This window comes from Hirundo rustica, chromosome 7 (genome assembly GCF_015227805.2).
Source record: "Hirundo rustica isolate bHirRus1 chromosome 7, bHirRus1.pri.v3, whole genome shotgun sequence".
Classification (NCBI taxonomy): Eukaryota; Metazoa; Chordata; class Aves; order Passeriformes; family Hirundinidae; genus Hirundo; species Hirundo rustica.
Window position 1 is genome coordinate 260,186 of NC_053456.1, and position 281,584 is coordinate 541,769.

Below are 281,584 nucleotides of genomic sequence, written 5' to 3' on the forward strand. Positions count from 1 at the left end.
GCTTCCTTTTGAGAAGAATTTAGCTCACAGCTGTTCTTCTACTTTAACTGTTCTGCCCTCTGCTCCTTCCACTCTTTTGTTCGGATGATTTATCCATTCCTAGCCACTGAAATTCTTCAGCTCTTCCTTTTTTCTTCTCACAAAGGTTATGGCTCACCTCAGTCTTGCACTTATCACGCAAGTTTTTAGTAGCTTTTTTATTTTAGGAAAACAGGAATCAGGCGACACTGAAATATAATGGCAGCAGTGTTCATTGTATTAACATATATGCTGGGGGCTAGAGAAAATAGATTTCAGTCTTTCTTCCTTTTTCAGCTCAGTTTCAGTCTTGTTTATGTTAGCTCAGGCTTCTCATCTTAACCTACTATTCCAATTCTTGGTTTTGGAGGCTGCCTCCAAGGAAGGTAGTTCGTAGATTTAAAGGCTTCCATTCAATGTAGATGCTTTTATCCCACAAGATTAATTCTCATGCAACATAATATTTTGGTAGAAAATCTTCAATTTACTGATTTTAAGGTAGTAGATTGTGATTTTAAACCCACCTGGAGATGAAACACCATGCAGCTGCTCCCTCAACCCCCTTTCTTCACCCCCACCCCAGTGGAATGCAGAGGAGAATAAAAGTAAAACTGGTCTGCTGAGATAATAACAGTTTAATAATTGAAAATAAAATAAAATACCGTAATAATGGTAAATAATAAAAAGGAAGAAAACAAGTGATGCCCAATGGAACTGCTCACCATTGGCTGAATGATGCCAGATCCTCCCTTCCCAGAACTAGATAGGCCCTTCTGGGTACCTCCCCCAGTTTATAGACTGGGAATGAAATTTTATGGTATGGAATATCCCTTTGGTCAGCCCAGGTCACCTCTCCCAGCTATGCTCCCTCCCAGTTTCCTTTGTGAACCTCCTCACTGGCAAAGCATGAGATGAGGGAAAAAAAAAAAAAAAAAGTCCTATTCATGAGCTGTAAGCTTATTAGAACAGTATAACAGTATATCCACTTCAACCAGCAGAAGCATGCAGTGTAGCCACTTCTGCCAGCCAAATTCCTTATTCCTTACAGCCCAGGTCTGCAGAGTGTTAGGACATTCTGCCACCTCCCTTCACCCTCTTTATTGTCCTTTTTATTCATTACAATTCAAGGCATCAAGACCAATTTTAGAACCAGCAGCTAGATTTTTGACATAATTGGAGGGCTCTGTGGCATATTTACAAGTACCGTCTTCAGAAACCTCAAAAGACTTTACTGGAGAAGAGTTCGAATGCACACACACCAGGGACAAGCAACACACCTGTTACCTTTGGCTGGCACCTGTGAACACCTTCAGCAAAATCAGTCTAAATTTGTCTTTTGACTTGTTTTGTAAGTCTTTTTAAGACTGAGATCCACAGAACAAACCAAATTTAAAGTTTTCAATTTCAGCTATTTTTTCAATAGATAGCCTTACTTTTCATTATTTAATATTTCTTGATTATAGCATACAAAGAACAAATATTTGAGGCTTATGTGGCTTAAAAATAGCTAAGTTTGCTCCAGCCCTTCAACTTTGAAAAAACATACTGAATGTGAAAAATTTAAATTAGAAGGAATTTAAGAAAGTTATGATCAATGAAAGTAGAAGGTTGGATTTAAATTTTTATATCAATCTTCATTTTAGTAACTGCTCTATTTCAGTATATAAATGCATATTTTGCAACTAATTTGATAACTATTATATTAAAAAATTATCATAGCTTAAGAAAAATCTTTATCATTCCTTTATATAACTATTGCTCTCCAGAAGTCAGGCCCAAATATAAAAGAAATACACTGTGTATAGAGTTTGGTTCAGAAACTTCATCCCTTGATACATAACTGTTGACTTTGGGATGCTATATCCAACTTTCTAATGTTGCCTGGCTCATGAAGCCATGAATTTGTTCTGAAGTGACCACATTCAGAAACAGACTATGTAAGCACCTACAAACTGAGAAGACCATACTGAATGTACCCAATACGGTCCGCACTCTTTCCTGTTCCTTATGCTGCCTCACCTGTACCTGACTCCAGCTGGGAACCCAGAGACTGGAGGAAGAGTAGGGAGTCTGATACCACTTTTTGTTACCATGGAATTAGGCCCTTTGTATCTTCACAGCTTCTAGGTAGTCATGTCCCCTATCAAATGCCAAATGATGTTTTCATAAACTTATCTATTCTTTTTCTTTGAAACTTTTCCAGCAGATTAAAATGGACCTTCTTGGCAGAAAACAGCTGTATTTCTGAGGCCAGCTCAGCTGGCAGAGCTGGAACAAGCTGTAGGTATGCAGCAACCTCTTGTGGCAAATTCAACATACGTGTAATAATTAATAACCTTTGAAACTGCATAAGCTATTCTTGATACAAGTTATAAACCTCTATAAAATTGTTTTAACAGACAAACAGCTGGAGAGTTGGAGAATCCCTGTTAGCTGGACACTCAGAAATACTCAGACCTCAGGGCTGTAACAGTCCTCTTCAATTCTGGAATGAACTAAACATTGGTAGCCCATTATAAATGAAGTGTCAGACTGAAATTTCTGCTAATAATATAACCTAGAAGTTTTTAATTTAAACTGAGCAAGAGTGGCATAATGGCCAGGAGTAGAATTTGTGGTCATGTATGACAAGAACCATAAACACACTATAAAAGTACAAATTCCTCCAGCCGCCTGACCAGCTGCAAATACCCATCCTGCACAGGCTGAGGAGGAAAGGGCAGTGAGAAGGTGCAAGGAGGGAAGAGGAGGAATGACAACATGTGGAAACAAGAGCCCTCAACAACAGCAAGATTTTCCAAACCAAGAGATACCTTCCTGGGAACCTGGTGTGGGAATTGCACATAACAGGAACAGTAAGAGTATGGCAGATGATACTGATTAGACCACTGAATTTATTTTATTCTTTTTAACATTGTAGGAATATAGTCTTCTGTGCTGCAATTAAAGGTGAACTCAAGAAATTATTCGGCTTATATATGCACTACTCACCAAGACTTTTGGGGCTTATATGCCAGGCAGAGGTTAATGTGCTTGAAATGATTTGCAGATTTATGCAAACCACTTAGAGAGGAACAGGCTGAACAAGTACATCCTTGCACAAAGGCTTTAAACAACAGCTAATATTTATTAAAATTAAGTCTTGTGCTGTAGTTCTCTTTTACTGCAACTTCCCAGTCTTGCCATGTGTAATTTCTTTGCCATTTCATCTGCTGCAGTTTCACACAAGAGTCAGGAATCCCATTGTCTCAATTCAGGCCTTGGTCTGTGCACTGCACAGCATATACTGTAGCTCCTGCTAGACCAGTGACAAGCTGCACAGTCCCAAATACCCAAGAAACTCTGTCCAGCACCACCCAACCTAGCAACACCAAGTACTTAAGGGTAGAGACTCTTCCTTGCCTCAGAGGAAACTCCTCCCCGCAGAGAAGTCCAACAGAACATGTGTGTCTCAGGCCATCAAACAGCTGACAGACATTGAACCAACCAACATGTACTGAAATCCCTTTTCACAGCTTTCATTGTCCCTTGGCTTCCCACCTCTGTAAGGTGTTTTGAGGGCTACAGCTAATAACAATTGCATATTAACCAACATTGTGTCCTCCAGCATGGTGAAATGAAGATCAGCAGCAGAAATACTTTCCTGAAATCATGTCCTTCTCACTAAATGCCTACATTGTTTGAAATAGTCCATGAAAAGCCTGAAAACTGTCTTCCTGCAGGGCTTTGATTTTTCTAGCAAAGCTACTGTATTTGTTCTTTATGTGCTGAATTTGGTGGCAATTCATATTTAAATAATGAAAGCTAAGTGTTAAGGCTTGAACTAAACAAAAACTCCCTGCAACAGAAGGCACAACAGCCTCATTACAGTATCATCAATGATGGTACAAACACAAACTGGACACCCCCTGACAGAGCAGGACATGGAACAGAACACTTGCCAGGATTTCCTGCTCTGCAAGATTCACCTTATAGCAGAAGATGAGATCGCACCTGCTCTACATTTAGCAAACCCATGAAACAGAATTTATTAAAACTAGACCTCCTGACTTCTTGTCTGGACCTGTTTTTACATGTGAAAGTTTTACCCAGGTAGATCCTTTCCATTGCAGCCTGCTCGCTGGCAGGCCATTGGGCACTCCCACACCAGCCTGCAGCACACATGGGAACCTGGGTACTGCTGCAGGGCACACCTGGATTCGTTGGGCGGGGGGGACTGATGCAGCTCAGATACATGGGCTGAGCCCATGCTGCAGAACTCCTTTTTGCCCACAGACACAGTCCTGCCAGAGACTCGAGTTACCAAATGCACTTAGTTGGTCTCTGTAGGACTGCACTTGCCAAGTGTGCACTGCACGGAGCAGTGGCTAGGGCTTTTTAACAGAACCCTTCCATCCTTAGCAATTGCTGTATGACTGTCTGATTCATGTCACAAAAGGCATAGATCTCCCTTCTACACCAAGCACATCCCCCATCCCTGAAGCTACTGCTTTAAACAGTTGAATTCAACATTCAGCTTCGTACAAAGCGATGTTCATAACACCTGCAGAATCAGACCCTACAACTTTTCATTAGTTGTTGATTTTCATCAGAAGCAAAAAGCATGAAGATTAGAATTCTAAAGATTTTATTAATATTCTTTGTATAGGGAGCACGTATTGGCCATCAATACATTAGAGTGCACTGTGCTATTATTGGCTTTGAGGGCATAGACATCTGACACAAGGACAGCTTTGACTTAAGTCCTGTTTGTTCACTGACCTTCATACCAATATTCACTGCCATAGAGCCAGCCTGGGGAATAGAAGTGTGCTATAAAAGATACAAAAGCAGACTGTTTTCCAAATCCCATACCTACAACTTCAACACACATAAAGTATCTTGTTGCTGTTGTCCAGGATAGCACTGATAGTATTCCACAAGTCACTATCAGTCAGTTATGGAACCAGAGATAAAATGCAGTTGTCTTCAAAGGAGAAGCAGTATTTTAATTTTTTCTATTTATTCAAGGTGTAACCAAATCATTTATTGCATATAAATACTAATCACCACTTCCTGCAATCATAATTTAATCTTTAATCAACACAAGGGTATTTACATTTGATGGATGGATGAAAAGATGCAGACATTAGTGTTAAATGGCAACACTAACTCCAGGTAACCTTCCCAGGACCCCTTGATTTTAGAGGAAGTATCTCATGTGCTTGCAATAGCTTTCCACTGCAGTCATGTGGTAGGTGCACTTTAAAAATAATCCTCATTAACAGTATAACCATTTTTTGAGTATCACCTTTCGCATTTAGCATGAATTTAAGTATAAGCATGAATTTTAGTGTACAATTTCACTACTCTGGTTGTGCATGGAGCTGAAACTTATTTAGAACGTGGGTAAGGTTGGGACAGATATAATCGGGTTCTTCTCTTGAAAGGAACAACCCAAGAAAAAATTCAGATCGGTTGCAGAATGATCAGTGGATCTACACATGGGAAAGCCACTCAGATTTCAGTGCTTCATAGTACAACACAAGCACAAAAGACTCAAAGGTTTGTGCCACCGAAAGGTGGGATTGCTGGTATAATGTTACTCTGGTTAAACCTGTTTTTGTTATATGCCTTTGGGACCACCATAATGTGGAACTAACATTTAAACTCAAGTTAGATATTATTGAAACCAAAACAACTACATCTGCCCCAGTCAAAGAGGATGAGAAAATTCAATCCCCACAAATTTTTGAAATTGTGTGGTCAAAAATGCAGATCAGCAACAAGTGTTATTTAATCCACCTTCATTTCTTAAACATGCAGAGCTAGTAATGCAGATTAATATTTCTACACTTAAACAAATGCGGTCACCATTCTTAAGTGTTTCCCACACAAGACAGTTAGCTTGGCTACATGGGGAAACCCCCACTTCTCCAAAAGGAACAAGAGGAGATGTGACTGGAAACACAGAGACTTGGAAGCTTTAAATTGTACAGATGCTGAAGGACTTATAAATAACCTGAGCACAACCACAAGTGATTTAAGCAAATTGCCACACCCTTTGTGGTCTTCTCTACCAGCATTAGAAACCAATAAATGGCTCTTACCTGACATATTGCCTCAGTAAGAAAGAATCAAAGAGCAAGCTCATAGTTGATCCCAGAGGCATTTGATGCAACCCAAGGTGAAGGTTCTTTGCGCCTTAACTACAACTGAACTCAGTTGTGGATACAATCAACAGCAGCAGCAATTTTAAGAGGTGAAGAAGGCACCTTCACCCATTGAACTTCATAAAGTAATTTGGAATAATGACTGAATTTGCGAAGAACTCCAGCCTTAGTGGCATTTAGTCAGTTTTACCTATAATACCATCAACAGCACAGTCCTGGTACTGATCCATATAGGATGCCTTGGAGTCCATCACTCAGTCACTGCACTAGGCCCGAATCATAACCAAACTCTACCCTGGAGCATAGGACATGGGTCCATGGGGAATGGCAAACCATCAGCTTTAGCATGTGCACTGTATCGGAACAGGGACTCACCTGTGCACTAACACCAAAGCTCTGACATTTGTCTGGATCCAGAAGAGTGTTTGTCATTTTGAAATCCATCCTGATGAAGCTCATGAACCTGTACTTTTCTATACTGGAAAATTATGCACTTATAGGAGAATACATTGTGGCTTCTTATTTGTACATAATCTAATTGTAGATACGGATGATTATTCTAACGTTTGTGTTCGTAATTTCACCAAAATCAGTGGGTGGGATTTCAATTATTCAGCTCCTGTCACATTATAGCAGCTATTGCAGTATGATTATATGCTGACTCAAGATCTGCTGCCCACCCCTGTTGGGATGAATCTCATTGTAGTAAGAAAACAGCATGACGATGTGCAACAACTGCTGAAACAAGCTCAGAAGAATGGATGAAATACTTTGATTAATGTCCATCGTGATGTGGAAAGCACACAAGGATTGGAACAAGTGAATGGACGGTGGGACACTTTTCAGACTGTCACTAACCATCACTAAAGGGAGTTTAAATGAGATGTTTTATCTTGTTATTCTCCTAATACTAACCCTATTATGTTTTGTCTTAATTGCAGCACTATGTATTTGCATTTGGGATATAATGAAGCACTTGACTTCAGTCCTGTCAGCCCTGTGATTCCTTTCAAGAAAATGTGTGATGGTTCCAAAGTGAGACTTATGATATGTATAAGAAGAATCCTAAGTATGGAAGTGGGGAATTGATGAATAACAGGAACAAAGTTCCAAATAAGACAGAGAACAAAGCACTTAAGCAACGGGAGCAACAGCCACAGGAACATAGAAAACAGACAACTGATGTCCTATGTCCTTGAAGGGGAGGGAATAAAAAGATCACATTCTTCTTATTCAGAACCTGTTATGATGAGCCAACAACCCCCCAGTCTGACTGTTTCTATGGTGAGAACTTGCCCTTGCCATGAACTTTCTTCATTATAGCATAATTACAATAGTAAAAGCCACATCCCTAGCTCAGCCCCCTCTGTCCTCCAAGAGCCCATTGCTTATGAGCACATACCATGACTTCTTGGGACACTATGCCTTGAGTCTGAAACAGAGAGGAGAAGCTAATAGCAGCGTAACCATGGAGTGGAGTAAGATCTGCTTGGACTGAGACAGTACTCCATGCTAGCTCTGACAATTCACCACCCAGCACCCTTTTCTGCACACAACTGTAAATAAATAAAAAAACCCCACTTTGTGTGGGGATCAATTTCTTGCACACCAAAAGGGTGAAAGAGCCAGTTTTGGGACAACACTCTTCTGCATTCACTACCTTAAAAAAAGTCACAGTAAAATTCTGAGTCAGTGGAGCTCTACAACCAATTCCCAACAGAAGGACAGTATCATCCTCTGGCTCTCTCTATTGTCCCTGCAAGCAGGTAATGGCTCAAGGACATTGCCTGGACTGGGATTTACACTTGCCCCTCAACATTTTTAAGCTTGACCCTTCATGACCCTACTACTAGCAGTTACTGGTAAGTCTCATACCCCATTCTACCAACTAACTCCAAACTCCAGTCATAGCATTCTCTGCACCAGGCTCCTCCCTGCTACCTGCCCTCCTATGCCAAGTGTCCAGCTCCAAGTCAGGTACTTCCTTCATTTATCCACTCCAGCCCCATACAGGCTCGATTGGACTGTTTCAACTCAATTCTTCCTGCTTGCTGGATCCCTGCAGCAGAGCTGGGGTTTTTACAGAAAAAATGCAAGCAAAAACGACTTATTTTGTTGCACTGAAACCATTCCCAGGACTTTGTGAATTATCATGCAGTAAGCCTCAGGCATGCATTCAGCATGGGAAACCTCAGGCTCAATTGAAAGAAGCTCCATGTTCTTCAGTCATGACCTGCTTTCTTTGAAAGAAGTTCACATCAGCTTTGCTACCATTAAACTAAAAAAAAACCCCCAAAATAACAGGACTGAGTTTCCATTCCTTCTCTCAAAACTCACACAGTAAATGAAACTTAGACCTTTTGGCATTGAGTAATTACTACATACCAGTAACAGCAGGTTAGACAGAAGCCATGATATTGTAATAAATCCTGAGTACATTTAGTAACTTCTTATATTTTATTGTCAGTAACAGAAACACAGCAAGATACAAGGCCAAGATACAAGGCACACAGCTTTCAAGCACTTCACCACAGTGTGCTAAGTGCTATATAGAATAGAAACTCACTTTTAAGAAAACATAAGTATTTTAATGATTATCTAACATTTTCGTGGCTGTTGAATAATGTAAATTCTTTTAGGCAGTATGAACTTCTCCAAGGTAGGCTGTGGCTTTTGGTGAGCCACTTGTAATGTTGCTGCATGGGCTTTGTGGCTCATCTGTAACATTAAAGGGGGGAGAAAAAAAGTTGTGATAGAATACAGATTTTCAGCTATTCTCTTTTTAAAGTCATTTAAAAGGAGCAGTAAAACGTAAACCTACAAGAAGTTCAAGGGATCAATATACAGAACTCATGATAACTCAGTACATTGAGTTGTAATTTGTTTTCAAAGTGATATTAGTCTGACTACCTTTAGGGAATTTTTGATTTTTTTTTTTCTTCCTTTGTTTAGTAGTTCACAGAATCAGCTTCCAAGATAAGGAAAATACAGCAAATAATCAGTATGCCAGAGCGAGCAGTAAGTTGAATTAAATTCTTATTTTCCCAGATTCAAAATCATCATTATTACAGTAGTTAATTATCACATTCTAAAGTTGTGAGGAAGCTTCATATACAAGACTCTGGAAACCAACAGGAGAAGGAACAGAGGAGATGAGGACAGGTGGAAGAGAAAGAGGATGAGTTGTATCTGTTCTCCTTAAAAAAGTTGAAGCCAAAAATCAAGATTTACAGGCTAAAGCTATAAACATAACTGTTGATAAAAGGCTTGTGTTGAAATTACGCAGCTGATGCTTTACTGAGCTCGAGGTATGAGGAACTCTTGTATGCTTCAGAGTCTGAAGATTGCAAGTGTGTAACAAAGAGATGATAACTGTCAGACCTTTTGACTGCCATGCAAACCAAAGAGCTGTCTGTGAAATCAGCTCTTCCAAAGGGCAGGTGTAAGTCTGCACCAACAGCCTAACAAGACACATGGCAGAAGCTGTAAGCATGTGATAAACAGAAAGGTCCATTAGCAGCTGTGGGATACAAGATTTTACAGGATCCCATAGTATTGCTAAAGGAGAAGTCAAAAGGAGCTTGGCTGAGTGAGGTCAGGCCTCAGATGAAACAAGAAGATATGAGGCAGCAGTAGGACATGCAGTGCCTGTTCTCTTGGGGATCATTCACAGAGCAGGACACTGGATCACCATCCTGGTGTCCCCTGCACCTGCCAGTCATGCCACCCACCTCCCCCAAGCAGCTCGGTATTTTTGGTGGACCCTTACAGAAGTTGGAGTGACTTGCACAGTGAAATGAAGCACTGAAAACAAGGTTTTGCTCTGCAATCCCAGCTCAGCCAGACACTTAGATGCCACTGTGATTCTTCACTGTATTTCACTAGAGCTAATGCACCAGGCCACACCTCACTGTCTGGCTGTGCTTCTCAGTCCAGGTGTGCACAGCTACCCAGGGCATTTGCAGTAACTAGGAGAGCAATCAGAGTAAGGAGAGAAGGCCAGGTACTTTTTAGCCATCCAGGAGCTCAGCCACACAACCATGACAGAAATAGGTTATCCCAAGAACAGTTAGTGGGAGATGAAACACCTGCAACTGCCAGACACCAGTTTAAGGAAAGTTCACTTGTTAACTTTTTTTCATGTTTAGATTTATGAAGAAACCCTGACTTTTTCTTCCAGACTTACTTTGTTCAGTGCTTCTGCTACCAAGACACCCATGTTCTGAGGTTTTGCAAAACTGACAATAGCACTGTAAAGCAGAAGAAAAAGAGTATTTAGCATTTCCATCTCACAGAAACACTTGAACACTTGTCGCTTTCATTTTCCACACTTAATACAAAATATTTTGCAATATAAATTTAGGGTTTGGAGCTAAATCTATTCGTCACAGTGAAAACTATATAATGTCAAAAAAGGCACGCTGTTTCAGAATGGAACAACAGAAAAATTGTGTGGCAGGCTGTATGTATTTAGGAAAAATGTTTAGTCTTTGAAAAAGCTACAAGAAAATATTTTTTTAATGACCACATCAACTGGTTGCTGTTACTTTATTCAAAATAGAAGCATGCCTTCATTTTTGGTGCAAAACAGCTTGATTAACCTTATAAAGTTGCAAACAGCAAAAGCCAAATTAGATTTGAGATTGAAATATGGGGTATAGCCTATACAGGAGATAAGACTCTTCCTTGGGGGTAACTGATGTTGTTTAATTTCCTTTGGAATGTGGACAGCCTATAGTTCATTCCTGCTTCACTGGAAACTGTTTGACCTTTATTGACCTTCCTTTATTAGGCACAGGTATGTAACACATAGTTTTAATTTCTGTTCCACAAAACATGACATTAGAGATGAGATTAAGCCTTTGCCCTTCATTGCAAGGCACTATCCTCGGGTTTTGAAGTTGTTGGGTTTTGGTGTTTTTTAAGTTGATACTTATTTCAATATCAGTATTACTTTATCTATAAATTGCAGAAGTAAATTTAAGAATTAAACTTCTGTAGAATAAGAGTTTTCTTTGTTTTCAAAGATCGTTACCTATGAACTTGAGCTACAGGGCAGGGGTGAACAGGCCCCGCATTGTAATACCTTGACTTTTCTTTTCTTGGAGGTCTAGCACTTTTCTCAACAGGTCCATTTTCTTGCTTTTTAGACACTCTCATACCTCCAGCTTTAACTGCAAGAAGAAAGTAAAATGTAAGTAAAAATACCTACGGGATTACATACACAAGAAGAGAATACTTTTACCCCAGAAAACCATTAACCAGAAATCATCTTTCAGTATTTTGCTCCATGCTTTACTTGTACACTCGCATACACAGGAGTAGCCAAAGAACAAAGGCCTCAAAATTCTGTGTCATGGCAGACTCAAATGAACTTCCAGATATCATAAATCAAGAAATCAGAGTGGTTCCAGGCACTGCTAACTATATTAAACCTTAACACCTTACTTTGTTAATATGCAATCTTCCCCAGAAACTGTTATATCTCAGATTTGTATTTTAAAAACAAAAAAGAAAAGCAAACCACCATCTGAACACTTCCAAGTTTTTGAACAATGTGACCAACAGCAGTAAGAGTTTCATGATTAGTTCAGGGTATTCCAAAATAGATCCAATAATGCAGATAAGAACCAGATGCATACTCATCTTGTACTTGTGTTCCAACATGGTTAATTATATTTTATTAACATATCTGCCAATCACAAAACCAATTAGCACTAATTAAACTACAAGTGACCTAACAATCACAATCTAAGTTCTGAGGCATGTCTGAAAATTTAATTCTGAACAAAGTACATGTAAAGATATCTAAAACATGCTATTGAAAGAAATACTTTCTCCCTCTTCAGGAGAGCATTTTAAGTTTTAAAACTGGGAGTAAGAAAGAACAACTTTAGTGTTCTTTTCTCATCCTTCTGAGCAAGTTGCTTCACCTTTCAGCAAGACTCCTGTCTGTAAACAATCAAGGCTAGAGTTTCAATTTGGGAGTGGGAAAGAATAGGGAATGGAGAAAAGTTTCTAGAATTAATCAATTAGCTAGCATGAGAAATGCATTTGTATCCACCTGTAACTAACACCCATTTTCTACCAAATCTGACTCCTGACCTTGTATTTCCTGGTTACAGCTTTAATTTTAGAAACCAAAATTCTCCCCCAGTCATGACCAAAGCAGCACTACAATATCAGAGTTATGCTATAGCTAGACTTGGCTTTTCCTCTCTTTTTAAAATTAGGTACATACAGTTAGCTATACTGCTGCATATGCAGCAAATTCTTTGCCCAGCCATCTTACAGCTGTGAATACGTTGGAGACCTAGACTGAACCTAATCCTTCTGGCAGCATCACTGCAAAATTAAAAGTATCTGAAATGGAAGTTTCAACTGTTTGTTTCCAAGTATCTATAGGCAGAGAGAATTGAGATTTTAAATACCCTCAGCTCACTTTTTCTTTGCTCAACTTTTCCTTGTCTTTGAGGCATCTTCAAACTAGAATGACAAAGCATGTAAAAAAACCAACCAACCAAACAAAAAAAACCAACAAAACACCCACCCAAACCAAATAACAACAACAAATCAGACCACACACAAAAAAAGCCCTGGCGTCTTTCAAGATCTCAGGGATCTTGATATCATTTCACTTTATATAACTTCATCCAGAACACCAATGCAAGTTATCCTAAGTGTTCTCCCACATATTGTTAGGCTCTTATCTTTTTAGGAACCTGCCAAACCACAAACAGGAAAGCCACTAAAATTTTGGAATTAGGTTAAAAAAAAATAACTGAACCTAATTAGTTTTAGTTTGGGACCTTCCCTCACCTGGCAATTTCTAGATACAAGCATTGTTTTCAGTTTGAATTTAGCGGGGCAAGGAGATCCAGACAGAGGCAGACATTTTATACTATGAGTCTTTACACAAAGCACAAGGGGAGCTAAGCAAGGAGGAGAGAGATACTGCAATGTGGACAATCTGGAATTGTGTCTATTACCAGTTGGCCCACAAAATGTTATCTATAATGATTAAAAATAACCCATCTTCCTCTCCATCTCTGCACTGACTTAAAACTAGCCACTAGGAACAGCTGTTCCACCTGCTAACATGTCCATGGTGGGGGAAGAATTAAACACAGATGCATCTGGGATGCACCACAAACCTGTTTCATAATTTGCTTTCCAAAGCAATAGAGAGGTATGTCAAACTTTTAATACAGAGTTCAATTTTTTATAAGTGATCTGTTAGCCATGTAATCTAATAGTTAAATAACAAAATCTTTACTAATTTCCATTTTTAAAACACCATGTATTTTTTAAATAAAACAAGAAAGTAGGCACATTCCCTTTTATGCTCCCCTCTCCAAAAAAAAAAAAAAAAAAACAAACAAAAAACAAGTGGCAGTTATTATCATACAAGTTCAGAAAGACCAGCACCTGCTTCAGGTCTCTGACTGCAGTGGTTAAAGGCTCTTTCAGATACAGCACGACTGTCCCTGCCACACACACACACAAATTGAAGAATGGACTAGCGACAAGCTGAAAAAAAATATTTACATCCCAAATTGATGTAAAAGCATGCAAAAAAAAAAAAAATCAAGAAAACAAAACAGTTCTTAGAGGTACAGGGAGACACACAAGTATGTGCTCCTCAGGCAATAATTGCTCCGAATAAACCGAGGGGAAGCCCCAACTGGTTTAAAGCTTTGTAGCGACGGTTCCTCAAACTTCAAAGGCTGAGCCTGTAGTCACTGGCCTTCCTGTGACTATCCCCCAGCTCTAAAGGCTGAACCTGCAGCATCTCTGCGTGTTCCCCAGAGCAGGCGGGACACAGTCCACGCACTGGGCTGTTCGAGACCGCTCCGCACAGCGCCTGGGAGGGCCCAGCTCACACTCTACGCGTTTACGCGCTCCCCCAACAAACACAGGCGCTACTACACTCGCTACCACATCCTTAAAATCCCAGTACCACATCCTTACAGCCGCCACACAGACAGAGCGGCGGCCGGAACCGCAGGCTCGAGGGCTTCCCTCACACAGAGATCTATCGGGGCCGTGGGGGGCTTGGTGAAGGGGAAGTAGATCCTTCACATTACTATAGGAGGCGAGGGGATACGGCTGTAACATTAAACACGGATATTTCACTGAACATGGATATCCGTTTCTCTCGCTATCCCTCAATAACGCCCAATACCGAGCGACGCCAGCCTCGCACCCGCCCGCCGAGCGCACCCGCGATGGAGTGGCCGCTGGACCTGCTGGGGCGAGCGGGCCGCGCACCACAGACCCGCCTTCACCATTCCCGGTCCCACACAGCCGCTCCTCTCCACAGAGGAGCTGCATCTGTGTGAGAGGGTGCGGCTGGAGAGCCCCTCACACCGCGCCCGGAGCGGCCCCAGCCCCTACCTGCGGGAGGGCGCCGGCCCAGCGGGGCACTCCTCCTCAGCGCCATGGCGGGACCGGGAGCGCCGAGAACCAAGCGGGGCAGAGCAAGACCACGGAACCCCACAGAAAACCGCGCACCGACCCGAGCGGCTGCGCCTTATGCGGCTCGGAGCGGTTTGGGTGGGGCGGGGCGGGGTCGGGAGAGCGGGGAGCGATGTGAGTGGAGGGATGCGGTGTGAGAGGCGGTACGAAGGCGGTAGTGAGAGGCGGGGAGCGGTGTGAGAGTTGGGGTGAGGGCGATGTGAAGGCGGGGAGCGGTGTTAGGGGAGGTGAGAGGCGGGGATCGGTGTGAGGGGTGCTACGAAGTCGGTAGTGAGGGGCTAGGAGCGGTATGAGGGGAGCGGTGTGAGGGGCTGGGAGCGGTGTGAGGTGCGGAGAGGGAGACAGGGAGGGGTGTGAGGGGAGGGAGGCGGTGTGAGGGGCAGGGAGCGATGTGAGGGAAGCGGTGTGAGGGGAGGTGAGAGAGACGGGGATGCGGTGTGAAGGGCGGGAAGCGGTGTGAGGGGGGTACGAAGTAGGTAGTGAGGGTCAGCGAGCAGTGTGAGGGGAGCGGTGTGAGGGGAGGTGAGAGAAACGGGGATGTGGTGTGTGGGGAGAGATGCGGTGTGAGGGGCGGGGAGCGGTGTGAGGACGGTATGAGGGGAGGGGAACGGTGTGAGGGGCGGTACGAAGTCAGTAGCGAGGAGCAGGGAGTGGTATGAGGGCGGTGTGAAGGCGGGGAACGGTGTGAGGGGCGGGGACTTTTAAAAACATTGCTAAAGATTCAAAGAACATGATTTAGCGAGGTAAATCTTACCCTCTTCAATGAATAGTATCTGCTTGAAACAAGCCAAACATTGGCATTCACGTGCCTGCTTTAAAAAAATCCATCCCCTTAACAAACATTCGCGTTTTACACAACATAGTACAAACAACATTGGAAGTAGATACAACTAATCTGGAATTATTAACTATATATATATTACGCAACATTTTCGTTTTCAGTATTTAAAATGACAAAAAAAAAAAAAAAAAGAAGAATTATCTTTTAATATTTACCATCTATGTTTTAAACTGTGCTGTGGACGAAGAAATCTTCATCACGAAAGTTGTCGGTTTCTTGAACCTGTCGGTGGCTGTAACATTTTGTATTACTGTGCTGGTATCCCCGAGGCTCTCGAAGGATGTGGGAGGTGATGGGCAGCTGGGGGGCAGAAGATGGATCCTAAGGCACTGTTCCAGCGTTCTGAAGGGAAGTGTGTGTGCCCTGGGCGGCGAGATTGCAGGGCAGCCCCGGAGCACTGCCGGCGCCTGCCCTCTTGCTGCGGCCAGTGCTCGGTGCTGGAGGCCGGAGACGGGCGCGGGCACGCTGCTCACGGCGCCTGCTGCAGGGAGGGCTGCCCTGCCTGTGCTGCCCTGGGCTGGGCTGACCTGCAGGCAGCTGCTGGAACCGCAATGCCTATTGTCAAATAGATTTTCCTAGATTGCTGTAAACATGATCTGCCGTGCTGTGCTAAAGCATTTAATCACAAAAAAGTAGCTCTTTTAGGGATTCTGAAAGCAAAATGAAAGAAGAAAATGAAAGCAAAATGAAAGAAGAAAAAATTGTTAATCTTGTGATTTATTTGGAATTGTCTTATTATTGGATCTCAATGATAAAAAAAAAAAGGGGGAGAGAGGGAAGGTACAAATAGGATGTGTTGTGATTAGGTGGAATCTGAAGAAGGGGGAAGTGAAGTTAAAAATTTTAAAAAAATAGACTAAGAAACCAGTAGATATTTCAGATATTAATAGTACAGCAACCTCCTTATGGGTGACTACTGTTGGCTTGGATCTTTAAAGCAGAAAAAAATGAAAGCACATCCAGTCCAAACTAGATCTCTCTGATATTTAATTCTGTATGTATGAGGCAGGAAATAATTTTGAAATGCAGCAATTTCCTCCCTAGAAAAGCAACTTACTTTGCAAATATTAAAGTCGATCGTGCTGCATGTCTCTGCCCATAAGCACTTAGCCTGAAGTGGATGATAGCAATTTTGATTGGGGAAGTAAATTCTTTCAGGTAAAATGAACTGCAGGAGAGAGAACAAAAGAACCCTGCTTTGAAGTACTTGGCCAGTAGTAAGGGGTTTTGATATTCGTGTTACTCTGCCTCAGCAGAAAAATACAGATTTTTCAATTTATTTACATGAGCTATTTGCTACTGCACAGATTGGAGAGGTGAAATTTCATTAGTTACCACATAAGGCAGTCATGTAGCTCAGCCTTGGCGTGCTGCTTAAAACATAAATAATGATCAAGTTTAGTGCCATTGTACATCTGTTCTAGGAATTCTTGGGACAAGCATGGGAACTTGGTTTAAATAAGAAATTGTAAGTTCAAGTCAACTTCTTACCATTTAAATATAACATACCCTTTCTTTCTTTATTTTTCTTCCACCCTCTTTCCTTCATTTCCTCTGTCACTTGTTATATCTTTAAACCAGGAGCTGTTGTAAATTGAAATCGTATTTACATAGTGCTTGTTGGAGCACCTTATACTTGACAGGCAGCCCTTGGCACTACCTCAACAACACCACAGCGCTGGCTTAGATTTGTAAACCTGTTTTTATTTAATGATTTCATTTATTTAGATTTTTTTTCTGTTTTCATTTAGACTTTTTACCTGATGGAAATGAATAGACTGATTTGTCTGGGTGAGAAGAGTCAGTAAGAGAATAATCCTTCCGTGGCCATGGCACAGTTGGTTGTGCGGTTGAAATCTCTTGCTTTTCCTGCCCTCCTCAGTCCTATATTCCAATCACACAAATATCAAACTTCTGAGAGGATCATCTGATGCTGGGGATAGATTTATTTTAATGATAGTAATTTGTGAATTACTGAATTAAAAATGAGTTTATATTGTAATGGTTCTATGTATTTTCAGAATGTGTTTTTTTCTGTAACAGAGGCAGATGTGGGAAAGCCTGGGGGGAGACAGAGAATTTTAATTGTGATAAAGAGACAATAGTCATAGAAAGTTTTCTTGAGTGGTGTTTTTAGCATTCTGGAACTCTTCCTATTTCTTGGCAATTTCTCCTTTATAATTTACATTTTATGGGCAGGTTATTAGCTGATTGCAAAGTTTGATAAGTCACTTGGCAGGAACAAAAATCACCATGTTCCCAAGCAAACTGTCTGTTCTAATCCAGCTAACAGCAATTAGCATAATTATACATCAGACACAGTCCACATCTAAAATAAGCAGTTAGCATGCAGACATATGGAATACCTTCCTCATGTGTCATATTTTAAATCAGATCTCTATGTTGTTAAAATCTATTGCTTGTGACTGCAGTATTTTCCCTTCTCTGTCTTGTTTCCAGTATTGCTTGTTTTCAAATGTCAGAATTACTAAATTGTGGTTACTGATACAAACTGATACTGGTTTTATATCTGGCAACTGAATGGTGAAATACTGCTGCTGTTTTCTTCAGCTCACTGACAGGTAGGCAATACCTTTTTCAGATGAGTCAATACTTTTAGATCCTCCAGGAGCCCAGTGGAGACAACAGATATTCTGGGGCATGTATATCGCCTATTTTTTATTAATATACACTTTCATTTCCCCCACCCTTGGTTTTATTTTCTGTTTTATAGTAGTTCAGCGCAAAGTTAATAATCTTAGAGAGATCATTTGTGTTAAGTGTCTAAAGCAAGGACAGGTGAAGGCAGCTATATTTTCAGTGGCGTTTGTATTGATAAAATTGTTCACTCATGCATATAGTATGTATTTGACAAAATCTGGAGGGTAAGTCTGGCTTCATGTCTGTAAAGCTTGCCTGTTTCTTGTAGGAAACCTGACAAGTTCGGGTTCTGGTTCTGATCTGGATGCCATCTGTTTCTCAGACTACAGGAGTAAAAGAAGCCTCCATGCTGGAAGGTAAAGGGCAACATCATAAAGCAGAGGAACCTTACTGCCTAATTTTAATTATAGATTTTCTTTTTTTTTTTTTTTTTTTTTTTTTTTTCCCACAGAAGCACTGAAAATATATACACCTTTGTAATCACATGTTTTATCCACCTAAGTGGCCATGTTTAAAAAAGTATTGCTGGGCAGTGGAATAAGGGACCAAAAGGGTCTCAAAGGGATGGCGGCTTTGTTTTATACAGCACTACCAATTTCTACTGGTGTGACAGTAAGCATACTATGGTTGCACACTAAATCTTCAGTGACATGGATCATACAAACAATTAAGACAAGTTATCCCTTGTCTGTGGAATGTAGTTAAAAAAAAGAGTGAAATTGAAAAAGGAAATTGGGGAATTAATCACATTGAGGCAAGCTCTGCAGGGAGATGTGAGGACAAGTATCAGAACAGGAATACTTACTGGACTTTTAAAAGGAGAATGCAGAAGTTTCTTCAGAGATACCATCACACCTGCCTGCCCATTCCATTGTTGAATATACGTCGTACTGAGCTTTTGGTTCTCTTTCTATGTTCAAAGCATTTCTTTCTGTTCAAGCCATACGAAAAGTCAATTCAACTCCTACACATTATTTAAAGATACAGGGAATGCTGTCACAGAATGAGGGCGGGCAAGTTAATGTGGACAGCTGAAATGTTGCTCATAGCCCTTCCAAACACAGCCCAGGACTCAGCATGGCAGTGTCCCCTGGGCAGGTGTGCTAGTAAATGGCAAAAATAGAAAGTTCTTGCTCCTGTGGTTAGTCTCCAAAGTGGGAATAAAAGAATGCGATGGGTGTGGCAGCAGAATAACCAGCAAGGCAAGGACAGCTGCTTGTCCAACCACTCGCAGGCCACTTGTGTGCAGGGCACCATCCTGCCACGGCAACAAACAAGGTCAACCTTCCTCTGTCTAATTGTGATGTAATTATCAACTCTACTATGAATGCCGTCAACCAAGCCAAATAAATATTACCCTTTTTTTGATGGGGTAAAAACCTTAATAAGAGCAAAAAGAAAACTCGGTATTTTTTGAAAATGCGTGCATTTTGAACTAGTGAATGCCCTGTAAGTTGTATGCATCTCAATACAAAATATTTAGAAACTCTAATGAAGTAGTGATGTCTTTGGATAACAGAACTCATGAAAATCCCTTTGATGCCAATTCTGAGCAAATGAAGAACCTTGCTGCTGACTTCTGCCTTCCAGGCCAATGGTCCCTCCCTGCCCCCTCCATGGCAGGGTTTGGAGAGGTTTCCAAGTGGGGCAGCCAGCACGGATTCCTTCCCTCGGCTCCATCTGACAGCCACAAACAAATCCCTGCACTGTGATGGGAAATTACCAACTTTCGGGCACGTCTCAGTGACAGCTTTGCCCTAGTGCCTGCTGTTGTTGACAGCTACTGGAATCTACTTGTAGCTACAAAGTCATGTTTGCCTTGTTTTTTCGAAAGTTTGTTCATGTTCATGTTACCTTTTGTGAGTGTTAGTCTTTGATACAGTAACTCAAATGCGGAATGCATGCTTGACTGCTGTCCTTGGCTGAGATGGATTCTCTTCAGTCTGTCTACTCTGATAGAAAAACTCATCAGCCTTTTTCCCAGTTTTCATAATCCTTCCTCAGGATCCTGGAAACCCTGAAAACCCAAGGAAAATGCAGTGATGTGGAGTAATAATGGTGGTTACAGACAGGGTAGAGGTGCCAGACTCTACAGCACAGGAGAGTTTGTGATTTAGTTACTTAAAAAATATTTTTTATTGGAAAGAAACCCAAGCAGAATGTAGTCAGAATGGAGACCATAATTTCTAGGACAGCAAGGTGACCTCAGTTTCCTCGAGAGAGCAAGAGGAGGGGTAGGGGAGTGCTGGAAAGAAAACAGGCTGGAGTTCTGAAGTACCTTGGATTGCCAATACCAAACACAAAAACACAAGTCTGAGGAATCTTGGTAGGAAGTTGATGGATTTAGCACTTTGGGCTGCCAGCCTGACACATTCAGGACATTTCCACTGGAGATAGCTGGGAAAATGGCCCAAATGTTTTGATATGTTTAACCTGCTTAAGAACATGCAATTAGACTTCATTTTTGTGGTATTTGTTTCTGAATATCACACACAGAAAATAATAATAATAAAAAATGAACAGGGAACAGCTTTCCATGGATGAGACTTCCATATTTATTGTTATTCCATGTGCATAGAAAATGGCAGTGAAGTTCCTTATGAAATAGGCAGGGAATGGGAGAGATATGGATATATTGGACTGGACTTTGTGCTTCAAAATTTCACTATTCAGTTTTTAAACTTTGGGCTCTTTTCCTCTTAGAATTCATAACACTTTCTTGGTTTTGGGGGTTGTTTTTTCTTGTGCATGATGTTTCAAATTCCTTTTTCAATGACACACTGCATTACAAATGGATGGCACTTGAGACCAGTGGCATTTCCATATTTACACCAACAAAGAAATTTACATGATGCAGTAGCATACAATCCTGACATTCAGTAATAGCAATAAAACAAGGGCAGCCATTGGATTTTTTTCTGTACAAACTATCAGAACAAGACTTTTATTCACATAAAAAAAAATCAGTTTTAGTTTGCTCTGACCTACACACTTTCCAAATTCATTGTACTCAATTCTCAAACCTTTCATCACATCGCCCACACCCTCACCAGACTACAGGAGCTACAAGTAATGATACCTAACACCTAAGCAGAGCAAAACCATCCCTGCCAGCTTTTTCTCCTGACAATTCCTCACTCAAAAAAAAAAAAAAAAAAAAAAAAAAAAAAAAAAAAAAAAAAAAACCACAAACAAACAAAACCCCCCACCAAAACAAAACAAAAAAACAATCGTCCTTTTTCCTTCTTTTTTTTCACTTTCACATTTCTTAACCAAAACAACACGTGGCCATTCCAGTCCTTCTCAAGCCAGACAAGAAGCACGCTGGGATTTTCTCTCTGGTGCTACACCCAGGAGTCAGGAGAGCCCGGGTACTGTTCTGCTCGGTAGGAAGATCGTCTGGTGGAATAAAAGTCAACATAATTGGTGGTTGATTTCAGTCCATACTGAGTTGTGTAATCTGAAGTAGCAGGAAAGTGAACTCGATCGTCAAAGTAAGGGTCCTCATAGCTGTGTGGGGACTGCAGGTACAACCGGTAAGCATCGTAGTTTTTCCTGGTGGTATCTTCTTGGCTGTAGTACAATTGCTGATGCTGCTGGTAAAATAATAGCAAAATAAACTTTCAAAAATATAATTAGCAGAGAGAATACTTTTCCCAAGTGCAGCTCTACCATGACAGTAGGGCAGGTTTCAAACCTCTGTGAAATGTACCCAGGGAAATGGAAGGAAGGCCTGAGTCTGCTGTGTGTCTCCCACATCACTCGACGGGAGTAACTCCCAAAGTGCACAACTTTAGAGCTCAAGTACAGTAAGCACATACCTACCAAAACCAGCCCAAACCCAGCTCAAGTCAGAAAGGAGGTCTCAGATCCCACCATAAGAAGGTGCTAAAATGCAAGACCCGAATGGAGCCGGCCAGGGTCCAGCAGCCCTGTCAGGGCACTGACCCAGCGACTGTGGGAACTGGCATGTGCCCAGAGCCCCCGGCTGCCTTAGCCCCTCCTGCTGGGCCTGGGCACAGCGCTACCCAAACCCAGCACCGGGCTCACCTGCAGCCGCCGGTTCTGTTCTCTGCCTGGGGAGGAATAGGAACTGATGTAAATTGGTGAAGCTTTGCTAGAACCTGCAAGAAAAAGTTTAACATAAACGTCAGTCTTTATTCATTCAGCCTTAAGTCTATTGGTTTTTATCTTGCCTTGTACGTAGCACCCATGCTATTAAATCTGCAGATTTCAGTACCTACTAATCATATAATCTAATAACAGAATGAAGACAAATGTTGTCCCTCAACAGCAGTTACAGTGAAGGCGGGAGGCTTATGTTGCTCATACAAACTCAAAATCTTTAAAGCAAGGAGTTTCCTTCTCTTTAGTCACCATCATTCATCTATTGGTTTTCTACTTGTGTGACACAGTAAGAAGGAAAAGAGAGATCAGAGGAAAGATTAAATCTCGGCATAATTTAGTAATATAATATACTACTCCACATTAAAATTTGTAACATCACCATCATAATATAATGTACATAATAATACAATTTTCTGTACTAGTATTTTAAATAAAAATAAGAATTCCAACTGCCTCTCACCTTCCAATACAGAAAGGGATCTGTGTTTACTCTGGTACTGGGCAGTTTTACAGAGAAGCAGAGCCGGGTGCCACCCTGCCCTGTGCCACGGCCAGGAAACACAAGGAGTGGAAATGGAAAGCAACAGTTGGCAGCGACCAGCCCACTAATACAGTTGGCTGTGTACAACTGTGAACTCTTCCCACAAGGAATAGTTCTCTGTTCCAGAAGATCCTCAGCTGGTCTCTTACCAGTGTAGATATCTTTATGTGCAATGACATCGCCCTGGCTACTGTAATACTGCATAGAAGGGTGCGGCCTGTCGTACTCGGAGCGAGGCTCTCTGATTCCCAACAAAGCCGGGGACGAGGACGTGCTGCCAACTGAGGGGAGAAGAGAAGTTCTCAAGACTGACAACAAAAGCCTTTCACACACCCGGCCTTCCTCACCACCTTCCTGCTCTGAGGGTTCACAACCAGGGGGTGGGTAAGGACAGAAGAGCCGGAGCTCTTCTTGCAGGAACACCCAGAGCTGCCAGCAAGGTACCAGAGACAGCAAGGGGCAGTCACTGCTCTGTGGGGCTCACAGGCAGACACAGGACTTCGGTGATGCTCACAGCCCAGATATGGGACTTTACTGTGCCTAGGACATCACCTGTGTGGAGGCAGAAGATGATACTCTGCTAATGGTGATGGTTTATCTACGTTACACCTAAACACAATACTTAAGGCCACCCTGTCACTTGTCCAGCCTACCTGGCCTAGTGACCCCTGCATACACAGGTGAGTCCTGAGCATGGTGTGCTCCAGAAGGCCAATGGCCATGGGGGGATCCCAGCAAGGGATCACTTTGTGTTCCTCAATAGGCAGCTGAATCTCAACTGCAGCTGTAAGAATCTTGTTCTCCTAAATCCTCCCTGGTCTGCAGATCACTTGGGCTTTGTTGGCTCAGAAAGTCTCCAGCAACAGGAGAAAAATACTTTAAAACAATTTCTAGAATTTTTTTGCTTCAAAACTTCAGTTAAATGATAATCTTCCACTGATGTGTCCATTACATAATAGCTCAGAATTCTGTGCTATTACGGATGGTTTAATTACTGGTATTTTCCTGGCATAATCATGGCTAAATATCCCACGTTAAAATTCTGACATAATAATGTTATAATAATGGAGTGACTGAAAGAAGAACAACCGTTTCAGGCCAAGCGTATCTGTTCCAACAAGCATCTGCTGTGCCCAGCACAGTACTGCACAGCCCCTCTGGGGATGGGTCTTGCACCAGCTTCCACTGACTCCCTTGGGCTTGGTCATGCTCTAAATCAGGAAAGCAGACACTTCCTATTAGGAATTTTTACTGAACCCTCTTTGAAATACAACATCCTTTGAATACTAAATTAGAGCTGCTCATCTACTTCCTACTTGTCATTCAAAGAACTGGAGGACAACAGTTGTTCTGCTGCTGTATCCTGAGAGAAAGTGCCGAGATAGAAATTTGGCAGTTGGTGTCAGAATATCCTTTTACACTTGGGTAGAATCCAGTCATTCCCTGAGCCTAAGCTGTACTGGCTTCCTTGGTGGGTGAGAGGAACTCTGACACAAACACCACAACAGGTTTACCTCTTGTAGGAAAATAAATCCCTGGTGGAGTCCTTGTTTTTCAAGTCAACCGTGTCATAAAGGAATGTGTGGCGGTTGTTACTTTTATGTAAAGAAGCAATTAAACAAGAGCATTGTAGGAACTGGTCACTAATTTTAGCAGTCACAGTAGGTAAGTATTTCTCAGTATTAACAGAGATCTGCTCTAGATTGTCTCTAGAAGAGTAGACTGGGTAAAGTAAAATGCCAGATGAAGACAAAATAGAAGGCTTCAGGTAGGCTTTGTATCAGCCATCTGAAAGATCTAAATCCTAGCACTGAAGACATTGAAGGAACAAAGGTGAGAAATGAATGGAGTCAGAAAAGTGAGGTTTTTGGGTTTGGTTCCTCATTCTTATGGAACGTGACATAGCTGGGAATGAAAATGAGCTCCTCACTGTGGGTGTGTTGCTGTTCAAGGTGCCAGGTCCCCATGTTCCATGAGGCCACTCCACAATCCCCACCTAGCACAGGAGCGGCTTTGGACAGGGCAATGGTTGGTAACAATGTCCAGCTCTTTTCATCGAGGATTTCGCTTTGTAGGAACAGCTCAGGGAGCACTCAGAGCACATGAAGTACTTTGCTCAAACACCAAGGAGCAACAGCCTGACCTGTGTGTTTTAAATGGGATTAGTATCAAACTGAGAGGCTGTTCAAGTTAAAACCATGGGACAGCAGGTCCCCTTCACCCTCCCTGACTGACCGGACTGCATGACAGGTGACATCTGCTGATTGGCTGTGGATAGAGAAGGATGGGATTTGAATCTCTCTCGTTCCAGTGTTGATACTGGTGTAATAAAGTGACTTTGATTCCATCCATCCTGTGGAGTGGCAAAAAGAAAAACGCATCAGAATAAATTGCAAGTTATAAATAAATGAGGAGTTTTTGTGGCACTGTTTTCCAGTGGAAACGAATCTTACAATTTACCTTTTTGTAAATGCTCCGGAGGTCTCGGTACTGCCACAGCGTGTTCAGTACCTGGGCCGCCGCCTTGACAACCTTCAGTGAGGACCTGAGCAGGTGAAGAATACGGCAGTGTTAGAAAGCCACTGAGCTGCATTTCAAAAGAACAGCGTTCCTGAGCTTTGTAACAGCCTGAACCTGCTGCTGTGGGGCAAACCAGACACTGCATCACCAGCGTGAGCACAGCCAAGCCAGCAGCCTCACCACGAGATGGGGCTCCTGCTACCCCATCCCCCAGCCACAGGGGCCTCGTGCTGCTGACACCCCACAGGCTCACAGCTTTCATTTCCACTAGACAACCAGGGGCCAGCAGAGAACTCTTCTGACAGCCTCCATGGAGCCCTGGCAGTGGCAGGACCGGGCTCCTCTCAGCCACCACTTGCTTGACAATGCTGCTCAAGGGCACCTCCCGGCCACGTTCTCCTTTCACTGACCAAAGGGCTGCACTAGAATGTGCAACATTCACACTTGCCGGGATAGATCCTGACAAAGATGCCCACACGGTGTGACTTGGAAAAGCTCCAAATGCTTTATTAATCTTGTAGCGGTTGAAGAGGTGACTGGTTAACTCATTTCACTGGAACAGGTCCCATAACCACGGTTACTGTGAGCAGCTGGGCAAGCCTCCAGAAGCCTGGGCAGAGAGCACTGCCCAGGACAGTGGTATCGGCACCTCTTCCCTCCCAGCGAGACTCCAGCTGACAGCTCCTCAGACACAGACTGCAAAGGCAGATCTTTTTTTCACTCAAAAAACCATTTCCCGCATTCTTAAGCGTTTAAAGTGGACACAAACAGCTCAGGTGTGGTCTTTGCTGCCTACTCGCCTGTCACCTCTTCCCTTTGTTATGTTGACCAGCTTCTCTATCCCACCGGTGTCGGCGAGGGCCTTGGCATTCTCCATGTTCTTGCTGGTGACCTCGTGCAGGGCGCAGCAGATGGCAGCCACTGTCTCGTCCGACAGGATGCTCGGCCCGTTGCCTCCCGGCAGCCGATTGACCAGGTCTCGCATGGCGTATTTACCTGGAAACACACACCCACAGAACCAGGTCAAACCACAGCTCGGTCCTGCAGGCTGGAAATTGCAGCACTCAGCATAAAACTGCAGCTGAAGGCAGTGAGAAGCAGCACAGTATCAAAACCTGCCAAGAATTCACATTTGACACAGAGTCAAGAGAGACCACATAATGTTTTTTAAATTTCTTTTCCTTCCAGCTTAAAAGTGTGAGAAGGTGAATTTTGCACTAAAAGGAACAATTTTAAACAAGAATTATTTGGAGAAAGCAGAATTGTTAATGGAAGAATGCTAGGCTACTTATTATGATTGACAGAACAGTGCACATTGCTGGGCTTCATCCATGTGAGGATTAAAGGAATCCCTACAGTAACTAGGAATCCTTTCTTCCGGATGTTCTGTTCACCTTGTTTGCTAACTGTCAGCGCTCAGCTCTGTCAGGCTCCAGTGGCTGACTGATGCCAGAGATAAGCTGCACACATGGGACAGTAACTGATAAGGTCAAGATTTCTTCCTGTTTGGGCTGTACTGTTAATTGAATGATTAATTGATTTTATAGCAGACATGTATTTGTACATAAAATTGAATAATGAAGGAGCTTTGCACAAAGTAATTTGCTATCTATTTGTGCAATGTGCCTGAGAGGAAAAAAATAAAGAAAAAAAATGGAATTCTGCAGGCAAAAGGAAACCCACTGGAAAACTATGCCTACAATGCTGTCTGCAGCAATACCCTGCCACTGCCAACCCTTTAGCAAGCTCAGCCACATGCTGCATGTTCTGACACAGATTGCAATTTGCTGGAGTCCTCGTCTCTCATTTCCCTCAGTGTGACCCTGTGAGCCCATTGTTCCTTTCCTGTACCAGGAGAAAAACTCCTGAAGAGGATTTCTAGCATGGGGTAGTGCACAGCTCGCTTCACATCTCACAATATTTTATTCAATGGTCTGTTTCAAAGCATGTCTGAGGGCAGAAATTCTTTCAGAGGTAGAGCTTTGACAGGGAGAGGTAGCAGGTGGAGGTTCCTGAACTGAAAAGTTTTGCCAGGAATGGAAGAAACATCCTGACAAGAGAATATCACCTGAGTCTGACCTGCACAGGGCTGGTGCTATGGAATAGGATTCTCTCTTTACACATTCCTCATGTGCAACACTTGCACTGCAGGAAAACACACTCAGAATGTCCCAGATGGAGAAGCTTCAGAAACAGATAACAAAGTTCTGTTCACCTGTATTTCTCTTTTTGAGAATAATGATCCTCCTATGTCTATGAACAGTTATACCCTTGACCCCATAATTCTACACACAGAAATGCTTTTGTAACAAAAATGAGACTTTTTTATACTGTGCCATTTGTTAACAGGGTTCACTAAAGCCACAGCAGCCTGAGGCTGGAGCATGTTCAACACTAACAGACTGAAAAACTTCAGGGCAGGAAAGGCAGGAAAGTTGATTGTTATCTTGTTGGGGTTTTTTTAATGCTAGATAAGAAAGGCATAGATGAATGCTTAAAGGGTTAAATATTAGAACTGACATGACAATAAGTTTTGCTGGCAAGCACCCTTGTTGATGACTTAGTTCAGCAAAGACATAGATACTGCTCTATATCTGTGTTTTCCTGGAAATATTTTACCAGGAGAAGATTTTTTTCCCTCTCTTCCTGTCCAAGATTGTTTAAAAAGCACAGTTGTCATGGCAGCAGAGTTGTTCCATCCCCTGGAAACACGTGGGAGACCTGCACCCCCCAAGCAGGTGAGCACTGAGCTCCAAGGAAGCAGAACTGTGTTTCCATCCCATTTGGCATTGAGGGTTTTCTGTCTGGTTTGGCTGACTCCCATGCATGAAAGGTGGCCAGCAGCAAAGTAACGTGGCAATATTCTCTGGAAAGCTGCTGCTGTCAGAAGGACTCATTTACATGACACAGCTGACATGACACAGAAACATCAAGTGTGCTGCTCCCATTAGTGGAATCTCTCCTTGGATGTTCCCAGCCAGGGTCTGACAGCCCGGTGCTGGTGCTCTTGAGGACGGTCTGTACGTACCAATGAGCTCCTTGTTCCGCACGTCTAAGGCCATGTTCCTTAGGGCAGTTGCCACAGATGACACCACTCTGTCGTTGTCCATCCGCAGCAGCTCCACGAGGATGGGCAGCCCCTTCTCCTTCCTCACGGCGGCGCGGATGTAGGCTGCGAACTGACGCAGAAGCTGTTACCCACCGATCCACCACAGCACTGCCACTGAGACCACCTCGGCCTGGACCCCGACCCCCAAGCACGTTTGGTCATTTCCAGTTAAAGACGACACATCTGACGTGTGCTTTTTCTGTCATTGCAAGGAGCTGGCTCTTTGCCATTTTTCACTCATTCCTCTTACAAAGAGATAAAGTATTTGAATAGATGATGATTACTGAAAAGGGAGCAGAGGGTTTGGATTTTGTTTGTTGTAATTTTTTTTTTAAAAAACCAATTTCGTAATGGTCAAACTGAAAAAGGCTGAGCTGGCTCGCTGCAAGCAAAGGAAGCAATTAATGCTTGCTGTGTTTTTTAATTTCTCCGTGACAAATACATGACACAATATAGTGCTCTCACGTGCTGCTTTTGTAGAACATTATATGCCGTGGCCAGAATGTATGGAAATAAATAACAGAATATGGAAATAAGGTAAATTTATTTGTCCTGGTCTTACTTCAACAGCACCTTCCCACCAGAACTCAAAGCTAGAAGATGCCAGAAATTGTTTTGATCTGATATGCACTGGAAGAAGCTTTTTCTGTTTATTTAAAATAAAGGCCAGCTTCCATATGGCTCTTGTTGCCACTGCTCTTTGCTTAGGCATCTCACTGTGGAAACATGACTGCAGCACATGAGCACTAATGCACAGACACGAGGGGAAAATGGCATGCCTGCCCCAAACACATTCCAGGGTCCTACTAGGAAAAACCAGCTGGACTACAAAGTGAGGAGAAGGAGCAGGAATTCCCATACCTTCCAATTGCCTGCAGAAAGGTTCTGGAGTGATCCTGCAGAGCCCTCCAGAGTGGCTGGGTTGGAGCTCTCTGCCAGGAGTGTCAGGTATGGCTTCACCACCGACGGGTGCCAGAGCATTTCCACCCCTTTAGGAGACTTGGAAAATCCTGGAATAGGGCCAACTCCATCCCACTGAGAAAGGAATGCAGATTTGTAACTGGACAAAGCCTCCATATTGTCATTTAGTGTAGGACTGTTTTTGTCAAGCTACGTCCTCTCCCACCGTGAGCTAAACCTCATCAGAGGTATTTGCAGCACGTGGAAAATACAAACCTGATCCTCCTGCAAAGTTTTTTTTTTCTTCTTCTTTTTTTTCCCCCAGCAGCTTGGCTCTGAGTCTTTGCTGGGTGACTCTTTTCCCAACAAGTCATCCAGTTCATTGATTCCCAGCAGCCGTGCCTGAGGTACCTCCAGTTCCAAGCGGTAGGAAAGGTTCCTCAAGGTGCACACACAATTCTCCACTGTCTGAACCAAACCAGAGAGACACCATGTCACCAGTTCTTCCTCACACAGACACAAACCAAACCAGTTCAGGAGAGGAGAAGAGTCACTGGGAGCACAAGTGCTAAACTCTAATGCTGGGCCTTGGGCTGTATTTTGGCCACTTCTCTGGGAAAATACAATCTCTTTCAAATCTGCAATATTTATAAGAGTGGTCTCTGCTATAGTTGCTTATTCTTTAGTATTCTGAAAGTGAAAAGCATAAGAGCTTATTACTGTTTTATTAAGAAACAAATACTGCAGCATCGCTGAAAACAAGAGGTGACCCTGTGCTGAGTTTGCAGCTGAGTTTGGTTGTGCCTCAGTAACCTGGGGTTGGGAGCAATGCCAGTTGAGCTGAGGACATCACCATGCTCAGCTGAGCTATACAAAGCCCCAAGATCAGACACACAGGTTAGCACTGAAGTATCTGTAGATGAGACATGCACACACCTTGCTGTCATAATCTGAGGTGTTCACACAGGTGTGAATCACATAGAGCAGCGAATCGACCAGTCCTTCGCAGGACCTCATCTGCTTACGTGCCTCTTCCCCAGCAGAGCTTAGGTTCCTGAAGGTTGGAATGATCAAGGAACATGCAAGGACAGGTAGATAATCACTTATTAGACAGTTTGCAGAAGGATTTTATGCAGCTGATTGGTAACTGGTTAGCAACTCTTAGTGACTAACTTGGTAATTTTCATATTAGGAAAATAGGACAATTGGAAAAGCTGTCTACATGATGGAACTCTGTACTTTAAAGACTAAAACAATTCCTTCATCTTTAAAATTACAATACAAGAAAGACCTGCTGGAAAACATGATTACTCTTTAAAAGGGAGTGTTCTAGAAGAGCAAATACCTCAGGCATCCTGTTGTATTGCGCAGAACGAGGGAAGTCTGAAATTTAATTTTATGATCATCGTCAAAGGAGGAGCTGTTCCATCCCGAGTGGGGCACTATCACAGTGTTTGTCAGAGTGGACAGAGCATCTCGAATGATTGTCATCTTCACGGCATCACATGAAGACAAGTTCCAGAGAACCCCTTAGAAGACATTTCCAGAGCAGTAAAGTCAGCAGAGACTTGGCAAACAAACATGAAGCAACACTGACAACTTAAAAGACATTACTTTAAATATGTGGTGTGATTCTAGAGCAGGCAGAACGTGGAGAGCCAGCATGCAAAAAGGAGGAAAGCAAGGTGAACAAGGAGAACAGTGGAGGAGGACATGGCTTTGTTTTGTTGGGTTTTTTCCCAATGATAAGGCTGGCCTGCACTGACATTCCTGCTACCTCGCAGCATATACTGGGGATGTCAGGTACTGAGGAGCAGAGCTGAATGTACAAGAAGGAATGTAAAAATTAAAAATCCTACAGAAACTTTCTTCCTGGAAACAGCAGCACCAGACCAGAGCATGTCCCACCCATTCATCCATCCATCCACCCACCACATGGAACTGCTATCCATCTTTTATCCTCAGGGCAGAAGTCCCTAGTACCCTGCCTGGCAAAGTGTCCATATGCAGATGCAGAAGTAAGAAATCTGACATACATTACCAGCAGAACTGTATATACAAATACCATGCTGAACACAGCACTGAATCTTCTTTTTCATCATGAGACACAGCTTAAATACTTTTTCTGAAGAAGTCATCTTTGATTATAATTCAGACTAAATACCATACACATTTACCTAGTTTGGATCCATCTTACGAATTCTGCAAGATCTTATTTAAAACTGTTGTCAAGCAAAGATGAAAAAAGCCCGTAATAAAAGAAATGTTCAGAATCAATAAAGAAATACCTGCTGTGTGTGCAGGAGACTCATATGAGGGAAAATCCATCCTAGGTGGAGCCTTAGTGCAACTACCTCAGCATTCACTTCTCCCAATGACTCCACCTCTATGCTGTTTTAACTGATCAAGACAAGTGTCCACAGAAATACCTTGTATTATAGCTCTCTGCTAGTTTCCCTGCCAAGCTTACCTGTCACCAGCTCTTTGACCTCGGCATCGACAGACTTCCTCAGCAACCGCAGAAGGGCAGGAATCCCTCCCACGTTCTTCATGGCTATTTTGTTCTCATCAGTGGACTTCCCGTAAACAAGGTTCCTCAGTGCACCACAGGCGTTCTTCTGAACCTCCAGGACTCTGTGATCCAGGAGATCCACCAGGTGCTTGATACCTCCTAGCCTACAGACCTGGAAAGTGGAATGTCAGGACCATCAGCACCCATTGATCTCACACACCTCACTCCACAGAAACAAAAGGCTTTTGTTTCTATGAGAACAGTACTTCCCATTCTACTTGCAGAAGAAACTGCTGCCGAACCTTATTGACTTGATTGCTACATGGGCCTGAACCTCCCCCCCACTCCACTGCAATGGCTGAGGGTCATTTTCAGACACTTGCTGTGTTCAGGGAATCGTTATTGCATCAGTTTTGTTTCCAGTTTTAAAAGTAATTTCCTATACTCCAGAACAACTTTTTAGGGAATATTGGAAATAGGAGCTGATTATCACTGTGATCATCAGCAGATCATCAAAACCACTATTTTTCATCTCCCAGCAGCAGTGAATTATGTTGGGTTATCTTCTTACAAAACTTGCACCAATATTTAATTAACATAAATACAATTTATACTGAAAATAACATCTAGCACACACACAGAGGATGCAAATGAAAAGGCAAATTCCCTCAAATCAACAGCTCATAGCTGCTTTGCAAAAACAGCAGGTCTTCGAATGCAAAGTTTCAAGAAATTTCAATAATCTGAATGTTTGCTCAGATGTATCCTGCCTCCACATGACAGTGGCGTAAACAGTTTCCTCCATGTTTCCCTAGGGCTGAGCTCCTTTCCTTTGCCTGACAGCTCACTCATTCCCTGTGATGCTTTAAAATGCCTTGAAAAAACCAATGAAAGTGCTCCAGAGCTCCTGGTATTTCTTGTCTCCAGTCACCAACAGGTTACACAAAGCCAAGCTCTGGCAAACCTCCTGTAGAGTTCTGCTGGATGACACAACTGCAAGGTAATAGATTTCCATAGAATTTCCATGCAGCTCTTATGACAGGAAGAATCTGAGTGTGTATAATTACACACCCCAGGCATTTCAATATTAGCATCCACCTGGTATGCACAGGAACACAAGAGGGTCCCAAATACTGTGTCATGATGAAAAAAAAAGAGAAGAGGCAAGAGGTACCCATGGGTACCATTGCCCTGGAAAAGCAGCACAAGCAGCACCCACCTCTATTTTCACTTTGTTATCCCCAAAGCAGAGGTGCTGCAGATAGGCAGCTGCGTTGGCCTGCACCGACGGGAACTGGTGCTGGAGCATGTGAATGACCTCAGGCAGCTCCGGATCCCGCCACGCAAACTCCCTTCATTGGACACACGGAGAGAAGGCATTACTCAAAATATGGGCATTTACTAAGCACAAGTACTGACCATCTTAATGGCTTCCCAACAATTTCAGTTTTATTCTGGAGTAAGAGGGCTAGAAGAACCAGGTATAATGGGGTAACAGTGGGTCACATCACCTTTTAGTCTTTCAGCTGGAAAAGGACATTATATCCAATGTGCTTCAGGTGGCTTATGAACCACACAAATACAAATAATCACTAAGTAACACCCGCTCAAACACTTCAACCTACAAAAAAATCTCCCCAAAGTTAAATATATATTGCAAAAGATACCCCCTCAAGAGTGCTGCTTAGGGGCATCATTTCCACACATTTTTCTCTCAGCACTTAATGTTCTCCCTAGGCAGAAGCCAATTATATCTCAACAAAACCTGCACATCCTGACGTGTTATTGTCAGGATCGGATACAGGATGTTTGCTTAATTTGAGTTAATCAGGGATTGTAAATTTAAAATTATTAAGTAATATCTCCTTCATTAAACCACAGCGATTTTGTGCAGACCAATCCTGGAAAAGTGATGAAACATGCCCAGTTTGCAGATTCAGAAACATAGTCACTAATATTTGCTGGGCTATCTGCCTTCTGTAAAGGAGGACTGGGGTGCGGGGGATAAAGTTGTATCTTAAGTTTTACCAGGCTCGGAAAACCCAAAACAAACCCAAACCCCACAAATCAATCGATCAATCAATCAATCAATCAAACAAACAAATCACTCCACCAAAAATCCCCCCCAAAATAAAACCAAAATAAACCAGCTAAGTATGTTCCAAGAATAGTAGCTGGAAAGCTGTTCCAAAACTAATGCTGGCCTGGCCATTCAGGTCTCCCCAGGACTCAAAGTCACACAAAGGGGAAGCTCAGGTCTGTGCCCATTTTGAATTGCTCAACAATTCAGGGGTTTATTTTTCCATACTAATGATAGAAAACCCTAGGGGAAACTGGCTTTCTAGTAAAGCCACTTGCTTCCACTCTCATTCCAGAGTGGTGCTTCCTAGCAGCCCACTCTGAGGCTGTGTAACATGCTTCCCTGCCACAGCCTGATACGCACATCAGAAACTTCAACAGATTGAATGTCAGGTAAAAACAATTCCTCTGTAAGATCACAAGCTGAGAAGGTGCATCAGCAGTAACAACTGAGTCAGTTTCTTTAAAGCACCTTGCTATGAATGGGAAGCATCCCTGCTACAAGTAACTCTTTTTGCCACCATACCAGAGCAGGTAGCCTTCAAGCTTTACTACCTAGAGCTAAGATTATCCTATTATCATCATTTGGATGAATGTACCATTCAGGTAAATAAAATTAATTCAGTCTCTCCATAGCTATTTTAAAAAAAATTAAATATACCAATTTCCACTTATAAATAGAGTAACAAAACCCATTTACGCAGCGTTTTCATTGCTGAGATGACAGGACTGGCCCAGACCAGATAACTGCCTGGTGCCATGAGCCTGCTGTAGACAGGAGCAGGGGAATGCAGCAAGAAGCTCCAGTCTCACCATGCCTGCTTGAGGTTTCCTTGGTGCCCAACATGTCCCTAGGACAGCCCTCAAGGCACAGCTGAGCCCAGCTCCTCCAGGACAACCTGGTTCCTCAGTGAACCAGCAATCTGAGGAGGGACTGGAATTTCTACCAATTCCAAGTCCACACTGAACATACCCATAAATCCTTCCAAGCTGTGCACAGCCTGGGCTTTGATACTCCCAGGTTAAATACAAGGTTTTAGTGCACAGCGCCTAGAGTAAATTACAATGATGATACCATGCTTGTCACGCTTGTAAGCCCACATTGTGCACAGACATCTACATAAAACAGTAATTATTGAAGAAAAACGTGTGTTCACTTTCAAAACGGCACATTTATAAATAGTTTTAACACTTTCTTTGTTTTGAAATTTAAGTAGGCTGTTCATAAAAAACTTATTCAAATAAATTAGGTCTGTTCTTTTGAATTTTCAAGCCCTGATTCCCCTTCATATGAAGAGAAATCTCACTACAGTGTTACGAGTTACTAAAAAATATTTGCAATAATCCAGTCAAATCTCATCAAAGCTGTGTTTCCTGTAATAACTCCTCCATAAAAACAAATGTGAAAGAAAAATGCAATTATAAAATGCATAACAGCTGCTTTTTCTTACTGCAGGGAGCAGGCTGCATTTACTGTTTTGGCAATAAAAGTAGAGATGCGAACATTTAACGGGCGGTGTCATGCCCAGTTGTGCAGGGAAGGCCCTGCCCTGGCGGGACTTGCCTGGGGTCCTTGTGGATGCTGTCGATGGAGGGCGAGCGCGTGGTGCCGCCATCGGGCGTGGGGTGCAGGCGGCCGTAGGCGGGCTCGGGCAGCCGGAACGGCACCGCCCGCAGCGGCTCCGCCAGCGCTGCCGCTGTGGGCAGCCCGTAGGTGTTTCTTTGGTATGTGAGCGTGCTACGCTGGCTGGAGGATCGCTGCAGGTTACCCATGCCTAGGATAAAACAGTGTCAAAACCAACCAGGTAACGAGTGCCTGCTGAAGAGAACGGGCCACACCTACTTAACAGTGCGAGCAAAAAAAATGTCAGTCTTGAAAATGCGTACTGTGCTCCACGTTGGAAGCTGATGGCAGATTTCGTGGAGCGATTCCTCAGCGTCCCATGGAAACGGAGAGGTTAGTTACAGAATGAATGGTTTGGTTGGGTTCAGACTTGTGCCTCAGCTTCCCTCAATAAGTATTTAAAGCAGGAAATGCATCCCATGCCAACAAGCAGAAATCTGGATGCAAAGTGTTTTCAAAGTTCATAATATCAATTCAACAACTGTACCAAAAAGGAAAAACAAGTAAACAAAAATTCATATTGTTTATATGATATTTTGCTTTTCCTAACTACATGTACATTTTCCTGACAAAAGGTAACACGTGGATCATTGCAAAGAGGAAGCTGAGTGGTTAGCAAACAAGAACATGCATCTTCCTATCTGAACAGGGCTGTTGTGGTGGCTCTTGTTCTTCCAAGGTAAGTGGTATTAAGTAGACAAGTAAACAAAGAATTCCAGTTTCTAGTTATATTTCTTCATTGGCACATCCTGACAAACTCTCTAGGCTGTGGAAGGCAGGAGACTGCAAAAACTGGTGCCTCCTTCAGCACTCTGTTCCCTTGGTATTGCAGTTCCATTAGCAAACATTAGAAAGGCATTTTCAAGTGTGTGAAAACATGACATGAATTGGACAGTTCTCTATAAATACTTCTAGAGAGTTACTTAACTAAATCACACTAATATTTTAAGAGTTTTTGGAAACCACTAGACAAATTATTAATCAACCTTAAAGGACAAACTGCATTGCAACATGCATTTTCTCTCTACAGAAAATAAATCCTAATACTAATCTAACGCCTATGCTCTTCATAATACATGAGTGGCACTTCTACGATATCCTAGAGGAATATTTTGGTTTCAAGAGACAATCCTCAGGTGCAGCATTTACCATTACGCTTTGTCGAGAAGTTGGGTAAAACAGTATTTTTACTGTGAAAGATGCGGTAGGTAATTTTAGTGGTGAGCTGTTGTTTTACTGTATCGATGAATAAAAAAACCCCATGAACCAACTCAATTCATAAGAGAGTGATGCACAGAGAATGCAAGAGAGGAAGCAGTAAATTCTGTGTGTCACGAATATGCTTATCTGGGATGTGCCCGTGCACATGCTATCAAAAAGAAAACACTCTGACCCCAGGTTGACAGCGATGTATAGCCCCAAGCATTCCCTGCAAACATCACAAGAGCCTTTTAATTCCTGCAGGTTATTTTAAGTCCTTCACACCTAGCTTCTGTCTCCATTAATTGATACCCTGCAGTTCTTCCTTCTGCACTGGTATTCCGTGTGTCCCCCGTGCTCCCTGTGCCCCGTGCCCCGAGCCGAGGCCGTCACCCACCGGAGCCGGTGCGGAACAGGGCGGCCTGGGAGCCGTGGTGCAGCTCGACGGTGCCGTGGTTGGGGCTGCGGTACACGGGGCTGTAGAACGTCCTGCCCTCGTAGATGGGGGTGATGTGCATGTCCGGGGACACCGCCGAGCGCAGCTCCTGCCCCAGCTGGCTGTGCTGGCTCGCGTACGAACTCCTCAGGCCTGCAACCAAGCACAGGGACACGCCTGTGTGGGCCATCTTCAGCAAAGCAACAGAGCTGTCAGGACTGAATCTTCCCTGAGCCAAGAAAAGGTGGTGTTTAAACCTACCAGTTACAAAGACTTATTCACTACATTTGTTCCATTATTAAATGGCCCATACAGAAAGGCTTGTTGACAAAGCAGCTTTTTCTTGACCAAAAGTTTCATCCATACACTGACAAATTGATATTTTCCAACTTAATTTCTTTGGTATTAGTCTGTGTACAGGCTAAACCACAGAGAATAAAAGCTGAGTCGGCACGTGCAGTGCACAGATGCAGCAATGACAAGGTAAGTACGGACCTGACAGAAACCCTGTTGTGACAGAGGGCACAGTGTAAAGGGGTTATAACCCTGAAACTGAAACAGTCCATAGCAGTAAGAGCAAAGATCTGCTTGATAGTGGCAGCAGAAATGTAAGCACATGGAGAAAAATCTTTATAAAGGTTTAAATAGCCCATGATGTGAGCATATATAAATAGCTATGCTGCAGCTGGATGAGCTTTTTTCACCTTGCTATATATTTAATATTTTATATAAAATGCATACAACTTTGTTGACTTCAGCATTACTACTGCAGGCACTAAAGCTTTGTCAGTTATCAAAGCAACAGAATATGTGAAATGAGCTATGCAAGGATGATGAAATGATGGAGATTACAGAACTTCAAAAGTGCAATGGAGCAGTGTATCCTTCATCTGTGTATTCTCCCCCCCAAAATCCCAGACCTACTCTGCCACAGTGTCTGCAAGGAAAGCTTTGGGCCATCACTAAGAAAACACCTACAGGTGCTGAGAACAGAAGGACTTGAGCAGGCAAAGAGTGCGGCAGGGTCTTTCCCATCAAACTCATTCCCAATCTCTTATCAAACTGGTATATCATTAAGTCTTGCAAACAGTGGTGAGGGAGAAGACACATTTTATCTTTTGCTGAGGAATTAAGAGCATTTTGGAGTTTCCTGCACTACAATTGCTCAAAAGAAAAAACAGAAATTGCCATCTGTTCCAAAGGGCACACGGTCCAATTGGAAAATCACCTTTTCTGTGTTCATTCAGATGAAGGTCAAAACAAAATCAGTAACATATAAAATTTAAAATGTAAAGTAACTGCATGTTAACAAGAACTGCCTCTCAGACAAATAGATTCTACCTTTTAGGGCTCTATTTTAAGCTAGTATTAAAATGGTTACCCTGTATTTAACTTGAAATATGAAATAGTCTAGAAATATTAGTGGAAAACACCCCTAATATTCAGTGGTAATAAGTTATATATTTTAAGAAAGAACTAGACATAAAATTAGTTCCAGGCTAGTACGTTTTACGTTATGTTTAGCCTGCATACACAATTAAATGTACTTTGTCTCTGAAAATGTTGACATGCCTCTGTAAGACTTAGAATTTTGTTTAGCAACTTAAATCATAGGATTTCATTCAAGGCACGGCCAGCAATTAGTAATCACAAGGCCAGTACTCACAAGGAACTTGCAATTGACACAGAGCATTTGACATCTGTATTTACAACTAACCTGGCACTAGCACCACAGTTGTGCCCCAGGGCTATGACATTTCATCCACAATGCCACGACTGCATTCTGGGTTTTCTCCAGCTGCGGTGTGTGGCGTGCTTGATCCGTGTCTGTGCCCGTTACTCACCTGTGAGGCTGTCTGGCCGTGGGGGGACCATCCTCTCATAGATATCGTATTGCTGTCCATACTGTTCCATGTCATGAATCGTCCTCTGCAGCGTCGTCCCCAGGTGCTGCGGAACTGCCGTCATGCCAGAACGCTTCGGGGAAGAGGATCCCAGCTGAGTTTGGGATGGAGAACCCACTCTGGTTGGCACATCAGTAAGGGCAAGGGGAGAGCCGACTCTGCCAGCTGCCTGGTACTGGGCAGCGCCGCTGCCGGGGTTGGGCTGCCGGGACGTGAGCGAGCCGACGCGCCGCACGGCCGAGGGGGAGGCAGGTCTGTGCGGGGCGTACGGGGAGCCCGCCCGCTGCACGGGCAGCGTGCTGGAGGAGTACGCGTGGGAAGGCAGGGATCTCTGCTCAGCCACTCCGGGAGAGCCGTAGCCGCCCCCCAGAGATGTCCGCAGCGAGCCCCGTGACGGGGACACGCCGGTGCCGACCACGTAGGAGGGAGACTGTGCTCTGGATGGCACCGAACTGACCCGTCGCATCACACGGTTGGTAGCGGTGTTTGCTGAAGGCTGTTGAAAATCAAAAACATTTAGGAGTTTTATCATTTAGGTCGTACAGTGGACATTGTTCTCCTGTAAGAGTAAGAAGTCAGCAGGAAACACACACAACTTAATGGTATATACAGGCAGCTGGAGTGTAGCTTTTACCCTAAACCTAATTCCTTCAAGTTACAGGGAAACTTTTTTTTATCCAGTGCTCCTTAGTATATAAAATGACAATTTAACATTAAAAAACCACCTGTTTCTCATTCTCATTTGGCATGCTATGTTAATCTTGACCTATGCTTTCCTTCCTCACTACTCAACCACTCTGGAAACTCAGGAATTGTAACACAAAGAGTTCTGGTAGAATCCAGAAATATTCCAACAATTGCAGTCTTACTATCATTCCATTTACCAAAAAAGGAGGGAAAAGCTAGAAACCATAGAATGTATAGGAACACGAGCACCATCTTCCTTTAAGAGGTAAGCTTACATACAGGCTAACTTCCAGGAAGGTTTTCCCCCATCTCAAGCGATACTTTCTTCATATGATAATAGCAGTGTACCGTGCAGTCAGGAGCACCACTTCACTTCAGCTCTCCTGAATGACCCAGATCACACGTGCTGATCCCAGCAAAGGAGTCTCTGCTGCAAGCCATTCCCACTTTGGAACCAGTGAGCGTCAAAAACCTAATTTTGGAACATTACCTCCAGCCCATACAAAGGGGGGCCCAGCTGTACAGCTAGTCTCTAAAGCCTGTTGGAGCCCGTGCACAGGCAGAGGTGCACGGAGCACTGGTCAGAGTACCTGGACTGACGTCTGCCCTTCGGCGCGCGAGCTCCTCACCACATGGTTGTTGGGGGCTCCACCAAGGGAATGCTGCTGTCTGATCTCTGACTTGTTCAAGTTTTGGCTGTTATGGAAACTGCTTATTTCCTGGTAACCACTGTCAGAATAAGAATTCATTTGTGTTGAACTTCTTGAGTTACCAACAGACCCTGTAGATATGAAGCCAGCATAAGAATAAAATCATTCAACAAGTTCGCCAACTACTATAAAGCTTTGTTATTTGTTGCATTCATAACTGCATTATGTTTTTATACTGTCAATACAGAAATATATTCCGATATTTAAAATGCACACAACAGACCCTCACTTTCATGAAGAGATGTCTGCTCTGGTGAGTAGAGAGTCCCTTGCTCTGCTTCTGTCCTAATATCATAGGCATTGGTGTGAACACCCTCTGACACCTGGGGTTTGCTTACACTGGTGGGCGGAGGATCTGAAAGAATAAATTATTTAGATAAATCCAGCGTTTCATGTACAAGTTTCCTGTAAACTCAATAATGATCATTTTCTCAACTTACACCAAACAGAAGCAACCAGGTATCATCTCCCAAACACAATGAACAGAATGTTAATATAAATCTCTGAGAATTTTGCTAACTGAAAGTCTTGATATAGTTCTACAATTCTAATTTTTTCAAATATATGTTCCAACCTGTTTTAATGAAAACTTAATTGATTACCTAGTATACTCTGAAGAATAAAAACACTGTGCAACTGTGCTGCAGTGCCCACTGGACAGCTACCCTTGGCTTAAGGGCCTGTAATCTACACCTCCAGATGTAAAAGGCTGAGCTGAATTTCATCCCTGTTTGCGTACTATGAAAAGCAGTTGCTGCAAATTTCTATACATTTCTTTTACTTAGTAAACTACTACCTAAATATTTGCCTCTTATGCTGACTTCAGTTCCAAGAATGTCAGCTGAACAGTACAGACAAATTACAGTGTTATAAGGAAGGGCAAAGGAGGCACGGCAATGCTCTTATGAAGAAAAGAGAAAGTTAAAAGAGTCCGGAAAAAAAAGGACAAAGATGAGGATACTGACTCAACGTCATTTTAACAGAAATATTAAGCATTCAGTTCTCATGTTATGCAGGCAGCAGTGATGAAGTACAGAGCCACAGAATGGTTTAGGTCAGAAAATCCTTCATCGAGCCCAGTTGTTCCCCCAGCACAAGGCCACCACTGACCTTTGATCCCAAAGTGCCACATCCACACGGCTTTTAAATCCCTCCAGGGATGGGCACTCCACCACTGCCCTGGGCAGTTGTGCCTGGGCTGGACAGCCTTTCCATGAAGAATTTTCCCTAATATCCAAGCTAAACCTCCCTGAGGAAGCAGAGTAGGCAATGGAGGTTATGTTTAAAAGCAACACCTGAAATGTAAATTCTTGCTGCAGAAATCCATGAATGAGCCTGGAGTGAACCCAAAGGGAATGTGCCAAGGAGCACCAGCCCAGCCTCAAGGACTGCTTGGAGCCAGGAGCTGTGAGCTCTGGGCAGCAATGCCTGCTGCACAGAAATACTCTGGCTTTTACCAGTGGCTGGACACAAAATGCTGCTATCTCACTACCTACATAATGAGCCAAAATGGAACAGTCATACTAAAAATGTTGCTCAGCAATTGCTATTATGAATGCTTGAACACTAGTCAGATTTTTAAAAAAATCAATAAATATTAGAAATCCTAGACAGTCAGTAGTTATTTACCAGTAATACATCCTTAGGTCAAAATTAGCTTGTATAATTTGATGCTAGTTAATTTACTGAATAGGAGTATTATGACCAAATTTTAAGAGTTAATAAGAAGTGTTACTACACTTCCATTACACTTCTAAACTGTCAGTATGCCTAGAAATGATCCAGAGAACCATCACTGCAAGAACTCACTTCACAGTCTGTTACACCAACTCAACACCAGATGGTAACAGACACCAGTGGGTGTTCCATGTTCTTTGGAATAAAACACTTGGAAGACTTGGACATTTACATTAGGATTACATCCAACTTCAATACTTTAATCTTCAATCTTTTTGTTTATCTAATACAAGGCCCTATTATCTCCGTTACTGGATATTACACGATACTAAATCAATGTCAAACTGACAATCAGTTTGTGGAGAGACACAGGAAGAATAAGGTCCAATTGTGCTGTTCAGTGCAGATGTTCCCAGGACAGAGCTTTGAGCCCAGCCTTGCTCCCATCACACACTGCCCACCAGGCCAAAGCCCTCATAGGGCTAAAAAATAAAGATTTTTGAGGCTGTGTAACAAAGGCAAGAATGCACAATAAAATGAATTATTGTCTTTCTATCTGTCTCCACTACCATAAAACAGGAGGAATGCCCTGAATAAAATAATAGCCTTCTTATAAATGGCTGGTCTAATATTCTATTTATAAGCATCTGCAAAACAGCATCACTTTATATTTCTGTGAAAAATTGTGTATAATTCTACTGATGCAGAAAGCAATTACAGCTACAGTCACATCTTATCATCCACTGATGCTTTTGACATAAACCACTACCTACAGCCATAGAAAAGGTGATTTAGGGCAGTGGTTTTAACCAACTTTAACTTCAGTATTCTCAGGTTACAGTTCATAAAGCAGCATCCAGTGACACTTCTACAACACAAAGATCCATGGTGAATTGGGGAATAAAACCTACAATCAAGTCACAATCACAGCATAAATGTAAACAGGAAATGAAATGTAGATCAGGAAATTCTAAGCAAGAAATAGGGGTTTTTTTCCAACTTTCCCACTTCTGAGCAATTACTTCAGGAAAGGCTACTTTGAATACAGAGACATATGAAATATACATCATGGTTTGCATTAACACATAGAGCATTGAAGTAGAAGCAGAATTTTTGGCCATATATCAAGTGACTGCTTAGCAGGGATGTGCATATGAGATTTCTAAAGAAAAACACACAAATGTGAGGAGAGAATTAAAGAACAAAACAAAAACATTAGCTGGATCTAAGACTAAAAGAGAAAAAGAAAGAGAGAAAGAACAAAAAAAGAAAAAGAAAGAGAGAGAAAGAGGGAGAGAAAGAGAAAAAAGAGAGAAAGAAAAAAGAGAGGGAGAAAGAAAGAAAGAAAGAAAGAAAGAAAGAAAGAAAGAAAGAAAGAAAGAAAGAAAGAAAGAAAGAAAGAAAGAAAGAAAGAAAGAAAGAAAGAAAGAAAGAAAGAAAGAAAGAAAAGAAAGAAAGAAAGAAAAACAAACTAACTAACTAACTAACTAATAGAAAATCAAGGAGAAAACTGAGCAAGTTACAGGAAAATCAGAAGAGGAAATAAAGCAATGGAATGCAACTGGCTGAAATACATAAATAAAGCAACACCTGAGAGCACTTGGAAGGAATCTGTATCAGTTGTGAAGTGTCATTGGGATATCATTGAACAAGGGGAAACAATGTGATTTAAAAAATCGCCAACAAACAAAAGCCACAAAACCAACATTCACATTGAAAAAATAAGTAAGACTTGTTTCTCAATTACTTGAAAAACCAAATTTTTGTTTAAAACCACTGCTGAAATAATACCTGAAAAGCACCACCATGACTAGCGAAAGTTAAATGGCAATACAAGTAGGCTGTTGAGAATATTAGCTTTAAAATAAAGGAAAAAAGCTAACATGTGCCTCACCTCAGCTGCAGCAACAGAAACCACAAAAATACAATTATGCACAGGTTTAAGAGTTTAATCTCCAAATAAAACAAAAGCCAGGAATGGCATATAATGTGATTCCAGTGACAGTAGTTATGAATACGCTTGATGGAACAAGCAGCAGGCAGGGTCCCTGTGCAGCAGCCACACAGCTCTGAGAACAGACAGGAGGGACAGGAGGGCTCTACACGATGGGCTTCATGCAACTCTCACCCTACAATGCCAATGCACTGGGATTGTGCTGGGCACTTCTGGCCAGCACGACAAGAGCACACGGCCACCCAGCACAAGGAGTGACCTGCAGGAGCCCCTGTCCGTGCCTGTCCCACAGTGCCCCCATCGCTCTGGAGCCCATGGAGTTCAGGCAGTAACTCCACAATGTCAAACACCAACCCATGCACACAACCCGTCAGAGCTCTGTGCTCTGGCCTGTCAGGGGCAGGAGGGATTATTCTAACAGACCAGGGAATGCCACCTTGAGGATACAGTCCTACCCACTCTGCCTATATACCTAGGAGCAGATGTAGCAGTACAAGGAAAATGTTTCTTTTAGAAATAAAGTAAATAAAGTTCACACTATCTTGAGATACAAAAGTAGAAAAAGCACTCTCAGAAAAACCTTCACTTATCAGAGATTTTCTCAGTTAAGTAAGAGCATCTGTAAAAAGAAATAAAACAAACAGTTTTCAAGCTTAAAACATGCAGTACTTTTTCATGCTCCTTACCTGCCAGGGGGAAGACACACAAGAAAATGTTAGTTAATTGCAAGGAAGACCCAATACATGACAAGCCTTGCGTTACGGTCACAGCTCACACAGAAATGCAAAGGCACATAAAAATACAAGAAAAGTACTTGCAACTACCTGTAAGCTCAAGCACCTTTTACAGTAACATAGGGAACACACATGTTCCACGTGTGACAAAGAAAACATTAATGTCATACTTTAGAAAATACACTTGAAAAAGATACCTAGCATTGCTGCTAAATGTACTGTTTGTGTCAAAACAAGCAATGAATGCCAAAAAAAATATATCTACTCGGGCTTAAAGCAAATCTTACATAAAAGACAATACCTGAGGATCTCCAAGGAAATGACTTCTCAGTAGAGCTGCAGAAAGAAAAAAAATTATCACACAAATGAACCATATGGTTAGTTTGGACTTTCTATTGCATTTTTAATCAAGTATAAAGAACTTTACAAAATCCCCCAGCAGATAAAATTTCAATAGTCTATGTAAATACCACTCTGGAGTGCTTTACAGCTGACAACCAAACCATTGGTTATTGAATTCAACTTTCTATTAGTCAGTGGGAATTATTCACCGTGACCTCCTGTACATCACAGCACCAGGCAGCGCAACCTGCCTGCAACAGGACAGGCGAGAGCACGACTTAGGCCACACAACTCCTGTTGGAGGTGTTGTGCTGTCAGTGACAGCCCACACCAGCGTGCACCACCAGCAGCACAACGCAACCGGCGTGCGCAGCCCACACACCTGTGTACCACCAGCACCAAGCACTGTTCAGACAGCAGCAGTCACTGCCCGTGGCAGGGTCCAGCAAAGGAGCTTTGGGGGTCACCACCCGAGATGCTCACTCGAGAGCATCTGGCTTCTACATGTAAAGCACTTCAAAAACCGGAGGTCTGTTTCTGTTCCTGTTCAGTTTTAACACTGTTTTTTTCAGTTCCCAGTTTTCCAGAGAGAATTCCGATCCTTTGAACAGAACAAGTCAAACCACCTGACACACAGCTGCAGCTCTGAGAGTGAAGAGGTGACAGATGTCAGACTGTCCCGGTTAAGGAGATGCCTTCAGAGCCAAGTACTGCACAGACACTGCACAGGTGTCTGATATCAGTGTAAAACCCAACCTTCTGCATTTTTACAATACTCATTTTTTATCAAACTATCTTCACCCTTTTCTCCTTCCTCCGAGCCACGTGCTTTCCTGTGCTCACAGTAGTACTGATGCATGGCTACCTCTGCAAACAAATGCAGAATTTATCCATGTGTTATTAACATTAGCTACTCGAAATATTTTTATGGGAAAATGTATTACCTCACTCTAAATATAAAACATCAAACTTTGAATAATTCATCATTTTTTGCAGTGATTATAAACTGCTCTTTTCAAAAAAAAAAAGCTCTTTAAAGGAAAAACAGGCAAGTCCATCAGATTAGATTGTGTCTAAATATCAAGCATGAGACTGTGATTTTGGGTAAGATGTAGCAATTTCTAAATGACTTCTTATTTTACTTCTTTCTGCCACAGCTACTGATTACAAAAAACTAGCTTGCAACATGAACAGCATGAGATACTTATTTTCTAAAATGAAAACAATCATTTAGGAGCCTTTTTGAAAACAAAATACTTGTATAAAAGAGTGCTAAAGACACGAGCTAGCACAAACTGAACTAGAGTTGCAATGAGACTTCAGGTAAAAGGAGAATTCCAATGCAAACTTCAGGTGTCTGAAAGTCAGCCTCTGGCCCCAGAATTCTCATGATACTTGAATACCAAGTTTTCCACTCTTGCCCTTTTGTTCTGTTCTTGAGACTTTTTGGAAACTCGATTCCTTACACTGAGGCAACATGTCTCAGTGCTGCTGGCAGTAGTAACACACACTGAATACACACAAATACTTTATTGTCACACACACAAGGCTATAACCTGTAGCACATCCCTGCCTAACACACCTGACTACTTGAACTTCCTTTACAGGTATGGATTGTAGGAATGGAAAGGCTGCTCTGACCGTGGCTCACAGGAAGAAAGCTGCTTCATCAATACTTCAACTGGTTAAGCATTTAACTTGACTCTTATTAAATGATTTTGGAAAAAGTTCAGCAAACATCACCTACTGATAGCATCACCTGATTTTGTCACCTAGCAGGTGCACTGTTTTGAAAACAGGAAATCTATCCGCTTTGAGCAGTAAGTCCAGTGCATTTCATCCCATGGTTTAAAAGCCAGTGTGGTGGCACACTACAGTGCCCATGCCAAGCTGCTGCTGGAATTAGTCACGATTTGTCTCCTCCTGACAGCAGCATGTTATATATCCAAAGAGAGCCCACATGTGGCAAGCTGCACTTTGGAAAATGTTAATTTAGCCCACTACTATCCTCGAAAAAGAATTAGGTTAGTAGAGTAGATATGCAGAAATATTCCTCTATCAGAAGTATCCCACCAGCTTGGTATGACATCCAGTTTTCAATTACAGAAGGTAGAGACAAATATGACAGTAACTCAGATATTTGGTAACTGAAGATGGACCATGCATACAAACTGTACTGAAATCCATTTATGTCCTGCACCCCCCCCCCCTTTTTTTTTTTTTTTTTTTAACCCTTTTGATTTTTTTCCTCACTTGTATTTTTAAGGATCTAGATTGGTTTGTTTGGGTTTTTTTTTCCTTTTGTTTTGTTTGATGTTTTGATTTATTTGATTTTTTTGTTGTTTGTTTGTTTTTTGGTTTTGCCCCTTTCTTAATTTCACACCTTTTCCTTGCCATTTCACTGCTTTAGTTCAAAGCCACCTTAGATACAAAATTGGACCTGCTGCCAATCTGGAAAAAAAAAATCTGATAAATGGAAAGGTTTGGCATTAAGTCATTTAAAGACAAAACACACCAGCACGGCATTACATTTTCATATGGCAGCTCTCAAACACTTTCCAGCTTTGAATTTCCAGGTTAGAGCAAGGTCCAGCATGCTTCTCAGTGACTAAGGCAGAAGGGGCTGCTGGAGGTCCCAGCCAGGTCCCAGCCAGCACCTGTGCACAGCACAGCAAGCCTTCAGGAACAACACTGACACTTAGGAGAATTGCAGATTTCTGATTCTCTTGAGCAGTGTGCTATTTTTTAAAAAATGACATAAACACAAATATGATCTCCAGTTCCTAGACTGGACAGGTCAATTCCCAGTGCATCTTTCACAGGTTTTGCATGACATGAAACAGCTTAAGCCTACCATCTCTGCAAGTACTCCATAAGGTGAAAAGTATTTCTGATTTAAACAGCACCACATGAGAGAAAAGCAGTGATTTCCATGGCCTACCTTCCTGCTCAGCTATACTGCCGCTGTCATCAAAAAAAGGCAACAGATGAAAAAATTAAGTACTATTTATTAAATATTCATAAAATGGGGAAAAGCTGTAAAAAGCTAAAAATATAATTATGCTAAAAAAGTATGTCCTTTGGACATATTGCTGTAGTATTTCAGTTCCCTGTGTGGCTACGCCTCCATCGTTGGGATACCTCTGTGCTGTGAGGCAGCAGCAGCAAAGGGCTGTTCCCAGCGAGCCGGGTGTGCTGCTCACAGAGCTGGGGCCACACTCGAGTACCCCGACAGACTGAACGTGTTGTTTTACTTGTCCTGTAGCTTCCATTTGCAATATCTACATCAACAACACCTTTAAAACTATATGCAAGATATAGAAAACTTTGTGTAACTTTAAACTCTTAGTATAGGGGGATTTTTAAAATAAAATGCCATGTACTAAACTCCATAAACTTGTATTACACCTTACAAGCAACTGGAAACCAGGAAAATCAGTATTTTGCTTTTCTTGTTGAGACAGGTAAGCAGAGATTTTCACAAATATTTTAAGTAAATGAGGTAATTTTCAGTCTGCAACTTTTTAACAGCTGTCTTCTTGAATTGACCAATACAACTGATTCTTCTACCCACTCTGCCAGACCCTGTACCAGGAACTTAAGCAATCCTATGCTCCCCCCCCCCGACAAATTAACCAGCACTGCCACCAAAACCGGGTAGTCCTGGGACGTGCTGGCTGTTTCCAGGTGACCCTGGAAACCACTAATTCTTCAGGTGTGAATTCAGAAAGTGTCTGGAATAAACTACAGAGGTCTCTTGAAACTGTCCCATAACACTTTACAGCAAATCTGCGTTTTTTTAATCCTTCAGATATTACTAGGGGTGAATAGCTATTGGCGAAAATATATGTATAGAGGACATAAGCACTACTAAAAAGCCTTTAATTTATGGGACAAATGAAAGTAAAGTCATCAGGACCTGTACCTTGTGCTGGCGATACTTGGTGACTCTGCTCCAAGCCTACATCTCTCTAGCTGATTAGCCACAATTTGCCTTTCCACTTCCAGTTCTCTGGTAAGTCTTTGAAATTGAAGCTCCTGAAATTTCAAAATAAAAAGAAAAGCATTCTTGATGTTAAAAAACGAGTGTGGATTAACTCCGAAACAATCACTGATTCATCACAGTTGTGTTTTGAGTCTTCCTTAGGGGAATTAACTATGAGAGTGGAAATTTAATGTTTCTTTAAATCAGTGATTCATGCAAATATTGATTTATCACCTGTTACAGAAAGAAAAAACATGTTTAAACATTCTTGGGGTTTTTTTCTCCTGCAATCAAAATTTTTGTGTCTTCTTACATTACCACAGTCTAACAAAATCAGTGCCTATGAAGTCAGTCTTCAATTTAATTTATAAACAAGGAAACCAGAAAATATCGTATCCTAACCTTTCCAATCACAAACCTTCAAATCCTAAGATATCCTACATTCTGACTGTAGTTGGAAACCTTAAGATTTGTAACTTCAAACTGGCTCAGTGTAGAGATGTGCTATTTGACCTTTTCTGAGTTCAGCTTATTTTATATTTCTTGGTCAAGAGCATCAAGCTTCTTCAGCCTTTGTAGAGGCTTTCGGAATGCAACACTGCAAGGCTGACATGGGAAATTCCAGTGCTGCACAGGATGGGTGTTACCAGAGTGCATTTTCTTCAGCACTCTGAAATCCAGACTGTGTCACATCAAAGGATATTGAGGGTGTTTTTCTCCTCATTAGCTTTTAGTGACCAGAGAAAAGGGTTCTATTGAGCAATTGCATTATTTTTCAAACTGATACCATAAACCCTCTGAAGTTTAGGTAAACCTATAAGAATAGATGAACACCAATATTTAGTAACCAACTGAAGCACCAAACAAGTCTTACATAGAGGTCAAGCGCAACGCAGAGCACTCCTTTGATGTGAAAGCTCAAATGACTGGTGAGGTTTCTCCCGTGTGACTCAGGTACGGGCACTGCCCAGCAGCTGTATGCAGCCTGGGATATCAGCTCCTGCAAACTGCTCCTTCACACCCCACACCACACGGAATGGGGCAGAACCACTTCCCTTCCACCACGCACTCTGCACTCCCTGCAGCTCGTGCCCCTTCTCAGTAGGAGGAAGGGTGCTCCCGCAGTGTCACACGCTCCAGCACCATGCAGAGGCCTCTGCTCCCTGCTCCAGCCCCGAGAGCTTCCACAGCCCTCAGGAGCCTTGGACTAACAACAAGGCTCAGAGCAAGTGTGGGGAAAAGCTATTCTGAGAAGTTGAGATACAGATTTTTCTACCAACAACACGAGATCCCCTCCAAGAGCCCCACAAAAGAAGGCTAATTAGTACCTATGCCATCAGGCAGGCAGCTCAGGCCCAAGGCAAATAGCAGCTGCCCTGCTGCCAAAATGACTAGATTAGATGACTTCTGAATCTGATCTGAGCCCCTACACCAAACTGGCTGTTACACACACACACACAGCTGATTGCCCTTCCAGAGGAGACAAGCGATTGTGGACACGTCCAAACATTTCTGAGAACTCCCTAACCAAACTGAATAAACACCCTAACGTCCCCAATTTTAGGCAGAAAAAGTGGGTTTGCATCCAGGACATGTTTCCTATTCCTTACTATTAAACCAATATTTAAACAGCAATGTCATGGATGCAAACTGCATATTTGAACCTAGTGTTATTTACTGATCTTTTAATTAGATGAATAAAATAAAACATGTTACCCATTAACTGCTTCCATTCAACCAGTCTCTATTAATTTCCCTTTTCATTACCGATAGAGGCATTAATGAACACATTATTCTAGAAAACATCCTGCTGCATAACATCTCTAGTAATAAATTGCCCATTTAAATAAAAATCCCTATTTTTGCCCCACACTACAAAAATTCAAAGGTGGTTAAAACAGAAGAATTATACTTCTATTCTTCTTGAGAGTAGAAGGGGTGAGTGACATAAGACATGGACAACAGAGCAATAAATTTTACTTAATTTATTTAAACTACATTTAAAAGCAAAACTCACTTGTATTCCATCAGAAAAACAGAGATAAGGAGAAATAGGAGAAAAAGCCACCAAGCCTCATTTGGCCACTTCAGAGACACTTACACTGCTGAGCTGGGAACACCACCATCGGCTGTTTATTTACATTGTTCCTCACTTTTTCTTGGTGTTGACCAGAAAGCAAGAAACTGCATAGTGCATGGAACAGCAGAGGGGTAAGAGGCCTGCAACTCATCTGCTAGTTTTAAATCACTCTGATGCTTAGGAAGATCTAATATGCTTTTGCAAGTACAAGCATAGTAAGGGGAAAAAAAAAAAAAATCCAGCTCTGGATTATCTATTTTCTAGTCTGAGTACATTCTGGGAGGCCCAGCTTGGGAGTCCAATGAAACAGCAGTTTACAGACTTTGAAAAAATGAGTGCTGATTTTTTGTATGTGCCTTCTTAAATTTGATATCTGCAGCAGGTGCCATGTCTTAAATACACAAGACAGATAGTTTTAGAGCTACCATTTTTTTTTTTTACAGCTGGAATACCTTATGCTTTAAAACTTTTTTCTTTTACCTTAAATCATATTATTAATATAGAAAATGAAGCCCTAACCAGCTCTAAATAGATCACCTTTCTAGTTTATGCTTCTTTATAAATGAAATTTTATACCAGTCTGGGTGGACATACCCCCACAATGTGTATCTTTTAGACATCACACTAGTTCTGGCAGGCATTGATTGGAATTTGTTTCTCTATCCAGCCTCTCTGGGAGCAGTGGGAGAGCTCACTCCTTGAACAGGATGCTCCCTGCACAGAGCTGCTGCCCTGGGCACAAATCACAACTCACTGACTCCTACAGCACTGGCTCAAGACAAAATGGCATTGCAAGACTCAAATACAACTCTTAATAAGCTTATTAGCATTTGCAGCAGAACATCTATGTGGCAAGCATATAGTAAAATTACAGACAAAATTACAGAACACACTGCCATACTGCATCCCAAGGAGCAAACATTCTCAGAGAGACACATTACACTGGCCCAGCCAGAACCACTTTTATTCAAAATTATTCAACATACATTGGGGAGAAAAAAGCAACCTGTAATTCTATAAACCTCTTTAGCAGCAACTACTAAATCACCTTATCAACATGCAGGTTTTATGCTCATAATCTAAAATTCCACTGCAAAGCCACAGGCCATCATTCTTAATAGGAAACTATCATAAAAGACAGCTTTAACCACAATTCCAGCTCTGGATCAGGAAGAGCACACACCCGGGGCAAGAAAGCAGCTGTACCGACTGCAGGCACACAGGCTGCTGTGAGTGAAAACCAGAGCCCAGAACATTTTGGAGTTGTGTAATCTCCTTTGGGAGGCTGAAGCTTTCAGAGGAAGGCCAAACTGTGTGTTAGTGTTGCAGTGCTCACACCAGATGACCAACTGTTCTTCCTTGTCGAGCTCTGCCCAGCAGGAATCTCACTTGGGATGACATTTCACTGCACCGAGGTACAGGCCACCCAATCTCAGCAGCTGAATCCTCTTTCCATGTGAAATCTGGGTGTCTCAGAGGCTGGTGGCTCTGGGGCAAGGGGCAACAACCACTAACACACTGTGCTGGGCTCTTGCCAGCAAATATTTGAAAACAAGTAAGTAACGGGAATGCTGTTTGCACAACTGACCATGAAGACTGCCATTCTCCTGTTGCAGGGTTGGATTAATAGAAGAGGGTTCAGGGGCAATTCTGTGCCTTCTGTCTGCATCCTATCACAATACCGTGTTGCAGACTCACCTTTTTCATTTATGTTAATGAGGAACTTTTATCCCTCAGTAACATAGATGAGAATGAGGAATCAACATTCACCACATTGAAAAATAAAATTTACTTTCTTCCTGCCCTGTTGTGATTTGGGTGCCTCTAGAAAAACACAGACAACTTTAAACAAACATTGGTGCAGGTGGCTAGCGAAAGGCTTTCTAGTGACAGCTCTGCAAGAATCAGCAGCAATTGCCCAAGCAGTGAAAAGAAGTCACAGAAACCTTTAGAAAGGTACGTGCCTGGCTAGCTAGACCCAGACTGGCCAGCTGGACATCAGATGAGACAATGTCTCCAATAAACAAAGGTATCTCTTGCAGCTTCTTGACTTCACCAATTCTCAGTGGTTGCTGCGGCAGAAGACTGGGCTAAAATGGGCTGGTACTCCCAGCTGCAGTAACACTGGGATATGCTAAGTTGCTTCAAATGCCAAATGTCACGGTCTATGAAATATTATGAAGGTAATTGTAAGCTGAACTATGAAATGTGTTCTAATCAAAAAAGTGTTGCCTGTTGAACAATTGAGCTGAGCCTCTTTCAATAGCTCAAGTTACTCATCTAAGAAAGTGCAGTCCACATTTGAGAGGAATATTTTACTTTGTGTTTACTATTTGTTATTGAACTGCAACCACAGTGCAGAGGCACACAACTTCTAATACCTGTGAAAGTTCACACAGTGCTACAGAAAAGGCTATTATATTTTGGATATTTTCATGATACAAATGTGCAACAAAGAAGAGGTCAAACAAAACAGAAGTTGATTTATACGTTCCTTCACCTACCTCTTGCACTCATCTGTGCAGAGTTCTCTGTTCCCACCTGCCATAATTCAGAGCTAGATCAAGCAACTGACTACTTCAACCCACACGGAATATCCTATTTTCCAAAATGGATGTCATACTGTAATGACCCAATATTTAAATTCTGTACCAGAATCTATTGCAGAAAATGCCTGTACTTCTAATTAATCATATTAGAGCAACCTTAATATTTTCTGTAAAAATTAAGTTTACTCACGTACACAACTGCATTTGCATGCTTTCAGTATCTCAGTATGTTCCAAAATAGAAGACAAAAGATAAAAAAGTGGACAGTGTAGAGAGAATCACAGATTACAGGATGTGAGATGACACAGCTACAATTACTGGCTGATCACACTTACTCTGTATTCAACAGCAGCAGACCATTAAAGCCCTTAATACTTTTATGCATGCATTGTTCACTAGTCTGGTACAACAGTTTAGTGCTGCTCTAGCTGACAAGAGATCAAAATTTCAGCATTTCATAGAAAGCTTACTGGTGCCAGTGGCAGGAGGGAAGAATGGCACTGGAGGCTTTCCCGGACTGCCTCTGACACATCCTCTTTGGAAGCTTTGTTACAGCACTCAGGCAGCTCAAGCCACTGCTGGAGCTGAGGGTACTGCTCTGCCAGCTGGGCACCAGGGCTCAGTTGCTGCTGGGCAGACAAGCTGATAATCTAAACCAAGTGTGCTACAAAAAGTGTCAATACTCCAGTATATGTCAGAGGCACCCACAGTTCTAGACAGGCTCTTTTTCAAGGGGAGTTTCTCCTCTGAAGCCTAATAGTACAAAGGAAAAAGGAATATTAACTTCTAGGTCATCATATGGATAAAGGAGTACAGAAATTTTTGATCAAGGAAATTAGCTCGGTATTTCACAGGAGCAGCATTAAATTTGTTCTAGAGTAAGACATTTAGGAAGTTGACATCTCAGATTTGACTCACCAAAACTAAAAATGCTGGTAAACAGCAGAAACTTTAAACCTCAAAGTTCTGGGATTAAATAGGCAAGAGTGACTTACACAATTGAACACAACACTAAGAGAGCTAGTTTTTCCAGCTATTCACAAAATGTTGATCAAGATTTTTTTCTTCACTCACGCCAAACTTGGGAGTCCATTCAACAAAAAGTACTGTCTTCAATTCAGATCTGCCGCACATTTATCACCTAACTGAACACTAGACTCATGCAAATCAGAATTTCAGAGTGAGACTGGGAAAAGTTTGTGCCCAGTTACTGGAAGTGCATTTAGTAAGTCTCTTTTTAGGTATCTCCATGAAGTGACATGGCTACACAGAGTACTGAATGTACAGAACTACATATCTGAACTGTAAAGAAATCTCCAAGAGTTAATAGCAATAGTTCCCATCCAAAAAAATGTTTTAACACGCATTTTTCCTTCCATTTCCATCTGAAAAACATAGAGGTTTATTCCCTGCTCCCAAACCCTATAAAAAGTCTCAGAAATAATGCAAAAAAATTGTGCTTAAACAATAATGAAGGAAAAAAGCGAGGTGCACATTCTCTATTTATACAATACAGTTCAATACACTTACACAAAAAGAAAAGATTTTGCTGAAGTCCTGAACAAACAACACTTCTAGAAAAACACGTAGGGAAACCCAAGAGATGTATTATTATCTATCTGAAAGCATATCCAATAGTTCCTACTGTCACCTATTTACAAAAAAAAAGGTGAAAAATTGCCCATCTCTAAGTGTCACAAACACCTAGGCCAAACAACAAACTAAAAAAATCAGCCACTGCTGCAAGTGCTTGTGCCTTAGCAAAGTCATTATAATCAGCATATTACAGTTACTTTTGAAAACTGCATTGATGAGTGGCTTTTCCTGTAAGACCTTTTTTCAGCCCAGCCTCTGAAAACTAATGTACTAAGCATGAAATTCACGGTTCCAAATGATCCCATTTAATCTTGTCAATACAGCAGCAGTTCATTCCAAATCCAGCAGTATACAGCTTGAACACAGAAAACAGCAGTGATTCCACAAACCAACAAGGAGTAGTTGGTAATTAGCTGCCCTACATTCCAACCCCCCAAAAAAGTTACTGCTACCATACTACCCCTACAATTTTTAACAAGTTGTTATTTTAGTATGAAAACACTCAATTACCATGGATAACAGACTCCCTACATAACTCAACCAAACTTCTATGCAGGATTCAGAACTCCCCAGGATTCAGAAGTATAGACACATTTAACTTTTATTTAAAGCTTGTTTCAGCAATTCTTTATATACTTCTATCTCTGATAGTGTGGAAGACTCATAACATTTTAGAAGTGAAATATGTACTTTAGGATGAAAAAAATCCCAACCCTCCTCCCAAACAAGCCCATAGAAAACAATCCCCTCCACAAAAAAAAAAAAAAAAAAAAAAAAAAAAAAAAAAAAAAAAAAAAATTTCAGCTCTATTACAATTAGCCTTGGGATTTTTCTGCATTCAAAAAGAAATTAATCTATTAGAATCACTGAGGTCAGAAAACACCTCCCAGACCACTGCGTCCAATGCCCACCTTGTTCCCAGCCCAGAGCTCTGAGTGCCACCTCCAGGAATTCCTGGGACACCTCCAGGGATGGGCACTCCAAACCTCCCTGGGCACTTCCAATCCCTGAGCTCCCTTTCCATGGGAAAATTCCGGCTGCTGTCCACCCTGAACTCCCCTGGCCCAGCCTGAGGCCGTTCCCTCTCCTCCTGTCCCTGTTCCCTGGCAGCAGATCCCAAATCCCTCCAGCTGTCCCCTCCTGTCAGGGATTGTGCAGAGCCACAAGGTCCCCCCTGAGCCTCCTCTTCTCTGGGCTGAGCCCCTTTCCAGCTCCCTCTAGAATTCTCCAGCCCTTTCCCAGATCCATTCCCTTCCCTGGACATACTCCAGCCCCACAATGTCTTTCTCATATTGAGGTACCCAGAACTGCCCCCAGCACTGGATATGCCACAGTAGTGACAGCACAGGGGATGTGCACTGCCCTAGTCCTGATGGACACACAAGTTTTGACTAGGGCCAGGTCAAGAAAGCCTTTGGCTTTCTTGCCGACCCGGGCTCATGTTCACTTTAAGACAGATATTGAGCTTTGTCAGAAAAGCACAAAGCTGTAGTGATCTAAATTTCTTCACAGGTTACACCTGTTCTACTCGTGTTATTTTGTGACACCATGAGTGAATCAAAATGTCCCTCTCCTAAAATATGTCCAAGGGAGATTGACCCAGCTGTCCGACACCTGACTCAACAGAGTTAAGAGGAAGCTCCAGTTTGGTAAAATAGTTGCTTAATACTGATTTGAGGTCCTAGGAAAAGGAAACAAGTGGAAACAAATGGGAACTTTATTTAGAAGCAGCTTGTAGGGTTCATAGGCTAGTTAGGGCAACTTTTTACATAATTGTAACTATCGGTCCACGGCTGTGCAGAAAGCCTGCAATCTATTTATCTATATTAGAACTACTGCAGTAATTTTTAAAGCTTTTATTAAGTTAAAATCTTGCCCAATTTGACAAGTAATAATAAAAGCTTTTCTTGACTGTGTTTCCACCGCAGTGTTTCTGAAGTACTTGGGTCAGGGTGTGGCAGCTCTATTTTACAAACACTGACCTGCTGTACCTCGCAGCAATTCCTGTACCAAAGGAAACAGCAAACAGTGTAGCAGTTTCTGTTCAAGCTTAATAAAGTACAGAACTTCACTGGAAAATATTCTGTTCTGGGCTTTCTGCCATACAGGAAGGGTGTTGAACATGTCAGTGTCCATAATTATTATCAACAGAAAAAATACCAGAAAGCAGCAGTTCAATTCTTAATTCTTTCACATTATCACTTCCAAGACTGCAGGACAATTTACATCTTCCTCTCCGCACACTCATTTTATGCGTCTGTACATTTCACAGTAAGGCTGCACTTCCGAAGTTTGTGTAACACTAATGATAAATGACAAATTAATTTTTTAGCTTTCTTCAGAACTTAGTTATGTTATAGCCACATATTTAATAGTCCTTTTATAAATGGAAAGAGGAAGAGATTTTCATCTCCTTTTGAAAAGAACGAAATAGTCCATTATAGTTTTTTCTCTAGACTAATAAAAAGATACAAACATTGCTTGGGCAGGCAAAGGAACACTAACAAACGCCTTTAGTGCACACTCGTGTCTGAAGCTGTTCCCAAAAGCGCTGCCCTGACTCCTCGCTCCGTGGGATCCAGCACAGCTGCAGCAGCAGCACAGAGCTGTCCTGGGCACAGGATCCCTGCCTGCATGGCCCAGCTGTGACACTGCAAACTGCAGCCCCTGGGCACAGGATCCCTGCCTGTACAGCCCAGCTGTGACACTGCCACTGCAGCCCCTGGGCACAGGATCCCTGCCTGTACAGCCCAGCTGTGACACTGCCACTGCAGCCCCTGGACACAGGATCCCTGCCTGCACGGCCCAGCTGTGACACTGCGAACTGCAGCCCCTGGGCACAGGATCCCTGCCTGTACGGCCCAGCTGTGACACTGCCACTGCAGCCCCTGGGCACAGGATCCCTGCCTGCACGGCCCAGCTGTGACACTGCCACTGCAGCCCCTGGGCACAGGATCCCTGCCTGCACGGCCCAGCTGTGACACTGCCACTGCAGCCCCTGGGCACAGGATCCCTGCCTGCACGGCCCAGCCGTGACACTGCCACTGCAGCCCCTGGGCACAGGATCCCTGCCTGCACGGCCCAGCTGTGACACTGCAAACTGCAGCCCCTGGGCACAGGATCCCTGCCTGTACGGCCCAGCTGTGACACTGCAAACTGCAGCCCCTGGGCACAGGATCCCTGCCTGCACGGCCCAGCTGTGACACTGCCACTGCAGCCCCTGGACACAGGATCCCTGCCTGCACGGCCCAGCTGTGACACTGCGAACTGCAGCCCCTGGGCACAGGATCCCTGCCTGTACAGCCCAGCTGTGACACTGCCACTGCAGCCCCTGGACACAGGATCCCTGCCTGTACAGCCCAGCTGTGACACTGCCACTGCAGCCCCTGGGCACAGGATCCCTGCCTGTACAGCCCAGCTGTGACACTGCAAACTGCAGCCCCTGGGCACAGGATCCCTGCCTGCACGGCCCAGCTGTGACACTGCCACTGCAGCCCCTGGGCACAGGATCCCTGCCTGCATGGCCCAGCTGTGACACTGCCACTGCAGCCCCTGGGCACAGGATCCCTGCCTGTACAGCCCAGCTGTGACACTGCCACTGCAGCCCCTGGGCACAGGATCCCTGCCTGCACGGCCCAGCTGTGACACTGCCACTGCAGCCCCTGGGCACAGAATCCCTGCCTGTACAGCCCAGCATTGACACTGCCACTGCAGCCCCTGGGCACAGGTTCCCTGCCTGCACGGCCCAGCTGTGACACTGCCACTGCTCACCTTGTGCACTGCAAGTCAAATGGACTGACTTAAAGCCACCTGTACTTCAGGCACATGAGCCCTAATGGCCATCTGTGACAGGCTAAGATGGCACAATGCAAACTGTTTGCTGAGAGGGGACTGAAGGTATTTGTAACTCTTGGCTGACTTCTCACAATGCAACAGCCTCTGCCATCAATACCCAGCACACTGCAAATATTAATTTTAACACTGCTAAGAAATTTTTTAGGGTTGCTGTTTTCGCCTTAAATTACTTTTGAAACTATTAATTTAGGCACAAAAATTAAGATTCAAATCTCATCATTCTGCAGAAACTATTTGTGTAACCAAAAGGTATTATGGGTATGAAAACTGTTGTTTAGAAGAAGATATGAACTCACCTTTTTTTAAAATATGAACATGGGACAACATAAGAACTAATATATCAAGTGTTTGCATTCAGAGCTACCATCTTGAATCAAGCTGAGATTCATCTTAATGGAAGTTCCAAAACAGAGACAGCAAAGCAGATTTATTCTGAGGTTCAGATGTTACAATTTCTGTATTAAGTCAATAAAGATGATCATTGTGTCTCAGTATGATACAATGAAAGCCAAAGTATCCCTTCCCCCTTTGTGTTCCTTGAATTTAAAAAAGAAGAAACCGACAAACACTTTAACTGGAGTGTTTCCTTGTAAAACTGCAATTTTTCCCACTCAAATGATCTTTACAAATTAAGGCTGAATTTCATTAAAAATTGCAATCATGTTTTTACAAAAATGATCTCTTTAAATACACACCCATAAATGTGCTGCAGATTTAAAATGTATTAGTACCTTGGTATTGAAAACTGTAACCAAACTCAGAGTTTAAAGCCTATTTTTTAATAAAGTACAACTAATCATACACAATCTGTATGTGTAGGACTCTGTAGCACTGAACACTTTGCTCTGCAGGACTTAGAAGGACTGATTCCAGTGTTGCATCAATTCTACACTAGCTTTTCTTCTTTCTTTGCCACTAGACCTGCATTTCCAGTCTGACTTAAGGCAGCAGTGCAGACATTCCACAGGATACAGAACACCAGAATGATGCCTCTGTTTAATGCAGGTAACTGAACCCCTAATACTCAGATCCTAAAACTGATACACAAAGCTGACAACAGTGGCACTGGGTCACATGCCACAGAAACAAACAGCGATGGCTGTTGCAGCAATGCAGTAAGAGACAGCGGTTAACTCCACACACACTCTGAACTGATGAATTGCTGAAAACAAGGCAGATACCTGTTCCTTCACAGAAGCTAAAATGGTTGTGGCAGTAGTCTCTGGTTCCATGCCTGGGCCTGTGGAAGTCTCCTGCGCTGTCTGCGGCAGCCCCTCCTCCACCATTGGGCTCTGCTCAGGGGCTGGCATTTTGCCTGCAATAACAAGATTTTAAGATAGTTTACATTTTCAGCCAGTGATGTTTAAAATCCAAGTTTCCAGAATTATAAATGATATTTATTTTCTAGCAGCTTTCCAAACCTAACTAAATAAGCAGAGAACTTTGCATTACTCATCTGTGTTGTGTGACTGTGTTTCACCTTCACAAATGGAGACCACAGTCACACAACTCGAGGGTTGGGCAGGAGCAAGCAAGCTGCATGATGCTTCAAGATTATTTTTAAAAACACTGTTTTGTGGTGGTTAATAAAACTAGCACAATGCAAGATGCATGAAAAATACTGGTGTTAACTATTAAGAACACACAGGATCAGTACAAGTTTACCACAGTTTTCAGCACAGAAGAATGACACACAGCAGCAGAATGCTCTGCTGTCAGGAACAAACTATGGAAGAGACTAATTGTGGTAATAAAAGCTTAATGGGAGCAATGCTTCTGATGCTCTTTTTGCAAAAGAGGAAATTAAAATGCTAAAGTTAAAGCAATTGCCCTGGGCTATGGATAGTGTGGAAAGGACTGACAGGATTAGCAGCCAATAATCCCAAACTGTGTTATTGCAGAGGCAGCACACCAACAATTCCAATCCATGGAAAAAAGCAATTAATTTGCTCAATTATCAAAGTCACTATTAACTAATATTACAGAGATACTTATGAATGTGCTTAATGCTTTGCAAACAGCAAGTAAGTGGCATTCACAAAGCTTCTACACAGATACCACGCTATAATTTCCTTCAGAAAAATAAAGCTTGTAGGTCTAATGTTAGAAGTAGTCCGTATTTAATTTTGGATTTTCAGAACAAACTCGCCCAATATTTCAGGGCAGACAAACAGGAACAGATTCCTTCCCCATTCCATTCATTACTCCAAGGATGAGGAGAAGCTTATGCTGCAAATGGGCTCCAAGTCCAGGAACGGATGCATAAGACCCCTCGGTCCAGAGCTGTATCAGGCATGAGCACCTGAAGGAGCAGAGGGCAATGCACAGGATTAGTGCACACCTGTGCTGCAGAACTGCATGTTTCTGACAGGGTTGAAAGGGGAGACTTGAGCCGACCCTGGAGGGATCTCTCCTGGGATTGCCAGCCTCTCACAAGGTTTCTTCCCCGTGCCTGCATGCAGGGCCCAGGAAAAGGCAAAGCCCTGTGCTGTCAGAGGAGTGCTGTGCCACTATGGGAGAGGTGAGTTGATGGTGTAAGAACAAGTGCTTTTGTTCTGCTCTGTGTACAGCAGCATTTGAGATATGAGAGAAATCGCTCCTCTGCAGGCCCATGAGCTCTCCTGGTGCTGGCACAAGGTCTTTAATAACCACACTGTTCTGGTCAGCTAAAAGAGCTGGTGACACGGTTCATGTGCAGTTTCACATCAGCCACTGAGGGAATCAAACCATTTCAGGGAAACTCAGGTGAGATGAGTGATGAGAGGCAGTGCAGCAGTCATGGGGGCAACCTGTGGTACAGAAGCCTGGTCACCCACCAGCTCCTACCACTGCAAACGGAGAAAGAAAAGCTGCTTTCCAAACACCTCAGAGAAGGAGCCCAACTCAGCAAGGAAGGACTTTTCCCCTCAGCACCTAGCAGGTGAAGCACGGGGAGGCTGCCCTGTATGTACTGAAATGAGCCCGTATGAACAGCCCATTCTAACCATAGATTCACACCACATTTATCTTCTGCAACAAGGCAAAAGAAAGTTTCACAACTTTCAGAAACGGCACAAAGTTTCTGCTGTCAGGACTGCACAAGGACACCCGAGGTTGCTAGCCCAGCCACACCAAGAGCCACTCTACTCCCTTCTCCCCTCCCCACAGATGCGGGTCTCCCCTCACCGTCCCTCCCCACACATAGGGGTCTCCCCTCACCTCCCCTCCCCACACATATGGGTCTCCCCTCACCGTCCCTCCCCACACATAGGGGTCTCCCCTCACCGTCCTTCCCCACACATAGGGGTCTCCCCTCACCGTCCCTCCCCACACATAGGGGTCTCCCCTCACCTTCCCTCCCCACACATAGGGGTCTCCCCTCACCGTCCCTCCCCACACATAGGGTTCTCCCCTCACCTTCCCTCCCCACACATAGGGGTCTCCCCTCACTTTCCCTCCCCACACATAGGGGTCTCCCCTCACCGTCCCTCCCCACACATAGGGGTCTCCCCTCACCGTCCCTCCCCACAGACGTGGCACTGCGAGGAGCACAGCACGCTGCCCTGCTCGTGTCCAAGTGCCGTGGCGCAGGGTGAGCATTCCCAGCTGTGCCGGCACAGCCAGGGCACCCCGGGGCAGGGCGCGGCCTCCCTCAGCCCCAGCTCCAGGCCGTGGGCGTGCGGGGCTGCGGGAGACCGCCCTCAGCACTGCAACTGAACCTACTCTCGACAAATAAACCGATATTAAATGTTACCTGACTTCTGAGGTGCCACAAATGAAGAAGCAGACATATCTGGCTGTTTTGAAACACTATTTTTATTGGTTTCAGCTTGCAGATACAAAGGCTGCCGCGCCAAGCTTGCCACAAGCTGCATGTCAGGTGGATGTGCACCTAAAGTTTCAAGAACCGTTTCTACAGAACCCATTAAACAGAAATTAAGCAAGCAGAATAAAAAATGACCTCTAATAGTTGTATAATAGGATTGTGAAAAGTCAAATGCACAACTTTATGGTTTTAGAAAATAAAAATGGTTTCTTCAAAGTTTTACTCCTGAAAACCAACTCTTTAATCAAGCAGTAAGAACTCAAAGCACAGAATACATGCCACAATTTCATGTGTCATATCTGATTTTTTATATCACTTACCATAGTTCCTTTATGACTATAACTCAGTGTTTCAGGTTTCTAAATGACCTGATAAATTTGCAAGCATATCAAGTAATAAAACTACCCAATCAAGCCTTTCCTTCATTTAGAAACATCTGCTAAGCAATCTAAAGGACAAGTCTCAAAAACTCACAAGTTACACCTGTGCTTCTCAGAAAGGGGCTGCTTGTTGATCCATGTATCCCACTGTGTCTCCACCTGCACGTAACAGAGCAGTGCCTGCTGCAGTTTGGGATTTCCAAGGGAGAAGTACAAAATACAGCAATGAAAAAATCTCAATTTGTCTTTTCCATAGTTTTCTCTCTCTTCTAACCCCAACATTGTGAATAACTTCTCAACCCATCTGTAGTAAATTCTTGTAGTAAACAAGTCCAGAAAACATCCCTCTGAGCTGGCTGGAAGTTGTGCTAATTCATTGGAACAGAAAATACACCCAGTATTGAGTATCAAATAAAAACATCCCAATAAAAACCAATCAAATTAATTATTAGTGAGGTGTCAGTGTTAAATGTACATCTATCTCAGTGTTAAGAGATGTAATCACAGACCTACACCCTTTCACACAGGCAGTTGTTTCAACTGCTGTTCCTTCAATTAACACATTTCTTGGCAAAGTTACCGATTTTCTAATCTTGATTTCAACATTAAATAACTGTTGGCTCTGATCCTACAAACGCTTAGGTGCACACTTGAGCTAATAAACAAGCCTGCTCATCCTGCCAGGCCTGTGGGCTCGGGTGACAGCACAGGACAGTAAGGGAACAGGAGCAGCTCTCCAGGGCCCAGTCTCTCCCACCACAGCTCTGTCTAGGGATGCTTCTTAAGGACAGGAACTCACAAAGTCAAGGCAGGTTCTCATCTTCACCTTACAAGGAACAGGAAATACCAAGAGCAGGTTTTGTGAGAACCTTAAAATCTGGTATGAGTAAGAAGTTGTGAGAAGTTAATACAAAACCCTCTTTCTTCCTTACACAAGACTGAGATTTATCTACTCAAAATGCTCCCTGGACTTTTGCTACCACTCATTTGGGGACGGATAACTGATTCATTATTGGAAAACTAGCAACCAGATTTCCTACCTCAAAAAGATTAGGTTCATAGTTATTTTGCCTGTCTCTGGTGTCATGGCTGAGCACTCATACATCACCCAGAACAGGAGACTGCTCCTACATCTTTCCCAGGCTGTCCAAACCCTCACCCCCCACAGCACCATGCTGTAGTTTCCTGGGTGCTGCCCTGGGCTGCTCTCTGCAAGCCCTGGGCACTGACACATCACGCAGTACACACAGGTACCATCAGAATTGTACCTTAATGCTTCCCTGCCTTCCAGTTCTTTTAATTCTCAAACTGCTCCTGCATATTGAGGATCTAGGATCTCTGCAGCCACAATGAAAACTCAGAAAATGCATTTTACTGTTTATAGCTCTGTTCAGTGTGTTTCAGCACACCTAACTACATCTTAAAACCACTGAACATCATAGCTTACACATTGAATTCCCTGCTATTGCAAAGAATACACAAGAACTGAAATATTTAAATGTTCTGGAATGATCTTTTGGTGGACATTGCAAAAATAAGACTTGTGCACAGTGTAAATGGCTCTAATGTAGCTTAAGAGTATAATGTGAGAAGTTCGGAAACATGGAGGACGGTGAGAATTCGCTGTGCTTTTCAGTTTCTGATAAACCAATGTCTCAATCACTTAGATAATTTTTCAGGAAAATACTTAAATATTTCATCTTGTAGCATAAGTCCAAGAAAATTCTTAACACCTATTCTGAATTTTCAAGTTCTCTCTTTAGACGTAAAGGCCAAAAGAAGTGACAGCCTAGCTCCAGGCTGGCATGTCCAGATCAAGTGCGCAAGGAAGACAAAGCTGTTCAATTTGAAGCCTCCAGTTTGAACTACCCTAAAACAATTTTGAGAACAGTGGTTTTTCCAGCCTCTCTGCTGTAGAGACACACTCAAATGGCTTTATGAAACCCACACAGTAAATCACAGCAGAGCAAACCAAGCCACCATAAAGACTCAGCTTTCCATCCACAGAGGGTTCAGCAGGGACCACCACACTGGACAATTGTGGGATTTGCTTGAGCAAACCCTGCCTAAACAGCCCCATAACTGCCCCTTCAGAGGACAGCGCTGCCCCCACTGTGCACCCCCTGCTCTACTGACGTGGCTCCTAAAAGCCTCCACAGACCCCCTGCACTGGGCTGGGCAGAATCACTGGTGGCTCTGGCAGCTGGCCAGCCTGGGCTCTCACACTGCTCTCAGCACACAGGGAAGGAACCTGGGAAATACCTTCTTTTGTGTCTGATCCACTGGTCAAACAGCTGCAAAGCCAGCAGTTCAGGGAGTTCATCTGACACAGCCATGCTTTTGGGGACGAGATGGGGAGGGTGTTTTCCTGAGCCAGCTGATCTTGCAGCCAAATAATCACTGACACAAGGAAGCAAGAACATACTATTGAGAAGCAGAGAAGAAATATGAGAAATCACTAAACCAAGCATAGCAAACCATGCTTTATGTTTTGTCATTAGTCTCTACTCCCCACTTTTCAGTGCTCCTCCTGTTATTTTCTAAGACATATCCAGACAGCTTTGCCAGTACTGAATAATCCCACTTCTTTTAGCGCAGGCCCAAGAAAAAGCCAGACCTTTTGAGGACTGATGCCAGACAGAAATGATACTCTTTCACAATTTCCTAATCCCTTTCCCTTCGTATTCCTCCTGCCCTCCTTACATTGGTTATTCTTCCAAATTTGCTCCTTACGTAAGTTCCCTGTTTCTGAGCCTCCCACTGCTGACCTGCAGCCAGTAAGAACAGTCACCAACACAGTTCAGGCTGAAGAGGTAAAACAGAGCTGGCCAACGCTGCCAGTTAGGACATGATGGACTGTATCTATTTCATGAGGGCAACATAAGAAAAACAATGGCCAACCTCTCATCACTAAAAATACTCATATTTATCTAGCTACAAAGGTAACTCAAGCAACAATAGCAAATTACCAACGGTATTAGACAAATACTCACTGGTACAGAGGGGAAAAGCTCCTATAAGCTAAAATCAACTTGCTGGGACACTAACGTTATTTACTACATGACAAAGTTATTCTTGTATATCTATACTTAGAGCAACAAGGCACATCTGAGCTCTTGGTCACAGACTCTGCTCTTCTCATCCTTCACAGTGTGCATGAAAAGTCAAAACCTAAACAAGATGAACTACATCTCTAGTTTTTACAGGAAGATACGATTAAATTTATCTGTTTTCAAGTTCCTTCACAGAGCTGTCAGAACACTACCAGGTAGAAGCAGCCATTGGTTCCACCCTGCTTCAAGGCCAGAGTGCTGCTCATCTAAGAACCAGGCCGGGATTCACATGCTCAAGCTTCCTGCAACCAAATGACTGAACCACGCTCTGTGCTCTGTCTGCCAGCCTGCAGAACGTGTTTGGATGGAGAGGCAGCAGATGACAACTTACCCACTTGCAAAGATGATGCAAACAACTAAAAATGGATTCTGCGAAAGATGGCTCCAGCGTTTCCATGAAAAGCAGGGTTTGAAATTTCCAGATGCAGCAGGGGAAGACACTCCAAACATCACACTACAGGCTAGCCACTGTGTTCAGAGATTGTTTCCTCTATGGACATTGGGAGCGCATACGTTCATGGGGACTTAAGGATGAAACCAGGAAAATAAACATGTTATCTGATAATTACATGGGAGAAACTGACTTCAGTAATGGCAGGATAAAAACCACTTGCACAGTTGTGGAGACTGAGTCCCACAGACAAAAAGGAAATCTACGCACACCTGACCCGCTGTCTGAGAAATGTGGGAGATTTGTTTAACTGACTTATCACTCAATTTAGCCTCTTCCTAATCCCTTTTTCTTTACAAAATGGTGGGGGGGTTTTGTTTGTTTGTTTGTTTTTGGGTTTTTTTTTGTGTGTGTGTGTGTGTGTGTGTGGTTTTTTTTACTTAAATACATGCAGGTTCAAAACCCATTTGGTACTATGTCCTGATTAAAATCTTAAAATGTACATTACCCTAGCTTTTCTATAAACATATATATTATTGCATATTTATTGCAGTTCCTAGGAAAAGACAGTATTTTTTCCTTTTTTGCATGATGGCTACATACTTTAACTTCACTCCAGTGAGCAGGCAAGATTTTACATCCACAAATATCTAGTTGTAACATGCTCATGAGACTAATATCTTTTATAGCTTTCAAACTAACCATTCACCAGAAGGTATCAGACATGTAGAGCAAGACAACCATTTTGAATAAAGACATATTTATAACCACATCCTGCAAGGCCTGAGGCACTGTCTGTAGCTCACCTGAAAAGAAGCCTCTTTGTCATCTGAAGGATGTCTGGAGAGCATTTACACTTGGCAAACATACGAAGTACGAGAAGCTAAATGGCAATAAATAAGAGTTTTCAGTAGTTCAAGTCAACAAGGCTCCATGACTTATAAGAAACAAGAGATCTCAAATCTGAACTTTCCCTTTGGGCCATCCCATGTCTGTGTTGCTCTCTTCTGCCAAGGTATCCAAATCCACTGCCATTGAACACAGCCTCATCAGAGCACTGTGCTCAAAGCCAGCTCTGCAGACTAGCACACAGACAGCAGATTGATCTCCAGGGATAAAGTTCCGTCTCTTTTCTACCACAGACTGAGACAGAGGAGGGACATGCAGCATCACAGAAGGATTTTAGGTTTTCCAAACAGACTGTCAGGTGACAAGGACATTCATCAATTACTCATTCAGCCATGTACAGAAGGATAAATCTTCAGTTTGGTGTTGGAATAGATGCAATTAGTGTAGGCACGAAGCCCTTCAGAATGAATATCATGGAACAACATAAGCTGCACACTGACAGCTGAGAACAGGCATGCTGTGCTGACAAGCACTGCTGCCCTGCACCCAGCTCCGAACCAATACCTGCTCCATCTCCCACCTGAACACTCCTACAAACAAGCAATTACAAGGAGAATGGCTGTAAGTACAGATATGACCACTACCAGCCACAACAGTGGCTGCAGCTCCTGTTCAATTTCTACTTGTATTTTCACTTAGCAAAATTATTGCTGAAGTGTGACTATGTCATTGCTAGAGAGAATGCTCACAACCTGCAGGCAGACATGCTTCAGCTGAAAGTATTAGCAACCCAAATCTATGTTACACGCCTTTATAAAAGTATGCTTCTCAATTTTGTCATACAGCATATTTGAAAAAAAAAAAAATTATACAAAAAATTTTCTCAATGACAAAAATTATTACCTACAACCTCCATTACAAAAGACAGCTGGAGAGTTACAGACTTCCACTGCCTCCTCTGTTTGTACAATGCCAGTTTTTGAGTGATGTAGTATCATATGTATCCCTGAGATGGTCTGGAGCTGGACACTTCCAACCCCGGTCATATCCTGCTTTAGAAACCGAGCAGCAGTGAACAGCAATTCCCCTTGGACAGCTGTGTGCCCAGTGACACCACAGCCTGCACTGCTGCAGGGAGAGCCCCAGGAACCAGCCACGGAGCAGCAGTGATTCCCAGGTGTGTGCCCAGTGACACCACAGCCTGCACTGCTGCAGGGAGAGCCCCAGGAACCAGCCATGGAGCAGCAGTGATTCCCAGGTGTGTGCCCAGTGACACCACAGCCTGCACTGCTGCAGGGAGAGCCCCAGGAACCAGCCACGGAGCAGCAGTGATTCCCAGGTGTGTGCCCAGTGACACCACAGCCTGCACTGCTGCAGGGAAACCCCCAGGAACCAGCCATGGAGCAGCAGTGATTCCCAGGTGTGTGCCCAGTGACACCACAGCCTGCACTGCTGCAGGGAGAGCCCCAGGAACCAGCCACGGAGCAGCAGTGATTCCCAGGTGTGTGCCCAGTGACACCACAGCCTGCACTGCTGCAGGGAGAGCCCCAGAACCAGCCATGGAGCAGCAGTGGCTCCAGCCTTTGGCAGGAAAACAACCCTACTATGCCCTTGCAAAAATGAAAACTTGATGATGCTGAAACCCTGCTTTTATTCAGGATACATTTATGAGTTCTTCAGTGCTACCTGTGGATGTTCCTGCTCAAATGACTACTACAGAAATGTCAAATTCTGGCATACCATAAACACAGACTGAGGAATACCACTGTTTTCCAATAATCATGGCTTTGGATTAGCAAAAGATTTTACTAAAATGAAGTTTTATCAATTACTAAACTGCAGTTTACTCTTCCTTCTGCCCTGAAATAGAACTGCACAGCAAAACTCTTTTTTCTGGCGAGAACACTCTACCTGCAAACTTTTACGTTTAAGCAAATGAAGCTCTCTCCTCTTCTGCTCTCCAAGCTAGAAGCAAAAATCCACAAAACTTTAATGTAGAAGCAAAACATAAGAATTAGACAACAAGCATCTGGGTGTTAAGGCCACAGTTACCAATACTTCCATCAGTTCTCCAATATTCCAAAGATTAGTATTATTTTTCTGAGGTGTATTTGATTTTGTTTACCCTTCAAAATTGAAAGTATTGGTAGTAGGATTACACATAACTCGACGCTAGAGAGAATTTAGTATTTCTACTAATACTTTATGAAGAGATGAAGAGTTGTGAACAACAAAATGTACAAATTATATCACAATTAGAGGAGATCAAGGACAAGTGAGTAATTTGAGGAAAACCACAAAGAAAGATGAATGAGCCAATGTTGATAAACACAAAATGTCACGTACTGTTTCCATCGAAATGACCAATATGCCCTCCTGTAGCAGGGGTAGGTGACAGAAACACAGTTACAAAATTAGGCAGACTCAGGTTAGTGTCTGGCTAGGCAGGGAAACCTTTTGCAGAAGGGGGGGCAGAGGGGGAAAAAGTCAGGTCAATGGTACATTAAATAATGTCAATAATTGCAACCATGCTCCAAAACAGACACCCACAGTGCAAAATGTAGGCAATCCAGCATACAGCAACAAAAAAATTCAGAGAGGCAGAAAAGTATATATTGAAGGAATGAAGCTTAAGTGTGGAAGTGGTCAAGAAGCAAAACAAATACTGAATGAAGGCATATGGTTACTTGCTGATGCTTAGTTAAACAAGGAGAAACTTTAAAAACAGCATTCACAGGCTTCTTGCTGTGTGGTAGAACTGCATCTTTATGCAACACTACAAGATCCAAGAAATTATTTTCTTCTCACAGTGAAAAAGATTTCTTCCTGTAAAATCTGCTAAAGGCATGCAATTTTGTCATGAGATAGCAACATTTGCATCAAAGTTTACCCGTTGGAGATGCAGTTTAGAAAACTTTCCTGCCTCAGTTCCTGAAAGACCAAAAGTATGACTCAAACTATTTTAAAAGCTAACATCAAAGGAATCTCAAATAGTTGTCACAACACCACCAATCTTATTTCTACCTTTTAATTCCCTGCCTCATATTCTAGTCACATGCTAATTCCTGAGCAGGGCAATTAAGCACACCAAAACCGCAATAGGCACTAGAACTTCAGGTGCTGGGAAAGAGCTTGGGCTTGTTTTATCAAACCTACCTAAATTTTGATCTGTGATAAGAGCACTAGAGAAACACATTTACTGTAAAGCCTTGACACTGCTATGCGGCTTTGTGAGATTCAACCAGGAAAGCCCAGGTGAGAGAACTGGGGAAAAGAGAGGGGACCAGGGCACTCCTTAGGAAACCACAACCAAAGCAGCAGCTCACTTGCACGGAAAAGTGGCTTGGGAGTGGGCTCTGCCACAGCTGTGCTCGAGCTCCCTGTAACAGCAGCACAAGCTGGCACTCGTAGGCATTCTGTAGGGCACGGCTGTGGCAGGGGACACAAAACATGGACTGGTGGGCCAGCACACAGGGGTCAGGAACTACAGGAGAATCCAGCTTAAAACAGACAGCAAGCTGAAACCCAGATGATCCCAATTCACAACAAACACTGAAGTCTGTTCATCGATGCCAGCAATACTCAATTTTGTATCACCTCCCACACATAACCCTGCTTCACCCACACTCCAGGTGATGCAGGTGACACAGAGACCAAGTTCTGCATCCAAGCAAATACAGCAAAACAACAGCTCTCAGGAAAACACAAAGCTGGGATGTCTGCAATCAAAGCACCTTCCCATGGCAAAGAAAAGAAAGGGGGGGGGGGGGAAACACCAAAAAACACCCATCCACCAAAAAACCCTCATTGATCCCTCCTGCTTCTTTTCCATTTCGCACAGCATTGAAAAAACACAGTTTTCCCAGACTGCTTCACTGAAGTTTTGTGCACCCAATTTCAAGCTGAATCTATTGAAAAGTCAGAAGAAAGCAACCAAAGCAATGCAAATTTTATGCAGAAGTTGCCTGTGTTTGGATACAAAACAGAGACTTTTGGGAAAAGCAGTAACAGTCAAAATACTGAAGTCACTGCAGGAAAGACAAAACAATAATCAAGGATAATATTTAAGAGCTACAAGTACCTTCTTGCCAGTATCAGGCAATATAAATTACATTAATTATTCAAGTGTTGCTGTCTCCTCTAAATGGAATATTGGAGTTCCTTTTTGCCCTTCCAAATTCAAACAAACACAATTTTTTAGATCATTTCACAACGACACATAACAGAAAAAATTAATCGTTCACACTTAGGATTTAGATGTACCTGACAATTAATACTGATATATTTAAATAAGCAACTCTACCAACAGTGAAGATAGAAACTCAACCAGTTATTTTCACTGTGCTGTAACACAAATCTTAGAATGAAGGGTTTAAAGGCAGTGATCAAAAGCAAAGCCTCTCAGTAACAAGGAGGGAGTTGGAGAATTACGCAATTTTAAGTCCTAAAAAAGTACAACAATTAATTAGTGTTTTAGGGGATTTCCACTTTCAAACCTGAGAAAGCTTGCTCCTGCTTGCTCTCTGCAAGTTCAGGAGAACGTCAATACAACTCAGGAAATACACTCCTGGATGACACCAGCAGAAAAGAATGCACTTCCACCACTTGCGAGATCGCTCTTTATTGCTCTTTTATGTAATGCTTAGGGGGTAATAGTAGTTAGAGGCATATCTTTCCATTTTTAGAATGGCTTACTTCAGCTTCATAAGAATATATAGTTTCAGCTAGCTGCTGCGAGCTGTCCTTTCTGGGTGCAGGGAAGTGCAGTGGAGCACTGGGCAGGAGCAGCCCAGGCCCAGCAATGCCTGAGCCCCTGCGGCAGGAAACAGCTCTGAACCCGGGCCTGGGGAAGGGAGCAATCCACCAACACCCGACTACTGCACTGCAGGAGCTGAAAACACCTGGCACACAAACCGCTTATGCCACTAAAACGAACCATTTCAGTAAGGTGCTCCAAGGCAGCTGCTGGCTATCTTCTCAACATCACAGACAGCAGGATAAATTACAGATGGTAAGGGAATGCTTATCCGCCTAATTGCATTTTCTTGCCTATTTGTGAGAGACTGCTTCAAATCCAAAACATTTAAAATGGAGCTTTTCAGCAATAGCACAGGGGTTCTACAGAAGTTCAAATTGTTGGGTTTTTTTCTTTAATTTAATATTGAATATTCTCTATTACTTCAGTTCTCATACAATCTGAAAGGTAAAGCTGCAAATACCAGAGTAAAAGTGAACATGTCAAGCAAGGAGGGGCAAAAGTAGGCTCAAAAATCTACCTTACACATACTGTGCTTAAAAGAAGCGTGTAACACCACAGTTCTTTTGTCAAACTAAAGCCCAATAAAAACTAAATGAAAAATGTTTCATATATATATATATATATATATATACACACATATACTTCACAGAATTATTTCTTCAAATAAGGTTTTCAAAGTCGCTTCTTTAAAATGACAAATATGCTTTGTAAGTTGTTTCTCTACAGTAACGCTGCTGGTTAACTTCAAATAACATTCAGCACATCTTCTGATGAATACTGTCAAAATACTCTTTATATGTTTTAAAAGTAGCCTTCAGCAAGGTTATTAATGCAGACTTCAGATTAGTACATTCCTGTACAGCAGGGTAAACATGCACACGCATTACCTTGTCCCACTTTTATCTGTTCTTAATACTGATGCTGCTGCTGCCTGTCAACATCCTCTTGCCGAGCCACAGGAAGGACAGGCCCAGGAATAAGCAAGAAGTCCATTGTCATTTTTGGTCACCTTAAAAGAAAGCATTTACTTACAACTGAACTGCCAGAATACCCTGCCCATATCTTGGGGTGCCATCCTGGAGAGCTGCTGTCCTTGGGCACTCGGGGACCCGAGCACAGCTCCCTTGAGGGAGGACAGCCACCACCCCACCACAGCACGAGGGCTGAGCAGAACCACACCAGCTTGGTGACCCAGCCAGAAGAACCCAGGCTTCCTCCCAGGAGTACTGTCCTGCCCACACACTGCTGCTGAGGCCCCAGGGACGGCGGGAGCACGGTGGCATGGCTGGCACACCTGTGCCCCTGGGGCCAGGCCCAGCTCCAAGGCCAGAAGCAGTGCCGGGGAGCCAACCCTCATCTTGGTGAAGCCAGTCTGATACTCTTTCAAAACCTAGATAGCTACTATCGCTACCCCTGTCCTGCACAGGAATGAGAAATGAAAGTATTTAAAGAAAGGAAAAGGCGGTAGAGCTGGCACAGGACAAAGCTCTGACACAAGGCTGGTTACTGGTTACCATACCATATCACCAACTAACACCATGCAGGACAGGGACAAGTCTTTAGACTCCATTATCCTCAAGTAAGTCTTCATGAAAGTGAAACTGTTTACTGGAATGAACGGCAGGTTTCACACTGAATTCTAAAGAACTGATGACCCAACCTCACTGACAACCTCTTAGCAAAAGATTGAAAAACTTGCACTGGTAAAGAGTACAGCATGCTCAAAGCTACCAACTTTCAACAGAAAGAAAAGGCTTCCTTAGTAAGCTATCAATTCACTATCTTCACAACGGACTTCTGTCATATTTGCAATTTATTAGTTACAATCTTAACCCATCAGTGAATTATAAGACTCACTGGCAAAGTGGAAAATTCAAAGGACAGGTACAGTCATGTCACCAGGAGAAGTCATAGAAGTTACCTGTCTGGGGGCTGTTCAGTTTTGTAATTGGAGTTCCTTCACATGACAAAGGATAGAGGTTACAGCGTAACCATTAATGCTCTTCAGTCAATCTCCAACAGCAGAGAGGAGATAGCTGCTAGTAGAAGCCACTGACACTTTGGAGTGCGAGCTCTATTAGAAACAGATACCACCAGAATCTCAGTCCTGTTAGACACAGCTGCTCTGGACATCAATGGAAGCATGAATAATCAGCACAGTGGTGGGGGCACAGCTATTCATTTAATGGATATGGTGACAAAAAACCCCAAACAGTTAGATAAAAAAGATTACTCAACAAACTCAAGCCTAAAAGAACAGGAAAAAATCAGTTGCCAAAATTGCCGTGGAGCACAGCATTATGGACTGATTCAATTTCTAAATGAAAAGATAAATTAAGTAGGCGGAACTGCAACTTAAGTGGTAGATTTGAGGAGAACCAGTCTTACAAAATGGAAAACAATGTAGTGACATGAACCAGCTGAACCCAGCAGAGCTAATGCTCCTGCTCCCAAATAAATCCACAGCTATCCAAAGCAGTGGAGGGGATGACACACAGAGGCATGCAACCAAGCTAATAGAGAATTCCTTATCTGGGAAGCATACCTACTTTTAAAAGAGATACAAATGCAAAAGAAGGTTGATGTTCCTCTCCCAGCCTAAGGGGAGAGGAGAAATCTACCTGTCTGCTGCTGTTTTCCAAGTCAAATAATAATGGAGTTATGAGAAAGCTAGAGACAAGCAAGACAACCAGGGCTTGCTAAAGCAGCACAGAAATGAAGAATGACAGAGACATGTGTCTGCAGAGAAAACACAGGCAGGTAACAGCCCAGCAGGTACCTCAGACAGGCTAAGCTAAACACAGCCTCTGTTGTCAATGACCGCGATTATGTATGCAGCCTGCTTAAGGGAAGGGAGACAAAAAAGTAGAATTAACACAAAGCTCCATCTGGAAAGAAGTTTCTCCCCTAGGAATTCTCTTGTGATTGATCACATTTTAACACACAAAAAATAATCTTCCAGATTTGAGGGGGGAGGCGGTTGGAAGGTGAGAAGGGCATGGGACACTAATATTGCCAATCCTCTTTACCCAAGTCACAGAGTGACCAAAGAAAGCTTCTGTGACAGACAGCAAGGTCATCACCAAGAGGTACCTGGAGAGAAGAACATAGCTGCTCCTGTGGGATGGCCACAGTGATGGCACATTCTGTTGTAGAGTGCATCAAAAATACACTTTCACAGAGAATCAGATGTGCTGCTCCCATTAGAATGAAATGGAAGTTAACTCAGCACCTGGCACAGACCTTGTTTCTCACATTTGCAGATGGTTCTGCTGGTCTGCCTGAATTCAAAGGCTGTCATGACAAAACCAGATCCTCCTTTTTCATCACCAGAAACCTTTCAAAATAGAAATTGAGAAGATATTGTTTTCTAAGAATAATTAAAAATAAGGATAAAGAAATATTTGAGAGAAGACCAAACAGGTCTTAAATGACCATAAAGAAATTTATCACTGTAATTCAAAATTAGGAAATTTCCCAGTGCAATGAACATTTTGGAAAAGTAAAAAAAGTATAGTGAGTATACCATCTCAGAACAGAATTACTGGTGGCTATTTTTTTCCGCTGTTGTAATTGAACTGTTAGGATCCACAGAGAGGATTCCTATCATACTGGTACATCTGACTTATTTTTTCTTATTTGTACAAACAAAATCATATCTACCTTAAGGGGAGCCAAAGTCCCTCAATTAGAATTAAACCAGCAGAAAGTAGCTGGCTCCCCTGGGATGTGTTTACAGGCAGTTCTGTTTTGATTCACATTCTGCTGGCATCTCTGCAACTGGAAAATGTTAAGGTCAAATCAAGGTGATTTCCTTGCTTTCCTCCTGTGGTAGGGCCATTTCAGTTTGGACTCTAATAAAATATACACCTGTATCTTCATACAGTAGCTCAACTAAGTAACAACCAAAGCCATTACTGCATTTAGCATCCACCCATAGCGCTCCAGCAATGCCAGGTACATGTGCATACCCACAAAATCACATGTTGAGGTTCCACTTGAAAACAATTAGTTCAAGTCACTTGGTCTCCCTCCTCTGTGTCAAGGCTTCACATCTTGGTTTAAGTTCACCTGGGTTAAAGAGGGATCTGATCCTGTCTGTCCAGTGGAGGAGCAAAGTCATGGCCACAGCTGCTTTAACCCACCCAAATGAGTATCACAGTTGTAGCTGTGCCACGATAAGGAATAACTTGGGGGAAATGCTGATTGTCCCATACCCAAGTCATGTTGCACACACAGGTCACTGTTCTCTTTGAATCTGCTGTGGAAACCCACACACAGATCCTACGCTGCAGGAAGTTTGACAGACATGTTCTTTCATCTAGAAGAAGAAATGATCAATGTTAGCCAGGTGAGAGGCACAATCACTGCATCTCCTAACACACACTTTAAGACAAAAAAGGAAAAACAGAAATAGAGACAGCTCAGTCAGTTTGACAGCCCCACTGCCAGTATCCTGGACAAGATTAATCATATCAACACCAGCTTTTGTTTCAGGGAAAACTGGGTGAAAAACTGATGCACACCTAAAACTGAAAGGGTGCCATTAGTGTTCATAAATCCGTGAAGTTGTAAGTCTCATAAATTCAACACATCACACCAAACTGATTCACATTCGTACTGACAAGGTACACTGGCAGGAAGTCTGAACTTTGGAGCATACAAGGCTGTCCATCAGTAGAAGGCAAACCAAGTCCCCAACACCACAGAACAGAGAGCTGCTCGCTCCATGCACTATGTGAGACATCAGCCAATGCATGAACAAGCACTGTATTTCAAAAAATAGCATATCCTCAGTGACAAGCACTGTCTTCCCTCTGAGCTGTGCCATTGCAGAGACCGAGAAGGTCCAAATATCACAAGCACCTGGTAAAGCCAGCTATCCGCAAACCCTTCAGAGCAGCTCCAGGGCAGCAGAGCAGAGATCCCTCTGGCTAACCCCGGCTGACAGGGACCTGAGCAGGGGCTGCTCTGTACCCCAGGGCTCTCTCCCAGCCTCCACAAGGAAATGAGCTGGCTGCACAGACACAGCGTCTTCCCGTCTGGAATTACTAGATTTGGCTAAATTATGGGGACATAATTGTAAAGGAGATAAATTCCAGCTTACAGGATCTTTTTAGAAGTTGTGTAAAATGGATAAATACTTTGAAGGAACATCAGGTATTAACAGATTCCCAGAAGTCTTTTTCCCATATTCTGTAAGGAGTCTCTTAAAAGCTCTAAGTACAAGCGATTCTTGCAACAAAAGACTTTGCAGAACAGAGGTCACTCATCTGCTGTCTAGAACCAACCCAGACTTGGTTCTGAAACACAGGTCAAGCAAACTTAACAGTTCTGAATTTCAACAGACTAAACTCTTCTATAAGGATTTTCACCTCATACCTTGGTGTAAGAAATAATAAAATCCATCAACACATATAAATCCAAAAGACAGCAGTAAAATGGGAGGGTTGATAAAATAAATGTTGTAAAAATTTAGAATGGTAAGAAGCCTGTTTAGACATCACAAGTACATCCCCACTCTCCTCCTGCCCCAGGCTGTTATAAGTTGCCAGAGCAGAGGCTCTAGGGCTGGTTGATAATTAGTGCCTACGCATTAGCAGCATGACATAGCAGAGCTTTCACATGTAGTATTTATGTTTGTGCTAGGTAAAAGGACACAACACCACCCTTGAATTTCTAGACTTACAAAGCATTTTTGCTTCCAAGATAAAAATCTCTGCTCTGGCTATAATGCCATGCAAGATGCAAACCATTTCAGTCAGCTAGAGGATAGTTTTAAGTCCAGAGATCAAAGCTAAGGCGGCCTCCACAGAGATCCTGTGCAAGGAGGGAAGCAGCCGAACGCAACCCATGCAGCAGCACATCCTGTCTCCCCTTCCTCCAACATGTCTAAGTTTGCTCACTAAAGACTTGGAAGTGAGATAGACACGTCAAATATTTGGAAAGAAAACCCTCACAGGCAGGTGGCTCTCTGCCACGCAGACAACAGTAACAAGTTCTTCCAAAGGCCTGCTTGTATCAGGGAACCTGGGGGAAGGAAGAACCAATTACCAGCTCCAAGAGAAGCAAGAGCAACTCTAGAAGTGACCTGCTCAGAGTTAGCAGCTCTTCATTTTGTGAGAACATTCCATACGAGCAGAAGGCAGTGATGGCCTGTGGAACGAGGCCTTCCTGAGTGCTGCACAGCTGAGGGAAGGAAGGGCTGTCTGAACTTCTCACACCGGGACATTCTTCTGAAGCGTGATCAATCAGCTCCCATGACCAAGGAAAAAAGCTCATGTTTCTGCTTCAAAACACAGAGTGTGTCTGCACAGCAGAATCCTTTGTTTTCACCACGCACAATCACAACACCAAGATGGAGAACAATCAGTTCAGAAAGACAGGATTCAGTAAACTCTGGGAAAACAACTCCGACACTCAGCGAAGAGCTGAGGATTGCAGGTGCTCCTGCAGCAGCCCCAGCAGGCCAGCCTGGCACAGGGGGTTGGTATTTGGGTTGGTGCACACTGACCTGGGTCAGACATCGGTGCTCTGAGCTGGAACTTCCGCAGCTGCTCTCCCTGTGAGAGGGGCACACAGCCTGACCAACACACCCTTCACCACATGGTCACTTCTGAGCTGGGAACACTTATCAAGGGAAAATATCATCCCACAGTGTGCATTGCTGCGCATAAAGCATACTTTTCAATTTTCTAAAAAAACTCTGGAATATTGCCATAGTAAAATATTTTTCTTCTGTTGCAATATGACTCCTGTGATGCATTGAGATGCAAAGAAAACAAAGGAAAATTGCAATAATTTGAATTATCTTTGCAATTTTAAAAAAGTGACTTCCTTTAATATTTCAAATTTCAGTCTGAAATATATTAATATTTATATTAGAGATTAAATTAATATACTAGTAATACAAAACAATTCAATAATACCATATTAACTAAGATGATGAACTATACCACTAAAACAGCATTTGCTGTAATTCTAACAAGGCAAGACTTCCTAAATCTAATGTACTTCACACCTCCTCAAAGCAGGAAGTTGTGATTCAGGATATCTTATTTTGTATAAACAACAGTAAATAAGATATTTAAAGTCTACCCATTATGAACAGCAATAAACGTGTTAAGTTTAATAAAAACTGTTATCATCCTCCACTGTGAAACTACATTTCCAGACTGCATCAATGCAGCAGCAGCTCCCAATGGACAGTGGATGGTTCCTTTCAGAGCACTCAGGTTGGCCAAAATAAAACTCAAGTAGCTCATCGGACAAATTCAATTGCTGGATTCAGCGCACCTTGCTAATTCAACACTTTTTAACTGAATATCTTCAGGAGGGGTTTTTTTGGTTTGGGATTTGGGTCTTCTGTTGTTGCAGTTTTTTGATTTTATCTCAGTGTTAGTATATGACCTGGTGAATTTTTTTCCTGCTTAAAAATAACCTATGTTCCACAACTAAATTAAAAAACTCTGCATGTTGAAAGACTGACTACGTCAGCCTGAACAAAAAGCATCCCACAAGAGGCAGTGCTCTCTACCAGAACTTCAGAACTTCTTAAGAAGTGTCAAGTCCTTGAACCACAGGAAGTTTTTCTGCCAGTCAGTCTATTCTGTGAAGACAGTAAACTATGATTTATTTTCTTTTTAAGTATCTTCTGAAAAAGAATGTATTTAATGACAGTGAAATTTCCCAAATCTCGGTGTATGCTGTTGCTATGATTTATGCTAAGGAACAATTGTAAAATGAAGAAAATTCAGAATTTTCCTTCTTTATGTGATAGTCCAAATAACACAGAGCAAAACCAGACACATCTCACAAGTCTACAAGCCAGTCTGAGATTTCTGGGTTCAATGTTTTTTCATCTGCCATCTGAAATGTAAACATGCTCCCAGGAACAAGTGAGGCATTGTATCAGTCATCTCACTGCCAATATTTTCAATTTCAGCTAAAATATGGAACTGAGTATTTTCATTACATTAGTTATGAGGACAAAGCTGGATATGAAGGCTATGGAGCAGCAACAGGTGGCAAGTTCTGTCAGTATATCTTCGATTAAGGGTAATTAAATTACCCAGCCCAGCAGCTTGGGTTTAGTACTGGGTCACAAGCACCCCGGACTACAAAAAGGCATGTTCTTGGTATCTTCTCCAGTCATTTCATCATTTTAAGTTCTGCCCTTTCTGCCTGTAAGCTCTGTGGAGCATGGACTACCCTCTACTTCACAGACAGCCACATCAATTTGGAGTTTAGGCACTGGTAAGATACAAATTAAATCTTCTTTCATGATACGCTATAATTTCAATACTGCTGTGTTATTTCTCAATAAGAATATACGGTAATTATGTTTTTAAATAAAAACATGATGAAAATACTAACACCTTCTGAGATCTATTTCCTTATGTACCTTTAGATACCACACAAGAGCTGAGCGTGAATTAGCAGAAGACAATTGTTGAGCACCATTACATAAACACACCTGTACACAGAACGCCTCCAATTAACAGTCTAGTGCTCCACTGAAATCAGTCACATTACATATACTACCTTGGCTTTATTTTGTGAAAGACATGAAATGCTTCAGCTTTAAGCCTGTAACATTGACACGGAAGTTAAAGAACTCTCATTCGTCTGAAATTGTTTCAGAGAAGTGACTTTCTTTGGTTTTAGTTTTCACCAATCAGATTTACCTCTATGATAACAAATGTGCCAATACTTAATTCCTGGGCTACACAAGAGGTAGTTCTGCCAAGGTAAGACAGTGAAGAACATGGGTTTGGAACTGAAAAGGTTTCCTTTTGGAGCACCTAGGATGCATTGCCTGTATCCTGGGGAACAGGATAGAAATCCACCACACACTGGAAATCTCCCATTCACATCGGATTTCTAGCATAGATGGCATTAAGTAAGATCATATAAAGCAAACTAAATGATAGATTAGGTGCTTTCTATTTGGACAGGTGTAATGTAAATGCTTTTGAGTACCTTTATAAAAACCTGTTAAAAGCATAGCCCAGATGATAGCCTTTGGTTTACCACACCACAGACAGAACATGAGGAGATTTTGATAAGAAGATAAAGACAGGAAAAGTTTTGGGCACCCATAGAAAGAAACAGAAATCCAGAAATTCTTTAATGCTTCTTCCTTGTTCCTTGCAACTGGACCTCATGGGACAAAAGGCAATATTTGGCATCACACCACAGCTCCTCCTTTAGCTCACTTGTACTCCTTGCCCTACCCTGCACTAGGAAAACTGCCCCTACCTTCCTGCCTCCAGTCCCTCCACCTCCTCCCAGGATATTCTCCCTCTTGGTCCTGCTGCCTCTGGAGGTGGCCCCAGTCAGTCTAAGGGCATTTCTTGGACCGGCCTGATGCAGATCTACCCCTACTGCCAGCCAGCACAGGTGCCCCAATACAAAAAATCCCATCAGGGCTCCCCCATGCAATGCTCCAAGAGGTACCTCACTCACCAGGGAATGGTGACCCGGTGCCCTGAACTCCTCTGCACAAGCTCAGGGAACCCTGAAGGGCAGCTCATCCCACAGCCTGCACAGGGGCTGGCTGTGAACCACCTGCCCCACACATCCTATAGCCACAGGGGAATTGCATTCACTGCCCATAACCACCAACCCATGGCACAAACAGTAAATACATTAAAAATCCCCCCACTGAGCTGTGATGCAGAAAGCAAGTTTCAACTCATACACCTTCAAAGAATTTACAATAGATTCCTTTCTGCTCTTTAATAATGAACTCATCACAATACCAATCAAAACATTAGATCAATTATAATGTTAATTGAAGGTTCACAAAAACACATTACATTTCAGTTAGAACACTGGGGGGGGGGGGGGGGGGGGTTAATTTTACTTATTTTTTGAACGATGGTTTAATGACTCTCAAATAAAGTAACAACTCCCGGTTTCATTTTCTCGGCTAAAATAAAGACATATTTAAATTTATACTTAAAAGCAATTAAACAGGAAGTTGACTGGTCTTCAATTCCTAGTGGCAGGTAAGAAATCTCTAAAATGCTGTGCAAAGTTAAAAAAAAAAAAAAAAAAAAAAAAAAAAAAGGAGGAAATATCTGTAAGACATGGCCATGGAGACATTTTGAAGAAAAATAGCAATTTCTTTTTTTTAATATATTAAAATAGCTTAAAATTAAAGTAGGAAAACACACGTATAAGAAAAGTACGCCTTTTTATAAAAACTCTGTTAAAATGGTACCTCGTTTAAAGATACCATACACAAAGAAGAGAGTTTTCCCAACTTTCCGAGGTTGTCTTTGTTTGTTTTCCCGTAAGAGTGGGATGCAATGAAGAGGACCAGCAAGTTGAAGACAGCCCCAGACATCCTCCACGGATCCCGGCAGCCAAAGGCTGCACCTTCCCGCTGGCAGGGAGGAAAAGCAAGGAGAGGCAGCAGCGAACCGGCCGGGCTGGTTCCCACTCGCTCCTCAGGGAGCAGGGCTGACTCACACAGCCCGGCCGGAGAGGACAGGCCTGTGCCGGAGTCAGCTCCCCGGCCCTGGGCACGGCGTTCCTGGCCCTGGCTGCTCCATGGCATCCCTGGCCCTGGGCACACGGCTGCTCCATGGCATCCCTGGCCCTGGGCACACGGCTGCTCCATGGCATCCCTGGCCATGGACACATGGTGTCCCTAACCATGGACATGGTGGCCCTGGCCCTGGGCACACAGCTGCTTCATGGTGTCCCTGACCATGGGCACACAAGCATCCCTGACCCTTGGACACACGGCTGTTCCATGGCGTCCCTGACCATGGGCACACAGCATCCCTGACCCTTGGACATACGGCTGTTCCATGGCGTCCTTGACCATGGGCACACAGCATCCCTGACCCTTGGACACACGGCTGTTCCATGGCGTCCTTGACCATGGGCACACAGCATCCCTGACCCTTGGACACACGGCTGTTCCATGGCGTCCCTGACCATGGACACACAGCATCCCTGACCCTTGGACACACGGCTGTTCCATGGCGTCCTTGACCATGGGCACACAGCATCCCTGACCCTTGGACACACGGCTGTTCCATGGCGTCCTTGACCATGGGCACACAGCATCCCTGACCCTTGGACATACGGCTGTTCCATGGCGTCCTTGACCATGGGCACACAGCATCCCTGACCCTTGGACACACGGCTGTTCCATGGCGTCCTTGACCATGGGCACACAGCATCCCTGACCCTTGGACACACGGCTGTTCCATGGCGTCCTTGACCATGGGCACACAGCATCCCTGACCCTTGGACACACGGCTGTTCCATGGCGTCCTTGACCATGGGCACACAGCATCCCTGACCCTTGGACACACGGCTGTTCCATGGCGTCCTTGACCATGGACACACAGCATCCCTGACCCTTGGACACACAGCATCCCTGACCCTTGGACACACGGCTCCTCCGCAGCATCCCTGGCCCTGGGCACACGGCTGCTCCATGGCATCCCTGGCCACAGACACACGGCTGCTCCACAGCCTCCAGCCTCCCATGGCCCAGCTGAGCCGCCATGAGGCACCACTCACAGACCCTTCTCCCTCAGCCTTCCCTTTAAATGACAGAGTCAGGGATTCCACTATCAAAAAAGAAAAGACTTAATCTCCTGTGAAAGCGATGGACTCCTTTCCTTCCTCCTGAAATACAGGCCTCTCTCATCTGCTTCAAAATAGAGGAGAGAGGTACTAAGGGCAGCAAGAGGGAGAGGAGCAAAGGTCTGAACACCGCTGCCAGCTGCAGAGATTTAACTGACAAGACACTGGGATTTTCTTCTGTGCAAGCAAAAGCTTTGGGAAGGTCACCAGAGGCAGTTTTTGGCTGTCTTTATCCACCTCATCCCCTCCCTCTGCAAACCTCCCCCGAACAGAATAAATGAGTATTCTGTTTGGATAAAAGAACATGAGAAGTTATCCAATGAACTAGGACATCTCGCAGGCCTTAGGAAAAGCTGCTGAGAATCAGCAAAGCTCCCAAGCATGCCCAGAGACCGCTCGGAGCCATCGTTCCCTCCAGCTCCATTCCCAAGTTCTGCTGCCAGAGCCAGCACAGCCTGCTCCTCGGGAAGGGCCGTTCACAGGCCCTGGCTCTGGGCTTGGCTGTGGTTGTGTGTTTACTCTCCATCCTCACTAGTGTTTGAACTGCCTTGTTGGCAGCAACATTGCAATAGAGGTGGAGGCAAGTAGCAAGTGATAGCTACTGGCCATGCCCAACATGTCTCACATCTGGCTTTCTGGTCACTCGCACATAAACCTGTGCCACGCCTTTCTCTTTGTCCCACCTCATTACTAAAGTTCAAACCAGTTTAATTTAGGACTAACAGTACATGCTACAATCATAAGGATTTGACATCTTATTTTTGCTTAAGGGAAAAAAAAAAAAACAACCAAAAAAAACCACCCAAAAACAACAACAACAAAAAACCCCCCACCAAACCTGACCAAAAATGCTGGAAATTCCAGAATTCTGACCTGCACCAACACAAGTTCCTGGGAGATGTCCACACGCTCGTTGTACAAGGTAGCAAACCACGTTCTTCCTGTAGCAGGTCGTGGCAGCGGTGTCGCACACGGCCGTGGCACAGGGAGCTGCTGTCCCAGCAGGGCTCTCCTGGCACGCAGCTGAGCACTCCCGGACAGCGCCAGGCTGCCCACGGAGCAGGGTCCCAGCCCACGGCAGCCTGCCAGGAAAGCTCCCTGTTCCACCACGGCATGAGCGGCTGGAAAAGCAATTCCATGTAACCACCCAGACCCGCCGATTTGACTGAAAATGACAGAAAAGCCACTGAGAGCAATACAGACTATGGCCAATAACAGGCTCACAGCCATGCTTTTCCAGACAAGTATTATGAGTTCTGCTTGCTCTTTTAGGGGACTTTTGTGTACCACACTACACTAAATATGTCCTGGTACTTAAGCAAAATACTCTATTGCTAAGCCCACTGAACTCCCTGAACTAGCCACTGCTTTCCTGCACCAAACAAATAATCAAATGTTGCAGTACTTGATTTTTTTCAGCATCGCAATTCAGAAAAATAAAAAAATCCCCATAACAAAATTAAGACATTATTCACGCAGTCCCATCATTCAGAACTGTTTTAGCTCTTCTTCTTTACTAAATGTATTGAAATAATCTACATAAAGTACAGCAGAAGTACATGAAGTTCTTATTTATGTTTTCTGTTCATTTAAAATGCAGCTTTTCTCCAGTCTTCTCTCAGTGCATGCAGATTTCTACCCTAAACACCAAACACACATTACTAATTAAGATTACTATTTGTACATAGCATATGCTATCACTGAATATGAAAAATACCTCAACATGCACTACAGACACTATTTTGCTATTGCAAGAAGTTTCTATAAAAAGGTAGTGTATCCTATAATTTTCCTTGTTTACATTGTGTGACTGAATTCAACTGTTCATTATAAAGGATCCTGCATTACTACTGAAAGATGCAAACTCCAACAAGCGCTATCTTGTTGATGTTCTAAGAAAAATTAGAACAAATTCTCCTCTATCTTAGAAGAAGACGCTCACAAAACTTTCTCCAACTGTTTTAAAGCAGAACAGGTATCAGTACTGCTATTTATGCTGAACATCTAACAGAATGAAAAGGAAAAAGATACTGTTTCACTGGAAAGAGCCTACCAGCTTTTCTACCTTAATTAAAAATATTAATAGCATTTCATTTCAGCAGCAGTAAAGTATTTCACAAGCAATTTCAACTGAAGGAGAAAGTTACTGGAATACACCTTTCCAGTCAGGTTACATTTATATGCACGTAACATTGTAATGCTTAACAGAAACGTTACAGGATATAAATGCCAACAAAAAACTTTTGCCCCCAAAACACACTCCTCTCCGCTTTAGACACGATGAACATGACTGAATTAATGTCTCTTCATAAACTAAACAAATACATTTATTAGGTTGCAATATTTTTATCACAATTAACAAATTATTACGGTGTTGGCCTCAAAAATACAGTTGTTAGTTAAGGGGAAAACATCTTCCTTGCCATCTCCTAATCTCTAAACTCCAACTTATCAAAAATTGTCAGTGCTGAAAAAAATGAAAAGCCAGTTCACGCAACACTAGTGCTCTCAGTCCAACCACACCTTTTCCTTCAAACAGTCAAATCTGGAAGCAATGACTAATGTAATATTAACAGGGAGCGGGAGACTATTTAGAAGGAAAAAAAAAAAAAGGACAAAGGTCTACGGGGCAAACAGAGGCGCTTCAGTAACACTCACTTCCCCGCCCGTGAACTGGTGATGCCTCCTGAGCGTCAGCCGGGAGGAGAAACAAACCAGAGGGGGCTTGAGTCATCGACTCCGGTTTTTCTGCACTGAAACGGCCTGGGTTCAGCATCAGCATTTATTTTATTGCGGCGAGACTTCATTTCCCAGCTCTCCTTGGCCAAGCCACGGCAGCGGCACTCGGTAACCGGCACCTGCAGAGCACTTTCTGTCCGCGCACCCACCGCAGCTTGCCCGAGACACGGCCAGCCGGCGGCACGGCCGCGCCAGCTCGGGCACCTGTCCCCGCGGGCCGCGGCTGTCCCCGCCGCGCCCACACCTGCACGTGCTGCTCCGCTCCCGGCCGCGCCTATGCGATCGGAGACGGGGGAAGAAAACAACGCAAAAAGTTCCTACAGCCCCGACAGCCGCTCTCCCGGTGCACGGACCGAGGACGCTCCGTGGCACCCCGGTGCTCGGCCGCGGGAGCGCGGCTCGTTCTGCGGTCAGACGAAGGGTGAAAAATCCGTATTTAAAACCCGCGCAGGGAACACCGCGACGGCAGCGGGATCGGAGGCCCCCGGGAATCCCGGGGCTGCAGCCGAAGCCCGGGGCTCCGGGGCGCACCGGGACGGACGCCGGGCGCCGCGGCCGCTCCGCACGGGCGCCCCGGGCGCACGGGGCCCGGCACCGCCGGCTCACGCCGCCCGCTCCGCCGACCCCGCCGGCCCTCGCGCCACCCGCGGCGTCCCCGCCCGGCCCCGCGGGCACGGCGAGGCCCGGCGGCCCTGCCCGCCGCGGCTCCCCCTGGCTCGCGGCTGCCGGCGCGGCGCCGAGCGCACCCCACGCGTGCGGCGCGGCCGCGGGCACCGGCGAGCCCGGGCTCCGCACTCCCGCCCGGGGCAGGGGCCGGGCGGCGGCACGCCCGCCCGCGGGGCCCCTCCGGGCGGCTCCGCCGGGCTCCGGGCGGCCCCGCGGGCACGGGGAGCGCGCGGCGCTCTGCCCGCGGGGCCGCCCGAGACGACGGCTCCTCGGCCGCGATTACCCCGGCGGGGTCCGCCGCCTCGCCATCCGCGCCGCCCGCCTCGCCGCGCCCCGCGGCTCCCTCGCCCCTCCCGCGCGGCGGCCCCGGCCCGCGGCCGCCCCCGCGCCCCGCACTCACCGCGCGGAGCGGCCCCCGCGGCCCCGCCGGGCGCGCCCCGCCCTACCCCGGGGTCTCCATGGTGGCGGCCCCGCCGCCCGCTCCGCCGGCCCCGCCCCGCCCGCGCGCCGCGTCACGCGCCGCCCAGCCCCGCGCCAGCTCCCATTGGCCAGGCGCGGCCAGGAGCGGTGTTCCATTGGCTGCTGCCCCGCGTTAAACCCGCCAATGGCGGCGCGACTTGAGGTTGCTGTGGTTACCGATGCCGTGAGGGGGAGACGGCGCGGCCGGGACGGGACGTGACGGGACAGACCCAGCCCGACCCGATCCGATCCGATCCGATCGGACCCGATCCGTGCCTGGGGCGGCTCCGCAGGGAGCGGCCCGACCCGACCCGACTCGACCCGCGCTGTGCCCGGGGCGGTTCCGCCGGGCCAGCCCATGGGCTAGGGAGCCTCCTCCGGCGCCACCCGCCGGACCCCTCGCGGTGAGTGGCCGAGCGCGGCGGCGCCGAGCGCTTTGCGGGTGGATGGAGCAAGCGGCTACACAATGGCCGGTGCGGGGCGCCGCGATGGCCGGGCGTGCCCGTCCCGCGGTGCCGGCCGCCTCCTGCCCCGCCGAAGGAGCGGAGCGGGGGCGGCCCGGAGCTCCGGGGCTTGGCCGAGCCGCAGAGCCGGAGCCGTGCCCCTCACCCAGTGCCACGTGCTCCGGGATGGCCCCGCTTGGGCGGGGAGCTGTGGCCGCCTGACAGCCTGTGGTCCCGTCCGACCTGCCGCTCCTGGGAGCTTGTGATCCGCCCTGTCCTTGTACCGGCATAACGCACAGCCCGCGGCACTGCTCAGACCCGAAGGACTAAGTCCAGGTGTTCGGGAAAGATGGGAAAACTCTTCCCACAGTGGTTTAAATGGTCCCGCCATTTTAATCTTCCAGTAGCAGCCGAAGTCTCTTAATGGCATGTGAGGAATCGTAGAAAAGAAAAGCCATTGTCTCTAAAAACGCTGTAAACCGTTTCAATAACGGACTCTGGGTGTGTTACATACTTGATCAAATTTTTATATCTTATGCCTGTCCTTGACTCACCATCTCGGGTTCTGACGGGGGCCATTCCTCTCCTTCCAGCCTTTCGAACAGACTGTGCCGGTGTCTGCCAGATGTGACTGGTTTTCCGTTTACTTATCCATCCTCCCGTCCTGCAGGTACGATAGGATCAACACTATCCGCTTCATTGAATGATATCATAAAGGGCTAAGAGGAGCCAAAACCAAACGGCTACTTGAATCATCAGCTCTTGCTGTTTCAAGAGGCTGTTTTATTCACCCTCTTCCCCTGTTGTATTGATGCAGGTGGTGTAGAAAGCCTTCTGTAAAGGAACATGAAAAAAGTATCCACATTGGTGCCTGTTTTCCATCCAGCTCAGTTTTTTGGTTTGGTGTTTGATGGAGTGGACCACAGTTTTATTTTAGGCATAAGGACACAAGGACTCGTGCTGTGGTTGAGTTGGTGCTAATGCTGCAGGTAGAACCGTGTCCTTTGTTAGCCTCTGCTTAGGAGGGAACTGCAGCTAATTAGTAGGAGGTAGCTGAACGTGGAGAGTCAGCTCTAAACTCACATAGTCCCTTCTCTGAATTTCCCTCTTGGAATGTAGTCTGCTACATGGAAACCATGTAGGCTATTGTTAAGATATTTAACCTCTGAGGTTTTTGTTGTTATTTGTATAATTATTTTTATATTGAAAAATGCAGTAGGAACTCCTACATTATGATGATATCCACATGGAAAATGCTTGGCAGCTGCCAACAGGAGTCTTGAGTCCTCACTGCTCTCAAAAATCTCATGATTCATACCATGTGAACTACACATATGATATTACCAAATTGTGGTCTCTGTCTAGGAAATGGGAAACAGGAGCTGAGGGGGATAAAAGTGGAAACTTAGTAAAACAAAAAGTAACAGGTGTGAAATAAAATAAGTGGGGGAAGGGTCAAATGAGAGTAGAGAGCTGAAGCAAAGAAAGATAAAATGTGAAATAACTAGGTCTAGAATAAAGGGAGGAGAAACCACAGGATGTGTGAGAACTGTGACCTTTGTTAGTTGCAAGGTTGCTTCTACCAAAGGTGTATGAGATTAATTAAATTAGCTTCAAATCAGCCTCCACCGGTTTTCACCTGTAATTTGGGTATTATGCTGGCTTGGCTTTCACAGATAACAGCTTTTGGGAAATGAGGAGGCTTCCTTGCCTCTCAGTAAGTGGAACTGTCCCTGGATGTCGTTGTGGGGGCTGTGGAAGGCACAGGCTGCGGGCAGGATGCAGGAGGTGGCACCGTGCCATCCCCAGGCCTTCCCGGGTGTGGGTGCCTCTAGGGGATCAGTGACAGGCTGTTCTGGTGCCTGCATCCCTGCAGAGACATGCATTGCAAGGTCCAGCTGTGCTTTAGAGTTTCCCATTGGGGTGAGGTGGGAAAGGGTAAGGTATACTGTTGGGGAGGACCAGAGGCATCTTGAGCCAGTTTGTTTTAGCACAAAAGAAGTAGAAAGAATTGCAAGTAATGTTTTGAGGTCCTGTCAGATTTGGAAATATGTTGAATGGCTGTCAGTGAGGAAAAGCTATTTCATTCTGTCTGGTATTATTTGTACCCTCATTGCTGGTTTGTTTTGGCACCCTGAGTAGCCAATACATTATCAAATTGACTGCTGTGTGTTCCGGTGCAGCAATCCTGTCCAACACAGGCTGTGGAAAGGCACCCTATTGTAACTTTGCAATGCAATGGGCTGCATGGAGGGTGACTCTTTGATTTCTTACTGCTTTATCTGATACTGGCCTTTGCCAAATACACGTCTTAATTCTTACACAGTTTTTAGAATCAGCAACAAAGAAGTACAGTTTCTTTTTAGTCACCTTCTTCTGGATGTGGCTTGCAGGTAAGATGGTCTGTTTCATTCTCATTTGGAAAGCCATGATTCCAGTATGTCTGCAATTCGTAACAGCCTAGTCTCCTGTTGTCCTCTGGGACCATACTGATTTCTCTTGAGCCTTATATCTGACCCCTTAACCATCCAGTGGTTTAGATGGCAATGCTGTAAACAAGTATTTGCTAGTTCTTTTGCTCCTGTTGCGCTTCTTCAGCAATTCCAGTCATTAATATGTTTTTCTGCTTTGTTTAATTGATTCTGAAATTAATCCATAATCAAGTCTATATATATATTCCACAGATATTCACAGCCCTTGCAGAATGTTGTCATGCCTATAGTATAAATTTAGTGATAAATATCAGTCACAAAAACAGTGTTGCTTTGTTTCTTGGTTTTTTTTTTTTTTTTTTTTTTTTTTTTGGGGGGGGGGGGTTTTTGGGTTTTTTTTGGCTGGGGGAGGGTTGGGGGTTTTTTCTGCTTTTCATTTTGTTTGTGAATTTGGTTGGTTTGGGGCTGGGGGGCTGGGGTATATGGTTTGGTTTCTTCTGGAGACTATTTAATGCTACCTACTTGAACTGTAATCTCTTCCAGATACTGAAATTATGAAGGTTTGGAAAAAAAAAAATATCTGGAGAAGAGAGTGATGCTCATGGCAGGCTAACACAACACATGAGCAGATATTTAGTGCTCACATGGGGAATTATTTAGATGTGTGGGTTTTTTCCTCTTATTAAAACCTACAATTTGATTTCAAAAGTTACTTCATTGTTGGGGTTACGGCAACTCAGTCAATCATAATACAAATGATTTTGGGTAATTTTGAAACTGTAATTTTCATTTGGTGTAGAAAGCACTAAATGTTCTCCTGGTTTCAATTGTTTAACTGGGGAGATAAGGTACCTAAGAGGCCTGAGGAAAGTGGTGGGCTGACATTTTGCTTTTCTAGAAACGTTCAGTTTCAGACAGCACCATTCAAAATTACTGCTCTGCCCTGGATAGATGTTACTCTTTCCCTGTGGTAAAACAAAATATTGAGGAAAACTATTGGACACTGACAGGTTGTTTACACTTTTCTTTTCTTGTTGGGCTTTGAAACATCAGGTAGGAGTGTTTGATTGTAGGTGGTGCACAATGCCCAGGAGCATTCACTGCAGAGCCCCGTGTCCTGGCTCAGCCTGGCTGCCATGGGAAGGAAAATGATGCCCTGGGATGATCTTTCTCTCCAGCTTTCCCAGCGCCAGCAACAGGATCCTGCAGCCATGCAGGGAGCTGCATCACAGAACTGATCCAGCTCCCCAGAAACCTCCCTGGCATACATGCCCTTGTCTTTTCAGGTGGCTCAGTTTTCCCGAGCACACCGTTCCTGCACCAAGGAATGCGCTAGCAGCCGTGCACAGCAGGAGCTCCTCTCTTGGCAGGAGTGGGAAAGGTTTTGCCCTGGGTACCTGTTTCAGCAAAAGGGAGGAAGTTTGAGGAATGACAGCTTGCTGACCGTAGTGCCAGCTCAGTGACCTTTTCTTGGCGAGCCCCACGAATCCTGTCCTAGTGTATTGTTTGAGCTGGGGGCAGGTCCCAGCAGCGGGCTGAGGATATTGTGTTTGGGGAGCAGGAGAATGGATGTCCTGAAGTGAGTTGTGCTGCTGAGGCCAGCTAAGGGTGAAATCAGCTTTCATCACATGTGCACCTGTGCTAAGTGGATGGTTTAGAGAAAAGATGGCAGGAACTGCTGAGTGGGGTGTCCAGTAAAGACAAGGTCATCAGCAGTTGGTCTGTTCTGTGGGTTTTCAGATCCTACGCTTGTAATTGTTGTGTAAACCACCTTAAAAAAAAAAAACAACCAAAAAACAAAACAAAAACACACCAAAAAACCCAAAACAAAACAAAAATCACCCCACCACCAAAGCCCATAACAACTTCCCCCAGAGCCCACAGAGAAATAAAAAACCCCTCACCACTCCAGTTCTGGGCAATGCAGGTACTTATATCTGCTCAAGGTCAGGGGAAAGTCTGCTAAAATCCTTCGCAGTTTCTACTAACTGCTACAGTTGCTGAACAAAATATTGCCCATCTTCTTACTAGTTTGTATATGAGGCTGGAAAAAATGTTGAGAATTTAACCAAATTGTAATCTTTCCTACCAGACTGGGGATACAGAATGTCAGACTGAAATCTAGAGATACTTCTGAATAAGGAGGCAACAAAGAAAATGTATATGCAGAAAGATAATTTGTTTCATGTTTACGGACTGTACGTTTCTAATGGCTGTGACTGAGAGGCCCCAGACAAGGATGAGTTGCTTTTCGTAGTAGGATATCAGACAACATTATGCAATATTTTAAAGTGAAGTTGTGCCAAATGCTTCCCTGCACATAACTCTGGGAGTTTGGCCTAGCAGCATTGGCAAAAGCCGTACAAAATGATACCGATGCTCCTGACAAAATAAGCTGCAGTGGCTCCTAAATCATATGAATTATCTGTCCCTCTGGCTTGTCTCTCTTGGGCTGCAGAGAAGCATCCTGCTCTGACTCCCACTACGCTGCTCAGACAAAAATCATCTGGGCTGGCTGAAAGGACAGTGATGGAGTAGTTGGTGCCAGCACTCCCTCAGGAGCCCCTGTGCCCCGCTGTGGTTGCCCTGGCTGTGTGTCCCCTGCAGCTCAGGGTGGGCAGTGACCTGGGCAGGTGAGGAGCAGAATTGCTGAGGTGTGATCACAGGTGTACAAATGGCTGCAGCTCCAGACAGCCACAGCTCCCCGTAGCTTAAACAGGGAAAAGTATCTGGGCTTAAGGAGAAGCTGGACTTATTCAGAGTCATATGTTCTCAAAGCACTGTTAAACTGTTCTGCCAACAACATAAACTAAGCCAGCTGACTTCTGCCTGCAGTTCATTAGGAAATGCGTGCAGAAATCGGTCTGTCAGCAGAGCTGTGAGGAAGAGGCCTCCAGCAGTGGGGCAGGGAACCCTTCCATATGCGTTTGGGTTTGTTAAGTAAAAAACATCAGTAACAAAGCTAGCATGAAAATGGTGTAGGAGATGCTTTCATTAAAAATACTACACAGAAGGCAACAGTAAAGACAGAGGCATGTGCAAAAGATGAGAACAACTTAAAATTACCTTTTAAATTCCTTGAATAAAAAACCTGACTCCTATTTTCCTTCCTGCTTTGGCAAAATCTGAGATCTAGGTAGATACAGAAAATAAAGCTATCATGACTCTCAGACTGTGTATTTCAAATTGTGCATTTTGCAGCAATGGAAACAAAACCACATTGGTTGGTTTATCTGAAGAGCAATAGGGCTGTGATTTAACAACTGGAATCCAAATAGGTTGCACAGATTTTTTTTTAAGTCCAGTCTTCAGTAGTTTTTTGTGTGGGTTTTTTTTGTTTGTTTGGTTTTGTTCGTTTGTTTGTTTAAAGTGACTCTGACTTTGACATGCTCTGAGCTACTTTAACTGTCTTCCACTGAACTTCTGCTACTACTTAGTATTGACTATTTCAGTATCTGATGGTCTGGTACATGTGATGCTTCTTGCAGAACACACTTCTGCTGCAGCTCCTTTTGAGGTCCAGCTCCTTAACTAACCCTGCCTGTAAAATTGCATCCTTACTCCACTGGCCCAGTGGTGTTACATTTGGGATCTGTCTCTGAAATTCTTGTGGTACAGTGCAAATCCTGCCTCTTGAAAAGAAGTGCAAAGCCCAGGTACTTTGTTGTATTGCAGGGAATGTTGATTCTCTGCAGTTTTGTGTTATACCATCTTTGCTTCTGTTATACTAAGTGAATTCTGTAGATCTAAGTGGTTTTTTTCTGATGGATGCAGGGCAGCAAAGGGGTGAGTTGCTTGCTGCACCATTCCAAACAAGCCTTTGCACACAGCCTAGCCAACAGCAGGTATGCTTTACAGGCCAGGCAGCCACAGGTGAATTTAACTAAGCATTTCTTATTTCTTTAGTAATAGAGAAAACTGTAGGATCCTATAATGGATAACTCGGCCTCACATCTTCCAATTATTCTTTCATCTATTCAAGCATACTGTTTAGTTTTCTAGCTTTAGTTGTACATGGAGGTAATAAAAAGAAATCTAGATAGAACATTAATAAAAACAACATATGACAAAGTTCTGCAAATCTCTTGCATTACAGAAGTCTGTAAATGATGCCTCAGACTTTTTGCCTTTAGCTCAGCAGAGCTGGACTTCGTCCAGGTTTGTCCAGCCACGTGCCAGGAATTGCCCAAAGGAGCTGCGGCCGTCCCATCCCTGGAGCTGTCTCAGGCCAGGCTGGATGGGGTGTGGAGCAATCTGGGACAGTGGAAATGTCCCTGCCCATGGCAGGGGGTGAAGCTGGATGAGCTTGAAGCTCCAACCCCTAATGCTATGTCATTAACTACTAAAAGCATCAGAGCATTTTCTCATTTTACCCTCTTTAATTTAAACCCTGCAATTGCCAGGTGTGCTGACTGCAGCAGGCCAGCTGTGTTTGGTCACCGAAAATGGATTGTGCACGTTTTGTTTGAAACAAAACAACATAAAATGCCACCTGACTCATTTGATCCAAGGTGATGTGACTTCATTTCCTATCCTTTTTATGTCCGCTTATCAACTTCTAAAGCATTTACTTCCTTTTTTTAATCTGTTTGTTTCAATGTTTTTTTCTAAGTGTTCCTAAAGTTTATTTCCTCTTGGATTTTCTAAGAATATTCCAAGAATAGAGGGGGAATAGAGTTCCCTTGTGATGTGCAGATCTTCAGAAAGCAGAGGAGTTATTCCCTGCCCCTGCAGTGTGACAGAGCAGTCCAAGAAGCTGATTGTTTTAAGTGTTACTCAAATTGATGTTCCTACTTTGGATTAAGTTTTACTTAATGAGGAAGTAATGAGATTATCATAGACAAAAAAGACTATACCTCTTTTGGGAACGTACCATTTCTGAGGCTTGACTTTATTTCAAAAAGAGCTTTAATTCTTTCTTTAGGGGAATGTAAATTTAAATTACAATCAAACAATGGGATTTTTCTCGCAACTGTTTTGACACCAAATGATAGAAGTATTTTGCTGTATATTTTCTTCCCGGGGAAAAGGATTGACTGCTGCAAGATTAACATGTTCTGGATGGGTGCCATTTTCAGATAGTTAGTTCAACTAGAAGAGAAAGGATCTGATTAAGGGATCAAGCTCGTTATTTGTTTTTTGTTTGTACTCCACGCCCTACAAAGGGAGTGAATCTTTGCCTCTTTTCCTAAAAATAATTAGGTGCAGAGGGTTCAACAACTGCATATTAATATTCCTTTTCTTTAAATGAAAATATGCAGTAGCTAAGCAATTAACATTTCCATTAAACTTTAAAATCTTTTTAAAAAGCCTTCCACAAAACATTCAAGACATAGCCAGACATTCAGAAGAGAGCACTGAGGATAAGGGACTTCTAGGTTTGGGGATTTTTTCTGAGTTCATATTTTTTAGGAACATCTGCTCTAATGTATAATCCAAGTTTCTGTTGATGCTGCGTTCCAAGTTCTCAGTCAGTCTGTGTCTGAGCTCTGGTTTTTAGTGGTGTACCCCCAGCAGCACGTTATGTGAGGCACAGAGAGGATTGTAACAGCTGCAGTCACAGGATTCCCCATCCTTCATCCACACAAACCCCAGCAACACCTGCTGTACTGTCGCTGCTGATGCCATTAAATTGTGTTTTGTGAAGACTTGATGCATATTACTGATTAGTACATTTAATAATGTGAGTGATTTAAAATGTGCACAAGAAATTACGTTGCAAAAGGCATGTCTGGATCATTGAGCACTGTTCCTCCCTACCAGAAATCCATCTGCCCTTCTTGAGGAGCAGCACTTTAGCTGGGAGGGAAAAATGGCACTGGTGACCCAGATCTGCAAGGTTTGATGTATGCAAACAACTTGTTGAATGGAGACAGTGGAATTCGGCTCCTTTAAACCCACTGGGAGCGCTCACTTGTGGAACCGGGGCCTGAACTGGACCTGACTCTTCCCCAGCAGCAGTCTGTGGCAGGCACCAGGCTTTGCTTCCTCCAGGAATGCTGACTGACTTCCTTTAATTTCTATTTAAATGAAAGGAAGGAGGATCTTACCTCAATATTGGCTGTTCCCATATTAAGAATAAACATGGGTCATATACCTCAGACACCAGCAAGAGCTTACAGTAAGAATGCACTGAAGAATTTGGTTGGAGATGAAATCTTTTAAGAGATCACATTTTTATTGCCTAAAAGAGTTCAGTGAATAGTGAAATACTAGATTGTCAAAGGAGCAGAAAAAGAGAATTGATAAACCCTGTGCTTTCTACTGCTGCTAAAAGATTTAGCTGTGGCTGGCTGTGGGCAGAGATGACTTGGCATTCTTGGGGACAGATTTCTATGTACAGGGGCTTCTGCTTGGTGGCTGGTTGATCCTTTGTACTTTTTCTTTCTAAGATGCATCAAGGCTCCCAGCCTAGAGTCTGCAATGAAGTTTGAGCAAAGCTTTGAGGCAAGGTATTGGAATTTGGGCTTAGATGGACATGCATAGTATTGGAAGGGTTTCTAAATAAATCTGCATTAAAGCAGAAATAAATTTACCAGGCAGTGCTTTAATAATATTTATTAATACATCTGGTAGTTACTGAAGATAAAATGCAGGTTCATATGGAACTTGTCCTTTTCTAAAACCATCTTAGCATTCACTTTCAGTGTTTTAGTGAGGTCATAATGTTGAATAACAGAAAATAATGCCCGTGAAAGGCTGAGATCAAACACAAATGTTTGATCATTGTGGGAGAGAGAAATGGGTTGGCTAGAAGGGAATAAGGACTTGATTCATTAAATAGGCCTACATTTACAGAAAATGGCCAGTAATTTTTTTTTTTTAATCAGTTTTATTCTCAAGATGTATTATCTTGGTTTCTTTTGAAAGGAGGTGAAGCTAAGGTCGATACGTGTGAAGTTTTGTTCAAATACTGACATTAAACCAGAAACATATCATTAGAAAGAAGATATTAACAATTTGCCAAATGAACAAAGGAATAAATCAACAACCCAGAGGGGTAGCTCTGCTGCTGCTAATCTTACTAGTGTCCATAGTTATTTTTCAAAAAGGACAATGCATCTTGTGTTAGAAGCTTGTCATTTAATGCTGGCCAGATGGGCCCAGATTAGGATGATGGTTCCCAAAACGAGTAATACAGGAGAATGACGCCGATGCGGCAGCTGCACAGGGAACTGTAATAAAAGGTTTTAATAGAGAGAAGTGGCTGTGATGGATCCAATCTTCTTAGAGCTTTTGAGTACTCCCAATTTTCCATCAGTGTTATTTTTACCTTCATTATATGGCGTAGATGAGAGTCACTGGAGTACTCCCTTCCCAAGTTTCTCAGTAGAGGCAGCGCTCGGATGGTCAGAAACCAAAAAAAGCAGGCAGGAGGGAGTCTGACTGTTTAGAGCAGAGGAGTGGATGCAGAATGTCAAACAGCTCACAGGAAAGTGCACGGCAAACAGTCTTCAGTTGCAGTCTCACCTTTTTATTTCACTGACAATAGCTGTCAGAGTAATCCCCTTTACACTTCTGCTGCTCTTCCTTCCCACCTTCCTGTTGCATTGTGCCATCCTTGAAATTTGTAGGGATAAATGAGCTCATTTCAGTAGAACAATGAGGAAATAACTCCACAAATGAATAAATGTTGCTGCTCTACAATTTGCTGTGTTGCTGCTTGCTGTGGGACCAGGCAAATGTCAAAGGTATGACAAAGAGATGGAACTCTGTGTGTATGAAATTTTGGCACAGTCTGGCTGGGTTTGAGGGAGAGGGTTCATGGGGAGCCTGGCTGGACGTGACCCTCCCTTTCTGGAGTGACTCAGCTGTTGATTCAGTTCAGCTGAAACACCTCAGGTGGGTCTATTGCATTTATTTCTATGCAAGACCTGGGATGACACCAATGCTTAATTGAAAGTAAGGGATTTGACACATAAAAGACAATTTCTTTTCCTGTGTTGTGTAACTCACTGCATCTGAAACATCCTGTTTGACCCATGATGATGTGGGTACTTGAAACATGCTGCTCACCAAGAGCTGAGCCACTGCTGCCCAAACAACTGACCTGGTTACACAGGTCTTGCCACAGAGGGGGTAAAGGGATCTAGGCAGTCTCCAAGTAAAAGCAGAGTGATCTTTTCAGGCTTAATTTCTATAGAGCAAAGAACACCTCAAAACCTGATCTTACATTTGGGTCAGGGACTCATACTTTGAAAAGCACAATGCAAAGAATAAATGAGCTATGTCACAGCATTACAGATTTATCAAGGAAATAGTATTTTTGTTTCCTTGGCTGCTAAATGGCATGAGGCATATGAAACCTCCTAAAGTGAAAGACAGACTTCAGGAATTTCTGTCTAAATTACATTTTTAGTGAGATGCACCTCTTCTCAAAAAACAATAGATACCTTTGAAAGCATTTTTAGATTGCAACCACAATGTTGGTATTCTCAAAACTTACGTTTGTTTCTCAGCAGGTATAAAAATACGTACAAATGGGTGAACTGGACCATGGAACATTGCTTTCAGGTCATAGGATTGGCGGTGGAGGTATGTATGCTATCATGTTTAAGTTTAATTTTTTTCTCGATGGTTTATGAAGCACTCTGCAGTTAATAGCCTCATAAAGGAGCTGCTTTAGCACTCTGGTTATGGTTTGAGTTAGAAGGGACCTTAAATCCCACCCAGTGCCACCCCTGCCATGGGCAGGGACACCTTCCACTATCCCAGGCTGCTCCAAGCCCCAGTGACCAGCCTGGTCTTGGGCACTGCCAGGGATCCAGGGACAGCCACAGCTGCTCTGGGCACCCTGTGCCAGGGCCTGCCCACCCTGCCAGGGAGCAATTCCTTCTGTAGTTCCTGTCCTGTCTGTGCCCTTCCTCCTGTCAGGTTGCAGCTGTTGCCCCTCATGCTGTCACTTAGGGATCCTGGGACAGAGCCTTTCTGTTTCTCAGAAAAGCCCCCTTTACACATTGAGGGGCTGCCATAAAGTTTCCCTGGAGTCTCCTCTAGCCAGACATCCCCCCCTCTCCCAGCCTGTCCTCACAGGAAGAATGTTCCAGCCCTGTGGCCATTTCCACGGTCTCCGGGCCAGGTTTCTGTGCCCCTGAGCTGGGGTTGTTCTCTCAGGTGCAGAGCAGAGGGGAAGAAGCTCCCCTGGCACTGCCCATGTTGCCTCTCCTGCAGGCCGCTCACAGCCTGCCTTTCTGGGCTCCAGGGCACCCTGCCACTTCGTGCCCAGGCTCTGTGCCCACAGGATTCCCAAACTGCTTTCCCCCGTCTCTGCCTGTCCCGGGGCACTGCCTGGCAGGGGCACTTGGAGAAATCCTTCCCAGGGAGGCACGGTCTGTGGATGTGTTTGGCTTTGTGTAGGCATGTAGCAAATGGAAATCCTGGGGGAGGCTTGAAGGAGGATCGTGGGATGGCTCTGCAGGATTTATTTTATCTTTTACCCCTCTGTAAAACCACATCAGGCACAGCAGTTCCAGCCCCGGGGCTCAGTAGGGAATTCAGAAACATAAGGGCCAATTTCACTACTAAAGAAAACGAAAGCAGAAGTTGTAAGGAATGCACGATCCTTATCCCTGTAAGCCTCCCAGCTTATGTAGAATGACTAAGTATCTGTGCATGAGGTCTTCACAGTTCCAGGGAAAAGTTCAAGTGGTTCATTTACAATTGTAATTGTACCTCAATTTCATACCTTTTAGAAGAAAATGACTCTTGTTGCTCAAGCCATAGGTTGCAATATACACTGAGGCAGTTTTCCTATCAGTGCAAGAAGGATGAGTTTATTGAAACTTATGTATTTCTGTATTAGAAGTTATTACAATGCTTGTAAACACAGTTTAAAATGAATTAATAACAGAATTCACATGTACACTATACTTTTAAAATTAACTTTTTTGTAAACAGACAACTGGTTACTGTTTCTTATATAATTTCTACTAGTTAATGTTTGTTTCAAATTGTCATTTCCCAACTAACAATATCAGCATGAGAACTTCTAGTGTTGTAAACATTGTTTTTGATTTCTATCCATGAAGCTTTCATTTTATGCCTCGCACTTACATTATTACTCAAGAATTTGAAATTACCTTATGTGTTTTATATGATAACTAGACAATTTGGTGGCTCCTGCAAGAAATGCTCTTTGCAGTCAGAAGTACAAACCTGTTGACTACAAACATCTGTATGGACTTGCTGAAGAGGCAAAAATGGCCTCTGCACAAATTCAGTTAAAGGTATGATTCTTGTTTTATTTGTAATGTGAATACTTTTGAAATTCAGTGACCATATTTCTTGTCCCTGCTCCAAGGAATCTGAGAATGAATGGGGATCACAAATTTCTGTAACAGTGTTTAGCCAGAGGGGGTCAAATATGAGTATAGCTATACTGTGATTTGGTTGTGTTAATGTGAGGACTTTATTCAGATCAGGCATGCAAAATATGTGTGGATTCTACTTCCTCAAAAGACAGGAAAAATTCATATTTTACTGCCTTGAGGAAATTCACCCAAATTTTTTACACAGTCCTGGAGGCAATGAAGAGTTTGTGGGGTTAAATAGGAAGGGAAGGCTGATCCAGGGAGAAAAAAAAAAAAAAAAAAAAAAAAAGCCAAACAAAACCATATGAAGTGAGGATTTCCAAAAGTCAAGTGGAAGTAGACCTTAAAAAGAAGATTAAAAATGTTTAATAGCCATAAAATGTAAATATAGAGCAGACAGAAAGGTATAAATTGGTGCAGAACATCTCAAGGGGTAAAGACAGGAGGAGCCTTATTTAATACTAGAGGAGGGTGACAGTGAATGAGAGAAAAAAATACATACTCTATAATATTGCTTCCTTTAGTGCATGGAAGTAACATATATCAAAAATTCTGGCAGATATTGCTTCATGGATTGGCAATACCAAATTCTACTGAATTCATCCAAGCTTTATTTATTTATTTATTTATTTTCACCTTCTCAAGTGTTTTCCAATTGAGTAGGTAGTAATATACATATGGTGAAAGCTCCAGAGAGACTAGTATGTGTTCCACCTACCACGTTTTGTTGCTGATTCAAGCCATTCAGATTTTGAAGAGCTGGGTTACCCTTCCTTTGAGGTAGAACCAAAAAATGGTAAATCAGTTGCTGATTGCCTAACGAATAAAAAGACAGCACATCAGGAAATAAAAGGTAATATTGCAGCAGTTATACATAAATGGCATTGCTGTTGCTATAAAATAATTTCAACAGTGTGTTAAACTTCACATACAAAAGTACTTCAACTTTTGTTTCACTTAGTTTTAGAATTGATTTGAAGACGTAACTATTTTCAAATTGCTTTAAATACAGTATTCTGTTTGCTAAAGTCCGATTTCGTGCCAGAGTTTTCATACTGTAACAGAAGAAGTAACAGTAACATGTTTCATGACATAGAGGAAATTAAGAGGAAAGTGTAAGTCCCTTTTAAAATATGAAAGTATGTAAACAATGAAAGGGAGTCAGTATCTTCGATTCACAAGTATTGTAACATAGTGTTTGAAAGCATGGAGCAGGTGTGTTCAGGCTCTGTTACTTGTCCACGTGCAGCCCCTGGAAACACCTGGTGTCCCTGGCACAGGCACACAGTCTCTCACAGCCCCTCTTGCAGCTTCTCACCCCAATAACAGCCCTGAGGCAAGTTGGGTGCCCAGCACAAAGGATCAGCCACCTTGCAGCCAGGGTTTTCCCTGTGTGACTGCCTGGGCACAGGTGTGTTCACCTGGTACTGAACTCACCTGGGGTGCTGAACTAGGTGTGTTCATCAGGTACCGAACTCACCTGGGGCGCTGAACCAGGTGTGTTCATCTGGTACTGAACTCACCTGGGGCGCTGAACCAGGTGTGTTCATCTGGTACTGAACTCACCTGGGGCGCTGAACCAGGTGTGTTCATCAGGTACCGAACTCACCTGGGGCGCTGAACCAGGTGTGTTCATCAGGTACCGAACTCACCTGGGGCGCTGAACCACTAGGTACTGAACTCACCTGGGGCGCTGAACCAGGTGTGTTCATCAGGTACTGAACTCACCTGGGGCGCTGAACCAGGTGTGTTCATCAGGTACCGAACTCACCTGGGGCGCTGAACCACTAGGTACTGAACTCACCTGGGGTGCTGAACCAGGTGTGTTCATCAGGTACTGAACTCACTTGGGGTGCTGAACCAGGTGTGTTCATCTGGTACTGAACTCACCTGGGGTGCTGAACCAGGTGTGTTCACCTGGGTCACTGAGCTCAGATCCATCTGACGTGTGTTTCTCTCACCTGAAGGAGGATTTTAGCTATCTTGGACTGTGACTGGGGCGTTTTCAAGCCCTTTCGTGCCTGTGTGTGAGTGCTGCAAAGAACAATCGTACACCTTCTGCTGCTGGTGTCCCCAGCCCAGCTGGGGCAGGGTGGGGACACGCTGGGGACACTGTGGGTGTCTCTGGGTGTGTCTGTGGGTGCTTGCTCAGTGCTCCTGTGCTTGTGAACATGGAGGGGTCATGGTGGCTTTGTGCAGCTTTGCCTGGGCAGGAATGTTGCAGATTATTTCTACCTGAGCCAAGTGGAATCCCAGCATTTTTGACTCAGAATGCCATCCTTTGCTGAACTAGATATGGAGTGAAATCTTTATTCATTTCTCCCTGTTATGAACTAAACCAAGACTCTCCCATGTGTTTTTCTTGCCTTGCTGCGGTTTTGCCATAGGACAGTGTATCACATGAAGGGGGAACTGGGGAGAGGGAGCAAAGGGTCTGTGCATGAGCTGAGGGAGCTGCTCTGGAGGAGAGGGATGGCAGGGCAGCACAAAGAAAGAGTGGAAGGGAGCTGTGTCCTCAGCATGCACCGGGAGGCCAGAGACAGTCACGGTGCAGGAGGGTGAGAGGAAATCACTTGTCTTGGGCAGCCTGGCAGCCACAGGCTCCTGATGCTCTTTCCTTCATTGCTGCCTGGCCAGAGTCATCTGGTTCCACTCCAGCAGCCTTCCCTGGCAGGCTTTCCTCTGGTTTAAGCAGGAACTCCATCTGTTTCTAAAGCAGGTGTTCCTATTTTATCCAAAGTGTGAAGCAATGTTTTTGTGAAGCCCACAGACAGTTTGAGAGCCTCTCTAATTGGATAGATTTTGGGAAAAAACTCCTTTTTAGTAATACACTTTTGAAATTCTTTTTCTTGACATACATTCATTCTTTCATCTTCCCACATGTAAGAAAGTATGTTTTTTATTCTCCTGCTTATCTTTCCTCAGTGTTCCCTCCAGGGACATAGGGATGGGAAATGAAAGAAGAAAATAGACTGATTTTTTTTTTTCTCTCTTTTTCCTCTCATTAATTGTGATTTGAAATGCAACAAGCTTATTTAATGAAAACTGGTTACATTTGAGCCCATTGTTCTTTAGAAAAACACAGTTTTGAAAAAAGCTGTTAGGTTAATCATTCTGTATTTAAAAGTTTCCATGTGAAGACATTTGATAAAGTTATTGAATATATTCAAAACACAACCTTTAATTTTCCCTGCAGATTAAAAAAGCAGAGCAAGTTTCAAAAATTAGCAAAGAGCAAATGCTGCTGAAACAGCATCGTCAGGTGTGGTGGCAAGAGCATAAAAGACTGAGTGAGAGCAGGTAAGGGCTGAGGAATCTGAGTGAGTGATTGCTAAAGAGACTTCAGCAGACAGAGTTTTTGGGCTGGCATGCTTGTTCAAGGGGCATTGAGAAGAAAAGGTTATAATCCCTGATGTGAAGATATTTTTGTGTGGGAAATGAAGGTCTGTGATCCACATGGAGAGGGGTCTGTGGATGAAGAGCACACCTGAGGGCAGGGGGGACAGGGGGTGTTGCTCTGGGAGCTGTTCAGTTATCTGCAGCATCTGAAGATTGTCAGAGTATCAAAAGTTTGCAGATGCTTTTTAGTTCCTTTAGAGTCTGTCTCTAGATGTGTGTTGAGCTCACACAGCAGGGGACATTAACAGTGCTCTTGTCTGTTATTACCCTGTGTACACAACAAGAGCATTTGTGACTTCTTTACCACTTTTGTGTCCAAGACCTTCACTTCATACTTTCCCAGGCAAAGAATCCCCTTTTAATGTAATTATTGGAGTTTTTGAGGCTCATCATTCTTGCAAAGGTAATGAATAAGAAATTAAAGCTTCTGCAAAATACATGTTCATTTCCTTCAGGCAAAAAGCAGAAGAAGAAATGAAGAGTTTTCTTGATGAAGAAAGCCATAAGAGCAACTTTTTTTTTGATTTGAGGGACTTGGGTAAGAAATTGTTATTAATTTCTTAAATATTTTTTTAATGGTCAACATCATCTTGATTGTTTGTTTGGGTTTTTAAATCCCTTTCTTGGCAGGTTTAGATTTATAGAGCACAGTGCTGTGTAACATTTTTTGTGTGTTTGAGAAAGCTTTATGTTTCCTACAGAGCAGAAGCTGTCCAAGGAGCGGGATGCTTATCAAACAGATGCTTTCGTTCCTGTCTGGCAGCTAAAGGAGGATTTGAAACTCAAGCTGGCTAAAATGCAGCGCTGTCTCTCAAAGGAATCTTGTCAGAAACCCGAGATCAGTTCAGCTGAGGAGTTACAGCAGGTTGATATTTTAAATTTATTTTTACAATTTATTATCACCATATTTTTAGCATTTTCATTTAATCTTTGTTGAACTTTGAGACTATAACTCACATGAGAGTGTGCCATGGTGTAAATCTGCTCACCCAAATCTGTAAAAGTGTAGCAGTATAGGGCTGGAGATCTGACTCTTTTTCTAAATAAGTTTTCATATTATAACAAGAGAAAGAAGTAACAGTAACATGTTTCATGAAATAGATCAAGTTTATGAAGAAGCAACAGAAGGCAATTTTGGAAGGTCTCATCCTTGAAAGTCTGGCTTTGGAAAGAGAGCTTGAAGAGTACAAAGAAAATGTAAGCTTTTCTTTATAGGTTCAAGTAGAAGTCTATTGAGGGGGTAAATATGATGCAGAGTAGTGTCCCGAGCAGCATTTCCTCATTGCAGGCACTAGTGCCCTCTTCTGAAGAGAAAACCGGAGTTTTCCTTGAAGTTCCTCCCGAGCTGCTGTCTCTGGAATGCCCGTACCCTGACCTGAAGGCCTCGGTGATGGAGGAGTACCAGGAGCTGGCCAGGGCCTACTGGGCAAAGCTTCAGGAGGTGGATCAGCAGCTGGAGGCTTTATCGAGGTACTGACGCGTCTCTGCGTGTCTTTCTGGGGGTGAAATGTGTGCTGCAGTGTGATTTATAAGCTGTGGGTGCTGTGGCTGGCTTTGCCCCTCGGGCTGGTTCTGTTCTGTGCAGAGCAGGGATTGCCCAGCCCTGGGCTTGGGCAGCGGCTGCTCACGCAGCTGACAGGGGAGAGATATCCGCTGAAATAACAAACTACGTGTTTGCTGGATTAAAGAACCAATAATCTGGTGTGCATCAAATGTCCTTTTTATATGCTCTTGCAGGAATGGAAAATCTGCACAGTAATTACACTAGCACGACTGACAGAAAAGTACAGTCTTTCCAAGACACATCTCCAGTGCTTTTTTCTGTAAAGCAAAAAAAAAAAAGTCCAATCTTTTCACATATTTTGGGTCACTGCAGTAACTGTCATCACAAAGAAATGTAAAAGATGTATATAGCTTTCATTCAGATAACCAAAAGGAGGAGAGATTTTTCTGTAAATTAAAATCTTTCTTGAAAGAGCAGTATTCATAATGATCTAGAAATGTAATAAGCCTGTATATTAATAATATAAAGCTTAGCCTTTCTGCTAAGGCTGTCTAGAGTCCAGGAGATACTGAGTTGCAGACACTGGATGGCCTTTGACTTCTTTTTGCCATCTCCTGACATTCCTTTGGATGGCTTCAGGTTGCCAAAAGACTGAGACAGGGTAGGCCAGTGGAATGGTTTGAAATCTGGGCAGGAGAAACTGGGGAGAACAGGAAGGTCCCTGAATTTCTTTGGTAAAACAATCACATGTTGCTTCCAAATCTGTTTTCTCTATACACACAGTGCAGTGTTTGTTCTGTCCCTGCTGCTGAATGAGTTTGGTGTGCTGGAACAGGCTAAAGATGCTGGGTGCCATAGAAAGGGATGTTTTCATCTACTTACATTTTGTACAGATTGTACAAATATTCTGTATGTCCTTCTTGTTTTACTTGAAACCTGTGCATTATTACTGGAGCATCCTAGCTGTTAGAACATGATATTCACTGAAAATAGTTTTGATTTATCCTGTATTTATAGCATGCATGAAGCCACAAATAGCAAATCTAAACAGTTCTTTTGCTGCTCTCTGATATTTTGTTATAGTTTCTCTTACAGAAGTTTTAACAACCTCAATGAAAAAACCTGTGACAAATGCCAAATCACCAAATACGCACAAAGTCTTCCTAGCGGTTTTAATCAAAATTGTGTCAAAGTTTATGATTGACACAATTTTGGTGAAAATTCATAAATTAAGATCCTTGATTCACACAGCATGTGTACTACTGAGTAACAGACAGACGTGGATATAGACAATAATAATTTCTGAAAATGGTTGAAAAATCTGCCGTAGTATTTTCACTGAACATAGGCCAGGTGTGAGTTTGGGTCTGGAAATAGCTAATTTTGCACCGATAATTAAGTAATATTGAGACTTGCAGATAAAATGCCATATTTGCAATGGAAAGAAAATCAGAAGTAGCCTGAAGATGTGCAGTGGCACTTTGAAGGAAGGAGGCTGTGGTCTCTAGGTGGGAAAAATGCAGTGGATGTAGCTGGGGGATAGGCTGGTGCTGGGGCAGGAATCTGCTGGGGGCTGTGAGAGGCTGTGGGGCCATAGACCCAGTTTGGGCTAGAGTGCCAGTACTGAGAACTGGAAATTTAGGGAACAAGAAATGAACCATCAGCAACCAACTCAGGCATTTTATTTAAAACTTGATCTTGGGGACTTTTGTTTGCCTTCTGGTCTCCAAATCATTAATGTATTGTCCATTTATGTTCCCATGATTTCATCCACAACAGCATTAAAAATGAGTTTTCAATTTAAAAAAAAAAAGAAAGCCTTTGTTCTTCTAGCATTGCTTGCTTCCAAGGTATGGGTTTGTAAAAGACTCAACTCGCTTCTTACATTTATATTGGCTAATTTGCATGGAGATATTCTGTGACTTTGCAAAGATGCAGCCTCGTGATTGAAGTATTCTATAATTCATCACGCTAACTGTGATCCAACAGGCACAGACAATGCTGTCAGAAATGGAGTGATAGGTCCTTGACCTTGGTGTATCCCCTGTGCCCTGCTGATTAATACAGCCTTAATGAAGCCTCTGCAGCTACTGTCATTGCTCTGTACCCAGACAGGCCAAACATCCTCCTGCAAGATATTTGTTTCTTTTTTTTTGTGATTTGAGAAGTTGTTCAGTAGCACGTGGTTTTATAATAGCAGGTTAACTTGGTCACTTCAGCTGGGTCACTTGGCCACTTCCTCTGTCATCATATGTTGAATGGACAGTAAAGAAACCTCCAGTCAATACTACTCTGGCATTGCACAGCCCATTTTTTCAACAGTTCAGACTGTCTGGAGCAGTGAATTTGGAAAAGGTACACAGGACGTTCAAAAAAGAAACTTTAGAACAAGATAATGTTCTGGTCTATTCTGTGTGATTTTCGTTCACACATGCACATTGCAGTAGTCATTGCTTTCAGAAATGGAAGAAGAGCCTGGGGATTTTTTCAAGCCTTATATAGGCTTATAATATTTTATAATCTAATTTAATTTCTTTTGATGTTGCTAAAACACAAATTTTTGTGTTTGGAAAATACCCAGGTCCTGAGCTATCCCACAAATTGTGGACTTGCACTGATGCATGTTAGAATGATTCTCTAAACACTATTGTATTTTTTTCCACAATTTCCAAGGATGTCTGAATTATTTAATTCACTGAAGGCTGAACGGAGTATTGCAGACTCAGCCCTGCATCCTCTCAAAGGAATGGGAGAGTAGGACAGGGGCTGGGAAATGCAGCTCCTCTTTCTCTGGAGTGCTTCTGGTGCAGCAACGGGCAATGCCAGCATCAACAGCAGCGGGCTGATGTCTCACTCCATGGCACTGTGTCAGGGTGTGTGTCAGGGTGTCACTGCGTGTGTGTGGCACTGTGTCAGGGTGTGTGTGTGTCAGGGTGCGTGTGTGTCAGGGTGTGTGTCACTGCGTGTGCCTGCAGAGGACAGACAGCGGTGCCCGGTGCCGGTGCCCAGCGCCATCCCCATGGGGTCACAGCTCCCAGAGGGCAGAGGGAGCTTCCCCCGGCTGTTTGTGCTCCTCAGAGAAGGCACAGCCCGGGATTAGTGCGGCAAATCTGTTCAGAGGGAGCAGCTGCCTCAGGGCTGCTGTGTGAGACAATTGCTGCGTTTCAGCTCCGAACAAAATAGAGATTGTGCTGTGCTGTACAATGCTGCATACAGGGAAAGTGAGCTCTGCATTTAAAATTTGGGTCAAGCATTCGGCCTGGAAAGTGTTTGTCAATGTCTTGATGGTGCAGAAACTTGATAATACCTTAAATATTCATATCAAACATGTTGGCACTTTTTAGAGCTGTTTTAGATGAGATATTCCTTTCTGGAATTTTACAGAAGTGTGAGGTGACACCTCAGATTCACTCAGCATGATATGTTGAAATTCTCCATGTGTTTGGTGGCTATGAATGTGCTGGGCTGGGTCATGCTGGTTTTTTTGTTGTTGTTTTTTTCCCACTATTTGTCTATGAGCAGCTGACAAAATCTCAGCACAGCTGACAAATTTTGGCACAGCTGACAAACCAAGGCATTGGCAGTTAGTTTGTCCCGACTCACAATAAACTACTTGTAGCTGTCTCTCCAGCTGATTGCTGTCCAAAGGATCTCCCACAGAAATCTCTCCTTGTTTAGAGCAGTGCAGATCCGTGCTTAGCTGGCCATTAGAGGGGTATAAAGCAGGTGTGGGAGGGAGGAGAAGCACCTGGGGCAGCTGCCCGGTGTGCTGGGGACAGGGAGTGGCCGTGGGCTGCAGCATCCCTGCTGGTCCTGCTCTCCAGTTCTGGCGTGATGCTCCCTGACCAAGATGCCTCACTCTGCGTCACTCATCCTTGTAGGCAGAAGCTGTCTGTTCACCAACATGCACGGGCTGAAATGTCCGAGGCAAAATGTTACAAAACCCAATCTCAGCTCCTAGAACTGTCTCACTGTTCATGAAAGTGACATGTTCAGATGTCACCATCCTGAGGTGTGTCAGGACTCACAGAGGAGGATTATTGATTTCCTGAAAGGTAGATCATGGAGTCTAGTCCAATATTAATTACGTGTGAGTTTCCCCTTTGTGAAGTACCTGCTCTTTCTGCCTGCACAAGGATGAGGCTGTTCCAACCCCTCCTGGATGCAGTGCTATGGAATACTGGAGCTGTGCTGCTGGCTTGGGGAGCCCAGGAGCATCTGGAGGCAGCAGGAATTTGGGGAGGGGGGTGTGGTGTAGAGTCTCATGATTGCTTTCTTTTAATTATCCCTGGGCTCTTAGTCACTTGGGAAACCAGGTCACTGGGCTAGAGAGACCTCTTGGTCTGACTCAGTGCTGCTGCTTGGATGTTAATGCTGACAATGGCAGCCTGACATTAATCCCTTCAGGGCCAAGAGTTCACCTTGAGAATAAAACTGCATCCCAGCCTGTGGTATTCCTTCAGAAGGATGTTACTTCTCACTGCTCTCATTTTCTGAGATAGATACATGCAAGCTAATTACTACAGCTACTACCCTAAAAAAAAAAAAGGTGACTCCTGTGCCTTGCTGAGGAGTTTATGGCTGTTAGGAGTTTGGTAAACTGGATCCTTGTTTAGCTGCATGCAAGGATTGCCACTTTGTTCATTCCCTTCTGATCATTTATTTAGTGCTCAGTGGTAGTCTGATCATCTTGTTCTTTTTCACACTGTTTTCCCTTGTGGGGTCACTGATTATCCATTAATGTGGCATGCTTGAGAAACCCAGTGACATTCCCCAATGAAAAGCCGGGTTAGAAACAGAACAATTCACTCAAATGATGACACGATGTCGTATCAGCAAAGCAAAGTATGTTTGCTTTATTTCATCAATCTGATTTTGTCACCTCTGACCCAACATCCAGTTTACAGCGTCAGGACTGAGCCCACTCAAGGCTGGGCTGTCCAGAACCAAACTCCTCTGTGTCAGTGGATAAGTTATACTGGGCTGGATTGTTTTGCGTTCCTATAGGAACAGTGACTGGAAGGAAGAAGATCAGTGGGTTTTCCAGACTGTTATCAATCAGTACCCAAGTGATCTTCAGAGGAGGAGGACTTTGTACCTGGATATGCTGCAGAGGTATCTTCCCCACAAATCCAGGGAGGAGCTGGTCAGTGTTGATTTACGTGTTCATTCAATTATACAAACTCTTAAACTACGTAGTGAACAGTTGTATTAAAAAAAATATATGTTTATTGAAGATTTTCCATTTTAAAATTTCTTAATTATAAATTTTATTCTGCACAGTAAAGAAGAAACATGGCTGTTTTCGAAATGCAGGAATTTGAAAACCTATCATCTCTTCAAAACAAGTCCTGGGCAGATTTTATAGTTCCACATAGTCTTACAGCCAAACTCACAAAAATAATTTGTTAGCATTGCTTCTGCTGTACGGTTTTATAGCTGTGTTATGCCACTCTGCTTGTCTTGGTGTTTTTATTTTTCATGAAGATGTACAGCCTTGTTGCACTGTCTAGGAATAGTTATTTTAATTGTTCTGTGGCACATATATAGCATAAAGAGTGGAAAGTTATCTCCCACTCTAAGGGAGAGGCTATTTTTATATACATAATGCTTTCAAATTGATTGCTGATTCCTCTTGCACTCCACAGTGAATAAGCACATAGCAGCTAATTGAGAAACCCATTTCAAGGCCAGAACACTTCAGGATGTCATAAGGAAAGTAGGAGGCTTTTTTTATCTCTGTCTGTATTTTTAGACCATCTACTTCCCTGTGTTAGAGGAGTGTCTAGCACAAAAGAATGACAGTGAAGTGATACTGATAATTAGCCAGAGTTTCACTAAAAAGTAAAGTTCTTGTGGAGTGCAGAAATTTTTCCCTGGACTGGGTAGGGCTGAACAGTGCTTTGGACAACGCAGGTATGTCTTAAGGACAGCCACTATTAATGGGTCTTCCTCCTTCTTTGAAGGTTCATTTAAAATTTAAAAACGCTGAATTAAAAAATCCTAGTTCTACATTGAGCTGATATCTCTTGATACGTGTATTATCATGACAACTGTGGAAATGTTAAAACCCCGCTATGAATCTGTTGTTAAAACTTGTGTGTGACATTGGAACAGCAGCCCAGGGCCTTCCTCACCTCCTTCCCTCTGTCAGGGGCAGGCACTCGGTGACAGCACCTCCTTGCAGAGCTCTGTCTTTGGAGCAGCAGACTCTGCAGCCCCTGCCTTGCTGAGGAGTGTCTTGGCTTCAGGAGCCTGTGAGTCTGGGCCAGCAGACCTGGCACTGGGAGCTGCTGAGGCAGAGCTCAAGGGGCAGCTTGGGCCAGCCCTGAGCTGATGGGAATATCTGTGAGCCAGGTTCCAGGGGAGTCAGCATCCCCTACTCCCTGCCAGAGGCCTGTAATTAGCATCTGGAATGGTCCCCTTGACACCTGTGAGCAGCCAGCCATCTCTAGAATCTCCTTCATCCCTATATATTCTGGGGATAAGAGGCAGGTTCAAGCCTCTGCTGCCTCATTCTATGCAGCTGTAGCTGATACTCCTTCCATCAAAGTCTTGAACCTTGAAGAGCCTCATGGACCTCACTGAATTAAGCCAGAGCAAGTGGAATTTTGATTAAACACTCCCCCTTTTTGCTAGGTGGTGACACTGGTGGTGGCACTGTGCTGCTTAGTGAACTAAGATTTTATTTCCAAATTTCCTGCTAGGAAAGAAGTGAAGCTGATTCCCCCTCTACTGTTTTTGTACAATTGCCATTTCTCTGCAGATCAGAATTTGCTAGGAAAAGTCTCATCTTGCTGGAAGTGCTCGATATCTCTGGAGATGTACTGAAGGACCTACTTATATGTGATGTCCTTCAGGGCAGGGAGGGACTGTTGCATTTCATGTATTCCCATTGCAAGAGCACAGCAGAACGAAGAGCAGCGGGCCAGGAGGATGCTGTGGTGCTGGCAAAGGGCTCTGTTGGAGGGTGTCACTGCCCAGGACACAGGGAGATGGTGACATCCCTGGCACCTGGCAGAGTGCCCTGGGCCTGGGAACATTGGTGGTACAAGAACTGAATCAATTACACACAAGGTTTGCAGAAATGTCTAGAATTTTGATTTATTAACCAGTAGTTTGTAAGCCTTTCTGAAATGCCTTCCTGTTCCAGGTTGTTCATGAGCAGGCTTGGGATCATTGCCATTCCATCAGGAAGCAGCGCAGAGTGCTGCTGTTAACCTGGGCTCAGCTCAGGAAAGCCTTTGTCCTCAGGGCAGTGGCAGCTGCTGCTGAAGCTGCTGCTGCTCACGAGGCAGAAGTGGCGCTGGCTGATTCCAGGCAAAAGCAACTGGACATCTGTGCTGATCTGAAAGCAAAGGTATGTTGGTTATAAACCCATCACCAATCTGTATCTAACAGATGCATTCAAAATGAAGTTTTTACATTAACCCTAGTCTGTTTTCAGGTAAATAGTGGATATCTGCCCTTCTATTTATTTTTAAGAATGCTTTTTAAGACATGAAACAATGGATCCCATAACTCATTTGCCCTTCTTAGAGAAGGTTCACAGTCTTCTGATTTACTGTGGTAAGAGGTGAAAAAAGATAAAAATACCTGTGTGGTTTTGGTAAGTGAATGGAGTAAGTGGGAGGAGGCTGGACACAAGAGGAAGATGTTGTGATGTTTGTGCCTCAGGTGTTTGTAGGAGGAATCCCATTTCTGGGCATGAGAGGCATGTTAAGATTTGTTTAAACTGCTCTCTGTGATTTTTGACTTGCACAGAAATGAACATCTGAGAGCATGCATGACGTGCTACTCTCACTTTACCAATATTCTCTCTGCTGTGCCCTCACTTTTCAGTGAAATACTAAACACTTGATTTAGGTTTTCTATGAGAAGGAAAGCAGGGTAAAACCTGTTCTACAAGGAAGGATTTTGATGTTGGTGTTAGTTGTTAGTCAGCAATTACAAAAAGCTCTTCTGTCTTGTGTTCTGGAGCTGTCTGGCGTAGGAAGGTTTGAATTGAAACACTTTAGGGTTAGAAACTGTCTGGGCATGACTAAGTGAGGAATACCTTGCTCTGACTCCCATGTCAGCCTTCCCTTGAGCCAGGGGCAGGAAGGAGTGGTTTTCTGGAGCTGAGGGGATGTTTGGTGATTTTTTACCTAGGCCTTCCTTTCTGGAATGCCTGTGTGTGTCTTATGCCTGTGTGTGTCTTATCTGCACAACCAGAGATGGAAGGGCCAATTGTTACAGAACTGTGAATTTGAGTCACTTTTTTTTCCTTTGTTTCTTCTATTTTTCTTCCGCACAAGAAGTAACAAGCAGGTTTTGGAGCACTTTGTTGTCTCCATGTAGTTTAAGATTCTCACAGATGCACTGAACATCGTCTGAGAGTTTTATGGATTCTGACCTCCCGTTTCCAGGAATTGTTTGAAACTTAAACCTATTAGGCCTACACGCTTCAAGGGTGACCTTCAAAGGGATCTTTGTTAAAATGTTCAATGTTTGAACAAAACCTACTCACCTGTTTCTCAGAAAAGAGGAAGGAGAAAGGAACATTTCTTTCATTAAAGGAGGATATCATTGTGACCTTGATCAGCTCCACAACTGAAAGGGCTGAAGGGCGGAAGCTGAGATTGGGCACAGAGCTCACTCATTTTCACAGAAATGATTCTCAGTGTATCCATGGGTTCTGTTTTAGCTTGATGGGCATATGCATTTGAAAACTCAGAGTTTGCCCAGTTATAGTTCATTTTTACAGATTTGTCTTTCTACACTACTGAACTTTACAACTGCAGAGTGTTGGACATGGAAAACAGCTGTTGGCAGGTAAAGGGGAATCAATCCAGTACCAGTTCACACCGGTAAAACCCACCCTGAGAGGGATCCAGGAGATCAGGAAAGAGTGTGCAACTGGAAATCAGGAATTAGGGCCGTTCTTCCACCTTTTCTTTTTGGCCATTGACTGACTTAACATTTTGCATTTCAGTAATTTTGCATCAGGAAATTTTCTAGTCTTCCCTTGGAGAGGAGCAGTGGAGTTGCTACAATGACTTTCCTGTAGGTAAACCCTGGCTGTGCTCGTGAGGAGGTTGTATCGGACTGAGGGACAGAGAGCTCCTTCGTTACAGCAGCAGCTCTCAGAGAGAGCCACAGCATTTGTGTTGACCCCACCTGTGAAAGGAAGTGATGGCACACACACACAAGATGTGACATCTGACGGGTTTGCACTGCTTTAGTTACAGCAGTGACCACACAATATCACCCAACTTTTATACAGTTCCCTTCCTCTGCCAACCACAAACCAAAGGGGCAGCAGTCTGGCTAAGGAATACATGATTCAAAGCTGTTTTAAATGCTCTAGAAGCACCTGTGCCATTGGTGAGACTCCAGGCCTTGTGACTGACAGGGAGGGATAATTGCGAAGTAAAGCAGCAGAGAAGTTAAATTAATATTTAGAGCAGCTTTTACTTGGGGAAAGGACTTTCGAATTTTTATTCCATGTTCCATCTCACAGAAGATCAATGTGTGTCCTTAACAAAAATCAGAGTCCCTAAGGAGGAACTTTGGAACAACTCAAGAAGCTCAGGTGAAATAAATCACAAGGGCAGCCATCTAAAGGAAATAAAATAAAATGCGAAGTGGATAATGCTGGGGAGGATACACTGTACATTCTTAAAGAGTAAATGTGCCTGGTACATACTTTTAACATCCCTGTTTGCCATGGGAAAGCAAATAAAACAAGCCCTGAGGGGTTCCACTTTGGTGAGTGATCAAGTGTCACTCACCCCTGGTGTGCTTTGTGCTCCAGGGTTCTGGAGCAGACACTGTAAAACAAATTCTCTCTCTGTAGAATTCCTTTTCCTAAACAACATAGAGAAGGAAAATTTTCTATATTACAAGGTAGGTAAGGCATGAAGGGAGGAGTGATCTTCTCAGAGGGTTAAGAGGTGCTGCCTCACAGCTGGGCCTTAAACTGCTTGCTGTATTACATCACAAATTCACTTGAGGTGTCTGCATGCATTCCAAACATTATTTTTCTATTGAATCTATCTTAAATTATTTGTAATCTGGTACTTTCCATCTTCACATAAAATGATTTTAAAAGAAGACTGGAGGGTAGACCTACAGCAGCAGACATTAGGGCATTTGGATCTCCTGTGTATGCTGCTTAGGGGGAGCTTTTTCTTTCTCAGCAAAAAGCTGTGTTCCTGCTTGCCTTTAAATCTCTTCTCTCCCTTGTTTTGTGCTCCAGGATTAATACCCATTCCAGTGCTTAAACCTCTTGCAACATATTGTGAATTTTGGGAGAGCAGCTCTTGAATTTCTTATCCTGGCAGAAACTAAGATAAACTAATTTTAAAAAGAAAAGCATTAGGTGGAATTAACAGGGGTATTGTGAATTGTGTAAAGCATCTTGCAGACTGCTTTCCTTCCCCTTCCCTGTACTGCAAGAAAGGATGTGACAGTAAACTTAGGGAAAAAAATTGTATTTCCCTATTCAGCATGTAGTCGAGTCACTGGCTTAAACGCTGTGATTATCAGAGATCAGCACTGAAGTATTACAGCTGAAAGTTAAAAAAAATCTGCAGAGGTATCGCATCCAGTGCTTTGACTATAATCCCATCATTTTGAAGGAAACTTCTTAAAAGAATAAATATTTGAATAGTAAGCTACTTAAAAGAATGGTTTTCTTTTTCAGAAGCGTTGTCTATTCACCACTGAATTGACCCATCCATTTGTTGGGCATAAAAAATACAAGTTATAATGACCTAAATTTTAAATATAGCTACTCATGCTTGTAGTCTACTGTAAGATGCTCAAGTATTTCTCCAAAATGGATGTGAGCAAGTGTCTAAGACTCCAACATTCATCTAAGATGAGGCAGCTCTGACTCAGTAATAAGCTTTCAATCCAGACCTAATAAACCTGGATTTAATAGTCTGAGGTCAGCGCAGCACTGCCATGCTGTGCCTTTTTTTGGGTCAGACAAAGCTCATGCACAGTACATGTGAAGCACTTGCAGAGGTTGTCTCTGCACATTTGCCTTGCTTGCCCTTCCAGCAGGGTTTTCCCCTCTGTCTCCCTGTGCCCTGAGTTCCATCACAAGATGTTATTTCTGATCTCTCCACCTCCTGCTGAACTCCTCTCCCACTGTATTTCTGATATTTGCCTGGGCAGGACTGGGGTGCCTGCAGAGCCCTGCAGCAGGGAGGTGCCGAGGGCAGTTTGCTCCAGCAGCCAGAGTGTTCCTCTGGATTCCTCCAAGGACCCTGTCACAGCTCTGTGCTGATCCCTGGGCTGGAATTGCAGGCTTTTGGGAGCAGTGCCGTCCGTGGGAGGAGAGCATGGACTGATTGTGAGCTCTGAGGTCCAGTGAAACAACTCCAGCGCCCCAGAACTTCAGCTGCTCGGAGGAGCACACAGAGCCTCAGCCTGGCTGTAACCTGCTCAGAGACCTCTCTGCTGGGCCTGCCAAAGCTGTAAGATCTGGAGGAGGTTTGAGACAAGCACTTCTCTCAAATCTAGCTGAAATTGTCCAGTGATACCTGAAGTTGCTTGACGATGGATAACTTGACCAGCAGACAGCTCCTGCTAACGGTGTTTACTCAGAATGTCTTCAGTGAGGAAAGTGGTACCTCAGGCAAGCAAAGCTGCACCAAAATTTTGCATTTGCACAGGATCAAAGGAGCTCTCCTCCATATGATGGCAGATGGGTCTGGAAGAGAGAATTCTGTATCTAAAGGAAGTAATTCAGATAAGTAGTTGCAAATAGAAATGCAGCCTACTTAAGGTTATGCATATGTGAATATTTAAGCCTATATAATATTTACGCATGTTAATAAAACGTTGACATTCCCGTTGTCGAGAACAGAAAGATGTTCTCAATAATGCTGGATGAGGAAAGAGAGGAACTACAAGGACAAGCTGTGAGAAATAAACTGCTCACACACAACCTTGAGCAAAGATGATGTGACGTGCTGTCAGCCCCAGGGAACTGACGCTGCTCCTGCTCTGGATCCCAGAATTTATCAGGGCTGATCCCAGCCCTTGTGAGCAGTTTCCTCACTGGAATTGGTACATGGCGTTCCTCCTCAGGTCATGACTGAGGGTTGTGCTCAAGTGCTTTTCTTTCATATGCCTTTTTCAGATTTAAACACTTAGATAAATGAAGACAATATTCTGTTAATGATCAAAACAGTTACTTTTAACCACTTTTCTGGTATTTATTTTTTTAACCTCTTAGAAGTAGGCTGTGGAGCACAACTACTCAAAGAGTACCAGTCAAAAATCTATTAGGGATGTGAACCTCCATTGGTTTTCTAACGATGGCCAGAATGAGATCATCTTCTGAGTTTAGCAAACTTGTAAATGTATTATTTCTTAATTATCCTACTGCCAAATGCTCTAATGCTGCTCTAATTCTTCTCGTAGGTCTTGTGTAGGCCAGTCAGATGCAGAAATTGTTAGCTTTTACCATTTCTTGTTTGTCATTCAAGACCCTGTGCAGTCTAGAAGGTGCTGTTCAGAAGTTTTCAAGGTTGAAGAATCCCCAGTTTTAGAGAGAAAGAGACAGAATTTTAGAGCTGAATGTTACTGGAGACTTCAGACACCAGCTGTTAATAGCACACCTGACACCACATGGGTGCAGGTACCTGCTACTGTCAGAGGGTCACATCTGACTGTGTGGTGTCAGGCTGTGCAGTCACACAGACAAGGTGTGTGCCAGGGCAGGAGGGCTGGGCTGTGCTCCCAGGGACAGGGACATCCCTTCCCCCTGCTGCTGGAGTCTCTGCTGCCCTACAGCCCCTGCCATGGGGAGCTTGGGGTTGTACTGACTGCTCGGAGCTTGCATGGGGTTTGAATGCTGTGAATACGATGGACCCCAGGGTTTTAATGAACCACAGAGCACAGGCAGCAGGAGAGCTCTGGGGCTCTGCCATCAGCATCTGCACGAAACATGGGAACAGCAACGGTTCTTGCTGAGTGTCGCTGCTCGATGGGGATGTATGACATGGAGCCCTGTACAAATCTGGACTTCTCCCTGCGGCCCCTGACATACTGGCTATTAAAAACCTTTGTGGCAGTTCAGGAGGTTACTGACACCTGAGAAGATAAAATGATGTGTAACATGTTTATAAAAATGCACTCTCTAAATCTAAAAAATGATGGCTTTTTCACATTGTTTGGATGAACTCTCCCTGCCCTGTAATATTTCAGACACCAGGGAACTGTTCTTAATATACACTTTAATTTTTTTCCTTTTATAAGCTCTAATATTCACACCCTGAGGCACCCATCTCATTAGCTTTCCATTTAGGAATACATGCATACACTTCCTATTCTTATTGTATTTCCTGAAATAACACTTAATATTCTATATTTCAGTGTGTGGTGGCTTTGAATAGTGCAAGTCTTTTTTTATTATCAGTTAATACAATTACACATCAGTAGCAGGTCTCCCAAACATCCCAGTTTCCTTGGCAATGTCAGCTTTGTTGGGGCACAATTTGCTTGTGACTTCTAAAGTCTTGGTGGGCAAGTCCTGCCTGGACCTGTGGAAATCTGTGAGGTTTGTGCAGCACAGGGCTCTCCAGTGCTGTGTGCTCCTGGAGCTCTGGAATCTGTGAGGTTTGTGCAGCACAGTGCTCTCCAGTGCTGTGTGCTCCTGGAGCTCTGGAATCTGTGAGGTTTGTGCAGCACAGGGCTCTCCAGTGCTGTGTGCTCCTGGAGCTCTGGAATCTGTGAGGTTTGTGCAGCACAGGGCTCTCCAGTGCTGTGTGCTCCTGGAGCTCTGGAATCTGTGAGGTTTGTGCAGCACAGGGCTCTCCAGTGCTGTGTGCTCCTGGAGCTCTGGAATCTGTGAGGTTTGTGCAGCACAGGGCTCTCCAGTGCTGTGTGCTCCTGGAGCTCTGGAATCTGTGAGGTTTTGCTCTGCAGTGCCTATGCTGGAGCTCTGGAATCTGAGGATGTGTGGGTCCTGGCAGGGTTGCACTTTGTCCAGGACCAGCTGCAGCAGCTCTGTCCTGCAGATGGGAATGGCTACAGCATCCTTCCCTTACCTTCTTCCTAGTCCTGGCACACAGGGAAGAGTTTGAGCAGTTGAACCAGAGTTTGTATTGAGAAATTGTGGTGAATGTAAGTATGTTTGGAAAAAACCTTTTTTCTTCGAAAAGAAGTGCACTAATTTTTAATAGTTGTTGGGTAGACATTTCCATACAGTTAGTGACTTTAAAAAATAGCTTTGTAACAGACTTCTATAGTCTCATTTAATTTGTGAAATATTTAAATCCAAGGGATTTATTATCCCATTAAACCAAGTGGGATTTATGTGTTTAACTTCTATTACTCTTGAGAGAAATTGACTGAATCCTTACTTTTCTATAGGAGACTGGGGTCTTTAACTTTTTTTTTCTTCTACGTTTCCCTCCCATTTTCTCGAAAAGATTTTCTCTTTTGTGTACCTCAGAGTGGCAAGGAGTTGCTCAGGCAGGAGACATAGACCAGTGTGTGCTGCTTTCCTCTGAAGGATGAATGACTGAGTTATCTTGCAAGTAAGGAGGCTGGCAAGGAAAGTCACCTTTTAATGAGTTCTCCATGTTAATCTCATAGTGATCTCAGTTTGGCCGCTTCTAGAGGAGAGAGAAAGCAATGACCTTGAGTGAGGAAAAAAAAAATTGCCAAATTAAAAAAAATAATTACTTGTTAGATGATGTGTCCATTAGGAACTGGACTGAGAGCAATGACCTTACTAAAGGGCTGATGTTGCAATCCTGCTATTTCTTCAGCATGTAACTTCTCACTTAATCACTTTTTACATCTGCCTTGCTTTTTTCTCTTTTTCAGAACACCCTAGAAAGGCATAGCTCTAAAATGGCCTTTTTGCTATAAACAGAATTCCTTCGGTCACCAACATGTTCTGAGGCTGCAGCCCTTACTTTAAAAATGTGAAGGAAAAATGTCATAGTTGACGTGGTTTAAATCCAAATTTGCAATTGAGAGGCATTTTCCCCTCTCTGCCTTGTGGTTTCCATCTGGAAGAATCAAGAGGTATCTCTGGCTTGCCATAAATGGGATCACTCTCAGTTCTATATTCAGCAAGACCCTGAGCAGAGGAGATGGTGATGACGCAGGGAGGCTGGGATGGAGAGGAGAGGACGAGAGCTGCTTTGGGCAGTGGATCACTGTGGTTATCTGCACATGCCCATTTCTCAATGTGCTTTTGGCCTCCCTTGCTTCCCAGCTTTGTCCCTCTTGGGCACAGTGCAAGCAGCTGTAGGAGAGGCTGCGGTGAGCAGTGCTGTGGGAGGGCAGCGACGCTGGGTCTCATACAACACAGTGCTCGTCCTTCCCACAGCTTCTTTCCTCTTCTCAGAGACATCTGGGGCCCTGCTGGACTGACCCCAAAGCTGCTGGACTTGTTCTGGGGTCCAAGGGTTCCTTCATTAGCCCAGCATGGGGCTTTGCCCCCGACAGCCGCGTTCTTGGTCCTTGTGCCGGTTTTTGGTGCAGATGGCACGCACAGTCTGACACTGAGCTCGGGCAGCCCGTGCTGGCCCCACTGGGGAACATGAAATGTGCTTTGGCATGGCTCCTGCTCGCTGGGATCTCCCACCTGCTTTGTACAGCAACCTGTGGGACAAATGTGGGGACACGTATGGTGTATTTTCCTTTTTTTAATCCATGGCATTTTTAAAATACTGAATTCTTGTAAATAATATGTGAATCTCTAGTCACCTCGTAATCCCTTGTAATAATTTTGCTGCTTGTGACCATGCAGCCCTGACCTGAAGCTGTTGTGTGCCTGTGATCCCATCGTGAACAGGCTGGCTCTGTTCTGCCACGGGCTTCCATGGCTAGCCAAGTGTTGTGGTTTTTCTTTTTTGTGGTTTTCTACCATGTAGAATCTTTGCTTGTGGTGTTATTTTTCTTGAAGGGACCCTCTAAATTCTTTCCCAGGAATTCTTAGAATTGGTTGTGAACAATTTGAAGAAGAAAAATAAACTGGCAAACCATAGTATAAATAAGGAAAGATGAGCAGAAGTGATTCAGAGATTGATAAAACTCTGGGACATTCTAGAAGAGTATTTAGATTGGGTCATTTTATAAGGTTGAAAAAGTGAGCTAGAAAACAACAGAGTGGGAATCTCAGAGGATTTTCCTTTTATACCTTCAGTTATGACAAACAGTACTGGCTTTATCACACAGTTGTTGGGAATTTTTGCTTATAATTTGGGTTCTAGGAGCTTAGTGCGTCTGTGTGGCCAGAGAGAGCTGAGCGCTGGGTAGTCATTTCTGACACTGTTCCTCCCAGGATTTTACATCCTTTTGGTTCCTCATGCATGTTTTCCTGTTGCCTAAGGCTGATGTTGTCCCTGCTGGACCTTTGTCTCCTCACTGCAGCTGCCCTGTGCTCTGTGTACCCAGCTGAGGAGCTTGATGCCACCTCTTGTGTCACCACAGGCAGCTGCAGGGTCTGTTTAGAATAAATCTGCTGCTTGAAGAGAAAACCTCACGTGGTGCTGTGGTATTGTGCATTGTTTTGTCTTTAAAAGAGCTGTATCTGTAACATTAGGTGAATGGTAAATACATTATTGCTATTCAGATGTTAGAGTGAAAGGACTAATTTATTACTTTAATTAGTTTGAAGTGTACTTTACATTATTGTAATATGCAATATTGGAATAATGAACTGAAAAAAGGTGTGTATGTATTCTGTTCAGCACAGCAATTTAATAAGTCACTTCGCAAAACCGCCTCTAATAATACATGAACTGTGAAATGTACTTGAAATGCCAATTGTAATTACAAACTTTCAGAACTTAATGTTGGCAGTGCTTGTATTGCTAAAACGAAAACTGTTTTGTGGAACAGGCAATTGGAGAGACAGGTTTCAGTGTATTTTCAATATTAGTTTAACTACTAGGATTTTTTTAAAATATTTAAGTAAAACATTTAGTGTTGACACAGTGAAATATGCCCTTCTGATTTTGGACTCATAGGAATGGAAGAGTGCAATCAGGAGCACGTTTATATATATATATATATATATATATATATATTTTTTTTTTTTTTTTTTTTTTTGGTGCAGTCTCTGATCCCAGTTTGCTGCTGTAGCGAAGCAGAATTATTGTTTGGGAGGTTTTTTGTTCTCCAGACCCCCATGATCCTGCCTCTGGAGATAAAAGCCCGAAGGATGCAGCAGGATTTCTTGGCACACTTCAGTTGTAGGAATGTTGGCAATTCAGCATCAAGTGGTCACTTTTAATCAGCAGAGCCCTAGAAGGCAGGCAATGCTCCCTGCAGAGACTGCTCAGCCCTTGTGCTCGGTTTCCCTGCCTGCCCACTTGAGCGCCAGTGGCACTGCACAGAGCAGCAAATCCAGGGGAGGCTCTGTGTGTGCACTCTGCCTCTCACCACCAGCCATACTCCAGAGCCTCATTTTTAACCTGTGCCCACATGGACAGGACTGTTTGGGAATCTCCTGACCCCTTCTGGGGATGTGGATTCCCCTGGCCGGTGCACAGAGTGATCTGGGGCTGTGAGAATGGAACTGCTCTCTAGCACAGAGGGATTTAATGTTCAAAAGTGGTTTAAAAAGTGAAGTATACTGGTATTTCAATCACCTGGTTAATGTCTAACTTCTGTTACTTCTTACACTTCACTCTACCTCTGCTCCATTAAGAACACTTTATCCTACAGGATTTCAACTCTTCTTCTGGGAAAAGCCATGGTATAAGGCCAGCTTATAGAATCACAATCACATTTTATACATATTTTGCAAGCATTTCTTTTCTGTCTTTTACCAATGTTCCTTTTGTTTTGTTTTGGGTGTTGTTTTTTTTTTTTTGGGGGGGGGGGGGGGGGGGCGGGGTTGTTGCAATTATGTCCTTTTTTTGTCACAACTATAATTTTTTAAAAGGAAATTATTCTTCTTTTGCCCTAATGAAAAGGCATGGATCAGACAAATATGGGAGGGAGCAGGGATCATCTAAACTAATATCATGTATTGGATACAGAAAATAATAACTGGGTATTGTTAACTGGTAAAGTGAAACTCTCCTCTGGTATCCTTGTTACCTGTTTTCCTGATTTGTCTTGGGCTCATACATTTAAAATCCTAACTAAAAAATGAAAAATAGATGCAGAATTGAAATTTAAAAAAATGGAAAGCATGTTCTACCCCCTGAGTAAATATATGTGTTAGTAGTGATTTAGGGCAGAGCAGGGAGCATTGCAGGAGTGGAGATACACACTGAGTTATTGGCCTGTCACTTCTGTCTGGGGAACACTACTGTGTGATTAATGCTTTGTCAGCTTAGTGAAGTTCTGAATTTGATGCTTGGTTATACTCATTTGTTTGTACCTAACCTGTCAGAAATCTAGATTGTGCCCCAATATTGATGTCTGACTTGGGTCAAAAAGCTGTAACCAAAGAGGTGCGTGGAACAGCCCCTGGAGGCGATCATGGCACAGGCTCGCGGTGTCACACACACCACACAAACTGCTGCTAATAAAATGGACTCAGAGGGAGGTTTGAGATGATTTCTGGACACATTAGTGTCTGTGTCTGCTCACTGCTTTGGTCTGGTTTGCTGCCTTCAGTCAGTTGTCATCGTCCCAGCCTCCCTGCAGGGCTTGCTCTGTTCTCCACGGGCATTTCCAGGCACTGGCTCCCCTCAAGTATCAGAGAAATGCAACTTCTTATTAATGGCTGCAACCAAACCACCAGACAAGTCCTGGTTAACAGATAAATGAATGTCCAGAGAAGACCACTGGAGCATCAGGACAGTTCTCAGACACGGAGGGAACTGAAGCTGCCTCGTGAACTGTGGCACTGACCTCAGTACTGGAGAGCATTTGAAAGGAGTGGGAAGCAGGATGTAGGGAAATCCAGGCTTACAAAAAGCAATTTTTTTGTTACATAATCTGTCACCTCATATCATTTGAGAAAATCTGTGATGTTATTACAGAAGTTTAAAGCTCCTTCAAATGCTCCTGCAGCTTATCCTAGCTCCAATCTGAGTATGCTTTTAGCAGATTTCATTCGCTGTTTGCTTGTCATTAGATTTTAAAGCTTTCTATATAGGTTTTGCTTCAGTCTGTTTCAAAAGCAAGGTAGAAACGATTGCATATTCTTGTGACTCATTTTCAAAATGTTCCTTTTGGAGTTCATTAGCCTGGCAAGTGAAGGGTAACTGAAACAATTTAGCATTTTATTTTAGATGCTTAAACCGCTAAACTGCATGAGCAGGCTGCTGGAAAAATTGTTACGTGAATATTTCAGCTTAGGCAGCCCTGGTGTCACAAGTTTCAGTGTGTGGGAAACTTGATTGGGGTGCTGAGGCTGAAGGGATCTCTCCAGTCCCCCAAGGCCCAAGCAGGGTCAGATGCAGCTGGTGACCCAGGACCATGTGGAATCCAGGATGAAGCAGCTCCACGACCTCCCAGGCCAGCACATTTCAATGTTCATGCAGTTCTCAGTAGGGAAATGATGAATGCCTTGGAATTTCAGGTGTTCCTCTCCTGTCACTGGGTACCTCTGGAAGGGCCTAGCTCTGTCCCCTTTGCACCCTCTGCATTTTCAGGCTATTTTCATGTTATCATTTTGCCTGCTCTCCGTGAGAAGTCACAGCATTGTTCAGTGTAATGCAAAGAAAAAAGTATAATTGTTACTTTTAGCAAGGAGCAAGGCAAGCACGGCATCGTTCAGAGATGCAGCTCTCTGAGAACCTTGGCCCATGGGGTGTGCTGGATCTCTAAAGAGAACATCTTTTATAAGCACAAGCCAGAATAATTAATAATCTGCACACACAGACAGTGAAATGCAGTAAAGGTGGAAAAATTATAAGTATTTTCATTTTTTTTGTATTAAAGTGCTGTAGCATAGAAAACCAGCTGATAAAATGGCTGCGATGCTTGTTCCTTAGAGGAATGCAGGGTTCTGTTAGTGCTTGACAAATCCATTACAAAAAGAGCTGGCAAGCCAACAAAGAGGAGTCCTCCTGAATGCTGTAGGCACCGGTGTGGAGCAGACGAGCACAGCTGCTGGTGACAGCGCCGAGGTGAGTCCCACGCTGGCTGGGACGCTGCAGATGTGGCACTGCCCACGGCCACGTGCAGTTGTCTTCTTCAACCAACGCAGTCGGGGTCACGTCAGGAACGGAGTTTTGGCACGCTGGGCTGGGTGGGCCGTGCCACCCACAGAGGTTTTGCTAGGAAGCGTGGCAGGCGCCGCAGAAGGGGTGCAGGGAGCCCTGTCCTGCCCTGCCCAGCGCTGCCACTGTTCCCACAGAGTGGGGGAACGGCAGGCGGGACCCCACGGGGGCTGGGCAGGGCTCCCGGGCTGGGGCACCATCTGTGCCTGGCAGAGCTGAACTCCTGTCACTGCAGTGAGCCCTGGCTGTCACACCAGTGCCTGTGCTAAAGGCTGCACGTGGACCCCATGACTCTTGGCCTCCGTCCCCTCGTGGGTTCTAAGTGCTGAAGGGAGATGTGAATTACTGAGATGGTTTTACAGTTTTGCCTAAACCCTTTTCATCTATGATTTTATTGCATATTTTGCTCTCGGGAACTGCACGTGAATATGCAGAAAGGTGGTGCTTGCTAAATGCTTGTGTTGTTGATAAGATTATAAATCTTACTTTGTAAGCGGATTACATGAGTTTCCTTCCCAGCCCCAGCTGGGCAGGATCAGAGTTACAGGCTGCTGCAGGACTGTCTCTTCAACTGTTTCTTCCAGGTTCTACAGTGGAAAGCACAGCAGGAAGAAGCTGCTAAACTAGAAGCTGCTGTAGCTGCCAGAAGAAAGGAAAAGGAAGATGAGAGAGAAAGGCTGAAGAGAGAACAGGAAACCATTCGTAGAACTCAGGATAAAGAGAAAGTATGAGAAACTCTTATACGTTTTTGCATATATTAATGCGTACCATTGCTTCTAAAACCTATAACTGATGTCATAGCACATGTATTTTTGTAAAGTCTTATGTACTGATGTAGAGATGGGCAATTGGTTAGTCAGGTCTTGCTCCTGTCCATTTTAGCTCTGAAGCTGCCTGGTCTGACACACCAGTTATGTTACTCTATTGCATTTCTTAGGGAAAAAAGCCTCAGCAAGTCACTGTGTCTCTGTCACAAGGCAGGGTCTGACTGCACAGGTCTGCTCTGAGCAGCAGGGCAGCCCCAGGAAGCTGCCAGTGCTGCAGCTGTGTGCTGCAATGCAGCAGGGAGCCTGGCAGCGCAGCGCCTGCAGCACAGCACGGGGCTGCAGGGACACTCCTGAGGGACAGAGCTCCCAGGCCTTGTGTGCTGACTCCTTGGGAAATGGCTTGGATACAACTTAACAAAAACTAGAAATGCACTGTAGTGGATGTAATGCTTCAGAAAATCAAGCTGTGTCACAAGTGTTTGTGTTGACCTTTTTACTTAAGTGACGTGGCAAAAATCGGTGTGGTTGTTTCATTGAGATCTCACCTCTGAGTCCAGCGGCACAGAGAGGGATGTTTAGGGAGGATTTGTGCCTTAGGTCACAAGAAGCTTTGCTGCTGCTTCTCTTTTTGTTCCAGCTCGTTGTGTGTATTTGCCTTTGTACACCTGGTGTTTGCAGTGGCTCTGAAACCACAGGGAAGGAGGAGGCTTAGTGCCAACACCACCAATACTTATTCTATCTGTAAATATTCTGGTTGTGCAAACTTTTCTCTTGCTGTGTGCAATGTCTATACAGCGCAGCTCTCTGTCTGTGCACAGATGGAATAGCAGCTGTTTGGGGTCAGCAGTCGTGTGTTTCACTGGAGTATTTTACATCCTAGATCTTTACAAGGGCTGATACCTCATACTGCAGCTGCTTTTCTGGGGAATGCAAGCACAATGGAAGTGCTAGTCTTCACATTGTGGTGGGAAAATATATTCAAATTAGTGTTCTCAGTCTGATTTTGCTACTATAGTTGTGGAGGCTCCACACCCTCTTGCTCTCCTAGCAAATATTCTGTTAGCCTGTAGTGCTCTAAAATAGAAATGTTATTCCAAAAGGATCAAAATTGGAATCTCTAACTTAATGTTTTTCTTACTTCCTTTGTTCTCACTGCCTGGGCTTTGGAATGAGTGTTAATTTGTTTGCTGTATTTGTTCAAACTCTAGCTGAAAAAATACTGGGCTGAGAAAGAGCTAAAGTGGCAAGAACAGGAGGAGAGAGATCTACAGCGTCTGGAGGAATTGAGAAAATTAATGGCTGAACAAGCAGCCAAAGACAGAGAAAGGTAAAAAATTAAATGTGAATACCTATAGTATCAATAGGATCTTCTTATAATCTAACTTGCTTTGATCTCCTGACATTCTTTTTTAGAATAAATTGAAGAAAAGCTTTTTTTTTTTTTCCTTCCTGTTTGGCAAATGCTTCAAATTATATAGCAAGGTTGCATCCTAGGTGATGGTATCCTAGATGCAATTTATTTCAATTTGAATTAATTCACATCCATCAAAATTTCAGACCACTGTAAGCGCTACACTGTCGTAAAATGTAGCTGGGTAATAAGACCTTCTATATTTCACTTTGCATAATGACTTAAAATCAGGTTTGGCTTGTTTGAGGCGCAAGTGAAAGGAACACATTCAGCACTTAACAGACCCAAAGATATTTATTGTTATCTTAGAGAGTCCTAAATTGCTCATCTAGTTGTAGGTGTCCTTCGCCTGTTTGATGGCATTTAGGACTTGAGCCTGCTCAGGCTTGAATTGCCAAGTCTTTGTTGCACAAGATGACCTTTCACGGCCTGTTGAAGAAATACTGGATTTCACAGAGGAATCCCTGTGTCAGAGGAACATAAAACCCCTGCATGGGGTCTGGTTATAGCTGCTCTCAGAGCATAGGCTGACTCTTTTTACATAGAGGAAGCACCAAGTTGTGTGGACCAGAAATGCAATTAAAATAGGATTAAAGTGCCGCCAGCATAAGAATATTAAACTTGGTCTTAAGGATTCTGTGGGAAACACTACTTGAGTATTACTTTGTTAGGACACCTTGCTGACGACTTAATTTAAGTATCTATGTCCTTTTGCTACAAGTATATCTGTACCTTTCCTTAGACATGCCTGCAGTGGTTTTAGCTAACAGGAGAAGGAACATATGAATTTGAATTACAGGGAGGAAATAATCACCCCATCAGTAAATGTTCAGCACTCTGTCACTCAGAGCTGACCTACTGTACAAAATGAAACATTTCACTGTCCAGGCTCAGGTATATACATGGCATTGTCATTGTCTCAGAGCAGCACTGCAAAACTGACAGTGTCCTGGCGTGTTCCACCTGTCAGAGCACAGAAACTGGGCTTGAAACATGGCACAGGCTGGTACCACGCTTCTGATCCAACACATTTTCAGGGCCTTTTGGAAAAGGAAAAAATGAGCTGACTGACTATTCCAAGTACAGGAGATGGCCTGAATAGTGCATAGATTTTCTAGTAGGTATAATAAAATATTTTTAAAAACCTCTGCTGTTATCCTGAATTGCTTTTAATTAAACTAAATCAATTTAAAATTAACTAATTGGATTTGTTTATGAAAAAGAAACCTGTTATCACAGAGTCACTATGGTGTTCTGTTTACTCAGGCCTTACTTTGTAATTGCAATAGCTTGAGCTCTGACCAGGTCAAAGTAAGGGATTAAAGGCATTGAAATTGGGTGTAGACTTTTGAGTGATGGGGTCCAAATTTGTATTCTGCAACTCCTATCTGAGAGTGGAGACTTTTGACTGATTGGGCATTTCAGGTTTTGACAGTGAATGTTCCTAGGTAGCTGCAGGTCTTTGCTGTCTCCAGATTGTGCCTCAGCCCAGTGGGTAAACTTCATTAAAGATCCCACAGATGTTGAGCAAATGAAATGTGGTGAGAATAGTGAAATCAGCAAGAAATCCTATTAAGTGATGTTTTCTGTATTCAGAAAAGGGGGGGAAGGCTTGTGATTTCTGCTCCAAGCCCGGTATCTATTCTCTATTAATTCTTTTATCCAAGTCATTTAATACCAATTTTGTAAAACAGTGCTTACAAGAATCACTGGGGCAAGATCTGCCCTGGTCCTGTCAAATACCCCCAGATGTAGGCAAAAATCACTCTTTTGTGCTTTCTTCTGTGCATTTGGTGCTGTCTGATGATGGTGGTCTAGTTCTTGAAACAGGGTGGAGGTGCCTTATCTGACTGCTGGTTGTTCCTGCTGGTTGTTGTGTTTGCTGAAAATGCATAAATTGCAGATTTAAACTCCTTCAGGCTGAGAACTGGGACTAAACTGTCTGAGCAAGAGCTCTGATTACTGGTGTGTTGTCAAAAAAGGTCTGGACTGGCTACATTTGAAAAGGAAAGCAGAGAGTTCTGGTTCTCCTTTTCTTCCTAATCAAAATGCTCCAGGAACCATCTCAAATTTGAAGGGCAAAAGGAGGGTAATTCTCCAAATTCAAAGCATGGCATTGGCAACTCCTGTAGAACTAAAAGTGACATCCCAACAAATACCTAAATACAACAAATACCTCACTCCATAAGGAACAGACTCTGCACAGTAGTCCAGAAATGCATGCAGTGGAAGGTGCAGCAGCACAGCAGCGCTGTGGGTGAAGTTCTGGAGTTACTGGTGTGGAACTCCAGCTTCCTCCTTTGGAAGAAGAGTGTAAATCTCAAGATCTTTTCTTTTTCCAGTGACAAGACTGGGAGTGAGGTGTTTCTTTTAATGGAAAGGGTTATAGGAAAGATTTCTTCTGCCATACACAGATGTGAGAGAACATTTCTACTTGGCAAAGAAAATGGGGGAGAAAAAAGAGTAGCAGGGCTATATAAAGCATGCTAGAGAAAATCTGTGGTCTAGACACGGAATCTGAAAGGTTAGCCGAGTTGTTTAAAAGAACAAGTGACCAACCAAAACCCACCGAGAAACAAATCAAAGAGCACGACTCCCCAAACTCCCCTTCCCCAAAAAACCCAGCCCAAAAACCTCCAACAAAAAGAGCACATTGAAATGAGAAAGCAGCTTTGCCCCTCTGCGGTGTTTCCATGGACCACCAGGGCACCGGGAGGTGGGTTTAGGGAACCTCGGAGCAGTTTGGGACTGGAATGGCACTGCAGGGATGCGGCAGTGCCCCTGCCCAGCGTTTCCCTGTGCACCAGGGCATCGGGAGGTGGGTATAGGGAACCTCGGAGCAGTTTGGGACTGGAATGGCACTGCAGGGATGCAGCAGTGCCCCTGCCCAGCGTTTCCCTGTGCTCGGCAGGGTGCAGTTCCGACAAGCCCTGCTGGAGAAGCGGCTGCAGGAGAGGAAGGAGCTGGCGCTGCTGCGGGTGTGGCAGGAGCAGGAGAAGGAGAAGCGCCTGGAAGCGCTCCGGCAGCAGGTGGGCTTTCACTGCTACAGCACACCGCCAGGGCAGGCAAAGATAAAAAGAACCATCTCTCAAAGGCTAACAAATGAACAAGGAAAAGGCACTTTTAGTCTGACTAACCGTAATTCTCGCCTGTTATAAATCCTGTGTCCTTTGTAGCTCTGACAACAGGAACATTATGACATTAAATTGGACTGTAGGAGCTGCTGATATCTCAGAGGAGATAGAGAAGGTTTTTTCCAGGTTGGATGTGATTTTTCTTTTGTGATTTTTACTGGGTTTTGTTTGTTTTAATAACCCTAAGTCTGCCTTGAATCTTAGGCAAGATTTATGAGTAGTTTATATTCTCTTTAAATTCTGAAAACTTGCACACCTTGGATGACTTTTCTTCAGAGATATTTGAGTCTCTGAAACTTTTGCACATTACTTTTAAAAAGACACCCATAAAGCGCTTACTAATGCTTGCTAATGTCATAGTAAAAGTAGTGCTAGGGTTATTTTTTCTACTGCTGACTTTTGAAAGAGTAATTTTGCCTTAATTTACACTTCTGTATGTAATCTCCTTGTTTTTTCCTCCAAAGAGGCTGGTTGGTAGTCATGATCTGTTGAGCTCTTCCCAGTGACTCAATTCTCTTGCCAGAGTAGAAAATGCTTCTAGAAGTGCTATTGCCTGGGATGGTGATGCTCCCACTTCATTTTACTTCTCTGACCAACATTTATTTTACACTAATGAAATGCTGCTTCATAAAGTATGTACATTGTTTGTATGGGAAGGGGGTAAAGGTCTTTACTAAAGTCATTTGGCCTGTAGGTTTGGGCAGCCTGTAAATACCAAGATGACATTTTATTAAAGAGATGGGTGAAAAATTACTGTATACAATTTAAAGTTTTGTTTTGTTTTTTTTTTTCTGGTTTTAGCTATTCCTATGGACTTCAGCTTTTTTGCTCATGCATCTTTCTGTATTTTTCCAAAATAGTACTAGCCTGTATCTGAATATTTTAACACAAAGAAAGTAAACAATGAAAAAATATTAACTCTGGCACAATACAGTGTCTGGGAGTCTTTGATATTGATCTCGCCACAGGAAATTGCACAGTTAAAGCAGATACACTTCAGAAAAAAAATCAGGGTTGTATTATTTGGGGATATCACTCACTGTTGTTGCCCATGACTCTGTAAAAATTGTGAACGATCACCCCGAACAGTTTTGTTTCCATTGGAAGAAAAATAAGAATGTCTAGATTGCAGGAACTGTGGGTATTACAGAATGATGAGGCTGCTGGATGCTGTAGACTCTAGGTTGGACACTGGAGCTCACGTCAGTGTCTCTTGGGGAGCTCAGGGTGCTGTTGCCTCTCTCTCACATATCCTTGCAGTGCCCAGGCCGCCTCTGCAGCTGGGAGCCTGCTCCACTGGCAGGCTCAGACAGTGAATAATGGTGTTCTCAAAGGGTGTGTCACTGACAGTGACCTGCTCTGCCTTAGTTCTGCGCAGACAGACTAATTGCTACTCTCAAATTGCCTCGTTAGGTTGCCATTGTTGCGAAATTCGATCCAGCCAGAGCAGTGGCTGACACGGTGGCGTCCAAAGCTCGGATGGGCATCGGGACCAAGGAGGAGTTTGAGCTGCAGCGGCCCCTGTTCAGGCTGCACACCTACAGTGAAGAGCAGGTAACGGGCTCTGGTCATGCTGCGTCAGCGGAGCGGGAGCTCAGCTAACTGTACTCGTGTTTCCAGGGCACTCAGCTTGCTGAGGAGGCTGCTCCCTCAATTGCAAATGCGCTCAAGGAACATCTAGGTATCTTCAGATTCCCTCACTCTTCCCTATCTGCTCGGTCAATGCATTTGCAATTATTCGCGCCCTGGAATTTGAAAATTATTTACAAAAAGAGAAGAACTATGGTACAATTCTGTGGTGTGAGATCTTTCTTTTGACACTGAACAGGATGAAATCTAACAATGTCTATAGCTAAAGTTGTCCAGCCCTTCCCATTTTAAGACATTTTAAAGCTTCTCAGTTTGGTAATGGAAAGATGTGCGTTTTGTTTGCTTATTAAAATTCCCTAAATCTGACCAATGTATGAGGTTCTGACAAATCTTAACTTAAACCTGTCTGGAAGCAATGTGTCGCTCTTCCTTGTACTTCCAGTGCAGTCCCACTGCAGACTGTGGAACAGGGATTGGAAAGAGGCTTACAGATTTTGTCTGATAAACTTCTGCCAAATTTCAAAAGTAATTTCCCTGGGATTAATTGTGATTCTGACAAATGGAAGTGGCACTGCCATGTAAGCACAAGGCAACACTGTGAGAAAAATCATAAAGGCCTTTGAAGGACTTGGATTCTATAGGAACAACCAGGAGGAGATTGGAGTCTGTGCTGCACCTGGGCTGTGTGCATGGAGAACATGAGGGAAGGCAGCAGTTCCTCAGGGAGATTTTTGGCTTCTGTTGATCATTGCTGTGTTTTTTTTAACAGGTCATTTCTGACCCCAGGCTCCGTGTCGAGCTCGCTCTCCGAGAAGCTGGACTGCACAAAACACTTTATGCAAGAGAGGTTTTGTCAAAACTTCCACCACCGAAGCTTCCAAGGAGAGACATGGAATCTACAGCTTTTGAAATGTAGAGCACCTCTCATCTGAGGGGCAGAGGGGCATCAGGGGTCTGGTCTGGCCCAGAGTATGCAAACCTTAAACAAATTCCCTTTGGTTGTGTCCTAGAACTGCTCGGTTCCCTGCATGTGCAGCCATTCTAGAGCACTGCAAGCCTTTCTGAGCTGCATTTCACCTTCCAGCTGCCTGGTGCAGGTCCTGAGAGCTGGGGTGTGTGCTGGTGTAGTGATTGCCCATGTCCCCTCCCTCTGGGAGCCGGGACACCTTGCTAAAGGACTCCTACACACAGCCCAGGCCAACCTGATGTGCAGCACCTTGAGCAGGAATTCTTGCGACTGAATTGGCAGCAGAAGCCCAAAATAACTTTGCACAGCAGTTACTTTAGATTTTATGTTACATGAATAAATCCCACAATTTTCTTTCCAGGTTTCTTGAGAATTTGATTCTTTTAATTATAAAATCTTCATTGCCATGAATGTTTCTACTATTGCTTGATTATGATAAGATAAAACTTAAATCTTTGTCTATGTTTAGAAGGCAACTTTCTGCATCATATTTACTGCAAACCAGTCATACAATTTCATATTGCAGATTAGTTTTTCAGTATAAATTATAAATAGAGCTGGGATCTTTCTTTCTTTATTTTCTGGTGTGACAGACTCCTGAGAGTGAGTACAGGGTCGGCCCAGGAGCAGCATAAGCGCAGTGTTGCAGCTGGGTTTAGTGGGGAAATGCTGCAGAGCCTGCCCTGAGCAGGGGGAATGATGTCTTCTGGGCTCAGCCTCTGTGTGCTTGTGCTAAAATTACAATTCTGTGTATATTTGTGCTTTTTATTTTGGTATCTCCTTTGGGGTAACTGGTTATTTTTAAAACACACTTGGCCACCTCACAACTGGCTGGATATTCCTGTGGAGAGACCAGCAGTGCTTTGCTGTGGGGAACAGACTGGCTGTGAGACAATTCCCAGAAAGGCATCATCCCAAACCCAGGCAGTTCATTTTTTCCCCTTGCCCTTAAAAGCAGCTGACAAGATAAAAAATTTTACACCACTGGAACTGAGATTATAGTTGTCATATTTTATAAATACCAAGATATTAATGTAAAAGAAAGTTTAATGGAAACAGACATTAGTTTTGAAATAGTGGGCAGATTTTTTGGCAGAGACTTGTGATTGTTTCTATGTCTGTCATTTTTCAGGGTGAAGACTGAGTAGAAGTCTATAGAAGTCTGGGCTACCCCAGTGCAACAATAAGTCAGGGCCTTTAGTGATACAGTGAGGCCAGAATGAGGATTTGGGGGGGATTTTAGGACATAGGACAGTGGAGTGTGGAGAACATGCAGGTCAGTAAAAGGGTATTTTGCACAGCACAACCAAGGCTGCTCATTCCAGGAGAGCTCTGCAGACCCCTTGGCTGTTTCCCAGCCTGGCCAGACACCTCTTTCCTGCTCCTGCCTGGAGGTGGATGTTTCACCCTACTTCATAATCCTCACTTTAGCATTGGCTACAAGAGCTGACCAGAACCCTTCAGGAAATGGGGATGCTTATAATGACATTGGTTTTCATCATAAATGTTTCTTCACTTAAACAACGACAAAGAAATCTTCCAAGTTACACACATGAAAATAGTAATTTAAAAAATATTAACAGTAAATAGACTTCTCGACCTGCACCTCTTGCAGCCCTGCTTTGTGGGTTTGGCTGGGTAGGGGTGGCACTTCAGAGCTCAGCTGTCTTTTCCAGGGATGAAGCATGGGCAATTCACTCTCCACTGTACTTTTATAAAGCTTGATGAGAAATTCTTTTTGAAAATTAAGTTATTTGGTTTCAAGATAGACTACTTATCTGTGAATTTTGGTGGTGAGAAAAGTGCCTTTAATGTTAACCAGTGCCTGAAGGTCAGGTCCTCAGGACCACGGTTGGGTGCTGTGGTGTCTCTCTCGTATTCAAACTCTGGCATGCACCTGCTTGTGACATTTTTAAATACTGTAAGAATGAAAATCTGAACGGCCTTTGTAACAGCAGTAACAATAATGGCCACAAATACATGTTAATTTTTCATGTAATTTACTTAGGTTTTGTCTTTTTGCCCAAAGCAAAGGGATCTCCTTCCCGGAAGATCGCTGTGGACAGAGTGACCCTAACAGAACAATCCTTTATGACGGCTGGAGCCAGGAGTGAGGAAACCTGCAGCTCCGTTCCACAGCCTGAACTTCTTGTCAGCGCAGATCGTGTCAGTGCGGTTCCAGCCGCGCTCAGCCGGCAGCTCCCGCACCGCGGTGTCCGCTCTGCTCCCGGCGGGACCGGAGCTCTCCCGTTCCCGGGGCAGGGTCCGTGTGCCGGGCCGGGCCCGCAGCCCCGCTCCCGGCGGACCGGAGCTCTCCCGTTCCCGGGGCAGGGTCCGTGTGCCGGGCCGGGCCCGCAGCCCCGCTCCCGGCGGACCGGAGCTCTCCCGTTCCCGGAGCTCTCCCGTTCCCGGGGCAGGGTCCGTGTGCCGGGCCGGGCCCGCAGCCCCGCTCCCGGGCCTGTGGCTCCAGCCGTCACGGTCAGTCCGTGGGGAAGAGCCCCAGGCGCTTGCGGATGAAGGCGGCGATCAGGCGCTGCGGCCGCTGCTGGTACTCCCACAGCACCTCGTGCGACGCCCGGATCTGGTCCCCCTCCAGCCGGTCCAGGAGCGCCACGCACACCACGGCGGCTGCGGGAGAACGGAGCGCGGTCACCCCGCGGGCGGAGCGGGTCCTCCCGGCCCTCCTGCCCCTCCTGCCCCTCTTGCCCGACCCTCCCGGCCGCAGCCAGGAACCGCGGCTCCCGGCCCCGCAGACCCTCGGCCGGCTGCGCCAGCACGGCCGGGACGCGCTGTAGGGCCAGGAGGGGCTTGAGGGGGGCACGGTACGGGTTTGTCCTGCAGATCTTCTAATGCACACTTGGGTTTTATTGAGCTATGAAATTTGCTTCCGCGTCCTTTTCTAGATAAAATCATTAAGGATGTGCGTTTGGCCTTCTGGCACCGAACAGGACCCTTAGGGGGGTTGAGCGCATCCATGGGGAGGAGGTGGAAGCGACAGGACTCACCTTTGAGGCCACACAGTCCACACAGGGCAGCGAATGCCGTGGACTCCATCTCAATATTCCTCACGCCGGCGTCATAAGCCCTCCTTAAGTACTCCAACTTTTTTTCATTGGAAAAAGAGCATAATGCGCCGTCTAGTCTCCCCTGACCTGGAAAGGAAGCAGAGAACTGTCACTGTTGGCCTTGCATGGGGTGATGGGGCACAGGGCGTAGGTGCAAATGGGAAGTCCTGCAGCGCCCACATTCTGTCTGAGGCCCACAAAGTTTTCCCATGAGCAGCTGGTTAATTCGTATTCCCCTCAGTGTTGAAGCCAGCGCGATGTGTCTCTCTATAGGGGAGAGAATGACGCTGGTTGCCACATTGGTAAAAGGTGGATTCAGCCCACAGGTGGGAGGCACCAGGGTGTGCTGTGCTCTGTGCTCTGTGGCCATAGCTGCGTATCAGCTGTGAAGGTCTGCCAGGTCAAATCCCAGAAATGCCCACTGACTGTAGAAGAGGTACAACAAGCTGTGCAGAATGGGAACACTGAGGAGAGGAAACCCATTTAATGTGGGTTTAGTTTTCCTGCAGGGTCTGCTGTGGAAGCTGGAGCTGCTTGCAGAGGCGTTCCTGGTGCAGGCAGCACCAGTGCTGGTCGGGGAGCTGGCCCCAGGGCTCTGGTGCTCCCCTGCTGCAGCTCCAGGTACCGCTGCAGCCAGCACTAACACTGTGTTCAGCGTGGGCAGCCACCCCGACCCTCTCCTCTAACCCCTCCGGGGCTCTGGCTGTCCTGCTGTGTGCTCAGAGCAGACCCGTGCCCCGTGCACCTCCTCCTCCCTCTCACAGCATCTGGAGGCCGTGGGACAGGCAATTGCTCACCTGCAGCCGGGCCAGCCTGTGACCACCCTTCAGTTTATTCCTGCTCCTACTTTAATCCTCTCAAATGGCTTTTTGTTTAAATAAAATATGGACTTGAGCAATACACAGATGGCTGCATCTGGAAGCAGATCTAAAGGTATATAAATAGTGCTCAGATTATTAATTCTTCATTTATTATGTTTCATCCACCCTGCAATCAGCATTTAATTCTGCAAAGGAAACGCTTCTAGAGTAACCAAAGTTTGTTTATGGAAATCTCTCAGGCAACCTAATGTTTTCCTAGTGTTTGGCAGTTCCGAAGTGACAATCTTGCTGTAGGGGAACAGCCTGGTGGCAAACTCAGCAAGGTGCAAACAGAGGTACTGTGTGTTCTGAGGGTCCCCCTGCTCTGCCCAGGACCCCCAGCACCGCGTTGGTCTCTGCCTGCAGCCCTCCTGGGGCCTGGGTTCCCTGGATAGCTTTGTCCATGGAAAAGTGCGGAGACTTGGCATTACGTGTGCTGAGGAAGGACAGACAAAGCTGGTTTTACCTTCGTAGAAGTCATAGGTGCACATGGTATGGCCGATGAGTGTGGGGAAGTCGGGAATGTCCCTGCTGCAGGCGAGTAGCTCCTCCGCAAGGTCCTTGTCCAGCTCGGTGCTCCGCACCACCACATCGTCCAGCACCACCTGCTCAAAACGTGGCTGGAAGGAGGAGTCCACGGCCGTGTCGGTGATCACAACAGACCCAGCCTCGATCCCTGTGGAAATGGAAGCTGAGGCTGCCAGAGTTCATAACGTCTGTGTCCTGCTGCCAAACTTCAGCACAGTAGGGAAATCTCAATAGATCTGTGTGTGCAGCGGGGCTCTTCTTTTCAGTGAGTAAAGAAGATGTCAGAGAGTAATTGAAATTCATGAAGTACAGATGTACAAGTAGAATGTACAGAATCAGCACAAGATAAGGGAGAATGTGCTGAGTGACAGGAGCTTAGCTGCTGCAGCTTGCAGAGATCGTGTACCCCCTACAGCTTGTGCAGGCATGGGCAGCACCACTGCCTCAGCCAGGGGACACGGATTCATTTGGGTCACCATTCATCCTTGTTTTCTGTTTGGAAAGTGACACACGGCTGTAGTAGAATCAAGGCTTTTGTACAGTCTGAGAATGTGCACTCTGCCAAGAACGTTTTCTGGGTTTAACCCAAAACAAAATACCATGTTTGATATTTAGAGACCTGACAAAATGCTAAAGTTCAGAACTGCGTGACCTATTGCTGAGAGTTCTTTTTAATAATAGCTGTTTTGCTCTGAAGAAAGACCATGAATCGCTTACCTAAGCCCCCAGAAGTACCGATGCGTATAATAGTAACGTCCCGGCATTTTGCGTGGTGCAGCAGTTTGATCAACTCATGAAGCATAATGGAAATGGAAGGAATGCCCATTCCATGCTGTTGGAAGAAGAGAAAAGAGAAACATCAGTCCCCACAAGGCTGAAGCAGGTGACAGGTGCATAACTGCAAGGAGCTCAGGGTTATGCTCTATCCTCCTCTGCTGATGATGCCAACAGCAATTTTTTTGAGGGGGAAGAGACATCTTGTGGTCTTTTTAGTCTGTCTGGGTGAAGTGTCTAACCTCTTCTCCTCCCCTTGATGCTTTAAAGGCTCTTCAAGTCAGTAGAGCTGGTGCTCCTCCCTGGGGACCCTGTGTGGGCACACAGATGGTTCCTGTCCTTCAAGGAAGGTCCACAAATACATCCCAACATCCGAATGCTCTGAGACCTTCCCCATGCATTGCCAATCCTTGCACCGTGTGCTGACTTGCACTTTGTTGTGGCCTGCTCATGCTCTGGGATTGGTGAATTTCAGTGAGGACAACCTGAGCCATCTCTTCTCCATGTGCCTTCCAGCCTGTCCTCACCCCACGCTTGAGTGTCTCTGCTACCCTGCTGGGCACAAAGGACAATGGAATGGTTTGTGTCCCTCGGTGAGGACAGGCTTCAGGGTCAGCTGTTTGCTGAGTGCCTTGCAGGCTGCCTGTCTCTCTTCCTGGCTCACATTCCCTGCCCTGCTCCCCTTCAGTCCCCAGCACCTGCCTGGCTCCCAGCTCCCCACTGCTGGCACTGGCTTGTTCCCATCCTCCATGGACAGTGCTGCCCCACTCTTGTCTCTGCTGCTGCCCGCCAGGGCTGGCAGATGCTCTGCAGGCCTGGAGCTGCTGGGGCTTCTGCATCTGCCCAGTGCTCCCTTGCACGGTCATCTGTCTTCTGCTCCATTGCTAGACCAACATCCTTTTCTTAGCTTAACTTTTAAGTACAAAAAGTTTTTGGTGCTGTGGACTTTGGTTCTTCCTCTTGAAAATACCTCACATTTTTTGATTTTGCTATCATCTTCAAAAACCTGAAGGAAGCATGTATGGAAGCTCCACTGATTAAGGTACACAGGCAATTTTTTTGTTGCTTTTTCTCCTTTCTCTTGGCTGTGAGACCAATGCTCTGTTTGCTTTGTATCATGTTTTAAATATGAAACCTTTTTGCATGTTGTTATTCTGGAACATCAGCCTGGCTTATTCACCAATGCCTAAAAGATTTATTCACATTGTAAATATTCAGAGCTGGAATCTGTGTTCCTGCCCCGGTATGTTTGAGCTCAGTTGTGTTTCTAAGCAACTTGCAGAAATGTGATGTTGGCAGCTGCTCTGCATGATGCTTCTCAGGACGGCTGTGTGCTCTGCCCCGTGTCCCCTTCTGCACTGGCCGAAGCTGCTGCATGGCCATAAGCTCAGTGAGGATTTGCTTCTGACCATGTCACTGCTGCTGCCAGGCTGGGGAACAGCGAATCTTGTGGCAGTTCTCCCTCTTGGATCCTCTCAGATTGATTCCCTCAGGGTTGATTCCCTTGGTCAGGATTGGTTTGGTTTTGTCAGAGGGACGAAACACGAGCTCTGTTGTGTGAGTGATTCCATCTACTGTGAATCACATTTCAGACTACTCTTGTGCCTGAAGAGATGGCATCAGGACCAAGCCTTTGGATGTGAGTGCTCCTTAGCACAAGCCTGTGTTTGCTTTTCCCTTTGTTCAGTGCCAAAAATCCTGCTCTAAAAGAATAATCGTTAATAAGGACAGGTTTTTCTATGAGAGCTTGTATCAATGTAATACTCCCAGCAATGTTTCATCGTTCATGTGTGGTGAGAAGTGGCTTTGCCTCCCAAACCGAGCTGACCAGAATATGTGCACGGCTGTTGTTAATGCTGCACTTTCCAAATGGAGAGCGCAGGTGCTGGGGAGCGCTATTCAAACAGAAGCAGCTTTGCCATGGCTGAGAGGTTGCACTGGTGGTAGTGACTGAACAGTGAAAAGAGGGAAAAGGTCTGCTGGTGGGTGATGGGGGAGGCAAAGGCATGTGAGGGAGAGGTCGTGCCAGCCGTGTCCCCGTGGGCAGCAGCAGCCCTGCAAGCGCGGCGCGGAACTCACGCTGATGGAGAGCACGGGCCCTGCCCGGTACATGGCGTAGCGGTCCGACCCCGCGCAGATGTCAGCCACGTCCTCGCCGGCGCCCGCCAGGCCCAGCTCCCGCTGCATGAACTGGGCAAACGCCCGCATCCTGTTGGGGCTGCCGCCAACGCAGACGAACTGGAAATCAAATATCGCTGTGTCGGGACTTAGCTAGGACAAGTACCACGAGTCGGGCTGAGCGTGGCGGTGGTGGCTGTGCCAGGCACACCTTCCCAGAGAAAGCGGCGGGATGCCGCTTCCTCGCCGTCAGCCAAGGGACCTTGGAACGACGGAGGGTCACAAAACCAGGAATTAACGTGAAACCCAGGCTATCACTCTGGCACGGTGGCTACCCTGGGTCCGGGCAGCCATACAGCTGCACACACTCGGGTATCAGTCCTAGGCAAGAAAACCTAAAATAATTCAGCAAAATTGAGCTGGTAGTATCACCACCGATAGCGAAGCAAACCCAGATGTTGGAGGAGCTCATTAGTTAATTTATTCTATGGACAGTGCAGACTGCAATTAATGAGCCCTGCTGATGGCACAGAGGCCATAAAGTCAGGGAGTAAAAAGGACAGATTTTACATATTAAAGGAAAATATGCTCGCTGAAGGTATGAGGAGGCTGAGTGTGCAGCTGCCAGGGCAGTGCTGCTGATCCTGCTGCCAGGGTGCAGGGCAGCAGGAGCCCACGCTGTGCTGTGCCAGGCTGCTCCAGCCCTGGGTGCCAAGGCTCTTCCCCCACACAACTAGGGAAGGGCTCTGGTTTGAAATGAAAGAGGATGCCATCGTGACAAGTCAGTTTTGACAGCAGGTTTCAACCATAAATGATATGACATCCTCCTTCCATTGTCTCCAGTAGATGTTTTGGACAAATGCCTCCTCTGTCTGTCCTCCAACATGGAGCCAATGTAAAATCAAGTTCTACAGAGCTACAGGTTTTTAAAAGGATAATTTTCTGTTGTGATTTCTACCCCAAACAAACAAGGACAGACGGGTTCTTTGTCCAGGCTGCTTTGGCTGCTGAGTCCCTTAGCTGAGCAGCCAGACCCCACCCTACCCCACAGGAGCTTTGGCAGCAGCAGGGCTCTGGCATGGGCTGGTAGCAGCATGGGATGCATGGCTGGAGAGAGCCTGTGCAGGGGGGAGCTGCTGCCTCACTTTTGGACCTGCTCTTTACCTTTATATCCCCAAACATTGCTGGCAGGTTGTGAGTCTTTGTTCCCAAGTCCAGGTGGTACAGGACGTCCTCCTCCATCAAGTCCAGGTGTGGGTTTTTAACAAGGACAAGCCCACTCCTGCAGGGAGATAACAAGGAGAGGGGTTGGGACACCAGACAGTGCCCACAGGGAGGGGAACAGGCAGAAGAGGGGCACAGGGCAGCCTGGAAGCTCCACAAGGGTACATACAGCCCTGGTGTCAGACAAGGGATGGGACAGGGACAAGCCAGCTCTGTGTGGTGTCTGTCTTCTCCAGGTAACCTCTTTGACAGATCTGTTATTTTATCCATGCATTTGGCAAAAAGTATGTCTCTGTATATATCAATTTTGTCAATGGCAACCTTAGCTCTTTCCTTCATAGGGTTTTGCCAGCAATGTCCAGGGGTGATATACTGTGCTATTTTCTATGTGGCAGTTTGTTAAGCTCTTAACAAATCAGGATTTCACGCTTGTCCCAAATAACTGCAGGCAGCCAGAGGCCAGCTTGCTGTCCCTTTCCACCTGCTGTAAGAGATGGGAAGAAACAAACTAACGCTGCAGGTCAGTTTTATAAATGAAGCTTGAATGAAACCCAGAGAACATTTTTCTTCTCTTACTAGAACAAATTCAGATGCTCCCCTGTTACTCACCCCGAGTAACCTGTTGTTTCGGTCATAGTGGCTGGGCCAGAGTCAGCTGAAAGCAGTACCCTGCCAGAGGGGTAAGGAAAACACTGCCTGAGTCCTCAGCTCTCAAGGTTTAGAGCTCAGAAGAGATTACAAGGGGCTCTGCAGGGGTTTAAATACCTCCTGTGCTTTGTGCAGCTCTGAGGTCAGCAGTGGCCAGTGCAGTCCCCCCGCCCGCTCCTGTGCTCTCTCGGGGTTCCTCCTTGGCTGGCTCGGTTCCTCCCACACCGCCTTTGGGGCAGGTGCGTCACCAGTAGCCTTGACTGGTGGCCCGAGGGCCGGTGACCTGCTGGCCCTCTGGGGTGGGCAGCAGGCACGTGGCTGCACATGTGCACCCTGGGGAGCTGGTTTGTCCCAGCTGGATGTTGCCACGCTCCCACCCTGGGCTGTGTTTCCTTGGCGCTGGGGACTGAAGGACGCTGACAGCCCGGTCACTTCTGCCGGCTGAGCCCTTGTCTGGCCCCAGTAGGTGCAAACCCAAAACATCCCTGCCTTTGTCTGGGGTGCACAAAAACAGAATTTGGGCTGTAGCCCACCTCCAGCCCTGCTCAGAACAGCTCCTGGACCGCCAGCCTGGCCTGAGGAGGCTGGTTTCACTCTCAGCAATGCCCGGACAGCGCCGGTGGCTCTCGTGGTCTCAGCCCAGGCGCCCATCAGAGCAGTGAGCGCTGTGCCAGGGCAGCCTTGCACAGGTCCCAGCCCTGGGCAGCCAGAGTGCTTGTGGGGCTGTGGGACGAGTGGGTGATGCTCCTGCAGGAGCAGGAGACTGGAGACACTGGTCCTGCTTCCTGTCCCAACAACAGGAGGCACTGCCCTGGAAGATATTTTAGGCAGCTGCTGGAGGGGCAGCATCTGGCATTTGCTGTTGGCCTCTGGGAATTGTCAGTGGAAGCTCTGATAATTAGAGAAGTGCTAGGTAATTAATTACTGGGTGAAAGTACATTGTTGGGCTCACTTGCAGCCTGCATTCAGGCAGTGACACGGTCCTGCTTTCCCAATGGGGAGGGACAGAAATTGTTGTAACTGAGGTAGCCTGAGCAAATGCTCTTTTTGCTACCCATCCAAACCCTTTAAACTGCAAAACCCTGTATAAAAATAAGCAAACATTGCAAGCCAGTGGCCTGGGAACATGTAAATTGGGTACCTTGCCCAAGGTGGGCTCAGGATAGCTCTGAGAAGGGGAAGGAGCAGAGCTCTCAGGGATATTTCAGGCTTGCTGGAGTCATAGCAAAGGCAGGCTGGAAGGATTTCTCTGCTCTGATGAAGTTTTCCCTCCCTGGATGCTGTTCACATATGCCTGCCAAAAATGACTTATTACTGACGCTCCACAGCACTCCTGAAGAACAAGGATCTGGAGACTCTTCCCTTTCAGACAGCACCAGATTTCTGTGAGGGGCACAGGAAAAGTTTCCTTGGGGCTGCACACACCTTCTGCCTGCTGAAGTCACTCGGTGCGATTGCTGTGGTTTCAGACACACGGCAGATTGTGCAGTGGGCTCCGTGCAGGGCTTCCATCATGTCCAGTGAGAGTTACCTGGTCTGGGGAACAGAGCAGAAGGTTTGTTGCTGTTTGCCAGAGGCGGCTGGGAATGCTCTGGGGGGGGAGGTGCTGAGATCAGTCTGAGGCTTTCTGTGGGTTCTCCTCCTTCTCTGGTCTTGTCTGGTTGAGGAACATGAGGCCCTGGCCCTGCACTGACCTCCAGCATGGCTGGGCAGGGCTTTCATCGGGGAGCAGGGATTCAGCAGAATGGTGGATGGATGGGTGGACTGATGGACAGACAGCTGGACACCTGAGTGTCCCCTGGGCTGGTAAAGGCAGTGCTCCTGTGTCTCCCCTTTCTCTGCCTGCCTTCCATGGCAGAGTATTTCTGGGCACACCTGGAAGGGTCCACACCTGCACGGTTCAAACCATCCCATGACAAAATGATTTTCCTGAGCACATGGACTGTGATCGTGATACGCAAAGCAATCACACGAGAGACAAGAGATTTTGCAGGGCAGAGGGTTCCTCCAAGAGCTCAAGGCTGAGCCAAGGCGGAGAACTAGGCAGAGAGCCCTCTGCCTGTTTGTTTCTTACTTTTTATACATTTGTGGGTCTGTCTGTGGATTGGCTTCTGGAGTTTTTACCCCTTAGCTGAATGGCCAGACCAACCGTCAGTTACATTTGTTTTCAGGTTAGAAATATGCAAACAAAGGACAGAGAATGAAAAACAAAGGATTTGTTTATGTTATATATGTGAGAAAAAGTGAAAACTGCTCCTAATATTGTACAGTAGCTAAAAAGTCTGACTCCATTTTATGAACAATCAAAAGGCTTTAAAAAACTCAGAAAATCCAGGGTGACAATGGACAACTTTTAAAATATTTTCTTATGAAAAATAGTGTTCCAGCACAGCCAGCTGGGACATCCCTGCCTGATGGTCGGCAAAGCCCCTGCCCTGCCCTGCTGCAGCCTCTGCCCCTGGTGCTCTCGGTCCCAGGCAGGGATCTCCCCTGTGCTGCCAAAAGGTGCTAGATTTTGGAGGGTGGCCCTGCTGAGTGAGCAGGTACAGAGTCCCCTGGTGCCACAGCTCTATCTGGAATGTCAGGCTGACAAGTGGTGGGCAAGCAATGTTCCTGTGGTGTTTGTCCCTGCCGTGCCCAAGGTAAAAGGAACCGGTGTGTTCCATTTAAGTAAACATGATTGCACCAAGGGAAATGGTTGGATTGTGCTTTTGGCTTCCCAGAAGTGACAGTGAAGAGAAGGGACAGCAGCCACCACCATGGCCTTTCAGGGCCTGTCTGGCTCAGGTCAGCCCCCTGCCTGGCCAGTATGAGAAGTCCCTCACCTTTGGTTCCTTTGTCGTGATTATTTTTCCCATGGTTGTTCCTCTTTGGGATGGCTTTCAGTAAATCCCAAACTGAAGCGTGGCTGTTCTTTTCCTACCTCTCCTGCTTGCCGTGGCAGAGGCTGCAGAATGGAATGGAAAATAATAACAAGAATCTAATAGAATCGAATCAGGTAGAAAAAAATAACGGACTAGGATAGGATAAAATACTGAAATAAAATGCTTTCGGTTGAAAAGGACCTGCAGGGCTGATCTAGCCCAGCTGCCTGCCTGTTTCTCTTCCTCGAGGCAGCGTGGGGAGGTGGGGATGGTGAGAAGCAAAGAGCGCTGCCCCGAGTGAGTGTTTGTTTGTGCCTGATTCAGAGCTAAATCCAGCCTCTCCAAGTGCCAGGCAGCGGAGCTGTTACCATATGTGCTTGAGGATGACAAATAAAGCACGACGGAGTATACGGCAGGGTAACATATGGCAGTGTAGACAGGCTCTCGGCAAGGGAAGAGCTGGGGAGAGCCAGCGCTCCCGCGCCCATCCGGCACCTCTAGTCCCGTTAAATGCTATTTTGGAGCAGACAGCCGCGGCAGGCTGTGCGCGGCGGGGAGCTCGCACCCGCCGTGTCCTGCCGGGGCTCCGCAAACCTCCTTCTCCGCTCGCCTCGTCTCTGCCTCCCCTCCCGCGGTGCTGCCGATGGATGAGCTGTTCCAGCAGCCCCGAGCTCAGCGCTGCCCGCGGGTCGGGCTGGGCAGGAGGGGCCGCTGGTGCCGATGGATGAGCTGTTCCAGCAGCCCCGAGCTCAGCGCTGCCCGCGGCTCGGGCTGGGCAGGAGGGGCCGCTGGTGCAGTCGGCGCTGAGCTCCTGCAGCACCACCCCCTGTGCTCAGCCTCCAGGTGCCGCTTCAGCAGCCCAGAGCTGACGAATGTGCTCCGGCCGAGCGATGTCCTGCGCGTTCCTCTGGCGGTGATTCCTGGCAGTGGGCATGAGGGAGCAGCAGCAGCCCCGGGCAGTGTTTTACCTGACGGGAGGAGGCCAGATGCCAGCAGCACGAAGATTTCCTGCTCCCCTTACCCGCCCTGTGCTGCGGAGCCAGAAAAGCGAACACAGGCAGCAAAATATGGATTTGTATCAGCTGTTTGCTCTGGCTCCATGCTTTGCCTTGTTTATTATTGGTATAAAGCTGCTCTTGGCATTGCGAGCAGACAGTAAAACACTCTCCAAAGGAACCAGGCTCCACAAACCCTCAGGGCACTGGGGTAACTGCAGCTTGTCAGGACATGTTTCCCCTGAGGGGAAGCACTACCGCAAAGCCATTTATTTCAGGCAGAAATCAGCTGCCTGACCTGTGTCGCTATTCAGGATTAATTCCGGAGCTGCCGATCTGCCAGTCCCGTGTCGCTCCACAGGACGGGCTGCAGTGCTGCTGCTCCACTGCAGGAACGCTCCTTAGAGTTGTGGACGAGTCACTTTTCCCACCATTCCCTCTCTGCAGCCTTGCCCACGGCAGGTGGGATTCACCCTGGGAACAGGCAGGGATTTTCCTGCCCTGGCCCGGAGCTGTGCCCACGCTCTGGGCATCCTGCCCCGCTGGACTGCCCAGGAGGTGAGGACACCAGGATGACCCCATACATGCCTTGGGAAGAGGGCTCTGCTTGGGTTTAAACCCAGTTTCTGGCTGAGGCTGGTGCTGGTTTGCTGCTGACGTGCTGCAGGAGCAGGGGTCCTGTCCCGGCTCTGCCTGGCTCTACATGGATTGCTGTTGCCCATCCTGCACAGACTCCTTCCCTGGCCCCACATGGATCCACTTCAGCAGGAAATGTTGCCTCTGGCATCTTGCTTCTCCCAAAGCTGAGTTCCTTTCGTGCCTCCAGGCAGGGTGAAATTGAAGTGAGAAGGAAGATGAACAGTGAGGCAGTTTGGCAACAGGGGCCTCTCATCTCCTCTGGGGTATGTTTCCCCTTGCCTTCCTCTGTGCTGCTTTTTGTTCCCTTCACACTGCAGGGGTGGCTGAGCTGCTCCAACCCTTCCCACCCCTCGGGGACAGGGAGCTCTTGCCTGCTGGGAGTACCCACAGAGGTTTGTGTGAACGCCCAGTCTGCCAAGGGATGTGCAGGGATGTGGCTCCAGAGACCAGCTGTGGTGGGAGCAGGCACAGAATCGGCACTGGAACCTGCAAGTAAGCCCCTCTCTGCTTGCTCCCTTCCCGCCCAGAGCTTCTCTGCTCTCCAGGCTTTGAGTCCAAATGGTGTCTGGGGTATTTTTCCTCTTTTTCTTTTCTTTTTTCACCTGGGTATTTTTATTCTTTTGTCTTTTGCTCTTTGGGCTTGTGGGTGCGTGTTCCAGCTGCTGGTGCCTGTGGGTGCAGGCAGGAGGGAGGGCTGGGAGGAGATTTCGGCCACAAAAAGGCAAATGACTCAAGGCCCGAGCACAGTTCATGTCGAGCCCAGTCACATCTCAGGAACAGGACAAGGAACAATTTTCCACCAGGAAATGTGTGAGGCTTGGCTGCCTGAGCCCAGCCCCAAAGCTGCGCCCTGCCCGTGTACCCCACACCGATGGAGTGCACACAGCTGGTGCGGGGCTGGAGCGTGGCAGGAGGAGGTGCTCAGCCCTGGCAGTGCCGTGGTCTGGGTGGTAGCTGCTGCATCACCCCATGTGCTGGGTGTGTCAGGATCTGAGCTCATGGAGCACGGCTGTTCAGACACTTTACTGCACTCCATGGGGAATTAGGGGCTTCCCTGTGAGGGCAGACTTACACTGGCCCTGCTACTTCAAAATGAAGCATCCAGACCCTACTTGATCCAACTTTATTGAGATGGAAACAGCTAAAGGGAATAAATGCTGGTTCCAGAGGAGCCACTCAGTCCTGCTGGGGCTGGCTCTGCATTTCAATGCCCTGTGGAGATACATGGAAGATGACAGCAAAACTGTCCCTGCCTTTCCTTCCTCTCCTCTGTGCCCAGGTAAACCAAGCAGGCTTGAAGTCTGGTTTTTTTCCCTTTTCAAACAATTCCTTTCCTTTTCCCTGTGTTTATCATACTCTCTGTCCCCCTGCCCTTTCTCCTTCTCCTCCATGAAGCTGGAGAGGGAGAGTTTGTCCTGCACCCCTCCCTGACCTGCTGTCCTGCTCCACCAGCGTGGGAGCCTGAGCCCCCAGGCACTGTGCCAGCACCGGGCAGGCACAGACCATGGAGCTGGAGACAGGGAGGAGAAGCATGGAAAGAGATAAAAATAATCACAAGAAAATTAAAGTGGTCTTGCAGCCTTCAAGACAGATCCCTGCCTTTCTCTGCAACCCTGAGGATCAAGGACCTTGACATAAGTAAGGTGCCTGGCACGCCCCCGCTTCCCCAAGGTTTTTAAGGTTAAACCCACTGTGCTCGGGTGTGCACACCTCAGGCAGGGCTGGGTGGGATGGCACTGCTGGCCGTGCTCCAGAGGAGAGGCTCAGCAGGAGCAGCTCTGTGCCGGGCCCCCTTGCTGGGCTGAGGGGTCCTGTGGGTGCCCAGCGGGCTCTGCAGGTACCCAGGGCACAGGGTGGCGGGGCAGCCCAGCTCCTTCCTTAGCCGGTCAGTGCTGGTACTGTCTTGCTGCTTGATGCCAGAGCTGTTCGAGCCACGCTGCATTTCTAACATGCAATAATACTGTGCATTCTCCTTGTGTGCAAAGGTCAGGATCAGAAGCAAAGCCCAGCAGTGGAAGGCAGGCTTCTCCAGCATCCTGCGTGGGAATGCGAAAGCACTTTGTATGTCAGCAGTGCTCGCACCGCTCTGCAGAGTGCACAGACAGATATTCGAAAATACCGTAATTGTGATGTGAACGATGGGCACAGAGCATCAATCTCTGTCAGATAAAGCACGGGGCAGATCTGGAGCACAGGAACCTCTGCCCATCTGCAGAGGGGTGTGCAGTGTGGCACACGGGGAGTGGGCAGGGATCCCCTTCAGCTCCCAGGCCCCTCCTGGTGCAGGGAGGCTCCGGGTGGATGTCCGTGTGTCCCGGGCACCTGGAGTGGAGGCAGCTGCTGCCACCCCCGTCCCTCCTGCCCATCCCGTGCTGCCTGGCCCCAGCGCTGACTGTGGCAGCAATTCCTGCGGTGCCTCGCTGCGTGCCCGGGGAGAAGCGGTGGCTGAGGAGGGAATTAATGACGGATTCTGCATCCCGTTTACCAGGAGTTCATTTTCGGGGAATAGTCCCAGGCGCCTTTCAGCGTCTCCCGCTCGAGCCTGGAAGGAAGGAGACCGGTGCCACCTTGTGTGGAAACGCTTCTCCCTGCAGCGGGCACGGGCTGAATTCCTGCCCCCTTTCCTTTTTGGTGGCGTCATCGCAAACTCCTCCCAGGGGCAGAGCGCGGCCGGCCCTGGTGGAGCCCCGGCAGCTCTTTGGAAGCTCGCAGCAGCGCGGAGCCCTCGCAGAGGTGCTGACGGAGGACGCGGCTCGCTCGGTTACAGCGAGTGAAACCCCAAAGAAACCCCAAGGAACAGGAGCGGGTGCCAGGGGGTGAGAGGCTGGACACGACCTGGAAACGTGCGCTGGCAGCCCAGGGACTCCCCGTGTGCTGTGATCCCAGCGTGGCAGCGGGGCAGGGGGGATTCTGCCCCGCGCCCGGCTCAGAGCCCGCCTGCAGAGCTGCCCCAGCCCCGGGGCCAGCAGCGCCAGGACCTGGAGCTGCTGGAGAGATCCAGAGGAGCCACGGAGCTGCTGCAGGGCTGGAGCCCCTCTGGAGCCAGGCTGGGAGAGCTGCGGGTACGCACTGGAGAAGGGGAGCCCCAGGGAGAGCTCAGAGCCCCTTCCAGGACCCAAAGGGGATTCAAGAGAGCTGGGGACAAGCTTTTTAGCAGAGCCTATTGTGATAGGACAAGGTGTAAACTAAAAGAGGAGGGATTTAGATTAGGGATTAGGAAGAAGTTCTTGGCTGTGAGGATGGTGAAGCCCTGGCACAGGTTGCCCAGAGAAGCTGCGGCTGCCCATGCCTGGAAATGTTTACACAGCAGTTTGTCCCTGCTTTCCATCCCCTCACCCAGCTCTCCCTGAGCTCTGGAGCTGAGCTGTGGCAGCAGCACCTTGTTATAGTTTATCCCACAGGAGAATTGTGCTCCCAGAAAGGACCCTGCAGGTTAGAAGCCAGCTGGATCCTGCTGGGCTCACCCAGGGAGAAGGACACGAGCCATGCCAGTCACAGAGGAGCTGAAGAAATCTGGGCCCTCCCAAAGTGATTTATTTAAACAGCTTCTGGTGGCACACTCTGGCTCTGCTGGGCTGTCTGCCCTCTGATACCCTGCTGGGTTATTTCTGTCACCTCCAGTATCGACAGACATTCTCCCCCTGTCCCCTTCCAGCTGTCCAGAAGCATCACAGGGAGTAGTCTTCAGTTCCCTGTCCCGAGTCAGATGAACTACTTGTCTTCCCCTATCCAGCCTCTTAATCTGCTGTTGGGGAATCTGGCTTTAGGAGAATAAAATTATGAGAACTGTGGCTCCTGCTCCCTCAGCCTGTGCTCCCTATCAGCTGCTCAGGCCCTGTCCCTTGCTGCTCTGAGCCCACTCCTTGTGCTGTGGAGGCATCTGTCCTGCTCTCTGCTGGAAGGTATCAGGCTGAGCACCTCCTCTCCCTCCTGGGTCTGCAGTCCTCTCCTTTCCCCGGGTCTGCTCTCAGGATAGAAGAGCACATGTAAGGCTGCTCCAAAGCGCTCAGTATGGTTTTCCAGCTCAGAACCTGGCCGCTGTCTCCACGCAGAAGCAGCCTGTCACAGAGAGGTGCAGGTGGTGAGACCCTCCGGAGCCCGCGCGAGGTGGGGAGTCTCGAGGTGGGAGAAGAAGATGCTGGTGGCTGAGATGGCTGCTGGCCCCTGCTTTGCTCCTGCAGAGGTGAGGGCTTCCTTGGTTCAACCCCAGGGAGAGACACCTGCAGACTGGCTCAAAAATCTGCAGGCTTAAAAAACAGGATTTTTTTTTGTATTGTCTGACTGAGCCTTTGACATTTGCATCTCCAGCTGCTTGCTGTGGCTCTAAGGGTCAGAAGGGTCTCTTCTTGTTCTGCACAGCCCCTGAGGCATCCAGGACCTATAGCTTTGGGATGACCCCAAGCCACGGGGGCCAGGCTGGGGGCCCCTGCTCTCCCTCTCCTGCTGCGCCCTGGTGCAGGTGGATCAAACCAGCTCTCTGAGGTTACCGTAGCAAAGGGTAGATAGAACAGCAGCAGGGGAAGAGACCCCCCCCTTGGTAACAGTTGAAGGTGCTTTAGGCTTCTTCGAAAGCCAGGAGCATCTTTATTAGATGGCCGTGGGCCTGGGGCTTTCTGCTTCTGAGTCCTGTCGCCCTGCTGGAAGCAGGAGCACCCCAGGACAACCTGGCACGGCGGGCTCCGAGGGCTGGTGAGGGACAGGGCCCCGTGTGGCTCCCTGTGGGCGCAGCGGGCCGTGCTTGCTCTGCACCTTTCCTTTGCGGGGTGACTGCCGGGGCTGTAGAGGAACGTCCAGACACACCCCGGCACAGGCGGGACTGAATCAGGCACTTTGCTTCAGATGCCCTCTGGCCGCTCGCTGCCTGTGCCTGGAGTGGCGGCAGGCTGGTGACTGAGCCTTGTCCTTCTCTTTCCTCCTGTCCCCGGCCGCACGGACCAGTGCGACAAATTCCACCGGCCTTCGTGGGCCGGGACTGAGCGCAGCCGGCACCGGGAGCTGCCCCGGAGCCCCCGCGGGATGTGCCGGTGCCGGTGCCGATGTTTGTGCCGGTGTTTGTGGCTGTGCCGATGGTTTGTGCCAGTGCCGGTGCCGGTGCCGATGCCGGTGTTTGTGCCGGTGCCATTGCCGATGCCGGTGTTTGTGCCGGTGCCGGCGCCGGTGTCAGTGTTTGTGCCGATGCCGGTGTTTGTGCCGGCGCCGGTGTCAGTGTTTGTGCCGATGCCGGTGCCGGCGGCTCTCCCCGGCCTCCCCCAGCCGGGGCGGTGTCCGCTCCCTGGCCCGGTCCCGAATGAGCCGGGGAAGGCTTTGGGACCCGCAGCTGGGCCTGGCAGGGGGACACGAACGACATGTGCTACGAGCCCTGGAACTTAAATATTTTGCTGCTATAAATGTTAGCAACGAGAGCTCTCGTTACATTTAAATGCCAGATGACAGAAGCAGAGGCCAAAAAAAGCTCCTTCCCAGCCAAGCAGAAGGAGAGGGGGCGACTGCGCCAGCGGGGCGGGCGGGACAGGGGCTGGCACCGGGGACACCCAGTGTGGGCCAGAGCGCCCACGGGAACGGCCCCGCTGCGCTGCCTCGATGGAAAAGGGGCTGCCGGTGCCGTGGTCAGCGTGAGGAGCGGGCAGGGCACTGACGGGGGCACAGGGGGGCAGCGAGGGGCACCAGCAGCGGCGTCCGCGGGAGGACAGCTCCTCCGTGCCCCGCCTTTGCCTTCGGAATGGAAACAAGCTTGCCAGCGCTTCCACCCCGATCCCCGGTGACTCCCTTGGGAGAGTTCCCATGGGCAGAACCTTGGTCTGCAAAGGCTCCCCCCTCAGCTGGGGAGGAGTTCTCGTCGTTTGTGTTTCGGCATAATTTCGATAAATTCCAGTTGGCTGTTCCTGAATAACACGCAGAGCAGAAAGGAACTGTGCAGCCCTGTGAAATGAATCTTTGCAATTAAGGGAACTCGAGCACTTTTTGGTGGGTGTTCTGCTGAAAACAAAGCACTGCATGTGATGGGCTTGGAAAGCACAGGACTAATTACCAGCGCTATTTTAAAGAAGTGGCATGAAAATGAGTTAGCTGCTAATACTCAGATGCAAGAACATGGTCTGCTTAATTTAATAATACTGTGTAATTTGTGTAAAGCCAAATTGGTAGCAATTATACATTGTTGTTAATTACTTGGAGCTGGGTTCTCCTCTTTGCGCTCAGGCTGAATTGCACCCAGCTCCCCGATGCCCCAAAGTCCGTGGGGTTCGTGATGTGAAGATGCACACGAGGTAAGGACCTGAAAAAGGAGCTGTGTGGGAGGTGCTGGGGGTGAGGCCCTTTCCGGAGCTGCTGGGACAGCAGGCATGTCCCCGTGCTGTCCTCACACTCACGGAGAGTCCGCGGGAGCTCTGCGTGCCGTGGAGCTGCTGGGACAGGCCCCAGCGGCCGCTGCGGCGCGGCTCCGTCTGTGCCTCACCTGCCTGACTCACAGACGCCTGATGAAATACATGTACTCCCAGTCACATTTATCACAGCTAAATAGTAGAACAAGCTCTTTCATTTCAAACCCGAGCCCTTCCTGGGGTTTTCTCAGCAGCTGTGCTCGGGCCAGTTGCTGCGCTGGGAGGGGCGGTGATGCAACTTTGCTGCGTTGCCACTGCCAGGTTTGCTTGTTTGCATGCATATATACAGATATATATTTAGAAATTTCCTCCAGGCAGAAGAAAATAATTCATGACAAGCAGCAGCTTGGAAGGTCACCTGGATTATTATTTCTGTACCGCAGCTCACCTCGAGCATATAAGCAAAGTCTTTATGTGCTGATGTTAATAACGCTAAAGAGCTGAAAACCTCAGCAGCTCTGAAGGCAATTATCAGGCTGGCTTTGTCATGCACAGCCTCATTCTTTGTGCTGCAACAAAATGATATTTTAGTGTGTATTTTAGAAGGAATTACAGTGTTTGTTAGTGTTTTTTGCAGCTGCTGGGGTCCGTCTGTCCCCAGAGCCCTCCCCAGGACCCCCAGCCCTGCCTGCTCTCCTCTGTTGGTCTGGGGCAGCTCTCAGCGCTCCACAGAGCTTGGAAAGGCACGGGAGTCTAAAGGGCGATGGTTTTACCAAAGGAGGGGCCTGGTCTGGGCTCCAGCATCCCCCTCTTTGAAACATTTCCTCCGTGGCATCTTCCAGCTGCGTGAGCTGTTTCTACACTCCCAGAGCATTGTGAAGTGGTCTGACTTGAAATCCCAGCTGCTCCAGAGAGAGTCAGAATTTATGAAGAACCAAGGCAGTTCAAGTTACCATGGAAATTGTTTCAAAACAGAGAAGCCTGATTTTGCTATACTTGCTGTCTTAGGAGGGTTTTCTGTGTGGAAGGAAGGATGACAGGGTGAACCTGCCCCATAGCTCAAGGTGTGCTCTGTGTGCGTTGTGTTCTGGTGCCCACAGACTTCTGAAGACCACGGTATTTGCATAGCATTAATGTGTTTATTCTGATGTCTGTGGGTGGCAATTTGTGCCCACAGCGCTCCTTTCACATGGACATGCCATTATTACATCTGATTAATGCAAACATTTTCCAGGAAGACGTTCGAGGCTGTTCCCCAGCACAGAGAAAGCCGCACAACATTCTCCTGCTGGGAACTGGAAGACCCCAAATTTAATCACACTCTGCTCCTTGCGAAGCTGTGCTAAGTCAGCTGTGTACGAATACCCCATCAAATCCACTCCACCTTTCCTTGGGGACTGTAAAATACCTGCCAAGCCAGATGCTTTGCTACCCTCGCTGTGCCAGCACGACACCTGGGGCACAGAGACAGCCCTGTGATCCTCCCCAAATCTCCAACCGGCACCTCTGACTCTGGGATGGCACTGCCAGCCACTAACCCAAACACTTGGTCGTGATATCCCTCTCAGACTGCAGCCCTGGTTTTCTCCCCAGATAATATTACAGATAAAATTCTACTTACAGCTGGAATTTCCTGTCAACAATCACATCACCTATCGAAAAGATAATTGAAAAAAAAACCCCATGCTGTTTGTAAAGCAAATTTATTTGTAAGGATGCTTATGGTGATAAATAAGAAGTAGCATTCAAAAGAACCGAAAAAATATCCCTGTTTATAGATTATGCTGAGATTTCTTCAGCAACCTAATTCTTCCCTCTGCTTCACTATTAATCAGAAATCAGTGACATGTAAACTGTCCGTGATCCAGCTACGGGAGGCTGTGGGCAGGAGCTGCCTAATTCCAGTTCCCAGCACTGTTTCCCCCGGTGGCTGTGAATGAGCACTCAGCAGCAGCAGTCCCTCGGTGAGCCATGCGTGGGCTACTCAATGACAGCTTCCAAAATTCATATTCTTCTACCAGATGTAAAGCAGAAACTTTTCCATGCACGGCGCTTCCAGCCCATGTGGCTGCTGGTGTGTCCCGGGAAGGCTGCGGGCATTAGCGAGGGGCGGCTCTCAGCCCAGCAGGGTCACCCTCTCCTGGGAGCTCGGTAACCACATGGGCCACCACCGGAAAAAGTGCTTTCGGCTGCAAATAAGCAGGTGGGTGTTCAGGAGTGTTGGCTGCCAACACCACCTGTGGGGCCTCAAGGGAAACTTGGCACTTCTGGAAATGTAGCTGTTTGGTTAAATTTTGAAAAGCTGTGTTAGATACTCAACCTTTAGTCTTCTCTTCTGGAAAATGGTCCTTGTAAGAGCTGTATTTTCTCCCGAGGAACACCTACTCTTGAGCTACTTGAATGTCACATTCAGCTACTTGGCAGTACGCTGTGGAAAATCACTGGCCTTGTGCTGTTGAGCCAAATGTAGACCTATTTGTATTTTTAAGGGAATTAGTAGTCTTTTCTCTGTTTAAAATATTCCTATTACTCATAGTGAGTCAAATCCTGGCCCCATTTGGAGAGCTGTGCATAAATGGGCTGTATGCACAAAGGAGCTTCATTGGGAGCACTTTCCAAACCCTCCATCCACCTGCCTTTTTCCAAGGGAATGAGCATTTGCCTCCTGCCCTGGCAGCACAGCTGTGATTGCTACCTGTGCTGTCCCAGCCTGACTCGTGCTACGTCTCCGCGTCTCCTGTTCCACTCCTCCGAGGTCCTCACCTCCTGTCTGCAGATGCTCATGCTGCTCAGGAAGAGCACGTGTGGAGAAAAAGCACAACCACGTCCCTTGTGACACAGGAGCAGAATCAGAGTCAGACTGGAAAAGACTTCTGAGGTCATCGAGTCCCACCTGCGCCCAATCCCCACCTTGTCACTCAGCCCAGAGCACTGAGTGCCACGTCCAGTGGTGCCTGGAGCACCTCCAGGGATGGGGACTCCATCACCCCCTGGGCAGCCCCTGCCATGGTCTGAAAGACTTTGGAGTGGTCTCACTAAGGAGACCCGTGCCTGGCCCAAACAGCTGGGGTGGTGGCCGGGCAGGGCTCGCTGCCATCACCCACGCCATCACACTGCCCCATTTGATGGGAGACTGCTTGTGGCTGTCCCTGCACAGCCCCTGGGTGCCTGGCCATGGAGGAGGCCTGTGCTGGTGCTGGCTGTGTACTGGCTCTGGCTGTGTGCTGGTCATGGCTGTGGGTGCTGTTCCTGGCTGTGTGCTGTTCCTGGCTGTGCACTGGCTCTGGCTGTGTGCTGTTCCTGGCTGTGCACTGGCTCTGGCTGTGCTCTGGCTCTGGCTGTGTGCTGGATGCTGTGGGTGCTGGTCCTGGCTGTGCACTGGCTGCTGTGGGTGCTGGTGCTGGCTGTGCACTGGCTCTGGCTGTGCACTGGCTCTGGCTGTGTACTGGCTCTGGCTGTGTGCTGTTCCTGGCTGTGGGTGCTGTTCCTGGCTGTGTGCTAGCTCTGGCTGTGCTCTGGCCCTGGCTGTGTGCTGGCTGCTGTGGGTGCTGTTCCTGGCTGTGCTCTGGCTCTGGCTGTGTGCTGTTCCTGGCTGTGGGTGCTGTTCCTGGCTGTGGGTGCTGTTCCTGGCTGTGCTCTGGCTCTGGCTGTGCTCTGGCTGCTGTGGGTGCTGGAGCCTGCAGGGCCCCGTGTCCCTCCAGCAGAGCAGTGCCCAGGAATGCAGACACGGCCTGGCCCGGGCACGTGAGGCTCGGGGACCGAGGGCAGCCCCAGCTGATCCTGAGGGAACGTGACAGCCGAGAGAGGGGGGTCACCCAGCCTGCCCCGCTGGGGTGGTGGGACTCACCCTGCCAGTGCCTCTGGCACCCCGCCACTGCCCCGAGGAAACAGAGCAGTGCTGGGGCGCACACCCTGTACCATGGCAGAACGGATGTCAGGTCAGTAATATTTGGGAATTTCTCATCTACTTGGTCTGCTCAGGATTGTTTGTACTTATTTGACAAGGCTGTCGTCCTTAATCCATCACGTCATAATGTAAGAGCTCTGCTGACAGTAATTAGATGCAGTTATTCTGGAAATCCGCTTCATTTTCCCACTTAGGAAGAAGCCTTTGCCTTTCCAGGAACCTCCGTGACGTCGGCTTAGTGCAGCTGGCACAGGGCCATTGGTTCCACCCAAAGTCAGTGTCACAGTGACCTTAATGTACCCGAAGGTGTCCCTGCCCGTGGCAGGGGTGGAACCAGATGGGCTGCAAGATCCCTTCCAATCCAAACCATTTGGGGGTTCTGTGACTTGGAGTATGATTGAAGTACCGTGCTTGGAAGAATATATGATTTTGGGGAACTAATTCAGGTGGATGAGGGAGTGTTAAACCTTCAAGATGAAGGAAGACACCTTCAACCTTAAAAATTATGATGTAACAATAACTACTTTATGAATAATTTGGTGTGAGAATTAGAGTCAGTTTCCTGTGAGGCACCCCTGGGTGATCCTGCCCCTGTGCCCAGCCCTGGGGACACCTCTGGGTGCTGCGTCCAGCCCTGGATCCTCAGCACAGCAGGGACAGGAGCTCCTGGAGCTCAGGAAGGGCCTGGAGCATCTCTGTGCCTGGGAAAGGCTGAGGGAGCTGGGGCGGCTCAGGCTGGAGAGGAGCTCAGCTGAGAGGGGCTGGGGTGTCCTTGTCTGTCCCCGAGTGTCCCGGTGTGTCCCGGTGTGTCCCGGTGTGTTCCGGTGTGCAGGGAGCGTCACTCACAGCCCTGAGCAGAGCCCAGGCAGGCGCTGGTCCCCTCCCGGGGATGTCCCGGAGCCGCACGGTCCCTGCTGTGCCCCGGGCTCTGGGGGGGCAGCGAGTGCCACCAGGGACCCTCCGGGCTTCAGGGGTCTGGCTGCCCGTAGTCCCCGCGTGCTTTTGTCCCTCGTTCCCGGTGATCGGGACGGGATTTCGGTTCCCCCGCACCGAACCCGAACCGAACCCGAACTCAAACCCAAACCGAACCCGAACCGAACCCGAACCCGAACCCGAACCCGAACCCGAACCGAACCCGAACCCGAACCCGAACCCAAACCCAAACCCAAACCCAAACCCAAACCCAAACCCAAACCCAAACTCAAACCTAAACCCAAACAGGACCCGAACCCGAACCGAACCCCAGCCCAAACCCGAAACCCGAAACCAGAACCCGAACCGAATCCGGATCCAAACCCAAACCCAGACCCAAACCCAAACCCAAACCCAAACCCAAACCCAAACCCAGACCCAGACCCAAACCCAAACCCAAACCCAAACCCAAACCCAAACCCAAACCCAAACCCAAACCCATCCGAACCCGAACCCGCCGCCGCCCCCGCCGTGCCCGAGCAGCCGCCATGGCCGCGCGGTGCCGGCAGGGGGCGCCGGGCGGCGGCGGGCGGAAGTGACGCGCGGCCATTGCCGGTGCGGCGCTGCCCCGCCCGCGCTCCTTTGTCAGCGGAGCCGCCGCCGCCCGCGGCCGCCCCCGGCCCCGCCGGCCCGAGCGGGGCAGCGCTGCAGCACGGCCAGCTCCGCAGCACGGCCAGCTCCGTGCCGCCCCGTGCCGCTCCGTCCCGCCGGCCCAGCGGGTGAGTCCCGGCAGCCGGAGCGGGTCGGTCCCGCCGCCCGGGAGGGTTGGCGGGGGGCGGCGGCTCTGGGGTTCCCCGGTCCGGGCGGGGGGCGCTCAAAGGCCCCGCGGTGCCGCGGCCGCGGTCGGGGGTGCAGCATCGCCGCGGGGAGGGCAGGGCTGGGCTGTCCCTTTTCTCTGCTGTTCGCGAGCTTGCGGTGGTTTTGGCCGGGTAGAGTTAATTTCCTTCGGTGGCTGCCGTGGGGCTGCACGGAGCTCGCCCGGCGGGGAGGCGCGGAGCGCGGTGAGCTCCCCGCGGTTTGCTGGCTCTGCCCACGTCGATACGCCGAGAGTCCGAGCTTTGATGGGGACAGGAAAGTTACAGGCCAAAGTCCCCGGTGCCAGCTCATCCGCTGAAGGGGCTTCTGCCGTGGCCAAAGCCGCTGGTGCGGGGAGGCAGCGGGTCCTGAGCCCCCCGGGGCCCGCAGCCAGCCCGCCCGGGCTCCGGGGCAGGACGGGGGCAGGACGGATCCTGGCCTCTGCAGCGCTCGGCCGGGCTGGGAGCACGGTCCTGGAGCAGACTGCGCTCCGTGTTAACCTGCAGGCTCTAAACCCGCATGCTGGCCTCTGAAATCTGGGCCGTGAATCTACTAGGGGGAGCTGCCCAGTCTTTCCTTGACTGTAAAAAGTGCTGAAATGACTTGCTTCTAGCAGTGCTTTTACATGAATTGAAACTAAACCACTTTGCTTTCCAGTGACTGAGAGAGCAGTTCACCTTCAGCAGGTTCTCAGCGACCTGGGGTTCATGTGGCTGTGCTGGAGGCACCAGTGCCTCAGGACCATGTTACTGGTGGGAGCTTCCAGGTTCTGTACTGAGCTGCAGAACTGGCACGTTTGTACAAAAACGCTTTTTAAAACGATGCATTGAGGTCTCAGAAGAGAACAGATTCTTTTCCCAAATCTCGTGTGTTTCTGCGGTCTGCATTGAAGCCCATCTCAGCTTCTCCTTGAAGAAGACTCCCGTGGCTATAGCAGTTAGCTGTGGGCAATGACAAGTCTATTTTTAAGGTTTCACTTTTCTTTTGTTTCCTGTAATAGGATCTTTGTTATGATCCCTATACTCATCTTCAGAGGGACGGTGCTGACCTGGAATGCAGCAGGCACTTTGCAAATACTCTCTGGCCCTGTCCTTGAAGGGCTGGAGCTGTTTGAAGAGTGCTGGGGTGCCTTGCAATTGAAATGGAAAAGCTGGAGTCCTGGCTGTGGAGAGCTCTCAAGTGCATGGCTGGGGCCTTTGATGGCCGAAACTTTTTTTTTTTAGAGGAGGAGGTGTTAGAGATCTGTTTTAAGGGAACAAAAAGTTCCTGTATGCCCTGTGCTCTCCCCAGGAGGTATTAAGTGTGTGCAGTGGTTTCAGAGGTTTGCCTTCCCTCAGGATTTGTTTGCTGGGATAAGACCTGCATTCCTCTGTTTCAGGGGGTGGGTGTGTGCTCCTTGCCCAGTGGCACAGGACTCGGGAGTAATTCCTAACTGTAACTCTGCCTGTTTGTCTCCTCACACTGGGTGAGAGGTGTGTTTTGTTCTGTCTTCATTTTGGGATAAATTTTAAGGTCTGTTGCTGTCACTTAGTTCACGCCTCACCCTCCTCAGTTTGTAAATAATCTGCTCTCACAGGCCTAGATTGTGGTTAGGATGGAATTATATCAGGTGAGGCTGTTATTTAAATTAAACAACTTGAGGGGAAAAAACCCCGTTATATGTTTTTCCTTTTAAGTCTTATAAAGTGTTTCAAAGTTTCAAGCTGGGAAAGGGAAATTCTCCTGACCTGGTGCTGATGATGTTTCCAGAGGTGTTGCTGATATTCCACTGCCCAGGAACCATTGTTAACCATTTATTTTATGATTTATTAGGAAATAAATTTAGCAAATTATTTATTAGGAAAATATTTTAGTTGCAGAGCTGTTGAGTTTGCTGCCTCATGTTTGTACTCTGTAGAGAATAGGATGGCTGTGTTAGTTACTGATGAAATTGGTGAAGACCCGGACAGTGTGTGCAGAGGTTCAGCCTTGCCCTCCGTGGGCACCACTCAAAGTGATTTTGGCCATATTGTGTTCCTGGGGCTTGCAATTCAACATGCTTTGGGACGTGAGAATTTTATTGTAGGCCTTAGTAGCTGAATATTTGATGTTCTGGTGATTGTTCATGCTCTTCTCTTAACACGTATGAAGTTGGTTGCATTTTTTCTGCTGAGGTGACCTGCTGAAGATTACCTCTAACACTGAGTAGAAAGATCCTTTTGCAGGAGAATGCAAGTGTGTGGAGGAGCTGAGGTGAAAGGGGAGGGCTAAATATAGCCATTTCCTGTAGAACTTATCTGCTTTTGAGGCTGGCTTTCCAAATGGAACTGATGTCTTCCAAGCCCTCAGTGAGGGTAGGAAGAGAACATGGGCGGGGAAAGAACACCCGTGGGGTGTTGTGAGTGGGTTGTGTTTGTGGTTTTTGTTTTTTCCAGCCAGCTGGTACTCTGAAGTCATGCTTAAATTTAATGAAAGCCCGATGCTAAAATAGGATCTAGGGACAGCCGTTGTGAAATAATTAGGCACCCGCTCAGCCCTTCTTGTCCCTGCCAAAGAAAAGCTACTTGAATTCATTTACATTCTTGGTATTGGAACTCTCAAATGGGCATCTTGGTACCTGCTCGAGTGTTTATAAACAGGCTAAAAACTTGTCCCACTCACCTGTGCAGCTGTCAGGAGCTACAGCAGGTTGCAGTGGTGGTATTGAATGCAGGTGGTTGCTGAGTGCCTCTGTGTGTGAGGATTCGTGGCTGTCACGGAGGTGGATGGCAGGCTGGCCTCAGCCAGGGTGTGCACGTGGATTAGGGGGTGGATTAGTTACTTTAGGACCTGAGGGTAGTCCGGACGCAGAGGGCTTAAGAGCATCTTAGTTACAGAGATATCAGATGCTATCAAAATCCTCACCTTTTGAGCACTGCTGTGGACCAGTTATGTGGCCACATGTTGGGGGTGTAGGGCATTTATATCCTGTACATGCCTGTACGTATCTGTAAAAATCAGGAATGGCAGCTGATTTCTAGCAGTGTTGGAAAGCTGAATTCACATGTGTTTGAAAGCTGTTTTGGGATCACAAATCTATAAAATGTTGTTGACAACAAAATGTATGGAATTCCATGGAAATGCTTTCAAGAAATTCCCTTTTTTCCCACTATGTTTGCAGCCAAAACATGGTTTTAGAGTAATGCTTTCAAAAGTGTAGAAGTACAGTCCAAAACCAGTGAGTGGTTGTAGTGCAGTAGTTTTCTGTGTTACTTTGGACCCTGAGTTTGCACGTGACCCAGTCTCAGGTGATGGTAATCCCCTCCTAAACGTGTGGTCTTCTGGAACTGTGTGTGCACAGCGCTCACAGCTTCCTATTTCGGAGTGATTTGCATCTGTAGGTTGAGGTTGTTCAGAACACACTCCCAAATTTCTGCTCTGGTAGAGCATTGTCAAAGTAGCATCGAAGCACAACGGCACGGGATGCTGTTTTCTGGAAGGAAGGTGAGGAGTGTGCCCGTGCTGGCAGTGCAGTAAGTGCACAGCTATTCCTTCATGGGGAGAAAGCAGCACCGCACTTGAGGAGTGCCGCTGCTCTCAGCGGGCAGTGCAGATGCTGCCCTTCCCCTGGAAGGCCAGAGCTGACCTCATGATTCATCTGCTCTGGGATACTCAGGTGCTGGGTCAGTCTGCCAGGTGGCACAGATCCCTCTTTAGCAGCTCTTTTGATGTGCTCTTGCCTTTCGTGCGGTGCCTCACCTCGCCGGCTGCCCCGGTGCTGGCCGTGTCTGGCAGCGTGCTGGTGCCAGGGCTGCTGGGACACAGCCTTCTGCCAGCTCTGCTGAGGACGTGCTGTGCGTTCCTTGTGCCTGCAGGTTGCTGTGCCACCAGCTCTGAAACACCTCTCCAGCCCCCCAGATCAAGGCCCCTTATCCCGAGGGATGGAGTTCGCTTTGAATACAAAGGCACTGTAAGTCCCTAAGTGATTGGGATAATCAATGTCCTTCAGCTCCACAGTTCCTTCAAGCTTGGGACCTGTTCTAGTTTTACAGGATGTTGGCTCAGGCTGGTTTTGCAAGGATGGGTGAGGTGATGTGTAAATAAACTGACTTGCTAAGGGGAGAAATGCTTGAAAGGAAATACTACAGAGATCTTAAAGTCACAATTGATGTGAGTAAATGGGAAGGGATGATCTTAGGTAATTCCTTATTATGTAAGAAATGGGGAATACCAGGGGTAATCAATTGTCAGCAGCTTTAAAATTAAACCTAGTAGATTTTGTGTGCTGCCTGTTTAAGCTGTAGAGTGATTGTGGTGAGATATTCAGGAGACTTATTCTTTTGAGGAGCAGTTGGATCTGTTGGTAGCCCTGTGGGGAGCCAGTAATTGCAGTGATTCAGACTCAGTTTTGGGCTTGGGAATTTACCTCCAACTGGGAGCAGGTAGGGGGCAGAGGAGGGTGGAAGAATGGTTCTTTAATGCTGTGTCTGTATACTTTTTCCTGAGCATCTGCTCCTGGCCTCTTCTGGAGTCAGGTTATTGCTGGTTAGGGGTGTGTGTTGTTGGTTGTTCCTCCCTTTGGTGTGCAGAGGCAGTTCAGTGGTTCTCACCCCAGAAGTCCTGTTGTCACTGCATCTCCCCTTCTGAAACACTCCTGGAGGGTCAGAGCAAGTCACTGTTCCCTGCCCTATGATGCTGCAGGAAAGATGCTTCTGAAAGTGTCTGGAGCTAGTTGTAGAGTAACTCCAGTCTGCTTTAGGGAAAGGAAGGCTCTTGGCTTTGTTAAGAAAAGCTTATTAAAAGCAAGACCTCTAGTTTGGTGGTTCTCCAAGGCTGCCTTTGGAGTCTTTCGTGTTGTCTGAAATAACCAAGATGGAGATAGAAGACTGTGAGGGGGAGCACCAAAAGCTGTTATCTGGGCCTTTTTATGGAAGACGTGTTGCTGCAGCACTTAACCTTCTGTCCTGAGTGCCTGGAATGTTCCTCCTCAGCGTGCTGAAGCTGGTCACCCTGTTGGATGGAGACTGGTAGGAGGACTTGTTCCTTGTCTCACATTTGTAGTGAGCTGTGCTCACTGGAGGTCAGGACTTTCTTGTTCTGACTGCAAACCTTACCTCTGCTAATGAGCTGCAGAAGAGAGGCCAACAAACACCTCTTCTAATTGCAGGTCTGCTGTTTGCCTGGCAAGGATCCTGTGACAGCAGGAGCGGGCTGGCAGCCTTTGCCAGCCGCCTTTGGCTGCGCGGATAGCTTGGAGGCTAGAAGTGGCTTCCCTTTGAAGTCCTGCAAGCTGCTGATCTCTGCTTTCAGGAGTCGGTGTGCCTCAGCAGGCCCCTCCAGCCCTCCCCCCGAATGGCTTGGAGTTCCTGGCTCAGTGGTTTGAGGCACTTGGGGCTGTGGTTGTGCAAACCTTTTCGACAGCTACTAATGGCAGGGGAGTAAGTAGTCCTGCTTCTCCTTCTCCATGTGCTGTTCTTTCTCCTGTTCTGGCATCTCTGGCCATGTGATAAACTGGATAAGGCATTCGTTTGGTTAAAACTTGGTCTGCCTTTGCCAGGTTACTTCTAACCCGGGTTAATTCCCGGGTCTCTTTCTTGTGCTGGTGCTAAGGAGGGATTTCTGAGGGTATGAGTGGCTGAGCAGATGCAGGGGACTGTGCGCTGCCTCGGAGCGTTTGTGGAGGCTGGTGCCTTGCTTGAGTGCACCATGGGCGTATTTATGTGCTTTGGCCTGGTGGACCTGCTGTGCTCCGCTCCTCAGGGAGAGTTGCTGCAGGTTTCCTTGCTCTTGGCTCTGGCTGTGACGCCTGGACGTGCTGGGACACACATTTCTGGCGGTGCTGCCTGCCTGCCCTCCCTTCTCTGCAGGATGGTGACCAGCAGTGGCCAGCCTGTCCCCCGAGCTGCCACGCACGGAGCCAGAGCTGCCCATGCTGCTCAGCCCGCCGGGGCGGGTGATGTCCTGTGCTGTCACGTGCTGTGGAAGGCGAGGTAGAAGAGATGAGAGCGAAATCTCCCTAGGAACAAATGTAAAATTAAACAAAATGCGTGTTTGTATTAGTCAGCCTAAACCAGACTGTGCTATTTAGGGCTCTCCATTGCAATAAACTAGTCTCCTGTATTTGTGTGGGAGGGCTGCAGCAATTAAAGTCATTTTAAAGCCTAATCTTAAAAGTGAAAACAAAATGAAAAGATAATGCTTTGATTGAAGGGAATATTAATTGTATCGTATTATGTTATAATACTCTTGTGTTAGAGAAGAGATAGGTGATGCGCTGCAGGTTGGTTGTTGCCAAAAGCTGTGTCCATGTTGCATGTCCATACTACACATTAAAACTCTTCTTGACTTCATAAGGAGTAATATATATATATATGTTTAATCCATTAAATTGCAGCCCTTACTGCTGCTGGAGTGTAAACTGCCTGCTGTAGCTGCAGTTGTGGGTAGCAGCCTGCTAAAACATCAGCTTTGATGGCATGGGCTGGGCAAATCCCAGGCTGGAGTGATAAACAACACAGAGAATATAAGTTTTCCGTTCCCCAGAAGTTGCTGAATAGAACTTAAAGACTAACTGTCAAAAAAGATAAAAATATATAAAAGTATATGCACAGGATGATAAATATGAGTGGAACTGGTGGGAAAACAAGAGAAAAAAAGGACTATTCCAGCTGGTTTTGGGACCAGGAGGATGATTTGTCAGTGGAGTTTGTGGCAGTCAGTCTTGTAGGATCACACTGTGCTGCTCCTTATTTTCTGTTTTCAGAATGAAAACGTGTACAACTTGTAGTGCACCAGTCTGAGTGTTAAATTAACGAATTCCTATCTCCTTAGGAGTGGAATTACAATAAGTTGTGCATTTAAGAAAAGAGGGCTATTTTTAATTTGATTTCTAAATACTGGCTCAAGTTAAGTGATAGGAGCATTTGAGATCTATCCTTAGCACACGAAAAAGGTGCTGATCCTTGTGAATTAAAAAAAAAAAAAAAACACAACAAAGCGGAGATATGTGTTCTCTTGGTGACTGTGATTACCAAGAGAATAGATTATAGGAAAATAAATACTTGGAAAACGTAGGAAATTATTTTCTGGACATGCACTCTTACATACTGAGCGTTGATCTAAGTAACTTTTATTCCACTTGACCTTTATTTTTGGACTGAGTTGCAAAACCTGTCTAGATCCTGAGTCTAAATGAAATGGATGATGAAGAAAATTGCCATGCAAGCACCTTTTTACTCCACCCGTTCTCCTTCTCAGAGGTGCCGAGGTGTGTATGTGGTGTGGGACCATCTCTGCTTATCTCTTGACTCGGAGCTGTCCTCCCTGCCCGCGGTAGCACAGGATCGTCCTTTGATGTCTTGTTCCTCTCAGGCAGAGCCCTTTAGCTCAGTTGGGCAGCGCTTTGTGCCCGGGGCGGCTCGCAAACGCCCGTCTGTGAGAGCAGAGGTACGTCTTTGTGGTTAGGATGAAGGTTAAAGCCTTTGAGTCTTGGCTGTCCTCCAACTTCTTTGCATAATTTGAACCCGTCTCTGTCCAGAAAGAAACATTCAAGTTATTTCAAGTCACTGGGGTAGAAGAAAAAGCTCCACCTAAAAGACTGCTCGGCAACGTGGGCTATGTTGTCCCCGCTTCAAATCCCCACGTCGTGTGCTGTGAGGGCGCGGCTGGGAGGTGGCTGAAAGCTTCCTTGGGCTTTCCTCCGTGTCTCTTCTCATGCATCCTGCTCTTGGCTTTTGCTGTTGCGCTTCTTAACTTCTTGAACAACTCCTTGGCGTGGCTTTTGCTCTCCCACGTTGGTTGGTTGTCAGTTGGGCCTTTACAAATGCGCCAGAAATGCCACATAGACACTTTTGTGTGTGTTTGTGGACCTGGCATGTTTGCATCAGCCTCCAGTAGAGAATAATCTGAGTAACGTGTCCCAGCTTGCCAAAACAATAGGGTGTTTTTTCTGTCTTGGTGTAGGTATTTTACACATTTGTAAGACTCGTGTCATACCTCTAAAGCAAACCTGGGCATGGTTGTTCTGCAGAACCTGTTCTAAAATCTAAACCTGTTTATTCCCTTCCCTCTGTACAGCTCCCTTATGACACAAGTAATATTTTGAAAAGTTAGTGAATCAATATGACTGTTCCTAAATTATAGAAATAAAAACTAAGCACCATCAGAAGCCTGAAAGAGATATGGTATTTCCATGCCTGATGCAAAAGTGACATGTTTTAATGACTGGAAAAGTCTTTGACTTCTTATTTTTGGTTGGGATTTGATCCTGGACATTGTTTAGACATTCAAAGAAAATATGTATTGGACTTTCATGTGGAATAGTGTCCAGGGTTTTGAGGGAACTTTGTCTTGTTAGTCCATTAGGAAAGCCAGAATGCCGTGCAGTGAGGAGCCATAACAACAAACTGGATTTTGAAGCTCAGTTTTCTTACACAGTTCCTGGAATCTCTGGTGAGGAATTGGTGTTCCTGAGGCTGCAGTGCAGTTTTATGCCTTCTGTAACAAAGGATCTGTGAGGAGTAAAACCTACTTTATTTCCAGTCTAGGGATTTGTAAAACCTTGACATGCAGCCCAATTATAATTATGTTGGTTTAGTTCCCAAAGTGGACGCTCTTTATTCTGAAAGAGGCCCTACTGTGTGCAACCAGGAGTATTGAAGGCCCTGAAGTGTTAGCGTTTGAATGGTTTTGGCTTAGCTTTAAAATAAATATCTAGTGGATATGGAGCTCTGGGGAGTGGACTAAAGCAAATGGAAAAGGTGAATTAACTGGAAGCTGTTCCGCAAGGCTGGGTCCATAGAGCCACAGCACAGCAAGGCAGCGGCAGATGGAGGCACAAGCGGGGCATTTGGAGAGCTCTCTTGTATTTTGAGCCCGATGTGAAGTAGGTGCAATTCAGAGGCTGCTGTTCCTCTGGACGGGGTTCTGTCATCGTTGTTCTTGCTCTGCAGCATCAGTCCTGTGTGGCCACGGCAAGTTTCCTTCGAGTGCCTGCGCTGCTCCCACAAGGAATGGTGAGAGCCGCTCCTGGCAGCTTTGGAAAGACCGCAGTGTTTGTCTCCTGGTACTTGATGGTTCTTCTGAGACCTGAGTGAAAACATCAACAGGTTCCCTTCTTGAAGACAGAGATTCACAGTTTTTCCTGTCTGTGACAGAAATCTGGGAAGAGGAGCATGTGTGCTTCTTCAGGGGTGTGCGTGCCACAGGGTGACTGAGCAAAAACAAGTTGGCAAAGCCTTCTTATTCTGGGGAGGAAAGGAGCCCCACGCAGAGATTTTGGCCGCCTCCTGGTAGGAATTCACATGCCTGTGAACTGAAAGTGGCCCTGGCTCTGGCTCTGCAGAGCCCTGTGCTGGGGTGAAGGTGGTCTCCGCTCCTGGGTGTCCCAAAGGAGAGTTCTGGAGAACCAAGGTGGTGTTGGCCCCCGTTACAGGTACAAGTAACTGGGGGGGTCACTGTGAGAGAGGGACACTCAGGAACGCTTTGTGGGACTTGGGACTGTCAGGGGAGGGAATGGCAAAGGCTAGGCATGTGGCCAAGGGTCTCTAACAAAGTAAGTAACTGCTTGTCAGCTGACAGCCGGTGCTTTCACCTCTGCACGTGGTTCTCGTTCAGGGAGCGTGGCTGAAGCAGCGGCTGGAACAGTCACTGGGGTCTGGCCTGGGCTGCCCTGCTCTGGTGACCGCAGCTCGCTGGTCGCTGCGGTGCCCTGGCGTTGCGGTAAGGTCCTCGGTGGCAGGTCAGCACAAATACGATGGCAAAGGACTGCTGTGTCTGGCTTGGGGCGGCCTTGCCAGAGAAGTTCCCGGGCGCACGTGGCGTCTCAGAGGTGAGGGCTGTGGCTTTTACAGCTTTTCCTTGGTAGGCAGCGCAAGGGCTCTGCTCCTGGCTGTGGGGGCTGGAGAACGCAGCCCTTTGTTGGGCTGCTCTGGCTGGGACCCCCTCGGGGTTCCCCTCAGGAGCAGGGCTCACCCAGCAGAAAAGGTTTGTTCTGAAATGTTCTGGCCGCTGTGAGCACCAAGGCAAGTGAACCCAAACCAAAGCCACAAACAGCGGTGATCCAGAGGCTGTAGTAGATGGAGTCTCTGAGGAGCTGCTGTGCCAACAGTGGGAAAGGATACCAAATGTGGGGGATTTTTTCTCAAAGTTCTGAAATATTCTTCCAAAAATCTTAGGGCTTTTTTGACATGATTGATCTTGTTTCAGTCCCACAGATGTGTTTGGTTGTATGTGAAAGAGGGATTCTTCTGAACTTGAGTTCATAAAGGCATATTAATTAAAAAATGAATGTTGGACAAGCCAAAAGCACTTGCATGCCATAGTTGTTTGAAGGATGTCTGTAGGTGTGTTAGCTGACAGCTTGGTGCAGCTTGCAGATTTTACCCGAATTATTCTTAGGACCACAGCTGAAGGAAAAAAGTGCTTAATGTGTTACCTTCTTTTTGGGAGATAACTATGGGTCAAGAGGCCCCAGTAGCTACTGTGTCAAGAAGCAAACCGAGGCCAGAGGAAACAGACTTGTATGGCCAATATGAGTTAGAGATGAGCATGAAGGTGGGTTTTCTGGTGGGATAGTTGGTCAGTTTCCTGAGACACCAAGGAAATATTTGAGTATCTGATCTGAAAGGGAGATTCTGTTGATCCTCTGATCTTGAAAAGCTACTCTCTTACAAAACAAACAAAAAAACCCACAAAGAACATGTCTTTTCTGTTAAAGTAATTTAAAATTACTGTTAAAGTAAAGGAACATAGTAAATATTTTGCATGTAAAATGTGCAAAAAAAAAAAAAAAAAAGCCTGATTTTATTTTGAATTAAGAACTAGCAAGCTAAAACTTGGACCTTTTTGGAAAGATTTGAGGAACTCATGAGATTTTCATTGCTGAGCTGACCCTCCCCTGAAGGTCGTGCAGAAATAGGCGGCACCTTCAGGGTTGTGCATCTGGAGTATAAAAGTTAAAATTACTTTAAATGGCTGAACTGTTTTGGGTTTTAATTTAATTTGTGTTTTTGTTTACTTGTGTTTTGTAAAATCCCACAGTAAATGCTAAATAAAGTTTGTTAAATGCTCAGCGCAGCTGCATCGTGAGGAGGGTTTAAAGGTGATTAAACACCCCCTCCCAGTCCAGGACGTCAGATTTTTAAAGTGTTTCAGATCTTCCACACTCTCATGGTAGTGTGTAGGCTGGTGAGGCCATGCACAGGGACTCCCAAAAGCAGCAGAGCTGATCTGTGAGCTGGGATGTAGGGTGGTCCTGTCTGCCCTGCCCGGGGAGCCCGGACAAGCTCACCTGGCTGCCTTAGGTCAGCTCAGCTCGGGGGCAGCAGGTCCCGTGTCCTTGGGCTGGTAGGGGGCCCTTACTGGCAAAGGGCCTTGATAATTTTTCTTGTATGGTTAACACAGTCAGGCCACCGTAAGCCTGTTTTCCGATTAAAAATAAACTTTAAAATATTGTACTTGTAAGAGTGAATAATCGAAACAAACGTATCCTTTCCCGTAAGGAATGGGGACCTGAGTTTCTGGGTGTCAGAGTAGAGGGATGGAGAGGGAAATGGTCTTTAAAGATTGTATTTAGTTAGTCTTAACAAGATGTTCGTTTGTCCTCAACAGCAATTTAAAAAAGAACAAAAGTACAAAATCAGATCTAAAATTGGTTATTTAAATTGTATTCAGCTTCCTTGATCAACTTGGAAGCATTTAAATACACACCAAGACCTGAAATGAATATTCCACCCATACAAATGTAAGATGCTATTTTGAAAATTTCAGGTAAAATCAGGTAAAATTCCAAGTGCGTGGGTTTTGGGGGGATTTTTTGTTTTGTTTGTTTTAAACCTTGAGTTTTGAATCAGTATGCTCACACAATTACTCAATTGGGTTTATTTTTCATTTCTGTGGGTGTTTTTTTTCCTGGTTGTAGTCCAAAGAAAGTTCCGTCCTGAGTATGTCCCCGCTCGAGTGGAGTGCAGTACTCCAGGCAGTGCTGGAGTCGGTCAGTGTGGTGTTCCTTGCTGGGAGCAGCTTGTGCAGCCTGGCTGGATTTTCGGGTGGCCAGGGCTTGCTTTCTCCCAGGGAGCCGTGCAGACCTGCAGAGAGCTCTGGCTTGTCCAGCCCTCCCTAGAATTGCAAGTTTGGCAAGTCTGCCCCTGGGAAGTTTACCACAGAATTATTTTGAAGCTGTTTGATTTCTCTGCAGCCCTGCTGTGGGAACTCAGCGTTTTTGGGTTTGTTTTGTGGCTTGTTCTCCCTGCTCCGAGCTGGTGTTGCTGGTACCTCTGTCGTGGTGCAGTGACATCTCAGGCCTTTGCATGGGTGACAGCAGAGCTGTTCAAACATCTCCCGCCCTCTCCTCCTCATCTGGTGGCAGGTGAGCTGAGGCTGTGTTGATATGGTCAAATACTCTGCTTGGAGTTTGTTCCCAGCAGCTTGCAGACAGGAGCTGCCCTGTGCTCCAGGCTTACCTGTGGTGCTGAGAGGAGCCTGTCTGCCTCGGGGTGTACGGAGGTGGGACAGGGGCAGGACTCCAGAGCAGGGAGCACAGCACTGAGTGCTGCAGGGACATGTGGGGTTTATTGCTGCTGGAGGAGGTTATGTACAGTTGCAGCTCCAAAAATAGGTGCGTCTCCGAGCAGCTGTGGGTGAGGAGTCATCTCTTAGCAGGGCTCCTAGCTAAAGCTCAGTTGTTAGTAGTAGGGTTTCTTGCAGCAGAGTGTTTGTACCGTAGATCAGTGTTAACTGGTGTCCAGCAACCCTTGTCTCCCCCAAACGATCACTTTGAGGAGCTTGGAGTGAGTGCAGATGATCATGGCATTAAGAGTGGGAACAGAAAAAGAGACAAAATCAAAGTGCTTTGCTTGGCTAAGTAGCTTTGTCATGTAACTTGTGTAGGTAGCTACAGTTAAGTTTCCTGCATGCTCATGGAATGGGTATTGGGGGAATGCTGCTGCAATGCTCTAGGAATTCAGGGAAACCCTAGGCAGGGCGGATTTTGTTTGACTGCATAAATGTGTCTTCATGAGGAATAAACCCTACCGACAACCAAGTTCATACAATAGCGACTCACTGGTTTTAGCTTGAAACTCTGCTAGCCCAGGTTGTGATTATCGTTGCTCTGGGAAGCCATGAGGAATGTTAGATGATGTGTCCTGAAAATGGTGAGAGGGACATGCAGGAAGTCCTTGCCATCAGACCACAGTGGGACACGTCTGTGCAAAGCTCTGGTACAAAGGAACTCAGTCTTGTCCGTGTTTGTGGTGAATGTTCCCAGACAAAGGGCCATGCAGATCAGTAGGGGTGACTTCTGTTTTTCAAGCTCACACTGTCAATTGAGTTCATATTATTCAGTCAGTTCTGGGGGTTTTGGAGATGATTTAGTAATTCCTGGTTTGTTCAGCCTACTGTCAGAAAAATACTGTATTAAAAGCATTGATAGACTTCATTTATTCAGCTCAGATCTGCTTGTTTGCTGGCAGTGCTCAGCTTCCTTTGGAGTTCCTGGCTGCTGCAGGGCAGGCTGGGGACCCACGGGCACAGGGGCTGGGTGGGCCAAGTGTCATTGCTGTGAGTTAATCCTGCTTTTCAGAGGGGAAACAGCTAATACGTGAGTAGGTGCCTTGTGAACAGGCAACAGCTGGGTGCAAAGCAAAAATCTGTTAAAACATGACTAATTCCTGAGTGTTGCATAGAGTTTCTATCTGTATTCAGCAGCAAATTACCATTTTGCGCTTATGCTGCTGTTGCTTCGCTGGAGTTGGCGTGAGCTGTGTGTTTGAACTGATGGTCATTGCTATGAGACTGTCAAAGCATTGGGACAATCTGGGGGTTGGCTCTCTGTCCTTCCACTTGCAACACGGCCGATTCCGTTCAACGAGAACTATTTTAATTGGGTTCCACTCTGTGTTATGTTAAAACTCTGATGCTAGGCACAGAAACCCGTGACACTTGTTTTGTTTGTTCCTGAAAACATATACTTCATTCTGCTTTGGCCATTCAAATTGGTTTTACATGATTGTCAGCTGAAAATAATGCTGCGATTGGCAGCAGCGTGGCAGCTTCCTGCAGCCCGGGACCAGCAGTGGGGTGACTCGTCCAGAGGGGCTGGGAAATGAAAATTCCTGCTCTGAGAGCATTTGTTGCTTAGCAGTGGCCTTGGGGAAGGGCTGTCCCAGCACCCCGTCTGGCCTTGGCAGGCAGCTCCATGTGCTGGGTGCTCTGGGACTGGAGCTGGCCCCCTCTGGAGAACACCCCGGCCCCGTCGCCTGGCCCTGCTGTCCCTGCGCGCCCAGCTGGGCTGGGAGCAGCTCCGGGTGAGGCCGGGAGAGCCTGGGTGCTGCGAGCGTAACTGCAGTGGGGTGGCTGGTTAGAAAATAACCAGTAGTCATGACTTCTGTTAATTAACTACTAAGAGTTAAATAAATGTTATTGGAAAAACTAGTCTGTGTTTATTTGGCATGTCTCTCTCCAGCCGAGGCTGGTGCTAGTTGGTACACGCTCCGCTGCTGAGCCTGTCTGCAGCGTGGTTTTATGTTTTCCGTCTGTATTGATTTTCATGATTCATTGACCATGATCTAAGCAAAAAGCACACTTAAATGACACTGGAGACAGCTGTCTGTTAAAGTAGGACCTTTATGTAGTCTGAAATGGCGCCAGGTTTTTCTTCCATTACTTTATCAAGTAACACACACCAGTAATATTCTTTGTTTAATTTCCTTTTCTAGGTCACTGGTATGTCACCTCTCTTTTGTGTAAGGAGCAGATGGTAAATTCTTACTCTCAACTTTCCTATCGGTTTTGCTCTTGTTATTTTTCTGATAATCATTTGAGGTTATTCTGAAATGGAAGGGGCATTACATTGTGTTTGGGAGTCTCTGTGAAGGGCTCAGTTCTTCTCCCTGTGGAGCTGTTTTGGAAGGTACGTGTGGGAAGTTCAGATAAAAGCAAAAATGTGTAAAGCTTGGGAAGCTGATGTGTAGCTTTTTCCAGTTATAATCTGTGTCTCTTTGTATGGCAGGCTGAAGTTCCAGATGTTGTTTTGGCTTGGAGATAGCGGATAGGGGAAAAATAAGCATTCTAATGTTAACAGAGTCAGCCTGTCTGGATCTGAGCTGACAGGAAAAGGGAGAGATAAAGCCTCCTTTAATGGTGTATGCACTGCTGAAGAGCCAGGGTGCTGTCCCTGGAAAGCAGTTCTGGGCTGGCAGTGCCCTGTGCCAGCCGTGGGCACCGACAGCAGCCGGGCTGGGGCCACCACTGTGACGCTGACCGCTGACTTGCTTCGGGTGTGCAACCCCCCCGCTTCCTGTTAAAAGGTAATTCTTACCCCTCTTGGCGTCCTGCTTGCCCTCAGCAGCTGCCTCTGTTTTGGGGGATGCAGAGCCGAGGTGAAGGGCTGTCGGTCAGACGTGCCTTTGGGGTCAGGTGGCTCTGTGGCTCCGTCTTGGAACACCAGTGGAGTTTTTGGAGCTTGTCCCTGCCAGGAGCTCCGTTTGCTGAGTTGTAGAGGGATTTGGGCATGTGTGTGCTGGATTTCTTCTGGAGGAGACTGTGTTGCAAGCTCTGTTCCTGGTCTATGGCAAATGTGCTCCATCCTGAAACCTGGGCATCAAGTTCTCAGCCTCTTCTGGGCAGCTTGGAGCCATATGTGGTAGCACCTTCCAGTGAGGGGACCAAGGGAATCCACTCTGAGGTAAGAGTGCTGAAATGCATGGTAGGAGTACATGTGGTGGCCAGAAAAGGGATTTCCTGGATTAGCCCATAGGTTATCTGTATAATAATCTATCTATTTTCCCTGTTATATTAAATACATAAATATACTGTGTCCTGTGTCTATTTCATACCCGTTTGTCCTGTCAGGCTTATTTCTAAAATGTATGAGCAAATTATTTTTAATTAATCGCTGAAGTTCCGTTGACTTCCTCCTTAATCTTTCCTTTTTTCCCTCTTTCATTACTGAGTCTAGGAAGTAGCAGTTCCTGGTCAATGGCCCATCCCCACGCCTGTCTTTCCCACTGTGGCGCAGAGGAGCCCTCGGGGCTTTGTGGCCTGGGAGAGCAGTTCTGGTGAGAATGCTCAGTTCACTGGCCTTAACACTGCCAAGCTGAGAGGGAATAGTGCTGACACTGGCTCACCTGAGGAACCGAGCAGCTGAGCTGCTGCAGTCCTTCTGGTGTCTGAAGTCTTGGGCTGTTTGCTGCTTAGAGTTGGGATAAACTTGTCCTCATCGGTTTGTGTAAGTTGTTGGAACGAGGGAGGGAGGGGAGCTGCCGTGTGTTGGTGTGGCAGAATAAAGGATCCTTGGAGCGTGTGTAGCGGGACATGTGTATCAGCATAGGCCAGGACTGGAATGGTTTAACCCTTTCTGGCCTTGTTTGTGTCTCAGAAGTGCGAGTCTGTGTCTGGAGCTGGCCGGCTGACCAGTTGTGATCATGGATGCATTACCTGACACCCCAGAAATACCATCCTTAGAAATCCTGTTGGGCTGGGATGTGCAAGACGTCAGAATAAAGGGCCTGCTGCGTGCTGGGTGGAGGAAGATGCAGAAAGGGAATCTGGGTGTGGGAGACTGCTGCTGCCTACCTTTGTGCTGCTCACATTCCTCACTTGGGCCCGCAGGCAGCGCTGGGGTGTCTTGCTCATGTGGTTCATGACTCAAGCCAAGCCCAGATGTTTTCATGCCCGGTCTGGCCTATTTTCTGAGAATAATTTTGGATGCCTCAGTCCATTTTATTGTGGTTTTCTTAGTGTCTAGTCCAGCTGAAGTTCAGATGATTCCTGGCCTAATTGAATGCTCACAGGCAGACATGACAGCTTCTGCTTTCTCTCTGCAGCTGTGTTCCTGCTAACTTTAGAGCACTCACAATTAGACCCAAGCTGGTAAAAACATCGGGTAGGGCTTTGGCACTGCGTGGTTGTGGTGTTTTTTTTTTTTTTTTTTTTTTTTTTTTTTTTTTTTTTTTTTTTTTGTGGAAAGTTTTGGAGCATGAAACCTAGAAGAGTCTGTCTTGTGGCCAGAAGGTGAGTGAAAATGCTGAAGCTGAAGTGAATCTGTGAAGTCAGATCTCACCTTGTTGACCAACCCGGCTTTCCATTTTCACTGAGCAGTGAGTGGTAGGGGCATGGAAACCTTTTTATACTGGCTGTTGGACCTTTCCTTCAGCATTATCTTGCTGACAGGTTGATGACAGTTACTATCCAGAGTAACCAAAATTTATTTCCTCGTGCCTCTCACAGTGCTTTAGTGCCTTTTGACTCTTTGTAGGAACAGTTTGTATAGCAGGTTATTTGTGGGCAGTACATTCACTCCTTTAACTTGAGTTTTCCTCTGAGGAAAATGGTTTGATGTTGTTGGAAGGAGTGGAATGGTCTCCTGCTCTGTGTGAGCAAGTGCTGCCTTGTGTCCTGTTCAGGATGATCTCTCTCTCCATCACCCATGAGGGAGGAGGGCTGTTGACCCGAAGCGTATCTGGGTGCTTACTGTGTTCAGGAGCGGCTGGTGAAGGTGGTCCTTGACTCGCTGGCCTCAGTGTGTTACAGTCACAGCGTGGCAGAGATGTTGGCAATGGCCAGTGGAAACGTGTCGTAAGCTCACTGGAGTTGTGAGTGTGGCCTTGTTCCCAGCTGCTCAGAGGTGTGTTGCTCGTGGGCAGTCTGTGCAGAGTTCCAAAGACAGACTGGTCCCGAGAGAGCTTTAGCTTTCATTGTGCTTCACGTCTGCAGCTGGGTGCGTGTGAGGTCAGCCACGGGAATTTACCTGTTAAATAGGGATGAGACTGGCTGCTTTTGGCTTCTGCAGCAGCAATTAAACCTGTAAACCAAAAGTCTGTATGAGTGGTTTTCTGAAGATGTGCAGGTACAGTCGGGTTTGGCAAAGCCATGTGAGATGTGTGAGCTTGGCAGCATGCAGCTAAAGAGGTGGAGAGGGAATACTTGACACAGCTCTGGTAAGAAGTGTCAGAATTGTGTATAATTGGGACACATCTGGTGTTTGGAGAGGTGCCTGAAGTTTGGACTGAGGGGTGCAGAGCAGACAGCAATGGACGTTGGTTGGGACTGTAATGGTAGCCCCTGTACAGGGGGGACACAAGCGCTTGCCTCAAAGTAGACACAGCTGTAACAGCAACTGAGGAACGCCAGGACAAAGGGATTTGTAATGTTCTCAAGCTGTTTTAGGACACAAGCTTGAATGTTAGATGGATCAGTGTCCCAGGTGAGACTGCCACAGGAAAGATATGGGCAGAACAGAGACCTACGGTGGAGGCTGTGGTACCTTACAAAGCCTCAGGTGAGAAAGGGGGACAACTTGCAGGATGCTTGGAGGGAGAGGATCATGGTGGAGGGAGAGAACAGGGTGAAGCTGTGAACTGCAGCACTGAGGTTAATGTTGCTGATGTGGGAAGAGCAGAAATACCACTGGAGGGTTCAAGGATGCAGAAAAGCCTGAGCTGGTCTTCACCTTACTGACTTCTTCAAGTCAGCTTTGGGTTGCATTTTCCTTAAGGATGAGTGCCCCTCAGTGTTCCTGGATTTCAGGGGTGTCCCATTTCCACAGTGTTGCTAGTGGGAGTCACGAGGCTGTGGAGCACCAGGGCAGGAATAGCACCTGCTTTGTTTGTATCTTGGGTTTAAGAACAGAATAATGTGGCTCTGGCCTGTCCAAACAGGCAAGACCAAACTGTAGAACAGTACTGCTAAAATTCTGGGGTGGTCTAGTATAATCTCTGAAGATTTGACTTTCTCATGCAGCAGGGTGTTTCCTTCTTGGGATAGCTAACTGCATTCTGTTTTCTGGACTCCAGAGTAATAGTTAATGAAATGCTCTGCTCCTGCAGAGGAAATGCTGTTTCATGACTTGTGCCTACGGAGTGTCAGGAACTGCTGTTCTCAGTCCGATTGCTCTATAAATGTTGGTTAATTTTCTTTGGCTGGCTGAGGCTAGGAGCAGTTAAAGCAGTAAGTGGAGTGGTGAATGAACACCTGACTTTTCCATGTCCCTTAACCTTTCTGACTTTGTAGCAGCCCATCGCTCCAGAAGAATGCTGCTCTAGTCCCAGCGTCATCCCTCAGCAGTGAGCTGGAGGTGTGAAGCCAGGCTCTCCTGTCTCTCTTTGGTACCCCTGCCACAGTCCTCTGTTCCTTCGTGTCTCTCCTGCTCCTGTCCTGCTCAGGTTTATAGATTTATATATATACACAAAACTCCCCATATACATTTATAGCATTTCCAGCTTTGATTGTTCTATTTTAACTAGTGGCTGTGTTTGCTGTGTCATGCTGCCATAGTATTATTCTGACAATGCAATGAAATGGATTAAAAAAAAAAAAAGGTTTCTTAGTGTAATTTTTATCAAAATACCCCAAACTGCATTCAGGGTAGGATGCTTAGACTAAACGGCAGAAGCAAAATATTCTTGGAGTGATGACCCTGTGAAAATAACTCTGGAGGTTCAGGTTTATCCAGGGTAAATCTGCAAAATCTCGCTGGGATTACTGATGTGCAAATGAGGGTCCTCACTGGAGTGAAATATCAACACAGCTGAGGGGTCACCTGGAGAGTGCTTCCAGCAGCCTTGCCTCACTCAGTTTGGCTCTGAGTGATCTGGCCTGATAGCGTCAGGGACTTCGAATAAAAAGCATTTGCACCTCTCTAGGTCCCTGCATGTGTGAAAACACACTGAGACTGTAGGGAGATGCTGCTTAATTAATGCATTTGTAGGAACTAGAGGACATCATTGTTATCTTGCAGCAGGGTGTGCCCCAGTGAGACATGGTCTCTAAAAGCTGTGCACATCATCAGACCCAGGCTTCTTTGCAACCCTGAATAAAGAAATGAGTATTTAAAATTTGTGTGAAGAAAAACAGGGGGAATTTTTTTTTTTTTTTAAGGGAAAAATAGGACTTTTGTTGGTGATAACCAAGCCAAAGATTTGTTTTTGGAAATGTTTGTTTTGGTTGGCTGGAGTGTTCTGCAGAAACTCGGAACAGGCGAGCTATGTAATATTTAACTAGTTACTAAAAAGCATTTGAAAGCGATTAGCAGTCAGTGATCTCATTTAGACTGTGAGTTCAACTGTCTCAGTTTCTCGTTGAGATGATAACGCAGCTCCGCGGCAGAGGGATGTTTGTTTGGAGAGCAGGGGGTGCAGAGGGATGTTTGTTTGGAGAGCAGGGGGTGCTGCAGCCCCTGCGGGTGTCCCGGCGGCTGGCGCTGTGTTTTCCCTGGGGCCGGTGGCTTTGGGGGCAGAGCCGTATCCTGGTGGCTCTGGCTGGTGCTGTGCACACGGGGCTGTGTGTGCCTGGTTTTCCCCTGTCAGGGCAGACCAGGATACAGCGGGGGCAGTGTGTGACGGGCAATCCCGAAACGCCTGCGGTTGTGTTCCTGCCTGGGCTCCTTCATCGCGCACTGCGCCGATAACATCTGGAATAAACACGCTGGCTGGCTGGAGGAAAGCAGGCCAAGGCTGGGAGAGGTAGGCTTTGAGTATGTTGAAAGTAAGTCGCTGTTGCTGGGTGCATTTTTAGGTTTGTGTGGCTATTTTAATGCTTTTTACTGAAACTGTTCAGAAACAGCTTTTACAGACAATTCCCGATAATCTCTCAGTTGAAAATATTTGTGTTTTGGGACTTAATCACAGCTGCTGGATAAATCCAGGTGCTCTGTTTGGATAGAGTTTGTGTCTTCATTGGCAGTTTTGTGCTGAGATGTGAGAGCCTACTGTCTTTGGAGAGAGAAGCGTTCCAGGGGGAGAAGTGTGGCAGTCTGGCAGCAGGATGTGCAGGGCTGCTCTCCTTGCCTCCTAAGCCCAAGGCCTCAGCGCAGATGAAGGCACTAGACTTGCATGGGGATTTTCCTCACTTTGTGGGCCTCTAGAATTGCCTTGGCAGAGTGGTATTCAAGGTGTCTATGGCTGTGACTTGTGTCTAACAGGGGAAGTGTCTGAGGAGCTTTGCAGCTGTGCCATGGAGCCCTTTTCATGGTAGTTATAAATGCAGTGCTCCCCTCTGGTGGGAGTGTCTGTGTGCCATGTAAGAATTCGTGTACACGTGCAGCATAATCAATGAACACCCTTGTTTTTATGTGAAATGTGTGAGAGGCCACAGTAACTCCTGTGTGTCTGAGTGTCTTGAGCAGATACCTGTGCTGTGCCTCGGTGGTGTGAGGTGAGACCTGACCCTGAGCGTTCCCCAGAGCATCCGTTCATGGGCCTGCAGACCCCTGTGTGTTCACCGTGTGCTGCTTCCCCGCACACCTCCCTGTCCAGGCGCTCCCAGCAGTGCCATGGTCACTGAACCACAGACAGTGACTTTGTGAATGAGGGCTTTAAGCAGTGCTGGTGTGTGCAGGCTCTGCAGGGGAAGCTGTTCCGTGGGGCAATGCTAATCCTTCCTAGCTGCCTCCCGGTGAATTTATTTACCCCGCAAGGCAACAAATGATATGGAAAGATACATACGTGTCTTCAAAGGCACTGGGAAGTTGCAGATCCATTTAAAAGTGTCTGTGCTTGCTTTGTTGTTTGAGTAAGCAGTCCCTCAGTGTGTTGCCTAAGACCCCTGAGCTGATGCAATAGCCACACACAGCCTGAGCTTTTACTCTGGGGCCAGTGCCTTCTGTGTCCTGCCTCCAGCCGCAGGGAGGTTCTGCTGCCCACGTGGAGTCACTGAATGGTTTGTTTGGAAAAGCCCTCTAAGGTCATCAAGTCAAACCATTCTCCCAGCGGTGCCAAGGCCACCACTAACCCAATGTGCCACATCTGCACAACTTCTAAATCCCTCCAGGGATGGGAACGCCACCAGTGCCCTGGACAATGCCAGGCAGCCTTTGCCAAGGCTGGACAACCCTTTCCATGAAGGATTTTTCCCCAGTATGCAACCTGAACCTCCCCTGGTACAGCTTGATGCTATTTCCTCTTGTCCTGTTCCCTGGGAGCAGGCCGTATTTATTTTTATATAACACTCATGCTTTGCTACCTTTTCCTTTTCTTTTAAGAACCAAGGGATTGGCTCTTTGTGAGATGTTACCGTTACTGATAGGGAGAATCTTCCAGGACACTTTACACTGTGCAGTTGCCTTTCTTGTGGCGGCTATATTCTTGCACAGTAGTGCTGTGATTTTGCTTTGTACAGAAGAACCAGTGTCCCATCCTTCACTCTTTCTGTGTTTGCGGTCACTTGAATCTGAGACATTTTGTCTTTCAGGGTGGCACTTTGACACATTTTTGGAGCTGCAAAGTGTGTCTTGTGCCTTGTGCATTTGCAGGTGGGTACCAAATGGACTTGGTGGCTGGCTTCCATCTTCTGAATTCTGGCAACCGAGTTTAGACCATAAGAAAGGACTGCCCAAGGTTGTCGCTCTCTGACGCAGGGAATGCCTTTGTGGGGCTGCTTGGGGGTTGCACCTCCTTTGTGTGAGCTTCAGTTAAAGAGAAAGCTGTGAATTATTGCTTTTAAATGCACATTTCTCCTTCTGAAGGCACAGCTGTGGATGAGTTCAGCTCGTGTGTTGCCGTTGTGGATGGCACAACTGTGACCCAGTATTATGGATGTTTTCTTTTGATAGGAATCTGGTGAGGTACATGCAAAATATGTACAGCCCTTGGGCTCTTGGCAGGGCGCCACTGGGACTGTCAGCGATATCTGGGTGCTTCTGATCTCAGCCGGAAAGTCTGAGCTGCTCTCGTGGTTCATGTTCCCATGTCTGTGTCATATGGAGATGAAATGCAGCCCGAAGTTTCTGCAGTAATGGGCTCACTCTGTCTGCCACAGTCTGTGCTCGGTGGTGGCACTGGGGACTGAAGGCCATTTCCCAACAGCCCGGCCTGCAGAGGTCCTTGTGATGTTTGTGTTGTCTCAACTGGTTCTTCTCTCCCCTGTGGCTTCTTGCAGATGCTGTCCTGACAGTCCCAGTACAGAACTTCACCCCACATTGCTGTCAGGCCATACAGGAATGATTTGGCAGAACACAACTTTCCTAGGAAGAAAGGAGAGAGCACTGTCAGCTGTGAAAGTGGAACAGGCACTGGGGTTTCAGGGTGGGTTTTGCAGTGTTGGGACTTTATGACTGCAAACCATACGTACTCTATTGACTCTGTTACAGCTTGTGTGCCTGTGTTATGTTGGGTGTCTTTACCAAGTGTTTGATCTGCCTCGCGCTTGGCTTATTGTTCATTTGGGCTTCCAAAGCCAGTTTAAAGGACTCCTTAGAATCCAAAGCTGGCCTTGGAACAGGTGCTGGCCTGCCCAGGAGCCAGGGTCCCTTCCTTGCCTGCAGTGCATGGCAGGTTTGTTTGCAAATCTGGGAGCTGCCACTTTGAAAGAGACTTTTCCATTGATAGCAAGTTCTGGTTTCCAATGATAATGTGCTTTTGCAGGAGGAGGTTACACCCAAATGATCCACTTTTCCCTGTATGTGGCTGAAACTCAGACACAGTGTCCTGCCTCCAGCTCGGCCCTGTGGTGTCCAGTACTTCTGCATCTAGAGTGTGGCATGGGATGCTGGGATCCATGGGATCCCTGCCTCTGTGGGTATGGAATGTGGCGCAGGGCACTGGGGTCCATGGGATCCCTGCCTCTGTGGGTATGGGGTGTGGCACAGGGCACTGGGATCCATGGGATCCCTGTATCCCTGTGTGTGGGGTGTGTCAGGGATCGCTGGGTCCCTGTATCCCTGTTTGTGTGGAGTGTCAGGGATTGCTGACACCTCCATCCCTGTGTGTGAGGTGTGTCAGGGATTGCTGGCACCTCCATCCCTGTGTGTGGGGTGTGTCAGGGATTGCTGGCACCTCCATCCCTGTGTGTGGGGTGTGTCAGGGATTGCTGGCACCTCCATCCCTGTGTGTGGAGCACGTTGTGGAGCTCTGGGATCGCTGGGTCCCTGTATCCCTGTGTGTGGGGAGTGTCAGGGACTGCTGGCACCTCCATCCCTGTGTGTGGGGTGTGTCAGGGATGCTGGCACCTCCATCCCTGTGTGTGGTTAGTGTCAGGGATGCTGGCACCTCCATCCCTGTGTGTGGGGTGTGTCAGGGATCGCTGGGTCCCTGTATCCCTGTGTGTGAGGTGTGTCAGGGATTGCTGGCACCTCCATCCCTGTGTGTGGGGTGTGTCAGGGATTGCTGGCACCTCCATCCCTGTGTGTGAGGTGTGTCAGGGACTGCTGGCACCTCCATCCCTGTGTGTGGGGAGTGTCAGGGATTGCTGGCACCTCCATCCCTGTGTGTGGGGTGTGTCAGGGATTGCTGGCACCTCCATCCCTGTGTGTGGGGTGTGTCAGGGATTGCTGGCACCTCCATCCCTGTGTGTGGGGAGTGTCAGGGATTGCTGGCACCTCCATCCCTGTGTGTGGGGTGTGTCAGGGATTGCTGGCACCTCCATCCCTGTGTGTGGGGAGTGTCAGGGATTGCTGGCACCTCCATCCCTGTGTGTGGGGTGTGTCAGGGATTGCTGGGTCCCTGTATCCCTGTGTGTGAGGTGTGTCAGGGACTGCTGGCACCTCCATCCCTGTGTGTGGGGTGTGTCAGGGATTGCTGGCACCTCCATCCCTGTGTGTGGGGTGTGTCAGGGATCGCTGGGTCCCTGTATCCCTGTGTGTGAGGTGTGTCAGGGATTGCTGGCACCTCCATCCCTGTGTGTGAGGTGTGTCAGGGATTGCTGGCACCTCCATCCCTGTGTGTGGGGTGTGTCAGGGATTGCTGGCACCTCCATCCCTGTGTGTGGGGAGTGTCAGGGATTGCTGGCACCTCCATCCCTGTGTGTGGGGTGTGTCAGGGACTGCTGGCACTTCCATCCCTGTGTGTGGGGAGTGTCAGGGATGCTGGCACCTCCATCCCTGTGTGTGAGGTGTGTCAGGGACTGCTGGCACCTCCATCCCTGTGTGTGGGGAGTGTCAGGGACTGCTGGCACCTCCATCCCTGTGTGTGGAGCTCGTTGTGGAGCTCTGGGATCGCTGGCTCCCCGCATCCCGAGCGCTGGGATCCCTGCCCGTGTTCCCAAGGCCCTCTAGTGGCTCTTGCCGCTGTGCTGCGGTTCCGTAGGGCATGGCCAGCAGCTCCAATCGCACGGCAAAGGTCTTGTGTTTAGAAAGGAAAATACCTTTTTTAGAAAAGAAAAATACCTTTTGTGTATTTTTGCTGGTTGTGTGTTAATTCCTCTTTATTTGTCTGGGTTAAATCCCGACCCTTCCCTTGGGAAGAAAGTTCTTGTGAATTCAGACACCAGATAGTAACTGGATGTCTCATGGATCTTTAAATCCACAGCAATTTTCTGTGGGGATTTACGAAATGTTTTGTTCCTTGTATTGAAATGTATATTTTCTTTCTCTCTAAACAAGCAGTAACTGGAAGGGGTGAAGGGGTGTGCTTGCTGGTGTCACTAGACTTTGGTGCTTATGTATGTGCATTAATTGCTTTGAAAAAGTGATTTTTTTTTTTTTTTTAAGCAGTGGAAACAACACCTTTGAACTCATGCTTTCAAATAATTTTTGAGGGAAAATGAGTATTTTGTAAAGGTCAGAGCCTCCGTCCCAGCTCCCTCCCTCCTGCGGTGTCCCAGGGCAGCTGCCCCGGTCGAGGTGGTGTGGCTGGGCCGTGCCGAGGGCTGGGAGCCCCCTGCCAACAGCCCCAGAGTGTCCTGGGCTGCACAGACGTGGGGCAGCCTTTGGTTTGGTGCTGAGGACGCGGGGTGGGCGTGCTACAGGCTGCTGCAGATGTGCACAGCTTCTCAGCAAAGGCAGACGAGATGTTCCTTGAGGCTTTTGGGAATATGAACGGCTGCAAGAACAGCTTCATAGAAGCAGAGTTTAGAGTGAAGTATTGGGCTTTTTTTTTCCTTGGGAGGACCACACATGCTGCGAAATGCATGAAATCTGTTAAAAGTCCAGTTCGGTTTGTTTGCCTCTTTGGGGGCATGGCTCTGATTTCCATCGTCATCCTGAGAAGTACAGGGCAGGGGCTTGTGTGTACAAACATACTTGTGTATATTTGTTTCTTTGTTTTTGGGGACTCAAATAAACAACTTGAAAAGATACCAGATAAGCACATGCAACTGGCAGAGTTTTCCTGGTGTTTGGGCTGGCGTGTACTTCTCCAGTCCCACACTGCAGCCATCTCCTGGCTGGTGTGCTCAGCCTCCTTTCCTGGCAGAGCAGAGCGGAGCTGGGCTGGCTCAGGGCCCCGCTGCTCTCCCTCAGCCAGGTCTGGCAGCAGAAGGGCTGGAATGGCCAAGGGAGGATGCCCTGGTGGGGTCACGGCGTGGGGGTCTCAGGGCCACCCCACGTGTTGCAGAGGTGGGACAGCTCCCACCAGTGCAAAACAACCCATACTGGTTTTAACTGGGCCCAGAGGCTGCAGCCCTGAGTTACTGTGGAAGACCTGGCTGTGCCTGAGCAGCAGCTGGTGCTGCTGGTTAACCTCTGAACCTGCCCAGCAGTGTTAAACTCAGTTTTTGTCTTTCTAAAGCGCCTTTTCCTTGAGCTGGATGTCCCCGCTGTCGGAAGGGCTCTCCTGGGGGACCTGTCCCTGCCGGGATCCCCTGGAGCGCCCTCCCCTCTCCCATCCACACAGCCCCTGGGCTGGCTTTGGCTCTCTGCAGTGCCAGTGTCTGTGCAAAGGAGGAGGGCAGGTCCTGGATACCTGGGCTGGCTTTGGCTCTCTGGAGTGCCCGTGTGTGTGCAAAGGAGGAGGGCAGGTCCCAGCCCCTGGGCTGGCTTTGGCTCTCTGCAGTGCCAGTGTCTGTGCAAAGGAGGAGGGCAGGTCCCAGCCCCTGGGCTAGCTTTGGCTCTCTGGAGTGCCCATGTGTGTGCAAAGGAGGAGGGCAGGTCCTGGCCCCTGGGCTGGCTTTGGCTCTCTGGAGTGCCCGTGTGTGTGCAAAGGAGGAGGGCAGGTCCCAGGAGCCCCTGGGCTGGCTTTGGCTCTCTGGAGTGCCAGTGTGTGTGCAAAGGAGGAGGGCAGGTCCTGGCCCCTGGGCTGGCTTTGGCTCTCTGGAGTGCCAGTGTGTGTGCAAAGGAGGAGGGCAGGTCCTGGCCCCTGGGCTGGCTTTGGCTCTCTGGAGTGCCCGTGTGTGTGCAAAGGAGGAGGGCAGGTCCCAGGAGCCACCTTGGGCTGCGCTTGCTGAGTGAGCAGGCGCAGGGCCAGGGCTGCTGCAGCCTCCTCTGCCTTGGGACCCCTTGGAGCTGATCTGGAGCATTAGGCCACTGGTGGTTCCTTGGGATGGCTCTCCTCTGCTTTGAACTTCCTGTGTGGGTTGCTCCCTGCTGGTGCTGTTTAACTCGGTTTGATCGTGTTTCCAGCACGATTGCTGAGGTTAAATATCGGCAGGTGTTACGGATGCCTTGGGGTGTATCAGGGACAAGCTTCCTCGGGGAAAGGGTCTTTGGAAGGGAGAGTGTTGCTCTGGAAGGTGAGGCAGTCAGCGCTGCCTGGGCCTTTCTGTGAAGGCAAAAACTGAATACTTGGGTCAGAAATTTATGATCATTTTAACTGATGACGAATCAATTACTGAAAACAAATCCATGTCTGGAAATAAATACAGAAGTAATGGCTTGGCTTTCATCACTGAGCACTTTAGAAGTGCTCATAATTTGAAAAGGCACAGCAGAACAGAACTGAAAGGAAAATGGGAATATCAGAATTATTCTCAATTTTCATGTGCTTCAATTAGAATTAAATCTGAAAAATGAAGACAAATACCTGCATGTAAGGAGCACGGTAATGGCTCAGTGGCTTGTCAAGGAGAGCTTTGGTTTGCACCTACTGCTTGCTGCTGCTTTGGACTGGAATTTTGTTCCATGTGACTATGCCAGACAGTCTCTGTAGGAACTGACCGGCACAGGACAGACGAACCATTCTGAGTCACCAGCCCTGTCTGTTGGGTTAAATCCTAAGAAACTGCTGAAAAGTTTCTGTTTGGAAGCCTTGTTTCACAGTAAAAAGTCAAGAGTGGTCGGTTATTTTCTTGTAAAGACCAAGTATCACAGCAGAGATTGGAAATACAAAGGCAAATTCACTCCTTTTTTCCTGTTTTAGAGGGAACATGTGCCTCTGCTTTATGCTGGAATCAGCCTGAACTGTTGCACAAGGTGTAGTTACCTGTCTTCAGCAGCAGGGAAATGGACTTGGGCCATCGAAAGGAAAATCCTTGGAGAAGCAACTTAAACTGGGAAACTACTCTTCAGAGAGTAGCATCTTCCTTAAATACATCTCGATCTTTTTCTTGCCATCCAGCAATGGGTTTTGCCGGTTAATGGAAGTTGTTCTGAGTTTTCTGTTCCCCTCAAAGCCCAGATAGTACAGTTTTAAAGACCACCTTCTCAGTTCACAATAGTTTAGCTTTTTAATAACTGGTTCAAAGAATGCATCATCTGTATTACATTCCTGCTTGGTACTGGGAGGGTTCAAATTTCCCTGCTACAAGCTTCTGTATCTGCACAGTAGTTGTCTGTGATGTCTCTGTCAATCTCAAAAGACGTTGCAGTAAATGCATGGATTTTATAAGTGAAGGAAAGTATTTAGGAAACAAGACAGAGTTAAAAGGGAGACCAGTCGGCTGGGTTGTGTTTTGTGTAAGGAATTGATGGAAGACATGGCTGAATGCTGCTTTTGGGGCGGGTGCATTTTTGGACAGCAGTGGAAGCACACAGAACTCTCACGTCTCTCCTTTCTGCAGCTCCAGGGTGGTTGATGGAGTTATGATTCTCCCTGTGCTGATGGTGATGGCGTTCCCATCTCCGAGCTGGCAAGGTGAGTGTTGTGTGGGGTCAGAGTTTCCAGTGTGGTGTTTGGTGACTCTTCTGCGATTGCTCCAGTGAGGGCACTGGGTTTGCAGAGTGACTTCTGTAACTGGTTTACACAGCTGTGTGCACATGAAGCTTTTCTGATCCGCAGTGTGTTTAAGGTTTGCCTCAGAAAAAGGGGAATAGTATTTCCACTGCCATGGAAAGGCAGGAGTGGTTCGTTTGAAGTTCTCTTGGTTGTTTTGAGAGATGATTTCCTGAAAGATGTGTACCACTTCACAAACACCTTTGGAAACCATTGAATAAAAGCTGTCTGGAAGTAACTTGGCTTTCTCAGTTTGAAATCTTAATTTACTTGAGAGAGGTCTCTTGTGTCCGCTGTGACATATTTCTGTCCTGATGAAATAGCTGAATTAGAATCGTTATCTCCTACTTAGTAGATCTTCATCACTACCTGAAAACAATATCAATTCCCTTGAGCAGTTTTTATTGTCTTATGATTTGGTTACCTCTAACTGAAGCTATTAAGAGCAGGATGATGTTTTTTCCTCGACTCGTCCCTTTTGCAGATGATGAACGGAAGCTCAAGATGGTCCCCTACGAATGCGTGTGTGAAGGCACATCCTGTGGGAACGGCGATCGGTGCCAGGGCCAGCGCTGCTTTTCTTCCCTGAGCATTAATGACGGGGCTAAGGTCTACCAGAAGGGCTGCTTCCAGGTCTATGAGCAGCGGAAAATGACGTGCAAAACGCCTCCGTCCCCCAACCAGGCCGTGGAGTGCTGCCAGGGCCACCTGTGCAACATGAACATCACTGCGCAGCTGCCCTCTTCCAAAGGTGACAGCTTCGTTCTTCAGCAGTGCATTTGGAGCGAGAGGAGGGGGTTGGCTGTGATCTGCTGTGTGGGAGAGAGGTGGCTCCAGTGCTGGCTGAAGGAAGGGTTTCACGGGCGCAGCAAGCCCTTCGTGCCCCGCTCCCCACCCTGGGGCCTGCTGGCACACCCCTGATGCCCGTGGGTGACTGGTGTCGGTGGCTGGGGCACTGGGGGGGTTGCAGGGTGTGGTTGGGGTCAGGATGGAGGTACTGCCTGCGGGAAGGGGCTGGGTGCAGCTGGGGGCTGTGCTGTTCCACAGGGAGCGTCCTCCTGCAGGTGTGCTCACACCTGCCTGTGGCATGGCCTCTCTGTCACGCTGTGTGAGTACCCAGGTAAGGGTTGGTGTCAGTGCCAATGGGTTTAAAGACTTTCTCTGGGAGTCTGCAAATTTACTTTTTTCTCTCTCGTTTCACGCTTTTCCCCTTCCTTCTCTTTTCCAAGGGCAAACCTTTCAAGGAGAAGCTGCAGGTTACAGCATGGAAACACTGATCATCGTTATCCTGGCTCCTGTGGTAGTGCTGATAGTTTTTTCTGCGGTAGCTGTGCTGATCATACGGAGAATACAGAAAAACCACATGGAGAGGCTCAATTCTAGGGATGCAGAGTATGGCACGATCGAGGGCCTCATTGCCTCCAACGTGGGGGACAGCACGCTGGCAGTAAGTGACCTACCTGTGTGCAGGGTGTGAGTTTCCCTCACTTCCAAACTCCCCTCCCTCTCCTCCTTCCGTGTGGCCGCACCACTAAGAGCGTGTTTTGCTGCCAGGGGGTGCCACTTGCCCTCAGGACTGGAGTGGTGCTATTCCTGTGCTCCCAAAACTGTAGCATGGATGAATTTTAACCAAGAGATGGGTTTGGCAAGTGTAGGTCCTTTGATCTGGAGAATCGCTCTGAGCTGTTGGTGTTCCTGGAGACAATGTCAGCGCACAGTGGCAGAGTGTGCCTGACTGTTGGGTGGCCTGGAGAGGTGGAGAACTGTGCTGCATGTTTGATACACAGCAAGCTGAAGGGTTGGAAAAGATGTGATGCTAGGTGGGAGAGAAAATACAGATAATTTTGGTGTTTAAAGCCTTCAGACCTGACTGCCGTGATCTCGGTAGCAGGATTCTGGGATGACTGGGATATCAGTGACATTTTGTTGATGGAAGAGCAGTGGGAGTTCTAAGAAATGTGCGGTGCTTACTCAAAGCTCAGCTTTCAAAATATGCTCATGCAGTCTCTAGAAAATACAATGAGCTGGGAATTGTTCCCTTTCTGCAAAGTGGCTGTCCCTTCCCCCTTCCCTGAGGCCAGAGCACAAATGTCCCAGCAGCTGTCCCTCCCTTTATCTGAGCAGAGCAAGTGAAGCTTCAGGCAGATGGAAAGTGTTTGTTCTGAAGCAGTGCAGAGTTTTCTCCTTGCATTTCTGAGATAAAATGTCCCCCACCTTAAGAGGCTGGAAAACATTTTCTATTTTGGTGCTCTTCCACCATAATGTGCTTTCACTGCAGGGTTGAATAGTGGCCTGTGTCTGTTAATATTTTTTTTTCTTTTTTTTTTTTTTGTGCCTTTGACTTTGTTTAATCAGCCCACAAGGCTTGATTCCGTGTTACTGGTTTAAAAAGGCCAGTCTTGATGTGTCCACCATGACCCAGGCATGTGTGCAACTGGTGATCTGCCCTTAGGCACTGACTTTTACTAGTTCTTCTGTCTTACCTGTGCAAGATCATTTCAAGCCACTCGCAAACCTTCTGTACTTCTAGTTATTTATTTTTACTTGGAAATGGTGACAAAACCTGGGAAGAATAAATCAGAATTCTGTTTCAAAGAGCTGTGGGGGCTTGGTCTGGTGGAGCAGTCAGAGCCTCAGAGCGATGGTGCCAGCGCTGCTGCTCCGCCTCCCGGTGTGGCTGATGCACAAAATGTAATTAATTGGTAGCTCCTGTGCCTAAGCGTTCATCTGAACAGCAAGTCTTCTAGATTCCAGATTTTTCTTCTCCGTTGTGTTTTAAGTCACTGGTTTTGTCACACATTCGGTAGGTTTACATTTAGGATTAGTCTCTGCAGTGTAGCAAGTGCTTAAAGCCCTAAGCTGCTTAGTGGAAGGAGCTCTGGCCTCTTCAAATCTTGTTTTTACAGTTGCTGTAGATAAGTTTGGGAGTTTTTGTTCGTTTTTGTTGCTTTTGTTTTGCCTCTGATGCAGGCATGAAGGAAAGTGAGCCCTCAACTCATGTTAAAAAGTAAGGTAGTCTCTGCACTCCTAAGTTATCTTTTTCTTGAGCACTCCTTAAGAGGTGGTTAGAGATGAGATTTCACGGATATCTGGTTCAAATGCAGCAATGCAGTTTTCTGGAAGTAATGGAAAGTTGATTATACTTAGGCTTTTTTATCCCATTTTCCTTTGCAAAGAAAGAGTCTTGCAATAGTTGTTAATGCTTTAAACTAATACAAAACTCCTGGCTGTAAAAGTAGCTGGGCATTAGCATTTTACACGGCTAATGGGATTTTAACATTCAGTCAGGATCTCTCTCATGTTTATTATAAGCTTGCAGCTCAAAGTTTGCTTTCAATGCACTAAAAATACCAGAAACTGATAAAGCTTTTAAGAAAGATTTGGTACAGAAGTTTTTCTGGGATATCAATGGCAAATCTTGTGTAGATGATGCTGGTAAATCCCCTCACCTCAGTTTATTTGAAAATTGGTTTTGGTTTTAAATATCTGCACGAAGCTTGAATAGTTATCAGAAACAGAACTGAGAGCACAGAAGGTAAGTAAAAGGAGAGTGAAGTGCTGAAAAAGGGTGGGATCTCATGAGAGAGGATAACTGGTAGGCCAGGAGTGGGCTTCCAGTGCACAGACATCTATTGTCATATATTTATTACACTTATTAACAAATAATGACTTACTAAACAAATGCTCTTTGACCCCAAGTGACCAAAGGGCATTCCCAAAGCCACAGATACCCTGAGCTTTAATGTAACCTGTCCTTTGTGCCTGTAAACAGGGAAAAATGGGGTTTCTCACCCTTCTAAACTTCTGTTTTTCCCTCTGAACAGGATCTGTTGGACCATTCCTGCACATCTGGAAGTGGCTCTGGACTCCCTTTCTTGGTGCAAAGAACGGTGGCTCGCCAGATCACACTTGTGGAGTGTGTAGGTCAGTGTCTTCTGGGTGCTTAGTTTTTTGTAGGGCTTTAGCATTAATTTTAGGGAATCATTAATTTTTTCTTTGCCATATTTTTATTATTGAGCAGTGTTAAATTTGAGTTTAGGAAGCATTTGGGCCAAAGATACCTGGAGGCATTGACATTGATCCAAGATGCTGTGCAGGCACTGAAGAGGTGAGGGAGCTATTGGGGTAAAAAGCTTGGCTTGCAGACAGTGTGTCCTGATCTCCACAGGACAGGGATTGGTTTTGGTGGGGTTGGGGATTTTTTTAATCCTTTTTTTTTTGTTTGTGGATGGGTTTGGGTTTAATTATTTTTTTTTTTTTTAATCATCATTTTGTGTTCCTGCAAGGGCCGATGATGGAATAGAAGTGTAAAGCCTCTATCCCCAGCATTACATTTCCTTCCTGTCCTACTCACTGCAGAATTCACAGCTTTGTGTTGTGCACACCGACCTTGCCATGTGCTGCCTAAGTCACTTCAGCTGCAAAAGCACTGATTTGCTGGTGGTTGGATGGTGACATTCCCAGTTGAAACCCTCTGTACTGCACTGGTGTGCGGGGAGGAGAGATCCACACACACTCACACACACACTCACACACACACTCACACACTCACACACACACTCACACACTCACACTCTCTCACACTCTCTCACACTCTCTCACGCTCTCTCACACTCTCTCACGCTCTCTCACGCTCTCTCACACTCTCTCACGCTCTCTCACACTCTCTCACACTCTCTCACACACACTCCCTCCCTCCCTCGCTCGCTCCCTCACACTTGCACTCACAGCAGGCAGGGAAGGTGAGGGCTGCTGGAGCCCAGTGTGACTCCAGGGGTAAGAGGTGCACGCAGGCTGATCAGAAGAGCTGCTGTGATATTTGGTCCATGGCAGGCGAGTTGTGCCTGCTGAGGGCTGGCTGTTAGTTGACAGCTTCTCCCCTGTTTTTCCCCCGCCAGGAAAGGGCCGTTACGGAGAAGTTTGGAGGGGTCAGTGGCAAGGAGAAAACGTTGCTGTGAAGATCTTCTCTTCTAGGGATGAAAAGTCCTGGTTCAGGGAAACTGAGCTGTACAACACTGTACTGCTGCGGCATGAGAATATTTTAGGTAAGCAGGATGAGCACATTGTGTCTCCTGGTGTGGCTGGTGTGAAGGTGAGTTACCCGGACAGCTCACAGTCTCTAGTTCTTGTGTTGTGATAAACAGCCGAAGAGAAATTTTCAGGGAGACGCTTCCAGGAGGGGCTGAGTCTCAAATGGGGAATGTGTCATAGCAGCTGTGACTTGCTGCTCTGCAGTATCCCAGCAGGAAGCAGTTAAATCAACCAGGTGAACCAGGTGTTGGCAGCTGAGCACACGGCAGTGGAGGTGCCGCAGCCCCCTGTGAGGGGACTGGCTCTTGCAGCTCTCGTGGCAGAGTCCTGCACAGCGTGTCAGGGGAAGCTCTGGTGGATCTGTGGTGGGTTGTCATCTCGGTTTCCCTGCACAAATGGAGGGAGAAAAGGTGCGGAGGAGTTTGTAATGAGATTTAGGGATTTGAGTACTTTTCCTTATGGCTAAGTAAAGTGCAATATGAATCCAGTATTCTCCTCTGTTTAACTGTTCTTCTCAGGGTGAGGGTAAGCTCTTTTGGTGTTTAAACCTCAGCTATAGCTGCATGATGTGTATTTTTCCCTGTAAATAGGAAAGTAAATGAACCTTGTGCATCGCTCAGACCTCATGTGCCTGGTTCTGAGAACTGGGAAAGTGGCTTTGTTGTGTTGGGCCGTGTCTGAGGTTTAAGCAGCCCTTTGATTCCTGCTAGACGTGCCCTTCTGTCACTGGTGTGCCACCTCTGCAAATAAAAGCAGCAGCACATTTTCTGAGTGCTGACACTGCCTCACCCAAAATCTGTCTTCAATCAGTTTTCCTTCAGCTCCTTATTCTTGCTTCCTGTCAGAGAATGTTCCCTGGCTCTGTAGCTGACCCTGCTAGACATTTGTGTGTTTCCTGAAGCAGTTCCTTTATTACTACAAAAATAATTTGGTGGCCTCCTGAAATGTGAATTATTGAACTTCCCAAAGGAGCAAGTGACTTGGCTGAAATTACATTGCATATTTCCCTTGGTGCTCTGCCCGTGTTTAGTCTTTCTTGATAACTGTCAAATTTGTTGGCTATTTTAGAGACTTTTTTTAGGTGCAATATTAAACAATATCGCGGAGTACAGAAATGTCACACTGTGCACAAGTCTGACTTTAGGAGAGAAAGCAGCGGGTGTTCTTTCTGATAAATGTATGTGAGCTTTATATAAACATGATTTGTTCCTTTGATTTGGGAATAAAATTCTTGTTCCCAGCTAAAGCTATTGAGGTCACTGTGTGGATATATGCAGAGGTGACAGGAAGGGAGCTTCCCCTGAATTTGGGGTTCAGTTTTAAGACGTGATGTTTTGGAAGTTTTTGAGGTTCATGAGTTTTGAACAGAAAATTTTCTCTGTTTCTTTGTAGAAGAACATGTGGTTGGGCTACACATTTAACCCTTTTCTCAGCAGCCTACACTGGCTGTCTGTGGGCTCTAGAAATGGAAATGGTTGTTCATGGCTTGATGTTTGAGGGCTTTCCCTCTCAAGTGGGCAGCAGCAAATGTGTTACAGACTTGGCGTCTTCCTGTTTGACTGGGAACTTCCCCAACCCCAAGTCCTTCAAAAAGAAGGAAAAATAAAAATATTTTTGAAGTATGTAGTCCTAACAAGTAGTTTTTTGGTGTGACTGACAAATACATAAATGGGTTCTTGGGAACAGATGTGAGTTAGAGTTCAGCACTTGTTGGCTTTGCGTTCGTCACAGCGGTACCTGCAGTGCTCTGCAGCGCAGCTGTAATTGAACGAGCTGTGCGCTGCAGGAGGGGCCAGCGGTGCTGACACACCTTACAGAATATTCAGAGCTGGAGGGGACCCGCAAAGATTGGCCCCACTACTGAGTGGATGGCCTGTACGGGGTCCAACCCACCGCCTTGGCGTTATGGGCACCCTGCTCTGGCTAACGGAGCTGCTTTTCTCTCGAAGGAGCTCTGTCAGTTCATTTCCTTGTTTCTCCTTCTTCCTCTCCCTCTAGGTTTTATCGCATCTGATATGACTTCCAGGAACTCCAGCACGCAGCTGTGGCTGATCACACACTACCACGAGATGGGCTCTCTGTACGACTACCTGCAGCTGACCACGCTGGACACGGTGAGCTGCCTGCGCATCGTGCTGTCCATCGCCAGCGGCCTGGCGCACCTGCACATCGAGATCTTCGGCACGCAGGGCAAGCCGGCCATCTCCCACCGCGACCTCAAGAGCAAGAACATCCTGGTCAAGAAGAACGGGCAGTGCTGCATCGCCGACCTGGGTGAGCGCGGCGGCCCCTGCCCGTGCATGGAGCCAGGGGGGCTGAGCCTGGAGGGGTGTGGGGTGCTGTGCCCTGGGGTGTTCTGAGCCACAGTGACCCGTGGGGTGCTGTGCCCTGGGGTGTCCTGAGCCACAGGGACCCGTGGGGTGCTGTGCCCTGGGGTGTCCTGAGCCACAGGGACCCGTGGGGTGCTGTGCCCTGGGGTGTTCTGAGCCACAGTGACCCATGGGGTGCTGTGCCCTGGGGTGTCCGGAGCCACAGTGACCCTGTGGGGTGCTGTGCCCTGGGGTGTTCTGAGCCACAGGGACCCGTGGGGTGCTGTGCCCTGGGGTGTCCGGAGCCACAGTGACCCGTGGGGTGTCCTGAGCCACAGTGACCCCGCAGTGACCCCTCCTGCCCCCCCCCCGCCCCTCCCGCGTGTCCCCGCAGTGCCCGCCGCGGCCGCCAGGTGGCGCCTGCAGCCCACCCACGTTTTTGGGAATTTCCTGGGTTTCCGCTGTTAAATCCCACTTCCGGATCCCAGAGGATGCGGCGATCAGACTTGGTTTCTGAAATGATGAGTGTCCTCCCACAGGCAGTCTGAGCCGTGTGCTCGTGTCCCAGTGCCGCAGCTCTGTCCAGCTGCAGTGGTGCAGGGCTTTCTGTGAGTCAGGAGCGGCTTCCCTGGGACCAGCTGCTTTGGAATTGAGGGACAATGCACGGGTGTCAGGAGCAGTCACAGCAGCGTGGCTTGTTCACACCTTAGAGGCATGTCTGACAGTAACTTTTTTTTTCTTTTCTCTGAGGACAAGGGAGAAAAGAGTGCTAGAACAGTGTTGGGGCACCATTGCCTAGGCAAAAAGTGTATCAGGAGATGGGAGTTTTTAAAATAATAATTCTACTGCATAGTTTTTGTCACTTGTGACTGAGAGATTTGAGGTAGAGACAGGGAAAACATGAAAGCCATATACTTGGGCCTCTGGAAATTTGCTGTGGGAATAGTAACAAATGGAGCAGTAAATTGAAAAGACAAAGCGTCAGAGACTGGCTTTTAAATAAATTTGTAGTTCACTCTGAGGAGGGGCAGCACATCCTGGCATTGATTGACATGGCACTGGTACAGTGAAATCTATTACACTATTTATCTAGAGATTCCAGATGTTTGAAAGATTTTTCCAAGAGAGTACAGCAGTAAACACTTTCTGATTAGTTTTTACGGTGGTTAAATAGCTATTTTTTTTTAAGTGTGAACTCCTCAGACATGTATCTGTCACATTTTTCCTATGTTCCTCCTCTGTAAGGGAAATTCACCAAAGAATTTGTTGCTTCTGGCATGCATTCATGCCCTTTCCTCTGTGAGGCTCTGTCTTGTTTCCACCCCTGGTCTCTTCCTCTCAGAGTGTGGAGCTGGGAGCTGCTCTGGCCCGTGGCACCCCGGCATCAGAAGCTGCACTACCAGCAGTGGCTGGCTCAGATATGCTCTGGCTAAGCTGGGTGTCAAAGTCCAGGAATGGATGCCATTCCTGCTCGGTCTGTCAGCTGGGGAAAAGTTCTGCCTTTGTCCTTCCAAAGCGGAGCACGTGCCTGATGCTGGGTCTGAGTTGAGCAACTCTCACCCAGAGCTGACAGGACGTGGGGCCGTGGCAGAGCAGCAGATCCTGCAGCTTCTTGTCTTGCAGGGACTCGTCAAACCAGGGTGTTCCATTTTAGCAACTGGTATCTTAAAGCAGGAGCTGCTCTGCCCTGTGCTCAGTGCCCCTCAGTTCTCGTGCTTTGAGGGGCCCTGGGGGAAGGAGACCCTGGGGTGGAGCAGGATCTGCTTCCCAGCTCCTGAGCAGCTGGGATGCCTGTGTGCTGGGAGCCAGGTGACAGCAGTGTCCCCTGGCCCGGTGCCCCACCTCCTTGGTGTGTGGTGTGCAGCATGCTGACTTGCCTCCCTCTGCTGTCATCCTTGACCTGTCGGCCTCTGGGATCTGTTTTGCCCAGTTTGGATGAAGTTTTACGGTTTTTTTTGAGGTGTTCTCCGAGGTCTTGATGTTTTCAGAGCTGGCCAGGAAATGTGGTTTTTAACCTTTGTTTGCTGTTGCGAGCTTTTTTAAAAGAAAACTTGTAAACCGTACATACTGTATAATACAATCTAATGTCAATTTTAAATAGTACATAAAAATATACGTGTGTGTATCAATATTTGACAAAAGAACTTGGATCTGGGAGCAGACATCTCATCGGTCTGGGGTCATGAGATGGTACATGAGGTGTCTCTGAGAAGGGTGGGGACAAACATTTTAGTGCTTGTTGTGGTGGGCCAAGGGGAGGTGGTTTGAAACTGAAAGAGAGTTGATTTACATTAAATATAGGAAGTGTTTTACAGTGAGGGTGGGCAGGCCCTGGCACAGGGTGCCCAGAGCAGCTGTGGCTGCCCCTGGATCCCTGGCAGTGTCCCAGGCCAGGTTGGACACTGGGGCTGGAGCAGCCTGGGACAGTGGAAGGTGTCCCTGCCCAGAGCAGGGCGGAGCTGGATGAACTTGAAGATCCCTTCCAACCCAAAGTATTCTGTGATCTTTCTAGAGGTACCATAAGCATATTCTTATAAGCTTGAAATATCTTGAAGGGCATTTGAATTGTAAAAAGGTATTTTCCAAATTTTGGTTACGTTAAAGAACAGACTGTTCTTTGGGAAGAAAAGCAAATGAATGATCTGGTGATAGGTTAGTTTTTGTGGGACTGAGGTAAAAAGCCTTTTAAGGTTCACCTAAAATAAACTCCTGTTAAATGCAAATAGTATATGTCATTCTTAGATTTGTTGAGGAAATTAGGGAGAGTTTGCGTCGCCTGCTCTGTCGCTTGGCTCTGCCATGCACTCGCTGCTGCTCAATTTGTAGTGCACTGTGTTTACCGTGGCCAAATGAGTGCTCTGTGTGTTTCCAAATTTACAGTAATTTAGTCCCTCACGTAATGTTCTCTGCTTAAATGTTTAGTAATTAGTAGAAACCAGGTAGAGTAGTTTTGTCTGACTCATTTTAGATCTGCTTGAGGATGTTTGTTTTTCAAGCTGCTGCAAATACGGTGTTTTTTTGTTTTCCAGCTGTATTTTTTTAACTTGTGTGTATCCTTCGTGCGGTGTTTTTCTCCTCCCTTCCCCACGGTTCGGGTGTATCCACCTACCCAAAAGGTCTATAAATAAATTTGAATGCCCTGTAAAATTGTTTTCTTCTAAGCAGCAGCTGCTTGGCCTCTGTGTATCCATGCCCAGAGTGCTGGGGCCATCCAGTGGCTGCAAAACACTTCATGATGGTGTTTTGCAAGAGCGCAATAAAATGCTGGATGATAATCCCTTAGGAGATAACGGGCCTGTCTGTGGCCTCAGGGGCTGGTTGTGCCGGGTTTGGAGCCGACCCCAATGGTCTCTGGGCAGTTGGGCCCTCGGCTCCTCTTTCAGAAACCGTCTGATGGGGTCGCTGCCCCTGGGGCCTTTAAGTGTGTGCTGCTGCAGTTGAAGGGGACTTAACCGTGACCTCTTTCTCGTGTCCTTCAGGCCTTGCAGTCATGCATTCCCAAAGCACAAACCAGCTGGACGTGGGGAACAATCCCCGCGTGGGCACCAAGCGCTACATGGCTCCAGAAGTCCTGGACGAGACGATCCAGGCAGACTGCTTCGACTCCTACAAGCGGGTGGACATCTGGGCCTTTGGGCTGGTCCTCTGGGAGGTGGCCAGGCGCATGGTCAGCAACGGTGAGTGCCTGGGGCTCCTTCCCTGGCTCTGGGACAGGTGGGCAGGGGGTAACTCATGGCAGAGCACCTGCACCGGCGTGCACAGGAGCGTGCTGGGCCTCCACAGCGCTTGGATCCCTGAGACGCTGAGGGAGCTCTTGCTGTGTTGGCTGCAGTGGCTGAGTCCTGTTGCCATTTCTGTTAAGGCAGAGAAGAGAGTCAGTCCCCTGCTCATTCTAAGTCCTGGTGAGACCTAATTCATATCAAAGAGCTAAGTTAAAATTTTAGATCACAAAGTCTCTGTTCTTCCTCGTGTCATTAAACCATAGTGAATATTTGAAGGTGTCTGTTTCTCATGGCAAACCCTAAAGGACAGGAAAAAAGAATACAGGAAGTGCAGGAAGGATCAGAATTTGGGACTGCTTTTGCTTTAGCGAGTTGGAATGCAGCCTGGGCTGTGCACAGGTACAGTCCTGGTGCTGGACACAGAGACTGCTGCAGCAATAGGCTTTAACCTGAGCTGCTCTGGAGTGAGCAAGGGTGGATGGTGTGCTGGCAGCTTCACCAGGTTGGTGTGGAGCTCAGGGGACTGCAGACCTACCTGCTAGTAGGTGCATGCTCTGGGAATTTGGTTCTGATGGAGCTCAGTGCCACCATGGAAGAACTTCAGGTGATGCACATTTGTCTCTGCTCTGGTCACGTCAGGACAGTCTGAAGTTTCAGGTGCTGGTGATACTGATTGCACAGAACCAGCTTCAGTGTCAGACTCCTGGCTGCTGCTGTAATTCCGTGCCCTTGCACTGGCTGGGATGGAGTAAACATCTTCCCTCACCTCTGTGAGCTGAGCTGTGTGGGAATCATTGCGGGTCAGGTGGCTGCTCTGATCACCCTGTTTGCTTTGCAGTGAGACTTTGGCATTGGGAGTGAGGCTGCAGGAGCAGGGGTGTGGTGGTGTCTCGGGGGGCCAGAGGCACTCATCAGCTCCCTGTGCTCCCCTGGACTCGTGGGCAGCCTTGCAGTGCCTCAGCCTGGTTCAGTGCTTCAGCTCACAGACACCTTGAACTTGTTCTAACATGACTATTAAGTCTGGCAGTTCTTAATTTTTATTTATTGATTCTGTTTTAATTTTTTTTATTTTTTAAAAATCTACCCAATGATCCTCCACATGACACAGTGGTTCTTGGTATTTTCTTGTTTAGTGTGAGGAGGAAAATTTGATAGGAAGCTCCTTTGGCACAAACTGTCGGGGGCTTACTTTAACATTGAGGTGGTTTCAGGGTCCTTGCTCTTCTGCACAGCTTTGAGCCGAGCCGAAGGAAGAGACGGAGTTCTCAGGTTTAGATTTTTCAAGGCTGCATACTTCGTTTATTGTTTTTTATCTTACAATTTTCTCGGAGTCCGACAAGATGTTCACAGCTGCATGGATTCCTCACGTCTCCCCCCCGAGCTGGGTTGTCCTTATCTTTTATACTAATTGCTATGTATTTCTTGTTTACTATTTCTTACTAATGTCTATCACTATTACTAAAAAGGTCATCTTTACTTTGACCCAATCCTCACTAACTACTTTGTGCCCACATCACTGCTGAAATGGAGTGAGGGAAGGAGAAGGAGAAGAAGAAGGAGACAACGCCCCAAATTCTCCATCTTGTCCCATTCACTTCAATGCTAGGAACCTAAAACTACTATTTCTCACATTCTTGTGGCCTGTAAACCTTCTCTCAGTGTAGGAAGTTTTTCCCATGGGCTGAGATCAAAGCCAGTGTCTCTCTGAGCTCTAGGCTGGGGTCCCAGACCCCCTGCCCAGGTCCCTGACCCTTCAAGGCAACCAAAGGAATGCCCTGGACTCCAACACAAACGAGTACTTGGTGTTGTCTGTGTGCTGCAGTAGGAACCAGCCAGCATTTTCCCAGTACTCAGAAGATGATTTCAGTCCCCAAAGCTATGTTTTCCTCTTCAAACAGAGCAGTGCTGGTTCCCTGGAGAGTGTCCCCTGCTCTTGGAACATGCTCCCTTGGTTTGGTGCTTGCCTGGCACTCACAGCTCAGGTCCTTGGGAATTGTCGGGGTTGTTCCCAGGGCTCTGGTCTTGTTCAACAAGGACAGTAACACCAGAAGCTCAGAGGTGGTTCCTACTCAAAGGAGCCCTGGTGTGTGGTGTCATTCCCTGTGTGAGGCTGGAGCTGCTACCGTGCTTTGTGTGGGGTTGAGCAGTGAGATTTGTGCGTGCACAGGACCAGCTGGACTTGAAGTCAGCTGAGGGCCATGGACATGCTCCAAGGGCTGGAGCCCCTCTGCCATGGAGCCAGGCTGGGAGAGCTGGGAATGTTCCCCTGGAGAAGGGAAGGATCCAGGGAGAGCTCAGAGCCCCTGGCAGGGCCTGAAGGGGCTCCAAGAGAGCTGCAGAGGGACTGGGGACAAGGGCTGGAGGGACAGGACACAGGAAATGGCTTCCACTGCCAGAGGGCAGGGCTGGATGGCATAGTGGGAAAAAGTTCTTCTTGGCCGTGAGGGTGTTGAGGCCCTGGCACAGGGTGCCCAGAGCAGCTGTGGCTGTCCCTGGATCCCTGGCAGTGTCCAAGACCAGTTTGGACACGGGCTTGGAGCAGCCTGGGACAGGGGAGGGTCCCTGCCATGGCAGGGGTGGCACTGGATGGGCTTTAAGGTCCCTCCCCTCTCAAGCCATTCTGGGAGTCTGTGAACATGGGGTAAAGGTAAGAAGCCACTGCGGTACCTGTGAGCTGCAGCTGATTGAGAGCAGAGAGCCAGCGGCCCCAGCAGAGCAGAAGTGACAGAAGTCACCTGCAGGCTGTCAGGAAGCCGGGCTGTGGGACGCGGGTGTCCCCAGGCAGTGGGCCAGGGCAGCGTGTCAGGGGTCGGTGCCACGCTCTGGGACAGGGGGAAGTGGCTCCCTGGCACCACCGAGGGCTCCCACGGGGCTGGGCAGCAGCTCAGAGCACTGCACAGGCACTACTGGAGGAAAGGCCAGCCCTGCTTCCTGTGTCTTCTGCAGCAGTTGTGTGCTTGGGAAAGACCACATGACAATAGTGAACTGGAGCCAGACGTCTCTGCAGTGTAAAGTTCATCTGGAATATCCTCGTGGCCCTGGGAGTGTTCAGAGTGCTGTGACAGCAGGGTTTGGGTCTTTGTCCCGTGCAAAGCCCTGGCTTTAGCTGCAGGACGGGCAGGTAAAGGGCACTCAGGGGTTGTGTTCCTGGGGTCTCACACTAAACTGGGGTCTGGGGAGGCAGGAGAAGGGTGAGGATAGGAGCTCAGCCCTGCAGGTGATGTTTGGTGAGTGCAGCTGGGAATTGCTCTGAGCAGGAGGGTGGGTGATGCTGCTTTGCACAGCACGTTGTTTGTCCTGTGTCTGTGTCAGGGTAGCACTGAGCAAACCCTGCAGGCTGCCCGCTGCTTCTGATGGGAGCTTGCTTGGGTGGGCAGGTCCCCAAATCACCCCACCGTTCTCCAAGGCTCTTGCAGTTTCCTGAAGACTGTTTCCCTTTTTGACCAATCATCGCAGACAGGAGTTTACAGATTTTTGCAGAGTATGCACAGGACTATCTATGGGACTTTGATCTTCATCTTCAGTAGAACAGGAAAACTGAAATTTCAACTGCTGTGGGAAGGGTTGAGAACCTCTTTTCAACTTCAGAGTATCCAAAGCAGCAGAGATTCTCCAGGATTTCATGTCTGGCTGTGGGACAGCAGATTTCAGTCTGTTGGTCCCAGCTAACAGCAGCAGCCATTTGATGTTCCTGCTGGACACAGAGGGCCTCATTAGCTCAGGCCTTTTCCACACCACTGACCCAGGTGCCTGTCTTTGGACACCGGTTTGTAAATTGGCTTCCTGAGAGGGTTGTGCTCCCTGTAGGTGGTTTGTGAGCCTGATGCAGTGAGGAAGCAGAGCTGCACGTGTGTCCTGCGGGGCAGGCAGAGGGCTCCAGCCTGGCAGTGCTCTGGGGGAGCGCACACACCAGCTCTGGTTTCAGTGCCAAACCCCAGGGCACGGCCACCTTGGTGGTTTCAAGGCCAGGCTGGATGGGGCTTGGAGCGACCTGGGATAGGGGAAGGTGTCCCTGCCCATTGCAGGGTGGAATGAGGTGGGCTGTAAGGTCCCTCTCAGCCCAAACCAGTCCGGGATTTTATGAGGATGCACTGAGCTCCTGAGTGCCGGTGTTTGGCTTTGTGAGGGCACGTGGTGCCAGTTACACTGGGGATTTTACTGTTTTCATAACGAGGAATGAAATGCTTTGAAGCACCAGCCTGAGGCTCTGTGGTTGCTGACATGCTTATTGCACTCTCAGGAATTACGAAAGCACCAGAGTGTGTGTTGAGCCTGTTAGAAACCCCAGTGCAGACCTTACATTTTTGCATTTGCTGGTAGAAAGCCCAGTTTTTGGTAGGCAGGAAAGCTGCATGCATTACAAAACTTGGCCTTTTGGCAAGGGGCCTTTCTCATCCTTTCAGCTCCAGCATCTGCAAAGTGGGTATAGCTCATACTTTGTGGACTTGCAGTATGAGCCAATTAATTCACATTTTGCATAGAAAAAGCTGTTCCTGGGGCAGTGAGTGCTGTTCAGGGCTGCGTGACTCTGCAGGGTTGACTTCTAAAGGATTTTTGTGCCTCTTAGGTGGGTTATGTGTACTCTCTGTGCCAGTGGAAATGCTGTTCACTCACAGTGTCACTGTAATGTGTGTTTGTCTCACCAGGCATCGTGGAAGACTACAAGCCACCCTTCTATGACCTGGTTCCAAATGATCCCAGTTTTGAAGACATGAGGAAAGTGGTCTGTGTGGATCAGCAGAGGCCCAACATTCCCAACAGATGGTTCTCAGACCCGGTCAGTGTGGTGCTGGTCTTTGTCTGACACAGTCACAGAAGCTGTTTCAGTTGTCACTTGCTGGGGAGATGTTCTGGGTGGGCCCTGTGAGCAGTGACCCCTCTGCAGGGGTTGGGATGTGCTGGCCTGGCTGGGGAGCACTGAGCAAACTGACCACTGCAGCTCTGAGCTAGTCACAGATCAGAACACGAGTTAGCAAAACCTTACAGCTGCTTTTCCTGCTGGTTGTTCTCCCTCGGGGGGAAGTGCAGGGGAGTGAAGCTGCCTGGGCTTTCTGTGCCTTACAAGCACAAACAGCAGAATGCTGGGCTCTCCTGCCTATGAGAGAGGGGCTGTTGTTCTTTTTGAAAGACTGATGCTCACGTTTATTTTTCTTCATCAGTGTCAGTCTGGCCTCTCCAGGCTGCCCAGCTGTTTGGTCCTTACCCCTGGAGCTGTGGAAGTCAGTTTGAAATGAAATCTGTAGGGCTGAGCAGGGCAGAGGGCCCATCTCTGAGGTTTGGGTGTGGAGCTGTGCCCTGTGCTGGGAGCCCAGCCAGTTAAATCTTGCTGGGCATGCTGAAATCACAGGCAGAACCTCTGTACCCTCTCAGCTGCCTTCATGGCTCTGCAGGGGTTGGTGTCATTGAAGAGAAGTTCTGCGTAGTGTTTGCTTAATTAGAAAAAAACGCACACTCCATTGTTTAAAGTTACACTGGCTGGTCACTCCCGCCAGCCCACGGGCCACTTGTGCTCTTGGTTTAATCAAGTTATCAGACTTCAGGAGCTTTTCAAAGCATGAAGGCTCTGTATTTGCTAAATAGCGGGAAACTCTGAAAATGGAGCGTTGATTAGGCAGCAGAACCTCTCTGTGCGAGTGCTTGGCCCCAGCCAGTGCTTGCTTGGCTTGTTGTTTGTGTCTGACCCGTGCGCGCTGTGGTTTCTGTTCTTCCCCAGACGTTGACGTCCCTTGCCAAGCTGATGAAGGAGTGCTGGTACCAGAACCCCTCGGCCAGACTGACAGCCCTGCGCATCAAAAAGACTTTGACCAAAATTGACAATTCCTTGGACAAACTGAAAGCGGACTGTTGACGCTCTCCTCGCGGTGCTGTCCCGGCAGGAAGGCACTTGGCTGGCCCGGAGGGCTCCGGCCAGGCCGTTCGTGGCCCTGGTGCCCGGGGCTGCTGGGGGTTCTGGGGAGCAGCACCCCGGGCTGTCCGCACTGCTCCCACCACAGCTGGGCGAGCGCTGAGCACTCGGCTGTGCGCGCTGTGCCTGAGCTAGTGGCCTGAAGGAAGACAGAGAAATCCTAAGACAAGATCAGGGCATTAAACAATGGCTTTGAACAGCTTTTCTTTTTTTCTTTCTTTTTTTCTCTTTTTTTTTTTTTTCTCTTTTTTTTCCCCTTTTCTTGTTTTTTTTTTTTTTTTTTTTAATATTTTATTTTAATTCTCCTAATCACTCCCAGGGCGAACACATGGAAGTGGTAAATTTTAATCAGCAATATTGCCTGTGCTTCTCTTCTTTATTGCACTAGGAATTCTTTGCATTCCTTACTTGCACTGTCACTGTTAATTTTAACGACATGACTTGCCAAAAATATGATTGGCTGTATCCTGCATCGATCTCTGCCTGAGTAATAGGAAAAGAATTCGGTAAACTGAAAACGTAACTGTCAGACTTTAGCTGCATTTTACATGTGTACTGATGTTTACAATAATGCTGAACATTAGGAATTTCTTGTTTATCCAAAACTTGCAAATTATTTATTACTAGTGCACTTGCCAGTTTTTTAAACTGTAAAATAAGTGCATAAAGTTAAAGCTTATTTTTATGTGGCCTCTTTCATGATTTCTTACACAGACATTTTTGTAACACAATATAACCTGAAACATGAATTGTTTTCTGTATTATCATGTTACAACTCGATAGTCACATTTTAAGTGCTTCACATTTGTAGGTGTGTGGTCTGTACCATATTTTAAGTTGGAATATGGAACGTATATATAGCCATTTCCCACAGGACCTTGCGTCTGGCATCTTACTGATCTGGGAAAGGAGAGCCGTGGAGGAGTTAACTAGAATATTAGGTCATGAATGCTGTGGGGAAAAATGCATTTTATTTCTTCTAAGCTATATAATATGCATTTAAACTCTGCCAGAAAAATAACTATTTTGTTTTAATCTACTTTTTCTATTTAGTAGTTATTTGTATAAATTAAATAGAATGTTTTCAAGTCAAAGGTTGGAGTGTTTTGGTTGTGTTACCGCCTGTCAGGGCTCAGGTGCCCCTCCGTGGTGCTGAGGCTGCAGAGCTGCAGCAGGGACGCGCTGGGCTCTCCCTGCCCCTGTCCCCCAGCCCAGGGGGGGCAGCTCTGTGGGCACCCAAGGGTTCCCCGTGCCTGGGCCTCCCCGAACGCTCCTCTCCTTCCTTACACCAGGAATGGCAGTGCCCTCTCATCCTTGGAAAAGAGCTCCTTTATCCATAGGCTCGGGATTCCCCTGGAAGCCTCTGCACGCGTCCTCTCTGGGGTAGAACACTTCTCTGAGGTTCCCCTCAGCCCTCGAGTGCCAGGTTCTGCTCTGCTGCCTCTGTAACTTCTCCTTCCAGCCGTCCTCCCTGTGCCGTTCCCGCCGCGGGGAATGCCCGTTCCCCGTTGCTGCCGGAGCGGTGGGAGCCGAGGGTGCGGGCCGGGTGCTGCTGGGGCTGCTGTGAGCTCAGAGCAGCGCTGCCGGCTCTCCAGTTACGGGCCGTGGGAGAAAACCGGGAACAGCGGATTCCGTGAGGTTTTCTCGTAGTCTGTCAGCGGAACTGAAATGCCTGCGTGTGTTTCGGTTTGCTTTACCCTGGGCTGCGTGTGAGCCGTGTGCTGGGACGCGGCTGCAGCCCGGGAGGGCGGGAGGGCAGCGGCACCGGGGCTGGGGCTGGGGCTGCTGCTGGGGTCACTGGTGGCAGGTGAGGAGCTGCGCTGCTGGGAGCTGGCAGCGGGCACTGCCTGCAGCTCTGCAGTGCCCGTGCCTGCTGTGCCACCTGCCTTCCTGGAACGGCAGCAGGATCCCAACCCAGCGGGAAGCGGGGCAGGATCCCAACCCAGCGGGAAGCGGGGCAGGATCCCAACCCAGCGGGAAGCGGGGCAGGCTCCTGTGGAGGTGCCTGGGGGAGGCCAGCAGGATGCCTGCGCAGGCTGGGGTCATGAGGTGGCACTGCAGATGGAGGGGACGGGCACAGGTGGCAGTTTGGTGTGAGTGTGGAGCGTATGATCAGGGTTTTGGTTGGAGTTTTCACCTCTCCTGTGTTTTCCGTTGCCAAGGCTTGGAGGTGAGAGACAACCTGCTGTGCTGAGGGTTCGTGGCAGCCCTGGCCATGCTGGTGGAAGCTGGGCTGTGTCCCTCAAACTGCCACACTGAGTCACAGCATCTTATTGGGCATTAGGAACACGGTCCTGTTAGATACCTGCTCCAGCTCTGTTCTGTGGCATCCTCTGCACTGTGCTGTGTTCTAGAACAGCACTGGCTGCAGGCTGGGAACAGCTCTGGGAACTCCACAGTGCTCCCTTTGCATTGGGATTTTCCAACCCCAGCACTGGGCACTGGCTGTCAGCTGTGCTTGGGATGCTGCAGGATACGGGGCTGCAGCAAGAACACCACAGTTCTCTCTCCACCCTGCTGTCAAGGAGCTGTGCAGAGACACAGGGTCCCCTCTGAGCCTCTTCTTCTCCTGGCTCAGCCCCTTCCCAGCGCCCTCAGCCCCTCCTTGGGCTCCAGCCCCTTCCCAGCTCCATTCCCTTCTCTGAACACACAGGGCATAACCAACTAAAGGATAAACCCACAAACCATAGGAACGCCCCAGTAATACTCTCTATCCTGTGTTAGTAAAGAGGATTATCCAGAAAAGCCACTGGCAGGGTAACAGAGTCTGTCAGTGCTGGGAGCCCTGGGCACTCCCGGGTGTGCTGGCAAGGTCACGGTCGCTGCTGCTGCTGCTCCGAGGGCTGCCCTCTGCACAGCAAAGCACCCGGGGCTTATTTTAAACACAGGTCACTTTCACCCCCTGCTACTGAAGCGCTTTTGGTCCAGGCATGGACTGAACTATTTGAAGGGTTAGCTGGTGTGTGTGTGAGAATTGGGTCATTGTTTGGCAAATGCGAACCAAGAAAGTGAAGAGGAAACTAATCACTGGGAGTTAGTTCTTAGCCAGCTCTCATCCCTTGGGAGAAGTCATTCACCACTGTGCTAATGTACAACTGCTGCTGGGGACAGCCAGGGTCTGTGCTGCCCAAAGCCAGCGGGAATAGCTGGGCTCCCTCTTGGGAGCTGGAGTGTGGCAGAGAAGGGAAAACTCGGTGACAGCCAGGGCAGCGTTATCTGTGGTCTGTGTGATTTAACCTGGTTTCCACGTGTCTGGACAGTCACAGGAGAACATTTGTTGCTGCTCTTCCCTGGAGGTGTCATGGCTTGGGCAGCAGGGGAAGTTCCAAGTGAAGGGAAGCCTCTCACGCTATTTTTCCAGTGTGTTCATTAATCTGTGTTCCTCTGGTACCTCCACAAAAATCTAATCTTCTAAAGAGATTTGGAATTCTTCTATATAATCTGCTGCAGTAAGGGCGTCGCTGCGTTCATTACTATGGCGATGGCACAGGCAGTTCCCTCCTGGAGCTGAATTATTCATGTGTCTGGCGGGTTTGCGCTGCACCAGCCAGGACAGAGCTGCTCGAGCGGTGCCTCGCTGGGGATCGCAGCCTGCTGACGGAGGCCCTGTGTGGAAAAGAGCTCTAATGAGCAGCCCTGCCTGCGGGATTCAGCTGTCCTGGGGTGGGGACAACTCCCAGCAGTTACAGGAGGAAGACTGGGTGGAACCAGAAGTGTGTCAGATTTTGGGGGGGGCAGGAAATGTAGATTTTTGTTTGAATTCCTCTGTTGCCCAGAGAGCCTGTGGCTGCTCCATCCCTGGCAGTGTCCCAGGCCAGGTTGGATACTGGGGCTTGGAGCAGCCTGGGTGGGACAGTGGAAGGTGTCCCTGCCATGGCAGGGGTGGAATGGGATGGGTTTTCCAACCCCCACCATCCTGTGGTTCCAGGATTCTGCCTGCAGAAGACAGAATCCCTCATTTGTTACTGGTCAGGGATCTGTGGCACTCTGCAGTGTCCTGGGGACGGGCAGTGCCCTCACTCCAGTTACTGTTGCTGTAGAGAAGTCACTGAAGGCTTCTTCCCCCTCCCTTGGAACTTCCCTCGTGGGCCTTCTGGGCTGGAATTACCCATCAAAAATCCACGTGAAGCCTCCCAGAATTTTATTTACCTAGGTTAATTGTTTTGATAGGGACAAATCTCTTCCCTGTGAGGCGAAATGTCTGCTGCACAAAATGCTCAGCCTTGGCGCAGTGCTTGGCACTGGAGAAGGGAAGCAAAGACATTCCAGGTGCTGTTCCATTTATAGAGAGAGAATCTCGAACGCAGAATACATTTTAAAGACAAGGTTTGTGTGGGAAAAGCGTTTTATCCAATGTCTGAGGTGCTGTGACAGTGCTCCCACCTGGGAATAGCGCCTTGGCTTTGCAGCCCCAGTTAGAAGGAAAGATCCCCCAGCCCTCGGTGCCTGCCCCAGGGAGCTGTGGCAGGACAGAGCCGGGCATGGCTCAGGGCCAGAGGGGCTGCAGGAGCAGAGCCTGGCACCTGCCCCACGGCTGCAGCTTCTCTCTGGGGTGGCCTTGTCCTGCAGTGCCGTCCACCCTGTGCTGGAGCTGTGGGAGGGATCTTCCAGGGCTTTGGGACACCTGATCCCGGGGTCACCCTGTTCTGTACCTGCCCCGCTGCCCGGGGCTCTGGGGCCATGGGCCTCGGGATGGTGGCCTGTGGGGCAGCACGCCAAAGTGTCTGCCAGTGCTCAGACCTGGGAGATGTCACTTGTTGGGGCGTTGGTTTGTTTAGAAAACACAGCCCAGTGTCCCTGCTGGCACCACCGTGGCTGCCCTGTGCCGCCCTGTGTGACATCCAGCACTGTGTCACACCCAGAGCGCCGCCCTGGGGCTCCCGTCCCCTCCTCGGGGCTCTGCACTCCCAGGTCTGAACCTCTGAGGTGGATTTTAAAAATTATCTAACATCAGTAATTCATAATTTGTCTCCACCTGCAGCCCCTGCCCAAACACTGACCACCTTCTCCAGTGCTGTGACTGTCCCCTTCTACTGTCACAAAACTACCCTGAGCTCCTACAATCAACAGCATTTGGACACTGGCATCAGTGTCAGCAAGTCCAGGTCCTGGTTTCTGTGCTGAAATCTTTTCCCCTCAGAAAATGAAAAGCTGATGCTGTGTTAGGCTTCAACACCTGGGTTTTTCTTCCTCCCGTGGGTATCATGGAGAGATTTTTTTAAAAAGTTTTTTTTGGTGGCTTTTACAGCATGGAAAAGGCCATGCATACTGTCCTCTCATCCCTGTGTATTGTTCTTCTTCTGTTCAAGCTCAGAGATAAGCCGTGTGTCAACTGTGGAAAAACTGTGGCAGAAGGAAATCATACCTAACAAGGCCAGGGATTTTTTTTGTTAAAGACATTAAAACTTGAATTCAGCTTGTTCTTTGGATCTTAAAAGATGATGACACCCTTAGCGTGCTGCCAGCTGGAGTCAATGACTTTGCATCTCCCCAGTCTCCTCCCCCATGGGTCTCTGCAGCAGTTTTTTCTGATTTTCACCACCCAAAAATCCTTTTCCCAAGTTTCATAAATATTTCAGATTCGCAGCATAGATCACTTTTCATTCTTGGAATGTTCTGGAAAGCCTGGAGCCTCGAGATGCGATCCCGCCTCTGTGTTTGCAGTTGTGCTGGTTCGGTTGTTCCCTGTGTGCAGGGGGCCGGGAGCAGCTGCTGCTGTGGGAGCCCCGGAGCTCTGCCCCTGCCCGGGGCTCAGCACTGACCACGGCCTCAGCTGGCACTGGCACAGCTGGGAACACGCTCACACCTGGGGCAGATTTACTCTCTCAGGTCTCTTGTGATGGGATTCCGTGGGAATTTTAAACATGTGACAGCCCCTCGTCACTGGGAGAAAGGACACTGACACCACTAAATAATAATAAAAAAAAAAGTATTTTGCTGTATTTTCTGATTGCTTGCTGAAGCGAGAGAACCTGAAACTTCAAGCACTTAAAAAAAAATCTGCATGAGAAGCTTGACGCAATTCCATGTTCTCAGTGTCTTTTGCTCTGTTTTATGTGGATCTTGAATTCACATTAAACCTTTAGGAAAAGGGCTCTGGCCCTTGCCTTATTCCGACTTGGTGCTTTTGGCCGTTCCAGCCATTGCCAGTGAATGGTTCTGTTTCCCTGTTACTGTTTCTGGAAAATCTCCTCTCACTCCCCTGGGAGATGGTTCCAAACTGGGCCGCTGGAAACTTCCCATTGGAAATATGGTGGGTGGGGCTTAGGTAGAAGGAATGTCCCTGGATCCCTGGCAGTGTCCAGGGCCAGGCTGGACTTTGGGGCAGCCTGGAGCAGTGGGAGGTGTCTCTGCCGTGGCAGGGGTGGATTGGGATGGGCTTTGAGGTCTCTTCCAACCCAACCCATTCCACGATGAAGTAACTCCTTAACTCCACTGATGCTCGCTCACTGGGCACTCCTTATGCCTGATGCTCAAATTCTCCAGGCAGTTCCATCACTGCTCTCCTCAGCAGAAAGGTCCCCCCAGTAACGTGTCCTTCTCAGTAGAATTAAGGGGTTGGTGTGAGCAGGAATACACCACAGTCTCCACCCAGGCTGAAAGAAAAGGCTTTCCCCACGGTGCTCTGCAGCACTCCTGCCAATCTACCTTAGGTTCCGTTCCCGTTGGCCCAGCCCACCCCAGGTAGTGTTTGATTCCAGAGCCTCGGGAAGCAGCGTCTGGGGAGGAGGTGACTAAAGAATTATAAAATATTTTTTGGAACAGTTTGGGAATTTTTCACCTCTAATTGCCACAGTCAACAATACTATGTTTTTGCTGGAATATGTAATTCTGGTTGGACCTTTGGATGGTTTTATGGCATTTCTGGATGAGCAGAGTGGGGCTGAGGGAGTGCAAGGCCGCTCTGTAGCCAGGGCACTGGTGTGGGAGGCAGAGGACCACGGGGAGGGGTAACTGCTGCCCTGCTGCCCATGCTGGGGTGTTTGTGGATTCCCTTCGGTTCTTCTTGCACAAGATTTCAGTAGGTCTTTTTTTTGTCCTGATGTGGAGCAAAACAAATTATAAAACAAAATTTTTGGGTTTTAGCCAACTCTATGAGTGCCTTCAGTTGGCAAAAGTTTCCTTGGTGTTACCTATTTCCAAAGACTCCTAAGTCCTCAGGACAGGCTGTTTCTGTCCCCCACGAGCCGTGCCATGCAAGCAGCTGAACTGGGGAGCACATTTGTGTCACTACAGCCTCAAAGCGTGGCGGGGTTTTGTTCCCTCCCATCCCTTGTCTCGATGTTCTTTTGACTTCTGCTGGTGTTTGTTGTGTCAAAGGCCTGGGGAAGATCAGGCGGAGGGTGAAGGCTCAGTGATGGACAACCAGGTCCCTGTATATATATATATAATTTTCTAAAGCTTTCATTCTCCTCCTTTACAAGTGCAGGAGATACTCTTTGCAAAGTGTGAGCAAACATGTTCTGTACCTTTTCTTTTTTGAACTGCAGAAAAACCAATTACATAATTCCTACATTTATGTCCTCCTTTACATGGAAGAGCAGAATAACTCTGTGCTGTGAACCTAAGCAGAGCCTGAATGAGTTACGTTTACATTTTCTAGCAGCATTGAGCAAATGAAGTGAATTGTTTGTGAGAGTGGGGAAGGAGTGGAAGCAAACACGGATCTGCCGGGAGCAGCCTGCGTCGGTCGGATGTGACAGCAGGGCGAGCGGTGCCTGGGTGCTGCTGAGGATCCGATGTTCTCTCCCGGTGTTCCCAGAGCCAGCTGGGATCTCCAGGAAAGTAATCTGCGGCTTAACAGGTACTTGGCAAGTCATGGGCGGCTGAGCAGGTGCGGGGACGTGGAGAGCCGTGGGCAGGGAGCGCTCACCGGCTCCAGGCTTTCGGAAAGGAAACAGAAGCGATTTTCCCTCTATCGTTTTATTGTTCTGGCACCCAAACCTTCATTTCTTTTATTAGATCCTGGCAGGTATTCTCTAGCCCCTCTGCAGTGTTTCCCGAGCAGTGAGGTGTGCAAGACTCTGCTGTGCTGAGTTTCAGTGCAATAGAACATTAACCCACAGGGACTGCTGCGAGTGTCACGTTGGACTTCATTAAGACGTTGCAATTCCATCACAGTTAATTGAGGGTGGGATGGAAATCCTAAATGCCTTCCCAGGATCTGTTTGAATGACAATTTTAAAAAGAAAAAAGTACAAGAGCAGCTTTTTTGTGCTGTTCAACAGCCACTTGATACCAGAGTGCTTGGGTTTCATCTCCGGTGCCACGGGAGAGGGCGATTTGTGTTCTTTCAAAGAGAATTTAGTCGGATGATTTTCCCTTGTGAAGGTGTAATCTCAGAATCCTGGAACGGTTTGGGTTGACGGGGACCTTGGACCTCGTCCAGTGCCACCCCCTGCCCTGGGCAGTGGCACTTCCACTGTCCCAGGCTGCTCCAAGCCCCGGCCAGCCTGTCCTGGAACACTTCCAGGGATGGAGCAGCCGCGGCTTCTCTGGGCACCCCGTGCCAGTGCTTTTCTTCCTAACATCTAATCTGGATCTCTTTTAGTTTAAACCCGTTAAGATACTGCAGGAGCGCCGCAAACTGTTCAACACGTTGCTGTTCACGGGTGATTCGGTGCAGCCAAAAGGCACTGACGGGGATTTGGTAAAACCTCCCGAGAGTGAAAATGCTCCTTGTCCAGGGCCGCTTTTGCGCATCTCCCAGGCACAAGCCCCGAGGGCTGCGCTGAGCCGGGCCGGGGCCGAGCCCCGGGGGACGCCCCTCGCCCTCCGCCCTCCGCTCCAGCGCCCGGGGCTGCCCCGAGCCTTAACAGGACCCGCTGCCCGGCCCGGGGGGCACAGAGCCCTGCCCCGGCCCGGGGGAGAGCGGGGGTGGGATCGGGGCAGAGCGGGGATCCGGGACAGAGCGGGACGGGGAGCGGGGCAGAGCGGGGCTGGGATCGGGGCAGAGCGGGGATCCGGGACAGAGCGGGACGGGGAGCGGGGCAGAGCGGGGCTGGGATCGGGGCAGAGCGGGGATCCGGGACAGAGCGGGACGGGGAGCGGGGCAGAGCGGGGATCCGGAAGAGAGCGGGCAGGGGGCAGGGAGAGAGTGGGGCGGGGGTCCGGGGCAGAGTGGGGCGGGGGGCCGGGATAGAGCGGGCGGGGGTCCGGGCGGGGCCGGGCCGGGCCCCTCCCCGCTAAAGCCGCTAAAGCCGCGGGCGGCGGGGCCGGGGAGCAGCACCGGCCCGGGAGCGGCACCGGGCCCGGAGCGGCACCGACGGGGGAGCAGCACCGGCCCGGGAGCGGCACCGGCCCCGGGGCCATGCGGGGAGCGCCCGGCTCCGCGCTGCGGGCGGCGCTGCCGCTGCTGGGCGCCGCCGTGTCCATCTGTGCAGGTACGGGAGCTCCGGGAGCGGCACCGGGATAGGCACCGGGATCTCCGGGAGCGGCACCGGGAGCTCCGGGAATCGGGGTGCGCGGCGGTCGGGGACGCCGCGCCAGAACCCCGCTGATCCATCCCGGCCCTGCGCCCGCCGCCGTTCGGGGGCTTCGGGCTCTCGGTGCCTTTAACCGCGTACCGAGAACTGGGTCAGCGGGGGCTTACCGGAGCGGAATCCCCGAGCCGGGGGATTCCCACCCCAGCCCGGGCGGGTCCAGCCCGGCGGCAGCGGCTCGGGGCAGATCGCCACGGTGACAGACAGGACTGTCCCAGCTCCGTGCCGGCCCCATCGCGGGCTCCGGGACTGTCCCAGCGCCGTGCCGGCCCCATCGAGGGCTCCGGGACTGTCCCAGCGCCGTGCCGGCCCCATCGAGGGCTCCGGGACTGTCCCAGCTCCGTGCCGGCCCCATCGAGGGCTCCGGGAACACGCAGAGTGCGGGACCTTCCGCACGGGCTCCTCTCTCACGGGGCAGGTGCTGGGGGCCGCCCCCTCCCCTCAATCGTCCCTTTCAAACCTAAACCCGCGCTCCCTCTCTAGCAGCACTCTGCAGACCAGCGGTGAGCAGGGCAGGGTGCCGAGGAGCATTTTACAGGTTTCTGTTCGGTTTCCTGGATTTTACCTTTCTCTCCGTTCTCAGCAGAGCGGTTTCCGTGTGTGATGCTCATTAGGAGCCTGCGGAGAGGGGAGCTGACAGCCCCGAGTGCGGGGCAGGACGGTGCCCAGTGGCACATCCAGCCGCTCACAGAGCCCTGCATTTGGGCAGGGAGGAGGAGCAGAGCCCAGCTGTGGGCTGTACTGCACATCTGTGTAGCGCTGCACATCTGCACCTGCACAGGGAGCAAAACCTGCTCCCTAGGAGCTCGGCTCCTTGTTTCTCTCGAGTTGTGTCAGCCAGCTGTGGGAGTGAGGCCCAGAGACGGGCAGCCCCGTGCAGGCCCGGTTTTCCCTGAATTTAACCGGAGCATTGCCAGCGCCGCCACCGCTTCCCTCTGGAGAGCACCCAGGAATCGCGCTGCCTTTGAGAGTTTGTGTACCGCAGTCTCGCACTGCTTTGCTCTCCACAGGTGCAGTGCGGGTCCTCTTGTCCTCGCCCCCTTCCAGAGCCTGGGGCCGCACACAGAGCAGACAGACAGACAGACAGACAGACAGATGTGTGGCAATAGAGGGGACAGGCAGTGTGACTGTCTGGATGGAAAATTCCTTGTCAAGCCGCTCGGATGTGACTTGAGGAGCTTTCAGTGCCGGGGACTCTCTTGTGCAAGCAGCTCCAGAGCCGCAGTGGATCAGTGCTGTCAGCCCCGCTTATCTCAGCTGCCTCCCCTTGGAGTTTGCACCCGCAGCCCCGGGCTGGAGCTGCCCTCAGCCCCTCACGGGCTGGGACCAGCAGGTTCCTCCTCAGCTCTGTGCCTGCGCTGTATTGCACAAAATCCCTGCGCTCACGGGGCTCTGCTGTGTCACTCGTGTCCCATAAAGCACGACCTTCCCAAGGATACCTCGCTCATTCCAACCTAAAAATGTCCTTTGGCAGCTTATTCCAACAAAAGTCATTTCCCTGGGTGCTGTAGTCCTTTCCCTGCCCTGTTAATATTAATTTCAGTGCCTGGACTCAGCTCCTGCCTGCTGGGTTTTGCCTTGGCTGCTGAGCTTTTCCAGGATGGGGATTTTGAGCATCCAGTATCCTCTTTCCAAAATGTTGATATTTGCAAATATTTATAAAATCACTCCCCAGATGTTTATTTTAGAAATCAAAACTCTGCAGCTCTGTGATGTCTCTCATTCGAAGACATCTTCCTCAATTCTAGAACAAATATTTTTCCTCTCTTATCTACAATTTTCTAGTTTTTGTCCTGTTTGGTATCAGCCCTTTTTACGGTGTATTTATATAGGGAGCTTTTACTCCAACTATTTTCTTTCAGAGCCCTCTCCAGAGGAGGAACTTCTCCATGTTTTTCATAATAGTCCAAAAAGCAGGTTTGCTTCTTATAAGACCTGTCATTACTCAAAATTCTGGTTTTGCCTTCTGAAGAAGTGTGCGACAAGAGAATGAATTGCTCGGGGACAGGGTGTCACTTCCACGGCTGGGGCCGGTCCCTGCTGTGCCGGGGGTGGCCTCGGCGCCCAGCGGTGCGGGGAGGGAGGGAGGGCTGCGCTCAGCAGCTGCGGGGCTCCAGCTCTTGGCCGGGGGCTGCCGCCTCTGTCACCAGCCGTGGCGGTGGCTGCGAGCGTCCCGCAGGCACAGCTGGGGCTGGCTGTGCTTCTGGGACACCGTGCGCTCTGTCCCCAGCAGTGACGCTCACAAGGCACCCAGGGCTGCCAGGGAGGGTGGCCAGGCTGCCCGAGGGAGAGGAGAGGAGAGGAGAGGAGAGGAGAGGAGAGGAGAGGAGAGGAGAGGAGAGGAGAGGAGAGGAGAGGAGAGGAGAGGAGAGGAGAGGAGAGGAGAGGAGAGGAGAGGAGAGGAGAGGAGAGGAGAGGAGAGGAGAGGAGAGGAGAGGAGAGGAGAGGAGAGGAGAGGAGAGCTTCCTCCGCTTCTGCCAGTGACATCTGGGCTGCCCAGAGCTTTTGGGTAAATGTGAAATGGTGAGTGCCCGACCCCATTCATCTTCTAGGTGTGATCGAGGATTTCCTCATGGAACCTTCACCTCCCCAGAATTGCCTTCGGCATGACAACTCAGCTTCTTAATCTATTTCTGACCCCCTTGCTGTCTCTCCTGAAACTCCTCCTGCCCCTCCTGTGTCTTTTGGAGGTGGGTGTCGGCATCTGATCCCGCATGGCAGAACAGGGCTGCACCTTCTCTCAGTGTCTCCTGCTTGTGCTCTCGCCATGAGCTGAGGAGTTGTCCCCACTCCCCAGGGAGGCACAGCCCTCTGTCCCCGCTGGGGGTGGCAGTGTGCTGCTCCCTGGGCACAGCTGAGGCTGTTTGTTCCTCCCGTGATGTGTTCTCTGGCCTTTGGTCCCTCAGCACGGGCTGGTGATGGAGTCCCCACCCCTGGAGGGATCTGGCAGCCCTGTGGATGTGGCACCTGGGGACTTGGGTTAGCAGTGGCCTCGGCAGCGGTGGAGGAGCAGCTGGACTCGGTCTTAGAGGGCTTTTCCAATCCAAACAATTCTGCGATTCCACAGTGGAATTGTTTTGCAATGCTCTGGAGTCAGTCCCTGCCTCCAGCAGCCCTCACCCGTTTCCTGCTCCCCAGAGCGCTCAGCCCACGCTCCCATCCGCAGCCTCGCGTGGAGGAGCTGCTGCTCCTCGGCCTCAGGGCTCAGCTGCTGCCAGAGGAACGGGCTGACTGCTGAGAGCAGAGCAGAGCAGAGCGGCTCTGCCTGCAGGCAGCAGGGCTCCGGGGCCCTGGTCAGGTCCCAGCAGTGGTGCAGAGAACAAGGGGCTGTGCCAGACCCACACCCACCCCACAGCACCTTTACTGGATCCTCCTCTGCTTTTTGTCCTGGCTCCGTCCCCAGCAAGGGGCTGGACGATGGGAAACAGCCAGTCTGTAATTCCTAGGATCTCCTTTGAGCCCCTTTGTCCCACAGTGGAATTTTGCCAGCTGGGACTCTTGTGGGTGCAGCCAGGTCCAGGTACGTGTCCTGCAGCATGGAACATCCCCGGGGTGGAGGTGGCCCAGGGGCAGCCGTGTCCTGGCGCCGGGGTCTGTGCCCCAGGCAGGGGACCCAGACAAAGGCAGCCCCAGATCTGTTACTGGGAAATAAAATGAAAGTGTATCTAGAAGGGCACAGTAGACAAAGGCTGTACAGAACGATCAAGGATAGAAATGTTCTGGATATTCAGCATTTCCTCCCATCAGGCCGCTCAGATCTCTGCTTTCTAACTGCATTTTGAAACGCTCTGCTGCTAACTACAGTGAGTAGTGATGGATTAGGACTTAGTGGAAGATTAATGCCCTGTTAATCTGTGTAGTAAAAAGTCTGTGCTGAAATGTAGAACCTTGTGTGGTTCCTAAGAGAGGGCAGGTCTGGGCTTTGCTCCCCCGGGTTTTTAGTTCAGTTCTGCCAGCCCCGTGGTATCAGCTGCTGTTCCGTGTTCAATTCCTTCCATTTAACTTCTGAAGTTGCACTGTCAATCAATTTAATTAAATTGTTTAAATTAAGTGTTTAAATTACTCGCTGTCTTCATGAAGCTGCTGTTTAAACTCTGGTCTCCCACCGCTCGTTCCCGTGCAGTATCACACCTGTTCCTCCGTTATCTGGTGGTTCATGGGCTTGATGCTGACACTTGCTGGCGAAGGGGTGGAAGCGCCCAGAAACCCGTCTGCTGCTTTGTTGGGAATCGGGGCTGCTCTGCTCCTCCTGCTCCGTAAGCTCATTGCATGGCGTGTCCGCCTGTCCTGTGTGTTTTCTGGCACTTGCACTGAAAACTAAAAGGCAGGAAATACGGTTTTTTAGGTAAATCAGGCAGATGATTTTCTCCTCTCAAGACCGAGTCATCCCGCCCTGATTCATGGTGGGACTCATCCAAGGATCTGGTGTGTAGTCCCAGCTCCCACTGCAGTAACAGCAGGAAAAATGTCCTTGAAAACCACGTATGTCTTAAAAATGCCAGACCTGGGAAAGCTCTGCCCCTGGGGTCTGCGCTTCCAAAAGCTGCTTTCCTTGAGTGGCCGTGTGCATCTCCCCCGCCCCCTGGGCTGGCTCCTGGTTGTTCCTGCAGTTGTTGGGTCCTGTGAGTGCCAGCTGCCCTGGGAGGGGACCCTCTGTCCTTCAGGGTGTCCGTGACTGCTGGAGAGAACCCCTGTCCTGCCCTGTCCTGCCCTGTCCTGCCCTGTCCTGTCCTGTCCCGTCCCGTCCTGCCCCGTTCTGTCCCGTTCTGTCCCGTTCTGTCCCGTCCTGTCCCGTCCTGTCCTGTCCTGTCCTGTCCTGTCCTGTCCTGTCCCGTTCTGTCCTGTCCTGTCCCGTCCTGCCCTGTCTTGTCCTGTCCTGTCCTGTCCCGTCCTGCCCCGTCCTGCCCCGTCCAGTCCCGTCCAGTCCCGTCCTGTCCTGTCCTGCCCTGTCCTGCCCTGTCCTGCCCTGTCCTGTCCTGCCCAGTCCCGTCCTGTCCCGTTCTGTCCTGTCCTGCCTGTCCTGTCCTGTCCCGTTCTGTCCTGTCCTGTCCCGTCCCGTCCTGCCCTGTCCTGTCCTGTCCTGCCCTGTCCTGTCCTGTCCCGTTCTGTCCTGTCCTGTCCCGTCCCGTCCTGCCCTGTCCTGCCCAGTCCCGTTCTGTCCCGTCCTGTCCCGTCCTGTCCTGCCCTGTCCTGTCCTGCCCCGTCCAGTCCCGTCCAGTCCCGTCCCGTCCTGCCCTGTCCTGTCCTGTCCTGTCCCGTCCTGTCCCGTCCCGTTCTGTCCTGTCCTGTCCTGTCCTGTCCCGTTCTGTCCTGTCCCGTTCTGTCCTGTCCTGTCCCGTCCCGTCCTGCCCTGTCCTGCCCTGTCCTGTCCTGTCCTGTCCCGTCCTGTCCTGTCCTGTCCCGTCCTGTCCTGTCCTGTCCCGTTCTGCCCTGCCCTGTCCTGTCCTGTCCTGTCCTGTCCTGTCCCGTTCTGCCCTGTCCTGTCCTGTCCTGTCCCGTCCTGTCCTGTCCTGTCCTGTCCTGTCCTGTCCTGTCCCATTCTGTCCCGTCCTGTCCCGTTCTGTCCCGTCCTGCCCTGCCCTGCCACGGCTCTCCAGCCAGTCCTGGTGTCCCTGCCCTTGTCCTGCCGGGATCTGGGCTTTGGGAGGGTCGGGGCACATTTGGGAGGGGCTGCTGCAGGGTTCTGTGCTCAGAGAGAGCCGGGACCCTCGGTGGCCAGGTCTGGATGCCTGGCACTCTCTCTGCAGCCATGACGTGTTTCAGTTGTTCACTTTCTCCTGATTTCTCAACCAGGGAATGGAATGTTTTGAGGGAATTGTTGTGCTTGAGTAAATAAAGGAGTCATGTTCATTACCAGATTAAAGAGTGCCTTATTTTGAAAGTTTGGGAGCACATTTTCCTCCTGCCTCTTTGATCCTTTAACTCTTTGACAGTCACCTTGCCCCATTCCTTGGTTTCCAGGGTGGCGGGAGTCTTTTATGGTTGTATTCAATCATCTTTCTGCTCTCCTAACAAAGGGTTCTGGATGGACACAAATGCTCTTGGAAACAGGCTCAGGGATTTGTATCTGGTTTGTGATCTCTATCCATTTTTCTGCGTGAGAAGTCAGCCAGCAGCACAGGCAGGTACCTGAGAAACCTGGGGATTCTGCTTTTGTAGAATTATATTTAAAATGGTCTGTGAAATTCTTCTGTGAGGAAAGTGTCTTGTCTTTCCCAAAACTCCAACTCTGATCCTGTTTGTGGACAGATTCAGGTACAGTTTTCCGTTTTCTCCCCCTCTGTGAGGGCAGGTTCTGGTGGCGCGGAGCCCTCGTCACTCTGGCGATGGCTCAGTGTGCTCAGGGTGGGGGCACAGAGCTCCTCAACCACCCTCAGCTCACCCCACGTTTGAGGGGCCCCAAGGGGCCCCCCAGGGCTGCTCAGGGTGTGCGGGGACCGTTGTGATCAGCCCTGCTCTCAAGTGATCTGCAAGTACAGAGTATGGATGAATCTGTCAGTTATCCACTGCAGATGACATAATAAAGATAATTTTCCATTTTATTTTTAGATTGTGAGAAAGGGAGAAAAACACCGTAATGACGTGTCTGAAGCCCTGAAGACACTTGCAACAATCTTAGAGTCATTTCCTCAATAATGCTTTTATTTTGCAGTTTTGGTGATGATGTGTCTGTTTTCCTCCTGCCAGACCTCTGATTTATTAGGGTCTGATGAGTCTTGCTCCTGGCAGCAGTTCTGGGACCAGGGTAATGTGTTTAAGGAGAGATTTTCCTGTTGTGCTGCGTGTGATGGATGGTGCTCGCTCCTGTGCCCTCACCCAGGACAAACACAGACACGCCGTGCCAGGGAAGTTTGTTGTGGGCCCAGGCTGACGATGAACACCACCAGCTGCTTTTTGAGAAGGGTGGCACGGGATGGAGATCGCTGTGAGGGGGGCAAAGAGCGTCACAGGAACAGAAATCAGATTCGTGCTGATGTCTGTCAGGACTTCTGCGCTCCTCCAGGGACTCTGAGATTGCAGAATCATGGAATGATTTAGGCTGGAAAAACCCTGTAAGATCATCGACCCCAGCTGTAGCCCCAGCACTGACATCCCACCACTCACCCATGTTTTACTCTCTCTTATCCTTAGATAAAAGAAAGCCCCTCTCCGGCACAGTTCCAAAAGGAACGGGAGGATTTCCGGCTGAAGTTACTGTCCTGAGCAGAGCAGGGCTCAGTCCTGCAGGGCTCAGTCCTGCAGAGCTGGCGCTGACCCAGCGAGGACGAGGTGCCTCACCTGGGGCACAGGGGGAGCGGCAGCGTGTGGTTCTGCCCGTGTCCGTCCTGGGCTGCGGTGGCTCTGCCCGTGTCCTGGTGCTGTCACCCAGCCAGCTGTGGCACAGCTGGGCCGGTGCTGCTGCAGGCAGGGGCCGGGACGGGCAAGGGCCGCCGTGGTTTTGGGAGCCAGCGACCGCTTTCAGGGGAGCTGCTTTTTGGGGTGGCCAGCCCTCCCCACCACCAAAGAGACAAGATGTCTATGAAATCCCCTGGGACCAAAACTTAAAAACCCGTCATGTGTGAGTGCTGGGGATCTGTGCTGCTGTCCCGGGACCGGCCTCCCCCCGCGGTCATCCTGTCCCGGAGCTCACGGGGTGCCCGTGCTCAGCAGCTGGCACCGTGTCCCCGGGCTCTGCTGCGCCAGGGCCTCGTCCCCACGGCTGTCCCCTGTTTCCCAGGCCTGCAGTGCGTGTGCCAGCTGTGCGAGCACACCAACTTCACCTGCCAGACGGAGGGCGCCTGCTGGGCCTCGGTCATGCTGACCAACGGGCGCGAGGAGGTGGTGAAATCCTGCGTGTCCCTGCCCGAGCTCAACGCACAGGTCTTCTGCCACAGCTCCAAGAACGTCACCAAGACCGAGTGCTGCTACACCGACTTCTGCAACAACATCACGCTGCGCCTGCCCCTCGGTGAGTGCCCGCCCGGGCAGCGCCCGCTGCGCCCGGCCGGCGGCTCCGGGCTGCTCCCAGCCCGGGCAGGGAACACGGCCGGGGCCTTAGGGGCTGTCTGTGCCACAGCTGGGTGTGTGTCACACTGTTCCAGGGGACACATCCGTGGGCCTTAGGGGCTGTCGGCGCCACAGCTGGGTGTGTGTCACACTGTTCCAGGGGACACATCCATGGGCTTTAGGGGCTGTCGGTGCCACAGCTGGGTGTGTGTCAGACTCTTCCAGGGGACACATCCATGGGCTTTAGGGGCTGTCTGTGCCACAGCTGGGTGTGTGTCACACTGTTCCAGGGAACACATCCATGGGCTTTAGGGGCTGTCGGTGCCACAGCTGGGTTTAGGGGCTGTCTGTCTGTGCCACAGCTGGGTTTAGGAGCTGTCCATGTCACAGCTGTGTTTAGGAGCTGTCTGTCTGTGCCACAGATGGGTTTAGGAGCTGTCTGTCAGTGCCACAGCTGGGTTTAGGAGCTGTCTGTGCCACAGCTGGGTTTAGGGGCTGTCTGTCTGTGCCACAGCTGGGTTTAGGGGCTGTCTGTCTGTGCCACAGCTGGGTTTAGGGGCTGTCTGTCTGTGCCACAGCTGGGTTTAGGGGCTGTCTGTCTGTGCCACAGCTGGGTTTAGGGGCTGTCTGTCTGTGTCACAGCTGGGTTTAGGGGCTGTCTGTCTGTGCCACAGCTGGGTTTAGGAGCTGTCCATGTCACAGCTGGGTTTAGGAGCTGTTTGTGCCACAGCTGGGTTTAGGGGCTGTCTGTCCGTGTCACAGCTGGGTTTGTGACAGCCTGTTTCAGACAGCAAAATGTAACCTGCAGCTCTGTGAGCAGGAGAGGGGATTTCTCACGTTTCCAAGGGTATCCCAGATGCTGGCTCTGATGTCCTACGAGCATAGGGGCTTTGTGGGGGCAGGAGGGGTGCAGGACCCCCGGCCACTGCCAAGGACCTCTGGCTGATGCAGTTTCTGCAGTCTGAGCCTTGGGTGGCCGTGGTTGGCGTGAGCAGCCTGCGAGGCAGCTGCTCTGGGGTGTCACGGTGTCACGGAGCCTTGCTCAGCAGGGGTGAGGAGCCGTGATTTTCCCGGTCCTATGAGAGGGATGAAAGAGGCTGGCACTCCCAGGAGCCTTGTATTACCCCACTGGTGCAGTGTGTGAGTCTGCCAGGCCCAAAGTTGGGTAATGAAGTTGATTTGGTGCTTTCTAAAAATAATTATGGATACTATTTTTGGCATAATTTTAGTTTCTTTTTTGTTGTTCTTCTTCTTTCCAAGATTTGTGTTTATTCCAGGCTTTTTTTAAAAAAAAAACAAAAAACAAAAAAACAAAAAAACAAAAAAAGTGTAAGATATAGTGTTTTATCAGATAATACCTTTTCATACCCTCACAACACTGAGAAATGTTACAGGCAAGAGAGATGCAAATTAATACACAATTAAAATGATCACCTGAATTTAAGGCGCTATCATGCAGTTCCTAATGGGATTTGGGAGGCTGCTGCTGGGCAGACTGTGGGGAGCTGCTGTGGGAGCCGTGGGCACTGTCACCTCCTGGTGAACCCTGGTACCCAGCCTCACCTGTGCTGTGGGGCAGGAATGAGGAGCACTGAATTGCTGCTGAGGATCATTTATATGGTGACTGTATCCCCACAGACGGTTTGGGATACGAGCATCATTAAGTCACCCTAGGACATTGTTTTTCTTTCAGCTGACCACAGAAGGGACACATTAATTGTGGTCACGCTCTAGAAATGAAGTGCCATGGTGGTTTTTCCAAGCTGGGAAGGAAGCTGCTATTTCCAGAGGAACGGCAGAGGCACATCTGCTGCTCCAGCACTTGAACTGGGACTTGCAAAACCTCTAGTTTCATATTTCAGTACCCAAAAAAAAAGGACTGAATTCTCACCCTGAGCCCTTTGCTCCAAAGGCTCAGGGGAGCTCGTGTCAGTTGGGATTGCAGCAGTGGCAGCGTGGTTCCTGTGCTCCTCTCCTGCAGCCCTTCCTCACACAGTCCATGCTGCCAGGACGTGGCGTGGGGACAGCCCTGGGGTCAGTGCCTTGTCTCAGACATCTGACAAGTGGCACCTGGAACAGACACAGGATGGGGAAGCTCTGCTGTGCGTTATCTGTATTGTCTCTATCTATCTCTATCTGCCTCTAATTATCTCTGTCTCTCTATTTCTATGTCTGTCTCTATTTTCTATACCAATGTCCCTATATATATATATCTACATTTGTGTGTATATATATATTGTCTGTCTCCATTTTCTATACCAATGTCCCTATATATATCTACCTTTGTGTGTATATATACATTTCCTTATGTATATATATAACACATATATGTATTTCTTTATATGTGTGTGTGTGTGTGTATATATATATATTATAAATATCTACCCCCTTACCTGCTGAGCTGTCTTCCTCCATTAAGCAAGTTCTAGTTTAAAAGTGGAGCACGTGGGCATGGAAACTTGCCTTCAGGCAGGAGTGACTCTCCTGGAGGAGGAGAAACCCTGAGAAGATCCAGCATGGTGCCATCCCTGCTCGGTGAGGCAGGACCTTTGTGTCTCTGGGACACAACCCCCCCTTCAGCTCCTCCCCATGGAGCTGCCCTGCTCCGGATCATGGGCTGGATGGGGCTGGGAGCAACCCAGACTAATGGAAAGTGTCCCTGCCATGGCAGGGACGGGCAACCAGCCGAGCCTTAGGGTCCCTGCCAACGCAACCCGCCGTGGGACTGTGCCAGCCACTGTAACTAGCAAAGGTTTGTGCTGTGAAGGAGTGCCTGCAGAGCGGAGGGAGGATCTCTGAGGGCAGAGGGCAGCGCGTGCTTTGGTGCCTGGGCCTGAATTCCCACGGCAGGGCTGCAGAGGGCAATGCCTGATCCCGTCAGCACAGGGCTCGGGCCTGGGGCCTTGGGTGATAGGAGATGATTTTTTTTTTTGTGTGTGTGTGTGTGTGTGTGTGTGTCTGAAAATCTTTAAAGCCAGATTAAACCTGGATCCCTGCTTTTGTATCCTCCTTCCTTTGGGCAGGGAGTTCATAGTGGCATGTTGCATTAACAGGTGAAAGTGTCAAAGCACAGGATGGGTTTGCAGTAGTTGGGTTTCTTTCTGTGTCCCCCTGGATTCCTTTCCAGGTTTCTGCTGGTTTAACTGGGATGCTTTCTGCCCCAGCAGGTGACTTGAGATGAGCTTCTCGTGTCACAGCAGGGCTGCAGAAAACACCTTGAGTGCTGCTGCCTTGAGGGACCTCCCCACGACAGACCATCCCTCGTCCATCCCTCGCCCTTGTTTTCCCTGCAGAACTCACCACTGTGCCCTCAGCAGGGCACAGGCTGGCTTGAGCAGTTGCTAATCAGATCTACATTTTTCCAGCTGTAGGTTTGTGTCTCACAGGATTTTGGGGCCATATTTGAGGTCTGGGAGACAGAGTCTGTGATCTCTGCCCACCCCCAATGCTGAGTGGATTCTGTAGTCACGGTGGAAACTGGAGAAACTTAATTTTAGACTCCAGCCCAAACTGCTGTTTCTGAAATGGTTTTAAAGTATTCTGTAGAGCTGACTAGAGCCTCCCCATTAATAGAATGAAATAGATTTTCTTACTGCACTGGAGAGAATGTGTAACTTTGCCCCCTGAGTAGCCTGGGAAGACGCACAGCTCAGGGCTTTTGGAAGCCTTGCAGAGGAAGCTTTACAGTGTCAAAAGTAAATCCCGTGTGTGAGAATGTCTTTTCCATTGGAGGGAAAAAGTAATTTTTTTTTTTTTTTTTTTTTTTTTTTTTTTTTTTTTTTTTTTCTGGCTGCAAGCACAGTTTTGTTTACAGAAGCTGGACCACAACTGCAGCACGTTGTGAAACTGCTGAGTGCTGCCAGATGCGCTGCCAGATGCGCTGTTTTTGGTTCCCCCGTGGCAGCGCGGCTCAGCTCCCGTTCCCGGTGAGTCGGCCCGCGGACCGAGCACCGAGTGCCGTGCGCGCTGCTGCAGCAGGGCGGTGGCGCGGGTGGAGGGGCCGCTGCCACGCCGGCTCTCCCGGGGGAACGCGGGGCACTGCCGGCAGCAGCGGCACGGAGCCGGGGCCGGGCTGCGAGCACGCCCTCCCTCCCTTCCCAGCGCAGCAGCTCTTGCGGGGGTTTTTCCTTTCGTTACTGCTTGCCGTGGCCTAAGAACAACAAACTTCGATTTTGTTCATTTCATGCGATGTTGTTTTTCAGCCGGTGGGAGGAACTGACGCGGTGTGGGCAGCGTCTCCCGCGTGTTTGTCACGGATGAACCTCGTTCCTACCCGGAATGAGTCTGACACGCCCTGCGGGGAGGATGCTGCCTTGGATGGCACAGGGCAAGCGCTGAACAGCCAGGGGACAGCTCACGCCCTGTGCTCTGTACCTGCTGTGAGCCCGTCCCCCTGGCTGTCACACAGCCAGTCCCTGCCCTGCAGAGTGCTAGTCCTGTCCTAAACAGAGCCAGTCCTAAACAGAGCCAGTCCTAAAAAGAGCCATTCCTGCCCTAAACAGAGCCATTCCTGCCCTAAACAGAGCCAGTCCTAAACAGAACCAGTCCTAAACAAAGACAGTCCTGCACAGAGCCAGTCCTGTCCTAAACACAGTCCTGCCCTAAACAGAGCCAGTCCTGCCCTGCACAGCGTCCCCTGCCCAGTCTGGGGTGGCAGGGCTGGTTCAGCCAGGCACTGGAGCTCCTGGAGTAGGGGATCTCTCTGTGCTCCATTCCATCCCTGTTTCAGGGAAACCTCAGCCCCGTGGAAATGTCAGTTAACAAGCTGCAGTTCCAAGGAGGAACCTTGCTCATAAATACTCTTCCAAGCCTCCTGGGTCACCCCTGGAGCAGCTCTTGAAGTCATTAAAGGAAAAACCTGTGAACAAAATGTACCAGCTCTGTGTTCAGGAGGGTTGGAGTTGTGCTGGGGAACAGATCTATGGTATTGACTGGAGGAAGATACCAGCGGGCGCTGAGCCCATTTGCTGCCGCTTTTGAGATCCTGCATCACTTTGGTCACTCTCAAACTCCAGGTCATGGTGTGCTTGTGGTCCAGCTTCTCTCTGAAGGGGAGCCACGACCTGGCATGAGGTGGAGCTCATGATTCTTACATCTTCTGCAGCCCTGAGATCTCATTTGTACTCATGGCTCTGAGTGCTGAAGGTTTTTTTATGTGTCATATTTGTGGTTTGTTTCATTTGGGGGAAAATTGCTGGTTGATTTTTTTTTTCAAACTTATTTCAAATTTTGGGGACATTAAAGGAGTCACGCGTGTGTCCATGCGCAAGTGAATCCCTTAGCAGTGTTTTCCTAGAGCTTCTTGATTTAGAGCCTCTTGGGTGGTGATCAGAATGCTGAGCTGAGGCCAAGCCTGCTGCACAAAAGGTGTGGGGGGAAAGGCTCCGTCACTTACACAAACGTGGTCTGTTCTGTCTGTTCTGTCTCCTGACCAGGCACTTGTGGGAAAGCATCGAGTGGAGAAAAGGAGACTCAGAAGTGACTTTATCACTCTCTGCAGTCCCCTGAAAGGTGGCTGTAGACAGCTGGGGGTTGGTCTTTTTAATCAGGCAGCAACGGTCAGAACAAGGGGATAGAGTCTCAAGCTGTGTCAAGGGAAATATAGGTTGGGTATTAAGAAAAAGTTTTTCATGGGAAGAGTGATAAAGTACTGGAATGGTCTGCCTGGGGAGGTGGTGGAGTCACCATCCCTGGACGTGTTTAAAAACAGACTGGATGTGGCGCTGGGTGCCAGGGTTTAGTGGGGGTGCTGGGGCTGGGTTGGACTCGGTGACCTTGGAGGTCTCTTCAGCCCGGTGGCTGTGTGACTCGGTGACTCGGTGGCTCCGTGACTCTCGCTGTGTCATTGCTCTGCAGCCCTTCAGCACGTCCCTGTCCCAGCCGTGTGTGTCACAGCTGTCCCCTGTGTGTCCCCGCAGCGTCGGAGGCGGCGGGCCGAGCGGGGCGGCGCTCGGCGGTGCTGGCGGTGGCCGTGGCCGTGGCGGTGCCGGCGCTGGCGCTGGTGGCGGTGCTGGCGGCCTGCACGGCCCGGGGCCGGCGCCGCAGAGGGGCCAAGACACCCAACGTGGAGGAGCCCCTCTGCGAGGGCAACCTGGTGAGCTCCGGGAAGACGCTGAAGGATCTCATCTACGACATGACGACCTCCGGCTCCGGCTCCGGTACGTGGCCAGCCCTGCCCGCTGCCGCGGCCTTCGCGCCGCTGCACGTGGCCACCCCTCGCTGGGGCTCTGGGCGCTCTTCTTCTGCCAAACTGCAAAAATCCAGCTCTTTGTTGGAGTGGAAGGGTTAAAAAGGGGGACTCGGAAATCGGAATCAAGTGTGAAACCCAGCGCTGCCGGCTGACACGACGCGGCTGATAATGAAAGGTGCTAAACTCACCTGAGTGGGTCAGGATGCTGCTGCTGAAATTTTTTTGGGTTTCACAGCAGAATAATGTTCCTTCAAATTCTTGTTTTGAGCAGAAATTTCATCTCTTTAACATTTTTTCCGTTTCTGATATCTCCCCTGCTGTGATGCCTCCGTTGCTATTGAGAACTTGTAAAACCAAAAAAACCTAAAAATGAGGTGGGAATTCACAAATTCCAGCTCATTTGACCACTGGCATCTCTGGGATGCATATCCCAACATTCCCTAACTAGAACTTTCATTGAAAAGTATGTGAACTAATCTTGCTTTTATTTGTAAGTGAAAAATTTGCAAATGGTGCCTGATGTAATTTATTTCCATGAGCTGCATACCTCTGAGGATTAAGTTGTTGTTCTTCCCTAATGCTTTTTCACAGCTCTAATGAGCAGACTTTGGCTTTATTTATGCTGAAGTTTTTGACTGTTCCCAGCCACCCCTGAGCCAGGAACAGGGCTGGACTTGGGGAGAGCCAGAGCCCCATGCATGGGGGTGATTTGTTCTGACTTCAGCCAATATCAAGGTTGAAGTTATTTAAAAAAAAAAAAAAAAAAAAAGAGAGAGAGAGAGAATTAATAATTCCTCATTTTAAGTCCCCAACAAGCACAGAATTTAATCAAACCAGGCAGGGTTTTTGGCTGGCAAAACACAATGGAGCCGCTATAATAATAATTTACTTTTATTTTCAAAAATTTCAGCCAGAGTAGAGTAACTAATTAACTGCAGGACAGCTGCAGTCTGTATCAAACCAAATGGAGTCGTTTGGGCCAAATTTTACAATTTTTACTGGGTTTTTAAAAAGTTTTTTTCTATGTACAGACGCTGAGAAGTAACATCAGAAGGTCTGATTTGAGGAGATAATGGTTGGGAGAGGATTTTCCCTCGTAGTCCTGGAAAGCAAAGCCATGAGTGCGGCTCACTGGGAAAGGTCAGCGCTGGGGTTTGAAGGTCCCGGCTGAGCATTTCACAGGTACCCGTCTCTCTTTTCCACCAGGTCTGCCCCTGCTGGTCCAGAGAACCATCGCGAGGACTATTGTCCTGCAGGAAATTGTGGGCAAAGGACGATTCGGAGAAGTCTGGCGCGGGAAATGGTGCGGGGAGGATGTGGCTGTGAAAATCTTCTCCTCCAGAGACGAGCGGTCCTGGTTCCGGGAGGCAGAGATCTACCAGACCGTCATGCTGAGGCACGAAAACATCCTGGGCTTCATTGCTGCTGACAACAAGGGTGAGCAGCGCGGCGAGCGGCCCCGGCCCCGGAGAGAGCTTTCCCAGCCCAGATAATTCCCTGGTCCTGTGTGGTGGCAAGAGTGTGCTGGGGTGATGGCTGGGCTCAGTGGTCTCGGGGTGCTGCCCCACCCAGGTGATGGCACTCACTAACTCCTGGGTGTCCCTCTCAGCCCCCACCCCACCTGAAGCACGACCCTGAGCAGCGCGGCTGCCCTGAGCTCCTCCCCGGTGCCGCCGCCGGCACCGCTGCTGGCATTCCCCGGGAAGGGAAGGCTTTCCCTAGATAATATTTCAATACTCTTGCTTCCTCCGGCTAGACAATGGGACGTGGACCCAGCTGTGGCTTGTCTCCGAGTACCACGAGCAGGGCTCCCTGTTCGACTACCTGAACAGAGGCACGGTGACGGTGGAGGGCATGGTCAGGCTGGCGCTGTCGGTGGCCAGCGGCCTGGCCCACCTCCACATGGAGATCGTCGGCACGCAAGGCAAGTGCTCCCTTGACACTTCTCTGTAGTGTTTTATGGAGCTTCAGCCTTCTCAGAAACGCTTTTGGGTGATGCGGTGTCGTGTTTTCCAAACTGCCAACACCAGGGGGAACAGTGCGAGTGCGAGTGATGCAGTACGGAGGGGAAGTGGGACGTTCCCTTCCCGTTCCCTTCCCACTTCCATTGTCTGCACTTTGCCCGTGCCTTTAAAAAAATGCCTGCAGGAGCAGCTCTGCTGAAGGGGAGTGAGAGCTGATGAAGGGAAAATCAGGAAAAATTTCTTCATGGAAAGGTTTTTCCAGCCCTGGCACAGGTTGCCCTGGGCGGTGGTGGGTCACCATCCCTTAAAAAGCTGTGTGGATGTGGCCCTTGGGGACATGGGTTAGCGGTGGCCTTGTCAGTGCTGAGGAATGGTGGGACTCCGTGGACTTAGAGTGTTTTTCCGACCCAATCCATTCAGTGAGTCTGTAATTTTCTAAATGAATTTGGAGGGTGAGCTTCCAGTTTCTCTTTTTGTGTTTTATTCCTGAAATACGGATATTGAAACAAAAATGCCCTTAAAGTTTTCTTTTGAAGCTGATGACATTTATCAGAGCTGTACTTGGTTCTAGATAGGCTTCAGTATTTCTATAGGGTATAGTAAGAAAAGTGAATGAAACTGTTTCTACATCCCTGCTCATCATATTAAAATCCACGCTGTTATCAAAATTGGAGGCGGTTTCTCTTGCCGTGAACAGGGAAGCCAGCGATCGCACACCGAGACCTGAAATCCAAGAACATCCTGGTGAAGAGGAACGAGACCTGCGCCATCGCCGACCTGGGGCTGGCGGTGAAGCACGACTCGGTGCTCAACACCATCGACATCCCGCAGAACCCCCGCGTGGGCACCAGGAGGTGGGTGAGGCAGCGGCAGCCGCGGCCTCAGCCGTGGGGACGGCTCCTCGCCGCCCTTCCCTCCGGCAGCCTCAGCCGTGGGGACGGCTCCTCACCGCCCTTCCCTCCGGCAGCCTCAGCCGTGGGGACGGCTCCTCGCCGCCCTTCCCTCCGGCAGCCGCGTCCCCTCTGCCCCCGGCACCAGTGGGGGCTGCAGACCCCGGTGTGGAGCGGAGCTCTCTGCCCCACGTGCGCCGTGTGTGCCGGTCACCCTGCTCAGCCCCGGTGCGCTGGCCTGGGCAGGGCACGGCTGCCAGCACCGCCAGGGCTCACGGCCGTGGCCTGAGGAGCCGCCAAACGGGCCCTGTGTCCCCACAGGTACATGGCCCCCGAGATCCTGGACGATGCCATGAACGTGAACATCTTCGAGTCCTTCAAGCGTGCGGACATTTACTCGCTGGGGCTGGTGTACTGGGAGATAGCCCGGAGGTGCTCCGTTGGAGGTGAGCCTTTGGCCTTTTCATCCCGTCCCGGATCGGTTGGCCTGGGAAGGGACATTAAAGCTCCTCTCCTTCCACCCCTGCCGTGGGCACCTACACAATAAATCTTCCCCAGGAATCACTGAGGAATACCAATTGCCTTACTACGACCTTGTGCCTTCTGATCCTTCGATAGAAGATATGAGAAGGGTTGTCTGTGAACAGAAGCTCAGACCAAGTATTCCAAACCAGTGGCAAAGCTGCGAGGTAAAAGCAGTTTTCTGGTTGTTTCTAGGCTTATTTTATTTTGTTATTTATGTTTTCAAGTTTAAATTAAGACAGATTCTTTCAGTGAGAGACAGGGCACTCAAGCCAGCTTCTTCCGAATTTAGAAGGTTCAGATATCCAGTTCTCCTTCCGACCAATACAGAGAAAACTCTTTGTACCAAGTGCTCAATGCTGTGCAAGGCAGGTCTTAATTGCTGCTGCTGCTGCTGTGTCAGGTTTCAGAGAGCTGCACTTTACCTCCCTGTGTTGAACCCAAGAGCAGGGGCTGGTGGTTGTACCCCTGGCTGTTGTCTGTCCCCTGCAGACACTGGTGCTACCCCAGGTGCTGCTCTTGTCCCACCGCAGACACTGTGGCTGTGTCCTGGCTGGTTCCGTCCCCCTGCACACGCTGGGTGTACCTGGGTGCTGTTTCTGTCCCCGCAGACACTGGCTGTACCCCTGGCTGCTTTATCCCCTGAAGACTGTACCCCGGGTGCTGTTTCTGTCCCCACAGCCCCTGTTTGTACTCCAGCACTGCTTATCCCCCACAGCCCCTGTTTGCTCCTGGGCCCTTTCTGTCCCCCAGTTCCTGTTTGTACCCCGGTGCTGTTTGTCCCCCACAGTCCCTGTTTGCTCCTGTGCCCTTTCTGTCCCCCAGTCCTTGTTAGTACTCAAGCGCTGTTTTGTCCCCAATCCCTGTTTATACCCAGGTGCTGTTAATCCCCCACAGCCCCTGTTTGTACCCCGGTGCTGTTTGTCCCCCACAGCCCCTGTTTGTACCCCAGCGCTGTTTTACCCCCAGTCCCTGTTTGTACCCCAGCGCTGTTTTACCCCCAGTCCCTGTTTGTACCCAGCACTGTTCGTCCCCCACAGCCCCTGTTTGTACCCAGCGCTGTTTTATCCCCAGTCCCTGTTTGTACCCCAGCGCTGTTTTATCCCCAGTCCCTGTTTGTACCCCAGCGCTGTTTTATTCCCCACAGCCCCTGTTTGTACCCAGCGCTGTTTTACCTCCAGTCCCTGTTTGTACCCAGCGCTGTTTGTCCCCCACAGCCCCTGTTTGTACCCAGCGCTGTTTTACCCCCAGCCCCTGTTTGTACCCCAGCGCTGTTTTACCTCCAGTCCCTGTTTGTACCCCAGCGCTGTTTTACCTCCAGTCCCTGTTTGTACCCCAGCGCTGTTTTACCTCCAGTCCCTGTTTGTACCCAGCGCTGTTTTACCCCCAGTCCCTGTTTGTACCCCAGCGCTGTTTTACCTCCAGTCCCTGTTTGTACCCCAGCGCTGTTTTACCTCCAGTCCCTGTTTGTACCCAGCGCTGTTTTACCCCCAGTCCCTGTTTGTACCCAGCGCTGTTTTACCCCAAGTCCCTGTTTGTACCCCAGCGCTGTTTTACCCCCAGTCCCTGTTTGTACCCCAGCGCTGTTTTACCCCCAGTCCCTGTTTGTACCCGGTGCTGTTTGCCCCCACAGCCCCCGTTTCCTCCTGTGCCCTTTCTGCCAGGCGCTGCGGGTGCTGGGCCGGCTGATGCGGGAGTGCTGGCGTGCCAGCGGCGCGGCGCGTCTCACCGCGCTGCGCGTCAAGAAGACCATCTCGCAGCTCTGCGTGCCCGAGGACTCCAAAGCCTGAGAGGCATCCCCGCGGGGCGAGAGGGGAAGGCGTTCTGCTGTCCACCCTCCCACGTGTGATGGTATTTTCGTTTCTGGTCTACCTCAGATGCTGTGGTTCAGCGCCGCGGTGCCCGAGGCAGAGCACCGGCCCCGGCGGCTCGGGACTCGTCGTTCGGGTTGGGTACAGCAAGTCCGTGACTTGTTTTGGTCTTTTTCAGTAAATCAGACACCAGTGAATCGCAGGAAGGAGCTTAAAACATCATGGCTGTGTAAAAATGCCTTTCGCTGTTGTGCTTTTCGTCCTCGTCAGACCCCAAACATCCTGCAAGTGTCTGGTGCTGGTTAATGTCCGTTTGTGAGACAAACCTCATGTTCTCTCCTCAAACCAAGTAAAAGACCAAATTAACCCAGCTTTTTACCTGTTTTCTTTTTCCAAGGATCTGAAAAGGAGTTGTCAGTAAATGCATTTTGAATTACTATCTTTATAATTAACCACAAATCTAGAAAATATGGAAATTCCATTAAGTGTGTACACTGTGAACAAAACCATTGAGTCAGTTCCCTGTTAACGTTTATTTTTATTGTCTCAATTTCACTTACAGTATCGTGGTTAACATTTGAGTTGTTTTACTCTCTCTTTTGTTCATCAAAGAAATCAACCAAGGGACAACTTTTCCTTTTAATACTTAGTAGGAAAAATAATAGAGGCAATATTTTTCTGTTAGCTGTGAAAGGGTGGAACAGGAGAAATTCTACGTAACTGAGAAAATATTTATTTTTAGCAATGTCTTTCCAATCACTGACAGCAGGTTTTTTAGTGCCTTTTGATGTATTAGGGGGAGGCTTTAACAAAAGCCAATGCAGCCTGTTCAGGGGTTTCTTAGAGAATTCTGTAGCAGAGCCAGGCTGGCGATGAATATTAACATTTCTGACCAGGTTTCCATAATATCACAAGCCAGCAAATTGAGTTGTTGTGTTAAAATTCAACAATGTTCTGGCGATTTGTGAATTTTAGCCCACTCTGTGGCCCACATATCTGAATACAGTGTTGGAATATTTTTAATAGGCAAAATTGTACATTTTGTAGTCTTATGGTTCTTCACATGTTTCTAAATCCAGCTGGCCCATGGAAATTAATCCCAAAGATGTTTCCAGAACAGCAGAGCTTTGCAGAACCTGCGGTGGCCCCGCAGCTCCGTGGCAGGCAGCTGCTGGCCCATCACGGTGTGTGGATCAGACTTTGGGGCAAAATCTGCTGACTGGAGCTATTTCACGGGAGAATGTGTTAAACTTTTACTGAGTTCGGTGGTCAGTGCTGCAGGGTTTCGTCCTGATGTCCTCATCTTCAGGCCATTGTGGCTCCTCGGTGGCTGTTAATTGCCCCTGAACAGGCTTTGATGCAATTTACCCTTTTGCACAGGGTTCAGTCGCTCCTGCTCGGCTCCAACAATGCGGGGCTTTGTGAGCAGCGCAGCGTTCCCCTCGCTGCTGGCAGGTTTTTCTCCAGCGTGGTTTCTCTGATATAATTCAGGTTGTCCTAGAGATTCGTGGCAGCCTGGTCTGATGGAAGGTGTCCCTGCCCGAGGTAAAACGGGAAAAGCTTTAAGGTCTCTTCCAACCCAAACCATTCTGGGGTTCTGTGATTCAATTCCTGCCCGCTTCAGCTACATGAGCGACCCCGTGGGGCTCAGTGGTGTGGCTTCATGGGCTGTCTGAGGGATAATCTTGGCAACTGCATCATCCAAAGCCTGGTGCTGGCCTGACTATCAAAAACAATTTGCAAATCTAAGATCCAGCATCTGTAGTATGTACAAGAACACACTTAAAAAAAATTCCTTATCTTAAAAAGGAAGAATCAAAGCTTTATTATTTTAAGTGGGAAAAGAGTTCCAGTTTTCAGTTTCCCTCCCTGGAGTCCCTGAAAACTGTTGAGCAGCCCGGTGATTTGAACAAGACCCTTTTGGTGCCTGGCTGGGAAGCGTGGGTGGAGGATGCTCAGGCTCAGCTGCTCCTCACACAGGTCACAGCTCCAGCCCCAAAAGTGCTTTAACCTTTTCCCTGGACATATCTCTTGGCATCAGACACCGTGGTCTGTTTGTCCTGACTTTTCACCTCAGTATTTTTGCACTAGTTTTCTTTTCTCTTTTGTTTTTGGGAGGTGAATGTACATTTTGACGAACCAGAGTTGAACATAAACTGAGCCAAGGGGGCCGATGTTGTTGTTTTGAGCTCTGAAATGTTTGTAAACTCTACACTCCTCCAGAAAAGCTCCAAAGAACCCTTGTTTCAGTGGCCTTTCCCCTCCATGTGGGTTTCTGTCTAATTTAAGCACAGAGGTTATGCCGAGACACTTCTGTGCAGTTTAGGGACGTTAGGTTTCCTCAGAGGTTACAACATTCCTATAATCTTCACTTAAAGCACAAGCTCTTAAACTCATGAAAATATTCAAGGTCAAGGATGCTCAAAACCTGTCCCCACATTCAGCCTCTCCTAATTGACAGTTCTAACTGGGGGGAGTTACCAATATCCTATAATTTGCTTCTAATAACAATCTAAAGTTTAATGTAGGGATTATGCACTGAAAGGGAAAGTTAATTAATGTTTCCTGTAGCACCTAATTTTTTTTTTTGTGTTACTTGAACTGCTGCCCCCAGACACTCCTTTGGAAATTCAGGTTGTAATCTCCTCTGCACTTCCCTACTTTCATAATTTGCACTTAATCAAGCTCCCTCCCTCCCGTGACACTGTAAAGAGCCCTACACTATCTTAGTCATTGCTATGTCACTCCTGTGCTTGGTACTAGGCTCAGGAATTATAAAAGAATTCGTTTAGAAATGTGCCCAGTCCCTACAAGGGGTCTGGGCTTTGAGCAGGGCGAGTTCTCCTCAGTCCCCGTCTGCCCAGAGCTCCGGTGCCAAGGCTGGGCTGGAGCCTGTCCCCAGCTGCCCCTGGCTCATGGGGAGGAGCTGTTTGGGTTTTCCCTGGGACAGGGACAGGGACAGGGACAGGGACAGGGGTGGCACCGCAGGGCTCTGGGGGGCCGCGGGTGGGCACAGGCTCTGCTGCCCCCCTGGCTGCACAAGTGGGGAGGCACAAACCCACTTTTGTGTTGATGAGGGCTCAAACCCCCTGCTGTGGTTCTGTGGGGTCTGTGAGGATGTCCTCGGGGCGTCCTCGGGGTGTCCTCGGGGAGCCCTGGGCCAGCACCTGGGTGCCCCCAGCAGCACTGCAGGTGTGTCCCCGGCCGTGCCCTCGCTGTGCAAGCCGTGTCTGTGATTGCAGGGATCGTCCCCACGGGATGTGGGACCCCAGCCCCCCAAAGCTGCTAGGGAAAGATGTCCATGTTCTGCTCGAAGGGGCACAACAATATTTATGAATGTACAGGGAATAAGCATTGAGGTACAGTATATTTCTACAGAATATAAGAAATGTGCAATAAATTGTAACTTACGCTGAATGTATTTTTGGCATAAATGGACCAGATGTATTTTGAATGTAGCTATGACATTGTGTCTAATCCTGCTGTGATCCTCAGTCCCTAAGAAAAGCGTGTCATGCTTTGTCAATCCACAAACCACTTCCTGAGTTGTCTGTTTTTAAGAGAAGCATTAGTATTTTATCTGGAACACTGTAATATTTCTGAACTAAGTATGGCAGTGCAGTGCTAACTTCAACCCTTGTGTTGTGAAATATCTGATCTGTGTACACTGCAGAGTTATTTTTAAAACTATTGCTAAAGTTATTGCTTGGTATTGCAGCTGCCTGGATGTAAATAATGGTTTAGCTCTTTTATTTTATATGTGGGTTTGGGGAAGACGTGGCAATTTTAATAAATTCAGCATAATCTGCCCCTTGTGTTCCCATGGCCTGGAACTGTGGTGTGGGGTGTGTGCCGGGGATTTGGGGTGTTCAGTGTGGTGTGGGTGTGTGCCAGGGATTTGGGGTGTCCACTGTGGTGTGGGGTGTGTGCTGGGGATTTGGGGTGTTCGCTGTGGTGTGGGGTGTGTGCTGGGGATTTGGGGTGTCCACTGTGGTGTGGGTGTGTGCCGGGGATTTAGGGTGTCCGCTGTGGTGTGGGTGTGTGCCGGGGATTTGGGGTGTCCGCTGTGGTGTGGGTGTGTGCCGGGGATTTGGGGTGTTCAGTGTGGTGTGGGGTGTGTGCCGGGGATTTGGGGTGTCCGCTGTGGTGTGGGTGTGTGCCGGGGATTTGGGGTGTTCAGTGTGGTGTGGGTGTGTGCCAGGGATTTGGGGTGTCCGCTGTGGTGTGGGTGTGTGCCGGGGATTTGGGGTGTCCGCTGTGGTGTGGGGAGCCTGCTGGGGATTTCACAGAATCACAGAATAATGAGGTTGGAAGAGACCTCTAAGATCATCAAGTCCAACCTATGCCTTAACACCTCAACTAGACTATAGCACTAAGTGCCATATCCAGCCTTTTTTTAAACACATCCAGAGATGGTGACTCCACCACCTCCCTGGGAAGACAATTCCAGTGCTTTATTATTCTTTCAGTGAAAAATTTTTCCTAATATCTAACCTGTACCTTCCCTGATGTAGCTTGAGACTGTATCCCCTTGAGCCTGCTGGGGATTTGGGGTGTCCGCTGTGGTGTGGGTGTGTGCCGGGGATTTGGGGTGTTCAGTGTGGTGTGGGTGCGTGCCGGGGATTTGGGGTGTCCGCTGTGGTGTGGGGTGCGTGCCGGGGATTTGGGGTGTCCGCTGTGGTGTGGGGTGCGTGCCGGGGATTTGGGGTGCGTGGCTGGTGAGGGCTGCAGGGCAGCAGGGTGTACCGGGGCTGCTGGGGCAGCTCGCACCAGGATCCCGGTTTGTGCTCCGATTAAAGGTGTCGTTTATTCCCGGTTTGTGCTCCGGTGAGCGGTGTCGTTTATTCCCGGTTTGTGCTCTGGTGAGAGGTGTGGTTTATTTCTGCGCTCAGTTTGTTTGCAGATGAGTCACTGGGTTTCAGGAACGTCAGAAGGGGCTGCCGGAGGAACCGAAACGCGCTTTGTTTTCGAGCGCTCAGCGAGGTGAGGTGAGCGGGAAAAGGGGAAGAGGCTTTGAGTCACCCGCTCCCCGCGCTGCTCCGTGCGCCTGGGCAAGTGAGCCGATGGCACACAGGGGAGCAGATAGCTCTCTCAGGAAAAGGGAGAGCGCTTTAACTGTTGTGCTTTTTAAACATCTTTTTTCTTCCCCTTAGCCCGGAGGGGTTCCCCCAAGGAACTCGGAGGCGAAGGACAGACATCCAAATCCGCGGTGTGCAACCCTCTCCTGTTGCCGTCTGTCCGCCAGGAGAGGCACAGGGACCGCAGGCACTCGTCACACATCAGCCACCAGCCCTCCTCTGGCCGGGAGATGTTTCCAGATGTTTCCTGACAGGCTGTTTGTCTGTCACGAGATGCCGGGGTTTTCAGGGATGAGCATTTCGGATGGGATGTACCGACACTCCAACCAGCTGGGCAATGAGGGGATCCCCTGGAGTGAGGGAAACTCCATGCCAACCTTTCCCTGCCACTGAGAGCTCATCTGCACCAGCAAATGTCTGGCACCTCCTCCATGGACACCCATCCCTGTGCCTCCTCCATGGACACCCATCCCTGTCCCTCCTCCATGGACACCCATCCCTGTCCCTCCTCCATGGACACCCATCCCTGTCCCTCCTCCATGCATACCCATCCCTGTGCCTCCTCCATGGACACCCATCCCTGCAGCTCCTCCATGGACACCCATCCCTGTCCCTCCATGGACACCCATCCCTGTCCCTCCTCCATGGACACCCACCCCTGCAGCTCCTCCATGGACACCCATCCCTGTGCCTCCTCCATGGACACCCATCCCTGTCCCTCCTCCATGGACACCCATCCCTGTCCCTCCTCCATGGACACCCATCCCTGCCCCTCCTCCATGGACACCCATCCCTGTCCCTCCTCCATGGACACCCATCCCTGTCCCTCCATGGACACCCATCCCTGCAGCTCCTCTGCTGCAGCTGGCAGAGGCAGGGCCCTTACTGAAGGCGTGCAGGACAGCTCTGCCTTGTTCTGTCATGACAGCACGGGACAGCCTGCACTGAACTTCCACACAGCTGGCAGACAGAACCCAGCACCCTCACCCCACAGGACCCAGCACCCTCACCCCACAGGACCCAGCACCCTCACCCCACAGGGCCCAGCACCCTCACTCCACAGGACCCAGCACCCTCACTCCACAGGACCCAGCACCCTCACCCCACAGGACCCAGCACCCTCACCCCACAGAACCCAGCACCCTCACTCCACAGGACCCAGCACCCTCACCCCACAGGGCCCAGCACCCTCACTCCACAGGACCCAGCACCCTCACTCCACAGGACCCAGCACCCTCACTCCACAGGACCCAGCACCCTCACCCCACAGGACCCAGCACCCTCACTCCACAGTCCTGGCTGCCCCCCTCTCCTGCCTGTTCCAGCCTTTCCTCCTGGGGCTGGCAGTCCCAGGTGTGTGTGCCAATACTTCCTAAAGGTGCATAAAAGGTCTCTACTCAGAAAAATGGCTGTAACATTTGTGTTTTTATCATTTCTCTGTTTCGATATCAGGGGCCCTGGTTTTCCCCTCGCAGGCTCACATCCCAGCCAGGGTTAATCGTGCCCAAGTCTGGCTGCTCTGTGCAGTTCCCTGGTATTTGTCCAGAGGTCCCAACAGAACCTGTCCCAGTGTGTTCAGGAGGGTTTGTTGGGACCTCCAGCCCGTGGCAGCAGCTGTTGTGGGTCACTGACAGCCAGCAGTGCCAGCTGCTGGCACACAGGACTCCAGCCCCTGCTCCGGGCGTGTTTAGGGCTTGCTGAGGGGCTGCCAGGGCTGGCAAACTGCTCTGCCCATGGCTCGCCCGTCCTCCTGCACTGCTGACCTGTGGCTGACGGGCAGCAGGGACAGGCACCCGCTCCAGTGACCCCCCCGGCCCAGGGCTGCTTCCTGTGCTGCTCCACCACATCCAGCAGCAGGAAATATGAAGGCTATTCAAAGCCACGCTGAAATAGCAACAGGTCAGGAGATAAGAGAGAAAAACCAACCAAGCCAAGAGTTGTCAGAGTCAAGAATCTTCCTCGAGCTCTGGCCATCCAGGAAAGGTGCAGGGATGCTGTCTGGCCAGGGCTCTCCCTGGCACCATGCCCGTCCCAGCTGTGCCACCGCAGCCCCGTGTCCCTGTCCTGGAGTCTCTGCACGGACTTTGCCGCGTGTCCCCAGACCTGCTGTGCCAGGGAAGTCCTCGGTGCCGCCGAGACCTGAGTGCTGTGCTGAGGGCATTGTCCTGCCCTCGCTCTGCCGCCCTTCCAGCTCCTGCTCTTGGCCTTCAGCTCGTCTCCCTCTGCAGCCGGAGGTCCTGCACCGGCACCAGCAGCCAGAGGCGGTGTTATTTCCCTACCCTGGCCCAAAGGCGAGTTCAGGGATGCCAGGGATGCCGAGCAAGTCAGAGTACGAACAGACTGAGGTCAGGTGGGTGCCCGAGGCACGCGGGGCTGTAAGGACAAATCCTGGCAGGGCAGCAGCTGCTGGTGAGAACTGTGTGCAGGAACGGAAAAATTAAGCAGATTTCTGTAACTGCCAAGCCCGGTTCTTAACTCCCGTGTGAGCACGAGGCACCCCGAGAGCCCGGGGCTCTGCTAGGAGGGATTTGTGTAACTTGCACCTAAACCACAGATCACGTGGCGGCCCTTCCGCTGTCGCCCGTGTCGGAGCGTGGCAGCCCCGGCCATGGCACAGCGCTCGCCCTGAGCCCCGAGCCCCCGGCCCGAGCCCCCGGCCATGGCCACGGCCCTGCGGCGGCTCCTGCAGCACGACGCGAGCGGCGGCCCCGCGGGCGGGGAGCAGCCCTCGGACGGCAGGAGGATGCAGCGCTGGGCCAGCGCGGCGGGGACGCTGCCCCGGGGGCGCAGGCAGGTACGGGCCGGGCAGGGGCTGCCCCGTGTGCCCCGGCTGCAGGAGCGACCCTCGCTTCCCGCGCTCCCGCTGCGGGGGATGCGCGGGTGGCAGCCGGGAGCCGCCGGCCGGGCGGCCTCCGGGGATGGCAGCGGAATTTCGGCGGGGTGGGGAGCTCTGCGAGGAGCGGGGGAGGCTTGGGCGGTGGCAGCTGGGATCCGGCCCCGGCTGAGCTCCTCTCCGCTTCCAGCCGCGCTGGAGCCAGGAAGGGTTTGCGCTGTCCGGGTGCTCCTGTAGACGTGCGGTTACCTCGGTTGGCCTGGCTGCCCTGTGCCCGCAGCGCTGACAGAAGTGACACCGCGCCACTTCCGTGGGGGTTTGGGAGTGTTTGTGTTCAGCTGCTGGGGCTCTCTGCCGCTTGGCTTTTCCCCCAGAGCAGCACAGGGCAGCGCGATTGCCGTGGATTCCCACAGAGCTGCGCCATAAATTGTACTGCCGTCGGCGGAGCAGTGCCGGCTCCGGACTGTTTGTCTGACGTGAAGAAGCCTGAACAGAAAGTGTCTGTGAGACGTGACGGTCTGAAAGTACAACCAGAAGCATCGCCTGCAGCGGCTGTGCACTCGAGGCTTTGCTCTGCGCGGCTGCAGAAGGGCCCCTCACCTTTTCCTGTGAAGTTCGGGGATCGGGGGAGGGCAGAGCTGCTGCCGGGTGCCACCGCTGCTGGGGCCGTGCTGGGGCCCTCGGCGTGCGGAGCCGCCCTCTGTGCGGCGGTGGCGGTGGCGGTGACAGGCTGACGGTGCCGGCTGCGATGTGGCTGTGACTGGTAAAGCAGAGTTACATCAGCGCCAAGGTCACGCTGCAGGCACCGTCCCCAGAGCAGCGGTCCCTCGCCCAGGTGTGGCCCTGCTGTCGGCCCTCTCCTCTCCTCTCCTCTCCTCTCCTCTCCTCTCCTCTCCTCTCCTCTCCTCTCCTCTCCTCTCCTCTCCTCTCCTCTCCTCTCCTCTCCTCTCCTCTCCTCTCCTCTCCTCTCCTCTCCCTCCTCTCCTCTCCTCTCCTCTCCTCTCCTCTCCTCTCCTCTCCTCTCCTCTCCTCTCCTCTCCTCTCCTCTCCTCTCCTCTCCTCGTCCTCGTCCTCATCCTCTCCTCTCCTCTCCTCTCCTCTCCTCTCCTCTCCTCTCCTCTCCTCTCCTCTCCTCTCCTCTCCTCTCCTCTCCTCTCCTCTCCTCTCCTCTCCTCTCCTCTCCCTGATGGATAAACGCACATCCATGGAGCCGCTGTTGCTGTAGGATGTCACCCTGCGGCACCATTTTATCCTGCTGCAGCCCCAGGCGCCGGCTGTAGCGACTGCAAACCCCTCACTGACAATGCAGCTCCTTGTTCACGGTTCACTTTTAAGGGAAGAACCCACGTTTAACGCTGAGCTGGCCCTTCCCAGGGAGCTCTCCAGGCGCAGGTGTCCCTGGCCTCGACAGGGCTCCTGGATGCCCGTTCCTGGCTGGGAGCTGCTGTGCGGGCACCGCCTGCGCTCCCCGGCGCTGGGGGTGCTTCGCGCCTCTCCTGGCGGGGGTCCAGTTTATAAATGCCCACGGATTTTCAGGGGAAAGGGACAAAAGTGAAATGAGCTTTTGGCACGACAGAGATGTGATTTGTCGCCACCAGTGTCTGACAGAGGGATTTGACCTCCAGAGGCTTCTCCTCCTGGTCAGAAAGTTCAAGCTCTCTTTTGGCCAAGGCAGAGGCTGCGTTGGTGCAAGGTGCTGGTGGGATGCCACCAGCTGTTTCCAGCCCTTCTCTAACCTTCTGATTTTATCCCTGTGCCTCAAAGAGCCACAACTACTGACGCCTTTCCTCTCCTGTTTCTGATCACAGCTCACCTTAGCCAGATCCAGCTCCGTGGACGACTCCTCCAAGCCACAAAGGTATGAGTCTGTGGTTCTGTGGTTCTGTGATGAGTCTATGATCCTGTGGTTCTGGAGTCGCTGTTCCTGCCCTATTCTGCAGGAAGCGTGTGTCCCGGGAATGGCGCCAGCCCGCATGGGATGGAGGTGCGAGGCAGGGATGGTACCCAGCACCTGGGACGTGTAGGTGCAGTGCTGACCTTGGGCTTCAGCAAGGGAAGAGGCGGCACTGCTGTGGGAGGGACGGCGTGGTGACACCCCATGGCACGGTGACACCCCATGGAGTGGTGACACCCCATGGCATGGTGACACCCCATGGCACGGTGACACCCCATGGCACGGTGACACCCCATGGAGTGGTGACACCCCGTGGCACGGTGACACCCCATGGAGTGGTGATACTCCATGGCAAGGTGACACCCCATGGCATGGTGACACCCCATGGCATGGTGACACCCCATGGCACAGTGACACCCCATGGCACGGTGACACCCCATGGAGTGGTGACACCCCGTGGCACGGTGACACCCCATGGAGTGGTGACACTCCATGGCAAGGTGACACCCCATGGCACGGTGACACCCCATGGGATGGTGACACCCCATGGGATGGTGACATCCCACAGGCACAGGGAGGAATGGCAGGGTGACACTCCATGGTGTGGTGACACCCCATGGGATGGTGACACCCCATGGGATGGTGACGCTCCATGAAGTGGTGACACCCCACAGGCACAGGGAGGGATGGCAGGGTAACACCCCATGGACTGGTGACACCCCATGGACTGGTGACACCCCATGGGATGGTGACACCCCATGGCATGGTGATACCCCATGGAGTGGTGACACCCCATGGAGTGGTGACACCCCATGGCATGGTGACGCTCCATGAAGTGGTGACACCCCACAGGCACAGGGAGGGATGGCAGGGTAACACCCCATGGCATGGTGACACCCCATGGAGTGGTGACATCCCATGGAGTGGTGACACCCCACAGGCACAGGGAGCAGCCCTGGGGACACCCCACTCTTTTGGGGGGAAATGCAGGCCCACGGAGAGCAGCACCCCACATTCACGTGGAATTCTGTGTGTTTCTCCTGCAGACACCTCGTTGCTATATTGAAAGAGGATAAAGAGACGTTTGGGTTTGAAATCCAGGTAAGACTTAAATGACAAGCTGATTCATTAAAAACAGAATGTGGTGCAGAGTCTGAAGTGTTATATCCTCAAGATCAGGCTGAGGCAGAGCAGAGGAAGGTGTCTGTCAGAGCCTGTGAAATGTGAAGCGCTTACAGCACTCATACAAGACAGGGATGTTTCTCTGAGGATTTTTTCATAGTGAAGGTCACAGATGAGAATTTCTGGCCTTCTCACAAGTCAGTGTTGAATGTAGGAGAAATCCCATCCAAATCCAAATAAGATGCAATGACAGTGCCTTCATACCTCCGTAAGTGACTATTTTTTGAGAATTGTATACGAGAATATTTTCAAATGAGAGAGATCAAAAAACTCCCTTTAAAAATCACCATGAACTGGCTCTTTGCTTCCCCCTTTAGTATGCACAGAGAGATGTGCTGTTGAAGAAGCTGTACAATAGTGGGATGTTTTTCCATAAATACCTCCTAAACGTGACTTCTGGGGCAGGAGCTAAATCATGTAGGAAGAGATTCTGTTTGGTGCAGGAGTCAGTAAGTCATCAAGTAGGAGAATCAGAATGTTACTGCTAGTGGGAGATTTTATGTTTGTGGGTTTTTGTGAGGAAGGTAACTCCTAATCAGCAGGTCTGCTAAAATCCTGGCTATAGTTAAAAATGATCCCAGGAATAAAGGCATGTAGTTTGGGAGCAGGGGGATCAGCCTGCCAGCAGCAGGGCACTTTCAAAGTGCTTTCCTCTCTCTGCACACAAAGGGAAAAAGCATTTTCTGTGAAATTAGTGTATTAGGAAAAGCTTAACTTTGCCCAATTTGGGTCTCTGACTAATGAGGGGGTCAGTGCTCAGCTCATGAACAGAGGAGAGCTTTCAGAAGGGAGAATAATTGAGTCAATTATTGGGCTTTTGTGTAAATTGTCAGGGCAGATTTTCATTATATGTGGCATTCTGATTAAAAATAATTGTTCTTGGCACGTTTTCTTCCTGAACATACATTCAGCTGAGCACTTGATGGGAAGTCCGGGCTGCAGAAAGGCAGCATCTGTCAGCTACTGGGGATGTTTAGAAGCTGTAGTTCCATCGCTGTGAGATAAATTAAGGCAAAGCAGAATAAGATGATGTGAAACCTTAGGTCTACATCTGCAGGGAGGCCATGCTCCACTCGTCACTCTTAGTTTAAGCACGAATTTTACTGCTACTCCAGAGGCTGGAACCACTGCTCCGGGGGGGTTTCGCCAGGTGAGCTCTGAAAATCCCGGCCTCCATCCCTTTGTTCCACACTGGCTGAGAAGTGTGGGAATCCAGGGTGAGCTCTCTCTGGGTTAGAAGTGGCAGTCGCAGGTTTCCAGGAAACAGATCTGGTATTTGCATGTCACCAGAAAACGTTTCCTGCTGTCGCAGGATCCCGACAGGCTGCGGCACCGGGTTTTGCATTTTTCTAAATTCATGTCAGCACCCGTAACCGCACGAGGGATTTAGAGTAATTAGAGTTGCTTAATTGTTAAATGTGTAAGTCAAGAATAAAAAGCACTTTGAGGAATGTGGGGATGTGTGGATGATGAGTTTCAGAGGCCAGAAGTGCAAAAGTGAGTTTGAGTCTTCTGTTTTTTCAGTTTTTCAGTTCCCATGCAAACTGAGCTGTCTGGTAGCAGCAGCTGACTCCACAGTGCATTCCCAGTGAACAGGAGTCATTCCCTTGAAAAGCCCCAGCCCCATCCTGCCATGTTCCCATGGGAACATGAGACATCTTTCCAGAAAGCCCTTCCCACCCGTGCCGACATGTTCTTGGTTGAAGTTACAGAGTTTTTAATACTGAAGAACCAGCTTGCTTTAAAACTAGGTTGGTTTGTTGTTTTTTTGTGGTTTTTTTGGTTTTTTTCCCCAAACCCAGTGCACAGGCACCTGTCAGGTGTCCATTGTTTTCTTCTGTACAAATGAATTTTTAATTATCGGGTTATAGCATTTTGATCTCACTTGCGTGTAGTGTACCCTACTCATCACAGCCTTCTCATTGAAAAAACACTGAATTTTAAATGGCTTTCATGGCTCCAGGGTTGGTAACTCTGTCCCTTTGGCTTTAACAGACTATTAGGTTTCCACACCAAAATGATTTCCCCCTGGAGGCGTGCACTTGTGTCTGCAGAATCCAAGAGGAAAGCCCTGCCCACCTCTCCGGCCTCCAGACTGGTAACTACCCGTGGGTTTTCCTCACCTGGGAGGCCTGACCCTCCTCTGTGCCTGGCGCTGCTCCTGGGGAGCAGGTGCAAGGTGTGCACGGGCTGGAGATGGGAGGTGGAAGGTGGAAGGTGTGCACAGGTGGAAGGTGGAAGGTGTGCACAGGTGGAAGGTGTGCACAGGTGGAAGGTGTGCACAGGCTGGAGGTGGAAGGTGGAAGGTGTGCACAGGCTGAAGGTAGAAGGTGTGCACAGGTGGAAGGTGTGCACAGGCTGAAGGTAGAAGGTGTGCACAGGTGGAAGGTGTGCACAGGTGGAAGGTGTGCACAGGCTGGAGGTGGAAGGTGGAAGGTAGAAGGTGTGCACAGGGGGAAGGTGTGCACAGGCTGGAGGTGGAAGGTGGAAGGTGTGCACAGGGGGAAGGTGTGCACAGGCTGGAGGTGGAAGGTGTGCGCTGGCTGCTGAAGCTCACTCCGTGTGTCTCTGACAGGTGACATCCTCACCAGCATCAACGGCATGAACATCGAGGGGTTTGGTCACAAGCAGATAGTGGACTTGATAAAGTCTTCAGGGAACTATTTGAGGTGGGTGTCTCTCCTCCAGATGGGGTTTGGCCCGATGTCCTCTGCCACCAAAGGCAGGATCACGCAGCCCCACAGCCCTGTGCTGCCTGAGAGGCAGAAATCCCAAGGGATGGGCTGGGCTGGGGAGAGCCTCTGTGCTTCAGGGCAGCATCACCTGTTCCCACAGGCTGGAGACCGTCAATGGGGCCTTGTTCCTGAGGAAAATGGAGCTGGAGACCAAACTGCAGGCTCTCAAGGTAACGTGGCTAATTGGTTGTTCTGCTGTCAAATGGAGATGGCTGCTGTGGGTTCACTGCTGGTGGGGGCAGGGGGGTGTCCATGGCACAGGGGGTCCTGGCAAGGGCTGACACCAGTGGGCTCCCTGCTGCCAACCCCCAGCACCCCCAGTCACCCCCGACACCCCAGCCCTGGTCCCTCTGATATATATTGGAAACCTGGAGAGAGCAGAAATGCTGTGACAATCCCAGGAGTGCCCAGGCGAGCTTAGGCCGGTCAGTTTGGGAGCGGGATGTCCGTGTGCACAGAGCTCATTGGCCTGGTGGGAGGTGCCTCCTGTGGCTGTCCCCAGGCTCAGCCTCACCCCTTGGGTGTTTTTAATCAACTCTGCAATGGTTTGTTTTGCCCCAAGAGCTGTCCTGCGGCAGAGGGGAAGGATGGCACAGTGCATTCCCAGTGATGGGTGTTGGATGGCACTGCGGGCTGTCAGGATTTCCAGGTGGTGTGCTCCCAGCACGGATGGGGCGGCTGCTGCGCCAGTCCCACGCCGTGAGCCCGGGGAGGAGGAGCAGTGTGTGCCTGGTCCTGGTGGGTGGTGCGGAGCTGGGCACGGCTGCAGAGGAGCGCTGGCACTGCCCCAGCTCGGTGAAGGTGGCCCATGCTCTCCAGGCTGCGTGCTCTCCAGGTTTCTGGCCGCTCCTCTCCCAAGTCGGATGTGCCAGTGCTTGGCCAGAGCATCCTCAGGCAGGAGCGGGCTGGTGTTTTCCGGAAGAAATTTGCTAAAGTCCCGGAAAATTGTCTGAGTAAAAGTGGGACACGCGAGTGTTTCTTGTGGGTGACCTGCACCTTTACAGACCGCTTTCTTTACGGCTGCTCCGTGTTTCCACGGAGTGACAGGGCTGTTCCTTGTCCCCACAGCGGGCGCTGCACCAGCGGTGGGGAGAGCTGCGGGCGCTGCTGGCCCGGGAGCGGCTGCTGCTGCACGGTACGTGCTGGGCTCCGGCCCGGAAACAGCGCTTCTGCAATCTCCCTGCCCTCTGCTTCCTTTCTTCTCAACGAAGGCCAGGGGCTGGGCCGGGGAGCGCTTTTGTCCCGAGGGTAATGAACTTGGCTGCTGCTAGAGCAGTGCGCGCCCAGGGCTCTTCGCACCGCTCCCGGGACAGGAGTTGACGTGGGTGGTAAAACCCTTGCCATTTATTTTGGCCTTACCGGGGAAGAGGCTGGGTTGGGGTTTTTCCGGGCTGCCCGGGGAGCAGCAGGAGCAGCTGCCGGTGCGGGCAGGGGCTGCTCCCCGTGCCGAGGGGCTGGGCGGGCAGGACGCTCCGCTGCGCTGCCACGGCACAGGCGTCCCGCTCCGGCCGCGGGCAGCGCTGACCAGCGCCGCTCTCTGGCTCCTGCTTCCAGGGGAGGTGAACGAGAACGCTCTGCTGGGAGCCCTGGAGCCGGAGGAGCCCAGCTCGGGTGGCGGCTGCGGCTCGCCGGGACCCTTCAGGCCGGGCAAGCCCCGCTTCTCCAGCGAGAGCAGCTCCCGCAGCCGGCTCAGCTCCATGACCGTGGGCAGCGAGGACAGCTTCTACCAGGGCAGCGCCTTCGAGGACTCGGCTGCAGAGAGCCTGAGCCGCCAGTCCAGCGTGGATGACGATTGTGTGTTCCCCAGGGATGGGGACGGGGCTGCGGCGAGGAGCTCCCTGCGCAGGCACCGCAGCATCAGCCTGGCCAGCAGCGGCTCCGCGTCCCCGCTCTGGGAGAGCAGCAGCTACTCCAGCAGCTTCGGGACCCTCCCGCGGAAGAGCAGGAGAGCCAGTGTCCGGAAGCATCTTTTGAGATTCATTCCAGGCTTTCACCGGGCAGTAGAAGAGGAAGAAAGTCGGGTCTGAGGTCACGCGTGTCACCCTCGATGTCACCTGGGCTCTGCGCGTGGGCCTGAGGCTGCGGCTCGCTGGGGCACGGCGTGGGCGGCACCGCAGGGCACCCCCCAGCAACGGCACTGATGGGAGTCACACAGCTCTGGGGCTTTAATTATTTTCGTTTTTAATCAGAGCACGCTGCGGACCTCTTCATTAACGTGAAAAATGAGTGACTCCAAAATGTGAAGAGCCTTTGCAGAGCTTCCTCGGCGAACTTTACTGTTAATAACAGTTTTTAATTGAATGCGAAATTGATAGCTATTTATTTCCTGTTACCGGAGTCAGTGTCTTCCAGAGGTCTTTAATAAAACGAGCGCTTCTACTAAAACCAGTTGCAGAGTCCCGTTGGGAAGAGGACGGAGCCTGGAGCTTGCGGCAGAGGCCCTGGGCGGTGGTGTTAAACCTGGAACGGCAGGTTTGCATCCTGGCAGCAGCCGTACAAACCGTCCGATAACCCAGCCTGGTCTGACCTGGCCAGCTGCGGTCTCTGCCAGGGCTGATATTCCATGGCTTGCCAAGCTGCCTCATTCCAGGGGCCGTGGAGTGGACAGGATCCTCCAGAGCACATGTGGGGCACATTCCTCTGGGGCACATGTCCCAAAGTCCTCCGCAGAGCCGGTGCTGGGGAGGCAGCGGTGTCCGTGACCCTGCCCGGAGCAGCTCCGTGTGTCCGACAGATTTGACCTCTAAGGCGAGAGAGACAGAAGGCGGAGGAGGGTTGTCCTGCCGGGCTGAGCAGGGTCGCTCTGCGCTGGCAGGTTGGTGACATTCAGGGTCAGCCCTGCAGTGCTGTGCTGGGGTCCCTGCCCACCAGTGCCCCGGGGGCTGCAGGAGCTGCCCCTCGGTCCCGTGTTCCCACTGCTCCCAGCGCTCCACACCTGCTCACACTTCTCCAGGAGCAGAGGCTTCAGGCAGTAAGGATCAATGAGAGCGTGTGTTAATAACCATGGGCACAGATGTGAAGAAAAAGAGATTTTTCTCTCCCTCTCAGCACATAGAAACAGGCTGTTTGTTCAGCCTGAGCAGCCTAATGATGTTTTTCAAATACAACTGGAAGCGTTTTAAATATAATTCAAAGATCCTGTGTGACTCATTCTCCTGTTGCCTGGGCAGCCTGTGCAGTTGTGCCCTCGGGCACCGCTGTGCCAGGCTTTTCTGGGCTCCTCGCAGACTGCAGGCTAAATCCAACAGCTTCCCTCTGAGATGAGCTCCAAACAAAAACAACCTGTTCCCAAAAACTTCTCTAATTCATGAACATTGCTAAGACAGAAGGGTCAGTAATGGCTCCTGCCACTTCTGTGGGAAGGATTAAGTGGCTGGAAATATGGCACAGCTCTGGGAAGGCTGAGGGGCACTCAGGGGACCTGGAGGATGTCAGGGAGCTGGAGGAGGAACAGGGGAGCTGGAGGGATGTCAGGGACCTGGAGGGATGTCAGGGACCTGGAGGGATGTCAGGGGAGCTGGAGGAGGAACAGGGGAGCTGGAGGAGGATCAGGGGAGCTGGAGGAGGATCAGGGGAGCTGGAGGAGGATCAGGGGAGCTGGAGGGATGTCAGGGGAGCTGGAGGAGGAACAGGGGAGCTGGAGGAGGAACAGGGGAGCTGGAGGGATGTCAGGGAGCTGGAGGAGGAACAGGGGAGCTGGAGGGATGTCAGGGGAGCTGGAGGGATGTCAGGGAGCTGGAGGGATGTCAGGGGAGCTGGAGGACAGTCAGGAGGGGAGCTCACATGGTTTGTAGATGAGGTGCTGTCCTGTCCGTGCTGCTGCACCGAGTGCCTGCAGTCCAGCCTGGGAGCCCCTCTGCTGGCAGTGCCGCTCCTGCCCTGTGCTGGAGGAGACTCTGCTCCAACACCACGTGGAGTCGAAGCCCATCCCCAGTCCAGGCTGGGGCATTTCAGGTGCTACTCTGGGCTCCAGAGCTTGTCATTAGGCACCAGTATTTTTGCCCATGATTTGCTGTCTCAAAATAGAGTTCTACTTTCCACTGCCAGTAGCACCATCTAAAAGGAGAAAATAAACCAGAGATTGGTTCCATTTGGCCAAAATGTTGAGTTAAAGGCAGATATTGGGATGTCCAGAAGCAACCGGAGGCAGAAAAACCAGAACATCTGGTGATGGCTGTGGTAGTGCCCAAAGGGAATGGACAGCTCCAACACTGAGAAAGGAACCTTAAATTATCGCACCTTTACAGCCCAAAGGTGTGATTCCTTTTGGCACGAAAGGTTATTTTGCCACAGTTTGGGACACAGACACTTACCATGAGTGTGGAAAGGCTGGAGGAGCCTCAACACCCCACAAACTCCAGACTGAACAAGTGATGCCCTCCCAGCAGGGTGAGAGCACGCTTAGGGTGTGACAAGATGACAGCAGGACACGTTCTCAGCCACGATCACAAACAGGATGTGGGTGACAAGCACCGGGCTCTGCTGTGCCCCAGCCTGGGGGGGAGGAAGGAGCTCACAGGCCAGCCAAAGTGCTCAGAAAGAAAAGCAACCGCAACAGCTTTTTAAATGGCATTTCTCCTCGCAGAGAACACTTTGGGCGGGTCCCGCTCTGCCTCCAGGGAGTGGGGCAGGAGGAGTGTGGGCGGACAGGCAGCATGGGACAGTGACACCAGCAGTTCCATGTGCTCTGGACCTCTGGCAGCAGAGGTGTTCTCACTGATCACAGGGGTGTTGGAGGGATTGGAGAGTTCCCAACAGCCAATGGAACCTTTTCTCTGCTTAACCCCCAGACCTGAGGGGTAACACAAGTTCCCTGCGGAGGAAAGCGCAGGTCGTCCTCAACCAATGCAATTGGATTTTAAATTGAACATTTCAATTAATTTGATGAACCTTCTAAGGGGACTTAACTGCTCAGCTGAGTGTTGCCCACTGCCCAGGCCCTCCCCATCAGGTCCTTCCCCTCGGGTCCATCCTGCCCCACAGCCAGGGATGGGGGTGCTGCCCCTCGGGTCCATCCTGCCCCACAGCCAGCAATAGTGGTGCTGCTCCTCGGGTCCATCCTGCCCCACAGCCAGGGATGGGGGTGCTGCCCCTCGGGTCCATCCTGCCCCACAGCCAGGGATGCTGGTGCTGCCCCTCGGGTCCATCCTGCCCCACAGCCAGGGATGCTGGTGCTGCTCCCTCCTGCTGCTCTGCTGGGCTGGTTGCTGCAGCCACACCCAGCACTTCCCTTCCCACGGCCGTGTTCCCCGGGGCAGCAGCTGGCCACACCCAGCTCCAGGGCTCTGAGCAGAAGATCGCACACGTGCTTATCGAGGGCAGCTGGGTCTGCCAGCGCCTCGAGGCAGAGGGGACTCACACTTTATCCCAGACAGAGCCGGGAGCCAGCCCGGTGCTCCTGGCATGGACCAGCTGCTGTTAGTGGTGTCACATCCAGCTGCGGCTGTGCCACACCAGATTGGACAGAATAAAGTTATTTCATTTTTAAAAGCTTGCAGAGGCAGAAATACACCCCACGGGGCTGGTGCAGAAGGAATGTTTCCCTGCCCCTGAGGGGTGGTTTTGCCCCGCTGTTTACAAAGAGCTGCCTGCGGTGGGAAGAACCCACAGCTGCCTTCTCCTTCTGCGATCCTGCAGAGGTGCTGGGGCAGCCCAAATGCTTCTGGGATTCTGTGATAGTAGAAAGGAACCCACTCCTCTCCAGTCACCAGGCCTTGCTGGGTACTCAGCCTCTCCTCCTGAGGGCACCAACCGCTGCGCCTTGTCAGCTCACGTTCAAACCTTATCATTCGCTTTTCTTGGACAGAGTTTCCAGCAAAGGATGGATTTTAGAAATCAATCACACTAAACTCATTTTAAAACAATAATGAAAACTCATTGATTTAAAGGCACAAACTCAAGAGATGAATAGAAGCAGTGCAAAGGCTTTGGGTCCATTTCTAATCAGGGGCTGAACTCGACAAGAGGATTTCCAAAGTCTAAAGCCCAAAGAAACCAGAAATGTTGTATTGTACGAACACAGAATGTCATTCACAGCGGGAGATTACACTGTTATGTAAACCTGGCTTTGGGCACCAGGGTTGAGACGAGTTCAGCTGCGGTCAGAAACGCCCCAGTCCTGCTCGGGTGATTTTCCAGCTTCCCTCTGCAAAACGCTCCACTCTCGATCCTGCCAGCCTTAGGTCTGACTGAGAGTTACTGAGAGAATCATGGAATGTCTTGGGTTGGGAGGGACCTTAAAGCTCTCCCTGTTCCACCCCTGCCATGGGCAGGGACACCTCCCATTATCCCAGGGTGCTCCAAGCCCCATCCAGCCTGGCCTGGCACACTTCCAGGGGCAGCCATGGCCCCTCTGAGCAGTGCTGGTGTCCAGGGCACTTGGCTGGGCGCAGGTGGACAGTGACAACACAACATATGTGGGGCCTGTGCCCATCCCACTGCCGGGGCTGCTCCCCAGAGGGCAAAATGTGCCCATTGTGTCCCAGGGCACGGCGAGGTTCATCCATGGAGAGGTTCATCCATGGAGAGGTTCATCCACACAAGGTTCATCCACACAAGTTTCATCCATGGCAAGGTTCATCCATGCAAGGTTCACACAATGAGGTTCACACAGCGAGGTTCATCCATGTGAGGTTCATCCATGCGAGGTTCATCCACCCATGGTTCATCCACAGCAAGATTCACACAGTGAGGTTCACACAGCGAGGTTCATCCACAGCAAGGTTCACACAGAGAGGTTCACAGAGGTTCATCCATGTGAGGTTCATCCATGCGAGCTTCATCCACACACGGTTCATCCACACACGGTTCATCCACACACGGTTCATCCACGCAAGGTTCACACAGCGAGGTTCACAGAGCAAGGTTCATCCATGCGAGGTTCATCCACACAAGGCTCATCCACGGCGAGGCTCATCCACGCAAGGTTCACACAGTGAGGTTCATCCATGTGAGGTTCATCCATGCGAGCTTCATCCACACAAGGTTCATCCACAGCGAGGTTCACAGAGCAAGGTTCATCCACAGCGAGGTTCACAGAGCAAGGTTCATCCACAGCGAGGTTCACAGAGCGAGGCTCATCCACAGCGAGGCTCATCCACAGCGAGCTTCCCCGCGCAAACCCGACGGGGAATGTTAAGCGGGTTAGGTGGCAGGCTCTGGGGAAGGTGGTCACCCTCCGGGGATTAGGGGTCAGAACAATGGCCGTCCCTGTGACCGGTGGGGACACAAAGAGCCATTGTGCCCGGAGCACAAACTCCTGTTTATTCCCGCGGGGCTGACATGCCCACAGCCCCGCTCTCCCGGCCAGCACAAAAGCTTCCTTGCCTCAGATTGTTTGTTTATGTAAATTATAATGGTGCATTTAATTATGCAACGGGCAGAGCGACAGAGGAGGTGCTGATTGGGCTGGCAAGCCCCGGGCACAGCGGATGGTGCGGCTGCGGGCTCGGCAGAGGAGACGCGCCAGGGCCACTCGCACGGGACCGGACCCCGGGGCGAAGGGGTGAGGAGCAGCTCCCCACCCCGGGGCAGGAGCGGGGCCCGGAGGAGCAGGGCCCCGGTCAGCGGGCACGGCACGGCACGGCACGGCACGGCACGGCCCTCAGCATGACAGAAGAAGTGCCCGCAGCTGCCACCATGCCGGCGTGCAACGGGAGCGTTCCCCTGGAGGATGGCCCACTCCAGGTCATCGGCGGCATCGAAGAAATTGCAAAATCTGTTGGGACAGTCCCGTATGCCAATGCAGAAACGAACCCTGACGCTTCACCTGCAAAGGAAAACCTGGAGGAGAATAGAAATTCGCTGGCAGAGGACATCACTCCTGAGAACTTTGCCGGAGAGAAGCGATGCCAAGGTATCGTATGGGGCTGCCTGTCTCTAAGTGTTGGGAGAGAAAAGTTCTGTTTTATCTATGGCCTGATGAATAACGGGATGTGCTGCGTGTTAGCCAAAATTCCTAATCTGTGGTAGCTGTAACAGTGATTTGGAGTATTTCAGAATCGGGGACACGTTTGAGGGGTGCAATGAAAAGCTCGTAACTAAAGAAATGAGCAATCCTAAACCTGCTCTGAAAATCTGCCGATCTGCAGCCATTAAAACCTGATTGTCATCCCTAACTGCTCCATCAGCCCGTGTCTTGTGCTTTGTGTTTCCCAAAGAAAAGCGAGAGGAGAACGTTGGGACGCTACAGCAGGGACCAGCGGATATCCAGGACACAGGGACCAATGGCCAGGGACCAGGGGAAGGTAATGCAAAATGCCATCTGATGTGGGGTTTCCCTGATGTGTAGCAAAGAGACAATGGATGCATGTGGTTATTGTTTTTTTAAACTGGGTCAGACCCTTCTATTCCAGAGAGCTCCTTTCTCACCTGTAGGTTGCTGCACCTTAGAAATCACAGCTGATGTCTTCCTTCCAGAGGTTTTACAGATCTCACTGACCATGGGGTATTCAAGCATGGTCTTCAGCCAGGAGGTCCTCAGCTGCCTCACGAGGTTGGGAGATTCTCTCTCTACTGCTCCATGCTCAGAGGAGAACCTTGTGAGCCTGCCGGGGGCTCTTTTCCTGCCTCATTCACCAAGTGCTGAATCCCCCAATGCCAAAGTGTCCACATAAAATTGCTCTCCTAAACACCTGCTCCTGGGTCTTGCTCTGCTCGTTTCTGGGTGGAAATGGTGGAAATGAGCAGGAGCCCAGGCTGGAGCCTCAGCCACCTCCTGCGGTGATGCAGCTGCAGGGGGGTCACTGCCTGTCCCGGTCGTGAGTTAAAAATGCACTGAGTTTATAGAGAAATGGAGGCGTTTAATTCACTATGTGAACTGCAGCCACTGCTCCACAAGGAGGAGTGTCTAACGGTCTGTTACCGCAGGAGAACAGCCACATCTCTCCAAGGGGCTCCAGGCATTATTCCTCTCCTCATCTCCCACCGCAGGCTCCTCCCGTCCCGTTGGCTTTGGCAGCGCCGGGACAAGGGTGGCTGGACCGGGAGCTGCTGGAGGTGCTCTGCCCTGAGCTTTGAAATGGGCTCTAAATGAGCCACGGGCTGTGCCCTGCAAGAAAAACCTACTCCCATTAACAAAAGGGAGAATATCTGAACATTTGTCACGGGCAAATTAATATTTCATAGCAACTGCCTAGGCTGTGAGGAGGTGAATGGTGGTGGAGGCTTTCCCACTTAGAGCTGACATCCATTTTCCAGCTGTGCTGCTTTAGGAGCACACAATAAAACCTATTAAAGGATCTCTTCTGGGCCCCCTGCACCCGCCCTGCAACCACAGCACTTTATCTCGAAATTGCAGGCAGCTTTTTAGTACCCAACCAATTTAGTCTAATTAATACTCTGGACCCCACAGGCAAAACCTTGAATAGACCATTTGTTGCGACACTAAAGCATCATTAACCGCAGAGACGTGCCAAACAGGGCAAATGGGAGACGGCCATCGCAGCCGGGGTGGCCACTGCTAGGGGAGGGACACGTCCCGCTGGGGCACAGCTGGGCAGAACGGCTGCCTTCCCTTCCCTTCCCTTCCCTTCCCTTCCCTTCCCTTCCCTTCCCTTCCCTTCCCTTCCCTTCCCTTCCCTTCCCTTCCCTTCCCTTCCCTTCCCTTCCCTTCCCTTCCCTTCCCTTCCCTTCCCTTCCCTGTTTCGGAGCGCAGGGATTCTCCCCAGTGTCCCCAGCCCCGGCGTTGTGCTCCGGCCTGGCGGAGGCTCCCGTGTCATGCCGGGGATGGCGAATTTGGGGCAGGGGCAGGTGTTTCTCCCGGCGGGCCCCCCTCACCCGCAGCCCCGTGTCCCCCCGTGTCCCCCCGTGTCGCGCAGGGCCGGGTGGCACAGCGGGGACAGCCGCGGCGGAGACCGTGCCAGGCAGCGCCCACGCCACAGGGAACGCGGCCGGGGAGGCGGAGGAGGAAGAGGCGGAGGAGGAGGACACGGAAGAGGATGAAGTTCAGGTGATCGAAATCAAGAAGGAGAACAGCGAGGCGTCCCGCCTGCAGCCGCCAGACAGCGGCAAGCAGCCATCGCCCCCGGCCAGCCCCGGCTGCAACTCCCCGCTGGAGAGAGCGGGGCAGCAGCCCGGCCTGGGCAAGAAGAACGACATCTCCAGACACAGCTATTCCAGATACAATACAATCTCCTACCGGAGGATCCGCAAAGGAAACACCAAACAGCGGATCGACGAGTTTGAGTCCATGATGCACTTATGAACTGAGGGGGAAGTGCGTGCCGAACGCACCGGGCCTTGGCTCCGGGCTTGGTTTTACTTTGTTCCCCCACGACGTGTCTCTCCACACAACACGAGGTCACCGCTTTCCTTCTTTTTGTATATGATTTATAATACACTGTGAAAATTTAACATCTTGGCTTTGACGGGGCAGAGGCATCCGTAGCGCAGGAAAATAAATAATCAGTTTGCTAAATACACACCCGTTGGATTTTAGGGTTATCCTCTCATTTTCTCTCCTCCTTTAGAACGGTGTTGGGACCAGGGAAGGCTGGAGCTGGCTGGGGCTGCTCTGGGTGCCCAGCTGGCGGAGCTGCCAGTGTGGCACCGCCAGGGCAGGGGCAGAGGCGCACGGCTCTGTTTGGCAGTCTGTCTGTCCTGGTGCCTGATGGTGCCCCGAGAGCCGCTCTCTGCCAGCGCTGTCTGTCCCCACCTCGTGCTGAGGATGCCACCAGGCCCAGGGGCAGCTGTGAGCGCTGCTGTTGCTGCTGGCTTGGCCACGGTGGCTTTGGCCAGCCTGGGGTGGCTTTGGGGCAGCGGTGCCAGTGACCGGTGCCATCTCCAGGGGTCTGGGCTGGCCCCGAGGGCAGCAGCTCCCCTGGCACCTCCCTGCCTGTGCCTGTGCGCAGCTGGTGAGCCTGGCCACACAGGGAACGTCTATTGTCCCGGTGCCACCAGGGCAGGCTCTCTTCGGTGTCCTCTCGATTTTCATCCTAAGTTTAGATGCAAAATTTTATTTTGCCAAAAGCAGGTGAGATTTAATCCGTTATTTTTGTCTCACCTGCAGGTTGCCCTTCTCCATTTTGAAAGACCTTTGTGTAACTGCCATGCAGCGGTGGCAATCTTTAAACTGCTTTACAGTCAGATTTGTCTGGAGTTGAGGCTTAGCTTTGTCATCCCAGAAAGGATCTGGGAGAGCTGAGAACAGCTGGCAAGGGAGGGGAGGTAAGGATGGAGTTAGACAGCGGCCTCCCGCAGCCATAAGTGCCTTTTTAAGGATTAGTTTTACATCTCCAGCAACACTGAATATCGCTTTGGCTTTTCTTGTTCTACATAAAGGCAATTATTTATTGGCGACGTGAAGATAATGCAGGGCAATTCTGCATTGTGCCAGCAGACATAGCCCTCATTGTGCCATTCACGTTTGTTTATCTGCTCCTGGGCCCGGGCAAGTTCTGAGCTTTGCTTGTACCAACTTATACTGCGGGTCTGTTCCCGCTGGCAGCTGCCCTGGGGTGACACGTCCCCCTGGTCACGGTGTCCCAGCCAGGGCCACCCCGCCGGGAGCAGCCCGGGACGGTGGAAGGTGTCCCCGCCAGGGCAGGGGCGTGGAACGAGGCCAGCTTTACCTCCCGTCTAACCCAAACCGCTCAGATTCTGTCAGTCTTTGCTCCATTCCCAGAGCTTTCGGAAGGAAAGGCTCTCCGGGGGTTTTAGAAATCCTGGGCTCGCTTTTCCCCTTCCTCGCGAAGCAGCGCTCGCTCAGCTGAGACCCGCAGCGCCCTCTCCTGCTTTCCTGGGCAAAAAAAGGGAAAAAATAGAAGTGCCGGGGCGCTCGGGGGGCCGAGAGCCCTTCGCCCTTGCCTGTCCCTCGGGCGGGTGTGCTGTGAGCGGCGGGTTCACGGGCAGCGAGGGCAGAGACCTCCGGGCACGGCGCACGGGGCAGCCGGGCACGGAGCGGCGGGCGAGGGCCAGGGACACGCGGGGATCTGGGAGCTTGTCCCTGGAGCAGAGGCACCTCCAGGCTGGCCAGGGCACGGCAACCAGAGCCCGAAAATGCTTTTTCTCCGTCTGTGCCGTGCCGGGTGCGGGCTGACGGCGGGTGAGTAAGAGGCGGAGCCTTGTGCGGTGTTGGTGACAGCTGTCACCACACCTGCAGCAGCCGTGGCTGCGCCACCGGCTCAGCTACTGCCCTTCCCTGCGCCAACGAGGAGCCGACACCGCGGGCAGAAATCAGGGGAATTGGTGCTTTGAAAGCCCTTCCCGGGGTGATGCTTTACGGTTTAGCCTCGGGAGGAGCCCCTAGAGAGGGTCCGAGTTGGTCAGATTTAACACACTGTGCTCAGGACAAGCAGCCTCAACTCTTATAATTTATTTATTTCATTTATTCTGTGTTTTTCTCTTTTTTTATTTTCTTTTTTTTTTTAATTTTTAGGTTTTTTTAAAAAATTTTAATTTTTAACCAATTGAACACGGGGACAGCAGGGACTCCTGTCCCCATCCCACACACAGGTTTTTCCAGCCGTGGTGCCCTGCTCCCCGACCCCGCTGCTCCCGGAGCCGCTGCCCGGGGTGCGGTGTCCGTGGGGAGCAGCGGCTGCCGAGCCTGCCGGAAAAATGCTCTCCTTTCTGGAAGACTGGGCTGAGCGGTGCCGTCGGAATGTTCTCAGTACCGAGCTGCAGCAGGGCCCAGCTCACTGCCAGCAGCCCCAGGCAGGCCCCAGCCCCTGAGCGAAGATCCAGCAGGGAAGTGAGCATTTACCCCAGCGGGGCAGCGGCGTGCGAGTGACAGGGCTGGCGATGGGATGTGACCGTGACATATGACTGCCTGGTGCCCGCTCGGTGACGAGTGATTGAATGTCAGCAAACAGAGTTGGATGAAATTCATGCTCCTGATACGAGCTGACTGCCCGAACAACGCCTGTGTCATTTTTCTGATGGTGACTGCGGGCTAGCGGCGCTGAAGGAGGGAGGGAAAATCAGGAAGACAGTTGGAATAGGAGTCAACTGGGAAAATCTGTTGGGCCACGTCAATATTTTGGCAGATTGAGCCTGTCAGAGGCTGTCAGCGCTGATCCACCACGTCAGAGGCAGCGTTATGCCGGGGCCTTCCGCAAACCCAAAGGAGAGGCAGAGGGGCGAGAGGCGGGAGCGGGGCTCGGCTGTGCTCACCAGTGAGTGCCGTGCTCAGCCCAGCGCCCCAAGGGCTTGTGCTGGAGCAGGGCCTCAGCTCAGCACAGGGCAGAGGGCAGGAGGAGAAGCGCTGCCTTCACTGCAGCCCTGCAGGGGACAGGGAGCAGCAGCCCCCAGCAGGAATTCCCAGTGGGAACAGGGGAGAAATCCTGCTCGGGGTCTCACAACCTTGGCACACAGAATTCATTCCACCATCAAACCCTTCCATCGGTGACGTGATGCATTTTGGAGGTGAAGAACTTCTCAGCACAGAGAGCACTTGCCCGTGACGGCGGGTCCAGGGTGTGCAGAGCAGGGCTGTGCCGTGCAGCCTGGGCTGGGGGAGCAGCAGAGCTCCTGCAGAGCCCCTGGAGAGCCACAGGGGCTCGGGGACATGGCTGGGGTCCTGGCAGCCCCAGGGTGGGACAACCTGGCTGCCCTGGGGTGAGGAGCTTCCACCTTGGCCCCTGGAGCGTGCCCCTGGCAAGAAGCAGGATAAACCTCAGGTTCCCTGCTCCAGCAGCTCCTGTCCCACCAAAGAAAGCCAGGCACCCGTGTCCTGGCTGTCCCTGCACGGGGCAGGACTGCTCCAGGCCTCACCCCCATCCACCTGCCTCTATAAAATGTGGGCTTTACTGATGTGCAGCTGTCTCCTCACAGAACCCTGGTCCTCACCTGTCTCACAACAGCTCCCACAGGCAGGGATCCTGCAGCCAGATCCAGTGTGGACACGGTGCTGGATTTTTTTGATGCGTTGGTCAACAACTGGAGGAATTAGCAGCCCAGTTTGCTGCTTACAGACTTACAGGGCCCTGGAAGTATTTCTGTAAGTTGTGCTGCTGTCGGGGGGACCTGAGGGATGTTTGCTTACAGTACGACGGGGACTTCAAAAAATATTTCCTTTTAATAATAGAGAAAAGGAGTTTTTCCCAGAGACCCCTACGGCAAGGGAAAAGGATGCCGATTTCTTCAGGCACTGTCACGCCAGACGTGCTGCTGCATCCCTCGATGTGCTGGTATCAAATCACGTCTTTCAGTTCTCATTTGGAAATGCACTTCCCCTTTGGTAGCTGCCGTCAGCCACGCCGACGTCCTGGCTGAGCCCACAGTGACACCCCGGCGCTCCTGGTGCAGCTGGGCCGCCCTCAGTCCGCGTGGTAGCTGCCAAAGTGCCACTTCTGGTGAGGGTTGGTGGAGTCACAGCCCCTCACCCTCAGGGCTTTGTACGTGGGGTCCACTTCCAGGCACGCCGGCTGCGGGAGGTGCTGGTGCTCTGAGATGATGTGGTCAGCCTGCAGAGAGAGAGAGAGAGGGCTTAGGGGGGCCTGGCTTAGGGGGCTCAGGCTTAGGGGGTGCTCAGGCTTTAGGGCTCCTGCAGCAGCAGCAGCAGCAGCAGCGCTTTCCCTCTGAGGAACCCCAGCTCCTCACGGTGTGCCCTCTTTTGGCTTGTCCCTAATACCCGAGATCTCTCTGCTGGCTTCCAGGGACTCCTGAGCCGTTGCTGAGCCAGGATCACACCACACCTGCTGTGCCTCCTGGCTTTTCCTTCACTGGGAGCAGGGAGGAGCTCCCTCACTGCCTGTGTGGGAATGGCCACGCAGAGGGAGTCCCTGGGGTGGGATTTGCCCCACAGGGAACGTGCAGCCGGAGACTGATGTCTGTGTTTTGGTTTGTTGGCTGATGGACTCGGCACAGTTACTGCACTGAAAAGGACGTGGGGTAACTCAGCCCCAGGCGCTGGGGCAGTGCACTGGGCACTGAAAGAAGGAAGAGTCCGAGTGACCTCCGTCCTTTTGCTTTTCACAGCTGCTCGGATTGACCTCTCCAGCCCCTGCCAGGTGACGCTGCAGGGGCTGCCAAGGCAAGGGACATTCCCGTGCCCCTCCTCACACCGCGGTGATTCTCAGGAGGAGCTCACTAACCCCGAGGTGAAACACGCCCGAGGGGGGTCTGGGGAGAAGCTGCATCTTTGTGCAGACAGGAACTGCACTTCACATCCTTGGACAGCACAGTGCCTGATGTCAGGAGAGGGTAAAGCACTGGAGCTCCTTTAGGCAGCAGCCACGGGCTCTCCTCAGACCCCTGTTGCTGGCACCAGTAAAAGAGCACCACCAAATCCATCTCACCCGCAGCTGAGGAATCAGGCTGGAACGGGAGACAAGACCTGCCCGTGCCCCGTACAGCTTCCTGGGTGTTTCTGCATATTTCTCGTAAAGTGAAATGACAATTTCACAATTTTCAGTAAGTGGATAAAATTTTCCCTGTATTTTTCCCTAAGGACCCAAGGTGATACTGTGGCATTCTGGCATTCAACACCTCAGGCTGAAAAAACCGAAGGGAACAGGAAATTGTCTTTATATTGACTGTGCAATTCAACTACGTTTTTATCTTCCTTAAGTGAAGAGCGTTTTTTTCCTCAATAATAAACCGTGCCATTTCAGAGCATTTTGGACAGCCGCTTCCTGACAGAGGTGCAGCCATGACTCTTTGTGCGGAGCAGGCAATTAGTGTAAGTATCCATTCTCCTCCTTTCCACAAATGCTGTCTTTACAGCCCCCTGCGAGCTGAGAGGCGATCGATGCTGCCTCGTCTCCCTTTGAGTGCTATTGACGGTCTCTGTGTCAGGCCAGGCTGTTTTGCTGCGGCAGTGGCAGTGCCTGCCGTGTCCCCCGTGTCCCCCCGTGCCGGGAACCTGGGCACAGGGAGGACACAGCCCCGGCAGAGGGGCACCACGAACGCGGGCACCAGCACCTCTCTAGGGACACAGGTGGCCTTGGCAGAGCGGGCAGCAGAGGGGCACTCCGTGCCGGGCTGTCCCCCCGGCAGTGCCCTCCTGGCACACCGACCCGTCCCGGGAGGGCAGGGCTCGTCCCCGAGCCGTCCCGGGAGGGCAAGGCTCGTCCCCGACCCGTCCCGGCAGGGCAGGGCCCGTCCCCGACCCGTCCCGGCAGGGCAGGGCTCGTCCCCGTCCCTGACCCGTCCCGGCAGGGCAGGGCTCGTCCCTGACCCGTCCCGGCAGGGCAGGGCTCGTCCCCGACCCGTCCCGGCAGGGCAGGGCTCGTCCCTGACCCGTCCCGGCAGGGCAGGGCTCGACCCTGACCCGTCCCGGCAGGGCAGGGCTCGTCCCCGTCCCCGACCCGTCCCGGGAGGGCAGGGCTCGTCCCTGACCCGTCCCGGCAGGGCAGGGCTCGTCCCTGACCCGTCCCGGCAGGGCAGGGCTCGTCCCTGACCCGTCCCGGCAGGGCAGGGCTCGTCCCTGACCCGTCCCGGCAGGGCAGGGCTCGTCCCTGACCCGTCCCGGCAGGGCAGGGCCCGTCCCTGACCCGTCCCGGCAGGGCAGGGCTCGTCCCCGTCCCTGACCCGTCCCGGCAGGGCAGGGCTCGTCCCCGTCCCTGACCCGTCCCGGCAGGGCAGGGCTCGTCCCCGTCCCCGACCCGTCCCGGCAGGGCAGGACTCGTCCCCGAGCCGTCCCGCTGAGCTGCAGCAGCACTCACCAGCCCCGGCCGGACGGTGGCCAGCGCCCTGTGCAGCCAGGCCAGGCTGCGGCTCCTGCGCTGGCAGCGGCGCAGGCCCACGGCTCCCAGGACGCCCGAGGGGGCGAGGCAGAGCTCCCCGTGCTGGATCAGCCGCAGCCAGGTGTAGTTGAACTTCTGGTTCTGTGGGAGGGAGCGGGAGCAGACGCGGCCCCGTCAGGCTCCGTGGCACGGCTGGCCCGGGACAGCCGCAGCTTCTCCGGGCACCCCGTGCCGGGGCTGCACCACCCTCCCGGGCAGGAATTCCCTCCCGATGTCCCACCCACCCTGCCCTCTGGCAGTGGGAGCCATTCCCCGTGTCCTGCCGCCCTGGGCCCTTCTCCGGCCCTCTTGGAGCCGCCGAAAAGGCTCTAAGGAGCAGCTGGATGCTCAGCATCGGCACACAAAGCACAGGCCGGTATTTAAACGTTTCTCTGTTTCCGTGTGCAGACTCGCAGCTCTATCAGACTTCTCTAACCAGCTGCATTTGCTGCTTCTGACACTTGCTTGGCTACAGGCGGTGCCATCCGGCAATTCCTGCCCCAGGCTGCTCCCAGGCACGCCCGGCCACGTCCCCGGGTGGGAAGGGCTGTGCTGGCTCCCGGGGAGGGGACAGGCCACCTCGGGGAGGGACAGCAGCTCCAGGCCGAGTGCCTCAGGCAGTGTGACGCTGCCGGGGTGAGCGCAGGCTGTCCTTACCGCGTTGTTAACATCACACTCCTCGAAAGCCAGGGTGGTGCCTGCCACAGCGATGCACCCTGCCAGGGCCGCGTTCACGAGCTGCGAAACAGCAACAAAATGCAGATTTAGACCTAAATTCCCAAGAAGGGGGAGAGGATGTTACACTGCACTGAACGTGCTGCGTTCACGGGACTCTGGTTGATGCTGTTCACATAACTAAGGGAGGCGGAACAGAGTGCTCCAGACAGGGTTGGACGGGGCTCGGAGCAACGTGGCCTAGTGAAAGCTGTCCCAGCCCATGGCAGGGGATGGAATAAGCTGAGCTTTAAAGTCCCTTTCCACCAAAACCATTCTGGAGTTCCGCGGTGGAGGAGAAGGGGAGCCTGACCCGGTTTCACTCACCAGGTGCCAAGCAAGGGGCTTGTGGAAGCAGCGTTGAATCCAAAACGACTTCAAAGTCTCCTCTGCCCACTGCCCCCGGCGAGGCGCAGGTTCCGTGCCCGGAGCGGTGCCGGTTCCTCCTCCCGGCCCCGCAGCGCCGGGAACGCGAGCGGCTGCTGCGCTCTGCTGGCGGCGGAGCCGTGCTACAGACCCTGAACCTGCAGAGCCTGAACCTATGGACCCTGAATCCACAGACCCTGACCCTGCAGAGCCTGAACCTACAGACCCTGCACCTGCAGAGCCTGAACCTGCAGAGCCTGACCTACAGAGCCTGAACCTACAGAGCCTGAACCTATGGAACCTGAACCTACAGACCCTGATCCTGCAGAGCCTGAACCTACAGACCCTGAACCTGCAGAGCCTGAACCTATGGAACCTGAACCCACAGACCCTGAACCTACAGACCCTGACCCTATGGACCCGGCACGTACAGACCCCGGCCCTACAGACCCTGGGGCACATCCTACCCCAGGGACACATCCTGCCCTGGCACCCAAACACCCAGACTGGTCTCCAGGGGGAAATGATCCCTTCTGTGTGTGACCTATTTCTTCAGAGAGGTGCTCTGGCATCCAGACGTCTGTGCCATATCAATTATCAGAATGCTGTTATCTCTGTGCCATATCAGCTATCCAGCACTCTGTTATCTCTGTGCCATATCAGCTATCCAGCACTCTGTTATCTCTGTGCCATATCAGCTATCAGAATGCTGTTATCTCTGTGCCCTATCAGATATCCAGAATGTTGTTATCTCTGTGCCATATCAGCTATCCAGCACTCTGTTATCTCTGTGCCACATCAGATACCCAGCACTCTGTTATCTCTGTGCCATATCAGCTATCCAGCACTGTTATCTCTGTGCCATATCAGATACCCAGCACTCTGTTATCTCTGTGCCATATCAGCTATCCAGCACTGTTATCTCTGTGCCATATCAGCTATTCAGCACTCTGTTATCTCTGTGCCATATCAGATACCCAGCACTCTGTTATCTCTGTGCCACATCAGCTATCCAGCACTCTGTTATCTCTGTGCCATATCAGATACCCAGCACTCTGTTATCTCTGTGCCATATCAGCTATCCAGCACTCTGTTATCTCTGTGCCATATCAGATACCCAGCACTCTGTTATCTCTGTGCCATATCAGATACCCAGCACTCTGTTATCTCTGTGCCATATCAGATACCCAGCACTCTGTTTTCTCTGTGCCATATCAGATACCCAGCACTCTGTTATCTCTGTGCCATATCAGCTATCCAGCACTCTGTTATCTCTGTGCCATATCAGCTGTGCAGCCTGCTGCCCCGGGCACAGCCTCCCCCTGAGCACAGCGGAGCCCCCGGGCACCTACCAGCCCGCTGGCTTTAACCAGGGGAGCCTCCAGGTCGGGGTAGACGTTCTCCAGGTACCACCGGAAGCTTTTGCACCGGAGCTTCTTCCGCAGCTGGATTTGCTGGCGCAGGTCTCCGACGTGCAGGTCGCTCCGGAGCAGGTGGTACGCGTGCCCGTAGAACAGCTCCTTGTACTCGTCCAGCCACACCTCTGCCACGCGGGCCAGGTTCCTCTCCACCGTCCTCACACGGTCTTTTGGGAAGGAATAGGGATTGTCATTCCTGAAAATATGCCCGACTCTGGAGCACGGAACTATCTCGATCTCTCCTCCGCACATCCACACCTGAGGAACAGAGGTCGGCGATAGGGACACGAGCGGCCGGCGGGCGCCGGCTCCGTGCCAGCCGAGAGAGGAGCAGGAGCTCGCTGCCCGGGGACGTGGGGTGCCCAGCACGGACAGGGAGCCCCTGCCTGAGCCCCAGCACTCGCCCAGGCCGGCAGGGTACCGCGGTGTGACAGTGCCCTACCTTGAATGAAAGCTCCATATTCTCCCCTCCCCAGACATCCAGTCCCGGGTCGTACGTTCCCAACTCAAAAAAGTACTTCTTGTCGATGGAGAACAGGCCACCGGCCATGACGGGGCACCTGGGAACAGAGAGGCAGCACGGGGTGTCAGTGCCCGGCATAGGGAGGGCCTTTGGATGGCCTCACCTGGCCTGGAAGCTGGAGCGGGGCAGGGAAGGGAAAAAGGCAGTGGAATGCTCTCCTGGCTGACAGGTCTGCAGGGCCGTGTGTCGGGGAAAGGCGTCCTGGGCTTTGCCCACCCCTGATGGGAAATTCCTGTGCCTCAGCTGTCCTGGAAAGCACAGTTTTGGCCACAAAAGAGCAACTTTCGGCCTCAAAGGAGCCTTTTCTGCTAAATTATTACCAGAGGAACAGGCTGGTTTGCAAAGCTCTCGCTTCTTGTTTTTACCTTATTATATCGGTCTCCTTGATATTATTTTTCTCAATGACCTCCTGTGGAATCTGCCTCCATCCAAAATTCATTGGCCAAGTAAAAATCCCACGCTGGAAGTTGTCCACGGTCATGTAACTAAAGAGAGAAAAGATTGGGCTGACTAATTCTGAGTCACATTCCTGATTAAAATGTCACCCCTAATGAAGGAAGATGAATATCTGTAGGTAATTAAACCAAAATTTTAGCAAATTTCATCAGGAATCCTCTTAATGTACTTAAAGTTGTGAAAAACTGAAATGGTGTGTGATGAACACGGGCCACATCCATGGCTAATGTTAATTCCTGGAGTCAGCAATATTCTGTGTGCCCTGTGGAAAGCTGCTGGAGGCCGTGAGGGGGTCTGGAGTCACGGACCCACTGCCTGCAGTGGATGCACTGGTGGTCCCAGCCAGGTTTTGTTCAATTTTGTGAGATTGCCAGGGACGAGCTCCCTCCCCAGGGATGAGATCCCTCCCCAGGGACGAGCTCCCTCCCCAGGGATGAGATCCCTCCCCAGGGATGAGCTCCCTCACCAGGGATGAGATCCCTCCCCAGGGATGAGATCCCTCCCCAGGGACCAGCTCCCTCCCCAGGGATGAGCTCCCTCCCCAGGGATGAGATCCCTCCCCAGGGACCAGCTCCCTCCCCAGGGATGAGTTCCCTCCCCAGGGATGAGATCCCTCCCCAGGGATGAGCTCTCTCCCCAGGGACCAGCTCCCTCCCCAGGGATGAGCTCCCTCACCTCATGTCCTTGTCGCTGATGACCTCGATGACGGGGCAGGCCACCTTGGTGCGGCGCAGGCGGATCCTGTCCAGCAGCGGCTCCAGCCACCCCACGTTGCACTCCACGTGCGAGTCCAGGAAGGTCAGGACAGCGCCTGTGGCACGGGTGGGGAGGATCAGCCCTCGGGAACTCCTCCCCAGCCCCTGTGAGCGGCTCCCTGTGGGCTCAGGGTGCTGCAGTGTAGCAATGTATCTGAATAACTTAAGCCATCCTGTCTACTGATCAAACAGTAAATATTTTTATCAAACTGCCTGTAGTTATCGTTATCAAAACTCTCAAAAATTCATCAAAGTTACTAAAACAAAAACAAGACTAAATTAAAACCAAAAAACCCGAGAAAACAAAAACCAAAAATGCAAAACCTAAATAAAAGCGGCTCAACATAATAATAAACTTTAACCGATTAAGCGTCCTAAAAAGAGCGTGCTAAACACGTAGACAAGACAAGGAAAAAAAACCCAAACCAAATAATGCGTAACCACATGAACAAACTACTTAAAATCTATAACTGTAGCTTAATGTAAACAATAAAAAATAAGCAATAAATAGCTTGTACTCAGTCATATTGATTGTGTGTCCAAATATCCTGATCTCCTGCCCTGCTGACTGCACCACAGCCCTCCTTGGCTCCCCAGCCGCAGCCAGGAGCGTTTCTGTCAGCTCCTGACAGAAACGGCCACTTTGGTGCTGACACACGGGCTGGGGCTGCGGATCCTGCCAAAGGGAGCCCCTGGGTGCATTGGGAGGGACGAGCGCAGCGCTGCAGAGGGATGCCCGCACCCCGGGGACCCCCGCGGCTGGAGCGCGGCTCCCGTCCCACCTTTGGCCATCTGGGCTCCCGCCAGCCTGGCGCGGATCAGGCCGTGCCTCTCCTTGAGGCGCAGGATCTTCACCTTCGGGAACCGCGACATGTACGCGTCCAGCCGCTCCTTCAGGTACTCTGCCGAGGGCACAGAGCGACCGAGTCACCCGCTGCCACCCGCTGCCACCTGCTGCCACCCGCTGCCACCCGCTGCCACACGCTGCCACCCGCTGCCACCTGCTGCCACCCGCTGCCACCCGCTGCCACACGCTGCCACCCGCTGCCACCTGCTGCCACACGCTGCCACCCGCTGCCACCTGCTGCCACCCGCTGCCACGGGCTGTGGACATCTGGGCACGGGGTGCGGCTCCCTGTGCCCTGCCGCCAGCTCTGGAGCCCACCCGAGACAGCATTTTCCTGGAGAACCAGCGGTGGGGGGATTAAATGACTTCATTCCTAAATTTTTAAGGGCTGAACTCGGCAGAGGGTGGGAGCCTCGCAAGGCAGGGGTTGGGCACCAGCTGAAATGGGAGGCACTGGGCAGGGCAGGTCCCCGCTCCCCCCGCTCCCCCTGTCCTCGGAGCCACCCCGCAGTGCATCCCCCACTCTGGGAGCTCAGGGCAGCTGCCTGGGAGCGGCACGCTGAGGCCTGAGAGCATCTCCCTTGCACAAGCCCTCCGGCCAGGACGCCCCAAAGACGAATGGGCTGGGCAGGACCCAGCTCCCTGGTGCTCCCAGAGCCTCTGGCAGCCTCTGCCTTCATCCCCCCAGCCAGCCCCAGCACCCCCCGTCCTCTGATCCCCCTCAGCCCCAGTGCAGGCCAGGGATGCACTTCAATAGGAGGAAATGTGATTTCTCCCCCAGTAGGAATTGAATTACAGAGAGCAAATTGCATTTTGCCCTCAAGTTATATTAGTTTCATAAAGGCAGCAGGAGGAGGTTCACGTTCACCTACCCTTGGTGCTGGAGTCATCCACCAGAATGATCTCCTGGATCAGGTGAGGGGGAGAGCGGCTGAGGACGCTGTGCACGGAGCGCAGCAGGGTGGACCACACCTCGTCCACGAAGCACATGATGATGGTGGTGGTCGGGAGGTCGTCGTGGACCTGCTGCTCGGAGCACCTGCAACAGCAGCGCGGGCTCACAGGTGATGGCCACTCACGCCCTGAAAATCTGCAGGCTCGGTGCTTCTGGGACCGTGTGCGGGGAAGGGGAAAATGCCCGACGTGAAATGTGCAGGGGAAGGCCTGCGGTGCTGGGAGGGGAACAGAGGGGTGAGGGGGGAACCCCACACACAGCCCCACGGGATGGGATGGCTCACTTGGTTCTGACAGGAACCTCTTCTGAAGGAAATTTGGGGGTATTTCAGGGCTTCACAGTTAATCAGAAGTGCTCTGGCTCAGTGAAGTTCACCCCGGAATTACTCTGGGTGACAATCCTTGAGATGTGTCTTTCTGTCTCAGGGAGGTCAGTGGGCAGGAGACACCAAAAAGTCCATTTTGGATCCAGTCCTGCCTCACCTTGCTGGGCAGCTGGTGAGCAGAGCTGGGTCATGCCCCCTTTGTCCTCTGCCATGGAATCCTGGAATAGCTTGGATTGGAAGGGAACTTAAAGCCCACCTCCTTCCAGCCACTCCCATTAGCAGGGACACCTTCCACTGAACCAGGTTTCTCAGAACCCCGTTCAGCCTGGCCTCAAACCTCCAGGGATCCAGGGGCAGCCACAGTTTCTCTGGGCACCCTGTGCCAGGGCCTCCCCACCCTCACAGGGAAGAATTCCCTCCCAATATCCCATCTAACCCTACCCCTGGTAGTGGGAAACCACAGCTCCTTGTCCTGGCACTCCATCCCTTCTCCAGAGTCCCTCTTCATCTCTCTTGGAGCGTCTTTATGCACTGGAAGGGGCTCTAAGGTCTCCCTGGAGCCTTCTATTCCCTCACTCTCTCATCCTCAGGGCTCCTGAGCCGGGCTCTGCATGGAGCACTCCCCAAGAGGCTCCTGCCCATCACACTCCTCCTCAGCCCTCTCCCTCACAGCAGCTGCAGGGACACAGCGCCCTGAGCCCCAGCACCGTCAGGAAAGCTCCAAAAGCAGCGAGCGTCGTGCACGGAGAGGCGTGGATCGGCATTTCAGTGCTCTGGTCCAGCACTCCAGGAAGAATCACAACAGGAGCTGGAGTCTACACTGGGAGAGACTGGAATACACCAAAAGAAGGATTCTTGGCTGCCAAGAGCCGCCAACAGCCGCCGCCCTGGGCTGGCCCTTGCATCCTGGTGTCCGTAGTGCCAGCGGGCCGGGGGCAGAGCCTGCACGGGCTCCTGCCGGAGCCGGGTGCCCGGGGCAGCTCCGCGCCCCGCGGCAGCGGCGCACAGCCCAGGGACGCGCCCTGTTTGGCCAAGGTGTTCCCGTGACGGCAAAGCTTCTCCTCCCCGCAGCTGCTTCCTGCTCGCAGCTCCGGGGCTTTGCTGCAGACCGAAGCCAGCGCTGGCCTCGGGCCACCACGGCTCTGGTGCTGCGCACAGGGGGCTTCTGTAGGTGGCATCGGGAAGCAGCCCCGGCTGTCTCCCCCTTCCCTGTTCCATTCCTCCCGAGAGGATCTCACCTCAGCCAGCCCCACCAGCCCAGTGGGAATGTCTGCACTGTTCCATTCCTCCTGTGAGGATCTCACCTCAGCCAGCCCCACCAGCACGGTGGGAGTGTCTGCACTGTCCTGTTCCATTCCTCCCGAGAGGATCTCACCTCAGCCAGCCCCACCAGCACGGTGGGAGTGTCTGCACTGTCCTGTTCCATTCCTCCTGTGAGGATCTCACCTCAGCCAGCCCCACCAGCACGGTGGGAGTGTCTGCACTGTCCTGTTCCATTCCTCCCGAGAGGATCTCACCTCAGCCAGCCCCACCAGCACGGTGGGAGTGTCTGCACTGTCCTGTTCCATTCCTCCCGAGAGGATCTCACCTCAGCCAGCCCCACCAGCACGGTGGCAGTGTCTGCACTCTCCTGTGGCACAGGGACAATCACGGCACAACTCCCAGCCCACCGTACCCGTGGTGTGGGAGCGGGGGAACAGCGGCACAGGTGAGTCTCTGCACGGGGCAGGTCTCTCACCTGCCCGGGGGCTGAGAAATGTTTGTAGGAAGGGCTGAGTGCAAGAGCTGAGTCCGGCACTCACCTGAGCTGGCACCTTCCCCGCCCTCCCTGCAGCTGTCACAACCACAGAAAGGCTTAGGTTGACAAAGAGATTTAAGATCAGCACGTCCAACACCACCCCAGCACTGCCGTGCCCGCCTGGCACGGGATGAGGCTCCCCAGCCCCTTGTTCTGTCGGTGAGGCACTGCCCTTGCCTCGTCCTGCTCTTCTCTACTGCAGGGAGTGACTTTTTGGTGCGCAGTCCTGAGATGTGCAGGATCAGTTCACGTTTCATGATGACAGCTGTAACTGTGTGAGTTTCCCAACCCCAAATTTGACATCCCTCCCTGCCCACAGAGCAGAGTCCCCCAGAGCTCCCCTCCGGCCTGTGCCTGCTGGATGGTGCCAGCACTCAGCTCCCCTCCCGCAGGGGTTTGTGCAGCCACAGCAGGTCCCTGTGGCTCCGGGGTTTGGTGTCTCCTCCTGGAGGGAAGGGCCATGGCAGCACGGGCAGCGGGAGCCCCTCGGGGCAGGGCAGAGGGGTTCCTGCTGTCCCCACACCGACAGGTGCAGGCTCCAGGAACCAACGCGCGAGTTCTGAACGCTCCGAGCTGCACCTGAGCCAGCAGGAGCAGCGTTCTGAGGCACACAGAGGTCTGAGCCCCGTCACCCCCTGTGCTGGGTGTCCTGGCTCCCGGGCAGCCGGGCTCAGCAGCTCACGACAACCCGCAAACTTTACCCAGGGTTATGTTAACAACGGGCCACTCTGACCCGGACAGGCAAAAGCCTCCTGACAGGCAGCACAGAGGGCTCGCTGTGCCCCCAGCAACCCTCCCCAGAGCCACGGAGCCCATCCCAGGGTGCAGCACGGGGGTTTGTGCAAGGGGAGCACATCTTACCCGGCAGGCCTGGTGTCTGCGATGGCTCGATCCACAGGGATCAGATCGCTGAGGTAGACGTTAAAGTTTCCTTCTTTCCATCTGCTTTTTGCTTCTTCTTGTTTATCATCAGGGACAGCAACAGGGTGTCCAAACTGGCCGGGAGCTCGGGGGTCTCTGGGGGCGAGCGTTGCATCCATGGACAGAACTCTGTGCATCCCCGGGCTGCCCCACACCTGCTGCTGCCCATCCTGGCCAGTGCCAGCTGCTCCAGGAGCTGCTCCTGCCTTCTCCTGCCCATCGTGGCCGGTGCCAGCTGCTCCAGGAGCTGTTCCAGCCTGCTCCTGCCCATCCTGACCAGTGCCAGCTGCTCCAGGAGCTGCTCCTGCCTTCTCCTGCCCATCCTGGCCAGTGCCAGCTGCTCCAGGAGCTGCTCCAGCCTGCTCCTGCCCATCCTGGCCAGTGCCAGCTGCTCCAGGAGCTGCTCCTGCCTTCTCCTGCCCATCGTGGCCGGTGCCAGCTGCTCCAGGAGCTGCTCCAGCCTGCTCCTGCCCATCCTGGCCAGTGCCAGCTGCTCCCGGAGCTGCTCCCCCTCGCTCCTGCCCATCCTGACCAGCGCCAGCTGCTCCAGGAACTGCTCCTCCCTTCTCCTGCCCATCCTGCCCAGTGCCAGCTGCTCCAGCCTGCTCCTGCCCATCGTGGCCGGTGCCAGCTGCTCCAGGAGCTGCTCCTGCCTTCTCCTGCCCATCCTGGCCAGTGCCAGCTGCTCCTGCCTGCTGCTGCCCATCCTGACCAGTGCCAGCTGCTCCAGGAGCTGCTCCCCCTCGCTCCTGCCCATCGTGGCCGGTGCCAGCTGCTCCAGGAGCTGCTCCCCCCTCGCTCCTGCCCATCGTGGCCGGTGCCAGCTGCTCCAGGAGCTGCTCCCCCTCGCTCCTGCCCATCGTGGCCGGTGCCAGCTGCTCCCGGAGCTGCTCCTGGCATCACACCCAGCGCCCGGCTCCGGCCACCCATGGCGGTGTCCCCAGCAGTGGCAGTCGCAGCGTGGGCACCATCCCTGCCCTTGTCATCAAGTCCTTTGTGCTTTCCACGTCCCCGTGCGGCGTTCCCCGCAGAGTGGGCTCCGCGGCGCGGGGCTGCGGGGCTGCCGAGGTTCACCTCCTCCTTGCTAATGAGGACGAAGCGACTCTTGGAGGAAGTTTCTTTCCGTCCCGTGTTTGTTTGCTCGGGTCCAGGCTGGGCTGCCGCCCCCCCATGCCGGGCTGCCTGTCCGGTCCGTCCCGCCGTGCCCGAGGGTCGCTGCTCGCTCCGGGGGGCTCCGGGGAGCGCCGTGCCCGTCCCGCCCCGCCCGGGGCCCGGCGGCTGGCGAGGGGGCGGCGATGGCCCCGGGCCCCCGGCCCCGTGCCCGGCGGGGGCTGCTCCCGCCTGCCCCGCTGCCTTCTCCGGAGCCTCGGGGCCGTGCGGGGGCCGCGCCCGCCCCAACCCCAACCCCGGCTCCAACCGCGGCCCCAACCCCCGCCCCAACCCCAACCCCGGCCCCGGCCCCGGCCGCTGCCCCGCCGCCTCCCGCAGCAGCCGCCCGCCCGCCTCGCCGAGCGAGAGGCGGAGCGCGGCCATGTCGAGCAGCAGCCAGGCCACCGAGGCGGCGAACACCAAGGCCAGAGCCCGGCCGCTGCCGCGGAACAGCCGCCGCAGCCCGCTCATCCCGGGCGGGCACGGAGCCGCCGGGCCGGCGGGGCGGGGAGGGGCCGGGAGCGGGGCCGGGGCTGGGGATGTGGCCGGGGATGGGCCGGGGCTGGGGCCGGGGCTGGGCCGGGGCTGGAGACGGGGATGGGCCGGGGCTGGGGATGGGGATGTGGCCGGAACGCCGCTGCCCTCGCCCCGCCCGCGCTGGAACCCGGCCCGGGGACCCGCCCGGCCCCGGGGCGACATCCCGGGAGAAGCGGGGCTGTGCCTCGGGGGCACATCCCGGGGGATGGGCGGGGCAGCTCGGGGGGACATCCCCAGGGACCAGCGATGTGTCTGGGGGGACATCCCGGGGCTCAGCGGTGCGGCTCGGGGCGGTGGGAGGGAGCGGGGCTGTGTCTCGGGGGTCCCCACCGGGGACAGAGGGGCCGTGGCTCGGGGGAGCCGTGCGTGTCCTGCTCCACGTGGCAGCTGGCGCGGCAGTCGGCGGTTGAGCCGCTGCTGCGGACGTGGGTGTGTTCCACATCCCGCTGGATTACAGGGCACGGGAGCCACGCTGGCGCAGCACCGCAGCCTCCGGTGGGCTGAGCCGGGGAACGCCAGGAAAGGAGCCAGCGAGGAACCACCCTCCTGCTCCTCCTCCTGCCCCTGCTCCTGCTCCGGCAGCCTGGGGCGAGGCAGGCTTTGCTGGCAGTGCTGGCTGTGCCCGCTGTCCTGGATGTGCCGCCAGTGCCACCTGTCCTGGCTGTGCCAGCTGTGCCTTGTGTCCTGGCTGTGCTGCCAGTTCCAGCTCTGCTGACTGTCCTGGCTGTCCTGGCTGTCCTGGCTGTGCTGGCAGTGCCAGCTCTCCTGGCTGCCCTGGCTGTCCTGGCTGTCCTGGCTGTCCTGGCTGTGCTGGCTGTCCTGGCTGTCCTGGCTGTCCTGGCTGTGCTGGCTGTCCTGGCTGTCCTGGCTGTGCTGGCTGTCCTGGCTGTCCTGGCTGCCCTGGCTGCCCTGGCTGTGCTGGCTGTGCTGGCAGTGCCAGCTCTCCTGGCTGTGCTGGCTGTCCTGGCTGCCCTGGCTGTGCTGGCTGTCCTGGCTGTCCTGGCTGTCCTGGCTGTCCTGGCTGTCCTGGCTGTGCTGGCAGTGCCGGCTGTCCTGGCTGTGCTGGCTGTCCTGGCTGCCCTGGCTGTGCTGGCAGTGCTGGCTGTGCTGGCTCTCCTGGCTGTACTGGCTGTCCTGGCTGCCCTGGCTGTCCTGGCTGTCCTGGCTGTCCTGGCTGTGCTGGCTGCCCTGGCTGTGCTGGCTGCCCTGGCTGTGCTGGCTGTGCTGGCTGTCCTGGCTGCCCTGGCTGTCCTGGCTGTCCTGGCTGTCCTGGCTGTGCTGGCTGCCCTGGCTGTGCTGGCTGCCCTGGCTGTGCTGGCTGTGCTGGCTGTCCTGGCTGCCCTGGCTGTCCTGGCTGTCCTGGCTGTCCTGGCTGTCCTGGCTGCCCTGGCTGTGCTGGCTGTGCTGGCTGTGCTGGCTGTCCTGGCTGTGCTGGCTGTCCTGGCTGTCCTGGCTGTCCTGGCTGTCCTGGCTGCCCTGGCTGTGCTGGCCTGGCTGTCCTGGCTGTGCTGGCTGTCCTGGCTGCCCTGGCTGTGCTGGCAGTGCTGGCTGTGCTGGCTCTCCTGGCTGTGCTGGCTGTGCTGGCTGTGCTGGCTGTCCTGGCTGCCCTGGCTGTCCTGGCTGTCCTGGCTGCCCTGGCTGTGCTGGCTGCCCTGGCTGTCCTGGCTGTGCTGGCTGTCCTGGCTGTGCTGGCTGTGCTGGCTGTGCTGGCTGCCCTGGCTGTCCTGGCTGTCCTGGCTCTCCTGGCTGTCCTGGCTGTGCTGGCTGCCCTGGCTGTGCTGGCTGTCCTGGCTGCCCTGGCTGTCCTGGCTGTCCTGGCTCTCCTGGCTGTGCTGGCTGTGCTGGCTGTGCTGGCTGTGCTGGCTGTCCTGGCTGTCCTGGCTCTCCTGGCTGTGCTGGCTGTGCTGGCTGTCCTGGCTGTCCTGGCTGCCCTGGCTGTCCTGGCTGCCCTGGCTGTCCTGGCTGTCCTGGCTGTCCTGGCTCTCCTGGCTGTGCTGGCTGTGCTGGCTGTGCTGGCTGTGCTGGCTGTCCTGGCTGTCCTGGCTCTCCTGGCTGTGCTGGCTGTGCTGGCTGTCCTGGCTGTCCTGGCTGCCCTGGCTGTCCTGGCTGTGCTGGCTGTGCTGTCAGTGCCAGCTCTCCTGGATGCCCTGGCTTTCCTGGCTATCCTGGCTGTGCTGGCCGCTGAGGGCTGGGGCTGTCTGCTGGTCCCGGGTGCTGCAGCCTGGGAGGGCTCAGGTGGGCTGTGCAGGGCAGAACACCCCGGGCAGCCCCACCGAGCCTGGTCTGTGTGGCTGCAGCGATGCAATGACACCAGGGGCCCGCGGTGTTCCCTGGGCGTGGCGGGTGCTGGGTGTGACTGTGGGTGTGTCTGTGGAGATGGGTGTGGCTGTGGGTGTGCCTGTGGGTGTGGGTGTGTCCATGGGTGTGTCCATGGGTGTGTCCATGGGTGTGCCTGTAGGTGGGGGTGCGTCTGTGGGTGTGTCTGTGCCTGTGTCTGTGCCTGTGCCTGTGCCTGTGCCTGTGGCTGTGTGTGAACCATCACAGAAGCTGCTCCTGCGGTCGTGGTCTCCGCGTGTGGGGCCGGGATGTTTGGGCGATGCTCCGTGCAGGGGTGAGCTCTGCACGCTGGCACAGCCACGCCAGACCCCCATGAGGGGACAGCACCGAGCGGGCAGCCCCACACTTCGGAGAGTCCCCCCATCCCACTGCGTCCAGGAGCGAGGAGCCCGTCACCAGCACTGACCTTCCAGGGACTCGGCTGCCCAGGCCAGAGCCCCGGCCAGCAGCTCCCCTGTCAGTGAACACCGTCAGCCTGCCTGGGGGACACCTGGCACAGCGCGGGGCCGCTCCGACACGGTCAGGTGAAGGAGCGGTGGCATCAGGTGCGAGGTGTGGGCAGCAGATCTGAGAACTCAGGATACAGGCACTGAGGTGAAAGGAAAAAAGCCTGAGCTGGTATTTTGCACCTTTATTAAACTTAGTTTAAACTCTCTTGTTAAAGTTCTCTGGTATTAAAAATTTTAATAGCAATGCACTGTATCCCAAATCCCAAAGCAGGAGATTTTGGTAAATAAAGGACTCGAACCCACTGCAGTGCATATAAATATTGAAAAGGTATAAGTGGAAAAAATTACATTCATATTTGTAGTTCAAAAAATTGTTACAATCAAAACACAGCCTATAGTCACGTTGTGTGATGGAAAACAAAAGAAATGAAGAAATGAAAAGAAATGACCATTCTGTTGTTTTTCCAAGGCTTTTCTTTGCCAAGCACACTCCTTCAGACGTGGCAGGCAGTTCTGATTTCAGAGGATTTGCATGTGTGGATGGTACTTGAGGACTCTCAGTAAGAGGGAGGGAAGGATAAGATCACAAAAACTCTCTAAAGGGAAAAAAAGAGCAGCAGCTTGCGAGTAAGCAAGAGATGAACTTAAACAGAACAATTCCATTTGTTCAGAAATGCAAGTTTGACGCACACGGTCTGCGCTTCGTTCACGGTGCTGGCGCAGCTTTTCCATTTTCGTTTGGTTTGTTTCCCTTGCTGACGCCGACCCTCCTTCAGGCAGGGGGGAGTCCCCAGGGCTGGGCCCTGCCAGCGCAGCCTGGGGCCGTGTTTTGGGGTTCATCCCCGGCGCCGCGGGGCTCAGCACCCGCACCGGGACACAGCGGGTCCCCTGGAGCTGCTGGAAGTGTGCTCCTCTGCCAGTGGGCCAGCAGCCGCTTCCCTCATCCCTGGGCAGCAGTTCCAGCCCTGCCGGGGCAGGGGAGACCCGAGACGTCCCGCTGAGCCTCAGCCGCACGCGCTGTGACAAAGCGGTGCCGTGGTCAGGAGCTCCCTCCGCGCGCTTTGGCTCTCCTCCCTGGCAAGTACAAACGTTCCAGATAGCTGAACAGATTCCATGACACAAGACAGCTGCTTTTGTGGGGAGGAATTAATTGAACCAACTACTCCATCATTAAAATAATCTGACGTGTCAGATGGAGATGCACAGAAGCAGGCTTGCTTGAAGATGAAGACTCAACACTTTTTCAGCCAGAAGTGTCCCAGAAGATAAGGAAATGTTAATATAACTCACTCTGGGTCTCTATCATATTTTAGCAATGTAAATAATATATTATCCGAAGAGAATTTGTGAGGGAATGATCTCTTGTTAAAGCCTGGCTTGCTTGGTAAATTGTATTTCTTCTATGGAGCACAAGGATCTCAGAATGGTTTGGGTTATAAAGGACCTTAAAGCTCATCCAGTTCCACGCCCTGCCACGGGCAGGGACATCTTCCACCGTCCCACTGAAGGAAACACTGAAGCTGGAGTGTTTGGTGGTGTTCCTGGAGTCTCCACCCGGGCAGATGGGAATGAAAATGGAAACTCTGGAAGAAGAGTTTGCGGTCATGTTCTGCAGGAAAACCCCAAAGCTGTAGAGGCAGAAAGCTGGGAAATATTGGGCAATTGAGTGCTGGACGCTTAAAAATCTGAAGAGACCAAAGTTTGCATTTCTGTTTTGGGAGGTTTCTGGATTTTTAGGCTGACCTTGTTACCCCGGGCTGGGTGACGGCAGCGAGGCGCCGGCGTTGAACGATTGTTTGCACGGCGTGTGACTGAGGGCAGCTCTCCCCAAACCCGGGCCGGTTACACGGCCAGAGGCTGGGCGTGCTGCTGGTGTTTGGGCTGTGCCGTGGGCAGGGCCTGGAGCGACCGTGCCGCGGTGGCTCTGCCGTGGCACAGAGCAGCGTGCCCAGAGCCGCCGTCATCGCCGGCAGCGGAACAGCGGCTCTGGGCACCCTCCTTTGCATAGAGGTCATGTTTCGCTAATATGTGTCTTGTAGAAGCAGACAGCATGTAACAGAGGACGGCTAAAAGCTGACCCGGCGATGTTTTTAAATTTCAAATTATGCAGAACGTATGCATTAAATTAATTAGGGAATTCATTAAGAAGGGAAGAGTAAAGAAACCAGTGAGCAGCATGCAGCATTAGTAATGTAAGCCATTTTCTATAATTGTTATATAGAATTTGTCTCATAACATTATCCTTTGATGAATTATTGCAGCATAATATGATATATGTAGCTTATTAACAGTTTCATTAATTACTATTAGAGCAAAGACACTGAAGTCTGGCACACATAGAACAAGTGTTGGAGCAGATGGTGGAAATTAGTGAAATGCAATTGGTTGCTGAACCCTTTTACCTAATTACATTATTACATCAAAACAGTTAAACCAAATTTGTCGAGTTGTCTGCTGAGCACCGGGATGTTTGGAGCGGGGATGGCCCCAGGCCCAGCTCCCCACGGGGTGCAGGGCCCCTCTGGGCATCCTCCCCTGGCTCTGGGGCAGGAACTCCTGCAAACCTCCACCTCGTCTCGCTGCATCCCAGGCTGGTCTCACATTCCTTTTCCTCCTGCTGGTTCCCGCTCAGCCTCGCTGTCCCTGGACAGAGTCCCCAGGGCTGTGCAGGGAGGTCAGTCACCGGCACTCCGACTTGTGGGTTCTTTATCAGAACCTTGCCACCTCTTCACTGGAGCCGATTCTGTCGGGGAGCGTTGTCCTCCACGCCCTCACTGGGAATGTTCATCTGCAGATCAATCAGGCTGGTCTCAGCACCCCTGCACACCCCAAAGCAGCGTGACCCTCCTTCCTCATCCACCCCCGTGGCTTCTGCACACAGGGTGAACTCTGAGCTCTCTTACCCGCAATTAGCAGAGCTCCTAACCCCCAGGCAAGGGCTGGGCTGCACAACTGCTGCTGCCCCAGTGCTGGAATGCACCAGCCTGGCTTCCCTGCGGGGCATGGAGGAGTTTGGGAGAGGATCTCAGGGTTTGTGGGTGCAGAGATCCCAGGCTTTGGGGGAGGATCTCAGGGTTTGGGGGGGGATCCCAGGCTTTGGGGGAGGATCTCAGGGTCTGGGGGAGGATCTCAGGGTCTGGGGGGTGCAGGGGTCCCCGTGCAGCCTGGAGCACCCTGCCAGGAAAGGGAAGGCTGGGGTGTTCCCTGTGGTGGGGAGCAA

The 281,584-nt window shown here is 49.2% G+C and overlaps 9 protein-coding genes across 28 annotated transcripts; 5 read left to right on the forward strand and 4 right to left on the reverse strand.

The window, feature by feature from the left end:
• Window positions 1–8,608: 8,608 nt before the first annotated feature.
• DAPL1 (death associated protein like 1) lies at window positions 8,609–15,200 on the reverse strand. Its single transcript, XM_040069990.2, has 4 exons — window positions 14,568–15,200; window positions 11,257–11,344; window positions 10,357–10,420; window positions 8,609–8,888 (listed from the first exon to the last, which is right to left on the reverse strand). Exons 1-4 carry the CDS (start codon window positions 14,611–14,613, stop codon window positions 8,769–8,771), a joined length of 318 nt encoding a protein of 105 aa, XP_039925924.1. The 5' UTR covers window positions 14,614–15,200; the 3' UTR covers window positions 8,609–8,768.
• A 5,481-nt stretch (window positions 15,201–20,681) lies between these two features.
• PKP4 (plakophilin 4) lies at window positions 20,682–87,995 on the reverse strand. 10 transcript variants are annotated; one of them, XM_058421251.1, is made up of 22 exons: window positions 87,988–87,995; window positions 60,454–60,587; window positions 49,133–49,245; window positions 45,167–45,201; window positions 40,724–40,855; window positions 40,381–40,571; window positions 39,044–39,599; window positions 37,161–37,352; window positions 35,504–35,714; window positions 33,080–33,212; window positions 31,819–32,032; window positions 30,694–30,877; window positions 30,285–30,402; window positions 29,625–29,816; window positions 29,310–29,483; window positions 28,368–28,518; window positions 26,140–26,335; window positions 25,280–25,364; window positions 25,055–25,172; window positions 22,969–23,100; window positions 22,201–22,274; window positions 20,682–21,746 (listed from the first exon to the last, which is right to left on the reverse strand). In XM_058421251.1, exons 2-22 carry the CDS (start codon window positions 60,580–60,582, stop codon window positions 21,495–21,497), a joined length of 3,582 nt encoding a protein of 1,193 aa, XP_058277234.1. In that variant the 5' UTR covers window positions 60,583–60,587; window positions 87,988–87,995; the 3' UTR covers window positions 20,682–21,494. The 10 variants fall into 10 exon arrangements, with proteins under 10 accessions (XP_058277234.1, XP_039925012.1, XP_039925018.1 ...); XM_040069078.2 differs by lacking the exon at window positions 87,988–87,995 and adding an exon at window positions 73,457–73,555; XM_040069084.1 differs by lacking the exon at window positions 87,988–87,995 and having other exon boundaries at window positions 20,682–21,743; window positions 40,730–40,855.
• Window positions 87,996–88,335: 340 nt separating this feature from the next.
• CCDC148 (coiled-coil domain containing 148) lies at window positions 88,336–134,502 on the forward strand. 11 transcript variants are annotated; one of them, XM_040069753.1, is made up of 16 exons: window positions 88,368–88,450; window positions 89,083–89,159; window positions 99,381–99,456; window positions 101,026–101,147; window positions 104,428–104,531; window positions 105,086–105,168; window positions 105,332–105,495; window positions 105,732–105,827; window positions 105,919–106,100; window positions 111,142–111,280; window positions 113,288–113,494; window positions 126,863–127,003; window positions 128,254–128,372; window positions 131,368–131,485; window positions 133,004–133,144; window positions 133,950–134,502. In XM_040069753.1, the coding sequence occupies exons 3-16, from the start codon at window positions 99,402–99,404 to the stop codon at window positions 134,094–134,096; spliced, it is 1,818 nt and encodes a 605-aa protein (XP_039925687.1). In that variant the 5' UTR covers window positions 88,368–88,450; window positions 89,083–89,159; window positions 99,381–99,401; the 3' UTR covers window positions 134,097–134,502. The 11 variants fall into 11 exon arrangements, with proteins under 11 accessions (XP_039925692.1, XP_039925695.1, XP_039925687.1 ...); XM_040069756.1 differs by having other exon boundaries at window positions 99,384–99,456; XM_040069754.1 differs by lacking the exons at window positions 88,368–88,450; window positions 89,083–89,159 and adding exons at window positions 90,185–90,206; window positions 90,816–90,882.
• Window positions 134,503–136,626: 2,124 nt separating this feature from the next.
• UPP2 (uridine phosphorylase 2) lies at window positions 136,627–143,351 on the reverse strand. Its single transcript, XM_040069500.1, has 7 exons — window positions 143,326–143,351; window positions 142,657–142,774; window positions 141,454–141,612; window positions 139,318–139,432; window positions 138,539–138,748; window positions 137,153–137,299; window positions 136,627–136,775 (listed from the first exon to the last, which is right to left on the reverse strand). Exons 1-7 carry the CDS (start codon window positions 143,349–143,351, stop codon window positions 136,627–136,629), a joined length of 924 nt encoding a protein of 307 aa, XP_039925434.1.
• A 16,362-nt stretch (window positions 143,352–159,713) lies between these two features.
• Window positions 159,714–206,659, forward strand: ACVR1 (activin A receptor type 1). The gene is made up of 10 exons (XM_040070135.2): window positions 159,714–159,780; window positions 188,462–188,535; window positions 189,098–189,364; window positions 189,843–190,060; window positions 192,438–192,537; window positions 193,512–193,658; window positions 195,643–195,918; window positions 199,433–199,630; window positions 204,322–204,452; window positions 205,389–206,659. Exons 2-10 carry the CDS (start codon window positions 188,484–188,486, stop codon window positions 205,521–205,523), a joined length of 1,524 nt encoding a protein of 507 aa, XP_039926069.1. The 5' UTR covers window positions 159,714–159,780; window positions 188,462–188,483; the 3' UTR covers window positions 205,524–206,659.
• A 16,121-nt stretch (window positions 206,660–222,780) lies between these two features.
• Window positions 222,781–238,183, forward strand: ACVR1C (activin A receptor type 1C). The gene is made up of 8 exons (XM_040070308.2): window positions 222,781–223,010; window positions 228,967–229,206; window positions 230,445–230,675; window positions 230,995–231,162; window positions 231,900–232,056; window positions 232,414–232,538; window positions 232,651–232,781; window positions 234,279–238,183. Exons 1-8 carry the CDS (start codon window positions 222,857–222,859, stop codon window positions 234,402–234,404), a joined length of 1,332 nt encoding a protein of 443 aa, XP_039926242.1. The 5' UTR covers window positions 222,781–222,856; the 3' UTR covers window positions 234,405–238,183.
• Window positions 238,184–243,892: 5,709 nt separating this feature from the next.
• On the forward strand, window positions 243,893–250,495 carry CYTIP (cytohesin 1 interacting protein). The gene is given in 7 exon segments (XM_040069977.1): window positions 243,893–244,194; window positions 245,277–245,331; window positions 247,408–247,510; window positions 247,988–248,081; window positions 248,248–248,317; window positions 249,216–249,282; window positions 249,702–250,495. Coding segments are annotated over 7 exon segments (1,164 nt in total). The 3' UTR covers window positions 250,175–250,495.
• A 5,103-nt stretch (window positions 250,496–255,598) lies between these two features.
• On the forward strand, window positions 255,599–258,579 carry ERMN (ermin). The gene is made up of 3 exons (XM_040069823.2): window positions 255,599–256,002; window positions 256,307–256,393; window positions 257,966–258,579. Exons 1-3 carry the CDS (start codon window positions 255,756–255,758, stop codon window positions 258,349–258,351), a joined length of 720 nt encoding a protein of 239 aa, XP_039925757.1. The 5' UTR covers window positions 255,599–255,755; the 3' UTR covers window positions 258,352–258,579.
• Window positions 258,580–261,532: 2,953 nt separating this feature from the next.
• GALNT5 (polypeptide N-acetylgalactosaminyltransferase 5) lies at window positions 261,533–275,512 on the reverse strand. Its single transcript, XM_040069698.2, has 11 exons — window positions 274,967–275,512; window positions 273,833–274,785; window positions 270,766–270,932; window positions 269,829–269,948; window positions 268,967–269,102; window positions 268,201–268,320; window positions 267,755–267,872; window positions 267,247–267,570; window positions 265,472–265,552; window positions 264,755–264,916; window positions 261,533–262,552 (listed from the first exon to the last, which is right to left on the reverse strand). Exons 1-11 carry the CDS (start codon window positions 275,510–275,512, stop codon window positions 262,406–262,408), a joined length of 2,874 nt encoding a protein of 957 aa, XP_039925632.2. The 3' UTR covers window positions 261,533–262,405.
• Window positions 275,513–281,584: the final 6,072 nt, after the last annotated feature.

Excerpts from the sequence above, each read along its gene's own strand:
- DAPL1 (XM_040069990.2), bottom strand. The coding sequence starts at position 14,613 with ATGGCGCTGAGGAGGAGTGCCCCGCTGGGCCGGCGCCCTCCCGCAG. Across the intron at positions 10,421-11,256 it reads CCAAGAAAAGAAAAGTCAAG|TGCTATTGTCAGTTTTGCAA; the intron begins GTATTACAATGC and ends TCTGCTTTACAG. Across the intron at positions 8,889-10,356 it reads TAGCAGAAGCACTGAACAAA|ATGAGCCACAAAGCCCATGC; the intron begins GTAAGTCTGGAA and ends TTAATGTTACAG.
- PKP4 (XM_058421251.1), bottom strand. The coding sequence starts at position 60,582 with ATGCCAGCCCCTGAGCAGAGCCCAATGGTGGAGGAGGGGCTGCCGCAG. Across the intron at positions 40,572-40,723 it reads ATCTCTTCATGAAAGTGAGG|GGTCTGTTGGTAACTCAAGA; the intron begins GTCTGTTGTGTG and ends TCATATCTACAG. Across the intron at positions 29,817-30,284 it reads CCTCAGATTATGACAGCAAG|ACAGTGGAGAATTGTGTGTG; the intron begins GTGTGTGCATGT and ends GGTTTGGTTCAG.
- CCDC148 (XM_040069758.2), top strand. The coding sequence starts at position 99,402 with ATGGGTGAACTGGACCATGGAACATTGCTTTCAGGTCATAGGATTGGC. Across the intron at positions 101,148-104,427 it reads CTGCACAAATTCAGTTAAAG|ATTAAAAAAGCAGAGCAAGT; the intron begins GTATGATTCTTG and ends TTTTCCCTGCAG. Across the intron at positions 111,281-113,287 it reads ACAAATCCAGGGAGGAGCTG|GTTGTTCATGAGCAGGCTTG; the intron begins GTCAGTGTTGAT and ends TTCCTGTTCCAG.
- UPP2 (XM_040069500.1), bottom strand. The coding sequence starts at position 143,351 with ATGACCGAAACAACAGGTTACTCGGG. Across the intron at positions 142,775-143,325 it reads GAAACAACAGGTTACTCGGG|GAGTGGGCTTGTCCTTGTTA; the intron begins GTGAGTAACAGG and ends ATCTCCCTGCAG. Across the intron at positions 141,613-142,656 it reads CAATGTTTGGGGATATAAAG|TTCGTCTGCGTTGGCGGCAG; the intron begins GTAAAGAGCAGG and ends TTTGATTTCCAG.
- ACVR1 (XM_040070135.2), top strand. The coding sequence starts at position 188,484 with ATGATTCTCCCTGTGCTGATGGTGATGGCGTTCCCATCTCCGAGCTGG. Across the intron at positions 190,061-192,437 it reads TGGGGGACAGCACGCTGGCA|GATCTGTTGGACCATTCCTG; the intron begins GTAAGTGACCTA and ends CCCTCTGAACAG. Across the intron at positions 192,538-193,511 it reads CACACTTGTGGAGTGTGTAG|GAAAGGGCCGTTACGGAGAA; the intron begins GTCAGTGTCTTC and ends TTCCCCCGCCAG.
- ACVR1C (XM_040070308.2), top strand. The coding sequence starts at position 222,857 with ATGCTGACCAACGGGCGCGAGGAGGTGGTGAAATCCTGCGTGTCCCTG. Across the intron at positions 232,539-232,650 it reads CCGGAGGTGCTCCGTTGGAG|GAATCACTGAGGAATACCAA; the intron begins GTGAGCCTTTGG and ends AATCTTCCCCAG. Across the intron at positions 232,782-234,278 it reads ACCAGTGGCAAAGCTGCGAG|GCGCTGCGGGTGCTGGGCCG; the intron begins GTAAAAGCAGTT and ends CCTTTCTGCCAG.
- ERMN (XM_040069823.2), top strand. The coding sequence starts at position 255,756 with ATGACAGAAGAAGTGCCCGCAGCTGCCACCATGCCGGCGTGCAACGGG. Across the intron at positions 256,003-256,306 it reads CGGAGAGAAGCGATGCCAAG|AAAAGCGAGAGGAGAACGTT; the intron begins GTATCGTATGGG and ends TGTTTCCCAAAG. Across the intron at positions 256,394-257,965 it reads TGGCCAGGGACCAGGGGAAG|GGCCGGGTGGCACAGCGGGG; the intron begins GTAATGCAAAAT and ends CGTGTCGCGCAG.
- GALNT5 (XM_040069698.2), bottom strand. The coding sequence starts at position 275,512 with ATGAGCGGGCTGCGGCGGCTGTTCCGCGGCAGCGGCCGGGCTCTGGCC. Across the intron at positions 267,873-268,200 it reads AAGGAGACCGATATAATAAG|GTGCCCCGTCATGGCCGGTG; the intron begins GTAAAAACAAGA and ends CTCTGTTCCCAG. Across the intron at positions 264,917-265,471 it reads AGTGTGATGTTAACAACGCG|AACCAGAAGTTCAACTACAC; the intron begins GTAAGGACAGCC and ends TCCCTCCCACAG.